The sequence below is a fragment of the Aplidium turbinatum genome, chromosome 11 (genome assembly GCF_918807975.1).
Source record: "Aplidium turbinatum chromosome 11, kaAplTurb1.1, whole genome shotgun sequence".
NCBI lineage: Eukaryota > Metazoa > Chordata > Ascidiacea > Aplousobranchia > Polyclinidae > Aplidium > Aplidium turbinatum.
In genome coordinates this window covers 3,809,335-4,060,319 of record NC_137482.1, presented here as the reverse complement: position 1 = coordinate 4,060,319, position 250,985 = coordinate 3,809,335, and the positions used below count along the sequence as shown (strand labels likewise).

The 250,985-nt window shown below is 37.4% G+C and overlaps 8 protein-coding genes and 1 pseudogene across 8 annotated transcripts; 6 read left to right on the top strand and 3 right to left on the bottom strand.

The window, feature by feature from the left end:
- The first annotated feature begins 19,745 nt into the window (after positions 1–19,745).
- Positions 19,746–53,689, top strand: LOC145779733 (vasoactive intestinal polypeptide receptor 2-like). Its single transcript, XM_082591372.1, has 15 exons — positions 19,746–19,799; positions 25,138–25,243; positions 35,422–35,523; positions 37,988–38,211; positions 39,321–39,430; positions 41,177–41,274; positions 43,762–43,907; positions 44,443–44,602; positions 46,000–46,066; positions 46,896–46,965; positions 47,235–47,338; positions 48,406–48,547; positions 49,001–49,042; positions 50,244–50,385; positions 50,897–53,689. Exons 1-15 carry the CDS (start codon positions 19,746–19,748, stop codon positions 51,352–51,354), a joined length of 2,025 nt encoding a protein of 674 aa, XP_082447498.1. The 3' UTR covers positions 51,355–53,689.
- A 146-nt stretch (positions 53,690–53,835) lies between these two features.
- Positions 53,836–67,720, bottom strand: LOC145779573 (uncharacterized). The gene is made up of 6 exons (XM_082591193.1): positions 67,546–67,720; positions 64,892–65,061; positions 60,192–61,057; positions 57,282–57,410; positions 56,908–56,988; positions 53,836–56,098 (listed from the first exon to the last, which is right to left on the bottom strand). The coding sequence occupies exons 1-6, from the start codon at positions 67,558–67,560 to the stop codon at positions 55,347–55,349; spliced, it is 2,013 nt and encodes a 670-aa protein (XP_082447319.1). The 5' UTR covers positions 67,561–67,720; the 3' UTR covers positions 53,836–55,346.
- An 862-nt stretch (positions 67,721–68,582) lies between these two features.
- LOC145779539 (uncharacterized) lies at positions 68,583–86,760 on the bottom strand. Its single transcript, XM_082591145.1, has 15 exons — positions 86,490–86,760; positions 83,562–83,663; positions 81,911–82,060; positions 81,193–81,322; positions 80,228–80,360; positions 79,219–79,353; positions 78,745–78,908; positions 77,966–78,110; positions 76,424–76,750; positions 75,503–75,692; positions 74,168–74,309; positions 73,549–73,685; positions 72,411–72,576; positions 71,855–71,984; positions 68,583–70,916 (listed from the first exon to the last, which is right to left on the bottom strand). The coding sequence occupies exons 1-15, from the start codon at positions 86,684–86,686 to the stop codon at positions 70,663–70,665; spliced, it is 2,502 nt and encodes an 833-aa protein (XP_082447271.1). The 5' UTR covers positions 86,687–86,760; the 3' UTR covers positions 68,583–70,662.
- A 5,457-nt stretch (positions 86,761–92,217) lies between these two features.
- Positions 92,218–94,670, top strand: LOC145779731 (choline/ethanolamine transporter FLVCR1-like; annotated as a pseudogene).
- A 2,972-nt stretch (positions 94,671–97,642) lies between these two features.
- Positions 97,643–119,456, top strand: LOC145779865 (uncharacterized). The gene is made up of 14 exons (XM_082591530.1): positions 97,643–97,828; positions 101,270–101,364; positions 102,465–102,607; positions 103,034–103,205; positions 104,103–104,249; positions 106,555–106,684; positions 107,326–107,440; positions 110,674–110,818; positions 111,000–111,138; positions 113,183–113,308; positions 113,983–114,122; positions 114,519–114,724; positions 115,264–115,356; positions 118,221–119,456. The coding sequence occupies exons 1-14, from the start codon at positions 97,705–97,707 to the stop codon at positions 118,417–118,419; spliced, it is 1,974 nt and encodes a 657-aa protein (XP_082447656.1). The 5' UTR covers positions 97,643–97,704; the 3' UTR covers positions 118,420–119,456.
- A 322-nt stretch (positions 119,457–119,778) lies between these two features.
- LOC145779906 (uncharacterized) lies at positions 119,779–131,101 on the top strand. Its single transcript, XM_082591579.1, has 13 exons — positions 119,779–119,915; positions 120,705–120,808; positions 121,236–121,381; positions 122,385–122,550; positions 123,303–123,449; positions 124,082–124,211; positions 124,747–124,861; positions 125,627–125,771; positions 126,154–126,271; positions 126,948–127,073; positions 127,725–127,864; positions 128,571–128,863; positions 130,483–131,101. Exons 1-13 carry the CDS (start codon positions 119,789–119,791, stop codon positions 130,640–130,642), a joined length of 1,917 nt encoding a protein of 638 aa, XP_082447705.1. The 5' UTR covers positions 119,779–119,788; the 3' UTR covers positions 130,643–131,101.
- A 32,583-nt stretch (positions 131,102–163,684) lies between these two features.
- LOC145779966 (eukaryotic peptide chain release factor subunit 1) lies at positions 163,685–169,408 on the top strand. The gene has a single exon (XM_082591661.1). It carries the CDS (start codon positions 163,741–163,743, stop codon positions 165,043–165,045), a length of 1,305 nt encoding a protein of 434 aa, XP_082447787.1. The 5' UTR covers positions 163,685–163,740; the 3' UTR covers positions 165,046–169,408.
- Positions 168,503–174,946, top strand: LOC145779965 (eukaryotic peptide chain release factor GTP-binding subunit ERF3A-like). The gene is made up of 5 exons (XM_082591660.1): positions 168,503–170,788; positions 170,937–171,037; positions 171,506–171,630; positions 172,058–172,145; positions 174,220–174,946. Exons 1-5 carry the CDS (start codon positions 169,510–169,512, stop codon positions 174,361–174,363), a joined length of 1,737 nt encoding a protein of 578 aa, XP_082447786.1. The 5' UTR covers positions 168,503–169,509; the 3' UTR covers positions 174,364–174,946.
- Positions 174,947–175,724: 778 nt separating this feature from the next.
- LOC145779574 (TBC1 domain family member 1-like) lies at positions 175,725–207,025 on the bottom strand. Its single transcript, XM_082591194.1, has 23 exons — positions 206,519–207,025; positions 206,017–206,135; positions 201,919–202,066; positions 198,719–198,828; positions 198,247–198,427; positions 197,606–197,695; positions 195,955–196,086; positions 195,468–195,686; positions 194,226–194,342; positions 193,480–193,578; positions 193,165–193,245; positions 192,730–192,911; positions 191,850–191,987; positions 185,892–186,052; positions 185,355–185,498; positions 184,686–184,847; positions 184,246–184,419; positions 183,932–184,083; positions 183,348–183,487; positions 182,709–182,824; positions 180,877–181,046; positions 180,306–180,500; positions 175,725–179,632 (listed from the first exon to the last, which is right to left on the bottom strand). The coding sequence occupies exons 1-23, from the start codon at positions 207,023–207,025 to the stop codon at positions 179,501–179,503; spliced, it is 3,669 nt and encodes a 1,222-aa protein (XP_082447320.1). The 3' UTR covers positions 175,725–179,500.
- Positions 207,026–250,985: the final 43,960 nt, after the last annotated feature.

Here is a 250,985-nt window from a genome sequence, read left to right as displayed (position 1 = left end):
AGATAAATGGAAGATTGAAAACATTTTCGTCCCGGACACGTTAATGACGAAAAATAAAATAATTGAAAATGATTCATTATACAATAGAAAAGTCTTAAAATTTGATTATGGCTGCGTCATAATGCCTTGTGTTGCACTAGCGAATGTGACGTAAGTTGTTTAACTCGTATTTTCTCGGTTACAGAGTTTACGTAATAACTAATCTTTCTTGCATTCTACCTTCTGGATAATTCTATTGATAAAATCTTATAAATATGAATACTGTTCTCTTGAGAAAAGATAGTTGACCTAAGAACAGGCAACGGAATTGTGGACGTGTGTTGGTTTAGTGCAGGGGTCACCAAACTACGGCCCGCGGGCCGGAACCGGCTCTCGAACTGATTACATCCGGCCCGCCACGTGCTGCGGAAATAACAGCTGAGTTACCAGGCAGGCAAGTTACCAGGCAGCCTACATGTTAGTGTTCTGTTTTTATTATTAGGCCACCACAAATGAGGACAGCCTAGGCCAAATTTGGAAAGATGTAATGTTTTTTCAAGAGCACGATGCCCTGTAGTGTATTACAGCAGGGGATAATTTTTCCAGTAACCTTCCAATTTTCATCACAACTTTGCTATTCCACCGCTGACTTTGTTATTTATTGTGCTCAATTCAAGTCAATGGAGATTCTAAATAGTTGCATATTTTTTTGAAATTTACATCCGACCCTCAGAGAAAAAAGTTTGGTGACCTTTGGCTTAGTGGATAGTGTGGGATATACTTTATGCTGAATTACATTGAAATTCGCTGAAGCTTACATGTATTTGTCCCATGGACCATTTAAAAAAAAAAATTCCATAGACCATTGCAACTGATGTCCATTATGTGAACCAACAAAAATCTCTTTGGACCACTAAACATTCCAGGTGGACCACCAGTGACGCAAATCGTTATATTGCAAATTGTGCAGTAGCTTACATGACCTTAAAAGGGCATCTGCCTCCACTCCCACTTCCGGGGCCCCTGTCTGTTCCACTGTGGATGTGCTATTGTTAATGTGAAAATTGTTTGCACCGGTATTTATTTCGTTTTTGTAATGTTGACAATTTGAAGTTTGTTTTGTTTGTTGGGATAGGCTATATATTACGTACTTCCGCTTCTTATGTTTTGATTGCTTGCTTGTGGACACGCCAAGAAGAAAGTGTTTTTAAAACGTCCATATTTTTGGATTTGGGAACCTCCCCTTGAAAATGTCTGGCTACGGGCCTGGTGCACGGCCAGGCTCCTTGGCAATGCAACACAAAGTCAGTTATGAAATAAGCTTGTTCAGCAGACGACATTTTGATCAAAGTTTAACTGCGTAAGTTATAAAAAAACTTATGTAATAATTAGGTAAAAGAGCGCCGTAAGGTCAGAGCACCTTTATCAAAATTACTCAACATAACTTAGCAGTCTGATTGTCGAGTTATTAGATGGAAATAATCAGTTGGTTACTTGAAAGGGCTAACATGAGTATGGCCGAAAACGTTTGTAATTTTTAGTTTGTTTTTATGTTATTATGTTAAATGCCGTCTGGTTGTTAGGTTTTATTTGTCTATGGTTAAAAAAATCACCTCTTCACCAAAATTGTATTAGATGAAACGCAGTGAAAAATATCATGTACTAAAAAAAGTAAAGAGGCTGTTTATCAACAGTATCATGTTTATATAAACACTCCGAAACGTTTGCACAGAATCGTGTCGCATTATTGTCTTCCCAGCAAAATCACTTTAAGACTGCCAGGTCTAAGTCTAATAAATTGTAGTCATTAAGTCATGTTGTAATCATCACTGAACCAGATGGATATTGGGAGATTAAGGAACTCGAAGATACACAAACACTTAGTGGAAAGCTGATCAATGCCTTACCATTCTCGCCAGCAAAATTTGCTTGTTCACGACGCTGTTTCAACGCCAAGCCACGTTAAAGTGATGTAAAAAAACTACTTTTGTTGGCTAGGGTACAGCTTGGTGAGTTAGTCTTTTTTCCTGTTTGGGAGTAACTGCAAATTCAATTAGCAAATTGATATTTTTTACATTGAATAAATGTTCACAGACGTTGAATAAACAGAAAAGCGACTGATTAGCTGTCTTGGACTCGAAAGAAAAGCCAGGTGTTGGTGGCAATTGCTTGATTAACGTGGTCCAATATTAAAACAAGGTTATGCAAAAAAAAAATTATGCTGCTTTTGCTGTGGTAATTTTTTTAATCAAGTTCATTTTTCAGAAATCACTCGCTTCACTCGAAATGTTTGGAGTGCATTTGAGAATAAAGTATTGCATGAGAGGCAGCTGTCGAATTGAAAAGTTTGCATTGATTCAATTATAAACGACGTTGCGTCAACATATGAACTTTATTTTCTTTGATGGCACAAAAATCGCCTGAAATTGGTCCAGTAGCCCAGGTAGGCTTAACGTAGGATTACAATATCAGCGTATGTTGTGATATTCTCTAAATTTGCTAGGAGGGTGTAAAAGGTTTCAGTGCAAACAGTTCTACTCAACTGCAAAGCGCAGACAGGAAAGGTAAGGTATATGGCGTTTACTTGCTAGCTTACCGTTAACTGTGGTCTTTATTTGAAATGTATCTTGAAAAAGCTTGTGGATTTAATGTTGGGCAAACAATAACTGTTGAAAAGCGTGTTATACCTACAAAAAATGGATGGCATACTGTGGAATTTTGTTGAAGTTTTAAGCCATTCTATCGCACGTGGTGTTTACACAACTACTAATTCAGTAATTCAAACGTATTCTTGCGGAAAGGTACCGTATGCTAATGCTTTCCTGTAGACTTGCTGGTTTAGTTACTGGACAATTAAAATCAGTGCTATTGCATTTCATGAAACCAAGGTTTGATTTTATCCTAGCTATATAAAATCTTAGTAACATTAACAGATCACTAGCATTTAGCAAGGGATGATTTTAAGTGAACGACTAAAACGGCTAGGAAATGTTTTCAAATATAAGCATTGTATTAACGTTTGGTTAACAATTTAATTTAATTTATCGATTGTCTGTCTATGGTTTTTAAAAAGTACCTCTCTACCAAAGCTATACAATTTAATTGAGATTATATAGTTAACAATGTGCTGTACTTTTAAACTTCCAAGTGCTATTTTCCCGTTTTACTGTAATGTAGCCCACTGGCATCCAAGCTTTTTTTAAAGCAACCCAAATTTTAAGAATGTAGTTTCGAAAATTTTGCGACCCAAGCCAAAGCCGATATTTTGCTTAGATTGGAAGGCACGCAAAAAAAAACAGTTGCTTCATACCAAACCATACCAAACCATGCCAAACCATGCCAAACCATGCCAAACCATGCCAAACCATGCCAAACCATACCAAACCATGGCAAACCATGGCAAACCATGGCAAACCATACTAAACCATGGCAAACCATACCAAACCATACCAAACCATACCAAACCATACTAAACCATACCAAACCATGCCAAACCATGCCAAACCATGCCAAACCATGCCAAACCATGGCAAACCATACCAAACCATACCAAACCATGCCAAACCATGCCAAACCATGCCAAACCATGGCAAACCATACCAAACCATGGCAAACCATATCAAACCATGGCAAACCATGCCAAACCATACCAAACCATACCAAACCATACCAAACCATACCAAACCATGCCAAACCATGCCAAACCATGGCAAACCATACCAAACCATGGCAAACCATGGCAAACCATGGCAAACCATGGCAAACCATACCAAACCATACCAAACCATGGCTTTTTAGTTTGAAAAGAAAACAACCAAAAATAATTTTGGTCACCCGACTTTGAGTAGTGAACCACAGGTTGGGAACCACTCCTGCAGCCTATGGCTTTGTGTCGTCATAATTCAAATCATTCCCATATGGAGTGCCAGGTGTATGAGATGTAGTCAGTGGTCCACCATAGACAATTAAACATCATACAATGTGGCATATTTGTGTATACACAATCTTGCTTTAAACAATTTCGACCAATTTTGTTTGACTGCTTAGATTTATCAACGATTTTAATTAAATTCAGCTGAAAAAACGTTAGATCAATTAAAACTTAACTAAACGGCTACTTTTGAAGAGAAAGCTCTGCGCTGAGAGGTGTCGAGACCGTGCCAAAATTTTTGTGTTTAATAAATAATTTTTCGCTTGAGCACGCTTCAACGTTACCGTTTTGTCGCTTCTACCTTTTTGTAGACCCCTGTTATGTTATGACAAGTGATACTTTATGACAAGTGATATTTTAGTGATAATATTTTTTTACTTTGGTAGTCGGAAAAATCATAAACGAAATTAATGAAAAGTTGCGTCTCCAGAGATGGAAAAATTAAGTTAAATTTGGCTAAATTTCCAAAGATTAAGCATCCGGTTGCAAAGTTGCTTTTAGTGATGAGTTTTATGGGGTTTGTTAACGTTGTTTTGATGTTTAGAGAACGTAATTAAAACTCCTTAGCATTATTTTTTTAAATGACAATAGCAATTGTTGTTTTATACGAGTTTTCAATAGTACCCTGCATCCCAAACTACAAGATTCGTCAATTTTACGTTGATTTAACGTCTGCAGTCATTAAATTAATGTGAAAATAGCGGATTTTGTTGCATGGAGTAGTTGCTGCTTCTGTGTACTTTAGTAGAACAACAAATGTGCCTCAGAGTCAAGTCATCAAAACAGTCGTTTTAGACTGGCTTGGAAACTGCAATAACAAAGTTGCAAAAGTTTAGTGTGGTGTTGTAGGGCGCTAGACTGCAGTATTGGGTTTAGCTGATAAGTGTCTGTGTTTGCATAATACTGTGCTACAGTATTAGTACATAAAACATAGTCGACTGCATTTACAATGACAGTGCCTTACAACTGTATAGTTGCAAACTAGAAGTAAAGAATATGCGGCCGGCGGGACTTACGGCCTGTTCTAGATAAACTTTAATAAAAGTGACTTTCTGTATTCTTACTAAGTGCAAAAAAGCAAATCTGTCTATCTCTAAAAGAAAACTTTTATGTATTGTTAATTTGAATAGGCGTATTTTTTATCATATTTACTAGGCGGCATTTAAAATCAAGTTTTTTGCGGTCTGTTTATAATGACTATTGTTATTATTACAATTTATGTGGCCCGCGATAGTAAATAAGTTTTCGAGCTCTGTGCAGATCAAGCAATAGACTGTTTCTGCAGTATCCCAATGCTCTGTTTTCAAACTACCATGGATTAGCCTTAATCTATTTTGCTCCAGATGCACAGAAGTTCAATGACAGCTGGAAAAGTGCGTAGATTTAGAAAGCTTCAACTTTTCCCAGGCTAAATAATCGCAACTTGGTCCCCTAATGGAAAGCAATGCGGTAAAGCGGAAAATGCGGAAAGCAATGCAGTAAAGCAATGCGGAAAGCAATGCAGTACGCATTTTCGATATTAAATGTGGTTTTGTGTGAGGAAAAACTATAATTTAAATGTATTTTAAGCAAAGTTGATTAAAAATAATTTGTTGAATGGAGAGATAACAAGACAATGCCACTTTGTTACATTTGTTTTCCACGCCAAAAATGTTTTCAGTAAATATGCAGCAAAGCTTTCAGTTCTCTTATGTTTTTTCATTAGCCTGGTACCAAATAAAATACAATACCAGTTACAATATGCGGCACAACGGAGTACCATCAAGAAGGTAAGAAGCCTTTCATTAAAAAGTAAATTAACAAACTTTAATCTGCTACATCAAACATAGAAAGAATATACACAACATTCTACATACAATACATACAAAGGTATATGAAATGCCAAGGCAAATTTTACACCAAAAATTAAGGAAGCAACATGTTATTTGGATGAGTCTAGTCTTCAGTCGCGGTTTTAGAAAAGTTTATCAATGATGATTATTGCAATACCACTCTTCGTTTGCAACTTCTAGAGGAATAAAGATTTTCCTTAAGTAAAATTTTTGTTTCTACGTAGCTTAGACATGATGGAGGCTTCCAGGAAGTCGGACGTTCTTTGTTTATTTATGATAAATCCCAACTTGGCGAATGGTTTTGGTTAGTATTGGCTAATTATTTGAGTACTTCTGTTTCAGTAAAGCAATCACTTTACCAAGTTTCTGGTAGTTCTTTCTATTATTAGAACACTGCCTTTTGTTAACACAGTAGTTCTCAAACTGTGCGTCGCGACGCCCTGGTGCGTCGTTTCACTTTTCCAAGGGCGTCGCAGAATAATTCCGTTTCTTGGCTGAACTCAGTTTAAGATTATAAAAATCAGGTTAACCCTGTGTGGACCGCTGGGACGCATGTGTCCCATGCATTTAGCCGATTACACCGCAATTAACTAAACAATTTGCCACTGCTGATACCATAACGTAGTATTGGATGTCTATCCTCCTAAAAAAAATTGGAAACTCTAAATCATTTTTCTAGGTGTAATTTCATTTTGAAAACAGTGAAGAATTGAAATTGCAAGTGCGTTTTTTTTCCTTCATATTTGCGAAGTATGGGCTTATTTATTTACATTTGTCCAAGCTCGAGTCGAAATTTGTAAAATACTTTCCGGAAAAATTTTCAAACTACGAATGGATTCGTGATCCTTTCGTAGTAGGAAATCCGGCAAATTTTTGGATTCAATGAATGACGATTATCCAGGTTTGGTGAAAGAAAGCACTGCGAATTATTATCTCATTTGCCACGTCATATTTATGTGAAGCAAAATTTTCTGCCTTGGCGGTGATAAAACCAAATATCGATCACAAATAAACAGAGAAAGAGAAATGCGGGTGGCAATATCAAAAATTCTCCCAAGATTCAATGAACTTTGTGAAAACAAACTAGCCCACACGTCACATTAAATAATATGCATTGCTTTTTGCTGTTGTATCAATAAACAAAACTTTAATCATAAGTTTCTCCATTTACTTTTATTTGCTGGTGCGTCGCACGTCCAGAAAACTTTTCCAGAAGCGTCGCAACAAAAAAAAGTTTGAGAACCACTGTGTTAACACAACCGATTTCGGTTCAGTGTTTTAAGTGTTTTATTGATTTTTGATTGGTTGCTTAAATTCTCGAAATTTTGTTAAAAAGACTCAACTAATTGAAGAACAAACGATCGATATTAATTATGTTTCCTCTGAATGATGTACTGGAACAAAAATTACTAAAAATCAAAATCTTTTTCCAAATTTAATGTCAAGTGGGTTTGACAGGAGAAGTCCTATACACTTTTATGTACTTATAATACGTACTTGGCAAACAATCGGAATATTTTAATGATGGACGTGAAAACTCAGCTACTTGAAGTGCACACAGATATTGTGATCACAATGTTTGTGTAGATACAACATTGTCAGACATTAAAAACAATATTAAAACACCTGCTATTAAAGTGTAGCGAGCTACTGAAAGGGTTAAGGTTTAATTTCTGCAGCATTTGTTGACTTTTGTGAAATATTGATGTTCTAATTACATGGTAGTACAAAAATCAAGAAGGCTTGCACCATAATTATGAAAATTCAAGATTAAAGTTAGAATTTTTGTTTAAATTCTTCTTTCAGAAGAGACAGCCATCTCGTGACCTCTCAATAGTGGGCAAGTATGATTTAAAGAGAAACATTAAATCAATTTTGTCAAGCTAGTTGCTGATTATTATTTTGTCGTTACCTTTTTTGTCAATTACTTATTTTAGCTGATGTTCTGTCAATTACTTGGAAGTGTAATTTTTCAATTGGAGGTATACTGTGAATTTTTGCACACGCCGATAGACAAAAAGCTATTTTGCAACTTAATTTTTGCATCGCAGACTCGTTAGGACATGCTCGCAGTAGAGCAACTTTTGCAAAGGGAAATGTTTCAATTAATATTTATTTCTAAAAATTGAGCAGCAGACAAAGTTCAGTTCAGTTTTTTTTTTTATGATTATTTCTGACCATCACAACCAAGAACAAATTATGTCAAACGTAGCAGACGTCAAGAAAAAGGTAGAAGCGATAAAACGCGAGCGTTATGACGTGTTTGAGACAGAAACAGAATAGTTAGAAGTTTGGCACGGTGGCAACAATTTAGAAAAATTTAAAAATTTAGAAAACGTAGAAAAAAGAATAAGAGAAGTTTTCAAATGTTTATTGGTAAAACAACAAACGCACAGCAGACAGTTTCAATGTTGATCGGTCTTGGTGCGTTGTCCAAGCCAATGAATGATCAGAATCAGAAAAAGCAAGGGAACGTTTGATTGCAACTGATCAAACACAGCCACATCTTTGCAAGAACTTTGTTTGAGATCTTTGAATTCTCTCGCTCGGGAGAATTTAAATCTACAACATTTCTCATCGAGGTAGCATTTTTTTTTTATAAACAGAATTTGTTTTGATATGATCCCAGTGTCGATAGCGTTTAGCAGAGATAGTAGTAAGAAGTTTTGTGAGACGCAAAAAACTAATTTTCATACAGCCAGGCCCGGATTTAGGGGGGGCAGAGGGGGCAGGTGCCTCGGGCCCCCCGACTTTTGAAGGGCCCTCCTACGAGGAAAAAATGTTGTGTTATGTGTTATTTTTTTCTTCCTTTCAGCCTTTGAAGTTTCTGCAAAATGCTGTGCAGTGCTGGATTGATGCTACTGTAGACGCAGAGGCAGTTTTTCGCGCCGTAGACGCGAAAAATTTTTTTGCAGGGAGGCCCCCCGATCTAAAAGTACCCCGGGCCCCCCATCAGCTAAATCCGGCCCTGCATACAGTAGGCTAGTTAGAAAATCAGTGACGAGGCTACAAATGTTAAAAACTTTGAAACATTACTAGAAGTTGTGAGATATTCTCCTGACGTGCAGGTTACGTCAGGTGGTAAAATATTGTTTTCTATGCAAGCTATAAAAAAGTTTTATGTTTTATTGTTGTATCGTAGTAAATTTAACTTGAATGAGGAATTAAGAAACACGAAACGACCGATGAACAAAAAAGTGTTGTTATCTGGAATACGGTATATTATGAGTAGTAGGGCTAACTTTTTAGGTCGTGGTTATGTTATATTATAATTTACATACTATTATATAAATATATTTTGTATATTATTTACATTACTTAGTACTTATATGCTGTTAATTGTATTATAGTTATGGTACTATTATTATTATCATAACATTGATATTTGTTGTACTTGTTGTCCAGAAGACAATATAACTTATTTGTTATCGCAATTTGATTGATTTTAGACTTTGTAATTAAAGTACAAGATGAACTTGGTAACCAGGGTAAAAGTTGATTTACGGTTTCTTTAGCTAGTAAAAAAGTATTGTGTTTGTCACGACTATGTTTGAAATTGAAAAACTTGATTTCTTAGCTGCGCAGAACATCTAACCAATAATAGATGCATTGGTTTCAATGGCATTGTTGCTGCTGTGGTAATAAAAATGTGTATTTGAGAGAAATTGTTATCACTGAATTGCTGCGTTGCTTTTTAAACCTCCTCAATCATTTTATCAGTTTATGTAAGTTGCTATCTCCATGTTCGTGATCTATCTACACCAGGCGAAGAGCATAAATAATTTTAGCAGCAATTTAAACATTTTATAATGAAGAATTGGAAATCTGACGTTTCAATGACCGAGCACATACCGAAATGAAAGAGGACTTCACATTGCTGTGATGGTATGAAATAGATAAGAAAAGTTTATTTGTATTGGCCAAAAAAAGGGCGTTTCCTTCTACTTACCACTGGATAGCGCAAGTGTGAAAGCAATAGATCGTGAAACTGACTGATAAAAGAACTTTGGTTCAATTTCAGCCAAGAAACGACGGTACTTTTTACAAAGACATTTGCAGATAATTCCTTTTTCGTATAGCCTACTGGTATGCAAGTGAAAAATAATACTTATAGAGGTTAGCAAGAAGTTATAGTTCCGTAAATGGAGATACTGAAGTTAAAAAGTCACTAGCTAATGCAATCCTCATTCAAAGCGAGTGAATGCAATGAAAGAGCGAGTGGGTGAGTGGGTGCAATGAAAGAGCGTGAAAAATAAGTTTGTCGTGAAGAGGATTATGAGATCATCAATTACCGCACGAAATCAATCATCACCTGCTGCGCCCTTCAACGTGCGGTATTGTTGTGGGAAAGCAGGTGCTATAGGTATTATCGAGAATATTTAAACTTATCTTGAAGTGTTTTTAGAACTTAAATATTGGATAAGTATAAAACGGAACATAAAAGTTGTTTAAAGTCCAAACTTTATAAATAGAGTGAAGAATTATTCGTTGTTAAACTTCTTGTGTATAAATAGCCGGAGTTGGAAGGAATTTTCTTTGCTTGAAAAAATTAATGTTCTTAGGAGTTTTCATATCACTAAATTGACGCTAATGGCCAGTCTTATGCCACAATCATCAGATTAATCATTATCCGGCTGTTGCTATTACTTGCTGTTCTCGAACCTTTCAAGTTTTGCCAATATCCTGTAAAATTAAATTGGAAATAATACTGCGTGTTGGTGGTCGTGGTCAAAGTTGTCTAAATAAAGTGTCAAATTTCGATGAGCGGATTTGCATCTTTTTAATTTATTGAACCATAGGCATACGAAGCCGAGTAACGTGATCAAGTTTAACAGTTTTTTAATTTATCTCCAAGTTTATTTATCTCTAATGTCAGTAGTTTCCTCATCTTCTTGATAGATGTAAATTGCACAAAGCTGCAGATATGCACATGCATGAGAAAAACTGCAACTCTGACATTTATTTAAATTTATTTGATTGCTGCAGATTTTAGTTACGTGCCGGCAAATTCTGTTGTTTATTTTGTTATATGTTTTTTTTTTTTTTTGTTATTGGGTTGATGTGAATTTATTTGATTTCAACGTAAAAACTAGGTCGTTTTTGCTTCGCACTGCTCAAGTCATTATTAAATTACTTCTTAATTTATTAGTCACAAATTTTTTAATTTTTTTTGTTCATTTGCACACATATTATGTCGTCATTTCAGCTTTTAATTGCCAATATTATATCAATCATAACAATAACATCTATACGTAAATTAGTACATTTGTCGTTTATATAATTACAGCAGTTCCGTAAAAAGCTTTGGCAAGCAATAATCTCAATATTTTAATTTTCAATGCCGCGTCTGTCATTTTTTTTCCTACTCTTGGATAGCTAATGACATCTATCCACTAAATCGATTGGAAAATAGAAAACATATTTGTGTGACAGTCCAAAGATGACAGGTATTGAAATAATCCGATTTTCGGTTTTATGTTTCGGACGTTTCAGCACCACATGCGATCGTGCATGATCTGGTGGATGATCGATAGTTTTTACCTTGAATTAACTTGTTGCTTGTTATTAGCTTATTGATGAAAAATGCTGCTTTAACTATTTGGGAAATGATATTGTCAAGTATTGTATAATATTTAGGTAAAATTCCTTGCTAGATTTTCTATAAAGTTTGATGCAAAAAATAGAAAAGTCCACTTTTTCCATAACAACAATAAGTTTCTTGAAGATGCTGAATCACCTGTCAGTTGTTAACTTGTTTAAAGTTTTTGGTTGTTATTTACTAAACAAGGTGGCAGCAAGTATTGCTGATTTTATTCTTTTTAGTGGTTCCTGCAAACTACGACTAAATATTTCGCCTTTCAAAATCAACTTATGAACGTTTATCATTACTCGAATTTTAAAATAACTTCGATACATTTTCGGGGTCATATTTGGAATTATCTGACTATTGTGCAGATATTTACCGTGCAACATTTTTCAAATTCTTTCTGTAACTTATACAACTTAATGGGAGCTTTTCTTTAAACGGTGATTTATTTTAGACATTTTCCATCAAATAAGTATTAAAAATAGAAGAAAGCTTACTTACACTGTCATTAAAGCATTAGGAAAAAGACTGATTTATGTCCGTGTCATTCAGATGTCTGCTTTACTCAAGGGTCACAGACTACCAAATACTATCATGACCACTTGAAACGGGATTGCTTTTTCCAAATGGAGTTATCGGCAATATTATTATACTACAAAGCCTCTTTTGAAAGTCGTCTGGAGATCACGAATTGCTCCTCGTTCGGAAGCAAGTTACGCGCTTGACTTAAGATGTTAATAACTTCCCGAGCGAGCAGTTATAAGGTTAATTTTCAACTTCACTGGACAGTAGTTTGGTGGGTTGGAGTCTTGAAAAAATTTTAAACATACATATTTTACCTTTCAGTGAAAATATAGTCTTTTGTAGCATTTTTCTTTGATAAAAGCTAAACACCATCAACTTGCCTAAAGCTAGATTCAAACCCAGGTCTCCAAGTGTTATTGATGTGGTGTATATTTTGTCAAGTAAGATCCATTGCAATGTGACAAAAGTTGATGTGATTTTTTTGGTGAATAATTCTTTTATGGTTTCTCTTGCGAATGTCAAAATAAAATGCTTTTTATTGAAAATTGCTTCTCAAAAAAGATAAAATATTAACCAGGAACAGCGTAGGAACGTGAAAAAAATAACATAGCAAACTTCGAAATTTTGTCTGCTGAAAATTGAAACATATAACAAAATGCAGCCTTTGGTATCTCAGAACGTTTGTCATGAAAGTTACTTTTTAAGTCTGTTTAAGCTTCTATTACATTAAAATTATGGAACAATGAAACACATCGAAATGATTCGCAATGTTCTCACAGCTTGTTTTTGATAAAGACCTTTGAACTATGATACGAAACATAAAACATGTTAATCCTGAAAAAAATTCTTAACATGTTTTGATGTTATGTTTAAGCCTTCAATAAGGTATGATCAATCACAACATGAAATTGAGCATATCATATTTCAAAATAAAAGTATCATTTACCTACTTTCATGATATTTTATCGGAGTAAATCCCTCAGGTACCACATGTCTGTACTTAGTTATGTGAGTACTTCTGAGACGGATGCATTTTTTTGGATTAGTTGGAAACGAATAAAAATAGATTTCATCTTTTTGAAGTTAAGCTCTTCCTTTTTCTTGACCTTTGTGCTGTAATTTAACATGGGGGAGCTGCTATTGATAGTAACTAGAGACTTATCTTCAAAGAGAGTTTTAAAGCGTAGGAAAGATAGACATCATTGATTCGTTGTACAGTATTTTTCTGGGCCGTTGAGAGGATATTTTGGGCCCGGTTCCTTTGCGAATACTCCCAAATCACTCCCCTTGCAAATACTGCTGATTAGGAACGAGCCAACGTAGCTTAATCGCTCTCACCGAGAATTGAACTTATGTCGCATAATTTTTCGAATTACTTGCAACTGCAGATGTGAACTTTTATCTGTTGAGAGTGTTTGAAAAGAGTTTATGAGCTGTTTCAAACAAAATTTAGAAATTGCTTATATCAGTATGGTTTACGTCCAGAGATGTATGTATACGCCGAAAATTCTACGCCGCAGACTTGCGGCGTAGACTTTTTGTTTGCGCTAACGCTCGAGGCCACATTTTTTTGGATAGTTTGCGCTTGAGGCTACGCCTTAAAGTTTTTGCGGTTTTTTAGCGCATAGCGTCAACGCATACTTTTTAATGTCTTAGTTGTTGTTTGCATTTTTTTTTTATCAAACTTTCCAAATTTTGAAAAAGTTGAAAGAATGTTTTCAATGGGCAAAGACATATTGAAACCAAAACGCAGCAAAATGTCAGATGAACACTTTCAGATGTTTCTTCGTGAAAATTCAAAATAAAACTTGTTTGTTTCGAGTGGTTTTACCTTGTGAATGTTTGGCACCTCGCAAACAAAATGAGTTTACGCTAGTGTATGCGCTGACGCCGCCAACTTTTTTTACAAGTTACGTTGACGCATACGGCGTATGGTTTTTCGAACGTTTGCGTTTACGCTGACGGCGTCAATATTTTTGTATGCGCGTACATCACTGTTTACATCTGCTTGAGTCGCACTTGATAAAAATGCATGGACTTTGACATTTTTTTTTATTTGTTACCTATTGGATTTTGAGCTTGTTGAACGTAAAAAACAGAAACATAAAGAAAAAGAAAAAAATGCAGGAGAAAAAAGCAGTGTTGTCCATTTTTTCATGCAGATGGAGATATTGTAGCAACATTGCGGTCTAGGATTGTTGCACTTGTTTCATTAAGCTGCTAGATATTTGCTGTCAGCGCTTTGCAAGGAAAACAGCTTCAGTGCAGCTACAGTATGTAGAGAAGCAGCAGAGGGCATTGAAGTACTTAGGGCCGTTGAGAGGGTAACTTGAGACTCAGGTCCCAAATTCAGACACTTTTAAGAAAATGCAACATATCCAACGGATACGAAGTGGTTTCTTCAATTTCCTTGGCCACTTGAATGATTACGGGCCCCTAAAATCATCCCCATCCGGGAGAATTTACCGAAAGTACCCTCTGGGCCTTCCTGTCAATGCTACTGCATGTACTTTGATGCAGCCGTTGTGACTTCTCAAACACTGAATTCTATTTCATCATAACTAGCTCCCGCAAAAGTCAATAAAGTCAAAATTTTTTAAGGACCTCGTTTATCCACGAATCGAAGAATAAAGTTGTTTTCAGCAACTAGGGGACTGTTTTTAAGAAGTTTATAGTTCAAAATAAAGTCAAAATTCACAATAAAGTCAAAATTTGTCAAATTATGGCTTTTAAAAAACTTTTTGTGTTTCTTGAGTAATTTTTGTCAAAATCCTCATGGAAGCATTGTAAATCAGGAACTGCGACACAATTAAACTATATTAACCCATAAAAGCAGGAAGTATGTTCCAATGCCAACTTGGATCAGCAGTAACTTTTATCGCAAATTGTCCCTTGTTTATTCATTGTTACATATTTAAATAATTTTTATAAAACATTTCCTCTTCACAAATGTAGTCTTTTCGAAGATCAACAGTTTGGATTTCAGAAAGAGCCTACTGACATTCTGCAATACAAAAATGCCTAAGCAAGCTAAATCGTCTTCAGCAAAAGTTAGACAGATTTGTCGAGATTTTCCTATCGCCAAAAAACACGACGCACTTTTTATATTCCATAAAACACCTTGAATTTTCGATAAAATATTATGTTTGGGTCTGAAATCGACACAATATTATGTTTGGGTAACTGCTATCAATTCAAGGAAGAATTGTGCCCTCTACAAATAAGCAATTTCGTTAGGTCAAAATGAAGTCAAAATTTGATAAAAATAAAGTCAAAAAAATATTTTTTAGGTCAAAATAAAAATAGCCCTAATCATAACTAATCGATGTTTGACCTGGCCTGCTTCCCAAACAACAGATCATTATTTCAATCAATCATGATTATGACGTTTGACCTCTCTGTCGGAAAGACATCCTTCTTATTTCTGTGGTATCTCAACTTCCGAACACTTCACCTGACTGTGTGTGAGGTGATTAAAATATTTGTTTAATGCAGTGTGAATGCACTTAGTCGGAATTGAAGATTCTTAATCGTTTTTCAAGTTAAATGTCAAGGAAAAGTAAAACTTTAATGGTTTTATATTTTGTTTTCGAAACAATTTTCTCTGGCGTTTATTTTCAGCATAAAACCGACAAAGACTCTAAAATAGCTGAAAAAAAATTGCCATTATTCCTGGTGTCAATCACACAAGAAATCCCCTTGAAATTTACATGCGCCATCAGAAACGTGTCAACCATGTCTATGCTGCTGTCAACAAGATCATGTGCCTCAGAATGAGAAGGAAGTTTTTGACACTGATCTCGTAGAAGGCGATTTTGTTGTTAAACCACAATACCCAGACAGCAAAATCCGTCATTTTTACATTGATTCAACGTCTGCAAACTGCAGAGTGTAGCAGCAAGCATCAGTGCAGCAGGCAAAACATGATCCTACTTAAAATAATCTTTTAACGTACAAATGATGAAATATGAATTGTTTTTGTCAATAAAACACTTAGCCTACTTACATACAATTAACATAAAAGTAATGGCTGTTTAGTTGATGTTCATTAGGCAGCGGCAGTGCTCGATAGCAATTCACTTCAAAAGTTTTTTACTTGTATAGATTGTTTGGGTTTCCATTTTACCTTGACCGGTAGGTAATTTCTTCTACTTGTCCCATTTTTTGCAAAAAAAATTATAAAGTTGTTGTGAAGAAAAGCGATTGGAGAAATTGCACAATGTTGTCATAACAACGCACGAAGTACGTCACTGTCCTTTCCATGTCAAAAGAAATGAGTCACTCAAAGTTTGCACACTCGGTGCCTACGTTAACAAATTTACAGCCCATAAAATTCAAGTTACTTTGCGAAATACTCCAGTTACTTTGCTGGTGCTTTAAAGTTTTCAGGTATCGAATTAATACAAACTGAAGGTTCGTAATACAATGACAACATATGGCACTTCAAAACGAAGGTTTTCAGTTCGATTCCTTGTCTTGCTCTGTTTCGTTTGATTCTCTAATAAGATCTGCGTTGGTGGCTATGCGCTTATTCGATGCTCCCAAAAAACCCACTTCCACCTTGAATGGAATTATTCTGAAAATACTTAGGTGAACCAGGCTATCCTGTTGGATTTCAGTTTCCACTAAACTTTTTTTTTCCTGGTACTAATACCATCTATCATTACATTTATATATAACTTGATTAGGCTAATATAGAATCATTTGAGCAAATTGAGATTCTCAGAAGGTTTTTATTCAGATAGAATGCTATTTCTAATTTTATGGGAATAAAACCTGTTTGAGGATCTCAGTAAGAGCGAAACATGCTGTTAAGACTTTTAAGAAATTAGTAACAAATTATAGTTGCTATAATTTGCTCTGCTTGACTTTTCTGTTTGGTATAGAGCACTCTTTTTGTAGTGTTGATTGTATTTATTGTCTAGAGCAGTGGTTCCCAACCGGGGGTCCACGGCCCTCTTGGGATCCGTGATAAGGTTGCAGGGGTCTGTGAGTGCACGTGAAATTAATTAAATAACAATATTCAATTAATTTCACGTGGATGTAAGGTAACAACTTGTAGGTACGAACATAATGTAACGCTGTCAATTGTTTTCATATTTGGTTAAGAGATGCGATTTTGTTGTCTTTTTGGTAGGCTAGTGTCGATAGTATTTATTGTTTAGAACTTTTTGATATACTGTAGGTTTGATAATGGCAAGGTGTAGATATTCCTTACTACAATCACCAGCTCAACACGAGAAGGTTTTAACATCCGATGGTCGAGGAACAGTCTCGTTCTATATTTAGATAAAGATTTGTTGGCTAAATGGCGACGGATTGTCATATACGGAAGTAGGCTACACAGCGTGTCAGTTAATGGCACACGGGTTCAAAGATGGCTTTCACAATGCAGACAACCACCGCCTGTCCTATTGCTGAATTAATGAAGTGCGTTAGACTTCCTGGGTGATACCATTTTAAAGTTACCTTATGTAAACGTAATGCAAAAAATTCTTTCTGGGTTTGCGCTCTCAAATAGAATGTGATAGTTTTCTATTGATACTTTGTTATTGAACGTTCAATCGACGTAATTATCTCAATTTTTCTTTCTGCATTTGGTCACGCAAATAAAAGTTCTGCTTATGATCATGTTTTTTGTTTTGAGGTAAATATGATCGTCACAGTTCACCACCATAGGTGACAATGATATACGGCCACAACGCGGTGCACAGACCGAACAAATAACCCTTGAAATCCCCTACGGACTCTTTGCAGTGAACTTGGACGAAAAAGGCAACATTTTTTTTCCACTCAATACCTCAAGTCTCGCTTTCTTTTAGTTCTGGCCTAGAGTATACGAATTGACTACTGTCCAGAGTGAGATACATTTTTGTCGTCTCTTCCAAGAATGCATGTAGATCAAACAGAAAAAACTATGTTGCAAGTCTCAACAAAGGTTTATATTTACGTAAAACTAATGATACAATACTTGTAGCAAAAACAAAATTCGTGTTTTGAAAAACAATTAATTGAAACGCTTATGCAAACAGCTTCAGTACTGAAACTATTTATTTTTATTGCGCTATTTTATGATACTTGTTGTACATTGCAGATAACATCAGAGACAGAGTCATGAGAGCAACATTTGAAAAATGCAGAGTTACTACAGCGATATTTGAAGATTTTTAGCTTTAAAAATATATATAGCCTACAGTATATTGAACAATAAATGCTATTAATACTATAAAAAGTGCTCAATACCAAGCAAAAAAGCCAAGCAGAGCAAATTACATTAATTTGCATTTGAATTAGTACCTTTTGATAATCTTTAGGTGAAACAAGCTGTTAAGATTTCTAGTGAGTAGTAACTGAATTGGATGATAAACAGCATATTGTGTAGTTCTATGTCTTGACCTTTTTATGCCTTATTGACAAAACAAATATTTTTATAACTTGTACTAAATCTTTCACAAAGTTTGCACAATTTTTACGTGGTGGTTGCATTTGCGAATACGCAAACACAACCAAATATAGATATGTTGTGTCTCGGTTGAAGCCATCTAAAGACTCATTTTATCTGTTGTCCCGTATTAGACTGTTGAAAGCACTGAGCCGATATTCAAAGGTAACTTAATCACAAGGGAAGGTTGGATATGTGAAAGAGCAGTGAAAGAAAGTCTCCTTTTGTGACAAACTACTTATAGGCTCCACAAATATAATATTAAGCTAGCAGTGATCATCTCTTGTTTGACCGAGTGCTTTGCGTAAAAACATATAATTTATTGGCGACATAGAGAAACGAAGACTTCTCAAGCGAAATCATCAGTGCACTTGCAAAGTAGGCTAGTGATTTTATGTGAGACATTAAGTTGCTTACTACAAAGCGTGGAAAATGTTTCTCAGCTGTTAATGTAATTTGTGAATGTGAACATCAATGGAGCTCTTAAAAAGCATTAGTTGAATTAGATTAACGAAATGGTATTTTTCAATTATCTCTAAAGTACATTAAATTGCTTAAAACCGCGCTCTTTAGACTGAGAGATGGTTGTGTTTTGATTGAAATTGTTATTCCAAGTTGTGTTAAATTTGATTTGAACACTTTGTAAGCTCTAATGTAAAGCTTTGATCTAATTATCAACAATGCCGCTGCAACATCAGATGAACACTTTCCTATGTGGAAATTAAGTACAAACTATCTCAGCTAAACTGATGAGTGAGTTACAGTATGTAGCCTAACCACTTGTAGTAAGTACTATACAACTCCTCTGTGTCCTCTGGATATGGATAATTCACACATGGTCACTTAACCAAACTAGTTATAGTAGTTAAAAAATCATATTAAAATCTGTTATTAAATTTAAATACCAGCTTGATTTTCAATAGCGCAGCAAGAGCATGATTTTAGACGTAGATGTAAAAACGCAGTGCCAGGCTTATTTAGCATAAATACTGAAAAGTTAGGATCTTTATCAGAATTATTAACTTTTCTAGCAATAGTTGCAACGTTCATCTGATGAATGCGAAAGTGAAAGCAGAAACCTTCAAGTTGCTTTCATTGTATCACTGACGTTCGGCGCACCATGAAAATGTGCATCCTCACTGCAAATAGTTGCAACTATTGCTTGAGAAACTTAGCCAGCTTGTCACATTGCAACATTAGGCCAAAAACATTTTCATATTTGATGTCAATATAAGTTTAATAGATTTAGCAATGAAAATTAAAGAGCAATTTGTGAAATCTAAATGATTGCGCATGGCACATTGAGGGTTTTTGGTTTTGTACAAATATATAATTTTTGTTTTTAGCAGATTTAAGATCTAATAGTTTACAGCTTTCTGTCATGTTAGTAGCAGTATAAACTTCCAACAAAGATACTAAAGTTAGAAAAAGTATAAACGCACCTTTACCATGTTGTCAGCCAGAGAGCTAATGAACCGGTTTACACAGGGAACTTATGATCAGGTGAGTGTTGTCTTAGCTTAGTAAATCTCTCCTTTTTACATTGATTCAACGTCTGCAGACAATGAATCAATGCAAAAAGAGCGGATTTCACTAGCTGAATAATGGTTTTTACTTTGGTTTGTTGACATTTAATCAAGCAATACTAAATCACTGGCATTTTAAATTTAAAAACGATCTTCGGGATGAAAATATGTTAAACTATTACAAGAAAGAGCGCATTCTGTTTTTTGATTAAATTCTTGGTGAAATCTCACGCTACGTTTAACCGCTGATATGTTTTACTAGAATGTCCTCCATCCAGTTAATTTTGGGGCATTATTATGATTGCTGAGTTTTAATTGACACACACAAAATTTATAATGTTGTGATTAGATTCTACTATTGAAGCCTAAGAGCGATCCTAGACAGGAAAATCCGTCATTTTTACAGCCTGCAGACGTTAAATCAATGTAAAAATGACGGATTTTGCTGTCTGAGGAACAACGCCTTCTGAACATGAGCGACTCTGCATAATTAACTGTCTTTTTGCATGGTCTTTGATTCGCAAAAGAGTCGTTGTCCAGTCTCACCAAAAACCCGTGTTTGTTTGGTGGACTGCTTCTCTGTACACCCACATTTCATTATTTCTGAATCATTTTTGTGTTGGAGAGGCACCAAAATATTGAACAATAACTTTCCATCATAATTGTTTCAAACTTCTCCGTTACGAAATAATTGGTAACTGTAGGCTAATGCTTGGCTTGTTTCAAGACACAGCCGCAAAATTTGTTTTATGATATCTTTTGAAAACAGGATGATTCGCTAAAGCAGGGTTTCCAAACAAAAACTGCGTTGCCAGCAAAAGACAAGTTATACAACTGCGAGAAAAATTATGATAAGAGTACATGTTTGAAAATATATTAATGAAAAACTACTACGTAAAAGAAGATCAATTTGATGGAAACAAATGTGTTCGCAACAAAATACGACTTTATTAAATTTGATCTCCTTTAAGTGCGAAGAAACCTAAAGGTATCAAAAACAGGGTAGGCCTACTGGATTTCGCTGTTGATTTTCTAAGTCTCGCAATCAATTATTTATGATATTAATAATGTTACGTTTTGTTTGTTGTTACTGTACAGTTGCTAAGCTTTGTTACCTACTGTACGTGCATAGTTCAATGTGATACTAACGATGTTCTTTTAATATTTCCTTAAGCTGTTCGTTTGCGATTTGTGTCTACTTCTAAAAAAGTTTCAAGCACTGAATTGAACACTTTTTATTCTACTTTGTATTTCTTTGGAAAAGTTACTCTATGTTTTAAAAAACTTTCTACGTGTGCAAGTTTTCATGCGCTTTGTTTTGATTGGCCAACGAAATGTACATGTACATTATCCTCTCTGAGGATTGTCATTGGTGCGAGAAACGTCAGTGAAGTGGTAAAACAACCAGTATGTTACTACTTTTATTTTCTATTCATCAAATGAATTGTTGAATTAATTCAGAATAAAAGGCATTGGTTGGATTTTTGTGTAAATACCCAGACAGTAAATCAGTCTTTTTTTGCTTTTTACTTTTACAATGTAAAAAACAACTGATTTGCTGTCGGGGTATAAAGCTAACCATGCAATATTACTTAGTTCCACATATCTAAAGATGCAATAAGACAATTGTTATGGAACATTCTTTCAAAAGAATGATGAGCAGCAGCAATTTATGTGGCTATTCTTCTTGAAGCAATCATGCTCTTTGCATCTATTTTTTATTGGTTGAAGTGTGGTCATTCCGTGGGTGTGTCGCGAAAAAGTATATCTCTTGAAGCAATTACTTTCTGAAAGTTGATAGCTTGGTTTTGCCAGTTGTAAATAGGAGTGATACGCTTCACAAGAGATCAAAATACCATCCAAAGTACTTTGTTAGGAAAAAATACGACTGAATGACCCATCTCTTGAGTACACTCGTACTACTAAACACATAGTAAAGTAAAGATTTTGTCAAGTCACTTTCTATGGCTCAATCGGAAATTTATTAAACACTGTGTCTAAAAATAGTTTTATGCCATTAAGTACATATATATACCGGTGTCTGCCGTTATTTGTTGTAATGTATATTGTTGTAACAGTGTAAATCGACACAAAGAATTTTAGGTTCTACTTTAAGTTTCTTGTTAAAGCAAACATGGTAATGATGATACTATTGGGCTGTGATGATGATCTTGATTATTGTCTCTATTTTAACGTTTGTTGTTAATTTGTTTGTGTTGTAAGTCAGGAATTTTTCCTTTGTCAGGTCAATGTGTTACTGTATAACAGGAAGTTTTACCAACGGTTTTTAATTAAAACACACAGAGGCGAAATTGAACATGGAGGCCAAGTTAGTTTAACAGTTATCTGTAAATTAGCGACATATGTTTCAATTTTACTGTAAACAACTTCTTTCGAATAGCTGACAGCTTAGCAAATTCATAAACTGGTTGTTCTGGCATAAACGTATTATATTTCATCAACGCATCAACGCAGTAGGGGCGCAAACTTGCACCATTTTAATCGTCACGTAAGTGGTGACGTGATAGACTTTAACTCAACGCTTACAGAAATTTAACCCGTTTTATAACATGATACATCTTGAAAAACATACAGCCGCATTTTCGGTGGTGTGTAAACAATGTATGGCATGCCTTTGTGTATTTGGATCTTGAAATTATTGCCTAATTGGCATTAATAATTAAAATTTCAATGTTCTGTGTAAACATGCTCGCGCTATTTATACATTTAAAGCAATATAAATACTTCATTTGACGTATTATAAGCTACGGTTTCACTAAATTCATACTTTTGCTCTTTATTGCAATTTAAAGACATCTGTCGCTTTGCGCAGCTACAAACATGCGCCGCACTATTCAAATAACTTTGTTGGCTGTCTGCCCATGTGGTGAGAACATTTGCGCGACGTCCGAGACGGCGTCGGTTCGACACCGCTGCAGAAAACAAGTCTGTTTTCTGATAAGACACTTAGTTGCGATGGGAGAGTCCCACGTTATCTCAGATAGCAAATCACCATTTTTACACTGATTCGATGTCTACATACGTTGAATAAGCGTAAAGGAAAACTGATTTGCTGGGTAGATCGCTGAGAAAGTGAGATAGCTGAGAGAAGCTGACTCGATGATTGTATATAGTCTTTCGTTGTGTCTTACTATCTGTTGCGTCGTATCTGTAACATAGCGTTCTAGTCACAATGGACTTCAAATAAAACTTATGTTCTTGGTATTTAAATCCCGAAGGGTTTTGCCACCTTTCTCCTTGCATTAGCATGCGAGTATGTCGCTTATTGCAGTTAGAATTATCTTTTTCGTCTTAGACTTTTTTACAACAAATACAAAATGCCTGGCTTTGCCGGTTTATTCTTGTGCATTTCTATTTTCGATTCGGTGTATGTAGATCAGTTATGTTTTTCTAAATTTATATACAGTATCAGTCATTTTGTTACTTGATAAGGGCTAACATGAGTATGGCCGAAAACGTTCGTAATTTATAGATTTTTTCTGTTATTCTATTCTGTTAAATGCCGTATGGCCGCTAGGTTGTATTTGTGTATGATTCAAGAAATAACCTCTTTACCAAAATTAAATATAAAATTATATGGCACTATTGTTCCGCCACAGTATCCAACTAATTGCAGCTCGCGATAAGTGGGCTTTTCAGCATCGCAATGTATGCTGTTTTCAGTGGCTAAGAACTGTATCTTCTTAGAAGCCGACATGGCTGGTAAATCTTTTGCGAATTCTTTCGTAACGGAAAAATCGAAATGGTTTAGGGGAAGTACCTTAGTTTGTCACTTAAAAAAATACTGTTCCTTAAATGATTTAAACACGTTTGCATATCCCTGCACACTTTTCATATTCACCGTTGATGTCTGTTAACGTAATTAACAAAAGCGTCATAATTGTGATCAAACATTAACCGCAAGACAACAGGTTCGAAAAATCACTTTCTCTGTAAAAATTCCACAATTTCTGAAGGAATGTTCCACTTTTCTGCAAACATCCAAAATTCCCACATGTGGCAACCTTTCAGTCCACTCAACACCACACAATCTAGACAGTAAAACAATCGTTTTTTATCGTGATTCAACATCTGCAGATGTTAAATCAATGTAACTAACCATTGTTTTGTTATCGGAACTAAACAAATATGCTCGTCCTGTCATCGTTTTTCAAGTCAGGTTGAAACCAGAGTTGGATTAATTACAATAATTGTAATGGAATATAATTAATTACACATTTCCATGCAATTGTTATTGAGACTTTCTGTCATTGTGTAATTGTATTTTCAAAAAAATTTTTGTTCAAATTACATTTACATTTGATAATTTGCGCGCATGATATCGGTACTTTTGTTGAGCGCTAGTATCAAAAGGGCCTTCTACATTGCAACCGAATCTTTATCAAATGCATTTCTACTTGTGTTTGACAAAATCAAACTGTAAAAAACAATTGATGAAGACAAATGTTGAAACATTTAATTTTTGCAATCGAAACGTGCGATTAATTACATTTGAAAGCAAGTAAAATTGTAATCGTAATTAGAAAATTTCAAAGCAGTGCAATTTTAATGTAATAAAAAATTTTGATGGTGTAATTGTAACGTAAATTGAACTGAAAATTGAGTGATTGATCTAACTATGGTTGAAAGTCTTGTGAATTTGACTTGATTCTTAATTTCAGAGTTATTTGTTTTGATAACAAGATAACATCTTTTAAACTATTTTTGATTGGCTGCTGATGCATGCGTTTACAACGTAGGTGGTTTCCGCCAGCAAAAAAAAACGAGTGTTTATATTCTCCATAGATCCACAGATGCTCAATACATTTTTCAAACGTCATGTGGGTCGAGTATCTGATTATGGCAGTTTGCGTATTCCATTTAAACCCAGTTTTCAATGCAGTTTTACATTTAAATTTTTAACAGTTTTAAACGGAAAGATTTTTCGAAAACAACTTTTTTTTAGATTGATTCAGACATTTAATCAATGTAAAAAGGACGGATTTTGCCAGCTTGGTTCGTATACCACAGTAACTGGCAGTTCCTCGTTTGTTTTATTGTATTGTGGGCTTTGTTTCTGTGTCTCGTTCTCCCAACAAAAAAATTTTTTTTGATGAGTAACTTACAACTTTTTTTTCGCCAAAATGAAACGATATAGTTTAAAATGTTTTTGTTCCGGGCATCCTCTATCACAAAACAAAACATGCTCGTTGCCGATCTACTAGGTTCTAGCTAGAACATCGTGCAACCATATAGTGTGGTCAATCTGGTCATGTATGGCGATAGTGCTGATTTAAATGTGTTTTTTTTTTCAGCTTGACACGGTGACTCTGAGCAGAGACTTGTGTCATGTGTTGAATCTTGCCATTAATTGCTTCAAAAACGAAGATTCAGCAGCAGTAGCATCAAAGATTGGACCAGGTAAGACAAAACCGCTCACTTTGGACATCAACGAGCCACTTGTGTGTTGCTGCTGTGTTCATTCGGGCGTGTAGTGCTAAAAAAGAAAGATTGAGAATGCATATTTTTAAAAAATAATTAAGTGCTGGAATTTTCAAAAAGTGCTGTTTTCAACATCACTTTACATATTACCATAGCCTATATCAATAAGCTCAAGTGCTTCATCGTCGTCGTGTGAGCCTCTGGGGCCAAGGATTTATCCTTTTACCACCCCAGATTTACGATGTTCCCGGACTAAGCTGGAAGGCTACTAGCGAGCAGCCAGTCGTTTTGTTTCATCATCCAAGACACGCAGCTCTGGTGCTAAACGTATTATAATAACTTTAGTATTAGATTTTTGTTGCATGCAAACTGTTAATCAAAGTAATATACGGTATGTGGACAAAAAGGTAAAAAAGCCAATTTTAGCTTTTTCTTTCACGCGTATCACTAAAGGTCTTGCGAAGGCAGACCTTTGCTCGCTGTGGGATTCGAACCGTGATCTTTACGATTATCAGGAAAAAATTCCTACTATTCGGTCATGCAGCTGATCCATGTGATTAGATTGGTATGCGATGTACAGTCGACTTATATGTACAGTATAACCTATGTTTTGTTTGAAATCATTCCCACGGGAAAGTGTGGAATCACTGTTGAAATCTTATTACATGATTTCTGTGCATTCATTTGCTTCAATGTTTTGTAGACTAAGCTCCTTCGACCTAAGAAAGTTTAATCCAAGGGATAAAACATTTGTAAAAGGAGTTAAACATACAGTTGCAAACTCATGTAGTCAACAACAATATGGACTGCAAGAACGTTTTGGTTTGGAATATAATCTGCAACAGGTGGACAGCGAATTAGTTTCCTTTACCAAATATTTCCAAACTAATGCCTTATATCATATCATCAATTTTGCAAGTGTTGAAATCAACGCAATGAAAAGAGTGTTATATAGAAACACGTTCTTATTCACATTCGTGTTGTCAATCTGTCATGCTTTTGCTGTTGGCAGGTGACCTTCACAGCTTTTATGTTGTGGATATAAACCTCATTATACCACGCTAATTTTAAAAAACATTTTAGGTGTGTCGCGAAACCTATGGCATATCCCAGACCGCAAAATCCGTCATTTTTACAGTACATTGATTCAACGTCTGCAGACGTTGAATCAATGTAAAAAGATGGATTTTTCTGTCTGGTGGTGTGGGGTGGTTTAACTTTTTGTTTAAACCGCAGTTAATCAATGATTTGATCTGACTTGGTAACAGACGCAGTTCTTACAATATTCTGCAGTTTCAGTGATGCTTTTATAGAACGGTACTTTTGGAGTGTTAGCAGTCGAGTAGGCTATACTTTGAAAACCAGCTACAAAATCACGAGTCAAGCGCACGAAACTGTCAAAGGAAGTCATTAATAAAAAGAAAAGTTTTACAAAACTTCCACTTGCGCCATCTTAACCCATTAACCTGTTTCAGTTGTAGGCTATGCACAAATCCCGTACTACATCAGATTTTGAAATAGAAAATACAAATTTTAGCCAGACAACTGGTAAAAACTTCCAATGTGTTTCTTTATGATCCAAAATCAGATTTTCGGTGTTTTTTGACCGAAATAGCTCGATAAGTGGTTTTAATCCGAAGGGATGGACAAACTTTTTAGACCACTATTTGATTTTTATGTTGATAAATTTAATTGTAGTAATTTATGGTCTATGGTCCACTCCCATTAGTTATAACTGTAAACTTCACTTCCTGTTGGAATTTTGAAAACTTTAAAATTGCGTCAGTGTTCATTAAAATAACGTTGTCATTCGCTAAACTCTGCAGTTCAAAACTTATCGAAGAAAGCTTGAAATCTATTTATTTTTTCAAGATGAACTATTTTGTCGACTACATTATTTTAAAGCTGATGTTAGCAATTATCTTGTTGCTGACATGTAATGGGTTTCAGCGGTACATTTCACCGTGAGCTTTACCCAGATAGCAAAATCCGTCATTTTTACATTGATTCAACGTCTGCAGACGTTGAATCAATGCAAAAATGTCCGATTTTGCTGTCTGGGTTAGTTTTCATGCTCTTTTCTTGACGTTAGTAGCATGCCTGAGCAGTAATAAAACCCCATATTTATTCATTCATCTTTTATATCTGATAAAATCAATCTTTCGAGTCACTTCAAACGCGACTTGTTATAAAAGTTATGGTCATTCAATGTGAGGTCCTTGTCCTTGCGCGGAACTGCGAGTAACCCAGCCGGCAAACCAGCCTCTTTTTACATTGATTCAACGTCTGCAGACATTGAATCAATGTAAAAGGGAGCTGATTTGCTGGCTGGAAAAAAGAGCTGCAGTTGACGCATCACATCGATTAACACCACCTTGTCGCGATCTATCGAAAAGGTTTTGCATTAATAAAGATCGCGAAAATCTGCAGACGTTGAATCTATGTAAAAATGACTGATTATGCTGTTTGGGAATGCACCTTTATTATTTTTCAATCACAAAACTTTGAATCTGACATTGTGCTCGGGTCAGGCCTCAAGCGTGATTAATACAGGATGACACTTTTTTCATCAAAGCTCTGTTGAATTTAATTCAGCGTAAAATACGACTAAGACTAATGCCATTGGAGTAGTAGATACAGTATTGTGGAGTTTCTGTTTAACCTTTTATGATCAACTCTTAAACCGAAGGTCAGAGTTGAAGTTATAAAAATGACAAATTTGTTGTTCTATCTCTTGTATGGATAAAGTTCTTATTAAAACAACTGTTAAGAAAACAATGCGTTATGTTTGTGTAAGATTTCTTTGTGCAATGTTAATGCTGTATACTTAACTGTGAAGGTCAACCTTCGAGAATCTTCGAAATAGCGTACGACTTTTCAAAGCAATCTATAGAAGTATATGTTAAACAATCAAAAGTGCTCAATGCCAAGCAAAATAGCCAAGCAGAGGGAGTTATACAAATGTAGCCATTATTTACCGAACCACCTCAACAGGTTGTTTCATCTGTATTGGGATCTGCAATAAGTTCTTATTCATACACAATCTATAGATATTCATTTTATTTGAATAGGAACGTTGTGATGATTCCGATAAAGGTGAAGTAAGCTGTTGAGGTTTTTAAGTGAATAATAACTATATTGATAGAAGTATATGTTAGTACTTCTAAGCTGTGGAATTCATTGAATAACTCTTAGAACTACATAAAATTCTTTGAAAAAAAAAGCACAACTGTTGTACATGGATAGTGTGGCGCTACAAATGTAATAGGTTTTGAATTTAAAAGTATAAAGTAACCCATTGCTAAGGTTATTTATCTAAGAGACGTTTTGCCATCGCAATACTAACGAGATAGGGCAACCAGTTTACTAGTAGGTTATGCAACGGATTCTTAGTAGATTTATTGGAAGAGTCTAGTCATGTGTGGAAAATTTAGTGTCAAGTTGTTGCACTGCAAAGTTCAAATCTACTTAAACAATTTTCTGCTAAAAAGTTTTAAACATGCCTGAAAGCTCATGCTCTGGCGCACACGCAGTAACAATTGATCCATAGTTTCTGTGATGTGACACAACTCGAATTGTGTGATCACAATGGCATGGCTTCTTTGAATACAAACTTCAAGATATGCGAATATTAGATAATTTCTCTTGAATTTTGCTGTTATTTGGCGATCAAGTTAAGTTGTGGAGGCCTAATTTGCATAGACGCGTTGTAAATGCTTAAAAATTTCAGGCAAAAACGAGCAAAACTGTCCTAAAGTGAATTGTAAGTTCGTGTTTAGAATCTCTGATGGCCAACCAATGACATGTTTAAAAATTGTCTTGAGGCGTTTCTTAGTTGTATTATAACAAAGCATTTTTCGAAAAATTACGCTTGCTCAATTGTTAGTTAAAATTCAAATTTTGTTGTCATGATTGCAAATACATTATTTTCAATAGAAAGCAAATTTTTTTTAAAAAGGACTTGACACAAACCTTTTATAGTTAAAAAAAGGTTGTCTCTACGTCTTCATCTCTACCTTAAATTCGAGGTGCTTTTTGCGTTTCTGTACTGCGTAATGTCTAAATTCTCTTCTTTTTTCAATCTCATTGGATTTTCTTTATTTTATTTGCACCATGTCTTACTAAACATTGCGCGTATGAGAATCGCTTCATTAAACAGCGTGGATACCTCATTCTGACATTGTAATGTTGTAGTTTGTAGTTGTAGTTTAACTGCTTCGATCTTAAACAATGATTCCTAAGTTTCTTATGGCCAAACGAAATTACAATTATCTTGCCCACTAATTCCCAAACAAGTTTTTCCTTTTTTAATCGAAATGAAACGAAATCTTTAACAAAAAAATAATTTGAAGCAATTATTTGTCAGGTTTTTACGACCACCCATTTTAAATTTCAGTGCGCTCTCTGCATTCTGAAATTCTCTCGTCTTTTGATTTTGTATAAGCTTTGTTTACGCAAAAAACAGTTTACCAGCTTCATACAATACCTAAACTTGAAATCTTTGAAGAATTTTATTATTATTTTTGCTCATGACATGATCATACTGAGGATGCTGTGATAACGAAATCAATTTATGATTAAAAAATGAGGCTGGTAAACTGCTTGTTGCGTTGAGTAACAGGATTGATACGAGACAGTCAACCGCTTGAAGTGGACAATTTGCTGGGTTGGTTTACAAAAACAGAAAAGTTTTATTAGTCAGTGTTTTGATTTTGTTTCGAGCATTTGACGAGACAAAATCTTTTATGTTAAAAATAATGTAATTTTTCATATGGAACCTGAATTAAAAGGTCTCAGTTTCAGGCTCAATCGGTTACAAACCTTTATATAGCTGAAAAGCGATAGAAAGGAACTCTTTAAAAAAGTAACAGTTAAATTTTAACAGAAATTATCTTTTATTTTTTTTTATTGCCGAGACCTTTGTCCGACCCAGCATTTGCAATTGCCTGTAAATATTTTATTTCGTGAAACAAAACTTACCTTAACTAAAACCGACTTAAGAAATCACCTGGCGATGAACTACATGCAAGCAATGATCATTTTAATGTTAGAATCATGAGCCCTTTGTGGCAACCATAAGCTTAAAGTTGAAGTAAAGTTTTCAATTGCTTAGAAAATGTGCTTGGCAGCTTGAAAGTTCTGAATTCTCGCTACGGTTTTAGGTGAAAGTTCATCGATATTTTGAACAGTTTGGCTTTTGTGAGTTTTTACATTTCCCAACGTCGTTATGAGGCATTCATTTAACGTAAAAGGATGTTTTTATGAATAGAAAAGTGGTCTTGATATTTCCTTGATACAATGATCCAATTATTATCAATAAGCCAGAAAAGAAAAGTGGTTACACGAACACCTAGAATTACATTCGTGGCCGAGTGACTTCGACACAATCTTTGAATGACACTTGTAACTTTTGTGCCAGGTGTAGGAAAAAATTAATCCAAAATTTAAGCTAAAGACATGAAAACATACTTGTAATAGCGGGCTGGTTATCCCAGTCTTCAAAAACAGCCTAGAGTTGGTACAAACTGTGACAAAATCGTAGGAATCCGATAAAGAAATAGTGTTTTAACACAGGGGTCGGCAATCACCGGGCCGTGAGAAATTTGTTACCTGGCCTGGCAAAACCAAAGCAAAAATTTCTACAAGACTTGCAAATTTTTTTTTTAATCGGGCTAGTGCTAAAATATAAATTTTATTTTTAATAATCAGCAAACGTTTGTTGCGGGAAATGCTCAACCAGTAGCGTAGCCAGGAATTTGAAAAGGGGGGGTTTGACCACCCAGCGGCGGGGGGTCTGGGGGGCCTCCCCCAGAAAATTTTGAAAAATTACTTTGAATTTGGTGCATTCTGAGAGCATTTTCAACAAAAATGTGGGTACGAATATTCCTGTAAAATGGTGCTGTCCGGTAGCATAGCAAAAGGATAAGATCATGCTTTCTTCGGCATTTTTCGGAAATAAAGCTAAGTCTCTATGTTTTCTTGTTGCTAATTCCTGGCTGAGATGTTTGAATGTTTGGTATTGGCATAACTCGCTCTTTTAATGCAATTTTGTTTAAAATTAGGCAATTTTTTTTTTTTAGACTGAAAGCATCATTCTCAATATCATGACGTCACACGCGTGCCAAAAGAGGGGTTTGTAACCCCCGACCTTGGCTACGCCACTGTGCTCAACCAAAATACAAGAATTTCATAAAGTAACCTTCAAAAACAACAAAACAACGGCGAACCAGACAAAATTACGAAGTACAGTAGACTGGGCATGGCAAACACATTGCGGCTGCGGGTGACATTGAGACATTGAATGTCATTATGCCTTGGTGAGGTGGGATCAGCTTATTGCTGCAAACCAAGCAAGGGCTATCAGTGTTGCGGTGGCTGAATGAGTTGCAATATATATGCGACTGTGTATGTATCAAACATACGTGTTTGTTTGATGGCCGGTCAGCAAAATAATGCTTGCCTCAAAGCTGCCCATGATGTCAAAAAAGTTGCCGACCCCTGTTTTAACAAATCTTGTCAAAGATCTTTAAATATATTTGCTTTGACAGCTTCTACACCTTGAGCGGCTTTGTATTATCAACGCTAAACAAAACAAAAACTGATTCAAATAACATTTAAGCCAATAACAACACCACCTTTGTTTGAACCAGTGAGCGTTTGCATTAAAGGCTAATGACGCGTTTCGAAATGTTAGTTGCTGTGTGATAGTGATGTTTTTAAGGGCAGAATAATCAAGCAAAATTGCGTTGTTGAAAGAGGGTTTGTTAAAAATCTATGCCACCAATTGTTTGCTATTTTTAAAACAACTGCATTTTTCAAAACTATTTTCTGAAACACTAAACATGGCAACTTTGTGATGTACAGAATCCATTTATGAAACAGAAACTATCTTGACCTTTCTAGCAAACTTCTTTGTAGTCATGTTCGAAAAAATATTGATTTCGTGCTTTTCTAGACTGGATTGCATTTCATAAGGTTTGTTGTCTGCAAAAGATAATTGTGCTTATCTATTACAGTTAGTAGCCCAATATCATTATTTGGAAATTACTTGCAAAATATTTGATGCATTGTAGCTCATTGTTTAGCTCTGGCCAACACAAACAAGTATTCCCATTAGCAAGCCGTTATTACAACGTCAAACAACGATGAAACAAAAGAAAAGTAACCCACTTTGGTGTCACCAGATATTTTGAACACATTGACCAATGTTTAACCCTGTGCTTTGGAAACATCCCAGACAGCAAACCTTCATTTTTACATTGATTCAACGTCTGCAGACGTTGAATTAATGTAAAAATGACGGATTTTGTCGTCTGAGGCGTTATCAGGAGTTAATTATCTTACGGAAACAATTGAGATTGCAAGTGTGCCAAGTTATTTATAGCCTGCGATTGGTTAAATGTTCATTTATGCATGTTGTACAAAGTTGTAGTACAATCACATGCCATAACTTCTCTGAATATAAATCCCTAGTTCAATTATTTGTCAATCTTTAAAAACATGAACAGGATTAATTCGTTTACAGTCAATGAAGAATGTGGGAAAAGAAGGTTATCTGGCTGGACACTTTCTGCCACTGAAAATTCTCTTTTAGAAGTAGTAGGTCAAACATGGGTCAAACTATAACACAAATGCAAAATTTTGGCTTAGATATTGTTATAAATTTTCCCATTTGGAGTAGTTGCCGGTTAAAATTTTGAGTAAAAGTGTTATGTAACTCTTTTAGCATTCTGTAGACCAATATTGGCGGCATGTTACCAAGTTGTAAAGTCATTCTCATTTACATTGGTTAACCAACGCACAAATGGCTGTGTTTGTAGCCTCATTTACCGGTTCTAAATTTATCAGGACAATTTCATTCAAAATCTTCGACCACTATGCCAACACGGCGAGTATGTATTCAACAATATATCTTCAAAGATCTCTTATAAATTTTTATAATCTTAAAACAAACTTTCCGCACTCTATAAATAGCTGAAACTATTTACAGCAAAGTGGAAATGTAACGTTTCAAAACATGGTGAATCAGATTACGTTGATAAAACGTATACAAGCAGTGGTTTGAGAAGTTGTGTAACCAGCGGATTGCTTTCAGAAGCATCAACTATCCCAAGCCAGCAACGTCTGCAAACATTGAATCAATGTAAAAAAGACAAGTTTGCTGTCTTGGATCCCAATCTGCAAGGGGTTGCCATTGTCTCAATATCGTCAAAAGTTGAAGCTACGTAAAAATGGCAACGTTGCTGGTAGGAATGTTGCATGTTACCTGAAGCCGTCTCATATCGTCCCAGACATTAAAATCTGTCATTCTTACGTTAATTCAACGTCTGCAGACGTTAAATCGACGTAAAAATGAACGATTTTGTCGTCTGGAATTTTGCTTTGTGAGACGGTTTTTTAAAGAAACGGCTCTCATTGCTTCTGCTACTACGGTGGTCCCTAAACTTTAGGTCTATGGATCTCGAAAGAGTCCGTGAATGTCTTTGTTTTATGGGAAAAATGTGTTAAAATGTACATATTTAGTAATATTTGTGAGAATGTTTCGCTAAAGTACACTCTAAAAAGTTTACGGGTCCATAGCCCTAAAAGTTATTTGAAAAAATTCCGCTACTACAAAAACTTGGAAATCACTCGACTGGTGTCCCTGAATTGTGTCGGTTGATGTTGTGAGGGGTAATGGGTTCGACACTCAACGGCAGCGCGGTTTTTTCCATCTGATCATCGCCTTATGAAACACAAATTTTACGCATTTGAAAAGAAACAAACTTGTCATTAGATTTTTAGTAAACATCTTATAGTTGCTTTTAGTACATCCGACATAGCTTAATATTAATGCCCGGTGATTTACTACCAAGTGGATAGAAAGGCAAGGAAGTTATTCTTTCTGTCCACTTTCTAGAATGCGCTTCAGTTTCTCGCCAAAGACACAACCATTAAAAGCTCTTCTACACTTTTATACAATATATAATCTTTTTGATTAAAAAAATGACATTACACATTACAAACACATGAAAACACATGAAGAAAAACAAAATACAGAAAGAATAGTGGAAAGGTTTATGCGGAAGATCCTTCACGAACTAATCAATAATTTGACATCTTCTTCATCAAATTTCCATTACAGTATACAGTACAGTAGTCTGCACAGGACAGAGTAATTTAAAACTGAATCTTGTGACTAATGAAGTGTGAGTAGATAATACCAGAGTTTTAATGTAAAGTAGATGTAGTTGTAGGTCTATAGCCAAGGTTAAAGGATTCATTCTTACGAAAATGAAACATATTATCATCTATTAATTTTGTAATACTATTTCTTTATCTGTAGGTTAATACACGTCGACCAGCCAATGACTGGTGTTGTCGCTTTTGTCAAGCTCATTGTCTTTTTATCGTGTCTAGCCTTACGCCCCATTGCGGAAGCTTTAAATTTTAGATGAAGAGGGCGGGAAGGCAAAGAAGTCAATCTCCTTGCCCGTTTTCAATGTTCAACAATTTTGCATGAAATTCGCTTGCATAAAAGCGTGCTACTGTATATTATCTATAAAATCACATTACAAAAAAACGCATTTTTTCAGCAATATTGGGCATGTTTGAGTGATATCTTTTTGAGTAGCTTCATGCTTAGTTACAGGTTTATTATTTTATGTGATGCACAGATAACAGAGGGAGAATGCTTTATAGTTTGTATAAACTTGTGAGAAAGAAGGAACTACTAGAAGTTCTGAAGTTATGTTAGAAAAGTATTAGGACTACATTTATCCATCAAACACGACTTGTAGCATATACTGTAGGATCCGTACAATTCTTAAGATGAAGGTTTTTGTGTTTTAAAAGTTGATACAAAAAGTTAACCAACTAACCGAGCGCTCGTGCAATGAAACTATGGATGTAAAAAAAAACATCACCAACCAAAACGTTACGAATTGATGCACTGTGTCCACATAACAACGATGCAGTGTGGTGATTTATCTCATGATTATCTGGGTTTTTAAAGTTGCTTTGGATTATCATGACGATCAAGAAAACTCAAGTTATCGTTTCATTTTCTAGTTTTTGCACAATTCTCAAACACGTTTTACTACACCAGGTACTATCTTACGGAGCATTGATGTTGGGTTGCTTAACAATTAACCTCTGTTTCTAAAAATTGTGTTTAGAGTCCTGTTCAGTTCGATGGTCGGTGGAAGGGTGCTGGCCCACAGCACCATGGAACACAACAACCCAACTGCTGTGTCCGGAAGTCAACTACAAGGAGTATGGTATGTGGATCTATATTGTACAGTAATTTTTATGAATAAAACATTTTTAGTAGGCTAGCCCAGGGGTGGGCAAACTACGGACCATTTTATGCGGCCCGCCGGCACTTGCAGAAACTCATCACTTATTGTTTTAATTAAACAGGTTACATGACAAACTATTATTCCCTTTACGAGGTGTTTTTCTCTTCACTTTCAGTGCGTAAACACACACACGTCAGTTTGAGTGCGTAAACACACACAAGCATTCAATGTGATTTTAGTACCAACATAGTTGATGAAGAGTGGAGGTTGGACTTTAGGTTTGCCATTGATATCATGGAAAAGTTGAACGAATTGAATGTAAAACTTCAGGGCAATGGTTTATTTGCACACGAGATGTACGTCCACGTTAAATCATTCCAAATGAAGCTGTCATTGTTCCTCAGACAAGCTGGCAACAACAGGTTTTGTCACTTTCCTTTGCTGCAAGAAGCAAACATTTCTGGTTAACTTGCAGCAAAGTATAAAGTTCAGTTGGATACCTTGGCTATCGAATTCGACAGAAGGTTCCAAGACTTAAAGGGATACTAAAGGAAAAACCTGACTTTGCGATTTTCCACGTTCTTTGTGTTTAACATGCTACCATAAAACGATTTTCAATAAAATTTTGCCCCATTGCGGTCTGACCACCATTGCGCGCGTGCTTTTGTCAGAGCTTTCAAAACGAGATTTGGCCTGAGCAGCGAAGCGTGCGACTGTACAGTTACGTCACTAAAGACTATAGCAATCAGCTGATCTCGCAATAATTGTTACTGCGGCGATTTGACTGTAGGCTATTAGTATGTATGTATGAATGTACATCAAAACAACACATTTCAACATCACAACATCAGACAGTTTGCTTAAAACATCAGATGTGGTAACGTGGCTTTTGTTATTGCTGTCTTTAGTGACGTATTCTCGAGCAGTGTTTGCACTTTTTGGTCATTTTGAAATAAATGAAACATTGGATTTTGGGCCTTACCAGCGCCATTAAAAACAAATTTTTTTCGGTAATTTTTTTTGAAATGTATTCTTGAATGTTCAGTTTACTCATTTTAATGCTTAATTCCCGTTTGAAATTTTCATTTAGTATGCCTTTAAAGAACCTGGAACCGCAGTTTAATATGCTCAGCTCTCCATTCACTACAGAAGTTTATTCGGCTCCTGAGGATTTACAGCTGGAACTGCTGGACTTGCAAGCAAATAATGACTTGAAAGAGAAGTTAAGTCAGATTCACTGCCTGACTTTTACAAGTCATGGTCTGACGATTTGTTTCCAAACTTAAAACCTTTGCTGCTAAGTTTTTGACACTGTTTGGATCCACATACATATGCGAACAAGCATTTTCTTGTTTAAAAATAAACAAGTCGAAGAACAGGTCTTTGCTGACAGACACCAACTTGCATGGTGTTATGAGAATATCTACCAGCAAACTTGCTCCCAATTTGCAGAAGATTGTGAAAAACTGTGAACAGTTGCACAAGTCTCATTAACTTTTGTGATGATGATTGCACAGCTTTAAACGTAACTGAGTGTGAAATACAAAAATTGTGTTTAATATGAATATGCGTTTATTTACACACCGGGTAAATTTTCCTACTTTGTAATGAGAGTGTGCGGCCCCCCGGCTGCAACATTTTTTCAAATGTGGCCCTCAGTACAAAAAGTTTGCCCAGCCCTGGGCTAGCCAGTTTAGTTTGTATTCCGAATGAAAGTGTAAAGTTGCCTTTTGCTAACAGGTAGAGTTGTAATTTTGCTGTCTAAGTGATAATTTTTGGGTTTTTGGCTATTTCTCAAGGGTGAACTTCAGAAGCAACAACAATGTCACATTGCATAATCGTTACGTAACAACTCTAGTTAGTCAAACACGGGCTTCAACACTATCTAGGACAAAAGACCGGTCGGCTTTTAACTTCAAGACATTTGTTTTTATTGTGTATCTTGTGTCCACAACAATTTCAGAACAGTCAATATTACAAACCACAAATTTTTCAAGTAAGCGTATAAAAAGTCATTAATTTTCCCAAGACACGGAACTACATGCAACAAAAATGAAGGTAACTTGGCATGAATTTTGACCAGAAACATTAGAAACGGTTGTGAAACATTAGTAACTGCAGACAGTTGTTTTTTGTTTTCAGCTGAAAGTCTTTATTAACAGTGAATATCTTGAAACAAAATGGCTAGATTCTCCAAAGCATATTAACAAGATATTTTCTAATTGATTTTTCTATTAAATTGCAATTTCTAAATTTCAACTATCCAAGTCAAACTTGATGTGAAGTTAATGATATTTTTGCTACTTGCAGAGCAACACAAATCTTTCTTTATATCACGATCACGGGCCAACGCAAAACTTGTTGAAAGGCATAGCTCCTCTTTTTCTTACACTTATCTTCATTTCCAATGAAAAGCCAAAACTTCTTTTTAATATTCTTCCAGACATACCCGATAAGGAAGTTTGCAATATTGAATTGCATTGCAACGCAACCACCGGGGATTGGAACAGATACGCAAAGTTTAACGACTATTTCGGAAACCTGGGGACGACCAAAGAAAAGACAGACCTAGAAATGTATTCTAATTCATCCTACTACGACCTGCCAAGCGGTTACATGAACTCGTCAGACTATCCATCGTATGAAGATGTTCTTGCTAACCCTGAGGTTGACAAGTTTGACTAATTTATTGTTCTTAATTGCATAATTCTTATTAAAGACAGACGAGACACAACAATACAACAGAGTTGAGCATTATAACAATATCATATATTTTACATTTTTCAACAGTCGATCGTTCCGACTTAACTTAAGCCCTCATCAGAAATCTGAAAATATTTATAAAAATGCAATAAATTTCAACATCTTGAAGATAACTAGCTAACTGACTATAAGCATCAAGAAATACGCAGCGATTAAAAGCGATAGTGTGGAAAACATCTTATTAAACGCTTTTACGATCTATTCTTTTGCTAAAAATTGGAAAGTGTAGTAGCATGAACGAAATATTTTTATTTGTTTTGTATCTTGTTGGTTCATGCCGTCTTACAACAAAAACATAGATTTTTTGATGGAAGAGTGACTTAATACAACATGTGTTATTCGGATAAAGCTATTAGGTAGTCTAAAGACTCTAAGCTATAACCTCAATGATTAAAGGTACTACTGACATGTAGGCCTGAAATTGTTCGATTTTCAGTGTTTTTTGTACGTTATAAACTAAGCGCATCACACATGTCACAAACCAGGGAACGAAATGTAGAGGGAATATCTTTACATTTGATAGCTAGCTAGGCGGGGAGCTTCCTCAAAAAGCCTACAGCATTTCTTATTGACTGAGTGATACATCAGCAAGTTATCTGGGATGCTATTCGCACGATATATGGTGTCGTCTATGATGAAAAGCCTAAAATTAATCGAAACTTATTTCCAACCGAAAAACGCCGTTTCTACGCTCGCATACCCTATGTTGTAAAACTCTTGATTCTCTCTTCTGTTCGGTTGTGTTCAGTTGATCTTGCGTACTCTGTGCACAGTCGACGTGTTGGCTTCTGGCGTGGTTCACGAAGCTCTTGTTCACATTTCTCTTTGTCCACTTTTCAGTTGTGTTGTGAGGGTTGTAAAGAGTTTAGGCGCTAACTTTATATTTTTGTTTAGCAATGTTTTATAAAGCCTTTGTTGTAGCAATCTTATTAAGTAAATAAAATATGTCACTCTACTACACCCCTATTTAACCAAGAAGCCCATTTGGTTAATCTTCACTAACTATTTCACAGTTTCAAAATGAGGGGATGCGGTACGCCATGCTGGGGCACTTTGTGACTGTCGGACACGCAATGTCGCTGACATCATTGGTGATTGCTCTGACACTTCTCTCCTTCACAAAGTGAGTCCAGTATCAGCTGAGATCATATTGATTTAAGTTTATGAAGGTTGACTTAAAGATTCGGACTAAGTTGATTGCAAGTCAGGAAAAACAAGTTTTGGTTGTCGGAGAAGGAAAGTAGAAAGAGGGAATTGATAGTTTGAGTGTGGGAAGCTTTATCTTCGGACTGGGAAAGCTTCTTTGAGAGCTTACTCCTGCGGCAGTTTCGCATACTTGTAGAGGCTTTGAACCACTGTCGGGGTTTGAACGAAGAGTCGGGATCTTACCTAGCTGAGGTATCGGAGTGGAGTATAATTAGAAGATAAAAGCAATTTTTCCCCAAAATGGTGCTTTCTTTTGTAGGTGCGATACATCAAACTCGGCATTAACTAAAATGGCAATAATAAGATGGTTGTGAGTAACACTGATCTCGTTTCATGAAACGCACCAAAGTTTTTCACAAAAGGAAACACTCGACAAAGCAGATCAATGATAAACAAATTATGTTTTAGACTTTATCAAGCGCGAACTTAGTTTGCAGAAGCTTTCTGAAGTTTTGCACGTTGTTGTGATTGTGGAATTGTCCTTTTAGCTTTTATGCAACGTAGGGTATTTTAATCACAGTTTGTCTCACGCGCATTCGTAATTTGATTCAAAAATCAAATTCAAGGCGTCACAAATAGGGTAGGCCACGTGATCTTGGGGAACAAAGTGTTTGAAATAAATTATATTCGTATACACGTCCTACGCACAAGAAAACTGTGTCTAGTTTTGATCAATAAAACTACTTGGCCACCGCTTTTTAACTGACAAGTTTTTAATCTAAAACACAAACTGATTGAATTAGAAAATAAAAATTTTCTAAAAAATGTTTAAAAGTTTCAAAACCCCAACCAACCTTGAAAAGTCCTTATATGTCGAAAAGAATTAAAAATGTTATCTGTCAAACCGAAGTGGAATCGATTTTATGCATATCAAAAAACAACTAATCATGCTTTTATACTTTGAAGCGGTCGTATTGCATTTAAGCTTTTATAAGCTATAAAAAGGTGATTGCTTTGACCTTTGCATCTGTAAGGCATTCCTCATTCATGTGAATATCACTGAAGAAAATCCTCAAAACCGTATATCAGGGCTACTCAACTAATGTTAGCAAAGGTCCATTTTGACAAGTTGAATATTTTTGCGGTCCGGTGAATATTTCACATGCAACCACGAAAATTAAACAACTAATAGCCTACGAGCACGGAAACACTTTTCAAGTAGTATGTAACACGACTTGGATTTTTGTCTGACACAAACAAAGAAATAAAAAAGGAAAAAACGTATTGTGTCTCTTTGTAGTGTAGCTGTGTGGATCGCACATCAGAGAAGACGGCAAAGCTTGGGGGGTCTGAGGGTGAAGCCTCCAGCTCCTTGGATAATCACAAAACATTGCTTTTCCCTAATGGAAATCTGTTTAAAGAGGCCCTAAAATGTGGCAATTAGGTTACTCTTCCAGAAACCCGAGGTCCACCTTCAACACCCAGAAGGTCCGGATTTGGACCGCGGTCCGCCAGTTGAGTAGCCCTGCCTTATATGAAACCACGTGATGGCCTGTATACGTCACAGTGATCAGAGCCGCAAAGTTTATTTGTTTTGTTTTTTAAATGCAAGAGTTTTCGTTTTTAGTCCACATCTAGAAACAAGCCATGACTGATGAAAAAAAGAGAGTACAAAGATATGTGTCTGCTTGTCGGTTCAACAAATTCATTTGTTTCCTCACAGACGACTTCACTGCACGCGTACCTACATTCACATGAATCTAATGGCGGCTTTCATGCTCAGGGGCTTACTCTGGATACTGCATGTTGCTGCTTTCCAAGGTAGTCTTCTTGCTATGTTATGTTTTTACAGACTATTACAGGGTCATCAATAATTAACTTTACAACTTCAAACAACTGTATTTAACATCAATATTTTGCCTAATAATGTTAATAAATTGAATATATCTCGATTTTATATTTTTTAGGCTTAAATTTTATAGGCCATAAATGAAAATTTGAATAAATGAATAGCTATTGTAGAGCTCTTCAAATCGGGCAAGTCAAGGAGTGATATATTTGCAAGGACTTAAAAATTAACAGAACATTGGTCTGGAGAACTCTCAAAAGGCACAAAGAAACTGGAAATGTCAAAATCAACCTGGCCAAGGTTGCCCTCGAAACGCCAGAACTTCAAAATTGATAAAAGCAACCAGAGAAAAGGTACGAAGAAATCCCAAGAGATCCAATTCAAAAACTGGCAAAGGAGACGAATGTGGCCTATGGAAACATGTACACAGTTCTCAAGAAGGATTTGAAGATGAGCCCATTCAAACACATGAAGAAACAGTTGCTAAATGGCAATACCAATGAGAAACGTCTCTCCAAAGCCAGAGTTCTGCTCTCACACTTTGAAGGAGGCACGCTGCCAAACCTTGTGTTCAGCGATGAGAAGAAATTTGATGTCCATCATTTTAACAGTCAGAATGATCGTGTTTAGTCAAGAGATGGTGAGGTGGAACCCCGGGTAGTCACTCGGAGGCAAGGGGCGGCATCAGTGATGGTGTGGGCCCACAGCCCCACAGTCAACGAATCAGGAAGGGGTCCATTGATTTTTGTGGACCAAGAAGTGAAACTGAACCAAGAAAGCTACCGAAATGGTATTCTTGAGGGTTCATTGTTGTCTTGGGCAAAGAAACACTTAAAAAACGTAATTGGTCATTCCAACAAGATTCTGCTCCTTCACATGGAGCTGAAAGAATGCAAAACTGGCTTTCAGCCAATGTACTGTTCTTCATTTCCAAGGAAGAATGGCCTCTTTCATCCCCAGACATGAACTCCCTAGACTTTGGGATCTGGTCTTACCTAGAGAGCAAGGTTTCGATTTAACACCACCAAAGTTAGGAAGCGCTGAAGGCTAATCTGAAAAAAGAATGTACCAAAATACCTCAAAGAATTATTCATGACTCTTGCAGGTCCTTTTCCGAAGCGTCTCTGACATTTTATCGACGCAAATGGCGGACACATTGAGTAAAACTTGTTTTTACAATATTTATTTATTTGACCATAATATTATATGTTGATTACTCAAAAATTGTCTACCATTTGTTAAACGCAGTTGCTTGAAGTTGTAACGTTAATTAATTATTGATGACCCTGTATAGCTTACAGAAGTGATTTTGTTGTATCAAAAAAAACAGAAGATAAACCATACAGCGTTTGAGCTGAATAATGTTTTTAAACAATTAAAACGAACGATAAAACTAACACTAGAACAAATTCAAACGTTTTCGGCGGAATTTTGAGCCTATTCAGGTGATTCAACCACATCTGATGGTCTATCTTGATCATCTTGTGGACGAAGGTACAAACCTGCGCTGAAAACATTTGAATTAGCTCATCGTTTGAATAATGTTATCCAAACCAATTGCTCTGTTGTCCATCATTGGTTGTACAGGCTAGGCTAATAGATTGCGTCTGCCTTTAGTGGCGAAATTGTACTGACAATACACACGTCGAACTCGCCACTCTTTGTCTTCCAATTTCGAGTTTTAAAGCAAATTTATCATTAAATGATATGAATAGCTTTTTTTAAAATTGTCCCGGCCAGCAAAAGCTGCCGCTTCTACATAGTTTTAATACGGCTCGACGTTGAAATGATGTTGAAACGGCAACTTTTGCTACCTGTGGTCGGGTTAATGAAGACATTGTAATCTTCATTTTTGACTTCGCACTATCAAAAAGTCACCAACCTCTGATTTTAAACATTTTGAAGACAATGAGTTTCTCCATCAAATTGAAGCAAAGAGATTTTTCCACCTACTTTTCCATCGCCCTATCTTGTTTCACTTCAGTATGACGTTGTTGTGCTGCCTAATGAACTGATAAGTGTTTTTGCAATCGAATTTCAAATCTCTTACGATTTAACAATTTTTGCTATCAAAGAGGCTCAAAAATCGATGTCCTTAATCGGTTGCTTTTGAGAGCTTGTGAAAGCTTGATAGCGTGTTACATGTCACACCGATGCACTTGATAAAACCCCATTTACTTATTACACATGTAATTTATCGTATTTAAAGTGACTTGTCGCAAACTGTACAACGTGAAGTGGAGCTAATCCTTGTTCGTTAACCGCAAATACACGTAACTACAGTAGATCTTGAGCTCTAGGCCACTCTTGTTGACTTGAGATCACTTATATAGATGGCATCCACACCGCCATATTTGGACAATACTGTACAATACCATTGTTTCAGCATCTTCTATTGTTAATGTCACTCCATACTGACTCTTACTTTAAGCAATTTTTTCTACGATTTGTTGTCACAGTTTCCGACTCCGTTGAAGAAGAAGAAGACGGTACAGTCCTACAGCTCGCTCACAGAGTGTTCAGCAGGTACAACTCTTCGGACTTATCCCAACTACTACAATGGCGAGAGCTCTGGTGTAGGCCCTATGATCAGACAAGTTATTACGTGAGTCTAGTTTTCGTTTGGTAACTAACATACTTTTGCTGCCCAGTATGCCGTGAAAGAAATAATACGTTACTGAAAAGTTAACCTACTGAATTATTTATAAGTACTACGTACTACGACGTTTGTACTAAAAGTACTACGGCGTTTGCTGTAAGTTTTCAAAGTAATTTATGAAGTACCTTGCTATGGTTTCTTGGACGATTGAACGCTGTTTATATAGTTAGTGAAGCTACCCAATGTTATTGCTGGGTTAAAAAAGTTTGCTTGGTTATCCAATGGTGTTTGCAAGATTGCCTGATAATGTTGGATGGGTTGCCCAATGCTGTTATACAGGGTTGCCCTATAATGTTTTATGTCAATGTTGCTGTCCCTAAAATCAAATTAAGTTGGAAACAACTTAGCTTAGCCCTGTTGTCCAGTTAATCTAAATTGATTGTCTAATAACTTCGCTTACTTGACTTTTCATACATGCAAACTTCCAAAATTATTTTAAGTTGCAACTACGTATTGTCTTAGTCAATTTTGTTCATTTCAGATATGGTGTAGGTTGTATTATGTCATTCTGAACTACTCCGTAACAGCCAATTACTTTTGGTTACTTGTGGAAGGCATATACTTAGGCATGCTGTTGCGGACCATGAACGCTAACCGGACTCGCAAGAAATTGATGAGAGGATTTCTCGTACTTGGATGGGGTGAGAACATCAATTTTACAGCTTCATCTATATACTGCACGTAGAATTTCGATGTGTTTATTTTTTGGTGAACAGCATTAAGGGAAATGCTTGGTGGATAGCAGTTTAGAGTAATTAAAAATAAAACCTCTTTCAAGACAAGAAAGCCTCATCCCCTTGTTTAAAAAAGTTGGAAAACATATTTTGTGAACTTCTTTTTTTTTTATGGCCTACTGTCGTTCACTGGTTGGTTTCGTATCGACCGTTTGATCAGCAAATGTAGCTCTTTAATGGAAAAAAGGTCAACACGCTAAAGCTAATTAAAGAATCATTGAGTTTGTAACGATGTGTGCTGGATAAGACCAGGCTGACAATAACGCATCTTAGGCCTTCATAAACTGCATAAAAAGCTGTTTTAATATTAATGAAGTAATTAAAGGATTTTGATTTCTGCTTTTAATGAAGGCAGTGTTAGATTTTAATGAACACAAAATAAATAATTAACGAGTTAAAAAGTTTTTTCCGTTAATATTTATAACAATTCAATGCAAATAAAAATGCTTTGTTTAATTTTATCCAACTTTTTATCTTGCTATTTTATGTTGTACATTTACATAAAGAGAAAAACTATTATTAGCTTTGAAATCTGTAAAATCATGTTGCTGCGACGCGTGAAAGTAGCTAAAGTTGCTGCAAATTTTGCAAAACTCTAAATTTGTCTAAAAAGTCATTGGAAAATTACTTAAATAGAAAAATCATGTTCATATTAACTACCCTGTAATCTTTCTCCAAAGCACCCCAACTTGTTTGGTTTTCTGTGTCTCATTTTCGACCCTTCTACACCATCTAACGGATACTTGAAAACATTCCATCGCTTTGAACCTTCTTCAGGCAGGTTTACCTCAATCTCTTTTCAATCATCCCAGCTTGCCAATCAAACTTTTTTACATTAGTTCAACGTCGACAGACAGCATTATAATGTAGAAAAGTGTAATTTTCTGAATGAGATTGCTCTATAATTTCTAGGTGTAGTGTGGTCTACCCTCTGAATTTCTTTTTTGCATAATGCAGTGAGGATAAATCGGGCAATAATGTGATGAAATTAAAAGTGAGCCCTGTCGCTAAAAGACCTTAGCACTGTAGAGCGATAATAAATAAACGATAACATTTTTATGGTTCTTCTTCCACATTCCAATTATAGTCTCCCCTTACACACATCCTGCCCCAGTTGTTGTTGTTTTTTTTCTTAACAACCAACCACTTTTGGAAAAAGAGACGTGTTGCAAGTTTAACTTAGTTGTAACCCCAAATTGAATGTGAAGCCTTTTGTGTCTCACTGCATTTACATTTTTTATTCTTTGCTTAAGTCAGCCACTTTCTAAGCTATAAATTTAATGTTATATTTTGTCTTCTTGCAGTGCTGCCCTGGTTACCAGCAGCATGCAGTGCTATGGCAAAGTTGCTGGACAAACACGAAAACAACGGGTACATATCAAAATTCATTGTAATTTTTTATATGAATTGTAATAATTTTTTTATGTGCTGATAATATCATTAACATAGTCATAAGAATATAAAACTCATTGGCATTGTATGATTAGCACCATTTTTCTTTGGCACAAGAGTGGCAAAAGTAGATCATATATCCTCTACAATGGTAGTCATTGGGACATCTGTGTATTAAAATTTGGAAATGTTTTTGAAAAAGTTTTAGCCAGAAATTAAACCTGCTTTCTAAACTAAACAACGCACCAACTTTTGAACCGCTTGATGAAGCAGTGGACTACACGAGGTGTAAAAAAGGACCAACATAACACAAGATAAGAATCAAAAAACGAATAAAAAATAGACAACAAAAATTGTATGTATGTTAGAAGAAGACATCTTGTGATGTCGAAAACGTTCGATATTTAATTTGTTGCGTAGTTTTGTGTTTCTGTAAAAGTAGTAAGCTTGAAGATGTTAAACTTGATAACGTTGCTCGGCTTTGTATGCCTATGGTTCAACAAGACAAACTCTCTACCGAAGCTATATCAATTATTAATTACTGCACCATGCACACGTCCAACCAACCCTAACTCAGGTTTAACGTGTTTGTTTGACACACATCCACACAGAAAATAAATTACATATTATATCGAACGTTTTCGACTCCTCATAGTGTTTTTGTCAGGAGTCGCAAATATTTTATCTCCACTTGATAATCAAAATCTAGCAGTTAAGATTATATTTATCAAAAAAAAATCTTTATTTACCATTTTCTTGTTTTATTCAATTTTTGTTATTTAAATGCTTAATTTAAATGTTGTTTCAGTTGCTGGTTTGAAGACAAGAAGAGCGCTTACTGGTTGATCATCAAAGTTCCTATTATCATATCGCTTCTGGTAAGAATTATGCTTTTCTCAAGGAAATGTTTGTACCTGTTTTCCTGATTACTAAGGCCGTTGCAGGCTTAGCTCGTGATTACGCTGCATTAAAAAAGATGAGAAGCGCAAAGGGTGGGGGTGAACCCTAATTCTATCTTGTATGGTGAAACTTGTTACTTTTTTTAGAAAACAAGCTTTAAACAAATGCAATTTCTTTGAGGAAGTGTCAATTCACAAATATAGAACTAAACAAAATCCATCAATGCGTTTTTTCTCTGTTTTTGTAGATGAATTTTGTGGTATTTATTTTGGTCATTAAAGTTGTGGGCTCGAAGTTAAAGGTCAACCAGCGCCACCGTGCGGATGAAGGTAAAGATCATTACAAATGGAGGTGAGTGTGGACGAAAGCCCAGACAGTAAAATCCGTTATTTTTACATTGATTCAACGTTGTTCGACCACCAACATCGACAGAATCAATGTAATAGTGACGGATTTTGCTGTCTGGGAAAGGTAAAAACTTAGAGAGAAAACGTAGAGCCTGCATGTTCGACTCCAGCCACCCGCACTTGCTGTTGTTTCTCTGGGCAAGAAACTTTACGGTAATTGCCTCTACCCAGTGATCGATTTCGAGTTATGGGTAGTACCAAATTTAAGTCATAAGTGGAGTAGACAACCGGAAACAGACATTGCAGTCGGCTGCAGCGTGGGTCAGGTGTACGTCGGGAGGCGTACACCGATGCATAGCGCTCAAGTCCGCTTTCCCGCAATGCAGGATAAAGATAATAAAACAAAAAAAGTAAATAAATTACAATCAATTATTCTGTGACTGCTTGGAAATGCGTTTGGATTTGTCACATTTTGCAGGTTTTTTTAACTGGTGTTATTTGATTGAGATTTTTCTCTCGTTTTTTTGCTGACCGATGAATATAACAGCTTATGTTGTCCTGGAGACGCTGTAAAAGATGAGAAAGTTCCATTAAATTTCAATCAAACTTTTAGTAAGCGGCAAACAGCCTGGCTGAAACTTTCCAAATCAAATTGTCTTTATTTTTAAAGCCTGGTAATGTTAAAACACGTTGTATTACCTGGATCACCTAGTATTAATAATCGAGTTGTAAATATATAAGATGTGTTTTGTCGACCACCAACATCGATAGGGCAAACAAATTCGAGATTATTTGTACCACAGGCAGGCAAGGCACAATAATATAACAGGATTGAGCATTATAAAATAAAGCCCACAGTGGAAGTCGGTTGTAGTGATATTTCGCTATAGCGACACCTTTTCGTAGGTACCTTCAGGTGTCACTATAAGCGAACTCTACTAAATTACACATATTTACGGATAACTTGAACAGTCGAACACTTTCGACATTTGCAGTTCGGTTTTTTCCAAATAAAAGAAAACAACCTCAATCAAAAAACCTAAAATCGATACGTTTCTTCATTTCCTACAGACTGGCCAAGTCGACTTGTGCTCTTATACCGCTCTTGGGAATCCAATACATTGCCACCGTGTTTCTGGGATATGTTGAGATTACAAACCCAACAGCAATTTTTGTGGCAAAAGCATTTGAAGTATTATTTACGTCAATTGAGGTGAGCAGTGAGCGCATGTATAATTATTTCGCTTAAAATCTTAAAAAAACAAAAAACTTCTTAAGTTGAAATACTAACTAAGACGCATTTAAAGAAGTTGACAATGCAATGTAAATAGGAATGTTGTTAATTGAATTACATTTCATTGACAATGCAATGTAATTATGATTTTCATAATTATGGCAATAACGATTACGACAATTTAAATCACTTGAAGACAAACGAGTAGATTTTTGTGAATTTTAAAAGATTTTAACTGCTTCAACGAGGCTGTGTTGTCTAGTAGATACAATTACTGGCTTCTGACTATGCGACCCAAGTTCGGTACCCGGCCAAGCTGGAAATTGGAAAGCACCTTTTGTTGTAAAAATGTAAAATCGTATGTTTTTGGCACTAGGCCACGTCATCAACTCTTCCAGTTCATGTGTGTAAAAGTGCATTTGTTTGTTTCAGGGCTTATTGGTTGCTGTCATCTACTGCTTTCTCAACTCTGAGGTGAGAATTAAAGTGCTGCTGACGCTTTACTAATATATTTACTCTCTCTGCATTGCAGCCTGAATTCAGTACAATCTACTTTTGCAACCACTTTGCGTTGAAGCCCACAAAACACAAAGGACGTTATTCAGGCCATTCTTGAGAATATTTTTTGCCTCAGAGTTAGTTACAGATTCGTGTTTATTATTATTTATTCATTGCTGATTTATCAATGTTTTTGTGAAAAAGATATACTGCAATGTGTTGTGAAAAGTAACAGATTATATTTCTAGGTTCCAAACCAGTTGGCAAGGGTTATACATTTTAATTCATGTTTTTAATTTCGATATAGTTATTTGTAGCTATGTAAACCTTAAGAATTATTCTAGCTACGTATATAACAAAAACAAACTAGCTATATTTGCTAGCTTGGTTTATTCCACAAGTAGTTGCTTCAAATATTACAAACAGTCTTCTGCTGAAAAAAAAGCAAAAAGCAAACTTAAGACAAGAATCGAACAGAGGACCTTCCGATCCTGTAACTATAAGTGACATACGTTTGACCCGAAACAAAAAAACGTTTTGCCGACTTGATGACGTCAGAGCCAGCAGCATTATTTATTGCTTCACTTCATTCATTATAACATAGAATCTAAAGTCAATTTGGCGCCCACCCCCAGTGATGCGGCGCCCTGAACTGACGCCCTCTCCCCTAAATGCCTAAACTGACGCCTACTCCCCTGATTACTATGCCACTCCATAGTTACCTAAGGTGGGGCCTGATTTCTCACACTTTGCAGATCTTGACTATCGCTACTCTCTGATTGAAATTAAAAACTTTTCGTGGCCTTGGGGAAGCATTAAAAATGAGAAATTATAAATTAAAAAACGCTCAATCAAACTGTTAACAAGCGCTAACAGTTTGAAATTTTCTGAACCAAACTGACTGTGTTTTTCAAGGCCTAGTGATGTTGCTCAAATCATTACCTGAGGAAGACATTAAAAATATGTTAAAATGTTAGTTTAGAAAAATTTATTGAGACAGTTATCAAAATCTTGAAGCGTCTGCAGAATGTAACAAATCAGGCCGTATCTCTAAACGCCCATGGCCTTTCCTACCACTGATTGCTTGTTTGGAGACGTTAGAACGAGAGAGAACGAAAAAGTTTGCTGGCGAGTGTAAAAAAATGTTATTATTTTTATTAAAATTATTTTACTTCAGGTTCAAGATGAATGCAAACGGATCTGGGTCTCTTGGAAAGTGGAATCGGAGCTAAAGACTGGGAATAAAAAGAAAAAGAAGCAAGGACATACTCACGCTAGTCAATCAAACAATTATATCTGTAATTCAAGAAAACCATCAGGTAAAAAAGTAGCTTTGTCAGTGATTAGGGAAAGTCAAGAATCTGAGAGAGTTTACAACTTTTTAAATGTTTGTTGCCTGCCTTTCAATTGCATGGCCTCTATTAAGCAACATGTTGTCTTATTGCTGAGCTGTAGTATGTTATGATTTTGCTAACATTATGCTAACACCCGGTGGTTGAAGATTAAGTGAACGCAGAAACGCTTCGTGTCTACCTTCAGGCATGCCTTTAAGTGTTCTGCAAAAGGCACAGCCCTGTGCTCTTGAGTAGTATCGAACCGGTTCCCTTTTGAGACGAGTGCAGTAAGCCTACTATAGTTTTCATCACTCTACAAGTATGCGAAACTACCAGGAATAACCTATCAAGGCTTTGTCAGTCCGAGGATAAAGATTCAAAACCAACCAATCAACCACTCGGCTGCTACGCCAACGTTTTTGTCATTGACGTCCTTCTTAATCAAATATTCGGAGAGACAAAAAGATTTGCGTTTTGAATCACCTGTCAATTGCAGGAACCGGGTCGGTGAGGTGGAGCACAACAATAACAATGCTGGGAAACTTTGGAAAGTCTTCTGTAACGTCCGAACAATCCCCTCAGCGCAATAGATGCAATGGATCACATCTAAATGGCATCGTTGAGGGTTCTCCACGCATTAATGGGAGGCTGCCATACACGAATGACGAGTTGGCTGGTTCACTTTCAGAAAACGTTTTCGACAGCAACAGATCTTTGTCTTCCAATATCTTCAATAACAGGTCTTCATCAGAAAATTCTTCCGTTTCTTGCCAGCGCAGTGGTGCGGAACTGATTCCTTTGAACAACGGCGGGGGCACGATACAACCGAACGAGCACGACAAATTTTACTTTAAAAACGGGGAAGTCAACGAAATTTATCCAATGAGCACTGAAAGTGACTCATTTTTAAATGGAACGATTGAGCTCTCTGAAATCAGGGAATCCACCTTGTGAGAAACCATCACGTTGTGAGAACGAAAAATTAATTTCTTGAAATTTTCTTTGAATTTAATTTTTGTATTTGCTGGGTAACAATTTTAAGTAGGTTCTCAAGTGATGTTGCCATGACAATGTCACCTGCTACTTATGTTGCCATGACAATATCACCTGCTACTGATGTTGCCAAGACAATATTTACAAGCACGACCAACTTACACAAATACAAACAAGCAACTACACAACTATGCGGCTTTTCATTTTTCACTTCAGAGGCACTTTGTTGATTTTTTGAATGGACGTCGCGACCATAATTCATTTACTATGAAAACAAAAGATTTATTGAATGCACTGAAGTTTTATGTGAATGCAAATCATTGATGTTCTTTATCAGGATTGTATCTTGCCGTACTGTTTGACTTTCTTGCGTATCTTGTCGATGTTTACTCTCGGGCCCAGCATGATAATGCTCTTTTATGCGTGACACATAACTTTGTTTTGTAACAAAATATCTATAAACTTATTAACCCCTTTTGAAATGTGTGTCTTCAGAAGGGATATATCAAGGTCGTTGGGTACAAAAATCTTAAATTAGGGAAACTTTTAAGTTCTAAGAATTTGTATCAGAAATCGAGCGATGCAAAGAAGCCCGGCAGAACAACTTGGGTTTCTCGAGCAAACGCTGAGCGTGATAGGGTTAAAAGAGCAATTCTCATTTAAGTGACAGCCAATTTACTTCCATGAATACCAAGTTTCCTTATTATGAATGTGAACAAAATTGTGGAAACCAGCAATTTCATAGGCTTAATTAACCAGACAGCAAATAAACCGGTTTTTACATTGATTCAACGTCTGCGGTTTAACTATGTTGTATGACAATAGATCAAGCAATAGCCTGCATAAAAATGTGTGGGTAGTTAAGACGTGCTGAGATACTTGGGCGTATGCACCATCATCCGAGTCCAGAGGGAGAACTTGGTTACATGCCTCTTAAAAATATTGAGAAAAACTTATTCTTTCTCCATCTTTTCAAAAATATTCTGCTTTGCTGCTTTTGTATTCAAGACAAATACTATTCATCATCTACACCATACAAATCTATTCATAGAACCAGGAATAATGTTGGACCCGGTATAAAAATAGATAATTCCGATGAAAATATCGTTTCGTGCTTCTTAAGGTCGAATTGAACTGAAATACTGAACACTCAAAATAACAAATAATGAAAATGTTCTCTCATTCAATAAGTGATTTTACTGCCTTTCAAAACAAATCCGGAATATAGCTTTAACTTGCAGCATTGAAAATCTTTTCATTTCTGAATTTCTGAAGATGCATTTCTGAAGATGTTATTACTATAGCGAAATCGATTCTGATTAAATTACACCAAGAGGTTAGATTGTTGTGTAAATGCCAGCATTTGATGAATGCAAAATAGCAGTACCATTTTTTTTACAGTTTGTAGAGATTTATAAAGCTGCGCAGATGGGTTGTCCAGCGCAAGGTAAATGGCAAGTTATGCTACCCCTGATAACATCGGTGAAGTATTAAGTGTAATTTTTACCGAAATTTTTAATTTTACAACAATGTTGCCATTCCAACTACTACGCACAGAGACCTTGTTCCCCTTTCCCCACTGGAGTACGTGTTAACTGGAAGTAAAAAATATTCTAAATAGATTAGGCTTATGTTCTATTTTACCTAGTGAATTGTCATATGTCAACATCTGCAGACCGTAAATCAAGGAAAAAGGAAGGAATTCTGTTAGCTGGGAGCTGTCGTGTTTCTGCGTTGTTCTTTATTATTATAAAAGAAGCTACCTTTGTTCAAAGCTTAATCTACGGTCGAAGATAAAGCTCTTACATCTTACAGATACAATTTATGAACACCCACGATATATCTTATCCAGTTATAAAAACTAACACACATCTGACTGGGTGTATTTTATATTACCGTACATAAACGTTATTATTTTCTGTATTTTGGTCCAATGGGCAAATATCGCATCGTTTAAACTTTTCTTGACTTTTAAAACGATGAGAAATTCCTAGTTTGAGAAACTAACTATTTTCACTGTGATTCGTTGTACCTTTGTGTTGTATGTCGTCTACATTTTTATTACAAGTTTCAAAAGTACGTGCATGATATCTTGACCTTGCCTCTAGCACTATGAAGAGAGCTCAATCACGATCTTATGACTGTCCCTCAACGCTGATATGGGGTACTGTAGCCTACCAATGGAAAATGGGAACTTTCTTCCCATAAGAAACTCTTAAAAAAAATTGTAAATGAAGATTGGTTGATATTGTACGAATAGTCCTTTCACATGGTTATTGTGTGTGACATTCAGCAGCGCTGCGAATTCGTCAAATATGTTTTGTAACAAATAAATCGAAAAGAAATACTGGTTTAAAAAGGTATTGTTTTCAGTTAACCTAGCTTTCAAGAAAAATAGCGTGGGCTGCACGTCGCCTATCCAAAAAAATAATGACAAAAAAAAGATTTAAAAGTGCTTTTTAATTCAAAAACCTTCAGTAGGCCTATAAACAATGACGTTTCAACACACCAACGTCACAAGATAGAATAAGTGCACAACAATTACGTCAGAAACTTTGTCCTAAACATTTCAAACCACAATAAATGCACCCTCACAAACAGGGTAGCTCACAAAACAAAATGATAATGTTTCTGGCACAGTTAAATTGTAGCAAAGTCACGGATTTGCTTATGTGCATGTGTGGTTATCGACTTGGGCACATTAAGCATGATGCGTATAAGACCTATACTATAGTTATTGTTACTACTACTAGACCCTATATGTTATTGGCCTATGTTGATCAATAACAACATAAGTACCGGTATGTAGAAGTATCAGGAATTTCTATACCCAAATGACATATGGTAAACCAACAACAACAAATAACAATACAAGATAAAATTCTACCCACCTTAATAGCACATTCCAAGTTGACGAGATAAACTTTTGCAAGTGCCAATATGTTTAAATGACAAAACGAATATTTTGCTGTGGTTGTGGCAATACTAGTCACAGCTAGAGTACAATTACGTGCACAGTGTAATGTAGCGGTGTGACAAACGTAATGCAACAGAATGGAAGCAGTAAAACACTGCAGCCAATAAGTCAATAATTCACGTTTGGCAAAATAACCGCCAGGATAAAGTTTCAGACAAGACTTTGTAGAAGAAAATTTTCGTGCACGGTGAAAGCAATGGTATGCAGAAGTATGATACGGCAACTAAAACGATCGTGTAAACTCCCAGTACTCCGTTTCTTTATGAAGCAAAATTCTCAAGCAAAAAGTGCAGTGACAGTGTATTAGTTACAATTGTAATACTGAATAAGATGATGTAAGTGCAATAGGTTTTCCAGGCTGTGTTAGCCTATGTGAAATTGAAGCAAATCTGTCAACAATCAGCGCTGACAAGTAGAAAACTATATAAATCCATGAAAAAAACATACCTCGAGGAGATTAGGTAATTGGAGATTTAGGTTTAGCACCTGAAAAGTCGGTTCTTGCATTTAGTATTGTAGTTATCATAATATACCGGATCTTTGACTAATTCTAAGTTATAAAATAATATATTAAACATCAATTTATTTCTGTGTTAAAAGCCCTTGAGATTTGGGAATAATATTTCTTTACAGTTATGTGCTACTTGTTGGGTTATTTATGACAATATCATGTTTAAAATCAACCAGGAGTGTTAAGTTTTTTAAATGTGCTGTTATATAAAATCACTTTAAGTTGAAAGGCCGCAGAGTGTAATATACGTTGGTTGAAGTAGTCTATAGGCTATAATATGTTTGTTTCAGGATTATGTTAAGCCATAGCCATGGTTAAGCAAACTGCAAAAGAATAATTGGGCTGGGATAGTTATAGTTATTTAAAAAATGACATTTAAACTGCATAAAATTTGTAAATTTTCTTTTTTCTAAATAAAAGAGAGACAATTTATAATTAGGCTAATCAACCTTCCATCATTCTTTTTTATTTGTATTCCCATATGCGTTCGAGCGAATGGGGTGTTTTTCTGGCTGTTGTTACAATATCATACCACCCAGTCTTATTTTTGTCGTTAATATCGTTTGCTGACTTCATCTTATCAATTGCTTCTTGGTACATGTTTTCTGTTTCACTTTCTCCCAAAGCACGACATGCGTCGGCTTTAAGTTCATAGCTCATCGCGTAAATGCTGTAGTCTTTTGCATCGCGATTGTATGCATCTTTCATGATAGACAAGCAAGATTCGCTAGCTGCTTTAGCCTCTTCGTATTTACCTATGTAACAGCAGATTTGCCCAGTATAAAGTTGACACCAAGCTGTTTGTCTGCTTTTCTCTTTGCGGTCTTCTCTTGGAGTTTCTTTAAGCATTTTCAAACACAGCTTTAGCATTGGCAAGCACTGTTCTTCTATGACACTTTTATATCCTTCTTTGTACAATCGTTTGGAAAAATTCTTAACAAAACATGTGCATTCGAACACCCTGCTAAATCTCTCTTTAGAATCTGCTAGATGATCGCTCATTTTTAACACCACCTGTATCAATGGGCAAAAAATCTCCCAATTTGCAACTTCTCGGCTAACGTTTGAAGCAAGCAATGGAATGGTTTTAAAAAGATAGCTTGCGTCTGGTATAGTCGAGACATCGTATGATTGCAAGGCCTCACAATGCCTAATTGCTTCATCCCTTTTTCCAGATTTTACTGAAGTTTTGATTGCGTGGACTTTGGTCTGGAAATCTAAAAAAGAAAATGAAAAGTTTATATGGAGTATATCGTATTAACACTTTTTGATAAAATATTATCAATTGGACAAAGACCGCTCTTCTTCCTCCTAAACTTTGTCAGCATTCCCGATATTGTGAAGTGCCATGGGGTGCTCCAAAGTGTTCTTGGTAGCCTAATTTATATACTTTAAAAATTGGATAAGAATATTGTTTACTGTTGGACACACAAGTACACCACCCAAGAAAGCGATAGTGTGTAGTGGTTTCCACTAAAAAAGAAAAACTTAAAATTGACACAATTCAAACTAATCCATCTGCTTTCTCTAAACGCGGATAAATAAACTATTTTCGTACAAGTTTTACGTTTTATGATGTAGGCTAACAGCATTTTGGTAACCTAACTCAAGGCTTGTAAATAGACCTATCAGAGGAACAAACATACAGTAGCAAAACTAACTAACTGGTCAAAGTTTTTTTAAATATGCCACACTTTTGACTTAAAATGTAAACATAAAGCTTTACACTACATTTAGTTTTCTAGACTAGAACGGTTTAACAGTAATTAACACCGTATCGGATACCGTTCATAGATTTCGATCGTTCATAGTTCATCGATTCAATTGTTTCTATGCTTGATTACTCCTTAACTTTCTAATTTCCCTTTAGGCCGATAATTATAATTAATTGATTGCTTCGCGTTTTAAAAATTGTAACAACTATTAGCTTTTCATGCCGCTGGTTAGGCCTATCACACAAAACTGAGAGAGGAAAACGAGCAAGTGAATTCGAAAATGTTGCAAAAGCAAAGAAAAATTAACATACTTTGATAATCTTTAGCAGACATTTGAGGTGGGGAGTTTAAAGTGTCTTCAAACGACGATGCTGCTCTCGATACCGACAAACCTTAACAAAACAAAAATACAATTTGCTTAGAAAGGTACTACGACAAAAAAAGGTTATAAATATCATAAACTAAGCAAAAGCGACCAATCGCCAACAAGTTAAATCCATGCCTGAGAAAGTAGAGGTAAACTACATTCATGTACGCCTTGTGCTAAACGGGGTCTTCTCAATCTGTCCCTGAGGAGAATTAGTTGCCGACTCTGCTTTTTACAATACAAGCTTTACTTCGAATAAGATATCAAATAGACAAGCGCAACTTTTTTTAGAAACAACTCCAGAATTTCATCTTTTACCAATAACTGTTTTTTCACTTTCCGAAGTTGCGGTCAAAACAGAATTGCTCCTGCGCGGTGCCAATACTGGGTCCGATGACGTGCTTGGCTCGGATGTCGAGCGAGATAACAAAGAGCTGTCTGGGGTCTCTGAAATAATGCAAAGATTTAGATTATTTTAAATGCAGCAGCTATAATTTCTTATGAATTGACTAATAGAAATATTATAACAAAAAACTGTTATTAAATCGTTGATCGTTCATCCCAATTATAGCTTGGTCATCGCTCAACTCTCACATTAGAGTAAGGGATTAATCAGATGATTAGTCTAGACCAGAAGTTCGTCAAAGAATTTTGTGCCGCCGGCAAAACGATTTGACAATCGCTCATGCATTAAAGACAAAAGACATTTCAAAGCTGTTTTATGCCTTCACTGGTACTGTACAGTGTAGTACACCTTTCTTTTGCTATTTTCCAGGTTCCAGTATACCAGCTTCCATATCTGTTTGGTTGGTTTTGAATCTTTATCCTCGGACTGACAACGCCTTGATAGGTTATTCCTGGTAGTTTTGCATCAAACTTTGTTTAGAAATCATGTTTTTTGCTTAACTTGCAAGCAAACAAAGTTTGATGTTCAACAAACTGTTGCCTAGATATCATAGGCTTTTCTGCACAAAAATTTGTTTCGAACAAGTTAGTCTATATAGGTTACGATTAAAAAGTTGTGTGGCCCGATAACTCATGTGTAATTGACAAAGTGGCCGCGACCGCAGAAAGGTTCGTCCCCCTGGTAAGGCTGCCCCAAAATAACCTTGACTTTCATGTGACACCCCCATTAACATCTGGATGAGACCTTGTTACTCAATATTAATACCAAATGTACATACCATAAAGTCAATAGTAATGCTAAAAAAGAAATTAAGTCGGCTGCTTTCCGAGCAGTGAGCAGTGCTTCCACTTTGAAGGATTTTATCCCGAAATCAGGATTTTTCAACGCTTCGAAGGATAAAAAAAGGAAATGAAGATCGGAAGGATTTTTTAAGGATTTTTAACAATCTTACAAGGAAATTTTGTCTTAAAAAGGGAATTGTTATTTTTAGCAATTTTAAAGAAAATTTTATTAATATTTCCTTTCACAAGTTCTAAAAACGACTGAAATAAGGATGATCAGCTGGTTTTCGTCGCCAAATCATCAAGAACCCCCTCTCACTCGCTTTCCCATTCTCGCCTTTCCGTCGCTTGATTTCTATTCTCGCCATTTTGGGAATTGGACGTGAGTGCAGGAAAGGATAGTTTTCAATTCTTTTAGTTGAAATCAGGTAATCCGTTGATTTACGGTTGAACTTGAGTAGCAATGACAAAGTTCACTGAGCTTCGACGTACAGTTGGGAATGATAAGCTTAGGTTAGTGATATCTTTTCGGTTTAGAAAAGCTTGTTATAGCCTATGCTAACCTATTATGGTTTTATAATAATAGAGCTAGCTAGGCGGTGTACACGACATGTATAGTGTACACAGTCAGACTGAGTCAGTATCATGAATAGGCCTAATATCCTGAAGTTTTTCATCAGTCTCAGATGATTGCGAAGACGTTACTGACAAGGAGAAAAAAGAGATAGCCTACCGTAGCTTATAGAGTTGAACAAGTTAGCGCATCAAGGAAAACCAAACTAAACACAAAATAAATTTGTTAATGGATGGATAGCTTAATTCGTTACTGGACATTTACCCCTTGTATATTTTCGGTGTTAGGGATATAGGTTAGGAGTCCTGGTGAGAAAGATGAGAATGGTAATTGGTAAATGATGTCCACCAGGACTCCAGATGGTAAATGTCCCAGAACCGACTAATTGACAAGCAGTTTTTTGGCTGAACAGGAAACAAAGAAAGTATGCCATGTTATTGCAAAATATGTGTTGCTTTTGTGTAGCCTACTGTTCTAATAGATTGGGTTTGTCAACTAAATCAGCTAAGTGTATTGTTTTGCTGCAATACAATCTAAAGTTTCTGAATTTTGTCCAGCAAATCAAAAGTTTTTAAACTTCTCGTAACTTTCGGTTTTGTCTGTTGTTTTCCGAGCTATTTTTTTGTACTTGAAACGTGTTTTGTGGCACAAAACACAAATGTCCAGAGGCAGGTTTGAGTATCAAACTAAGATCTTTGAAGCCTTGCACATAAAACGTCACAATCCACTTTTGAACAGACAATTGTATGCTTGCGGCTCGTCTTTCTTGCTCTCTGTATCTTAAAATTAGTTTTTTCGCACCTTGCCTTTCTACCATATCATGTGATCTGTTTAACACCTTTTGATGCAGTTACCTTTGATTCTCCTGGAGCCTATCGTTGAGTTTGAGCTGGTCAGAAGTACTGTGCAGTTTTTGTATTTTCCTGTTTATAGATTTAGTTAACCATTGTATTTTATTCAGATGTAGTTAAGTTGTGTGTATATTATTCCTGAAGAGGACATCTTGTGATGTCGAAAACGTTCGATATTTAATTGTTGCGTAGTTTTGTGTTTTTTGTAAATATAATAATCTTTAATATGTTAAACTTGATAACGTTGCTCGGCTTCGTATGCCTATAGTTCAAAAAAGTTTTAAAAACAATGTGGTCATCTATGGTTGGTTGGTTTTTGATTCTTTATGCTAGAACTGACACAGCCTTGATTGGTTATTCCTAGTAGTTTTGCATACTTGTAAAGGCTCTTGACGCACGGCCGGTTACCGAGATTGACAGAGTGAAGTTTTCCGATTGTTGAAATGTTGTTACCGGTAAATTACTCCATTCACTAGATGCCGCTGAATGGAGAGCAGTCCTTAGAATGCGTTGCTCAAGCGCACACCCCGAGAGCCGAACCAGCGTCGCGTGATCTTGAGCCCGGCGCGTAACCACTGAGCTAACGGGGTCTTATGTACGTTTTTAATTTCTTACCTCTGATTGCTGATGCTGCATGTTGTAGCTGCAATTGACTAATAGGCCGACATTCTCCAGAGATGAGTGAGGGTATTTGGAATTCCATGCCGCCCGTTATTGTGGCAATCCGCTTTTCGAGTTCTTCATGAGAAAACTGTTTAAAGAGCGAGTGAAGTCGATCTGAGACAAGGCCCATTCTAGGGCGTTCAGCCGGATTTTGTTTCCAACATTCCTGCATAATCTCTATCATAAGATTTAAAATCTTTAAGTTATCTTTCTGGTTTTGGGCTTCAAACTCGCTTTTAAAGCTTAGAATTTTATCCATGCTTGGTCTTTCCTCTCTCTCCCTTACCCCGTCTAAATATATTTCGAGGAACTGACGATTTATGGTCATCTCACCACAAATAATAACATGCATTAAAATGCTGTAACTGTATGTATCATGCGCAGGCAGTAGCTTCATTGTTGAATTTTTCAAAAGCTCTGGTGCGGCGTATATAAAAGTGAATTGCTTTTTTGTCGGTTCTACTCCCGTTAATGTCAGACTTCCAGTGTAAGAAGCAATCTTAGAACTTCCAAAGTCTCCGATTTTGCAGTGAAGCTTTTCAGTTAGCAAAACATTTTCTGGCTTCATATCACCGTGTATGAGTCTTATTTTCTCACTAACGGCATGAATATACGCAAGACCACTTGCAATTTCTTTGCAAAAACGAAGCTTTAAAACCATTCCTAACTCGATGTCCTCCTCCAGTACTTCCATAAGATTTCCTCCGACTAGATACTCCATAACGATTCCGACTCCTCCAGACCACTGCACCCATCCATAAACATCAACCACACAAGGGTGGTATGCTAAGCTTAAAACTTCCATTTCCTTTTTCATTCTGGAAAACAAAACCATTTGTTTACAGATTTAGCGCAGTTATTTGCCGAAACAGTTGCATAATATGTTGAACGTATTAAACCAGTGCTTCCCAACTGGTGGGTCGCGACCCATTGGTGGGTCGCGAAGCATTTCTAAATGTTACTGAGTGTTAAAATTTTCTAAAAAATATCGACATTACTATGGATCTCATAAGCCGCAGTTTGGTCGAACAGTACTACGCCTTCGCCATCGCTACTATTCTCTTCGCTTCATTTGCTGACTTTCCATTTTCATGAATTGTGCACCCTGTCTTCTATTAGATCGGAAAATGATTGCATTATGATTACGTAACAATTACGCAACAATGTAACAAACATGTAACAATTAGATGTGTTGTGTGGCTTTAACTATTTCAGTATGTACGCCAGTAGTAAAGATGCCATAATACAGATGTCATATCTCATTGTGGATCGCACAATAAAACTTGAATTAAAAGTGGGTCGCGAACTGAAAAAGGTTGGGAAGCACAGTATTAAACTATCTTGTAACTTTATCGGTTTTGTTACGTCATTAATATTTTTCACCATTTTTATTTTAGGGCCTTGGAGATAAATTGTTTATATGTTCAGCAAGGGCTAGGTATAAAAAACAACCAATATTTTTATTGTTTTATTGCTGTGTCATGTTTATGACAATTAAATTGATGATTTATACTCAAAACTTGCAAATCTTGACTTTATTTTAATTTCTAAATTTCTTCGCTTGCTATTTAAATGTGAAATGCACTTCACATTAGAAATTAAATCGTTTGATAAGATCAGAAAGCTATCTGGTGGTGTTGAGAGGGGGTCCAAGGGGTATATCTGGACCCGGGCCTGGAATGATTTTATTCGCACGTAACCTCTCCCAGGGCCTGACGCTATCATCTTGATATTAATGGGCCTATTTGTGTTCTTTGCATTTAATTTAACCGAAGTTGACCTAGCGCTAGCATATTAGCATCGGTTTTTAGTTGATTGATTGATTGTTTATCTTTATCCTGCATTGCGGGAAAGCGGACTTGAGCGCTATGCATCGGTGTACGCCTTCCGACATACACCTGACCCACGCTGCAGCCGACGGCAATGTCTGTTTCCGGTTGTCTACTCTACTTATGACTTAAATTTGATACTACCCATTACTCGAAATCGATCACTGGGTGGAGGCAATTATCGTAAAGTTTCTTGCCCAGAGAAACAACAGCAAGTGCGGGTGGCTGGAGTCGAACATGCAGGCTCTCGACTGCGAGCCCAACGCGCTAACCACTCGGCCACTGCTGCTGAGTGGTTATGGGGTTGTATGGGGTTGATTGGCTTGCGTAGAAATATACTTATTTATATTAGTTTCAGTTTCATGTTTTATTACCAACGAAACAAAATTTCACTTCGTTTAAAAATCTTTTTGGTTTAACACCAGTACAATATGTTTTCTAGAGGTTTCTGAAGAATTCATTACAGAAATGCTTTCAAATGTTGCTGCTTTTTGTATCATTGGTTTGGTTTGGTTTTGAACCTTTATCCTCGGACTGACAAAGCCTTGATTGGTTATTCCTGGTGGTTTCGCATACTTGTAGAGGCTTTTGACGCAGGGCCGATTACCGAGATTGACAGAGTGAAATTTTCCGATTGTTAAAGTGTTGTTGCTGGGGAATTATTCCATTCACTAGGTGCCGCTGAATGGAGAGCAGTCCTTAGAATACGTTGCTCAAGCGCACACCCCGAGAGTCGAACCAGCGTCGCGTGATCTTGAGCCGGGCGCGTAATCACTGATATTGTTTTCGCTTCGGACGATATTCCAGTCTATGAAATTTTGTTTTGCCTAACTCTTAAAATTTTACATTATTTGTACGTAAATGCAATGTTTTGACAAGTTTTTTTTAGAAAAAAGACCTTGGCGACACAAATCAGGATACTTTCATCAGTCATGTGAGCAATTAGCTCATTTATTGCTATTGCGCTCTTCCGAAGAGGTTTAAAAAGAAACAAAAGAATGCATCATACTGCCCAGTGGCGTATGCAAAGGTAGGGTTTCAGGGGTACCCACACTAGGTGCTGTTGACCCAGGCAGACCATCCGTTTGATTAACCGGTAAATAAATAAAGTACATTTTTAATCTGTCATAGGTTCACTTTCGTTTCTGACAGAGAAAAAGTAGATTACAGTTTTAACCAAGCTTCATGCGAACAATATTTCAATAGGCCTACCCTTCTTATAGAAATTTTCAGCGCCACTTAAACTGCCTGTTATTGCCCGTTTTCGTTGCCAGTTTTTATTGTTTTTTTTTCATTGATGTATTTTCGTTTGTACTTGCCATGTGATGATGATAACAGTTTACTTTGTTCACCCTATATATGGCCCCCTTTCGCCATCTTAGCACCATCAGCAGCTCATCCATACCTGTGTTACTGTGTTATTTCGTATTGTATGGACTTTTGCTCCAATAAAATAAAAGTTGGGTCTTGCACGCAGTCTATAGAACTGTAATTATATTAGAACGACTCAGTATAGCTCTTGTCGTTTTTCAACATTAACCGCGAAAGCGCTTTATGTAACTCCCACCAAAGAAATAAAAGCATACAGTTTGAGCGTGAAAACACAATTGTCAAGAAATAACTTTGGAGCAATAAAATTGTTATCAGAAGTGACGCAAATACCATATTAAAATACGCAGTTTTTTAAAAATTATGCTTTTTCTTGGACGGTGATATTTATATCATTTTCATCTATTTCAACAGTTTAATCGAGTAGGCAATGCCTCATTTACTTCATGGCCCTGCTAATGGCGCAATGAAGTGTTTTACGTAAACAAACAAATTGCTGCGTAGTTAATATACAAATAGTTTAGTGCAAAACCAAACTATTTGAGCAAGTCTGCTAATGAAATTGATCCTGAAACGAACGTAAATTTTCACTGATGTTTATTTTTGACAGTTGCGGCCACCGTCTTGAATCCACCACATAACTCTGCCCAGATAAAACTTGCTGAACTTCGGTCAGTGTGTTTTCTCTGTTATTGATAATATTGCTCTGATTATATTGATAAGTATGCTAAAAAAACGTGTTGATAAAAATAGGTAGGCGGAAAGACTAGTAGGAATTTAGTGATAGCTGTAGCTACAATCTTGTGTGCTCTGGTAGCCCTACACATTTAAAAACTGCAATCAACAGTTCAAATTCTGAGGTAAATCGTGGTTTGCTATTTCACCGCAAACCCAGCAGCAACACATTTCGATTAGGTTTCTCTCGCTGGCACTTCGTTGACTTTGTATAGAAAAGGCTTCTTTATCCGTTTTCTAGATTAGGTGTCAAAAGAGCTCTTGCCCCCAGAAGCTTGAAATTTCCATTGATGTAAGCGTTACATTGCAACAAAATAGAGTTATCAATGGTATATGCTTTAAATATTTTTCTTACAGTATCAATCGTCTACGTGTAGCGTATAATAACAGCTATAGAATCATATTTCATCTTCCGAGACGTATAAGTATAAGCTCTGTGATGGTAAGTAACAAATTTACGACGTTTCATGCTCTCCTTCGTAAAAGTATATATCAATTTACTGATCGCTGCTTTAACACATCGAATACGTGGATTCAGCATTTGATGAATTCCGAGTGTTATTATCAATCTGCTTTCTTCTAGCATCGTGATCGTGCTCTCCAGCCTGAAACTTGTGGTTAATATTTGTGTAGTACCGATAGCTGCTACTCGTTCTCTGTGTGGTGTTGTATTTCGTTTTCTTTGTGTGTTTGTATCCTATGGACCAATTCTACTTGTGTCTGAAACAAAATCCAAATAAATAATAAAAGAATATTTACTTTTTCTCCACTTGTTGAACTTTTCTAGAACCGCCATGTACGGAGAAGCATTTTACTGCTATCACTCTAGATCCTTCAAATGCAGGGATAACAAGTCCGTGTGCACCTCTACCAGCAACCTCAGTGGTCTTGTGATTGTATTCAATTTTGCTGTTGTCGTACTCCTGCGTCTGCAAAAAAGGTCAAAACATTATGCAGGAAGTCAATAAACTACACTCAGTACAGCATTAAAATACAAAGTGTGAAAGCTTTAGTCTGCAGCAGGTGGTAGATCCAGGGCCGTTGAGACAATTATTTGGGCCCAGTGCCAATGAGATTCTCAGGCCTCAGATCAAAACACTTCTAGAAAAACTCATCACATTCAAAGAATATGTGGTGTTTTTTTAGTTTCCAGGACTCTAAATTCATTCTGGGCCCAGGTCCAAATCTACCCATTCCCCCCTTGTCAACGCTACTGGGTATAACTATGCATTTTTGGAATAGTTCTTTAGCCGGGTATTCGTGAAGCTTGAGAGATCTATAAATGTACTGATTTTTGGAAAAACTACTAAAATTTAAACATTAAAGTCCATGCAATGCCTACACAAAGTACCGTAACTCACTCTTCAATGTAAAACGGTCAAACCTCCGCTGATTTCAGCCGAAAAAAGTGCTTTTATGAGGTTTGCATCAAAGTGCATTTTTCCGCTTTAAACAAATGTTGGTTGATGAGTCTGTAAAGTTGGTCCAATATTCACTTACTGACCTTTGGAGGATTAGAAGATATAGGGTGTCTTTTCTGCTCAAGCTTAGCGTGAACATTGGGCACTAGTGAGCTTGGCCTTTCTTTTAGCCACTTTTGTTTCAGCAGTTAGATCCGACCACTTTATTACACCCTGGGTTGAAGTGAGCCGTGTTTTAAAGCAACTAGTCCAAGCTGGGTGTCGAACCAGGATCACACAATTAGAAGAATGCGAGCGCAACGCTATCCCAAAGCATTGGACAAGTGTAACACTGTTCAGGATTCATTTCCTGGTTCGCTGAATTATTGAAAGTATAAGATGAAGAACATGATAATGTTCTCACATTAAACTTCTTAGAATTTTACATCATCACCTTAAAATTGTTTACATCCAGTTGCGTTGCCAGGGAGGTTCAGGGGGTACTTATGGACCGGGCCTGGAATGATTTTAGAGCCCCTAACCTTTCCAAGGGGCCTGAAAACTTGAAGAAATCACCACGTATTCTTTATAGTGTGTTTTTTTCTAGAAATGTGTTGATTTGGGCCTGAGGACCTCATTGGTACCCTAACTCATCTTCTCAACGGCCCTGCTTACATCAGCAGGTGGTGCTAATTTGAGAAGTATCCAAAACACATTACATTAACTGGACCTTGCTAAGAGTTCAAGCACTATTGAGTATGAAAAAGTTCGAGTTAGCAAAGGAAGTTGAAACAACATGCTTTATGAAAGAACAGTCAAAGTTTTACTGCGATTAGATCTTACCAAGTGAGGTCCAGGTAATGCGCACTGAAGGTTTCACATCTTTTAATTTCTAAGTGTCTTTGATTCGTAGCCTATACTCATATGCATTGTTTTCCTAGCTTGCATTTTCTGCTTTTTATAATCTTTATTGCGTCTGATACGTTTCAGAGTTCTTGTGCTTGTAAATGTTTTTCTTAACAAGTTTTTTTCAATCGGATTTGGAAAGACCTGAAGCAACTATGCTCTCAGAAAGCCAATTCATGCTCATTCCGACCCCTTTAGAATTATTACAGCTTTCTTAACACTTCTTGTCGGCTGCTTTCCCGAATCGTTAGTGCGATGGCACGACCTGAAAATACATCAGCTCGACACTTATTGAGAGCAAGCAGCCGTGTCTTTGGCAAGGCACTTAAACACCTATTTGAACATGGACACAAAAATTAGCTTTCTTGCCTTTCTATCCACTTCATCAATATCCAACTGCTGGGGATTAGCTTGGATATGACAAAAAGTTTCTTCTTTGCATCTCAACATATACCTTTATCTCTATAACATAATCATAAATTTGAAGTAGAATAACTGTTTGCTCAGCATCCACAAATCAACAAGAAAGAAAACTTTAATTAAAATTAGAAACATTCTTTTGAATAGCTTAGACTTCCATCTTCCTACAGCATTACATAATCATAATATCTTGACATAATCACTCTTTTTCGATAGAAGCACTTGCGTTTGCATATCTATTTTTTTAAATCCGCAGTTACATTGACAAGCAACTAGATCTTCCCTATATTAGACTTTTCCCACTGGGGGGAGGTGAGACCCTTTAAACTTCCCTCCCATGAATGCAACCCTAGTTACGGTTTTGATGCAAAAACTACTTGTAACTGAAAAAAATCGCTTTTTACCGTCTTTATTTTTAGTAACGTACCTTACATACGGAGAATGCTTTTACAAGTATGAGAAAACTACTTGGTTCAAGCTTCAATAGAAGCTTTCACAATCTCTCGTAAATATTTTCGCAATTGACCATGTCAGGCAGGCTGAGTTTCTTTTGGTGACTTTACTTTTTCAGTTTACTAAGCTGGTAAAAAAAAACACGTTAATCCTAACTTTAGATAAAAAAAAAGCTTAATATTTTAAGCTTAACACATTAACATAATTGCAAGAATTGAATAACCTCTAGCTTACCTTACGTGACCCCATGAAGCAGATTTGTCTTTTCTACTGAACGTTGCTTGAAATAATATGCATTTGAAATCTGTTAAGTCCAGCTGCTTTTTAGAAATGGACAAGTTCGTTGTCAGCAATTCTTTTTCTTTTAATGTGAAACCGAACACGAACAGTTTCGATCAGATTTGTTAGAGCTCGGCAGAACCAATGTTAAGTCGAAACTTAACTCTCGTGTTTGCTTAGTTATAGGCCTACTGTGTAGGCTGGCTGCTATATCGTCCTTGTTCTGTTTGTGTTACAGGTGAGTGGGTACACACACATCCACGACACTACGTCACACTCGCGGTAATTCGAGATATTTCTTTGTTTTGCCAAAGCGTACTTTGATGTCTAATTTGCATTTAGTTTGACAAAGCTAAGAGACAAAAATATTCCTTCAGTTTGCTTCAAGTTTAAAATTTCTTGCAAATGATTTCGAAAAACGAAATATTAATTATTATTTGGGCATGTAGGCTAAGTGTTTGTCTCGTTTTTGTAACGATGTTGACTGTGTCAGCAGCAAATTCTCATCAGGCCACAGCAAAACGGTAGTAGGCCTACTGTATTGTGACTAAAATAAAACGGTCGTCGGACCACTCAGCATGCTACAGCTCGCTGAGCTCAGCGATTGCTTCACCTCAGCAATTACATTTCAGCTTCTGCCAAGTCAGCAAATGAAATTTACGTGCTCACGTAGGACTTGCTTGGTCATCGTTTGCTAAACCGAATTTTCTGACTTGTGACATGTCAAGTTATGGCTTGCTCACTTATTGCTTAGCCTACTCAGCGTCACAATTTACCAACTCCAGCCACTTGCTGAAATGTTGCTAGCTCAGTTGTCACTTGCTCAGTGTCAGTTGTTGCTTGCTCAGTTCACAACTGCTAACCTGTGACGTTATTCAAAACGACAGATATACTTGTTTGAGTTTACGCTGCGCCTCAAAAACCACCAATAATAGTCACAGAAGGAAGACTATTGTTTGATGAAAAATACGAAAACACTACTTATACACGGTATAGGCTACTCCTATTTCTGAAAAGATGGAATTCAAGACCAACTTTTTTCTGCAGTTAATAGTTTGTGCGACTAAATCTTTAAATTCCTTTTAAATTAATTTATCTTTTGAGGATGATAAAACATAACTTCCTCTTAATAACTTCATCTCAATAGTGTAGGTGACGTCATCAATTACGTCATCAAGTACCAGCATGATGTTTATGTTTGGAAAGTACATCAATTCATTATCGTATTGTAACTTAAAGATGAAGTAAACTATGCAGGATTATCACTTTTATCGCTATTTGCACATTACTGTTTAATGATGTCATTGCTGACGTCATCATTTTTCGGAGTCATTTTTCCGACCCTACGCAATGAATTGGATTATCCTAATTATATTGAATCTGTTGACGCATAAATCATCTTTATACGATAAGAATTAAGTAAGTTATGACGTTTTCAAATCTCGTGAAAACAACTTCCTATTAAAAACAATGCATTTTCAAGCCTCGAAAAAATTGCTTCAAGTACCTTTATAAATCGCGATTTTTGGAAATGCAGACGATGTCCGATCAAGCTCAAACCTTCAGGAATGTCGTTTTATGACTATTCGCAAGAAAGAAAGTTTGCAGCAATAAAATCGGAAAAAAAGTCCAAATTTTGATCCACCCTAATACCTACTCAATTCAAAATGACACAAATACCACAACTGTATCATTTTTTGCGGGGGCTTTCGACAGTGGCGTAGCTAGGGAATGTGCCGGAATGTGCCGCCCGGGGCGGATTCAGATTTTGCCGCCCCTTCAAGAAAAAGCATGTGAAAATGAAATGCGTTTTTTTATCAGATTATAATCAAAATCAAAAATCGTAGTCTGAAAGTGCTGCCACCAGACATGCCACCAGACATGCCACCCGGGGCGGCGGAAAGTAAAGGTTCTTCTTCGCGTCCTGACAGATCAGTCTTTGTAACAACAAACGGGTTTAAAATCCAGTCAAAATTCTCATATGTCTCTTTTAAAAAGTAGCCTACTTCTTGAAATGTGCAGAAAGCTATTCCAAATGTTGTGTAACGCCAGAGAAAATCAACTCTGTATTAATTAAGGATTTGTTGGTAATGTAGTCACACAGAACAGAAAACATATCCACAACATTATTATTTATCCTTGTTTTCCATGTGTTGAGTTTCTTTATGAATGCTGTTATTTTGTTTTGAGTAAGTAAAATGTTCGCATCTCTTCCCTGAAGTGACAACTTCAATTGGTTTAGATTAAGAAAGTTAAAAATGCCTGCCAGGTATGCAAGTTTCCCAAGCCAAATTTCGTCGGCTACTAGTGAAGCCATCAAGTCAGCATTGTGCGTTTGCAGGAAAACTAAAAGCTCCTCTCACAGTTCAAATACACGTTCTACAAGTTTTACCAGTAGAGTAGTCCAGTTTTAATCCGGTGATGCCCCGTTACTGAGGGTGGCCGGATTACCTCCAAGTGCCGCAATTGCCTTCACACCCTGCCTCCACATCAGTCTGTCTAACGCGTCCTCTCTTGTCAAGACCACTTTGCTGCTTTCCTTCTCAATTTGCCTTTTCCACGTTTTCTTGGGTCTTCCTTGTTTTCTACGACCCTCCACTTGCAACTCCAGCGCTCTTCTCAAAACTCATCTTCATCTCTTCTCAAAACATGCCTATACCACCTCACACCAACAAGTTAAATGAGAATGTTGAATACGAGAATTTTTCGTAAACAACTTTTTGACTGCAACTAAGGTAGGCCTACAACAAGTAAGATTCACGATACTGGATAGCAAAAGCTTTCGAAATCATTTAAGTTCTAAAGAACTGCGGCAATTATCTTTGACAGGGCACGTAAGCTACTGTACAACGTATGTGTGACTTATCGCCACGGACCACCTGTGCAGTCGTCGCGGACCACAGTTTGGGAAACCCTGTTCTAAAAAATAGTGGTTTTCATGCAAATAACAGCTGTGGATGATTGCTTTCAGAAGCCCCAATTATTAGCTCATCTTCATTTCTAAAATTTTGTGTTTATATTTGGTCCATCCGCAGCTCTCCGGATTAATAAAACGACGGCACCAAAAAGGTTTTACAACATGGGGTCTGGCTGTACTTCCTCTCGAACAATGTGTTCTGGAGACGTCGAAAGAGAAGAAAATTTGTAATATTGTCTTCTAAAAAAGTTTCCTCTTCTTGAATGCTGATCCGTTTTGAATCGACATGATAAACATTTTGTTGCAAGGCCGATGCATAGGCAAATAGCAGCAGTCAAACAAACAGCCAAAATGATGCTGGCTTTGGAATACGCAGGTTGTCTTTTACGAAGAGACTCATTTGTGGAATCTAGAGAAAAAAATAACTTGATAAAACACGGTGTGGGTGAAGAGAAGATTTCGATAGTCATCGTAGTAGTATGTTTTCTGCGGTACCCGGACATTTTGCCGAAAGACATTTTGCCGAATGGACATTTTGCCGAAACTCATTTTTGTGTTATATGTATCGATATTCTCCACAATATGTTTTAGTCTATCGTTCACAACCTTAGTCCTTTCGGCAAAATGTCTTTCGGCAAAATGTCTTTTCGGCAAAATGTCCGTGCACGGTTTTCTGCAAGGCTAGTTAGCCTAAGTCGTAGCCAGAGGTGAAGCCTACAGTAGTTCAGTTTATTTTGTTCTTTTGGCGAATGAACAAGTAGATAGGCCATAGATGAGATAGAAAGTCAAAATTAAGCATGATGTAATCTTTACATATTTTGCATTAGGCCTACATCAAGGAAAAGCCATTTACCTAAACACTATTGCTTGTAAGACTTTTAAAGTTACGTTTGATCCTCTAACGCAAAACAAAGTTGAGCACTTGTAACTCAATCGAAGATGAAGTGAAACGATATCCAAAAGAAGGAATTTTACGAACATCTATCTTTCGAAGTGCGCGGATGTCATTTACAAAATCTTAACTCAGTTTTAAGCACGGTTGATACCAGCTAGTCATCTGTTGCGGCAGCACAATAATAACAATAATCATGCTTTTATTTGAGCCCATTACGATAACATACAGTACACTGCGATCACAGATGCGATACAACAGACGACAGGAAGCAGCGAAGTGACATATAGTCTTCGAGTCAGTTGCTCCCCTTATTTTGGCTTGCCATTAAGTGTCTTTGCCGAGACACAGCCGCGTGCTCTAGAGCGGTGTCGAACCCACGTCCTTTCGAACGTCGCGCAGACGTTCTCACCATTCGGCTACGTAGCACAAACTATCAAATAGACGTCACTTACTTGTAATATGTAAGCCGTCACTGCCACAAACATAATCTTCTTCGTTAGTATTGTCTGAGGTTTTCCCTTTCATATTCCAAGGTAGCTCACAACGAAAGCGGATTTCTGTAGATGGGTTGTCGTGCTCCATCTGCACAAAAGTAAAAGTATCACTCTTTCATTAGTTATTTCACTAATGCATATAGCCTATTGTTTTGAAACTTACCAGCGTTATGTTTTTACAAGTTTTCTTACTAGTTGCAAACGTTGTTTAATTGACAAAGCGATTTGCATTACAGTAGTAGCTCAATGAATATAATAACACTGCCCGGCAAATAGAGAAATCTAAATGACCAAAACGTAACCCTTCAATTTGGAGCTTATCATTTAATGATTCCTGGTGTGTGGAATAGACTTTCGACATTTTTCAATTAAAAAGCGAGACACACTTACGTTTTTCACTCAGAGTCACTCTTGAAAGTTTTGGGGTTTGTAAGCTTGTTAATTCTTGGAAATGGGGATGTAACTACAAAAACTTATGATCCATTGAAGTAGCGAATAGCAATATTTAACTTACTTGTTTGACCCATTTTACAAACGAACGCAGTGTACAATCGCATTGCATCGGATTCTGCCAGAGTTCGACATGAGACAGCTCAAATCCACCGGAAGAAAACATTTCCGGTGACACCGAAGTTAAGGCGTTCTCAGATAAATCAACGGAAGATAAATACGGCATCTCTCTGTTTCAAACAAATATAGTGCACAAAATAAATGACAAACAAACAGAAGATCAACAGACCTATAATATCAATCAATGAACATGTGGTCCTACCAATAGTTGAAAACCAGTCAAATTCTACAACGAACAAAGTAAGTGCAAAGAAAAGAAACATTCTTGACTTACTTTGTAATGAAACGTAGGTACTTACTTTGTAATGAAATGTAACGGAATGTAATGTACCAATCATATTGTGTGCCAATGTATGGTTCTCAGCTGTGGTGTAATTATAAAACTTGTACTTTAAATCGCATACGAGTTGTTTTCAACGACTTGTACACAATTATTCACAATTTGTCGAGATACGGGAATGCTAGAGTGTATCAGGAACAAAACGACGCTTTAACTTTTGATGCTCTAATTAGGAAAAATTGCTATGCATTTGTAGAACGCTGCAAAAGATCTATTAATCCACTTTAGCGCAATGTTATGTCTTCTGATTACTATTTCAATTCTACATTCTATATTCACTACAACAGTATTTTGTATATTGTTTGATGTAGACTGCATGGTGTTGTATTAGTCTGATATTTTGTGTGATGATTATATACTGTAAAGTTGTTTAAGTAAGCCTATTATGCAACTAATTAGTAATGTTTTGGAGATTCAAAATGTGCTAAATTGTGAGGAAGAAAAACAACTCGAATCAATCAGAAGCTGCAAATATTTGTCACACAAAGGAGTTGGGCGCTTCAATGCAAAATTTGTCATTTTTGCATTGAGTCAAACATCTTTTAACGTTGAATCAATGCAAAAATGACGGATTTTGCTGTCTGGGTCATTGTAAATGAATTTGTTTGGTAAAAGAAAAATATGCTCAAAATGAAATGGTAATACTATGTGGTCACACGAACCTACTTTTTTTATACTAAAAAGGATTGAGATATGAACTAAGTGAGGCTAGACTTCTAAGTGTAAAAAACGTTACCGGTACCTGAATGTAGCTTTACCAATTTTGCTGATGTTATTATTTTCCAGGGAAATCGAAGTCAATAAGGGGCAGTTGGAAAACGCATTTTCCTGGACATCGGTTAACATATTGTCGCTTAGATCAAGTTTGTGCAGGTTCACCTAAATTATGTAAATACGTTACAATAATTTAGCCTACTGTTTTATAAATTGTCCCATTAAAAATTCAATACATTGAATGCAATCATCAATCCGATGCAACGCATACAGTGCATGCACATTGTACATAGACAGTGTTGTTTATTTCTATCTCCCTCCAGCTTAAAAGTACTATAGCAAAAATGCAATACTTTGTAACAAGAGTAGTAGTGCTACAGAAAAAAGACACAAAAATTTCATTTGCTTTACATGTAAAAACATTTACAGTAGAACATAATGACGCACTGCCTGTAGGCTGTAATGTACAGTATTAGAAGCGACAATAACTGATGCCTGACCAAAAATAGTGATTATAAACAAGAAAAAGAAAAATTTGTTTTTTAAAAGTTGCTTAAACAAATATTAAGATTACTGTGACGGTGATAAACTACTTAGCATTGCATGTTACAAACTGTAGGTCCACAGCGGTTTTAGATTCCAAGAACCTTGTTTTTCAGCGTCATAGGGATCTTGCGTAGCTTTATCCCACGTAGTCCCAGCTTGAATAAATTAGGCAAATCTTTTAAGCATTTTCCATTAAACTCTGTCTGGAGAGGATTCGGTCCAAGCAGCAACTTGTTCAGCTTTCTACGTAACATTGGTTGTTTGAGCAGCCAAGTTTAATGTAAGCTATAAAGATATTACTGAGCCAATTGTCAACACTGCATGGGTTCAATATTGCACATTTTGCATAGGCTATACTGAGCGCAGTGAGTAAACCAGTGTTTCCCAACCCGAGTCCGCAAAAGGCTCTGGATGAGTCAGCAAGCACATCAACTAAGATCATATATGTACGCAATATGTGTTTCAATGCAACTCTGATGTGACTCAACGGAATTTTGTGTTTAATTACTTAGTTTACAATTGGATGAAATTACCGATATAGGAAACGATGCCCAGCTTAGTGTTTATGCGATAGCCTACCGTGCAAGTGAGGACTACATGGAGCAATTTCTTTTTTGCCGTCAACTTACAAAACACACTACAGGAGAAGAAATATTTAAGAAAGTAGATTCTTTTTTTAAAGAACATCAACTGTCATGGACTGACTGTGTTTCTGTTTGTGACGATGGTGCTCCGTCTATGATGGGAACAAAAAAAAGTTTTATGAGTTTCGTGAAAATGGAAAACAGAGACATCTTAGTTATCCTTTCCGACAACATATTTTTGTGAAGCTGGTTTTTCAGCACTAGCTATAATTAAAACCAAGCACCGCAACCAACTACAACCAGAAGACGACATCAGATGTGCCTTAACGACCATCAACCCCAATTTCCATGAACTGGTGAAGCAAGTTCAGGGACAAGGTTCTCATTGAAATTTGACAATGTGAGCAATAAATAAATTTCGCTAAAACAAGTTCTTTTGTGATTGCTGTAACATGAGTTCGCAAAAGTTTGGGCTATTGCAAAAATAGTCCATGAATTGAAAAGGTTGGGAAACACTGGAGTAAACCTTATTCTACTTTTTTGAAGACTTAGCGCAGGTTTGAGATATAATTCCTATTTCAAATATACTTGACTCAATCCCTGACTTGACTAAACACAATGCAGTAAATAACGCATAATATTAGATTGTTTTCTATATACCGGTATCAAAGAATAACGGCTAAGGAATGTAGCCTTGAAATCATTGCACTTTACCTGTTGTAAGATAAGATGTCACCATAAGACAGTCTATGTCTTTATGAAGACGATGTTATTTTAGATATCGTTTTTACTCAAATAAAAATCAACAGCCCATCAATCTATTGAAATACTTAGATCTATTGATACCAGCACCTGTTCTGAAGAAAAAGATCGTCAGCAAAACTTGCAATTCGATTGTTGTGTAAAGTCAATTCTTTGAGATTTGGAAAGCTTGCCAGAAAATCCCGTGAAATTGCTTCAATGAAATTATCCTCCAAGCACAATGTGGCAACATTGTCATAAACTTTACCCGGTGATGGTATCAAGGCAGTAATTTGATTTTCTTTAAAAAGATTTCTTGAACATTTTTATTAATGCCAAGGCTGATACACATTTAGTCCAAATGACTATCGGTGTTATCATTAATCGTAACCTACAGTACAGCACTATAAAATGTAATTACTAATTTCATTGTGGCGTCAAAAGTAAGTTACAATCTCTTTTAATTACAAATAGTTTACGAACAAGTAGATCACTTTTCAATAGGTTTTCTTATTGCTCTCAAGAAAAAACTCCGTTTTGATTGAATCTTATCTATGGACTGAGAAAGCTTCTTTGAGAGCTTAATCCTGACAGTTTCAGGTACTTGTAAGGCTTTGAACCACTGATGCAGGCCCGGCCACAGATATTGACAGAGTGAAGTTTCTGATTGTTGTTGTTTGCAAATTATTCCATCCACCAAGTGCCGCTAAATGGAGAGCAGTTCTTGGAATTGCGTTGCTCAAGCTCACACCCCGAGAGTCGAACCAGCGCCACTTGATCTTGAAGTTTCTTTATTCATGAAGTAATGCGCTTAACTGAGCTATGGGACGGACCTGGTTGTGATGAAACAATAGACCTATTGAGAAACAAAGCTTTTGATTCATCTAAATTCTAATTCACAATTCACAACCAACGCTGAGTTACAGGAAGTTTGCGAACATGGAGGTATACTTAATTCCAAGTTGAAAAAAAAATAAAGTAAGTTTTGATTCATCATAATTTAGCTCGTGACGATGTGATAAAAACACTTACTGTCGAGTACAAGAGTCGTGAGATCTGGCAGTTTTATTTGACGGAAGTTTAATTTTTTCCACTTGCATCTTGACATTATGACTCCTCGAATATTACCGGGCATTTTGGCGGGCATCGATGTAAATGGTTTATCCATGCATACCACAAGAGGAAAATCAGAAGCTTTGTTTCTGCTGTGGGTTGAAATGAACTTTTCTTTTTCGTTGTAGCAGACGCATGAACTGGGGCACTGTATCGCTTTCGATTTCTTTTTGTGTGGCGCCACTGATGAAGGCTTTGTGGAAGTTGTTGGTTTAATTGTTGGATCATCATGCAGATCTTCTTGATCTGTTGGAAAAAAAGCAAGATTTAATCAAATTGGCCCTATAACCAAATGCCCAGCATTCTACGTTCCGAAGTTGGTTTAGAACGCTATCCCATCATCTCTTGTGGGAAGTTCCTGTGCTTCTGTACAGGTATCTCGTGTTTCTGTATGATACAGGATGCCAAACGTAGCCTATTGATTGAGAATCATCTAACAGTCGAACACAGGTAGTGTACAATTTCTTTCATGCTCTTTACAAGCTAAATAGCAGCCATAGAAAGTAAACTTCAAAGAATCGTAAGAGAATGACGTGGCCTGGGTTTAATTTGTATAGCCCTTGTCCTCACTGGATGGCCAGAGTAATTTTCAGGTATGTCCCAAAACTTTTGAACCAGTGCTATGAAAATGACATCCAGACATGCACTTAGTTGGGGTGACAGTGATTGTCACGTGATAGCCATCAATACCATACAATCTATTTTCAGCGTCTTAATTACTCCAATTTTTCTTGTTACTGCTGGCATCTTTATAGTTATCTTATAGCCTATTGCCTACTAGGCTATAGTATTTGCAATGAAAAGTGGAATGCAAAAATATTTGCATAGCCTACGTTACTGATTACGGTACTTGAGGCTTTTTGTGAAGATTTGTGTTTCGTGTGGACTGTGGTGTAAAAACTCATCACTTTAAATCGTGAATAAATTTAACAATTTGACCCGCTGGGATTTCACTGAGCATATCGCATATAACCACAGGATGATATAAAAAAAATTAAGTGAAATTTTATGTTAAATAACATGATGCGTTCTACTGGTGCAAATTAAGCTGAACTGGACTATGTTGCTAAAAATTGTGATTTAAGCAACATGGTCCTATGTTTTGCCATGCTATAGTCAGGTAGTCACTACCTGGTCTAGCCCCTTGAAGTCAGTTGTGTCTGATTGACGAAACGTCGGAATAAAAGCAGATTCTCACTTTATACATGTTGTGATAGTTCAGCTTAGTTTGCACCACTAGAACGTATCATGTTATTTAACTGAATACATGGTGAACAGTCTCATTCAATTTTCAAAATTTAATGTTATTGTAAAAGTTGTAAGTTTACGTAGATCTGAAGTATTATATAAAAATTACCAAGAAGTTAATTAATGAAATTTACAACTTTTCAGCGATAGCCCATAAAATTAATCAATAGTTTTTGCCTTTTGTTCAATAGTTTGTTTGTCATTTTTACGTACTTTCGTTTTCCAAATCGGTTTTCAAACAAGACAGATCCTTTTCCGAAACAACGTTATCATATGAAGAGATGAACTTTTTTCCTTGATTTCTTATAGGATTGTGGCATTTCAGCCGTATGTCAGGATACGCTCCGCTGAGTGAAAGCTAATGCGACAAAATTTAATGAACACACTGCACAAGCATAAAGGAAGAAAACTGCTTATTTAGGTTAAAGTTTAATATACAAAAGAAACAAATGAATGTTACTGTATGCCTATCAACGGACTGGGCTGTTGATAGGATAATTTAGGCGCTGTACCAATGAGATTCCCGTGGCCTCAACCAAACACTTTTAAAAAACGACCTATATTTAAAAGAATACGCGGTGGTTTTTCAAGTTTCCTGGTCCCTTGGAAAGGTTACAGGCCCTAAAATTCTCCAGGCCAGGGTCCAACAGTACCCTATGGACTCCTCTGTCAACCCTGTAATGTATTGGAACCGCACCGTTGCACTCTTAATTTTGTGTGGGAATTCGCCCTCACCAGTGTCTCGCAGTTTGATTTACGCGCTTTTCATGACGTCATAATTGGTCGTCTTTAAATAGGCTTCCTTAACAGTGTTGCGCCAGTTTCTTACGTTCTTACATTTATTACGTTATTACAATTATAAGTTCAATCGACTTAGTGTCGGAGTCATGTTGTAGTTGTCGAAGTCTGCGCAACGTTACATGGTGTCAGAAGTGTAACATTACAAACCCTACTGCCAATACACAAGCTGAAAACTATAAAAACAACTAAACCTTATTCAGCCACAATTTCAGCCACTTCATGTTGCAATCACATGTTAAAGGATTTTCCCAAAGTTCCACAGTGAGCTCGTCCAGTGGTGAGTAGCCGAATAATCCCTCAGGCAGGGTTTTTATTCTGTTTTCAGTTAAATCTACGTAGCGAAGATTGATTGCACCTGTATATCAGAAAGATGTAATGGATAGCTGTAGCGTTCGATTAAATATACTTTTACGTCACTAGAAGTATTTCATAACGGTGAATCACTCGAACATTTAGCACCATTAAATAACACACGCATATTGCATAGCCTACTTCAAAACTCGTATTTGCATTTTTTTAAGTGCCAGCGGGTAAACAGTTTTCTGGAAACTTGAAATATAAAAACAAAAATCGGCATCGACTGAACATGAAACTAAATTTTCAACTAAAAGTATCGACCTAAAATAGGCCTACTACAAATGCATTTGAATTATGAATTTCTTTACCTTTAAATGCCTTTCGGTGAACTTTAGTAATTTTGTTGTTGGCAAGAATGAGAGTAGTTAGATCAGCGGCTCTCTGAAATGGCTTTATTGGTATATGCTCTATTTTATTATCCGATAGATCCAAAAATTGTAAATCTAAATGCAATTTATACAATAATGCAATTATTGATTAATTTTTAATTCTGATTTAGATTAGTAAAAAGTCGCAAAAAAATATCGTGTAAAAATTATGAAGTGATTTAACATTCCGTTTACCAATGAAAGTGGCTTGCAAAAGATTTCAGCAATCACTTCGTGGCCAACAATCTACTCAAAGACAAAATCATTTAAGTTAGGAGAAAATAGTTTATTAGCTAGGCTACTAAGGTTGCGTTATGGATAGAGTTATTTTGATTTGAATCTTGTGTTTAAAAATTGTTTAACACGCCAAATTTAGGTTACAGTTCTACATTTAGGCCTACTACTTTTTGAAAGAAAAATTTCTGTATCAGACTTGGAACTTTGAAAGTTTATGGAAATGGTGCAGAAGTTTTGAAACGCATTAGTTTCAAGTTGATCAATAGCAAAGTGCTGTTTGATTGGTATTTTCTCTGGTTCATTCAAAAGTAAGCTATTTATTTTGTTAATTCTAACTCAAATTGGCAATGCTCGTCAATTTTTTTTTGTTTGAGTTTGTTAGCTACTGCAGTGTATAACTCACAGTAGTTTACGCCAAGGTTATAAGCTATTTACTTGGTTGGTTGGTGTTGAATCTTTATCCTCGGACTGACAAAGCCCTGATACATTATTCCTGGTAGTTTCTCATACTTGTGGAGACGTTTGACGCAGGGCCGGCTACCGAGATTGACAGAGTAAAGTTTCCGATTGTTAAAGTGTTATTGCCGGGGAATTATTCTATCCATTAGGTTCCGCTGAATGGACGGCAGCCTTAGAAATGTGTGAGCCAAACCAGCTCCGCATGATCTTGAGTCGGGCGCTCACTGGGCTAACGAAGGCAGAGCTAACTTACTTTTTGCTTTTCTAAAAGCAGTTTCGATGTTTACTATATTTGCCGCACGAAGGCTTAGACGCTGAACGGATTGCTTCTGAGATAGCCAAGTAGTGTTGAGTTCTTCAATCGGATTGTGGCCCAAATTAACTGACTGTAAAATATAGCAATCGTCATTAATACATTTCTGTGTATAGGCAAATTACTTTTCATGCATTCAATGCTATCAGCGCTATTGCAGGCCGCAGCTTCATGGTTAGCCGATATTAGAGTAACTGGAAAAAAACTTTTACCTTTTCTTGCACACATACATTACACACATACACACACACAAACACATACACACACATACACACACAAACACACACACACACACACAAGCATACACAATGAGCACCGAAGGAAAGACATTTTTCTGCAGTGATATGGCGTTTTGTGTTCATTTTTGTAGATTGTACGTTAACAGAGTTTAAATCAAACATGCAGCTCAGCGACAGCTATAATGTGTTACATCGACCCTTTTTCAGATTTCTTGAACACAGCCAAATACGTAGACACAACTAAGCACATAGCCTACTTGGAGGCTGAGTCAAAGTTCTTTTTGCAATACAACAATTTTCAGCATAAACAAAATTTGTAATCTTTGCTGTGATGAGAGGAATACGTATTGAACTCACATTTACAGCGTTAACGTATTTATTTGAAGATAACCTAAGCGATTTAAACTTAACACTTGAACTTTTTATTTCAAACGTCAATGAGCGTTTGAATTGTAGGCTTCGTAGCCAATGGTTCGGAACAACAAAGGATTAGGAGCAACTCATCATTGATTATTATTTAGGCTACAGTAATTTGTGTATGTGACACTTTGGAGCTTGATATTACTGATAATACTGTACAGTACGAATCATGTTAATGTGATATATATTTAAAAACAACCAGGTAAAAAACGCCTACGTATACTAGGCCTACCTATAGGATATTACCTGCAGTTTAGAACAAACATCTAGACCTTCTCCGCTTACATGGGAAATATTATTACGTGTCAAGGTCAACCTTTGTATGTTCGGAAAGTGGGCAAGCAGTGTCAATGGGATAGCATTTAAACCGCAATGTCTGGAAAAAATATAAGCTGGATTGAATGTTACTGTGAGCACGACTTCAACTTTTACAAGCAATTGAAGATTTTATCGTTTCTTCAGCGACTGTCTGCCAAAGGCTTGTGCGGCAACCACAACCACAGAATATTGAACGCTGGAGGCAATTTCATTCAGACGTTTTATTGACACTGGCTATAATTGTTGGCATTTTAACATCTTGTGGTAGCCTATCTGCAACTGTTGAAAAAAGCAAAGCAGAAATTTAATTAACCTACTCTGTGAACAGTCTCGATGGAATTTCAACTGAAAGTTGAACTTGGAAGTTCAACATCAAATTACTTGTTTTGTAAATTGGTTTGATTTGACAATTTGGGAATTTAACCTAATTTATTGGAATTTCTAGCTAGAATGACATCTGCATAGGTTATGCCTACATCACCACCATTCATAGAATGATATTTCATATTTTATCGCTCTTGCAATTTGAGGTTAATGCGAGCAAATAGTCTGCTGGAGAAAAGTTTCAAAAGAAGCAAAGATAAAATTCCACGAGATTACCATTCAAAATATGTAGCCTCGGCTACTCTTGACATTTTGATCTTACGTGATGCTCAAGCTGCTTATATTTCTTAGGTTTGTTGTTGAATTTTTGCTGCTTAAAAATTTAATTTGGAGGCAATCACGAAACTCCACAGTCTTGAGTTCAGGAAAAATGCTGAGATCGTTAACATCAAAGTGTTCCAGGTTGCTTTTTCTGAAAAGAACAAAACTGTTTTTACACTTAGCTTATAGCTACATTGATGAGCTTTTTTACTGGTTGTTATGCTGGCCTATATAGCCTAGTAAGTAAACAACAAAATTGGTAAACAAACGAAGAGATGAAGCTCTCACGAGTTTTAAAAATATTTCGGCCCCATTCAGATAGCTAACTTTTATGGGGGACAGATTATTTAGCAAATTTTAATACAATCGCTATTTTTTACTATAGTTCTTCGTAGCCCCGCGTCTTGAAGAGTTTGACAACACAGCAGATCAGGGCATTCCAAGACTGCGAACATGAAAAGCCACATTAAGGTCTGAGGAAAACTTTATGGACCGCAGAAAAAAATATTTTCAGTGATTTTCAGCTAGTAAAGAAGATAGCACATAACAAAATAACAAAATAGCAAACATGTCAACGAAATAGCAAACCAAAACGATTTATGCGTTTTTGCTTTTGGCTATTGTGTCATTATTGTGTCAATCTCTGTCTTAAATTCGGTGGTCGACCTGTTTGTTTCATCAACCATGCTGTTCAGTGTTCAGTGTGTCGCTTTTCAATCACTTCATTCACTTCATAATAATTAAGAAAGTGCTTTTGCAAATGCAGGCTTTTTTTTTTTTTTGGATAACATCTTAGCGCAAAGTCTTAACATTAAACTCTTTCGGAACGCATAGGCTACTTGCCAGCATACCAGACACTGTGGTTTGCCATTAGTATTGGCCAAAAATATCTTTTCCCCAAACAGACTGAAACTTTCTATTTTCTTCTAGCACTTTTCTTTTGACTCATTTTATTAATAAATTATTTCACTTGACTAAATAGATAAGTTTACAGTTAACTTACAACTACATTCGACAGTCTGTGTTATTAGTCGCAAACGGCAAACATCAACGCAAGTCTGTGTCCTCACAAACTGTAAGAAGAACCTATTGACATGCAATTTGATGGTATGCGACTTATTTAGGGTTGTGGCTACTGTAATGCGTTCGTGTTAAACGCAGGTAGACTAAGTGTATTATAACACCTGTGAATTTTGCTCTGGAAAATCCAGCATTGAGGAAGTGTTTGCCTGCCTCACAAAAGCTGTACGTGGGCCGCACGTGGCCCGCATACCAGGGTTTGGACCACCCTGTACCTAGTAGATACATAAAGTGTGATTTTCAGAAATTTCCATCAGATCGTCAGTAACATAAATTTAAAGCAGGTGACGTAATTAGTAAACAGAATACTCTACTCTCGTAAGTGCAGAAGACCTGGTATAGAACAACCTTATTGTCTCATCCTTCAATGCTTAGTATCAATTATGTGAGACTACTGTAGGCCTACTTCACACATATCACTACATTAAATTTTAAGTGATTATGTTCATTTAGGGCAATAGTTTTCAAACCTGAGGCCCAAGTTGGGACCTAAATTTTTTTTAAGATGTGTCACCAATAAAGCCAGAGAATTTGAACTCCTGTATTGCAAAACATTACAGTACGTCGCTTACTGCAAGAGGAATCCCCTGACACTGTTATTGAACTGATATGAGCTCAAATAGTCTTTATCGAAACTTGAGCAGTTTAGGAAAGGGTAAGCTCGATTGGAAATTCTGCAAAATATAACTCCGTATAAATCATTTAGTAGTTTTGCAAAAAAAATTACCACAGATATTGCACACAGCCTGTCAAGTAGGGTATTAGTTGTTTCAAGCCTTGGACTCCATTTTTTGTTATCGACTGCTTGGTGTTGCTTTCCCAGTAAAGTTATTTTGGCTGCTTTACTGAGAAAGTAACATCAAGAAATTTCACTTTAAAAGAAAGCAATTGTTTAGAGTTAAACCACAAATTAAACGAAATGTTATGAAAATATTTTAAAAATTAGTTGAAACATTTAGGAAAAATTTTTCTTGTGCTGAAATAAACTGATCAGTGATCAGTAGGTTCAAACATTGAAATTTGTTGGAAAACTTTTTGTAAAACACTTGAGTGTAGACCAAGCCCGCAACCAGGGGGGGGGGCATTGAGGGCATTTGCCCCCCCCGAAATTTTTTAAAAATTTTTTAAGCGTTTTATGCAGTATGAAATGTAGGCCCTACTATACGTCGTACACGTACAGCCATACTGTAGGGTACCCGGACATTTTGCCGAATAGACATTTTTTCGAAACTCATTTTGCCGAAAGACTAATTGCCGAAAGGACTAAATGCCGATTAGACAAGTTGGCGAAATTATAGAATTCGGTAATTAGTCCTGTCGGCAAATTGAGTTTTGGCAAAACGTCCTTTCGGCAAAATGTCTTTCGTCAAAATGTCCTTTCGGCAAAATGTCCGTGCACGTACTGTAGAGTGTAGACCAGTGGTTCCCAACCTTTTTTGGTGTCGGAGCCGAATTTCAAACTTCAGAGTACGTATAGAGCCGCATGAAAACACTCAAGTATTTATAACGAAAATTTTAAAGCATGTACCAACGAATAGCAACACTAACAAGAAAAATAACACAAATCAATTTAATGTCCAACTTGGCATTGGCTTTGAGCCAAGTTTGTCAAAGCGAGGCGCAATTGCAGAGGATGCAGTATGCAGTAGCTGCTTGAGGTGGTCATCGGTCAACCGATTGCAATATTTATTTTTGATTCTGATCAATTTGCTGAAAAGTGCTTCACATACGTAAGTTGATCCAAATACAGAGGCATTTTTCTGGGCATTGGTTTTCAAGTTCCGATACTTTCCCTCTGGAACTCGACTACAAAGTTCAAGTAGGTCTTCACTTTGAAATAATTGTTTGAGCTCGATATCTGACTGCATGTCTAGCAACTCCAATTGAAAATTATCAGGAGCTGTGGCCACATTAACTGCAATAGGATTTGCAAACATGTTCATCATTGGCAAAAATAAATTCATTCCGTTAATGCGGCGGTTGAACTCATCAAGCAAGTTACTGATAAGTCTGCTGTATGCTTCCAATGATCCATTGGTTCGATGGTCAGATAGTGTTGGGAAATGTCTTGTAACACCACCGGCAAGCTGCGTTTTCCTTCAGATTTGTCTTCAGATTCATTACTAACTTTGAACCCTAATTATTATAAATAGATTTTTTATATTTTGTGTGGGATTTTCAGGGGTCAATGAGAGCCGCAAGAAGGCTAGCTTGGAGCCGCATGCGGCTCTAAGAGCCGCGGTTGGGAATCACTGGTGTAGACTATCGAAACCGAAAGTAGGCTACGCTGGTTGGAAGCTATGCTAACAATTTTGTTCGATAAATTAGGCTGGCATCCTCATTATCTGTTTTGTTAGCGTATACATAATGTCAGCATCCATCATCACCATAAAAAGCGTTTAAAAACAACTAAATGATTCGAGATCAAAAGTAGCTGCGATAGCGTGGTGAATAAGCTACTCAGTTGGGCTTAAAGCATTTGTAAATCTGATTTTAAATGAATTCTTGAAAGTGAAAGGCCAGCAAGTGCGATTGATGCGGTGTCAGCAATAGAATCCCAAAAAGAGTTTTATCCAAACATTTACAAACTCTTGATAATTTTGGCTACACTTCCAGTCACAATTATTTCTGCAGAAAGAACATTTAGCTGTCTACGACGCTTGAAAAGTTACCTTAGAAGCATTATGGGGCAGGACAGGCTTTCTGGACTAGCTCTCATGCAAATCCATCGTACTCAAATTCCAAGCGCGGAATTGGTGTTAAACGAACTTGCCAAATCAAGTAGAAAGTTAAACATTATGCTCTAAATTAAAATGTCATTTTGCATTTGCAAAGTCAACTTCTTTGGGCCTACAAACATAAAAACTTGCTGAGCCAACAAAATGTTTCAGGATTGTAATTTGTAATTACCGTGTTGAGTTTATTCATATGTATATGTTTGTTTGTGTCAGGGATATGGTTTATGTTGATGTAAATATATGTTATTGATTAATTTATGACTCCAGTCGTGCCAATGCAGTTCGTAGCCTACAGATGTTGTATTTTATTTGTAACCGACTGAACACATTACTGTGATATTGTAATTTTCTTCCTTGGGTAATCAATAATCATAGCTAAATGAGAAAAGGTTACAAAGGCTAGTTTCCTTTAATGCTGTACTAAACAAAAACGTGATTGACATAAGTTATGACCACTGAACCGTAGCATGGTAGTGCCTCACACTCTATCAATGGGCGTGGACATTAACATAAAAATGTCACAATGCATCATTTTAATGTTTGTTCTTTGATAAAAATTAAATGCCCCCCCCGAAAATATTTGCTGGTTGCGGGCCTGGTGTAGACTAACATGGTTATTGGTAATTTCAAGATTCTCTTTGACCTTTGTTTACAAACAATTTCTCTGATTGGGATTCTTAAAGATGAACAACGCATTCTCAACTGGGAACGTTCAAAAGAATTTGAGCTAACGAGAATTTCTAATGATAGCCTATAGCTTACAGGTTGATGTCGTTTTCTCTTTCCGTGTCGTAAGGGTCTTCTATTGTAATAACGCAAGAATCATTCTGAAGTTTTGTACCTTCTTTGCGTCCTAAAGAAAAGTGAATACATCCGAGAAGCAATAAGCCAATCACGTTGCTTTGTTTTGCTTTCAGGTAAAAATTCCAATACAACAAAACCACTTGTGTGAACTGCATTCCTATGGCTAAATACCAACGCAAAGCTGTAGCCCACGCTAATTTTCTGACAGTTTTGTCGTGTTTTAGGCTATCCTATTTCTGAAAGTCAATAATAATGTATTTAAGTTATTTTGGCAGCCGATTGTAGCATCGAATAGACAGCGATAGACACGTGTTTCGCCCATGAGGCTGGGCTCATCAGTATCGCACCGTATTCTTGCCACTTGAGTAATCGACCGCCGCACCGAAGCTACACCGTTCTGATTAGCGAAGCGTTACTGCTGCTCGCTGTGCTAGTGAGTAATCAGCCTTGTGCTGATAGCCGGGAAGAACGCCTTTCTTCAAATAATGTATTTAGTAAATCTGAATAGGTTTCACTTTGTAAAATGTCACCGAACAGTGGACTTGAGTAAAATCATTTCCATTGATAAACAGTTTAGCCACAGGCTAATGTACTACTGTGATTGGTAAGTCACTAGATGGAAATGTAGTCATGTTAGATCAGAGAAAAACATAAAGGCTTTTAAGGCCGCAGGCTACTTTTGTATTTCATCTTTGCTCATTTGTCAAACTCAATAAGCGTTACTTAACACAACTTTATTATTATTTCAAATTGAACTTCTAATTTTTATTTTATTTTTTATTGCAGATGCCGACTAATCAAAACCAAATTATTCCTGATAAGGGTGCAACGATGTTTAAAAAACGTATTTCCTTGTTTATTTATGTTAGGTGCATATATCTCTAGCCTGAACAAAAAATTAAATTAAAAATATGTTAAATCAAATGACGTAATATTAAGTTTTATACGTCCGTAGTACAGTATAATAGCAGTAGTAGATGAAGGGAGGTAGGGCCTACTTTCCCACGTGACCTCTTCCAAATCGGAGAAAAAACATGCAATTTTGTTTCAATTTTACATTTTTTTTCGTTTGTTTAGCGACCTATAGACGTAAGCCTGTTTTCATGCATTTGGGAAAAATCCAATACGAACGGGAATTGATCGCTTTCGCTCATGCTTGCACCAGTAGGAGCTGGCTCTAATTGCTTCTTTTGTTCCACGCTGGGCACGCGCATAGAGGATGGAACACACTGCTACCCACGCAATCACTGAGTGCCCCTGCTGCAAACCACGAAGCAAAAAACACGTTTTAGTCTAGATCCTGATTCTAAAAGTAGTGAAAAAACGTTTCCTGACCTGACCCTCCACCACTTACTCAGTGAACTTTTTTTTTTTCTCAAGCAAATGAACCATCAAACTTTTTGACGTTGTTTTGATCAATATTTCTATATTTTTGTTGTAACCTAACCTTCAAAACCTTGTTTAATTCGGCAATCATTATCAAACACAAGCCTTCAAGAAACACGTAAAAAGTGATCAAACTGAAGTAACATTTAGGCTATAATAACTTTCCAGGGCAAGCCCTTCAGACTCTTTCTGATCTTTTTGAAGTAGCTGTTTATATCCGTACAGGCTATATTTGCAGGCCTAATTTAGTTATTCCAACCATAAAGTAACATTGGCCTACGCAAAAGATTCGTTCCTCTAAATTAAGTCAAAAGCTTTCTTTAGGTACTACGAGCCATGTAATTTATGTCTTTTTTATTAAAACCACAAGCATTGCAAATCTCACTGAATCCTTCCATAAAATTCTGTGTAGGCTACCAAATAAATACTTCATTTCACTAAACTGCTAATTATTTAGTTTGGCATAACCCGATAGCAAAATTATCTGCAATTTCTAAGATGATTTTACGATCTGGATAAAAAAAATGTGCAGTTTTAGTAGTCTTATGCTGACAACATAAATTGATATTGATACCATATTGTGCGTAAACATATTTAAGTACATGTTCTGAGTAAGCTATTCCATTTGCAGGCCTACATCAGCAAATCAACGGAAGTAAAGCACTTTATAAAAGTAAGTGCTTTACCGTCTTTGTAAGAAGGTTTTACTTTTCCGTTCTTGCATTATCAAAACTTCCGGTCTTTCATTTAATCTTTTTCTACCAACAACAGCTCGCCTGAATAAAATCACCCACACAATTCTTAATTTTGACATTTTCACCACCTTTAATGTATCAGGTTTATACTTTGCATCATAGCCGTACAAGCCAGGGGAGCAGGGGGGGGCAGCTGCCCCCCCTGTTGTTTCAAAACGTCGCGCATTCGGGCAAAATCTTGCAATTATTAGGGCAATGAAAAGCTACAAAATTGCATGAATTAAGAAAAACTATAAATTACTATCTTTTACCTATCAAACTAAGTACAGCCTCTTATTTGCACAAGAAATGTGCCGCAAAATTTTCATTTGGCACACCCGTATTGATGTATTGTATTGCATGGTGATCAAACTGTACTACGAAATGCATTTAACCAACTGCATCATGCCAATTTGAGCAGCCACCAAAATATGTTTCTAATACTTTTGTGAAACTGCCCAAATCAAAACGCAAAATTTGCTACATAGCTAATTTTATTAATTTTCACAAATGCATCGTGTTGATTTCGGTAGCTGAAAACATGAAATTATCTGATAAACCAGATTAGTCTGTTTATGCAACTGCCCAAATTAGCGTGAGGCAGTTTCCCCAAAATGAACAAATTCATTATTTTTTCCTATTTACATAACTGTATCGTTTAGATTTGGGCAACAAAAAAATATGAAATTATCTGATCATAGTCTATTTATAAAACTGCCCAAATTGGCATGATGCAGTTGCCTCGGCATCAAAATTTATAAAGTCTTTAATTTTTTTCATAATACCCATAAATGCATCATCTTGATTTGGGCAACTACAAAATATGAATTTATATAAATCTGGTGAATACTTTTATAAAACAATTCGGGTGGAGAGGTAACAGCCCCTTTTAAAATAAACGGACAAAGCTAAGCAACACCACAACATTTAACAAAAAAATGTTATACCTGTTAAATGTAATGTTAATGTTGTGGTGTTGCTTAGTTTTGTTTGGTTACTTTTATAAAACTACCCAAATTAAAATGATGCAGTTGCACCCTAAAATAAAATAAAAAATGTTTAGTTTGTTTATGCAACTGTGTCATGTTAATTTCACCAACATTTAAAATGCTACTGCTGAAATATATACTGTAATCTCAAAGCTCAGTTCACAACTGCTGACTTGCAGTAGACTCATGTGGTATTGCCAGGCGCTGAGGTTAAGCATTACTTGATGATCCACTGTATTTTGAAGTGTTTATGCTACTTTCAGTTTTTTTACATTATCAATAGTTCAGTTCAGTTCAGTTGTTTTTATTTCTGACCATCATATCAAAACAATACACGTCAGCATAGCAAAGGTCGAGAAAAAGGTAGAAGCGACAAAACGCGAACGTTAAAACGTACTTGAGACCGAAGTAAGTTATTGAGTTGAAAGAAATTTGGCACGGTCGCAACACCTTCAGAAAAATTTAAGATATAAAGTGAAAATAAAAAAAGAAAATGTTACAAAAACAACATATATTTAGGCTATAGCTTTATTAGCCCACATAGCTTTAGCTGAGATATTTAAGATTTGTATGGACAGTTGCTATGAAGATCGGCCATGGTGCGTTATCAAGAGTGCTGATGGTCGTAAGGGGAACACGTCTTGATGCGTTTAGCTCATAGCAAAGAAAAGCAAGGCAGGCAAAGAAAACCCCACAAAGAAATCCTACCACGGGCAAAGCCATTTCAAGCGCAACACACCATAGGCCTTGCACGACTCACAAAATAGATAGGCTATAACTTGACGACATAAAAACAATGACAAAAACAAATAAAACAAACTAGCAAAAACAACATCATCATCTTGCGGAAATTCAATCATACCCAGGGAAGTTATGTCTTGAAGATATCAAGCGTGCTTTGATAAAAGTTGCGTTGATAAAGCGATAATTTTAGACCCCAGTCAGCTAAACTCGTCACCTCCACACTGATCCAACGTTAGCAAACGTTGAATTAATGCAAAAACGACAGGCATCGCCAGCTGGGATGTAGTAGTGGCATGTCACAGTAACATGATAAATTTGGGTTACCGTATGTTTTACATGTTAAACCATAACAAAAGTGAAAAAAAAAATCCAATTTGGCATGTTAGAAAAATAGATAAACAATCAGACAATAGCATGACGATCCAGTCCAAAATATTGATATAAAACAACTGGTTGGAGCACATGGCCACCGCTTCACCGAAAGATGGCGATTGGTCAAAGAGGATGGAAAAACTTCTGCAGACTCTGTAGAACTTCTGTGGACAAAAAAACACAAGAACCAGAAAGCCAGTAGGAGTACTTACAACCTTACTATTTTGCTAATAAATCTACACACATTGGCCTATCATTTCTGGGCAAAAAAAAATATATTAGTAAGTTTGGTGCATGTAATACTTAATAGGATTATTTCAAGGAAGACTTAGCTTGTTCATTTTTGATTTAAAGCCTTTTACAGTTTTGCATTCATTTCTTATAGTAGGGGGAAGCTTGTTCCAATACAAAGATAATTACATAGCCTATACTTTTAATCCAACGATGTAGTTTTTAAAACCGAGCTGGTGATTTGCATTATTATTCTGTACAGTACAGTAAAGTGGTAAATTTCAGTGCATATTTTTTTTGATCAATGTTTACTAATTTCATTGTCACATCTTATGTTTTTGCATTGCTGTCTGAGGTCCATCACACCAGTTGGAGGATTATTTATGTGTGTACTGTGTAGCGGTCTATAAAATATATTCAAAAATTGTACAATTAATCATCAGCAAGATAGTCAGTCTCTTTGTGTGTCTTAAGGCCGTTGCCTTAAGCATCACGCAAGGGTTGCTCTGTTGTTGAACGTGGCCAAGTCTCAAGCCGAGCATGCTGCTTTCAGACCGTGGTTTCATTCAAAAAGATGCTTAATTAGGGTGAGACATTCTAGAACCTAAAGTAAAATGTGCAAATTTGTCAAACTGTTATTTATTTTTACAAAGAATAACTTTTACAAAGTTTTTTGAACGCATATGGTATATTACACTTATAGATGTTCAAAATGTCGTCCGTGTACTTCAGAGCATTGTCTTAACCTAGAAATCCAAGCTTGTGTAGCGTTTTTAAGGGTAACTGGTGGGATATCGTTCCAGGCTCTTCCCAAGCTCGTTTTCAAATCAATGAAATCATCAATAGATTTTATGTCACATCGACAGTTCTGAAGCTCTGTTAATAACAAGCTCCAAATGCAATAATCCATGACATTTAAGTCTGGACTTCTTCCAATCTTCCGGTTCAATGAAATCAGGAGTAGATTGTTGAAGAAACTGAACCGAAGCCCTTGCTGTGTGAGCCCTGGCGCCATTTGGTAACACAGCTTGACATTTTGTCAGTCCCCAAGTCGGATTTTCACTTTTGAAAAGAATTATCACTTGCCTTCCAAAGTCTGAAAGCTGTTTCTTGCCTTCTTCCATTATGTGGGTGTCAAAATTAAAATCAAATAGAACCTAGAAAGTATCAATTTAAAACAACGTAAAAGAACCTAGAACCTAAAAGAAATAAAAACATGTTAAAATAGAAATGAGTGAGCACACATTTTATTCATCATTTAATTTGATCTTCAAATTTTCTGCTTTTCTAGTGACCACCCTGTATTATCATGAGTGCATTTATATTGTCCAATTACAAATACACTCAATTTCAAAATTTCCTTTCAGAGAATGCTGGGTGCAATATTAGAAAATTAGGTGGGTATATTTTCTTGCCTGTAATTGTCCTTAAAGGATGCTTGCTTTAAGGTTGTGGGACGAGGTGATGCACTAAAGTTGGGGGACGAAGTGTTGGAGAAGCAATTGGGTCCTTTTTGCCTACAGTTATAATGACGAACACAACTTCAGTCAAAGAGGTGAGTACTTCATCACTACATCGCCGCCCCGATATCTCAGTTGGTAAGCGCGTGACTTCTGAAACGAAGAAGCTTCAAGATCAAGTGGCGCTGCTGGTTCGACTCTCGGTGTGTGCGCTTGAGCAACGCACGTTAAGGACTGCTCTCTATTCAACGGCATCTAATGGATGGAATTCCCCGACAACAAGACTTCAACAATCGGAAACTTTACTCTGTCAATCTCGGTGACCGGACCTGCGTCAGTGATGCAAAGCCTCTACAAGTATGCGAAACTGCCAGGATTAAGCTCTGCAAGAAGCTTTGTCAGTCCGAGGATGAAGATTCAATCAATCATGTATAGACTACACACATAACCAGGGGCAGACCTGGCAAGTAGCCTCAAGGAGGATGTGACTTCAACAAAACACAATAATGTAACCTTTTGCGGTCCAAGTACATCCCTGGGATGCAAAATAAAATTATGTACGGTTATATGGTCCAACGTCACCACTGGGATGATGTCTTATTGTCTACATATTGCTGCTCAACAAGGTCCAAATACATCCGTGGGGTGCTTTTGAAAAATTTAGAAATTTTGAAAATGTTGAAAAAAATGTGGACCTGTACGGACCAAAACCTGAAAAAAATTTGAACCTCAAAAAGGTAATCTGGACCTCAAAAGGGCACGTCTGTATCAATCCTACCTTGCAAATACACTGTGAATAAAGTTACTTTTTTGTTTTAGGAGGGCGATTGCCCTCCCCCTCCTCCTGGATCTCCCACGGTAAACAACAGTAGCTTTGTAAACTAAGCTAAAGCGTGTTTTGTAACCACACCAGTCTATAAAAGGATTTCAGAAAGTAAAGAGGTTTGAGCTGTTAATCTTTAGATAGGTTATCTTTAAATCCGGTTAATTGCGCAATCAAGTTGTTAAGCTTTTTTTATGTATTTCACCAAATTATGCGATTATTCTTTTTTAACAAATGATAGGCAACAGTTTGTAACATAACATTGTTCTGGATCAGAAAAGATTATGTGATCAACTGATCACCCATTAAATAAATAACTTAGTTTGTCGATATCAACATGTCGTTAATTTCTTCAGCTGATCTTTTAACAACTCAGAAAGTAATCTACCACTCTAACTTTTATGATAGATACTAGACCTACTTGGTCTACAGTTCGCCTCTACACTATTTTTTCTACGCATATTTTCCATATAGGCATGTAAAACTAAGAATTATTTTTCTTGCACTTTTAAAATCTAAACTTGTTCATTTGTCAGACAAGCACAAGTTTGGTGTATATGTTTTCTGGACTTCCTTTCGTGGCGTTTTTGCTGGCTGTGGCATCCGTCTTGGTGGTAAGAAATTGTCCACCGAAGTCACCTTCCAAAGCACAAGCAAAAATTGTGCGAGCAAACAAAATCAAGAAAGAAAAAGCTGATGCAAAGTCTATTTTCAGAGAATTTGCCACTGTTGTGAAATCGTTGTTTGCAAATAAGATAGGCTATTCATAGCCGTGTGGTTTGTATTTGGCGCCATCAACCCAATACTTAGAAACAACAACGTTCTTCTTACGTCGGTTTTACATCATCGATTTTCCAATAACGATAAAACTAATAAGCAATCAGGCATAGTGTAGTTGGTAGCCTGGTCAATGTACACAGTGGGTGGGTTTATTGCTGGACCGCTTATCACAAAAACAAAGCGCCAAGCGGTATAAAGAAGTGGTCATGTTCAGTGTGATCTCATTACTTATTACCGTACTTGTGCTCTCATTTTGGTAGGTATACAGATCAAATATTTAAATATTGTATACGCTGCTGTTGCGGCACAAGGACTTTTCATCGGGATGGCAAATACTTCACTGTTTGAACTTTTAGCAGAAGTAACCTATCCTGTTCCTCCAATGTTTGTTACTATGATCACAATTGTCATGTTAAGGTTTTTTTCGTTTAACTTTTCCCTTACTTGGGAGACTGATGTTGAAACAAGTTGGCCCTGCGTGGTCCACTTTGTTTCCAATTGTCATGACGTTTGTTTGTTCCCTCATAATTGTTGTCATAAAACCGACCTACTGTCGTGAACGTGCAAACAAAGAAAAAGAATTACAACCGCTCATAGATGAAGATGAAGATAGTCTTTGATTTTTTGGAAGAATATTTATTTTCAGACAAAGAACATGCTTTAGAAAGCACTATTCTGACAGCTCCGCATGTCTGTCGAGAACAGGGCTGGCAAATTGGCGGTTTCATACACGCAGGGATATTGTTTATTGTTAGTATACACTATTCCAATTTGCCTACTCGGTGCCACTGATTGAAGTTTTTCCTGATGGAAACATTTGGAGTAAAAATATCGATAGCGATCTTCACGTTTCTTTATACACTAATTATTATCATTAGAAAGCGCAACCTATGTGTTGTTATTTCGTAAAGCTGGTTGTTAGAATCAATATATTTCAAGATTTAATTGTAGGCTAACATGATTTGTTCATATTTTTTACTTGAACGATGTAAAAGTAAAGAAGACTTGTTGCCCAGCAGTCGCATCTAAAGAATGTTACAATTACGCTAATGGTTGCTTTTCTGTCACTCAAACATGATGTGGTGATGCTTTGCGAATTATTGTAATTGGAGAGATAGAGAGCAACTGCATCTAACCTTGAGTATGATATTGTAATCAGATAAGGCCTAATCGACATTTTCCTTTTCATCGCATATTTTATTTTTACACCAGGATAGAAGTTTCTGCATATAGCCTATGGACAATTGGATATGCAGCATACAATGGATTTTTTAATAGTTGATTGAATGATCGTTTATGCATCATACAGGGCTGGCGCAGCAAATGCCTAAACGAAAATATCAACAAACAAGCTGCTCTGAAATTTTTTTGTTAAATTCTGCAGCATTTAAAACTTTTTTATATTAAAAAAAAAAACTTTAATTTGTCAGCCCATTCCGCGTTTCCACGACCAGTTCTGTATTATGCTAATGACAAAAAAATTTCTTCCCTTCCTTTTTAGTTTGTGTTTTATTGTCAATACACTTTAATTTAAGCAATTTATGCTTGTCATCCGCACGGCTTTCACAGCCGTTAATCCGCAACAGTGGCGTAGCCTAGGGAGGCAATTTCTCTCCCCCCCCCCTGTAAAAATCCAATTTATGAGACGTTGATCAGAGAGATCTGTTTTTGAATAGAATTTAGTCTTTCATGGAGCATTAGGCTACAATAACTTGCCTAATTTAACTAGATTCGGTACCAGACAGCAAAATCCGTCATTTTCACATTGGTTTGTAGTTTTTACATTGAATCAATGTTAAATGACGGATTTTGCTGTCTGAGGTTAAATACATTCGTTTTCCTTGATCCAGCTGAAAACAATATTTCACAATTAATTTTTAGAATTTCTGCTGTATGACTGAGTGAGCTTGTGGAATGAAAAGCATGATTTTGAAATGAAATTCAACCCTACTGTTGTGTTATTAACTCATTCAGCAAGAGTCATACTAAAGTTTTCTACTTGCATTCAACATCGCAAGAACAAAAACTGTACCATCAAAAAGGCGTGCAACCAAAATATACTGTGAAACAAAACGAGATGCACTGTTTAAGAAAAACGCAAAAGAGAAGACCTAAGGCAGGGGTGTGCAACCTTTATTACAGGAGGGCCAGATATAAATAACTGGGTGAAACCGCGGGCCGCACGTTTATTTAACATATCATTTCTGGTAGTTGCAGGCACAAAAGAGTAGTTTTTTTTTTATTTATGTTATTCTTATATTAGGGGTTATTTTCTCCCAGAAATAATAAGTTAGGACGCATAAATTTCTGAAGAAAACTGCTATTCAAATTTATTGTCACACCGTTTTTAAACGAGCTCAGTGAGAAGTTTGCAGCTGGCTTCTTTTCCCGACGGCTTTTTCCAAATTTACTTGGAAGTGATCGCAATTCGAAGTCCATTTTCCAAGTGTTCGTCTGTCAGAACCGATCAATAGGGAGATTTCATGACGCTCATTTTAGAAAAAAATGTTCGCACAAATACGTTGAGCCAAAAAGTGCCATTTTTGAAGCCATGGATTTTTCAAATGTGGAAAGTCATCTTAGTTGAAATGTTTTTGGTAAAAATCGCCAAGATTCATTTTTAAATAGGCCTACTTTGCTTTCAAATCTGTTTTCTCTTGAAGATCAATCAGTTCAAGTTATATCTTCTGGTGCTTTGTTAATGTCTGTGTTGAATGGCGAAGCGAATATACCGAACAAATGTTCATGAGATTTGAAGTCCTTGAAACGAGCCAAAAATTCATACAACAATTTTTCAAGTAGGTCTGCAAATTCAGTTTTCTTGTCAGGATGCATTCCATAGTCTCTTCAAGTTGGAAAGTGGAAAAGATTTCCTGTCTGTACGTGAGCTTTCCAAAGTCGTACTTTGTTCATATTGCCTTTTATGTGACCATACATTTTTACGATCCAAATAATTAAATACAATGGATTAGCGGTGGCCGATGGGAGACTTCTAAAATGGTTAACAATAACAGAAGGTGCGAAATTTACAATAATCCACTCCACAATGAATTGTTCAAACGTACCAGACTAAACTAAATTACCGTATAAACATGTTTCGCGGGCCGCATACAACTCAAAATTGGCACATCTTCGCGGGCCACATTATTTTTCTTCGCGGGCCACATTTGGCCCGCGGGCCGCACGTTGCACACCCCTGACCTAAGGGGAACGAAAGCAAGGTAGCCTACATTGTTTCAACAAAAACAAACCAAAATACACACCTCGCCAATAAAGCTTATGACCACCCATAACGAAGGGGTGGTTGGCGTCTTCTCTGTGACCGCCTCAATAGGCCTAAATGTGACACGATATGTGACGGCCTCAAAGATCATTAGCATTGTCATTTAATAAAAACTTTGTCAGCAATGCCTCAAGAGCAAGAGTCAAGACGAAGTTTGAGTTGGTGAATGATCAATTAACCCTGTAAAAATGTAAATTGACTGTTCAAACTGTGTGAGCGCATAAAAGGCATTGTTAGATTCCAATACACGCTTTTCAAAATCTCTTCTAGTTCCACGAAGCCATAAACAAAGAGTTTGAAAATCTCGTACTGTATGAAGTACAGTGGCAAACTGGTTGGTTGAGTAGCAGTTGCTTCGAATGTAGTGGAATATGACAGCATCAGCATTTGGCGATCTTGTCTTGCCTGATCTAAGCTACAAGCTCTCCGATTATTATGATGACGAGAAGTTCAGAGATCTTCTCGAAAAACCTGACGTCAATGGAACATCACAAAGTAAGCTGTTTTTATGTGTCTTTTGTAAAGATAAAGTTGAAACTGATCTTCACTTTATCCAGCAGCCAACCAGAAAAAAAAATTAAATAAAATATTTCAACTTCATGTAAGCTACTGTGACAAGCATAATCTTCAGTAGTTTTCTCTTGCGTATTTGTGGTATTTGTAATGTAGTCTGTAGGGTAAACTTTCTTTTATAGCCTATTTTTTGCACGTAAAACCTAGACCACTGACACTGGGTTGCCGTATGTCTATTGTCTACCAGTGAATTACCAACTTATTGCGTCACAAGTTTCCCAACTGTATACACAAATCCCTGGACAGGGTAGAAGCATAGGATTTTGTGGCCTATAGAAATATACTTAGGCGGTTAGGCCTACTTATAAAAGTGAAAAATGGTCTCAATCTTGCTACAAATTATGAAATAAAACGTCCTAAATCTTTCCACTCTTAAATTCATTTTCCCAAGGGCTTTCAAATTCCCCCGTATTGAGGACAAAATTAATTTCCCATTTGGCAACCTTCTTCTTCAACAGATTGATCATGTTTGATCAGCTGTGATCTCCCTTATGAACTGCCTCCATTTTGTTCTGTCTTTTGTTTTTATTAGTGCTTCCGGCATGCTTTTTATTCCTGTAATTTGCTTGATATTGTCAAAATATTTCATTTTTTGTCGTCCTACTCAAACACTGCATCAGTGTTGCCAGATGAAGAATTTTGTTCAACGTTTGGTGAAATTTTAAGATTGTCAGGAATAGATAAAATTCCGGGCTATTGGTCATTGGAGCCGAAAGCAAAGCCTGCACTCTAAGCCTAGCAGGAGCGGAACCCGCGCCTGAAAATTCAATCAAATGTTTTTCTTTTTTTTTAAAGATCTTAGAAAATTTGGTAGAAAAACAGCTTCAAAATAAGGTAAGGACTTACTTTTTTTAAAGACTACCTTGAAGTTAGCAAAAGGACTATAGCCGATTCGTAGTGATGAAGTGCTGGTGAAATGGTTCTAACTGGGAAATTTACGAAGCGTTTATGGAGAAGTTGATTTTTGGTGTTTGGCAACACTACGCTATGCTAACGATTAACGAATAGCAAAAAAAAGAGAACAAAAAATAATATTGATTGAATATTTATCCTCGGACTGGGAAAGCTTCTAAGCTTAATCCTGGCAGTTTCGCATACTTGTAGACAATGTAGAGGCTTTGAATCACTGACGCAGGCCCGGTCACCGAGATTGACAGAGTGAAGTAAGTTTCCGATTGTTGAAGTCATGTTGCCGGGGAATTATTCCATCCATTAGATGTCGTTGAATGGAGAGCAGTCCTTAACGTGCGTTGCTCAAGCGCACGCCCCGAGAATCGAACCAGCAGCGCCGCTTGATCTTAAAGCTTCTTCGTTCCAGAAGTGACGCGCTAACCAACTGAGCTATCGGGGCGGACTATTGCAAAGAGGTCTACGAAAAAAAGAACCAAGTAAAATGGAAAATATGCTTGTGATTATTTAAATAAGTTTTTGCAATTTTTTTAAGGCTTTCAGACTTAAATACAGAATAGGCGTACGCCTACTGAAAAGTTTGGGTGTTTATCAGGATTAGCCCAATGTATTTTCTGGCAGTCGGCTTTCGCTCTGAGGATGCACATTATCATGGTGCGCAAAACGTCAGTGAGGAATCGATAAAACAACTTGCATGTTTCTACTTTTACCTTCGCATTCATTATATGAACGCTGCAACTACCGCCAGAAAAGAATACTTCAACAAGATATTTCGAGCTATCGTCGGGAATTTTATAGTGCAACTTTTTTCATTGTTAGGAAGTGCAACTTTTTCCAAGTATTGTGCTGAAAGAAAAAGGAATAAAGAATATTTACTTTCACCGCGATTAGGTCCCTAAAAGCAGTAGGGTACGCAGAAAATTTTCATTGGGGGAGGGTTTGAAAAAAATTGCAGGAGATTATGTTAAACCATAGATAAACTGTACCTATTTCACGGCAGAAGCAAAATAAGGCCCATGACAGGCCACAAATCGTAGCATATCGACTAAATTGTGCTCATGATGAAGGCTACATGATGACAAATGAGGCTAAGGTTCACAAACATTACGTTTTTTTGGTTGTAAATTGTTGATTTAATGGGAAATCCAATTATGTATGGAATCCACTGTCCACAAATGTGATGCGTCTAGTTTGAATCAACCATAAGTGAAAGTAATGTAGTCAGTGACTCAATAGCTCAATTGGTTAGCGCGTGACTTCTGGAACGAAGAAGCTTCAAGATCAAGCGGCGCTGGTTCGACTCTCGGGGTGTGCGCTTGAGCAACGCACGTTAAGGACTGCTCTCTATTCAGCGGCACTTAGTGAATGGAATAATTCCCTGACAGCAAGACTTCAACAATCGGAAACTTCACTCTGTCAATCTCGTTGACCGGGCCTGCGTCAGTGATTCAAAGCCTCTACAAGTATGCGAAACTGTCAGGATCAAGCTCTGCAAGAAGCTTTCCCATTCCGAGGATAAAGATTCAATCAATTTTACGCAAACAAGAAAAGCATATCTCAAGCAAGCAAAAACTTCAGACATTTCGATCCTAGCTACTCCAATTTTGATTTTTTTGTTTCGCTGTAGATAATTTGTGCCTATAATTGCTCTGTCTATCACAACAAAACTACCGTAGGCCTACGCGTTCACTGAACTCCATTTACACAAAACTATTAATAAATTGCGTTGAAGAAAAATAGAAGATAACGTAGTAAATAAAACCAGGATGAGCAAAAAAACAATATGTTCAAATAACAAGCTCAATGGTACGAGCTCTTGCGTACGCTACTGCCTAAAAGCGATTGTAGGAATGTCTCCACTCTCAACCAATCATTTCTCCAGCACTATACAGGAGAATTCGACTATATTGACATTTTCCTACAGCGGCATTTGTTGCAGAATGCCGTTTTTTTTTAACTACAGGTAGAATATAACACATCTTCATAGTGCAGACTGCACTCCTCCACATCACTCTGTCAGCAGCACTTTCCTCTGGTGGAACCATCTACCTTGGTGGAAAGACCCTAAGGGGATAAATCTGAATAAATAGAGTAGGGCAGCTTGAGTCGCAAGGTAGAGTAGTGTTTAAAACGAACTCTTTTTGGTCGGAACGAAATTCTTCACAAAAAGTTAATTTGAAACGAAATGACGATAACAATTTTACGTCGAAACGAACGGAAATAATTCCACATTTTATTTTTTCTTTAATTGTGATACACTATAACAAACATGTGAAAGCAATTCAATCGATTGTGCTGACAAATGTGAGGAGGACATGAGCCTACAAGTGTTATTAATGACCACTCTGACTAAGTATGCATCGTCGTCGAAGAGGATTGCACCATGATTAAAATACTATTAATTATTTTTAATATAATATATTAATATTAGTATTATTATGATTATTATTTCAGGTTTTGCACCAATGCCTTCTGCTGGAAATAAAAGGATGAGCGAATCAGAAATGGGAGCTCGGATAGTGAACCATAGAAAGAGCCTCAATAGACGAGTAAGCAAAAATGTCATGACTGCATTTTTCTTTATGAATAAAACGATTGTGAGATGACGGATATTATTTAACGATCTTCAATTAACTAATTTGAAGATCGATATATCTGCCTTGTACGTAAGCAATCTAAATACAGTCAGATGCATAGCCCAGTGGTGAGAGCCATGAAACGGCATTCAAAAGGACGCTGGTTCGACACCGCTCATGAGCATGCTGCTGTGTGGCAGGACACTTAAAGGTGGTTAGGAAGAATGGCTTCCTTTCATTCCCGCACACTTAATTCAAATCTTCAACTGCCCGGATACGACAAAAGAAAACATATGTACAACTAACGAAATGCCGAAACAAAAGATGTCACTTTTGCACTGCAGAAATTAATAATAAAATACGTTTTATAGTCATCGCAAGTATATGCTTTGGCCTCAGCGCTTTGCAAAGCAAACATTGCCGGCGCAGCCGAGTACAATTATTACCCTGTATGACAGAATTCACCTTTTTGGAAATCTTCACCCAGTTACCTTCACACAGGACCCCCTTGCACTTGTAAGAACACGAGAAGAATGATGTATCACTGTCTTTTTGTGGCAGGCCTGCACCAAACGGACTAGTTGACAGGAGCAAACCATTCTACTACAAACTGAATGCAAAGACCAGGCTCGACCTTTGAGTTATTTATTGTCAAGCTTGCAACCAGGGGGTCTATTATAGCTACTTTACATGGGCAACACTTGCTTACGGATCCCTTACGCTTCGCCAAAGGACACTGCTACGTGCAAGATTCAACAAAATGAAAAGGAAGAACATGGAAAGAATGAGGCAAACAAAGTTGGACAAATCACTAAAAGAAGAAGATGCGACTAACAGAATGAGATGGAGAGTAAGAGTAAAGACAAAGACAAAACCGAATTTGGATGATGAGGATGGACAATTTCAACTTGAGATGACAGTCATTCTATTTTGTTTCCTTTGTGGTAATAGCTGCTATGGTGAAAGTAACTATTCGTTCACCCGGTCTTGTATTTAAACTGGTCCTTTCACCTTGTAAGCTTTTTCAGACCCATTTAACCTTCAAGGTTGCTCTCAACATATATTGACTTCAGGCCACATTACTCTTCTTGTCCGAATGGAGGTCGCGTTATCCCGTGCACGCATTTCGAAACATTGTACGTGCCGTCATCCGAGCCAACAGATGGAAGATCAACTTGGATGGCGAAGACACGGCCGATACTCTCACGAGAGCGCTGTAAGATTGTGATTGCTAAGTCGCTAACAAAGTCAATCGATTTTTAACAAACTGACAATTTTGTGATGTAATTAACAAGTTCAATAACTTATAATAGGATTAGTAGTTGGGCAGCAACCTCCATCAAATTTTATTCGAGTGCATAGAGTATTTGCAAGTCTCAGTTACAGTTTGAATTTTTTCACTTTCAAATCTTTGGCATTTACAGTAAAAATGGCATCGATTGGGCTCTTTCACCGATTCTTTCTTGAGACAAACCTAAGTTACCTTCTCGTTTTAGGGTGGTTTTCCCGCTTGCGAGAGATAGTTGGCCGTCTGTCCAACGAGCACGTAATCGCTTCGGTCTTCCTCTCTTTCTCCAGCTTTGATTACAGCATTATGATCATAGATAAACCGACGTAACAATTATACATTGTGACTTCACAGGTACGGGGAAAGCACATCGGAAAGCATCAACTTTAACGTTCACGCTTTCAAAGTGGCGACTACTAGAAATATTGGCTTGTCGCGCCGAGCAAGGTTTATTTTGTTAAAAAATCCTTGGGAAAGAACTAAGGAAGAAAAAGAAATTTTGTGCGCAGTTGTGAATGAAATGAAGGTGGCTGCATGATATCGAAATATAGTCTACCATGGCCACCTGGAGATGCGGCCTGATTTGTCACATTTTGCAGATTTTGATTACAGCTACTGCTAGTGCTTGACTCACATTTTCTGAGATTTTTCTACTTTTTGCTGTCTGCTAATGATATAAAAGTTTTTTGTTGCCTTGGGGAAGCAGTAACAAATGACAAAAAATAAGTCGAAAAACTCTGAATCAGTCTGTTATTGAAAAATTAACAGTCTGACTAAAATCTTCGTAATTAATTTTTTTTTGTTTTTCAACATCTGAGGATGTTAAAACCTATTGTGTCATCTGGGGAAAACAGTAAAGAAGACATAATAATATAATTTTTAGAAAAAGTTATTTAAACTTTCTCCCAAAGTTAGCAAAATCTGGAAATTTCTGTAAAATGTGACAAATCAGGCCGTATCTTTAGGTAGCCATGAGGATACCTTTGCATACAATGAGTTTCGGAAGAAGAAAAAATGCAGAAATAACTAGGAGTGCCTCTCTGAAAATATATACAATATGTGTTACTTGCGTTACGAATTTCAAAAGTAAATCCTTGTTTAGAAAATGTTAGTTTTTACTACCGTAGCTTAAAATTAGCTTGCTTTAAAAAAGGCTCTAATACCCGTTGTGTTTTGGTTACTTATACGATTAATCGTTAAAAAACTTGGGCTGTTTTTGTGTTAAAGTGTTAGGGTAAAAATACACATCCTCAACATAAACGTCATTTTCTGTGGTAGAAGCGTGTTTTCTTCTACAGAATGTGATTCACTATATTGCCTATTAGATAATAACCTACTGCAGTCTTATTGAGGGAGTTCAAATTAAATATTACGTGAGGTTAATTGGCTTGACGCATAGCCTACATGTTTTGACATGTTGCAGTGCTTTTCAAAGTACTCTCCGTTGATCAGAAGAGAGCTTTCCTCGGTGATCAACTTCGAAACATTTGAAGATGGTAGAGTCATTATTCAAGAAGGATACAGTGGAATCTCAATGTATTTCATTGTGGCTGGCAGTGTCACTGTACAGGTAAGTGTCTTATCCCGTAGCAAAGCCGTCAAAGTTTGCGTTATTATTTTTTTGCAATATGCAAGAAACATAGATTTTATAGTCCCTGAACTTATGATATTTTCACCTTTGTCAGAAGTGAGGAATCACTGCTTTGCTCGTAGATGAGTTTTAGCGTTTGAGCCAGTTGTCTTTGATTCACTCGTTGTGACATGGAAATAAAATTAAAAGATTAGCTGAAAAAGTGCAAAATACCTTTCAACCATTGACTTTTTATTTTCAATTTTGGAATGTGTTAGACCAGGGCTTCCCAAACTGAGGGTCACGACCCCCCAAGGAGTCGTGTAACGAACTTCAGGGGTCGCAGAAATATACCATATTTGCACAAGGTACTGCATATTAACACTTCTGTGTGAGGCTGTGACAGTTATTAACTTTATTAAGAGTCGCGCACTCAATAGGCTGCCCTTATTTTTGAAAATTTATGAGGTGAAATGGAATCGGAGTTAAAAACTCTTTTACAGCATCGTGAAGTGAGGTGGCTTTCAAACGTCAAAGCTTTAAATGGCTAGCCAATTAACGTGGAAATCCGAAATCGTGCTTTTTCCAACACAATAAATTCCAGTCTTGATCCACCATTTTCTCAATAATATCTAGCTTTTGGAATTATGCCAAATGTCAGATTTGCTTGAAACACTGAACGAATTTAATTTGTCTCTCCTAGGGGAAAACATCAATATTTTGCATTGAAATCTAAAATTCAAAAATCATCAAAAAATTGAATATCTGGAAACAAAAATTTCAAAATGACTTATCTGAAATGTTCTTACTTCGCCTACCGGCTACCGCTCCAACCTAAACAACATTGAATCCGCCTTGAGACCTGCATTAACAAACATTGTGTCACGGCTGGACTTGCTTTGTTCACCCTGAATAAATGTGTTTGCTTTTTTGTTTTGTTTTCAGTAGGCTGCCCATTGCCCAATGGTGAGAAATAAATAGAAACAAACTGAGAACGGTAAATTGTTTGTGGTTTTCGTTAGATTTAAGCTTTTCAATAAATATCACAAATGTATATTTTGCACTGTTCGTCGTTTTAATCGTAAGGGGCCGCGAAGCATTTTAGGAGATTAAAAAGGGTCGCGAGCAAAAAAGTTTGGGAAGCCCTGTAGTTAGACAACTAATTTAAAATTTGTGTGATTGACTTAACCCTTTTAACTGCCACGCTTTTTTTCAGGCTTTTTCCAGAATTTGCTTCTAGCAAAGCTTTGATTTGATCCGCTGTATTTTGAGAACGGTAGGCTAACTACCAGAAAAAAAGCAAAACATAAAAGTTGTATTTTTAACTGTTATTTCGAATAAATATACAAATTTTGTGTATTCTGAAACATTTTTACAAAAATTCTTAGAATGCCTTGCTCAGCAAAAGTCAATTTTTTTTGCATTGGTTCGAAGTTTGAAGACGTTAAACTAATAAAAGAATGACAGATTTTCCTGGCTGGGCTAGGAGCAGCCAACTGATAGTGGTGCTATGTGCTATTTACGCATCAGTTTACGTAAAGTTTATCCCAGATAGAAAATCAGTCGTTTTTTACATTGATTTAACGATATTTTACGTCTGTAGAACGTTGAATCAATGTATAAAAACGACTGATTTGCTGCATGAGAATTGTGGATCAGTGATCGGAGATTCCGATCAGCGGATTACGATTGGTACATATAACATATGGGAAAAACGTTAGCCCGCGAATTTAACTGCTTAATCAGACAATGATACCGTTAATGCATTCGACTTTAAAACCAATCATGCAATCCTGGTTCGACTCCCGGTTTAATGCAATCAACTTTAAAAGTCGCTTTACCCAGAGAGAAAAATCTGTCATTGATTCAACGTTGAATCAGTGTCAAAATGATAGATTTTGCTCTCTGGGTACGTCAAATCAGTGGTATTGCTTACGCCTATCTTTTAATAACGCAATCATTTATTGAAAGTAGGCACTACAGCAGTGTCTGCTACACGTACAGGCAATACCAAATAGTCAGAGCGTGTGAAAAGCGCTCGAAAGAACGTTAGTTTAACATCGAACTAGAGCACTCGTGGAGCTGTGTTCTTGGCAAAAAGTATGAAATATTTAAAGCTGGACACGAAGATTGGCTTTCTTGCTTTCTAGACTACGTAATCGAAAAACTTTAATCGTAAATGTAAGAGAAGACGAAAAACAAGGCTTATGAATACAAGAATATACTTTCTTTTTTCATGAGACTGTTGTTACCGGTGATTATTATTTTATCAAGTACCCTGCTTTCAATCGTTTTTTATTTCAAGATTAAACAAGTAGACTTAAAAACTGGACAAAAGAGAAATTACATTATCGGTGAAATAACGGCTGGATCGTCATTTGGGGAACTTGCTCTAATACAAGATTGCAAGAGAACAGCTACCATCGTGTGCAAAGGTAGGTTAGTTCATTGTAGTCAGAGGTTTAGAAGAACGGGATTTCAACCTAAGAAAGAGTGTTGCCAGATGTGTGTCTAAATTTCAAGCTGAAATGCTATTTTAAACTGATGGCCGCCAGAAGGTTATCCGTTGAAAACTAGCCCAAGTTTGAGATTACAAAGAATTAATCTAACCCAATCAACTCATCTTGCAAGGATGTTTATAAATTAACTTGCAAAGCTTAATCTCAAAAGAAATTACAGGTTTACAAAAAAATATTTCACTACGCATTTAAAACTAAGAAAACAATAAATACTATTAATACTACAAAAAGTGCTCAATGCCAAGCAAAAAGCCAAGCTGAGCGAATTAAATCAAATATAGTTATTACTCTCTAAACCTTTGACAGCCTGTTTCACCCTAAAAGGAGGATCATCAGAAGGTCATTCAAATATAAAATTCTATTTAAATAAGGACCTTCTGATGATCCTCCTTTTAGGGTGAAACAGGCTGTCAAAGGTTTAGACTTAGAGAGTAATAACTATATTTGATTTAAAACTAAGAAATCTATGAAAACACAGAAGTCCACTTAGCTTGAAAGAAATACAGCGTCATATGTCAACTGATAACTCCTGAAATTTATGTTCAATTGTTTCTCAGGGACGTCACAGTTCCTCAGAGTGGACAAATCAGACTTCCACATGGTATCACGAAGGAGTTATGAAAAGGAATGGCAAGAAAGGATGAGAATAGTCAAATCCGTACCTTTTTTCTCGTTAGTGGTCACTTCGTTGCAAGCTTTGTTTTTCAATGGTCGTAGAACGGGCAGAGATCCCAGCCAGAAAATCAAACTTTTTTGATATTGATTCAACGTACCGTACGTACACGTTGAGTCAGGGTCAAAAAAGGACTGATTTTATAGCTGGAATAACCTATGGCCTTAAAAACCTTATGTGTTGTGATTAACCATTATAAATTTAACGTTTTGAATAATAATGACAAAGATAGATGCAATTATAGCCTATGTGATACTTTTCCAGTGACTTGTATTAGGTAAAAATGGTATTTTTTATACCTGAGTCAAGGTCAAAGTTTTTTTCTAGTAATTTCTAGATGAACCGTACTGATAATAATTGATTTAGGCTTATAGGCCTTTTACAATTGTTGTTTTTGGTGACTGTGTAATATGCTTTTCAAGATGGGATTTATATTCACGATGTAACCACATCACTACCCACCTTACCTGCATTGCTTTATAAAAAACATAATCGGTACAGTTTTTATAGCGTGAGATCACCCGGCCTGGAATCGAATCTAGATCTCTCAACCGCAGAGCCATGATACCAACTACTCGAGTACTTAGCTGGCTGGAAAATGAAGGCATGCTTGTGGTGCCTTCGCAGTTACAAAACGTTTTACAACTTGGGAATTGCTAGCCTAAAGCACATTGCTGGAGTGTACTGTAGGCTGTGCTATGCACCCTAGTAATAATAATGTTATTAATAATGTTAGTAATAATAATGTTAAGAAAGAACACAATCGATACCGTTTTTAAAGTGCCTCTGACAGGAAAATAAATTTGCTAAATTTACCTAAGATACCAAAGAGATGACACTAACAAACTTCCCTGACCAGAAAATCGTAAAAAATATCAACAGGCTACTAAGTTACACTCTTGCAAACTTTCGTTTACTTTCGGAGAATCTGGCACTCATTCAATTGCGAAAATAAAAACGGCAACCTCGCTGTGACGTCACCTTGGGTGGGAAGGATACATTCTTTCTCTGTGGTGAGTTGGTAAGGTATGGTACGACTGCTCCAAAACGTGAATGTGTGGTGCTCTATTGGTCTAAAGCATGTGCAAAATGAGAATTACCGAAATGAAAAAGTCAACTTATTATTACTATCAGGTTTAGAGCAAATAGATTGAGTTTATTTTTATCAAACAGCATCTCAATTCAATTGAAATTGCAGTTTTTCTAAACTCTTGTAGGGCTACAATTTGAATAATTTTTTATTTGTCCTAATCTGGCTATAGCCATTTGCAGTGTAACAGCAGTATCTCACAGACAGTGCACTTAATTTATGGTTGAGGTAGGCCTAATGCCTGGAAATTGCTGTTTATGTGACAAGAGTCAGTGACAAAGACGTGTGCTATATTTTCATACTTTCAAACAAAACAAGGTGTTGAGAAGAAAATGGTCAAAGTTTTCTTCAAGTGTTCGAAAGTGGGATGGACCATGGCCACCTAAAGATACGGCCTGATTTGTCACATTTTGCAGAAATTTCCAGGTTTTTCTAACTTTGGGCGAACGTTTAAATAAATTTTTCTAAAAATTAGATTTTTACGCTTTCTTTATTCTTTTCCCCAGATGACACAATAAATTTTAACATCCTCACATGTTGAAAAACAAAGAAAATTTGATTTTGAAGATTTTAGTCAGACTGTTAATTTTCAATAACAGTCTGATTTTGCGTTTTTCAACTTACTTTTTCTCATTTGCTATTGCTTCCCCAAAGCAACAAAAAAGTTTTATGTCATTAGGAAACCGCAAAAAGTAAAAACATCTCAAAAAATGTCAGTCAAGCACTAGCAGTAGCTGTAATCAAAATTTGCAAAATGTGACAAATCAGGCCGCATCTCCAGGTGGCCATGGATGGACCATACAAAACTATTCCTATATGTTCTCTTCACTTCACTGGAGATGATTTTTTTAACACCACCAACCCGATTTCGATCTTCTCAGCAATGAATGGCGTGCTGTGAACTGTAGGTGGTGCGTTTGCCACAAGTGCGAGTCTATGTCCCAGCCCAATGAATGTGTATGTTGCCATGAAGTGCCATAGACGAAAGAACTTTTAAAGAAAGACGCATCTAGCTGTGTTACCAATTTGACCGATTTTGAGGCACACTTTAATACATCCCGCAGTTCTGAGGACTTTTTTTTATGAGGAGCAGGAAGAACTCGAGAAAAAGCAATAAACCGAAAGGAGAAAACGGAGACTTATCAAAAGAGTAAGGATGCTACATTAGGCTAAAAATACCCTAAACGCTAAAGAATGCACACTAAACGAAGTGATTTTATTTCCTTGCAGGCAGTATCGGTAATTAGTCGCTTACAGGCATGTATTGGAGTAGATACTACAAGGTGGTGCTCTCGGAAGCAACAATCGGATTGTGCTGCCGTCATGCATAGTTTGGCGAATCTGAAACAATTTTCAAGTCCAGATGGCCGTTACACTGGATTTCAATGGCCAACTGAAGGCACATTATGAGAGAGAGAGAGAACTTTTATTTATTGACGAATAGTGATGAATGATGATGAATTAAATATGAATGATGATTTGTACGATTTCTTCATTTTTCACTTCAAGTATATTTTAGGTTTTGTAGGAACGTATCCAGTACAGTTTTATTAAACTGCGAAAAACAATAAATCTTTGAAAAAAGCAACCGCTTGTACCAACTCCGACCAAACTGTGATCCACCAATTACATCTAGAAAGCATTTGTTTCATCCGTCGCTAACGACGCCCACCCAGGATGACGTAATACCACCAAAGTCGTCCCAGAGCAGTGAAATATGGAGTTTCGCCAGTGGTGGCGCTGCGGAACTGTCGTTTTGTATCAATTTCGCCCTAACCAGTCGAGCTTCGAGGTTATGATTAAAAAGTTTGCTAAGCATGATTTTGCGCTAGAAAATGCTTAGAAAAGTTACCATACTTGGGTCCAACCTGTCAGAGGCACTTTAAGTCTTCGGTTTGACCTAACCTGGAATCGATTTCAGATCTACCAGCACCAGAGCTGAAGACAAAAACCACTCGGCCACTGAGCTGGTTGCGCTCAAGTGTATAGCTGTTTCTTGTGTTCCCTGTTATCAAACTGATTCGTAAGCTCGCTGCCATCTGCAACCCTCTTTGCTTTGAGCTTTTCACCAGCTACCATTGATGACGTTAAAATGATGTAAAATGTGACTTCGGCTAGCTAGAAGAAAAAATTGTTTTTCAGTGATTGGAGTGAAACTAATCTGCGTCACATCACTTTGAATTGTTTTGTGGAAGAGTTCAAGCCAGACACGATCATCACGGGAGACACTGACAACACGCCTGAGAATATTTACTTTGTTCTGTCAGGCGAATGCAGAATAGTTAGAGTGAGTTGAATCAACCGACATGTTTAGTGAGATGAAGCAATTTGTAAAAGACGTAAAACTCTTTTCTAAATCTGAAAAGCTTGAAAATTTATTGATTAATTATTTAGGAAAGCTTTCATGCTAAATTTATGGCTCTACTTTTCATGAGAAACAACAGTCGACTCGTTGCAATCATTTTCAGAGTGTGAGTGTCTTAGAAACGACGATCTCCAAGAATGGTGAAAAAATGCTGTCTCTGCCGCCACCTGATGGCTGCAAGAACAAGATAACAAAAAACAGCTTCAGCAAACACAAAGTCAAAACACGTTACCTTCATATAGGCAAGTTTGTATCAATATTAAAATCAATATGGTCAATGGTAATAGAATGTTTAAATATATAAATTTTTGGTGGTTCAACAAATAGCAGTCATGAACCAACTGGTCAAACCGGCTTCCTGCTGGGTTAACTGGCATTTTTATATCTTCTGAGCAAGACGTGTCCATGTAGGGCTTAGTGTTTTGAGCATGAATGAAGTGGTTGTTTTTACCTCCTGGCAGCAAAAGTAAATCCACCAAATAAACCACGTGGCAATAGATGACGTGCTATTCGCTGCGGAGCAGAGAGACAATTGATCGGGTGCTGTGTCTTTTGTCACAGACGGTATTTGCTTGTGGGAAGCTTTATAGTCGGACTGAGAGATTCCCTGAAAGCTTAATTCTGACAGTTTTGAATACTTGTAGAGTAGGGTGGCTCGTTTTTGAACTTTTTTTTTTGAATTCTCTCGGGGTATAGTGGGGAAATGGTGCCAATGAGTGAGAAAACGCTCATGACAAAATTTGAGATTCGTAAAAAATTGTCTTCAGCCTCCTCATGGGGCCCAAAAATCGAAAAATGGGGTCAAAAACGCAATTTTTTTCAAAAATATTTTTAGTTTGGGTAGATACAATATTGTTTAGATATATCTAATTAACCTAAGAAAAAAAATTAGAGTTATTTGAATTATTCCTTCAGTTTCCTCACAGCTTCTGAAAATTTTCATTTTGCTGAAAATTTCGCATTTTTGTGGGTGGTTACATGATACATAATTGCGTTAGACATTTTACCAGCTATAAAACGTCATTGTATTTCTCTTTATAGACCTGTCCTGAGCTGTTGCGTCATTTTTTAATGAAATTGGGTTAATTTAGTAGGAAAAAGTGACGTCTTTTATTTGAATTTACGTCACAGACGAAGTTTGTAGTCATGTAACCACAAACGAAAATGCGAAATTTTCAGCAAAATGAAAATTTTCAGAAGCTCTGAGGAAGCTGAAGAAATAGTTCAAATGACTTCAACTTTTTTTTTAGGTTATTTAGATATATCTAAACAATATTGTATCTACCCAAACTAAAAATATTTTTGACAAAAATTGCGTTTTTGACCCCATTTTTTGATTTTTGGGCCCCATGAGGAGGCTGAAGACAATTTTTTACGAATTTCAAATTTTGTCATGAGCGTTTTCTTCACTCATTGGCACCATTTCCCCACTACCCCGAGAGAATTTAAAAAAAAAGTTCAAAAACGAGCCACCCTATTGTAGAGGCTTTGAATCACTTACGCAATTCTGATCACCGTGATTGACAGAGTTAAGTTTTCGCTTGTTGTTGTCTGGAAATATTTCATCCAGTAGGTTTGTTTTTCATATCTTTATCCTGCATTGCGGGAAAGCGGACTTGAGCGCTATGCATCGGTGTACGCCTTCCGACGTACACCTGACCCACGCTGCAGCCGACGGCAATGCCTGTTTCCGGTTATCTACTCCACTTATGACTTAAATTTGGTACTACCCATTACTCGAAATCGATCACTGGGTAGAGGCAATTATCGTAAAGTTTCTTGCCCAGAGAAACAACAGCAAGTGCGGGTGGCTGGAGTCGAACATGCAGGGTCTCGACTGCGAGCCAAACGCGCTAACCACTCGGCCACTGCTGCCGATTGAATAAGGTGCTGTCCGTTGCTTCCGCACACCCCGAGAGTTGAACCATATTCTTGCCATTCTTCGTTCACAACCGGTCGCTTAACGAATGAGGTGCTGGGGCGTTGATAGGAGGTACTTTTAGACTTGGGACCGGAATGATTTTAGGGGCCCAAAACTTCCAAGGGGCTTGAGAACTTGAAGAAACCACCGCGTATTCTTCGGATATAGTGCGTTTTTCTTAGAAGTGTCTTGATTTAGGGCAAGAGGATCTCATTGGTACCTTACCCAAATTGTCTTCTGAACGGCCCTGGATATGAAATATGGACGTAGCCTACTCCCATTCTAATTTCTTACATTAAGTTTGTAACGTTATGCTTCCTTTACAAGAAAGCAATGGTTCTATATTTAACAAACTATCTGCGCAGGGACTCTGAGACTTGGTAATTACTTTGGGTTAGGCGAGAATATGACGTCATATTACATTTTGTCGAAAACTCGCGTCGAATGCTTGATGGTGCCAAGACATTCCATCCTCGCTTTGGAACGTGTAGGTGAGTGATTGGTTGGTTTGAATCTTTATCTTCGGGCTGAGAAAGCCGCTGAAAGGGAAATCCTTGCAGTTTCGCCAACTAAAAGAAGCTTAGAATTACTGACTCAGGCCCGATTACCGGGATTGGCAGAGTGAAGTTTCCGATTGTCGAAGTGTTGTTGTCCGTGAATCATTCCATCTGCCAGGTCTCGTATCTATAAATGAAAGAACTAGCTATGGTGTTGCAACAATACGAATAAATGAGCAAAAAATGAATGCCAATGAAATTTCTTACTGAATTTATATTGTAAAAAAGTTTTTACAAGGAAAGAAGATCAATTGGTCAATTATTGACGTCGCCTCGTAAGAACTTGTGTAAAATTTGTCTTTTTTGATTTTGTGAGATACGTTTAAGTTAAGAAGTTAATAAAATCAGCCGAATTCAGAAATTTCTATAATTTGTTAATAAAGTATTTGCCACCGTAAAAGCGGCTTCTTCAGTATCTTATTCAAATAGAAACATAGTTACTAAGAGCGAGCCTTGATTTCCTTATTCGTATGAATCGTTTCATTTTTTTCTCGTTTCCGAAGCCTCGTTACCGCCTATTGTGTTGTGGCGGGTGGAACATTACATTCATATCAACTTGAAGTATATCAACCCATGGTACGACTTTCCTCAAAACCACTTTCTTTCAGCTGCAATGGTTGGGGATGTCCTGAGCATTCCTTTCACGCTTTCCGGGATGTTGCGAGAAGCCAGAGCCAGGCTGATCGACGAAGATGAAGTGTTTGAAAATTGGATGACCAATCTGCGCTGGAGAAATTATAAAAAGAAGGTTTTCTTTTTTTTACAATAATTTCTGTTACAATTTGTCGAAACGTACGTTTTATTGTTTCGATGCTCAGTTGCATTTTGTCCTGGTTTTGTTTCGATATTTAAGCGATTTCATTTTTATATTTCCTTAAAAGGCATGAGAATATCAGGACACAGGTAACCGTTACACGCAGTGTGTGTTACTTTCATTGGGTTCTTTGAAACTTTCAGAGCTCACGAGGGTTTGAAACAAAAAATATTTTAAAACGAAAAATTTTCTTTCGAAGCTTGCCCAGCAGCCTGCTAGATAGTAGTACCAGAACTTCCCAACCAAATCGGTGATTTTTACATTGATTTTACGTCTGTACACGTAAATCAATGTCAAAAACGATTGATTGCAGGCTGGGATACTTTGCAGATTGTGAGAGAAGTGGTCTCACATAAAACAGAAGGTCGTCGTCGCTATTCTAAAGCATTCCAATTGAAAGATTTCCAAGTGCAAGATAAGAAGCGACACCCTGTCATTGTTTCACCACCCAGCCCTTACCCACCTTTCCACCGGAACTTGAATTACAGCAGAGGCGGCTACTTGAACTTGAAATACGTTCGTCTGCCTAAAGTTAGGTAAGAATACAGTTGTTTTTTGATTGCTTCAACGCCTGCAAACGTTGAATCAATGTAAAAATAATTAATTTTTATCAGCTGTTAGTCTGATATCAGCAACATAGCCTACTTTCCATCCAGAAATTATACCTTTTTTTGCAGTTTGAATATAAAAGTTCTTTTCAATGTAAAAAGGAACAGCTCTGTTGCTGGGTTGTAACGCGAAACAAGAAAGAAAACATTCAGATAGAAAAACGAGCCATAAATCTCTTAATTGACCAGTGCAATACACCCACAGACGTAATTACCACCTTTAAATCACTCCAGCCTAACTGTGGTGTATACAGTATGACGCCAAGAGAAGCGCACCAACATTAATCCCACATTAGATGGTACAATCAAGATGGTCTTTTCCACGAGCAATGCTTGTGCCATTGCCTACAACAACCATTTTGTTAATACCTTCAAGTTGATGTTATTTTCACACAATACCATAGTCCGCACACTTAGTAAAACGTATGAGAATCTTTTTTGATATAAAATTCAATGGTTTTGCTTAGAAAAGAAAACGCGACAGATCAAAGACGTGAAAGCCAAATTTCCAGAGGCTCTATCGTAGAAAAGAAACCGACACTAACGGAGGAAAAATTTGGGTAGGCCTCTTGTCAGGGATATCTTGACACTACGTGGTGTCAAGATATCCCTGCCTCCTGTTATGGTTTCCGTACATAGGACAAACTTTGTCACTGTTTTTGAACAATATTTTTAGTGCTGCCTACACCTACGTTGTGACATTTGCAGTAGGCCTACTGGACTATGCGTTTTGAATAATATTATGCGTGTAAAACTACTAGAGCATGGAATGAAAATTGTGGAGCGAATACTAGAAAAGAGGTTGAGAACATTGGTGAAATTAAATGATATGCAGTTTGGATTTATGCCAGGAAAAGGTACAGTGGATGCTCTGTTTATATTGAGAAGAATGCAGGAGGAATACCGAGAGAAGCAGAGAAAACTATATATGTGTTTCGTCGACTTAGAAAAGGCATTTGACAGAGTACCAAGGAAAGGGATGGAGTGGGCAATGAGGAAAAGAGGTATACCGGAGTTAATAGTGAGAGCTGTGATGTCTATGTATGAGGATGCAAGAACAAAAGTGAGAGTTGGATCAAATTATTCAAACGAGTTTTTTGTGAAGGTTGGTGTACACCAAGGATCAGTTTTGTCACCTCTGATTTTTGCTATTGTGGTTGACGTTGTAACTGAAGGAGTGAGGGAGGGCTTATTGAGTGAAATTTTGTATGCAGACGACCTGGTCTTGACAAGTAATAGTATGAAGGGACTGGAGAGAAAGTTTGAGAAATGGAAAGAAGCATTTGAAACCAAGGGTATGAAGGTGAATCTTGAAAAAACAAAAGTGATGGTGAGTGGAACAGAAGGAACAGTTGTTGAGAACAAAGTAGATCCCTGTGGAATATGTGGCAAGAGAGTGATGAGAAATTCAATGCAATGCAAGGAATGCGGAAAGTGGGTACATGCAAGATGTGCTAATGTCAAGAGAGCCGCAACAAGATTGGCGAAGTGTTTTGTTTGTGGGAAATGCAGTAAAGGAAGGAATGAAGTGGAAGGCCATGATGATGAGTTCTGCCATGGCACCGAAACAGTGACAGACTTCTGTTATCTGGGTGATGGGATAAATGGAAGTGGTGGATGTGAAGCAGCGGTGACAACAAGGGCAAGATTGGGCTGGGCAAAGTTCAGGGAATGTGGGGAAATGTTGCATGGCAGAAAATTTTCACTAAGGATGAAAGGAAAAGTACATCGGAGCTGTGTGCGGCCTGCAATGCTATATGGTAGCCAGACATGGGTATTGAGAGAGAGTGAACTGGCAATCCTGAGAAGAACGGAAAGGTCAATGGTGAGAGCAATGTGTGGGGTGAAAACGAGAAGGGAAAAAAGGACTGAAGAATTGTTGGATATGCTAGAGATGAGAGAGACCATAGACCAACTGGCAAGGGCAAATGAAGTAAGATGGTATGGACATGTGATAAGGAGGGAGGAAGAAAGTTTTCTTAGAAAGGCACTAGATCTAAAGGTGGATGTGAAGAGGAAACGCCGTCGTCCAAGAAGAACGTGGAAACAACAAGTGAAGGATGAATTTAAAAAAGTCGGACTGAAGGAGGAAGATGCAAGGGACAGGGTGAAATGGAGAAAAGGGATTAAAACAATTGCTGCGCGGAAACAATCGGCCACCCCCACTAGTGGGGAACAAACCGACGATGGATTATGATGATTTGAAGGAAACGTACTTGTGACAAATTTATCACTAAGTTTGTCCATTGGTAACAAAAATGAAAGATAAAAGCAAAGAATTTGTTTTGTTGTAAAATGTTTATGCTTGAACGGAGAAAGCCTTGACTGAGGGATAAAACTGGCAGTTTTCAGGCGCTTGTTGCAGCCTTGAACCGGTGGAACAGAGAGCCATTAAAAGTGTTTAAGTTTTCACCATCATTCTGTCCGGTCGTGGAAATTTGCTTTCATATTAGTTCATATAATGTGTTTTTTTTTTCGGTTTCCTAAACAGATACTTTTTAGCTGTTTTGACTCATTAAACATTGTAGCATAATCAGGGCCGTTGACAGGATTTCTCGGGCCCGGTACCAATTTATTTTCGGGCCCCTTTCATCGACAAAGTTATGAATAAAAAGGTTGTGTACAAACGTTTATTGATGTCGTTTAAGCATGATCATTTAACAAATCTTGCGCAATCTTAAAATTTCTTGAACCGCAAAACTTACTATCTCTATCCAGCAGTTGCTTTTCTGAACTTTTATTTGTCACATGGCGGTAGAGTATTACTTCCCAATTCCATTGATGTTTTACTGGTCATTCTAGGCTCACCAGAAGAGAATTTACAGCACTGCAGACAGTCAGAAAGTTTTCAATTTGATTTCGGAAAGGTGTTTGGACCTAAGTCAAACATTTGCTGATGGTTTTTGTCTAATTTTTAATGCAGAAATAGGGATAGTAATCTTACCTGTGCCATTTCAGTTTTTGAACTTGAACAAATATTAGCCTGTTTGTTTTGAAATTCGTGTTTGGGATAATATTTGTGGTTAGGGAAATCACAATACTTGACTAAATTCTTATTTTACTGTTTGGTGGCAGAAATAGCTATTTTACCACCAGAAAGCTGAAGTGGGCCTGGTACCCAGAAGGGGGCCCAGTACTTTACCATCTGACGGCTGAAAGGGCTGTTTTAACCTCTGATGGCAATTCCTTTAGATCTGATTGTATTAAGATCTTGATAATGTTTGAAGTCGCGGGGATTTTTTTAAATCCGGGCTCCTTAAATATTCCGGGCCCGGGTCTAAAAGTATCACCTAGACCCCCCTGTCAACGCCCCTGAGCATAATGTGATCTCCCTTTAGCAGTGTGATCTTCTAAGCGAAGCCATTGCACTGAAAAGTTTTGGCAACCCTGATTTATGATCTACCCAAGCTTTTTTTTATTAAAGGCCGAGTCTCCTGAAACTGTCAGAGGTTTTATCCCAAGATACCGTTGGAACCTTGATAAGGAAGAAGAGCTCATTGCTGGAGCAGCTTCAAAAGAAGAGAGAGGAAAGAAGAGGAGGCTCCACAGTCTTGCGTTCAAGACCAATATTCAATGCGTCGTTCAAGAACGGTCACATTCATTTGGAGAAAATAACTGCGTGAATATTGAAAAACAGGCTTTGCTGAAGCGATTACCACAGACGTTAATAGCATTCGTTTTAGAGAACTATACGCCATACCTCGCCTAGTTAAGCAAAATTATTGAATTAGAACCAAGTTGATACAACCAGCGCTTTAACGTCCAGAGTTGACGTTCTGTCATATTGGTGAAGTGAATGGCAACGTAATGGAGTTGATTATTTTGTTTGCCTTCAGCTATTCATTAAGCATATTACATAAGACACAGTTTGATGCTCTGACAGAGCGTCGAACCCTTACCCTGCAAATTTTGGTGAGTAATCTTCACAGCTCCTCTACCACATCGGACAGCACTCTTGGTTGATAACTCCTTTTCAAATATTTGTTTTTTACTATTTAGTGGTACTGCTATTTTGTAATCAAATGCATGCAATTGCACAACAATCTAACCTCCTAAAAAGTTGTAGTTTGTCGATTAAGTGGAAGCGAATTAATCCACTCAGCTGAGCGATCTACTGTATCAACATATTTTTTTTTAACTTTTCTTTGCGTAAAATTTTGCTTGAAACTGTACAAGACCTGCATTTTGTTTCAATCAAAATAGAGAAAAATGAGTAGGCTTAAATAGAAAATCGTCTTATTAAATGAGAAGTGTTTTCTCCAATACGTGGATTTACCCTCCATTGATCGGCACATCAAAATATCTTCACTGTATGTGTGGCAAATTTTTGCGAGATAAACCTGAAGTATTTTTCTTTATAATCTATTTTTGTGCTATGGTAGGCGACGTTGTATTTTCTGGCCTGACTATATTTTTATATTTTCGTTTTGTAATATTATAACTTTATTACATACTTTATAGTCCATCCTTATAAAGGTCGGATTCCGTATATATATATATATGCAATGTATTACAAGGATGAGCAAAAGCAACGTTTCTCAAACTGTGCTCCGCGAGCTTCCTCCATGTTTTCGTAATACAATGCGTCATACTGAATAAGAATATTTCTTTTTATTTCATTTTCTGTGTTTTTTTGGAGTGTAACCTCAATTGTTTTATCGCAACGTGTATATAATTAAAGTCCATTTATAGTCTACACTTGGTAAACTTGTATTCAGAAATTTTTTGTCACCAAACGTTTCGTGAGCTGAAATGATAAGACTTGGTTTTTCTTGAGTAAAAAATCTTGAGAAGTCTTGAGCCAAAGCATCATTTGGATCCCAACACTCTGGTCTCCACAACTTTTCACGATTTTTTTAAAATTGGCATCCGTCATTTTCGTTGGCGCATGAGGTCACAATCCAATGTATTGTGTCATAGGAGTCATATTTTCTCTCCCAGAAAAAAGATTTTGCAGCAATTGAAATTGCTTAGATGGATGTGCTCCCAAAAATGAACCCTCCTCCATTCATAAGCAATTTCGTTCTGCCCGATATCAGCTATAAATTTTTAGAATATGGAAATTTGAAGGGCACAAGATCCACCAAGCCTAAGCGATTAAAATCACTTCCAGTGGAAAGTAAGTCTGTGGTCTAATTTAAACAGGTTACCCGGTATTTTTTTATTTCAAAACCCTTTCGGGTTGTATCATGGCTGCATAGAAATAGGCCTGATTTGTAACATTTTGCAGAATTTTTCAGATTTTGGTAATTGTCTACATAAAACTTTCTGAACGATGTATTTCAACGTCTTCTATGTCTTCCCCAGGTGATAAAATGAGTTTTAACATCATCAGGCGTTGAAAAACAAAGACAATTTGATTCATAAAATTTAGGTCAGGCTGTTAAATTGCTCGATAACAGTCTGATTGAGCGTTTTTTAACTTACTTTTCTGCTGCCCTAACGCAACAAGAAGCTTTTATATCATTACGAGTCAGAAAAAAAGTAAAAAATTTTAGAAAATTTTAGGCAGACTGTATCAGTATCGATAATAATCAAAATGCGACAAATGTGGCGCATCTCTAGATAGCCATGATTGTATCTCGAATACTTAATATTACTTTTGGGAGTACAGAATAAGATATAATTTTATTTCTTTGATCTTTGCAAGAAAACGTTCAACACTTATCTTTCGAGAGGACAGCCATTACTATGTGTTTTTGTGATTTTTTTGGTTATTACATTTTATAATTGGAAGTTTTAGGACATCTCGGATCAGATAATCGCATATATTTTTTTGCCTTCAAAGCGTAGCATCAAACAAGCTTTGCATTAAATCAAATATAAACGTTTCTTATAGGTACTTGCTTTTACCAAATATGCAACACAAGTAATTGTTTCTTGAAGTTGACTGTTTAGATTTTATTAGATCGTGTACTTGCGCCATCTGCCGGCCAAGATGAGCTCATCATACCTGGACGAACCAGCCTTGACGTGAAGATCGAGAAACAAAGAGGAACCGCTGTGAAAAGAGTGAGAACATAATTTGAAATGTTTTGAAAGGTATCTTTAAATGCAGTTGAGCCACTAAGTTGCTTGTGCTAATGACCGTTTGTCTGTTTTAATGATCCGTACTCATCCTTTCAGCGCGGTGGGATAGCGCAGCGGGTAAGGTACTCACCTCCCTACTATGCAATCATGGTTCGAATCCCGGCTTCAGCTGGTTGTTGACATACACCGTTCACCTCTACCCAGGGTGTAATAAATTGGGTGGGCGTAGTTTCTGAAGTAAAGGCGGCCGAGAGAAAGAAACTGGCCACCCTACTCTCGTTAGTGCCAGCGGCTTAGTATAATGAGGACCTTATCTTCTTATCCCCGGATGTTTGGATCAAGTAATGGACTCACCTTTACCTTTTTACTCATCCTTTCAGCAACTTTTTCATACTTTTGCAAACTTTAGGCTGCGAACATATTCTTGTCTGAATGGAAATCTCATAACCCAAAGCTGAGCTTTCGAAATTTGGTACGTGCCGTCATCCAAGCGAACAGATGGAAGATACCGCTTATTATAAAGGAGGAGAGCACAGAAGAACTTCAAAAATCTTAGTAAGTATTGCGATGATAAACTTTAGTCGATGTTTTAAATTTCCTTTGTTTTGTATTGTAATGTTATTTCTTTATCAGAGACAAGGGCGGAATTAGTATGGAGGCAAGGGGAAAACCGTTTCCTGCAAGACCAGTGCATAGACTACCTTTTTAGTTTGATTTTGGGAATTCCAGATAGTTTTTCATACAATAATTTACTGTGATCAGATGTTTTCTTGGTTATGCTTTCTCCTCCGATGATATATATTTATTTTATAGTTCTGCAAGCCTTTTGAAAGACATGTTCGCTTCTATTATTGCCTCCGTTATTGTTTTTACTTTGCGTTTTGACCTGAGATTGCTTTTATGTCTTTGTGCATTAAATCTATAAAACCAGCGACTCGTTGGCATCAAGAAACTTCTGAAAAAGCCATTCAGTATAATCGACATACTTATCAGATTACTGTATTTTAAAAGTTTTGGCGGTGGAAATAAGAGTTTTTATTGAGAGGATCTAATGGAAAATAGTCTTTGGCTACTTCGGCTCTCGGGGTGTGCGCTTGAGCAACTCATTTCAGAACTGCTCTCCATTCAGCGGCACACAGTGGATGGCATTTCAATCAGAACAACCCATTTGGAATGCGCTTTCCTTCTTGACACAAATTCATAGTTGTTCTGGTGGGAGAAGTTACAATGGCTCTTCCGGCCATTTACTGCTCAGATATTCCTCAGCTCAACCAAGCTGCCTAAAACGCAATGCTCCAAATCACTCCACAGACCATCTTGCATTGAAATGCCCAGCAACAAGCTTCAAGGAGGATAAGTCACAGCCCACCTCTCATTGATTTGCTATACGAAGATTGCTTGGACTTATAGCGTCATACGAAATAACAACATCACATATCTCTGTTTCCTGGCACTAAATTCTGTTTCAAGTGTTCCTGGCGTTTGTTGTTTTAAGTATTAGTGATTTTCGATCTTGCTTAACCACAAATATTTAGGCCTAGTTTTGGATTCTTTTCAGTTATGACGAGCGTAGTGGGATTAGTTTCAATGTGAACGCCTTTAAAACCGCCGGCACAGGGAATGCTGGATTATCAAAAAGAGCCAGATATATTTTAACCAAAAACCCTTGGGAAAGAACGGACGATGAAATGGAAATATTGTATTCTGTTGTGAATCAGATGAAGGTGTGAGTTCAATTATATCGGTGATCAACAAAATATTTGAAGTAAAGTTAGACTGGTCTGATTCTGACATGGAATATTGTGATATTATAAGCTTTCAAATCACAATCTTTCTTTCGTGTGTCTGTTCTCATTCTATGTAGCCTGCTTAACACTACAACGGCTAGAAGGGTCAATTTTTAATTCGAAATATTTTTTACGCCCCGTACAAATTTGCTTTTTACAAAAAACTATAATTTCTTTAAAACCAACTTAGCTACTCACTACTCAGCTTATAAAAACTGCATCGTTTTGTAAATCACAAAACAGTAACCCGTCTAGTGTGGCGGATAAGCCAGAAGCTGCTGTAGTTTCGCATGCTATGTGTTAATCAGTGTTAAACTGCACTGATTAAAAACAAACTGAACCAAAACTTTCTAATTGGTTAAGCCTACATACCTATAACGAGCTGACTAAAGATCTTTGCTGCTTGCGATCAATCAGATGGATTTGCTCGAGCGCTGATCCTACAAACAACATCGTAATTAACTGTGTTACGCTATCTAGATGATAAAGGAAGCAACTCTTTCCTTTTTCCTCTTCCTTTCTTTTCTCTCTTTGTTTAGACTTTTTTAACTTCCTGCTTCAAACCCACTTTATAAATGTGAATGGATACTATTTAATGAAAAGATATAGCCTAGTTACTTTTTAGAAGTGCTCCTTTTTTGTAAGAAACGATTCAAATCTAATATGCTGACCAGACACAAATTTTCCAGTGCTTTTCAAAATACTCTTCGCTCGTCCGCCATGAACTTGCCACTGTGATAAACCTCGAGACATATGAGGACGGGCGGGTCATCATACAAGAAGGATACCAAGGAATCTCAATGTACTTCATTGTAACTGGCAGCGTTGTTGTCCAGGTACGTGGTGATTTCACTTCACTTTAGTTTGCCATCATGTGCGTTCAATAAAGGTGAAAGTGGCCCCATACTTAGTTACTAGATCTTGGGTAATGAGAAGATAAGGTTCTCATCACACAGCTTTCAGTATTAACAAGAGTAGAGTAGCCAGATCTTATCTCTTGGCCGCCTTTTATTTACTGACTACGCCTACGCCAGGGGTGTTTAACAGTCCGGCCAAATCCGGCCCGGGATATGTTGCTGTATAACCCGCACCCGTTTTTTTGCTGGCTGGCAAATTGAACAACCGCTTTCGGGATTTTACTACGATTGAAAAATACTTATTGCTATTCACTTCTTTTTGCATGGACCCTGATGAGGCTCCAGCTCACCTACAGCTGGAGCTATTTGTGGAGCGTTGAATCGTTGAATAATAATAATCGATATAAAAGTGATGGATCTTGCTAGTAGAGATCTGTCATTGATCTTGTCTTCTGGTGAATTTTTCTGATTAACTTCAAAACATTTGCAATTTCTAGGTTAGGCTTCGCAGTTTGTAGTTTGCTGTAAATTACGTAGGCTACGTTTCATATTTATAAACTCATTATGGGTTGAAAAACAACGTTTAAGCTCTAATCATACATCTTGTAAAGGTCAGTCACCTAGACGTTAGGACTGGTGATAAAAAATATTATGTCGTCGGTGAAATAACAGCTGGATCGTCATTTGGAGAGCTTGCTTTGATACAAGAATGCAAGAGAACAGCTACAATTGTGTGTAAAGGTAGGTCAGTACAATCAACACCAACAGCAGCAAATGCATGGTATGATAGCAGCCAGGGGTGATCCAGCAAGTTACCTTGTGTGGGGTGGGGGAAGATTTCAACAAAACGCAATGATGTGTAGGTCTACGTAAATTCGACCTTGAAAATATACGATGAATAAAGTTACTTTTCTTTTCTTTTTTTGAGAAACGGGCAATTGCCTCCCTTGGATTCGCTACTGATTGGCAGAGAAATGTGTTTAAAAAAAAATGCATTCTCAGGACTGCTCTCAATTCAGCGGTGCCTAATGGATTGAATAATTCCCCGGCAACAACACTCCAACAATCGGAAACTTCACTCTGTCAATCTCGGTAACCGGCCCTACGTCAAAAACCTCTGTAAGTATGCGAAACTACCAGGAATAACCAACTAAGGCTTTGTCAGTCCGACGATAAAGATTCAAAACCAAACCAAGACTGGCTTATTTGTTCTGTGAAGTTAACATCAACCCCTAGATAGCTACATCATTTGAAATAATTGTGACGTCACACACAGGGACGTCACAATTTCTTCGAGTGGACAAACAAGACTTCGATATGGTTTTAAGAAGAAGCTATGAACAAGAATGGTCAGACAGGCTAAACATGGTGAAGTCAATTCCTTTTTTTTGGTGGGTATTCTTAATAAGGATGCAGTTGTAATAAAAATTTACAGACAATTGTCTAATGACTTACAATCCGCCCCGTTAACTCAGTGGTTACGCGCCCGGCGCAAGATCACGCTGCGCTGGTTCGACTCTCGGGGTGTGCGCTTGAGCAACGCATTTCAGGACTGCTCTCCATTCAGCGGCACCTAGCGAATGGAATGAAATTCCCCGGCAACAACACTTCAACAGTTGGAAAACTTTAATCTGCCAATCTCGGTAACCGGCCATGTGTCAAGAGCCTAGATACAAGTATGCGAAATTGCAAGGAATAACCAATCAAGGCTTTGTCAGTCCAAGTATATAGATTCAAAACCAGCCAACCGTCTATTTTATCATGATATTTTTAACCAAATAGCCAGTTTGTAATGTGAGATGTGATGTGTGAGGATGTGAAAACACGATAACTTATGGGGGGTTTTTTGTCACTTATATTGTACTTTATTTTATCGTAATTATGTGATTCTAAGCAACAATAAGTAAGTTCTTGCTCAACTGGTTTAGTTTAAACTTTACATCTACAAAGTTTTTAATCTCGTTTTGTTACTTGTCAATTTTTTTTAAATGCGTTGTCTAGCATTTTCTGTAGCTTCAAGCATGCTGAAAGCTGTTTAACTTTATTAATAGCATTTAACACTTCATTCAAAACATTTATAATGTATAAACTGAAAAGACGTTATCATAACTGCGTTACGCGTTAATGGTTTAGCTGTACTGTAGATATGCTTTCAGTGACTGGACTGAGGCCGACTTACGTCACATAACGTTGAATTGTTTCGTCGGAGAATATCAACCTGAGACCGTAGTGCTGGGAAATACGTCGGAAGTTACAGAAAGCATTTACTTTCTCGTGTCTGGAATTTGCAAGATTGTGAGAGTAAGTTGTAAGCGTGTAGGAGCAAATAACAACCCAAAGTAATGTTGCTTCTTTTTGTCCAAAAATCACAAATAAGATTTACTTTTAAAAGTTGTGTTATCTGTTTTACAAAATACTTTCGGATTTCCGTATAGTTTACGTTTGAACACCCCTGGCTATCCGTTGATTCGAAAAAATAAGTCCAATCAACTCAACTTTGAAAGATATTGTTTGCTTTGTAAATTTTGAGAACTCATTTCACTCACTCAAGTAAACTGCATATCTTCACCTTTACAGCACATGTGAGCATTTTATTTCTTGCCATATAGGTGAATGAAATAACAGCTTTTTTCACTATTCCACTCAAGACCTTAGACTTAAGCAATTGATGCATTTGTTTCAGCAAGTGAATATTCTTGTAACTACATCCCACCTTGGCGGTCAAACGATGCTCTCTCTACCTCGACCGCATGAACTCAAGAACCCGAGACACAGGATCAAAACTCGATTCCTAAATATAGGTACAATAGCTTAGTTATAATAATAATTAGATTAACAAACATTTTTAATTGGACAAACTTGAGTCATAAAAGTGTTTTACGGCACTTCAACACTTACGACAAACTTTTCACCCGACTCCACAGCCCTGCAGACAACTGGAAGCAGGAAAGGAATATTATAGTCGTCGAGTCATCTGCTCCCATTTAAATGTCTTGCCGAGACATAGCCGAGTGCTCTGCAGCGGCGTCGAACCAACGTCGTTTAAACGTTGCGCTGACGTTCTTACCACTCTGCTGACTATTTATTGTCTTTTCATGTAGTCTACAATGCCTACATGTTACATGTTTGCGATACTGGGATAACTCAAAGCTTGTGTCAGGTTGCGAACCCAATTGCTTAAGATGTGGCTGTAAACTGATGTCAAGGCAGTAATGGGATTTAATTTAACAACCGATTCGCTTTGACTTTGCCACATCTGGCAACCCTGTATACGACAATTATATCAGGTCCTCTCGAAACAGTTGGCCAGGAACCGTTTTTGCAAACGTTTTTTTATTTTAGGAAGCGATTCGAGCGAACTGACCGAATTCCACTACTGCCAAAGTTAAGAATGTTTATTGTTTATCTAAGGATGGCTGTTTTAAATAGCTCAAATGGTAATGGTGTCTAATTTTTATTTAACTTTGAAATTTGCAGGTCAACTTTTTCCCGGAGATTTTTTTGGTGTCGGTGAAGATTTAAAATCGTGTTTTATTCTCACCCTATGTCGTGCTGAATGTCTTCTTGTTCCCCGTCATGCTGTTGCTGCTCTGGAAAGAGTTTGTACGTAGCTTATCACACGAAATGTAAAATATGTAATAATGTTTTACACTGTTGAGACGAAAGTCTTCCTAGCGTCAGAACTACCTGACTACTCAATAAGTACTCATTATACTGTAGAACAGCGATCATTGGCGAAACACATGTCTATCGCTGGTCGCTGCCAATTCTCGCTACACTCGACTGCATAGATACAAATGTATTACACTATAAACATTTATAATTAGCCTATAACAACATTATTTTGTGATAATATAAAATATATAGCATTTTATTACACCAAATCTAAGAACATTACTGGTCAAAGGCATAAGAATAACTTGTTGATATAGTTATAGACTAACCAATCACTAGCAGAGTGTGTTTGGTTCATGCTTATACAGTATGCTGTACTTATGTTGCTTCTCGTCTCCCATTGTGAAATGATTGACCCCTCTTACATGATATTTTCGCTACAGTTCTTTCTCCATTTCTGTACAATGAACGCAATGTTGGTGGGCAAGGCTGTGGCTCAATGGCAGGATTGTTAAACCTTGCTGCAATTTACCATTAAAGTATACGTATTATAAACCTGGGGAAGTAAAAGGTTAGATTGTTGGACCCACAAGCTGAAACAAAGAAGAAAATATAACAATTTTGTTAATACTTTCACAGCATCTCACGCTGGACAAGATATATACAAAAAGTTCACGATTAATGATATGCTCTCTGTAGTTCAAGCTAGGCTGATGTCTGAAAAAAATGTTTTCGACAAATGGATGGCAAACTTACGGTGGAAAAACTACAAAAAAAAGGTAAAAAACAAATCATTTTTGTTTTTGATTTCTGTCATTATTATGCTTTGTATGTTCTCTTGTTAAAGTAGTTTGTTAAAAACACCGCGATTGGTGAAACATCAGTAATTGTTGAGCAAGGTGTTGCAATTTTCTATGAAGTTTAGTCCGAAAAATTTCAGAGGTAACCTATCCTATACAACGACATCAATTGCTTTCAGGTGATTTCTAACACGTTCACTTCAAATTGCTCCGCGTTCCGTTTTTGCATCGCATTAATAACAAGAATGTTTGGAATAATGATTCCGTTTATATTTTCTATAAAGAACATTATCGTACGAATTGTTTATGTTATAAAACCCTCTTTGAATAATTTGAAATTTTGTTTCGCAGTTAAGAAATTGTGACCCATTTGTGGCCAGTCGGGTTTTTGAGTAAATTGAAAGGTTTATAAAATTATGAAACTTTTATACTTCTGTGTTAAGTTTTCAACCTCAAATTGCCTATTTTACATAGCTGAAGACAATTTGCCACAACAGCTGAACCAGGTTAATCTGAACCACTTAGTTTAGCCCATCAATGGTGGTTGAGCAATTTCTGCTTGCAATATCCGCCCCGATAGCTCAGTGGTTACGCGCCCGGCTTTGTCAGTCCGAGGATAAAGATTCAAAACCAACCAACCAATGCTAGGCCTACTGAGTTCGATTTACTACAATTTTTAATTCAGACTGTGAACGACATATTCGCCCGGAAGTCAATTCATGAACAAGAACATCCCCACAAGCCATTTCGTCTCAAATCCTTCCAGATTCAAGATCAGTTTCCCAGCTACGATGATTCATTATCAGTTCATAGGAAAGGTGGCTATATAAACATCAACTACATCCAATTGCCTTCAATTAAAGAGTCGAAAGATGCGGATGCTGTTCAGAACAAGCGACCGAGTTTGAATCAGCCAAACAATTCAGTTGCAAGATCATCCATCAAGTCAAAGTCGTCGCGCTTCGTTGAACAAAAAGGGTAAGTTGTTAGTTTTTAGTCAGAATGAGTTGAAAAAGATATTGTTATTATTGGTCACAGCGGTAAACCATAATCTCTTCGTGGGAAAATTGTAACATAAGATTCCCAAATCCGTTCGTCTGCATGTAATGACCGAAAAATAAACACTCTTTTGAAACGTCTATTCAAAAGTGTATTCCTGTAAAATTAGCCCGCGGCTATCGAAAATGGAACGCAACACCGTACGCCTCTAAAACTGTCACTACAGAACAGATTACTTGGATAAAAGACGGAAATTTTGTCCAGCTAGCAAGCACCAAGCAAACAGTTAAACTTGCGACTGACTTCCAACATACAATTTTACGAATGACTAGAATAATTTGCGATATCTCAAATGCACATAGACAGTAACTGTGACGCAATAATGAAAGACAATTATGAAGTCATTCAAACAGGTGTTCAAGCGGCTAATGCAATATTTCATCAGGTCTTACGACCGATGGTGCAATATTTGGACATTTTCTAGCAATTTCCATGACGTAAGATGCCAGCTAGGTTAAGTAGACCATAACGGTTTTTATATGACGTTTGATTTGGTGAAAATTGTCGGGAACAATTATCAGCGTAGGTTATAGCTACTAGGTTGAAATAACTTCAACTGTGTGCCCTTTTACTCAAAAAATTGACATTTTTACAGTATAACACTTTCAAAAACACAATCTACTGATACTCTTTTGCTGGTAGAAATGTACTTTTTAATTTGATAGCTTATTTTCACTGTGCCTACTCTACACCCTATAATAATAATACCTATTTTGCCATTTGAGGTAAAAACTAATCTTCCTATCACATCTTGAAAGACTTAGACTATGATGTTTTTTCTCGCGTTCTACTAAGCACATTTTTGTTTCGTTTGTTCTGGCAAAGTAATTAATGATGTGCCTAGATATGAGCATCTAACTCAATGACTTTATAAGCTATCGTATTCGTAGTCTTTAGCTGCTTAGTAGTAGTACAGTGGTCCTCAACCTATTTTGGGCATTTTTTTTGCACAAAAATTTTATGGTCTATTAACTTTTTATGCAGAGAAAAAACTACAAATAAGTTTAAAATCAGCAAAAAAAAACCTTCTTCTGGAAACGATTATTGCTCCCTTCAAGTTAGAAATTCCTTCTTAAAGAGCCAAGTGGATCCCTTTGAGAACCACACTGTTGCAGTCGCTTAAACTCAACATCCGTATGTGATTCAATAGACTGCATTGATTACATCACACCTCCAAAACTATTATTTCAATTAGTAGAATGAAAATAGCCATTTTGTAGCAAAAAAAAGCATTATTCATTGTTACTACAATCAAAACACTATAAAATCACACAAGTGTAAAATTAACTATATAGTGACACGCGTGAAACTAGTTTTCCATTAAATCGAGCTTTTTTAACAGTGCATGTGTGTGGCCTCCCTCAAAATGTTTCCCTGGTCCACTGGTGAGCCATGGCCCATTGGTTGAGAACCGCTGGCTTAATATTGCTGCTGTAGTCTTGTGTGTGTAATTAGATTTAAAACTCTTTATGTTGTCATAATAACGGAAATAACAATATTGATTTTTAATTTGCATTTAATCGTTATCGTTGGTGCAGCGTTGACTCGACGATTTCTGGCATTATGAAGATGTCGAATAAGAGGCGATCACGACGACACGCAGTCGGCAACGCGAGACACAGACCAGACAAAACTTCCGAAAGCGGTGGTCCAGTCGTTGGCTTCTCAACCACAACGTCATTAAATGAGATGGAATAATTAAAGCTTTAGACCAGGGGTGGGCAACCTTTTTAACACAAGAGCCAGTTAGGAAAATGTAATGCTTACAGGAGGGCCGCACGTTGCCCACCCCTGATTTAGACGGTGGTTTCCAACCTTTGGTCTGCCGGTACGAGCCCCCAAAGGGGTTTGTGAAATGATTGTAAATGGGGTCCAAAAACATAGTAACAACTTGCACTCTAAAAGTTGTATCTAAGGATATTTAATTTTAATTCAAAGTCCCCTCAGTCTTTATGATTTCTTGGAAACAACTCAGACTATTAATTCTTTAAAAGGGGTAGTCTGTGGCTGCAAAAATTTGGAAACCACTACTTTAGTTTAGATCTTTAGCCTTTCATTGCATTGTGAATTATGTTGCTTTGCAAATATTTTTGCTAAGATACAATGATGGAACCTAGACATAGTTTATTTCACGTATTAATTTCAAAAATAAATCAAATTTTCTTCAACTGCTTCGTGGGATCATATGTAAGGTCTATACAAAAAACTCAATGTGCCCTTAGCACAGCAAGGTATGCTCGCCTTGGGTGGACTCACTGAGGTAAAAGCGATGGAAAGATAATTGTCAATGCTATCGAATTGACGGACTCTAGCCGAATATGTTTGGTTTGGTTTTGAATTTTTATCCTCGGACTGACAAAGCCTTGATTGGTTATTCCTGGTAGTTTCGCATACTTGTAAAGGCTCTTGACGCAGGACCGGTTACCGAGATTGGCAGAGTGAAGTTTCTGATTGTTGAAATATTGTTGCCGGGGAATTATTCCATTCACTAGGTGCCGCTGAATGGAGAGCAGTCCTGAAATGCGTTGATTAAACGCACACCCCGAGAGTCGAACCAGCGCCGCGTGATCTTGAACCGGGCGCGTAACCACTGAGCTAAGGGGGCAGCGAATAGTAAGGAGAAATGCAAACAACGTGTTAACATCCATCTAGTTACACATTTTTACTGTAGTTACAAGTATATTTAATCAGTAGAATAACTATAATCAAAATAACCTTAACAACCCGTTTCACTCCTTGCGGTATCATCAGAAATGCACTCTTTTGGAGTATTAATACCATTTATCGTTCATTATACAGTACATGTATACCAGTGGCCATCCCAGTGTACCTACTGCACTGAGGACTGAGGAGGCCTCAAAGCCGAAATGGTGTGCTGCTGTTATTATACATATAGCCTAGTTATAGTCAACCGATAAACATCTACTAAGGCCTGTGCAGATGAGGAATCGTTCACGATCTCTTCCTTTTGTGATGTCGTCTCCGCACTTTCGTCTGGTGGAAGATCGGCGAAGGTTATAAGAATTTTCTGCAAGAAAACCAGCCGCCTACCGACGTCAAGTCTATGTTGTCCTTTTGCAAATGTCCTGTTACCGCCAATGACATCGTATTGCAATTAGTGGAAAATGGGATTTAGCCTATAAGAAAGGTGAGTGCAAGTTTTTCAATCTTGTAAAAAGAGAAACGTATGACTTCTGGAAAATACAAATACCAGATGAGAAAAGCATCTCCGGTAACTTCACACCGGATGAGTTTACCGCAGCACTCCTGTTAACCAAGACCCACAAGGCTTTTGCTCAGGGCTTTTGCTTCATGCAATATCTGTCGTAAGTTCTTGCACCATGCTGGCTCCGCTATGAAGTCTCGGCCTCTTAAATTCTTTTTCTGTTTATGCCAACTTAAAATCACCAATATGTGGAGACAAGCCAAAGTAGTCGCAATCTCTAACCTTTATAAACCACAAAAGTTGCCTAATAGACCGATATCTATTCTTTGGATCCTTTTCGAACGCCTTATTTACATTCGAGTCGAAGAACTAATTGTAGACCTACTCTTGCCTCGGAAGCAAGTTGGTTTGCTACGTGGAAGATCTACTGGATACAAAATTTATTTTATGACCGAAGACATCGAAAACTGCTTTGGGGCCAAGAATAAGGCGTGTGCTGTTTCGCGACCTCACGGCCGCATACAACTCCGTATGGCACCAAAGCCTCACCTGCTCCCGGATAGGCACATGATCCGCATGATCATGGAGCTTGTTTACCGTACAACACAAGTTTTACCTTATCACTGGAAGTTGCAAACTAAGCAGGCTACGATGAATTAAAAAATGGCATTCCTCAGAGATTTGTCTTCATCCTTAATTCCGTTTAACAATTTTTATGCACGACCTGCCAACACGGTATCCGCAAAGTACCGCAAAGTTGATGGTCTGACAATTCCTTATCTATCGAAACATTAGTAGAGGCCTTAAATAAGGACATATCCACTACACCAGGCTCTATGAACCTGGTGGTTGAAATCTAAACACCCATAACTTTACATAGTGACAGGTGAATAGATGCGACTGCACTATAAGAACATGCCACATGTGGACATCCACTGACTACATGGCGTTAAACTGAAACTATGTTAAGTCATTCCAACAAAACAACAAGTATCTAACAATTCAGCTTGTTCAATTCAGATAACAGTAGGCTATAATAGACCTACATGCAAGCGTCGACAAGATGTAGGCTAAAGTAAAATCCGGTTTTAAAGAAAGCATATTTTTCAAACTTTTATAACAAGAATGAAATATCAGGTATACATTTGGAACAAAAAAAGTTAAACGCGAATTACAAATATAAAACACAGTAATTACCAAGACTAATGAAGGTGATACGGCATTAAGGTAAAGTAAATAGAAAGGAGAGAAAGCATTTGTGTTCACCTTCAAGCAAGTAAGTAAGTATCTATGAGCCAACGACACAACCACTTGCTTTCGGTTGGCATCGAACCCACGTCGTCCAGAGTGTCACCTCTACACTGCCAAGTTAGTGCAAGTTTTTCATTAACAGAACACTCCCTTGTTCATAGGGATATCAAGAGAATGACGACGTAACACGATTTTAAAACAAGAACTTAAACATTTTTTCTATCTAATAAAAATACGATAAAGTATAATTAGAGGGACATACAAAAACACTCCATTTCTCAGAGCAGTAGAAACATTTTGTGGTAGAGTGGCATAGAAACCAAGGAAGAAACCTGCTGAAAAACATGCAACTTGAAAGGCTAAGGCAGGTATTATTCCAAAATACCAAATGATAAAACTGCCAACAAATTGTGACCAAAACACTGTGCTAAGAGTGGGGCTGTTTAAAACGAATTCCAACATTACTGTAAGCCTCAAAATAATATAAATCATTTCAAAGCTGAACCATTCCATCATCCATTTTCCTATGTTTTCACATTGGATGAAAACAAAGTAAGCTATCATAGCGTCCATTATAAGACAAGTCACGATTGATCTTGAAATAATGCCTGCTATTACAAGGTGGGTCACTATTGTGCGGTTGAAGATCAGAGCAAGAACTGCAAGCAAAGTTGGCAGGCAATAAACATAAGATGACTCCATGTATGCAATCAACAAATTGATTGCCATTCCAACGATGAAAGCAGTTACGTGTTCCATTTCCTGAAATTATATTGTAAACATAAACGTTTTTAATATTTATTTAGGGAACGTTCAAATATTACGTAACGCCTTCGAGGGGGAGGGGGGGTTTATGCAAAGCGTTACGTTAGCGTCACATCGGGGGGAGGGGCTTCAAGCAAAACGTTACGTAACGCTTTCGAGTACGGAATGGTAGTTTTTTGTGCTGATTTTGTAGTGAAAAAGCGTTACATGGGGGAGGGGGGGATTGAAAAAAGCGTTACGTTGGCGTTACATGGGGAGGGGGGGGGGTCAAAAATTCGGAAAAAAACCGTTACGTAATATTTGAACGTTCCCTTACTCAATAAAAATCTAGTTAGCTTCACGTTTTATCCCCGACCATTAAAGTGAAAAATATTACATGCCATAACATAACAGGAGTCTGGAAAAAGGTGGACGGGACTGTCACAATCAATATGCGTAGTCCTGCTCCTGCGGCAAGTTACAGATTTGTTCTAGAAAGGTGAACTATTTTATTGCATAATTTTGCAGTGGTGTGTCGACGCTTACTGACCGATAGTAACCTTTAGCTACGCAATCTTATTGTGAAATCTGCTCCTAGAAATTTTGTGATTCTGGAAACTTCTTTGACTTGTTGACCAGAAGAATAAATTCTTGTTATGTGATGCTACCCTAGTCTCTGGAAGCGTCTGGTCCAAGCAAACCTGCTATAAATAGCCGCGTGATTTGATTACAGTTATTGTTAGAGTTGGGGATTAGAAGTTGTAATGAAACGTATATTGAAGACGATTGTAGAGTTCCAGCCGATATTGAATAGATTGTGGAAGTTATTGCCAATTATAAAGTAGGCCTAGCTGTTGCAAGTAGTAGCCTAGTGTATTTTTATTTGAAATCGACGACGACGTTTGTCTGGAGAAGGTAAACCATTTGTCAGTTCAAGAATTTACATCTTTCACCTCACAAGTAAAACTACTCGACCATTTATTTCACTGTTTAACGTTTGGTATTCCAATAAAGTACTTCATCAATAGTTCCAAAGTTTCTTTACGAGTAAGAACTAGAAAGAAGTCCGACGGGAACAAACACAAACATAGAAGAGTGCTTGATCCACTAAATACAGAGATTTGGCTTGTTTGCCGTTTGCAACACCTAAAAACATAAGCCTATCTAATTATAAAAGTAATTTGCGTTCTTCTGGTGACTATTTACTAGGTTACCTCCTGATGTTAAAGATGATAACTAGCTTTTGTATTTCCGACGTTTCGTCAGTCAGCACGACTGACTTTATCAAGGTGGCTAAAACAGGTTAACACAACCTGTTCAGCAACGATGGCACAACACAAAAACATACTGATTAATTGAATAAAGTAAGCAGCAAGAATCAGAATTAAAACACGCAACAAGATACCTAGAGGTTAAATTGAAAGCAGTGAATGCCTAAAACCAGTAGGCTACTTTCCAACAGCGTAAATTTATCTATCTATTGGGCCAGCGTCAAGAAACATTGAAAAGACATCAGACAAGACAGAAACCAAGGGAATTGGCAATAACAATGATAGAGAAGACGCAAGCTTCATCTTTTCCATTCTCAGTGCGTCTTCTCTATCATTGTTATTGCCAATTCCCTTGGTTTCTGTCTTGTCTGATGTCTTTTCAATGTTTCTTGACGCTGGCCCAATAGATAGATAAATTTACGCTGTTGGAAAGTAGCCTACTGGTTTTAGGCATTCACTGCTTTCAGTTTAACCTCTAGGTATCTTGTTGCGTGTTTTAATTCTGATTCTTGCTGCTTACTTTATTCATTTTATCAGTACCAGCTCAGTGGCCGAGTGGTTTCGCCTTCGGCTCTGGTGCTGGTAGATCTGAGATCGATTCCAGGTCGGGTCAAACCGAAGACTTTAAAAACGGTACCGATTGTGTTCTATCCTGCATAGCGCAGTGAGAATGAGTCGGGTAATAATGTGATAACATCGTAAACCTGATATAAATTAAAAATGAGCCCTGTCGCTAAAAGACCTTAGCTGTTGTAGAGCGACAATAAATAAAAAACCATGACATTATTATTATAACATTTTATCAGTATGTTTTTGTGTTGTGCCATCGTTGCTGAACAGGTTGTGTTAACCTGTTTTAGCCACCTTGATAAAGTCAGTCGTGCTGACTGACGAAACGTCGGAAATACAAAAGCTAGTTATCATCTTTAACATCAGGAGGTAACCTAGTAAATAGTCACCAGAAGAACGCAAATTACTTTTATTATCAAATGCCTGGTGAACAGTCTCTCTCTGTTTTTCCTATCTAATTATTTGGACACGTTTTTATTTTTGAACTAAAAATATGTGAGCCAGCAATAAGTAGCCTGTGCAATTGTGCATGGTCCAAAACACTTGACCATAAAACTAAAAGCACATTTCAAGACATAGGCTATCACAAAGAGTGGAACAAATCACAAATGAATTAAACACAAATAGAAACCTCAAAATGATGTAGGCATTAGGCAACTGCACTCTCATTCAGGGCTACATAAGTTTATCTTGGTTTGACTGGTAAGTTGAGTACGGTAGGCTATTAATCTTCGGACAGAGAAATGCTCTAAAAAGGTTATTCCGACAATTTCACGTCGGCTGCTACTAGAGGCTTTGGCTTTGAACCACTGATGTGGACTGATCACCGAAGTTTACAGAGTGAAGATTCCGCCTGTTGTTGAAGTGCTGTTGCTTGTGAAATAATCCGTTCACTAAAAACCGCTAAATAGAATTCAGTTTATGAAATTGTTTGCTCAACCCTAGCTCAAGTCCATAACCCGCAAGCCGAACCACTGTTGCTTCTGCTTGCATTTACTGAACGTTTTGCGACATATTTTTATTGGTAACTCAGTTTTGTCATTTACCTTAGGTCTAATAAAAAACTTTTAAATCTTGATAATTTTTTCCAAGTCCTGACTTTTCACTTCGTATCAAACTTCACAGACTCTCTGACAGGTTCAGAATTTCCACCCAGAACTACTGTAGGAACCAAACAAGACTACACAATGACCTGAGAAAAGCCACAAAGTCTTTGATATTATATGCTATTTAGGGAATTCCCCAGGATTGTTTTCAGAGGGTAATCTCTTTCTTGTCCTTACAATTTGCTGTAAGGGGCATATTGGCTTTGTTTTCTATTTTTAAAGATGACTCGTGTTACGGTGACTTGATGAAAAATGTCACCACATTCTTCAATCATAGCAAAAGTTCATGTTTCAAAAACGCAAACATTGTGACATTTCCATTGGAGATGTTTTAATTTTCTTTAATTCAAAGCTGTGGTTTTCTAACTTTTTTGGACCTTGACATATCAAAGAATTTCAAAATCTACTGCGGCACATTGACTTATAGGTGGCCGGTCGATTGGTCGAAAGACATTTGGTCGACAGTCAATTGGTCGACAGACATTTGGTCGACAGGACGTTTGGTCGACAGACAATTGGTCGACAGTCATTTGGTCGACAGGACATTTGGTTGACAAGACATTTGGTCGACAAGACATTTGGTCGACAGACATTTGGTCGACAAGACATTTGGTCGACAGACATTTGGTCGACAAGACATTTAGTCGACAGGACATTTGGGTTAGAGTTAGGGTTAGGGTTAGGGTTAGGGTTAGGGTTAGTGTTAGGGTTAGGGTTAGGGTTAGAGTTAGGATTAGGTTAGGGTTAGGGTTAGGGTTAGGTTAGAGTTAGTTAACCCTAAAATTAATCGTTCTGTCGACCAAATGTCTGTCGACCAAATGTCTGTCGACCAAATGTCTGTCGACCAAATGTCTGTCGACCAAACGTCCTGTCGACCAAATGTCTGTCGACCAAATGTCCTGTCGACCAAATGTCTTGTCGACCAAATGTCTGTCGACCAAACGTCCTGTCGACCAAATGTCTGTCGACCAAATGACTGTCGACCAAATGTCTTTCGACCAATTGACCGGGTACCGACTTATAGTAGCCTGTTTCATCAGTTTTTTCGAATTATTGTTTTTTAGGTATACTAACTTTTTGATTTAAACTGCTGCTTTAAAGAAACTATACACCAGGGGCAGTGCCGGTCTTAGGGTTTTTCGTGCCCTGTGCGGAATATGCTTTTGCGGGCCCCAATGACAATAATCCAATTCAGTGGCGTAGCTAGGTACTTTGAAAGGGGAGGGGCGGCGGTGACGGCGTGATCGCCAAAGACGACAACCAGCGGTGGGGGGGTCTAGGGGGCCTCCCCCAGAAAATTTTGAAAAATTACTTTGAATTTAGGACATTCTGAGAGCATGTTCAACAAAAATTTAGGTATGAATATTACTGTGAAATGGTGCTGTCCGGTGGCATAGCAAAAGGATAAGATCATGCTTTCTTTGGCATTTTTCGGAAATAAAGCTATGTCTCTACAGTATGTTGAGTCTGGATGCAACCTATTTCGTCCCCTGAAATCGTGTAACAAAATTAAATTTCGACTTATTTCAACCCCTGAAAAGATCGAGAAATTTTGAAATGTTTGCGGCAACTCCGATCAGCGATTTCGGCTATGTCGTTTTTTTTTTCTCGATCTTTTCAGGGTACGAAATATTCAGGCGACGAAATAGGTTGAATTCGTTGAGTCTCTATGTTTTCTTGTTGCGAATTCCTTTGCTGAATTCACTTGTTGAATTTTTCCTTTTAAAATGACAAAATTACTGCATTTTCTGAGTAAATTGCGGGCCCTGTGCGATCGCACGGTTTGCACATCCCAAAGACCGGCACTGACCAGGGGCAGGACCGGATTAAGGGTAGCCTACTGTAGGCCTAAGGCTGTTTACTAGAGAAGGGCCTAATTTTGAAAACCAAGTTACAAAAAGAATTGAAAATGCATAGATGAAAAACTGAAATTATAAACCAAGTTACAAAAAGAATTGAAAATGCATAGATGAAAAACTGAAATTATTTAATGCAAAATAACATGAACATAACAGAAAAATGGCTAATGATGGCGCATAATTGGTTTTGGAAACAAACACAATTTTTATTGTCAAATTTGAAGCAGATGGAAAAGATTTTGGAAAGAAAGAAATGGATAGTAGGTAGGCTACCTATGGTAATACTTTATCTAATGACACTCTAAACCAGAAGTTTTCAACCTTTTTTCCACTGCGACCCCCTCAGAGCAATCAATGTTGTCTCTTACCCCCCATAAAAGTATTTAACAAAAGCATATTTAATGCGAAATTTAAACAAATTTGATTCATGCCGACGTCCAGTTATGTTTAGTTTCGCTGTTCCAACGTAAACTTCCGAAACGAAAAACGTTTTTTTGCGATGTTATTACGGCTTTTATTACATTTCTTCCGATTGTTATTTGCATTTTCTATCAAGCTTGGCTGGATAATAGGAGAAAAAATAATAAGAATAATCTAAGTTTTCGCACTTTCACCGGTTGAATTTATTGCAATCTTTTATGGATTTATTTAAATCAATTTCAGTGGGATGGTTGGTGCAGCATATTTTTAAATATTTAGTTTGTCAATGCGTGCACCAGTTGCTGAAACAACTTTCAAACAAAATAGCCCACACTAATTTTTTTCAATGCCATTGAAAACGATATTGAGAAATCTATATTTTGCATAGGATTCTACATAATTTTGCTTTTTTACCATAGCGTTGTTATAAGAACTTGGTGAAAAATACCAAATGCTTTCCTATAGTTAAAAGCCTTTGCAACGTCTGAAAGCTTAAACAATAGGTAGCCTAACCTTAAGTGGAGGAATGGGCAATTGCGTAAAAAACACAGTTTTTAATCTTTTCTGGCAAAAAAGAAGTAAAAACAATACACTGGAATTTCAAGCGCCTTGCAAACCTCCGATAAACGGCTCGTGACCCCAAGGTTGAAAAGCCCTGCTCTAAACTCAATTTCGGTAAAAGTTGCGCCTACGTGGTTTTGGAAATGGGCTCTTCATATGTAGGCTATTGACTGAACTCAGTCATTCGTTTTTAAGCAAAAACTGTACTGTACTGGTACTGGATCTGCATCACTATCAGCCTTACAAAAATTGAGGGCCGAATTTTTCCAGGGACTAAGGCTATAGCCTTATTAGTCTAATGGTTAATCCGGCCCTGACCAGGGGTCTTCAACCATCAAGTCCCGAAAGGGTTGCTACCGTGTCGCGAGAACACAAGTCCAAAGTGGCCGTCGAGAATGCGAGTTGGTTGAAAGTAGCCTATGTCATTAGCCATAGAATAAATTCACCACAATGAAAACAATTGCAGGCATGCACTAAACACGTACAAATGATTATTTCCTATAACTTCAGCCTAACCAGTGGCGTAGCCAGAAAAAAACATTTGGTGGGCCAACTATTTGATGAATTGAAGAGAATGACAAAGTGTTTGATTTAAGACATCGCCGCGTGATGTGCAGTGGCGTATCCTGGTGGGTTGAGCAAGGCAAGCAATAAAACTAGTGGGGCGTTAGATCGTGTCGAAGGCACGCGTATTCTAAGCGGGTCCGGGGGCATGCCCCCCGAAAAAAATTTGCAAAATTACATTCAAATAATGGATTATAGCGCTTTCTGGAAACACTTTTAGGGTAATATTTGTATGAAATTTATTAGCAACTATTAACTTAATAAAGGTAGCCTAGCTTTTACACACGAACGGGCAAAAATTGCGGCTAAAATTAGAGAACACCAAAAACTACACAAAACCCAACAAAGTAAGCGATTCTGAAATGGCTTCCACAGATTAGTTAAAAGAAGCGGAAATCGCGTAAATTTTGCGCGATTTACGATTTTCAAAATTTATTGTTATATGGTGTCTTACTGTGTGTCTAAAACAAGTCCTGGGGGTGTTAATAGCCAGATGTCTTGGAAAACGATATAAATTTTTACAAATTTTATTATATTTTCAACAAAGGGCTCGGAATCCAAACCTCCGAATCCAAACTTTGAAAATTTGGGGGGCATGGCCCACTGCCTACTTGGCAACTGCCCAGTGGCGTTGACAGGGGGGTCTAGGTGGTACTTTTGGACCCGGGCCCGGAATATTTAGGGGGCCCGGATTTAAAAGATTCCCCGTGACTTCAAATATTATCAAGACCTTAAAAAGGAATTGCCATCAAAGGTTAAAACAGCCGTCAGATGGTGAAGTACCGGGCCTCCTTTCGGGTATAGTGATTTCCCTAACCACAATTTTTTTTTCAAAAGCACGAAATATTTATGTTCACCCACTCTTTAATTCTGAATATATATATTTTTTTGGTGGTAATCACTTCTAGCTACTTGCATCTACATCACATGGCCGTAGGAGATGGGGGGCAGTCGCTCCCCCGCTGAAAAAAAAGTCCCAAGTTGGGGCAAAAATGTCCAGTTATTTGGGCAAATCAATCTTATCATAAGGTAAGCTTATTACTGATATTCACTAACATGTAGGCTGCATTTCTTCATGGGTAAGATTTAAAAGCCTACTGGGTACTGGTAACTTTATGAGGTTTTTTGTTTTTTCTCAATATCCTACTAATGTAGTTGATTATAAAAATCATTTGGGAAAAAATATCTAGTTATTTGGACAAATCAATTCTTACCATAAGTTTTCAACATTCTACCAGTTTACTAACTTTATTGTTTGTAGTGTTGCATTTTGTATAAAAAACATTTTGCTTTGAATGTAAAACAGAGTATCGACAATTTTGAAAACTTTTACATTTGGTACTAAAATTTGGGCAGAATGTTAAGTTTCGATTCAGTATTTGTAGAAAATAATGCTTCGACAAGCTGAGATAAGCTTATTACAGATGTTCATTAGAATATCACACTAGCCTACATTCCTTCATTGGTAGAATTTTGAAACCTTGCTGGGTTCTGGTAAGCTCATGAAGTTTTTGTTTTTCTCTATATCCCACTAATGTAGGCCTAGTTGTTTGTAAAAATATTTGGGCAAAAACATCCAATTATTGGATAAGTCAATTTTACCATGAGTTATGCTGTGCTCGCAAAACTTGACTTAAATACTACAAAGATAGCTTATCATTTTTAGATATGGTCAAACAAAATAAGCATTTGTTATAAACTTTAATAATCAACAGTTGTGAGGTCACATATACCGAAATGGCCCGTTTCGGTGAGTCCGATTCGGTTAGTCCGATTCGGTGAGTCCGATCTCTTAACGGGGGATTTTTTAATTTTTTTTTTTAAATTATCGGGTACCGTAGCCTAATTATCATTGCCGTTTTAGGGTTAGGGGTTAGAAGTTAAGAACTCACCGAATCGGACTCACCGAATAGTAGCAGACCCCACATATACACCACTTTTGTGAGCATTGATCCCGGCCACTAACTATAGTTATGCACAAAGTGAAAAAGTATATTAAATGAAAACAACTTGTGAATTTTCCGGTATTTAATTTCATGTTTTTGTGAGCTATGGTTTAACTGTTTTCTATATTGAATGTTTTAGTATAAACTGCTTTTCGTCTTTGCCAGTTCCAGGGTTCATATGCTCAGCTATTTACTATCTATGACACAGTATTAGAGCAATAACAATCAAATATAAAGATACATGTTATGTTGCTTTGTCATCCAATTCATGCAGTTAATATACCAGGCAATGTAAACAGTGCTATTTTTGTGTCATGTTTTGGTAATGTGGTCTGTATTTTGTGGCAATGATTGAGTTTGAAGTTATTATCCGGGAGACTGGGAGTCATTTTTCTCAGTGCTTGTGATTTGAGTAGGCCTAGCTGCTTCATTGTGAAGTAAGAGTATCTTTGTAATGATCTTCTGAAAAAGCATTGACTATGATTTCATTGTCAATATTTTTGGTATCAAAATTAGTTTTGTTCAAAGGTGGAAGTTTGATGCACATAACATGGTAAATTTTCAAATTCTTTTCAGGTTGTAGGATTTTAAGCAGCATGGATTAAGTACCGTATGTAATGTTACTGGTTTGATAAGTAAACGGATTGTCATTTTAGTTTTTTTCAATGCAAATTTATAAACATTGAGTCTTTGGACTATCTTTGAATTGAAAAGATTGAGCTACTTTTGGTCAGGCCTTTTATTGAAGTTGGGCTGGAGATTTTCATATAATCTGGTGACATGAATATTCAGCAGTTATTGTTATCCAGTTATTGGTGAAGTCTCAGTTCAAATTTTTTTGAATCCAGTTAGGCTTAATATACCGTGCTGTATATTTTTTTGTGATACACAAGAATGTTTTAATTTGATGGTTTATTTAATTGGGACACAGACAGGTCTATGAACGTAACTTAAAGTAAGTTCAGCCTTGTTTTGCTGTTGTCGGTTTTTTCTTGTGTTTCGTACATGGCCAAGTTGATGACTCTCAGAGATTGTGAGTAATTTTGTATTTTTGAACATAATATACGCAAAGACAAAATTTGGGCAAATTGTGTTCGCCCCTCTAAAATGTTTTACTCTCCTACGGCTACTCTACTTTACAAAGAATTAATTTCAGCCGAAAACTCCAACAATTTTAAACATATCAACGAAGATCGTGATTGAGAGCAAGGATTTTGCAGTTTATGAAGAAATCCCTAATGCGTAATTGCACAGTTGGGGAAATTCGTGGATACGGTACAACAAATCTTTGAGAAGATATAAATGATATTCCTCTTAATTTTCTACTTTGAACGGCATGTGTCATCCTCATTTTTACAGCACATCAATAAAAGTTTGTACACAACCTTTATATTCATAATATTGTCGATGAAGGGGGCCCGAAAAATAAATTGGTACCGGGCCCGAGAAATCCTGTCAACGGCCCTGCAACTGCCTACTCTGCCTACTGATAAATCTGGTCCTGCCAATGTGCGTTCTAACACAAGGCATATAGGCTAAAGCTTATGTGAATTGTATCGCTGCTTTAATGCACTTTACCATTTTTTTTAGATTTTATGTTGCACATTTGCAGTAGCTCACTGCTGAATTTGGTAGACACTTTAACATAAAACAGTTTTCCTTGCGAATCAGCTGATTTCAGTCATGCGACTCAGTACGTGGTATTCTGATCGATCTACTCGAAAGATTTTTTATACAAAGAAAATTAAGTGAATGTGTCGCCACAAGCAGCGTGGCCTAATGGGTTAAGGTTAGGGCAAGGGAATAGTCATTTCGGTTTGTGTGGGTTCGATTCCCACCCTCTGCTAATGTTCTTTTTTTTACTGCAACTGAACTGAGTGCAAGAAGGATCTTAATGACTGTAATCAATTGAGTTTATAAGGAGAATTGTCCTACCTTTCTTAACCAATGCGCCGCGGCGCAATGGTGGTAGGTGGTTCGCACGGAAAACTGTCCTATGTTAATGTGCCTACCGCTGAATTTAGTGAACAAACAAACAAGAAATTCATTGAAGCGTGTCATTGAGTGTTCGCACCGGAATCCTTTCACGCGTTCTACAAAGGCTTTCACCACTTGTCTATGCAAACCTTAATTTTGTAGGTTATAAGGCTACATTTTCAGTAGCCTACTATATTTGAGTGTCTTGCTGAAGATATAATTGCATTCTGTTGAGGGTTATCGCACCGGAATCCTTTCACGCGTTTTACAAAGGCTTTCACCACTTGTCTATGCAAACCTTAAATTTTGTAGGTTATAAGGCTACAGTTTTAATACTATAAACTTAGGCTACAAGTTTTGTCTCTGGACAATCGAAAATTGTCTCGATGTGCAGTGACAGATAGCCCAGTAGAAGAGTTTGAGAAAAATGTTTTGCAAATAGGCCCAGTTCACTTCTTTGTATTTCTGACCACAGCGACTTAACAATAGGCTAAATGGCATTGGGAAGATCTGAAAAGAATAAAAGCAACAATGCTTTTGTGTTTGTGTAGAATTTGTGTTTGATAAGTTTTATATTATTGACTTCCATAGGCTAAAGGTTTTCGTCATCACAAATGCGTTTCAAGCCAGGCTGTCTAAAATGCACAGCAAAGTTACGAAAACGTCCAGTCTAATCTTTAAAGTCACAAATAGGTTGTGCGATATTATTTTTATGCAGTTGTTGCATGCTCATTCTGCAATTTATATTGTGAATAGGATAGTCTTCTGAAATTTTTAAATTAACTTGAAGCAAGGCTACTCCATTGTGGTTGTAAAAATCGGTATAAATAGGCAAAATAGCTCAAGTTGTTGAAGATTTATTAAGATTGTGTTTTTGTTTAACTGTCGACACTAAGCCAATGTGAACATTCTTGTGTGTGAATTTGATTGCAAACAAAAGGTAGCTTACTAATTTTGGCGCTTCTGCTTTCAAGTGTGATGCATTGCTCAAGCTACACACTTCCTCAAAAGCAAAGCAATCGTTTTTTTGCATCTTATAATTCAATTATTGAGCTGTCTGGGCAAAAGAAATGAATAATTAAACCTGAATTTAAATGAGGCTACAATATCAATCAGCCAGAATTTTGAGCGAAATAATGTGTTTTACTTCCACATGCCAGTCAACTCGACAGTGGGTGGCTTTGCTAACCAGGATACCAGAGGATACGTAGCTTTGCCATGTGCGATTTTTATCAAGCGGAACGTGTGACGTAACTTCTAATTTAGGAGAATTTCGGGCTTCAGCTCTTTCAGTGAATATAAAAGTGTCAATTTTGTATTTTTCTGCCAATATTGTCCATAAACAAATTGATGGCAAACTCAGAAAAAAATGTTTGGTGTAATTTCAGGACTAATGATGTCTTTTACTTGAGACGCAAAGGCTGACCCATTGTGTAGTTCAACTGCACTTTACCATATCATTTTATTTTTAGTCATGAATGCGTTAAGAACGAAAAAATTACTACTATCTAAAATGGCTACTGTATTATGACAGTTAAACATAAGGCCTAAGTTTTTTTTTCTTTAATTTTGTCACATTCAAGTAGCCTAGCATTCATAACAACAGCAAAGCTACCATACAGCCCAATTTATTTTCTATACCCTGTTCATATGTGGAAACATTGTAGATGTTCCAAGTATTTTGTTGAACTCAATATGCTCTCATCATATTATTTATATGATACAACAGATAGATCTAGATAAAGCTAAATTGATATGCAGTCAAAGCAAATTAAGTTGAGGGGTGGTTGGTTTTATTGATGACGTTACGGTATTAAATGTTATCACTCACTAGTGTTATATCGGTATAGGCCTATAGAAATAGATTAATTTATAATGCGTGGTTCACAGTTCCATTTTATACTCGCAAGTGTACTAGCCTACCAGTAAATGAAAAACAGTTTAATTTTGAAAATTGAAGTATCTGTCTATCTGTAGGTAACCTGTTTAGCCCAGCAGTTGACATTTGAAGATCATTATTTTCAATATTGGTAAAGAAAGCTTACAGTTTATTATTTTCTTTTAATTTTAGTTACAGTATAAATGCTTTTGTTGTTGTGAACTCTATCACTATCTTTATCAAATGAATAAACTCCACAGAAAAATATCACACTGAAAAAGCATTGATAAACGGCGATGTCAGCGGAAAAAAAACTTACCAGTCGCAGCTGGTTTTATCAACTGTACCGTACGTTAAGTTGTTTGCAGTGGCAAAAGTTACCATTAATAGTACCGTGAAACCTTACAACTTTGCCCGGGTGGACAACTTTGCCCAAAATTTGTGACTTGTATATCCAACCACAATGCGGTTTTCATGATTTATTGGTTTTGTTTAATGGATGATATTGTTAAATATGAATATTTTATCAATTGTTTCAGCAGAAAAAAATAATTTTGTAAGATTATTTTCATTAAGTTAATTCCAAATGAAAATACAAGGAAAAAAAATGCAAAAACTATGTGTCGGAAATTTTACATGGGGGTCAAAGGTCATTTACCCATGCAGAGTGTTTTCCATATGCAAAGCTTCTGTATTTATTCATGAGTATGTGCTAATGAGTTTTTATTAAATTCAAAGTAGTTTGATATTTTTTTGGGCATTTTAGTGGTTGTGACCCCTTATTTTGTGCTTTGGGTACAACTTTGCCCACTCCTCATGATCACTCCAGCAAACACAAACTGCCTATTTCTTGCATATATATAACTTTCATAAAGTTTGTACCTAAGGTCATGAACTTGATTACAAGTCACAAGAGACACATTGCTGTGATTGGTTAAAATAGCATCATGAATATGAGGTGATACCTCATTCAGCTAAATCTCTAATTGCTAGCAGTTTTTAAATCAGCAGAAACAAGCGGGATTGATGGCTATGATTTTTTCTCTGTTGTTTAGTTATAATTTTTAGGATAAGCTTGCACACAGCTCTGGTTCCAGAGCTACAGCTGGCTCCATCACTAGTGCAGTCTACCAGGTTGACGTTCCAAATCACCACATTTTGGCACTATATGACATCTGACGACGTTGTGCAGAAAAAATACGGGAATCTATATCAATGCCGACATGGAAACAACAGCAGCTCTTTCAAAACCAAACAAAGATGAATTAATGGTGTCTAATTGGGTAGTGGTGGAATTTAATATTGGTTCAACCTCCCGAAACACAACTGGTGACAATAGCAAATTGTATGCAGGCCAAATCACAAGAAAAAGTTTCCAATTCAGTTTAAGTCAAATTCTTAAGGCCCCCATACAATTTGTCTTGTGACAAGTACTCATGGCCCTTGAATAAGGATCAGACCTTTGTGGACTTTGATGCCATATCTCGCGTTCTTCCAGAACCAATCTTTGATCGACGAAACAATATTTTCTTTTCTGTGTAATTTGTCACAAACTGTAAAACATGTATTGTAATCATTTTGCTGTTGGTATCCAAAAATTCATTTTTGTAACATCCACTGTTACCGCTGTGTCACAGAAAGGTGCATGATTGATGATACTGTCGTTCAGTAGTTGTTCATATTTCTTTACTGTTTATGTTAGCAATTTCTATTCAATAAACAAGTTGATTTCAATATACGGTCATTAAGCCTGGTGTGGCTAATCGCGACCATGAGGGTAACCAATTGTATAAAGTCCCTACCAATTGGGCAGAAAGTTATTTTTCTACTGTAAGTTATTTTTAAAAACACTGCTTGTGGGCAAAGTTGTATAATACCATGTTAAAATTGCTTGATCCACAACTAAATGTGTAAAATATAGCCAAAAAACTAGCTGTGGGCAAAGTTGCCACTTTGGGGACAACTTTGCCCAGCAAAATAAAACAAAAAAAAATAATGAAAAAGATTACGTCTGATAATTTAAGTTGTTGCATGCTTTAGCACATGTCTTTGCAAACCAGATAAGCCATTGCAACAAGAATTACCTCCTTTACAACAAAATTTACAACATATAATTGTCAGCTAACTCATGATATCTGGGCAAAGTTGTAAGGTTTCACGGTAGCCATAATCTTTAAGGTTATGGTTCCCTTGTTATTTAAGCACAATAGTTGCTTTTTTGCTGGTTCTTCAATAATAAATAGATGGAGCTGGTGTAGGATGCAACCTAATTTGTACCATGTGAACAATTTGTACCGTCAGTTCGTACCTTGAAAAGATCGACAGAAAAAATTAAAAAAAGCCGAAGTCGCTGATCGCAGTTTCCGCAAACATTTTAAGATTTTCTGCAAACAAACAAAAACTCTTAGGATCATCATAATCCATCGTCGGTTTGTTCCCCACTAGTGGAGGTGGCCGATTGTTTTCGTGCAGCAATTGTTTTTATCCCTTTTCTCCATTTCACCCTGTCCCTTGCATCTTCCTCCTTCAGTCCGACTTTTTTAAATTCATCCTTCACTTGTTGTTTCCACGTTCTTCTTGGACGACCGCGTTTCCTCTTCCCATCCACCTTTAGATCTAGTGCCTTTCTAAAAAAACTTCCTTCCTCCCTCCTTATCACATGTCCATACCATCTTACTCCATTTGCCCTTGCCATTTGGTCTATGGTCTCTCTCATCTCTAGCATATCCAACAATTCTTCAGTCCTTTTTTCCCTTCTCGTTTTCATCCCACACATTGCTCTCACCATTGACCTTTCCGTTCTTCTCAGGATTGCCAGTTCACTCTCTCTCAATACCCATGTCTGACTACCATATAGCATTGCAGGCCGCACACAGCTCCGATATACTTTTCCTTTCATCCTTAGTGAAAATTACCAGTGAATCATTAGTGATTCACTGGTAATGTCATTCACTGAATTATTAGTGAATCATTACCAGAAATTTTAAAATGTTTGCGGAAACTCCGGTAAACCCTAACCCCTAACCCTTTTTAATTGTTTGTGGAAACTCCAATCAACCCTAACCCTTTTAAAATGTTTGCAGATACTGCGATCAGCCACTTCGGCAAACTCTCAGGATCATTACTGGAAATTTTAAAATGTTTGCGGAAAAACGGAAACTGCGATCAGCGACTTCGGCTTTGTTTTATTTTTTTCTCTTGATCTTTTCATTTTGTTTGTTTGCGGAAACACCCTAACCCTTTTAAAGTGTTTGTGGAAACTTCGATCAACCCTAACCCTTTTAAAATGTTAACAGAAACTGCAATCAGCGACTTCGGCAAACTCTTAGGATCATTACCACAAATTTAAAAAATGTTTGCGGAAAAACTGAAACTGCGATCAGCGACTTCGGCTTTGTTTTATTATTTTCTTTTGATCTCTTCAGTTTGTTTGTTTGCATATACCGAAACCGATACTCCGAGACTCTAATCTTGCGGAAACTGCAATCACCGATTTCGGCCTTTTTATTTTTTCTCTCAATCTTTTCAAGGTACGAACTGATGGTACGAATTGTTCATGGTACGAATTAGGTTGCACCCGCTGGTGTACAAGTCTCTGCCCTGGTAAAAAAAAAAATTGTTCCTGAACATGTCATCCAGGCCCCAATGTTGTCCCACATCGATGTCATTCCTTGATAGCATTGTTGCCAGATGGCTAACTTTTTTGTGCATTAAAATGTAGGTAAAAATTAGGGTTGTTTGAAACAAACTTTTTCAAGTCAAAACAAAACTTTTGCCACCTTTTCCTTTTGTTGGTTTTGTTTCTGTACCGTACTCTATTGTTAAATTCATCATTACTGTTACATTCGCTACCGTACAATATTGTTCAACTCATCATTACTTAGCCCAGGGTTGTCCAAACTTTATGGGACGCGGGACGCATTCGGCAAGGAAATTAGATCGCGGGCCGCAGTTGACATTTTTCCTCTTATACACTGTCTCACCGTACCAGATGTAAAGTAAAACATGTACATGTGTAAATGAATCTTTATATTTATCATAAAAACATATTGGGGAATAAATTAAAGAAGCTGAGATGTGAATACTACGAATAAGAGAGTTTTGGAAATTTTGAGCAACATCAGTAGACCAGGAAACCTTATAAATAACTGACAAGTATGAATAAGAATAAACCATAAATTTATTCGTAAAAAATATTTAAGAAAGTACGTAAAACGGTACAGTTTACTTAAAATTCAGTGAGATGGGTGTGCCTGCATTTTGGAAGCCAGCTCCTTTGTGTCAATGTCAACTGAGGTTAAGGCTAAACGAAGGCAGGCTTCGAGAGATGTTTGTTTAAGTAGATTCCTCTCTTTGGATTTAGTCGACTTCATTGCGGAAAATGCTGCTTCACAAAGGTAGTAGGTACTGCCAAACATTGACAGCAAGTGCAATCCAAAACGGTGTAAATTAGGATAATGCTCTTCAGAAAGAAGAGGCCAAAATTGAGTGATTGGCAGTGTAGCTTTGCTTAATAAAAACTGGTCACTTTGCAAGTCACACAATTCAAGCTGCAAATCGTCATCGGCTTCTGATATAGTTATAGTCAGCGGAGCATTGAATACATTGAAGTTTTTTGGATTTAGCCATCAAAAGTGATACATCATAAGAAGCAATGGTTGTAGAAGACGAAGGCTTCACTAATTGAAACATGTTTTCTTGACGCTTACGCAGGTTTGATTTGAGATCATTGAGTAGGGCTCGCCGCGCCTCACCAATGTATTTATCATAGCCAGTGACATGAAGAGTGCTGTAGTGTCGTTGTACATTGTACTCTTTCATAACAGATATCATTTCATTACAAATTAAACATAAAACTTATATGCGGATTTTTATAAATTTACCATTTTAAGGTTGTTTTTCTAGGGTCGGCTTATATGCGAGGATATACGGTAATTTTTAAAAGTTTTCTAGAAGAGGCGGCGGGCCGCATTGAAGGAGGTCGCGGGCCACATGCGGCCCGCGGGCCAGGCTTTGGACAACCCTGACTTAGCCTATCCAAAGAAAAATGAAATTGAATTGAAAAAACAATCCTTCTTGCCCTGTTCTGACTCATGAGTTTCGTATTGCTCTTTCGTCCGAAGAACATGGATTTCATGTTCCTGCAATCACCACTCAATTTCTTTTATGAACATTTATTTTGACATCGCTAACATAGCCCACTGAAAATACACATATCTAACCTACAACAAAAAACACAGAAACAGCTAAAAAAACATTAACTATGACATGGAGCAAGTGTTGTCCTATGTTATGTGGTAATGTAGACTAGAGATGTGCTTAACTGTTGTTTTTAAATAATTGTTACTTTGAAAAACTTAACTGCTACTTCTAACTGTCAGGCTACGGTATATACTTTATATATATATATAGCCTAACAGTTAAAGAACAAAACCATAAAAGCAGCAAAAGGCTATAGTAAACTGCAGATAACTGACTTTTGTTTGATAACTTTACTTTTGTTAGTTAGCTGACTTTTTTTGTTTGTTCATCAAACTAATTCCACAAGTTGTACCAAACTAAAAGAATAACGTATGGTAACAAACACCACTATAAACGTTTAAAATGTAATAGCCTAGTAAAAAAGCGTATTCTCAGTGAATATCAAGTCTTTTCAGCAACGTTAATCATTCATTGGGGACGACACGGGTATATGAAGCTTTTTCTGGCAGTGTTAATGATTGCGTGTTTCGATATATCAAGGAACAGCGTCGTTAGACAGGAATCGACCAAGACACATGGGTTGAAGTGCATGAACAGTAAAGCAAAGATAAAGTAGTTTCACCCTATGGTAAATTCCTGTCTATGATGTCATGGTAGTTTTTACCAGGGTGGAAACGTGTACAACAGCTCCAAATAAATATACTTCCAGCCCTCAAAATTAGCTTTCCTCTACTACGGCAAAAACGTTACCATCGCCAAATCAACAAACCTTGGATTGCGGCGGCAATTGTGTATGCCGTAATCAAACAAAATAGCAGACTATATACAAAACAAACATAGTGTGCTAGTAGCAAAAGCACACATGCAGTACAGCGCTTAATAAAAGGTTTCTTTGCACTAACGCAACACTTTCACTATCAAGGTCTCATCTCCACTTGCAAGTCGGATTATTTTCGTTGATTCCAGATTGGGAGACTTTGAATCAACACTATATAAAGATCAAGTTTTCAATTTGTGATACAAACAAAACCTAAGTAACTGCCTTAACATCGCCAGACCACAACTAGGATAGGACATCGTAGACTGTAGGCATGGGCGTCGATCCCTATAGGGCAGCGGGCACCAACGCCGAGTCCCAGGCGGACAGATGGGCCGCGCCCGCCGGACATTTCAAAATTAAAAAAAAAGTTTAATGCAATTTTAAGTCCCAAAATTTCTGTAACCATCTGCTACGTTGTGATACTAGCCTACTTACCTTATTCGCAGGGTTTTGTCGCCATATGATAGGCCCTACTAGACTAAGCTGCGCCCTTTTGGGGCAAATTTTTAATTTCAATTGGGGGGATATCTAAATATCTGTGTATGCCTGAAAAATGAAGGCATGCAAAAAAAAAAATTTTTTTCGTCAATGTTTAGACCCTGCTGTCGGCCCCGGAACATTTGCAGGTTACCGGAATTTTGAAATCTTCATAAAATCTTAATCTTTTGTGCTAGGTAGGGCATGTTGGTATTCATTTCTATTGTTTTTGGATAATTAATCCATTTATTAAGTTTACAGACAAATTTAGACATGTTTTAAAATTTTAATTTTTGCAACAATGACGAATTTTTTTGCTTTTTATGTAAATTTTTGTGGTTTCTGAAGGTTATGATAGTAGCAAGTTGGATTTACTGGTTCTGGTACATTCTGAAGCAATACAAATAGACTCATTAGTTAAACATTTTCAACAGAAACAATGGCTAAGGAAGTCCAGGTGAAAAAATAGTATTATTATTCTTATTTATGTAACAATTTACATCTCAGGCATGTAAGTAATCTAAGTACCGTATGCTGTTTCTCACCCATTAACTTGATTCCAATTATACCTTCCAGGAAACTACGAAATATACCTACCTGACTCATTCTTTTGAATGTATTGTAATAGCTGAGTGTAAAAATGTCATAACGATCTTCAATAAAGGATAGTCCTTTAGAAATAGAAAAGTATGAGTCACTGAAAACATCCGAACTTCCGCTTCGTTTGAATGTACTCAGACATTTTCTCTATCTCCGCACATTTCAATTTATGAATTCCACAACATCTAGTCAACTGCACAATTAACTCTACGAAGACATCATCAATATATATTCATCTGCATCTATGATGATGATGATTATGTGCCTGATCTGATACAGACGTTGGCGATCATGGTCTTCCAAACTTCTCTGTCATTTGCCATTCGTATAAAATCGTTCGTTTTGACTGTTGTGTTTGTGGCCCATTGATTCAAGCTGTTTAAATAAGTTAATCTTTGTCGACCTCTGCTTCTTTTTCCCTGTATCATCCCCAATAGAGCTAATTTTTCCAAATCTCCATGTCTGTGAATATGACCTACAAATTGCATCTGACGCCTTCTAACTGTTGTTATTAATCTCCTTTCTGCATTTGCCAATTTCATAACTTCGTCATTGCTCTTCTTTTCAGTCCAAGATATCCTCAACATCCTTCTGAGAAACCACATCTCAGCAGCCTCTAGTCTTTTCTTCATATCTTTACTTAAGCAGCCACAAATTGCAAGAAGACCATCATAGACCAAGTAAAAGAGCTTGAAACCAAAAGAAAGACTGTGAACAAAAACAAGAATAACCAGCAGATTCTTAGGTTCAATAAGTTAGAGTTAACCAACGCGAGTGACACAGTGGGCCAATTTTTTTCTTGATTAAACTTTCTGGAAGATTTCCACTAGTGGTCGCCTTGCCCAGCTCATGCAGGTGCTTTGCATCATTTGAGAGATTCTGCTAACTTGAACCGAAATTTCAGGATATTTTGGTATATATATTATTTAGTGGTTCAAATAGTAGGGGCTCCATTTCTCATACATTTTTGGCAAGCATTTTTCCGATTGGGCCATTAAAACTGTTTGGCCCTGAAGTTGATCCATCAATGTGTTCAAAAAGTTTGCGAAGTGATAACTCGCAGTGGTGAAGTAAGCGAACTACATGCTGACAAGGTCTTCCTATACTTCTTTCGATATGGGCCATTGAACCATCCTTCCAGCTAGTATTAGAGTTTGTACCATCTCCTCAAATAACACATATGTTAGATATGTTAATTTTCATTGAGGTGGGATGATCCACGACACCTTCAGCAACACATTTTCCTGTAGAATACAAATTTTAAAGTTAAGACTTCCTAAAAAAAATTTATTGAACTTAAGAATCTACTGGTTATTCTTGTTTTTGTTCACAGTCTTTCTTTTGGTTTCAAGCTCTTTTATTTGGTCTATGATGGTCTTCTTGCAGTTTGTGGCTGCTATAGATGCAGGTGAATATATGTTGATGATGTCTTCATAGAGTTAATTGTGCAGTTGACTAGATGTTGTGGAATTCATAAATTGAAATGTACGGAGATAGAGAAAATATCTGAGTACATTCAAATGAAGCGGAAGTTCGGATGTTTTCAGTGACTCATACTTTTCTATTTCTACAGGATCATCCTTTATTGAAGATCGTTATGCCATTCTTACACTCAGCTATTACAATACATTCAAAAGAATGAGTCAGGTAGGTATATTTCGTAGTATCCTGGAAGGTAAAATCGGAATCAAGTTATTGGGTGGAGAAACAGCATACATACTTACATGTCTGTGATGTAATTTGTTACATAAATAAGAATTATAATACTATTTTTTCATCTGGACTTCCTTAGCCATTGTTTTTGTTAAAATGTTTAACTAATGAGTCTATTTATATTGCTTCAGAATGTACCAGAACCAGTAAATCCAACTTGCTACTATCATAACCTTCAAAAACCACAAAAATTTACATAAAATGCAAGAAAATATGTCATTGTTGCAAAAATTAAAATTTTAAAACATGTCTAAGTTTGTCTGTAAACTTAATAAATGGATTAATTATCCAAAAACAATAGAAATGAATACCAACATGCCCTACCTAGCACAAAAGATTAAGATTTTATGAAGATTTCAAAATTCCGGTAACCTGCAAATGTTCCGGGGCCGACAGCAGGGTCTAAACATTGACGAAAAAAAAATTTTTTTTGCATGCCTTCATTTTTCAGGCATACACAGATATTTAGATATCCCCCCAATTGAAATAAAAAATTTGCCCCAAAAGGGCGCAGCTTACTACTAGACCTACTAATTAAGCGATTAGTTTTCGTCAATTATTGCCATTGTTACATTCATGCAACGTTAAACAACGTTAATTTGCCGTTAAACAAGCAAAAGTGTCCAGCCGCGCCGTTTATCTGCCACTTGTAGCCCAGTGCTATAAATCAAGTAAATTGCGCAAACCTGTGAGGAACTTCATTCGCGGCAAAAGTCTGACTGCATTTAGTCTGACTGAATTGCCGTAAAATCGCTTCTGCGTTGCATTACAGCGTCTTGTTTCTTATCTGTGCGCCCGCTAGGAGCGACTTATCGCATGAACCCACCGATGTATTGTGTGTGTGTTATCGACTATCGTGTTGTATTAACAATAGTAATGTAATTATGGAACTAGTACAATATTGCAGTTTTCGTCCCGCAACGCGCACATACCAATCACAAAAAAATGCGGAACTGAATTACCAGGACCAAACGTTGTTGTGTACCAATTATATATATTACTGTACTTGTTACCAAATCGTGTTAGAAGAGACATAGACTTAAATGTAAAACTAGGCTAGCCCACAACCTAGCAAAATTGCCCTTTTGAAAAACGCACAAAACAACCTTTATGATGTGACCACTGTGCGCCGACTTACGGCGTTTAGGTTACATTACTTACTGCAAATAAATGTAATTTGAACGGACGTTTAAATCTTTTTTTGATCATTGGTTTTCGCTTCAAGTTAACGTAAAGCAAGAGGTGAACCAATACAGTATTGCAAAGAAAATGATTGTTTTTGTCACAAGCATGATACTCGCGTAACAAGCAAGCTACGTGAAGATTACACAACACGTGGCTATGAGTTTTTTCCTTGTTGTTGTTGTGATCATTTTATTTGTTACTTGTCATAAGTCATTGTTACTTTCGTTAGGTTTACTATGGGATTTATTAATCAATAAAATACGATCTTTCCATTGCCTCCCTCAAAAATCTTTTTTTTAAATTTTTTACCTACTTGCAATTAGGGATGGGCAACATAGAATTTCGAATAGTTGCAATCCGAATATCTAATTATTCGAATTGAAATGACATTTCGAATCGAATTTTCCAAACCGAAATTAATAAATCCCTTTTCCGACTACCAAAATTTTTTATCGATTCTTCACTGATCAATTACATTCGGCTCAGCGATAGCTCTTCGCTCTAGCGAAAACGGCTAGCCAGCTCTCTACCAGTGCGGTTTGTGGACGTCGGAAGACCCTTGTGCTGTGGATTTGCATTTATTTTTATCGTACGAAGCATGGAGCACAATTCAACTCTGGATGAGGCTACCGCTACACCTAGTGTCGGAAGTTCCACAACAATGCAGCAATGAAATGGATGATAGCTCCTGTGTTGAAGCGACAAATACTTTAGCATCTAGTAACGACGACAATGAACAGCTTTCAGCTGCCGAGGAAATCCGATCGTACCTTAAGGCAAAAGTGCCAAACAGCGATGCAAGACTGCAAGTGAATGGTGGAACAAAAATAAAGAAAAGTTCCTGCTGTGGTTTGATCTTGCCAGAAAGTATTTACTATTCAGCCACTCCTGCATCGCAACAAAGACTTACTCTCCTAGGCAGTTACTGTTGTTTTTTGTTTCGTTGCCACTTTTCAATTATGCGTCTTCAATAAAACCACGATAAAAACAAAGCTTTTTGACATTTTCTGAAATTAAAAAAGATTATTCTAGAATAGGTATTCGAAATTCGAAAAATTATTCTAGAATAATTCTAGAATAGTTTATTCTTCTATTTTGCCCATCCCTACTTGCGATCTACCATGACGCAACAGCGATTGAACCACGTCCATGGCGACCTATACTTCTGGCCTTCCCAATGTGGCAACAGCCAAACAATGTGGGGGCCTATTAAGTTTTGGCAACCAACAGGTATTAGGCGTAAAAAAGGCGTTTTTGCATGAATTATTACTAAAAACAAATATATACTTCTGGATTAGAAAACGAATTTTTTAACATACTGAGTGTTTTGAAAGTTGGGTCACTCTTGATTTCGTGTACCGTACCTTGATTCTGTTGATATCTTGATTCTCATGGTATTCTTAACATGTAGCTATTGTCCTGCTTTTTCGCCACTTATTTAATAATATTACATCTTAATTACGTTTTGGCACTATATTTACAATTTTTAGGCTAAAAACATTACTTGAGCAATGAAAATTGCTGATTTCATGTTGTAACACTTATCTCAGTCCGTAAATTGAAATTTCGTATAGGCCCCCAGTGACCCCCACATTATTTGGCTGTTGCCACGTTGGGATGGCCAGTAGTATAGATCGCCATGACCACGTCCTAATTTTCAGAATGGCTCGTTTCGGTGAGTCCGATTTGGTGAGTTCGATCCCTTAACGGGGGATTTTTTTAATTTTTTTTTAAATTATCGGGTACCTTAGCCTAATTATCATTGCCGTTTTAGGGTTAGGGGTTAGAGTTTAGGTACTTACCGAATAGGACTAACCGAATCGGACTCACCAAATTGGACTCACCGAATAGTAGCAGACCCCTAATTTTAAATGTTTATCAAGCTGAAGCTTCACGGTTACAACTTGACTAGTTGATTTACAGTTGGATTGACAGAGCTGCTGTTCGCAAAAATACTTTTGCCAAATGTTAAGTGTCAGAGCAGCAACGTAACAATCAAATTCACGACATATATACCTCCTGTGCTTTGTTTTAAAGTTGCTTTGTAAATTATTGAGCTACAAATCAGGTGTGAAAAGTGAATTGTATCTACGAAACACGCTTAGTAAAAATCAAACAAAAACATGCAGTTTGAAAGTTTTTAGGTTGCCATGTTGTGCTATTAGCCACCCCGTGCAAAAATAAAAGTCGGCGCCTATGGATGTGACACTATGTGTTCACCCGCCCAGCTAGTTTAAAAACTCGGCACTTATGAGTGACAGCAGGGACATGTCCCCACCATCTTTTTCCGGGGGCGATCTTAACCTTTTTTTTTTACTAGCCCACCTGACCAGTTGCTCCCCGTTTTCACTAGTCCGACCACCGACCAGTTTACTGACTTCAGTTGTCTGATGACATATTAAGATAAGTGTTTTGGCTTAGAGACATTAAGATAAGCGTTCCTCCAAAAATTGAAGCTCTTTGAGTGATTGTAACTAGCACTGCAAAGCCAACAACAACAAAATGTTTTAGTTTAGCATAGCCTATTCCTGTACTAGATGCGCCCCAATAGCGATAACTACGGTACCCAGCTAACACTAAGCATTAGACACTTTGTAGTAACGTTGAATCAGCATTTGATCACAATATATCAACAAAAAAATTTAATTTTGCTAACTGCTGCTTGCTTGGATGCTGGCTTCTCCGTGCTGGCGTGCTCACTACTACCACGCGTCGTGTCTAGCGAAGTTGCGAGTAGTCACATGCTTATTGCTCAGTTGATCGAGTTTGCAGCCTTCTTCGTGCAATTTTGTCTCTGGCAAGCAAATTTTGCAGTATTTCAGAGTGACGTCGCCAATTGCCATTTTGTAGACCAAAACTTTTCACCGGCGAATATTTTCACTAGCCAATCGGACTAGTAGGCCTACTGCAACATTTCTACTAGTCCGTGCAAATTTTCACTAGCCGTTGGCTAGCGGACTAGCGTTAAGATCGAACTCTGTTTTTACATTATTTTTGTATTGTAAAAGGGAAAATAATAACCAAATGTCACAATTTTATTAGTCAGACGTTTAAAGTCTATTGAAAGGAGGGGACAACATTTTTGTTTTATGTGAGGAAACCCAGTACGTAGTACATATGTTTTATTATACGGTGGAAACCCTGGTGCATCTCGCAAATTGTATTTGATTTGGTTACGCCAGTGCCAAACTGTGCAAACAGTTAGAACTCATTCATCCTCTGGAATGTTTTAATAAAGCCTTGCAAGGTTGCACGGTGACTGTGGCTGGTATGCTTGAAAGTGCTGAACTCTGCCGGCGCCATCTACGCAGTGAAGAAGAGTTTCATCGTGTCTTTGTAAATGTTGAGAGGCTAATGGAGGATTGCAACCTTGAATTATTGAAACTGTCACGTCCCAAAAAGATCCCAAATTGTCTTTAGCATGGCCATGGTCAACATCCTCAACTTCAAACATCAGAGACGAAATATCGGTCAGATTATTTTGCAGTCAGTCATTTTGCTTGACAGCGCGCAGCAAAATCTTTCTGACTATTTCAAGTCGACCAATCTTGAGCACTACAAAATTCTACAAGAATCACTCTTCAATGGAAAGCTACAATCACATGCGGTAGATGATTATCCTAAGTTCTCCTTACCCTGAGAGCCCCTTGCACAAGAATTATACTTCTTTCAAAAGCAGTAGGCTACAATAGAAAGTTGGTGGAAGATTTTCGAATAATAGGCTATTCAAGAAGATGCCATCCGCTGTTCGGTAAATGTTTCCGCAAGTGGAACTGTTTGTGCGATTTTTGCTCATTTCACCAACCAGCTCGTGTTCAGCTGAACGGTCATTTTCAACTTTGCGACATGTCAAAACTTGATTACAATCTACTTCTACCATGGCAAAGAAACGGCTAAAGCATGCAATGGTCTGTCATGTGCACAACAAAGTTTTGAATTTGATCAACCTCCATGACCTCTTCAAGGACTTTGTTTTTAATTCGCCTTAGACTCGTTGCCGAGTGTTTAGACATCTGCTGTCTAATGCTGACACTGACAATTAAAATATATATACATTGCATTTTTAACTTGTACCTACTGCATTTGTTTGTTTGTCAGAACAGATCCCCAATCTTTCTAGCTCGCTTCGTTCGTCCCCCTCCCTGCCTTTCCTAATGTATGTCCTCACCAATTTTCAGGGTTGATCGGTTAAAACATGGTTTAAACCGGACAATTTTGACCACCTATTACTGGTCAAAACCCCTTTCGTGTATGAATCAAGTTGCTTTTCAATTGAATTAAAAATATTACCCTCCATTTTTAGTAATGATGTTCAACTATATTTTGTTTTGATCAACAATAACCTAAATGCTGAATTTGGACAAAAATATTCAATTTCTCTGTTTATTTTTGATATTTCAATCAGTTGGTTATTTTAATTATTGAGAAATTTCAAATTCTCAAAATAAGTTTCTGATAAACCAAAAAATGCTTGGTAGAACAATGAACCATTTGCACAGCCAACTGAAGTACAAGAATTTATTCCAACAAATTTTTTTTTATGAAAACCATTTGCCATAAAATTTGCGCAACATTTGCTCTTCTGTTGCGTAGCACATAAGACGTAGCACGACATGTAACTAAGGTAGTAGTCTTAACGCTGTTTGATGTCTTGTTTTTGGCGGCGCTGAAACAAGAGACAAATCCAAGATAAATGTAATCTTTTGTACAAATTTTACAGGCAGCCATCTGTGGTTGCCTGACAGGTCGGTATTGGCGGCCATTAATGAAAGTTCAGGCGGCCATGGCCGCCAGCTATTTCGAGGCCTGCATATCAAAATGGTCACAACTCACAACTGCTTTTATGTTTCCTAAATAGACCAGACAGCCGACCATTCACAAAAAAAAAAAATTTTCTGGGTTTTGATCGGTTTAAACTTAGTTTTCACCGGTTAAAACCAGGTTTAAACCGCTTAGTGGTCAAAACCAGTTTTGACCACTTAGAGATCAACCCTGCCAATTTTAGAGAGCGATTGGCGCCCATGACTGTAGGGTAGGGATGGGCAAAATAGAATAATTAGCTATTCTAGAATATTTTAGAATACTGAAACCGAATATAGAATACAGATATCTATTAGGGTGTTGCAGGCGCCCCGACCCTCTCGGATTTTGCTTACCTTTTTCGTGGTACTGTGTTTAGCTCAGTAGATCACAAATATGAAGTTTCATAAATTTTCATCGACGTTTACCTCCACCGCCGAGGCTATTTTGAGGCCCACTTTTTGAAATTTTTCATGTATTTTGCCACTAGAGGGCAGTGTATAAGTTTTGCAATATTGGGGGTACATTTAAAAAATGCTCTATGATGTTCTGAATTGTTTAAAAAAAAAATTGGAGAAATGAGATAAGTATATCCTAAAATATTCAAGTTTTGTCACTCATTTTTTGCACAATACTGCCCCTAGTGGTAAAAAGAAAAGTTAAATTATCTTGAAAACTACTCATCATATTGTTATGGAACTTGCATGCACCCCCCCATTTTCATGGGTAAGGAGTTTGATATTATAGATATTATCTATTCTAGAATAATTGACCGTTTTTACCATCAACACATTTTAATGATTTTACAAAAACAATGAACATCACAAAATTGCTTATTGCAGTGTAACAAATTTAGGCTTTTTAAATGTTCACCTGTCAAACGGGATCTCATCTTGGTGGCATGTAGTGTTGAGCGATATTTTGAATTAAAATTTTTGATACAATACGATATCTTTTCAATATCGATATTTATTTCAATTTTGTTCGATGTTTTAACTATCACAGCCCTAACTCGTAACTGCAAACCCTTACCAAAACGTTGCCGAGGCTAAACGGCAAAAGTTGAAATTGCCTCGGCAATTGCTTTGAACGTTTATTACGAAAAAAATTGTACCAAAGCATGTAAAACGAAAAGCGAAAAATATACTAGAGTAGTCCATCACGACCGCATTGTTTGATTTGTTGTGATGTAATAATGCCAAAAGTAGTGATGCGAACAACGCGATACGCACGCTGTTTATGGTAATCCACGTTAAATAACTCACGGGGAGGAAAAGTAAGTTAATTTTGGGTTGATTCAACGTTCGAGTCGGCACAAATCAATTTAATTTTCCCGGCGGGTTATATTGTGTAACAACAATGCCCAAAAAGAAATTTATGTTTGTTTTACATTAATTCGACATCTAGCGACGTTGAATTATTATAAAATAACGTTAATTGCTCAACCAAGTACCGGTAACAAATTAAAAGCTCACTCGATTTACGCATGCACTAGCATAGTTTCGGCACAATTGGGATACTGCGAGCAACACAAAGTCTATTTAATAAAGAACTAGCTGTCAGAATCGAAATCACCAGATGCTGTATCGGAGGATGAGGTTGTCGCGTCATCACTGGAATCAGACACCTCAAGAGGCACATCGCTTGGCTGTAAATCTACACTGTCTTCGCAATGCAGCAACCACGTTTTGCGGCTTTCGTGCTTTGATACCCATCCACATGCCTCTTTCGCAGAGCTCCATCAGGGTGTTGACTAAGGAACAAATCTATGGCTGTGGCATTACGACTGGGAGGAATGTCTAACCCTAACCTTACAAGCGCTCGTGTGGCCTCGGCATTTTTATTGCCGGCGCTAATTTCAAAGACTGAGAAACTCTTTTCCTAATTAGAACAAAAATATCGAAAAGCATCAAAATATCGAGTATTTTTCAAATATTGTATCGTTTTGTTTTTTTCAATATCGCCCAACACTAGTGGCAGTTACACCTGCACTTGAAAAACATCTCTCTGAAGAAGCAGATGTGGCAGTTACACCAAAATATTGCGCTTGACAAGAAAGATCTCTTTAATGCAAACAACGAAACTCGTATGTTTTTCCTATGCCGGATTGCACTAAATCGATAAACAATTTTACTTTCGCTGCAGCAAATTCGTTGCGACCAGGCGGAGCCGTACGGAGTCGATCGTTAAAGCGGTTTCAATTATCCGATTTCATATGCATTTTGAAACCGGTTAGGCTTCACAACCGGTTATTCTATATTCGGTATTCTATTTTGCCCATCCCTACTGTAGGGTCGGCCAATTGTTTAGAGCAGCATATGATACAATCATACATGCCTTCAGTCACCTAAACTTTAAATAAATCATATGACATTCCAAAATTATTTTCATCCACCAGTATCGCTGAAGATTTATTTTTTGTTTGATTTTAGTCTCTTCAAAAACATGATATGTACACCTAAAAGTTGAGAGACCTTCAAAAAAACTCAAATATAAGATTAATGTAGTTGGAATAGGTTAAAACTAAGCAATTAAGCATAGATTGTAAATCTATAATAAATTTATGACATGAATTGCAAAAAACAAATTTTGATTAATTATAATGCAATGCATTTTGTAGGTCTTTGTTTATCAGTGCCTTTGTTGATTCATTGCTTTTAAGTGAAAACATAGCTGAATTTGCAAATGGCAGAACTAGAAACAGCAGCTGACAGAAATGTTGAAATTTGGAAAATCAAGAAACTGATTAAAAGTCTTGAAGCTGCCCGTGGCAATGGTACCAGCATGATTTCACTAATCATTCCTCCTAAAGATCAGGTATCACGTGTTGCTAAAATGCTGGCAGATGAATATGGAACAGCTTCCAATATTAAAAGTCGTGTCAATAGGCTATCTGTTCTTGGAGCAATTACTTCAGTGCAGCAACGTTTGAAACTGTACAATAAGGTCCCCACCAATGGACTTGTTGTATATTGCGGCACTATTGTGACAGATGAAGGAAAAGAGAAAAAAGTGAATATAGATTTTGAGCCATTCAAACCTATTAATACTTCCTTGTATCTATGCGATAACAAGTTTCACACAGAAGCTTTGACAGCATTGTTGTCAGATGACAATAAATTTGGTTTTATTATCATGGATGGTAATGGGGCCTTGTTTGGCACTTTACAAGGAAATACAAGAGATGTACTTCATAAGTTTACAGTTGATTTACCAAAGAAGCATGGAAGAGGAGGACAATCTGCTCTTCGATTTGCTCGTTTAAGAATGGAAAAACGACACAACTATGTGCGAAAAGTTGCGGAAACTGCAGTTACTCTTTTTATTACAAATGATAAAGCGAATGTCACAGGACTGATTTTAGCTGGGTCTGCTGACTTCAAGACAGAACTTAGCCAATCCGATATGTTTGATCAAAGGTTGCAGGCAAAAATTATCAAATTAGTTGACGTTTCTTATGGTGGGGAAAATGGATTTAACCAAGCAATTGAACTTTCAACTGAGGTTTTGTCAAACGTAAAGTTCATTCAAGAAAAAAAATTAATTGGAAAATACTTTGATGAAATATCCCAAGATACTGGCAAGTTTTGCTTTGGTGTGGATGATACTCTCAAAGGACTTGAAATGGGGGCTGTAGAAACGTTGATTGTATGGGAAAATTTAGATACAATGCGGTATGTGCTGAAAAATCACAGTACAGATGAGGAGAAAATCCTATTTCTGCGACCAGATCAGGAAAAGGACAAGACCCACTTTACTGATAAAGATACTCAAGTTGAGATGGAAATGACCGAAAGCTGTCCGTTGTTGGAGTGGTTTGCTAACAACTACAAAAACTTTGGAGCTACACTTGAAATTGTTACTGACAGATCACAAGAAGGGTCCCAATTTGTGAAGGGTTTTGGTGGTATTGGTGGAATGCTGCGTTACAAAATAGATTTTCAAAGTTTGGAATATAATGAAGATGATGAGTTTTTTAATGATTATTAAAATGTGTCTCGCTTTTGAACATACAAAACTATATTGCTTAAAAAACAAGCTTGTGTGTGCAGGTATGCGACGAGTTTTAGTCATCTAGCAATCAAGTAATACATGTTGATGATGCTTTTCATTCTTCTAGCTAAATTTTACTGACAACTGTAAATGATGAACTATGATTTGAAAACTGCATATGTATGTACAACTTGCTAGTACATATTCACATGCTTTTCTGAGTAGTCACAAAAAGTTGCAGTGTATATTCTCATAAGAAACGTAGTATTACAAATGGATAAAAAAGAAATGAAATACTATATATAGATAGAAATTTGGGATAACATTACCGTACCTGTGTTGCTCAAAATTTTTAATACGATAAAGCAGTACCATGCTAATGTATTATACTATCAATAACTTCAACTCTCAAATGATATTTTTGGATATGTTAATCTTTTTTGCTCAAAGGCAAAAAGTTTTTATGATTTTTATCAAAAGTTTCAACGTGTAGCAATTTATGTACAATGTAAGGTCAGTTAGTTATGAGAATATCCTTCTACTTCAACATGCTGCTGCTTCATTTCTGTGCGATGTGATGGCTGTATCAGAAGTGTTTATGGGTTAATGCAAGCAATCCTAGATGCCCTTTACAAATTTCTTAATGACGTGATTTTTACCATACCGTACATACAATAACTGCGCTCTGTGAGTTTATTTTTTGGAGTATGATCATCAGTACACTTGACTAAGAGTGTATAGCTGCATAGCCGAGTGGTGAGAGCCCTGGAACGGCAGTCGAAAGGTCGCCGGTTCGACACCGCTCAAGAGCATGCGGCTGTGTCTTTGACAGGACACCTAAAGACATGCCTGAAGGTGGACACGAAGATTGGCTTCCTTGCCATCCCGTTCGCTTAATCTAAATCTTCAACCACCGTGTGTACTGTGTAAGCCTGGATACGACAAACAAAACTAAGAATGTACACTAACCACAGTAGTTACTGGTTTTGTTACTACAGAACTTCATTAAAACTTTACCAATCCAAAATGTAAATGGATTGCTTTATTAAAATTATCTCAAAATTAAAGTTTTGACATCACAATCCTGTCTGTATGCATTTCTTGCTGTCATGAACATTATGCTCAAGCTGGTTGTGTTTTAAACTACAGTATCGTTTTTTCTACACAACTTTTTCGAGTGCATCCTATTCGGGCAACTTGAGAAAGAACACAGTAGTTTCATCGCATTCTTACTGTGTTTTCCAATAACTTTCAACAAGTTTGCTATCTGATTCTATTTGGGTATGTATATATATTGTTAAATTTGTGCTGAATAATTATACTCATAACTGACAATTTTAGCAATAAAGTTTCTGCATTTTGCTACGAGTGGTTTTGGAGGCATGTAAAGCCACACATTATTGTAATGGCGCAGTAGCCAACTTAGTTGAAGTATATGCTATACTTGCATAATGATAGTTACAATAACAATATTTTCTGGTTAGTGACTAATGACTTTTCATTCACTAGGCAATAGACATGTAAAACCTGGCACAGGATTGATTGTCATGCAGTTTGGCATGTCACATATTTATTGCATGTTTAGTTGTTTACACAGTTCGTCAATGTGTACTGTATTGAAAGTGTAAATGAAAAATGTCTACTCACGAACGTGTGCTGCATTGCTGCAGATGTGCCGATTGTTTGTTTGGTTAATGTTATTTGTGATGCTGTGCTAAAGGCATCTCTACGTTCCTTGTTTTTTCTACGTCGTATTGTTAACAAATGTACCGCTTGTCCTTGGCAAAATTTAATTCATAATCTATGGAATAACGTAAGAAGTATTACGTATATATGTCATAGATAGTTAATACTAGTCATGCATTATTCTTTCATTTGGCAAGCTCCTTTTCGGCAAAAACAACCTACTTCTCTTCTATACAAAGCAATGATATGGTCAGTGAAACTATTCAATCTTCTTGCAGGCATAGCTTTTACATAGAAATCTTTGACACACTTCTGTTACGGTATTCATTTTATCTGACACTTATTGTCTATATGATAATCAAGTAAAACGTCATTGGTACTGTATATATTTGATAATTGCTGTTTTTTGTTGTCATTTATACAAGTGGTGAGATGAAAGAGTGAATAGTGCCCTTGCATTCCAACCATGTGGCAGTAGATACTGATTGACTAATAACTAATGTCGTAACTCCTGGCTTAAGCTGGTTGTTAACACTGCTCACCTCTACTCAAGCTGTGATAAATTGAGTGGATGTAGTTTTTGACGGAAAGGCGACCGAGAGAAATGAACTGGCCACCTTACTTTCAATATTGCCGAAAACCTAGTATAATATAATGAACCGTATTATCTCATCTACCCTGATGCTTGGTACGGTATCTAGCGTGGAACCAGGTCCATCTTTACATGTTACAATTGTTACATATCATACATGCTTTTTCCTTGCTTTAAGTTTGTGAAAAACTGTCTAGCATGATACGTCAAGACATCAAAATTCATTTACGGTGTAATTGCCCTATACAGAAAACTTTCTCAGTGTTTTTTTTAAGGATTTACGCGTGTTTATGATCATTTGGGTTATTTATGTAGATTGCTTTCATTAATGCAAGCAAAATTTATGTTTTCAGACAACTGCAGTTTGTTATACAGATAAGATTGGTTAATTGCATGGCTATTTTGCTGAGGTGTTATACTGTTGTATTCACATGCTAGAGGTATGGGATGGTAGTTTTATACGTGGTATAATAATTTTTAAATTTGAACTGTATGATAAGTTTTTAACCAATTTTGTTTGTATGTGTGAATAGTTATATTGGGTTGAAATTGTAAAATGTGAACCTTGCTAATGATGAATTATAATGACTGCACAGTGCACAACAATGTTGTCATAAATTTAAATCTTTACTTAAACAGTTAATGTCTTAGAAATGCCAAATTTATGGCCACCATGTGACAGTGCTATGTGGCGGCATTTCAATATAATTATAATGATACATTAGATTGAATAGCTTTTCGAGCTTTTAAGTTTTTGACTTGTTTCAGTTTTTCTGAAAATTGTACATTGCCATACGCAATTCGCTAAATTATTACCACACCGTGTGACTTATATGCATATGTTATTTACGTAATGAGAAGAACCTGGCCTACAAAGGCAATTGTATTTCCATGCCAGTGTGTGACTAATTGGTTATTGTTGTGTTCCATAGAGCAACGATTGCTTTTTGTGAAGTACAAGATGCATACAGTCAATTCATTTAATTTGGCCACATCAGGTCCAATGGTCCATGCTAAATTGGTCCGATCAAACGTCTGGTCTTAAAGCCAAAAGTTTCTACAGTATTTATTCACTGCAAATACTGCATGTGTTTCAATTGTTGAGTTTGATAGCCAAAGTGTCATATGACACTTTGGCTATCAAACTATGTAAAAAATAGTATCAAACTAGCAAAAAAAAAATTTGCTCCAATATTTTTAAAGTCCATTTTTTGATTTGGTTGTATGTATATTCAATCTTGCTTTTTGGACGCTAAGTATTTATTTTACTGGATGGTACAGTGTTTTATACTGCATCCCAGTTACTTTAATTCTGGTAGATGACATCAGATGACAAGCATTAGTTTTTATATAACTTTGCTCAATTTTCACAATGCAATGAGAACTGACGCCACAAAAAATCGTACGAAAACATTAATCATGATGTTCTACAATGTCTCACTCATTAAAATTGATCGTTTTTGCATTAATTCAGCTGGGGTTCGAAGGTAGTCGAATTAATTATGATGGTTGTCCAAAATAAGTGCTGGGAAAACTATACAGGAAAGTTATTTGCATTCTGAAAAGCGATCCACATTTGCGGTTGATTTGATCAACTGTGGACAGATTAAATGGAGTTGACTGCTTTCATTATTTATGCTCAGTTTCAATGTGATCGTTTTCATAATTTCCATAACTTTTTAGCAGAAAAGATGTCTTTTCTTTCCGTTTGGCAGTGTCTGTTGACTTATTTGTAGGCAATTGCATTCATTTGAAACACACGAAAATCTACTTTTGAAGCCCTGTGGCAAATTCATATGCGAAATGGAATTATTGCGCATTGCTGACGAAGAAAGGCTTTTTTGCCAGGCTGCGTATTTTCATTTTTGAACAATAAATTTTTTTGACATGTTTGATCCGTTGTTGTTTCAATTGGTTTTGTGTGTCACGCATTATTGGTTTGACAATCACATGGTAACTGAGATTTTTGTGTACAGTTAAAATAATTTCTTTGGTGGACAGCTTTGGCACATTCTTTGTTTTTTTTACGTTTTAAGTTGTTGCCATTGGGTAATAATATGACATATCACATTTCCTGTTAGATGCAATAATGCTTTTTAATAGGTTTTTTTACTAGTTGAACATGAGTTGTTTTAGTAAATGTTAATAATTGATCATGGGTGACTAGTTTTTACAAAGTAGAAATGAATGGCCAAGAGATACCTGATTCCTGGGATGATCCCTCGGAAGAAAAAAATGATGTTCAGAACACCACACCTGCATTTTCATCACTAAATATTGGCGCAAAACCATTTGTTCCTAACGTAAACGCACCGTCCTTTTATCCCGGATTCAAGACTTCTTCTCAACAGAGTCCTGCAGAAGAGTTAACAAATTCTCAAGGCGATGCACCATCCACACATGCCAGAGAGACATCAGAACCAGAATTACAGTCGGTTGCAGTTTCCACCCCAGAGCAGAAATCTGTTGATGAAGTTGAAGAGAGGCAACCAGAGTCTACTGAAGATGTGAATACCAAAACAGAAAGACCGGAAGCACAGATGCAAGAGCAATTGTCAATACCACGAGTATCTTCATCAAAAAGTCTGAAAAAAGAAGCAAGATCAACTCCTCCACCTCAAACTTCTAGTAAGTCTATGAAGAAAGAAGATCACTTGAACGTTGTATTTATTGGCCATGTTGATGCTGGAAAATCTACAATTGGAGGACAGATAATGTATCTTACTGGTATGGTTGACAAACGCACGTTGGAGAAGTACGAACGTGAAGCAAAGGAAAAGAACAGAGAGACCTGGTACCTGTCGTGGGCCTTGGACACCAACCAGGAAGAAAGAGATAAAGGAAAGACAGTAGAAGTAGGCAGAGCATACTTTGAGACGGAAACCAAGCATTTTACTATACTTGATGCTCCAGGTCATAGAAGTTTTGTTCCAAACATGATTGGCGGCGCTTCCCAAGCCGACATTGCTGTGCTCGTTATTTCTGCTCGCCGAGGTGAATTTGAAACTGGCTTCGAACGGGGTGGGCAAACGAGAGAACACGCCATGTTGGCAAAAACCGCTGGAGTGCAACATCTCATTGTCTTGATCAACAAAATGGATGACTCAACTGTTAAGTGGAATGAAGAACGCTACAATGAATGCAAAGATAAACTCACCCCTTTTTTGAAAAAGGTTGGATTTAATCCTAAAAAAGACATATATTTCATGCCTTGTTCAGGCATGACAGGGGCCAACCTCAAAGAATCATCTATCTCTGACCACCCCTGGTACACTGGCCCTCCTTTGATTTCTTACCTTGACAACCTTCCAACTGTTTCCCGCACAGGCTCGGGACCGGTACGACTTCCCATCGTTGACAAATGCAAAGACATGGGTGTTATTGTGCTGGGAAAAATTGAATCAGGCACAATAACAAAAGGTCAACAGCTAATTATGCAACCAAACAAGAGAAAAGTGAAAGGTAAAATCTCCTTTTCAATAATACCGTGGTACATATACTTTATGGTGAGCTTGTTTTTAGCTGAAACGGCTGATAAATCATACTGGCATAAAGATAGCATTATACTATTTTCAAGGAATGTTTCAAATCTTAATGAAATACTTTTCAGTTTTGGGTATCCTCTCTGATGATGAAGACACTGATCAGGCAATTGCTGGTGAAAACGTAAAAGTTAAGGTTGATTCCGTGGAAGAAGATGAAATATCAAAGGCGTGTATAAATGCATTTTAAAATTTACTGATGTTATTACTGTTTTTTATGCCAGTTTAGAAAAATTGAAACTAAACTAGAACTACATTACTGCAGTAACCGAATCTCTATTGAAAATGTAGTTTTGACCATGCAAGAGCCAGATCCGTGCCATTGTGTCGAAAGTAGCTTGGGTGGGTGTTGAACCAGCATCGTATGGTTGGAAGCTAAATATGTTACTAGAGGTTTAGATCATGGGGATACGAAACTACATTCGCTTTTAGCTTATCCGCCACACCGAAGTTAAAGTTGTTTTTAAGAAATTTAGGGATTTTTCGTTGAAAGCAAGCTTGTAGCAGGACACAAAAAAATGGCTGTTGACCCTTTTAATGTGACCAGAAAAGCGGAGTTGGGCGACCCGTTGTGCAATGTTCCTGATGTTGTACCAAGGATTGCTGGCATGCTGACGAAATTCTCTTTCATTTCCAGGGATTTGTTCTGTGCTCCCCGGATAACTTATGTTCCACTGGAACTGTCTTTGACGCCCAGATAGCGATCGTCGAGTACAAGTCCATCATTTGTGCTGGCTATAGTGCAATCCTTCACATTCACACGTAGGTGCAAATTTTCACTTTGCCAATCGACTATCGTTGTTATTGACTACGAGTTTATGTGAATTTTCTTTGACTTCATCCGTTCCAAGTCTCAGCCATTCCATGAATTCTTCGAGCTTTTAACAATTCTTCGATCTCAGACAGCAAATCAACCGTTTTTACATTGAGCAAACGTTGAATCAATGTAAAAACGGTTGGTTTGCTCTGAGTTTCACCGCAAGCTGTGAAGTCATATCATCTCAATAGCATGAAAATGTGAACAGTTTCTAGTTGTCAATTGGATAGGTTATAGGTATACTTTTTCATGCTCTACCCGACCATAAATCAGTCTATTGTTACATTAAATCAACGCATTTTGCGTTCAATCAATACAAAAAGGCAGGAAAAGGCAAACTTGATTAATGAGGATTGAAATGAAATCTTGCAGATGCGCTGAAGAAGTTGTCATCATGAAGTTGTTATTCTTGCTCGATAGGAAAACAGGAGAAAAGAAGAAGACTCGCTTTGTGAAACAGGTACATATCAACTGAATGTACTTGTGAGGTTGTCTAGCATTGTGTATTGAGGTGTTTCATATTTTCACCATTTTTTTGTTTTCAAAAAGGCTGGAGTTTGATGTGGTGGAGTTTTGGGTAAAAACTCGACACCCAAAATGTTAGCTCATCTTAAAAGTTTTAAATACCCAATATTCATGTGTTTCGAAATCTACTTAATTATCATACTTCACAAAATGTGCAGAAGAGACGGTTTCCTATGCCACCTCAACAGTTAAAAGACGTATCGGCAGCAGAAAAAAAGCGCTTTTTCGAAATACGTTAGAATTAAGGATTTGAACTCTAAGGGCCGTGGCCCCGCATCTTCATGACGTCATAATGAACAAAAGTTTGATTTTTTACCCAAAAATCCTACATCAGACCCCGAGCTTTCTGAAAAATGGTGAAATTGTGAAAACACCCTGCTGTGTAAGTGTGTATTGAGTATTTTATCGCTTCGAACGAACCAGGTCGCTGTGGAACTAAATAACTATTCGCCCTCTGGCCTCTAGTAGGTTGTACTGCGGCATGAAATTTCCATACCCTGCATCACTTATCTTTTCATTCGGATCAATCCCCCGTTTCATGGGCATACCGACGCGTTTGTACTTTGAGTTTCAACAGTGACCGCTGTAAGAAGTTAAATCCTATAAACTTCACTGTTGATTTTATCACTAAATCAATCACTGTCTGTTTCTTAGATTTGTTTCATCATCTGTGGATATGTTTAATGTTTTGTTTTCAAATCATATGTTGATTCTACGGTAAAAAGGTTCATTCAAAGCTAAGTTCATCGCATAATTTCGAGCGACTTATTTAAAATATCAGAACTATTGTATAACGCAGTGATGTGAAAGTTGCTCGTTCCATGTATGAAATCTTGCATTGCATAACTATTAACTAGCTGTGTCGAGTAAAACCATGTGTTTAGAGTTCATTGCACCAAGCGCCATGCACCAAGCTTAAACTTCGGAGTATTGGCAATGTTAGGTTTCGGGCCTGCGTCAGTGATTCAAAGCCTCTACAAGTATGCGAAACTGCCAGGATTAAGCTCTGCAAGAAGCTTTCCCAGTCCGAGGATAAAGATTCTATCAATTAATGTGTCTTGTGTTTTGGCACTACTTTCGTGCACTGTTCGAAGAAGCACAATATACTATGCCAGTGGTTCCCAACCAGGGTGCCGCGGCACCCTGGGGTGCCAATTGCAATGCTCAAGGGTGCCGCGAGATATTTTAACTTTAACCCGTTAAGTGTGGAATTTATTTATTTATTTTAACTCTAATCCACGGTAGGCCTTTGTTTTCTCGCCCAGGAAAAACAGCGTGAAAGAGATTTTGACTCGTTGCTGTTCTTTCCATAAAAACGCTTGAAACGCATCATTATTGCCAGGTTTCCTGATTTTATTTTGCGTTTCACGGCGCACAAAGTCAAATTGCAGTGATGGATTATAGGATTGTGTGACCTAGCACGATTATAAAATTGCACGATTGTTTGCGAACCATTATAAAATAGAAACTTTTGCATGGGGAATACCATACCTGCGCATACAAACACTATAGCCTACATAGCTAATCGAGAAAAGGCTAATTCATAATTAATTTGTTCTTTATACTTATGAATATATTTTGTGAATTGCTTTGCGATTACAATTGGGTCTCCAAATTAGTGGATTTTCCGTACAAACGAACATTAAAACTAAAAACGAGAACGACTGCTTATAGTCGAGGTAGAAATGTGGGTGGCTTTGTCGAATGTTCCTCGAGATATTAAGGGAATTTGTGCAAGAAGTCAAGCCCAAATTTCACACTAACTTTTGAATAAATACATTTATTTACGCACGCTATACTGTACAACTCATTCTGTGTTATTTCATACAGTTATTTGAAATACTGAAATCTCATAAAATTGACCCAGTTTTGCCAGGGTGCCGCAAACTATTTATTTCTTTGATAGGGTGCCGCAAGGTCAAAAAGGTTGGGAACCACTGTACTATGCTGTTAGAAAAAGTCATTACAATTTTGTTTTTTCTTTGAACTTAAACAAGTCTTTTTGGCAGGATCAAACTGTGGTTGCTCGTATGCAAACGCACGGCCCTGTCTGCATTGAGAGCTTCAAAGACTTCCCACAAATGGGCCGCTTTACCTTGCGTGACGAAGGCCACACAATTGCCATTGGGAAGGTTCTCAAGCTTATCGAGTAAACTGCCCAGGTTGCGGAGCAAAGACAATTTCAGTGCCACATGCAACGGATCAGGTGCTGGCATAACATCAGCCGATGTACGCAGAATGTGCAATTGTGCATGATAAAAACACATTGCAGATTCTTGTGGCAATGCTGGTTGAATGCTTCAATTACTGCTTCTGGCGATACTTGAATTGCACGTGCATCAAGTAGATATGCCTATGACGCAATTTTCTCCAGTGATTACGTTTTGCGTTATTCCGTAAAGTAACCCTGCAACGAAAGGTGATGTTTTAATGGTTTCTACGCCCAACTTAGAAAATACGAACGTTTTGAGGCAAAATTAAGGAATGCAACTAAATTGACAATAACATTGTACTATTTGCCGATATTTTATGTTGTTTAAGTCCTAGGCGAGGTTGCTGGATGTGTAACAATTCAAAAGTGCGGTATGCCTTCTATTGTGCCTGGCAGTCAAACGAGTGCAAAAGTGAATGTGAGTAGAATTGTCACATTGCCAAACGTTTGTACAGTACTTGCTTGCTATGGTGTCTATCTTTCCCTACTTTTGCAAAGGACGAATAAATGCGCCCTTCATCACGTCTGCAATTGTGTTCGGTGAACAGCTAATGGAAGCAGCATTCACAAGTTTTCCACCCGTCAACCAACGTCACATTATAAACGCGTAATTCAAACTTGGTGTCCCAGCCAGCAAATCAGTCCCTTTTTAAAGGACCAATTTTCTGGCTGGTGTGGTTAAAAGTTTTCTTGGTTCATTGGAAGTGGGATGATTTGTTTGGTCGTTCGATCGCATTTTATTGTCTGAAAGTGGGTATGGAATCACTCCTCCGTATTTAACATGAGCTATAATAATTCAATTTTGATGAATTTGCGCCGTGTTCTAAATATACCGACATTGTATATTGATTTGCTTTCTGTTGAGATTCACCTTGGTTTGCCCGACAGCAATTCAATCGCTTTTTACGTTTATTTAACGTCTGCAGACGTTGAATTAATGTAAAAACGACTGACTTGCTGTATTGGAAGTTAAAGAAGATGTAGTCGACACAGTTTGCGCATCGGCAGTTAGCCTTGGCAACAGCGGAGCTGAATCCAGATTTACGCCCGATAGTTGAGAATTTGTATTGAAAGGACGCCGTGTTCCTTTGGCGCGATGGCCATGTTTGGTGAGAACATTCACTTCGCTACTTGTAGATCAGTTTGTTACTAATCCAAATGACGTATCTTTGATGTATGCCCCCGAGGGGGGTCAAACAGCCCCCCCACCAACCTCAATCATTATTCGTGTGACGCTGTGCAGGTTCCCCACAACCGTGGGTTGGCAGCAGGCACATTATATTGGACACACCACTCCCAAAGTCGACACATGCACGACAATGTATTTCATAGCAAAGACGCGGCATTGTAAACATTTCGTTTATACAATGTGTTGCTTCAAGCATTTCAACATATACCATCAATAGTGCACCAAATCAAATGCAAGATGGCCATCTGGAGATGTTATCTGCCTGGTCGCATTCTCACTGGTTTGTGGTTGAGGATTTCACAAAGCAGGATATTAACACCAGTTGAACGTGCTGCAACAAACTGACAAATCCGGTATTTCTCTGCTGCCGTGCTCGCAGTGGGTTGTGCGGAATAGACGCAATAGCCTTGCATGAACAGAAGACAGTGGCTTAAATTTTGCAAGTATAACACCAGGATGACACGAGACTAGAAACTTTAAAAAAAATGGAGTATGAATCGTAACTTCTGGGTGAAAAGGCAACTAGAAAATATGGAACATGGGATCGTACCGGTACATTAAAACACCAATTGGCCTGGGTGGAAATAACTGCAAGCTCTGTCGCGCATTTCAATTGCGCAAAACTAGCTCTACCACACTCAGACTACGCAAAATAGTTTGACAAGCGCCAGTACCATCAATGCAATAGGGCAATTAAGAGCGACTCACATAACCACAGGACACGAGCACAAGGGGTAAATTTATATTTAAAACATCGACCGCAGGTAAAAGGCCTTTTCCACAACATCAATGTGCACTTCATGTGGTTGGTTGTCGCATGACACCCTGGTGCGTTGACAGGAAAGCGAGCGCTAGGAATTCTTCCAGGACTGTGGAGTCGGAGAAATTTTAGCATGGGAGTCGTTTTACACAGCGTTTCATAAAACTAAGGTTTAATTTTTTTAATAATCCAAAAAATTAAAAAAAAACTGGTAACACTGAAGTGGGATTCGGCCAGTTATAAAGTGAAAAGTATATTTTTTCCCGGCTCCACAGCCCTGAATTCTCCATTTTCCCCATGAGCAATAATAATTGTTGACATTCATCAAACCAGACAACAAAATCCGTCATTGTTACATTGATTCAACGTCTATAGGCGTTGAATCAATGTAAAAATGACGAATTTAGCTGTCTGGGAAGGAGTTACTGTAGGATTTCAGAAAAAAAATTATGCAAATAGCGAATAATTAAAAGAACTGGCAATGAACGGAAGAATACATCGATCAGACCACGTTAGATTAATGCAAAATAGTTTGTTTTTAAACACAGTTCAAAACCTTTTCGAAAACAAGTAAAAATGTGCCGAGTTGACGTAACATCAACATAAATCATCGATCACGAAGATGTAACCTGGGCAAGAGAAACACGCTTTTTTGAAAATATTCATGTGATTTATAATTAATTTCTATATCAAGACACATACGCGAATTTGACATGGACTTGGGCGATATGTCAAAACAATGAAATGCCAAATTTTGCTGGTTGGACAGCAATAAGTGTCTGTAAAGCACAATAGAGTAATAAAAACAAAGAAAACGCAAAAGAATTGAAAATATCTACCACGAAAAATGGCAAAAAACTACCTTGCCATATAATGATGTCACGAAACTACACGATGCGTTCAATAAAATGAAGTTCAATTAATGAAATAAAAAACTTTTTTTTACCTCCATGCCTCCACAAAACAGAATGACTTAAAACAGCTTGTGAATAAGTAAGCAAGGTCGAATTGGGTAATGTTGAGGGTACTTCCCCAACTGCGCGCGAAACAACGTCATAGAGCGGAAATGAAAAATACCCACTCCAGCTACGTAGACACAAAAAAATCTTTCGAAGAAACCGAAATAAAGGTAAAAATGGTTGGAATTTGTTGCCAGTGATGTAGTAGTAGAGTAAATACTCGTTTCGAATAATACGAATAGCCGGTAAACCTTTTAGGCTGGCAGGAGACCTCGCATGAAGCGCCTTCATAGAAAGCTTGAACAGGACAGTAAAAATTCAAAGATCACGATTTATAGCAATTCCTAAAGAAACTTGACGATGATTCTATGTAAAATGATATTACTACAGCACTGACCTAGTTGTCAAGGGGTAGTGCAGTGGTTTTCCAGGGACAGAGCATGTAGCAAATCTATGTACAAGGAGTGGAAATGATCCTGTGTAACAACCCACGCCCCCAAAAATGCTTCAACACAGCATAATTTGAACACATTAAGTAATTACTTACATTATGAAACGTCGTTGTGTTACCTTACAATGACCAGGGCTGTGGGACCGGAGTCGTTAAAAAAAAAGACCGACTACAATACAAAACGATAAACAATAAAATTTATAATAAGACCAAAACTTAATTAGGCCACTTACTACACAACTTCAATGCGCTACATTTCATAAATTTATTGATTACTCTTTTCGAATTAAAAAAAAAAATGTGGCAACACTAAAGCCGAAGTAGACCAGTTATAAATCGAGGAGTCGAATATTTTTCGTCCTGTTGATAATTTTTTAAACATTAAGCCAGACTAACAAAGCGACGCAATATAAACATATAATAGCACAGTAAATCAAGTTTCATGATTCAAATTAAGCTTCAAAAATTTTGAAAATTACACTCACAGCAAATGAGCCTGGGCAAGAATACTCAATGATTCACTTACCAAGCTGGGTTTTTTTTCGGTCATTGACCGATTTTTTAGCCAAATGTCCGAAAAAATATATAGTCAATTCGGTCAACATGTCCGAAAAAAAATATAGTTAATTCGGCCGGGTGTTGCAAGGTTGAGTTTCGATGATAAACGTAGCAGAAATGTTTGTCTGTTCTAACTTTTCTCAGATAAAACACGACGTTTCTCAGCGAAACTTAAAGTTGTAGCTAGCCAGGAAGTGCAAATTTTGGTTTGTATCAGCTACTTGAAATAAATAAAAAATGAACGAACTTTTTCAAGTCATTTCGGACAAATGACCGAAGTCTCAGCGAAAAAAAAACAGCTACTAAGACATTTTGATCTACAAAAATGTGAAAGTTTTGTGTGGATGTTGTGGCAGTGGATAGCACCTTGTACCACCAGATGGTGGCTGATAGTTTATAATACAGATATTTGCCTTTGTTTATGTTAGCAACAAACACCATTAACCACCAATCACTTTAGCTAAAAAAATCACAGTTTAAAACCAAAACGTGCATACATATAATTGCTGTTAGTGATACTCGGCATACTACGTAATACTTTAGTCGATTAAGATTCGTTAATTGACGCAGACAAGTAGGTACCAGGACAAAAGGTGTAGGAGGTCCTATATTTTAGGCCCGCACCCAACAAGTCAACACTGACTTAGCCTACAACTCCCAAAATCCGCCATTTTTACATTTACGTCTGCAGACGTTGAATCAATGTAAAAAATGACGATTTTGATGTCTGGGTCGGACTAATGCTCGGATGTATATTCCGTACCTCGAATATCAGGCAGCAATGACAATCGTCCTTCAGGGATATCAGATCCTAAAACCCAACAAGCCCTTAGACGTTTCTACGATGAGTTAAGGAAAAATATTAACAGTATTTCACATCTCGCCGGTATGCTTGAGCTTGTACAAAAAAGAAGGTTAAAACGCTACATCTTCAAATCTTGTTGTCACAAGTATTTTGTCACTACCTTGGATTTAAAGTCAGGACAGTTGAGTCGGTTTGCCCTGGCGACTTCTTGACACAAAAGAAAGCATAAGAGCTTTTGTGTTACTTCAAAACGTTTAACTCAAAGCGATGTTACCATTGCTCCTTTTGCGTTGATTCGACGTCTGACAATGTTACTCAATAATTAATAACGTATCGAAAACAAATCAAGACAATTGTTAGACTCTGTGGTTCATTCGTAGAAGTTCGTTGTCCTGTTTGAGTTGCTCCACTTGAAGGGTTCGCCGTTCATCGATGTTGGCCATGTCAGTCAAACCTTGCTGGAGGCTGGATATCTGCATCTTCGCCGCCTGTCAGAAAAGATGACACAAACTAGTAACCAATTGCTTTAAAATGTTGCCTCAAGTACAGACGCTGATAGTGAAAACAATGTGGAAGCATCCGCAGTAATTGGACATTTGAGAGAACAGCTATATGCTACAAAGTTGTAGATACGTGAGCTGACAAAAAATTGTGCAGGAAACAAAATTATTGAGGATCAGTTACAAAACGCAACCGACTGGACCATTCGTCGCTGTGGCTCATCAGTGGCAAAAAACGAGAGAATTCGGTGTTAGGCAGTCGCCTGCACGATGCGGCATGTTTGGCAATCTAACGGGTCCACACATCACAGTCGGAGAAAAACAATGTAGCTGACGATACCTGAGATAGGTACGTCATCACACGTCAATCGAACAGACAACTTCACTAATTTTCCTCCGGGGCATTCCATGATAGATGTTCTTATCCCAGCTAGCTATATTCGATCGAGCATTGATACAATGTTCGCAGATAGTGAATTAACATAAAAAATACAAATATTGTTGGCTAGAATTAGACTGCTGCTCACTGGTCATGACGAAAGATGATTGTATTGTAAGATCTTAACAAAACACTCATCAACGAGTTCAAATCCCACCCAGCTAAGGATGTCGTCTGCAGCACATGATGTTAGTAACAAACAGTGTCTTATTGGACAGTTACCTCCAATTGTTCCACAAGCTCCTGGTTGTACTTCACCACGGTCTGGTGAGCCTGTTCCAGTCGCGCGTACTTCTGCTCCCACTTGGTATCCTCGTCTTCGATTTCATCCACATCACCGAAGATGTCACCATCCTCCAAGATATGATACTCGACCTCATACACTCTCAGTTTCTCAGTGATGTCCAAGTCAAACATCTGTTCAAACATACGGAGCTTAGTGATCGAGAGGACCCGGGTTTGATCCCTTTGAGAGCAGTTTTTTGTTAGGTCAGAGGAAGTAACTCAAGTCATTTTATTTTTTTTATTGCAATACAAATCTTTAATTTAAAAGCAAGCAATTGGACTTAAAACCAAGCAGTGGTTCTCACACCGTGAACCGCGGGAAGACTGAATTTGAGCAGCGAAGCTTTTCATCGCAAAGAATTTCCAGAAGAGCCAAGAGCGAGACTACAAATGGGTTACAAAAGTCCACTTTTATGAGGTTATTTCAGCCCAAAAAATGTGAATTTTGAGCCGCGATAAAAATAGCTTAAAAAATACTGAACACTCAATCAAGAAAATGTCAACGTACTTCATTGATGACTGATTTAGCCTCGTCGTCATCCATCTTGGGCAGGTTGTTCTTGAGGTAGCCGACTATATTTTCAAAACCGTCTTCCTTCAATATTTTATCTTTGTGGTGGCTAAGCAAACAGAAGGCGGCTTTGAACAAGGCACTGATGCCATCCAAAAATAGAAGATCTGCAAAGTGGGTTCGTAAAACATATTTTGTGCCTTCATCGCAGTAAAGGTTTCACTTTGTCCCACAAACATAAGCAACATATCCGAATTTAACAAAAAAAAAGAGCCCAAAATGTAGATACTAAACTTTTAGTCAGCAAACGTTTTGAAAACTGTTTTCATCTTCAAGTGTTCTCATTTTTTATATATGAAAACAGTCTAGTTTTTGTAACGTTACCAAACATGAGTTGACTAACTACGTTTTAAGCTCTTATGTTTTGATTATATTGACCAGATATTCCAAGCATTTTGCTCTTAACATGCAGATTTGTTTTCAAAACCAACGGTAAGTATTCCTGCATGCAGAGGGAATAGTAGCTAGCCTCAAACAAAGAGCGATACAATGAGCTTCAAATATCTTTTAAATTCAAAAAAAAACTTTTTTTTTTCATTTCCTACATTTAGTTCAAGAATAACACAGATGTGAGGTACCAGTTCGTTGGCCTAGTGGTTTAAGTGTCCGCCTGCGGGTTGGTAGGCATGGGTTCGATACCCTGTCGGATCATATCAAAGACTTTTAAAAATGGTACTGAATCTTATTCCTGCTTGAAACTCAGCAGAGGAATGGAAAGAATTCTATTCAAGAAATATCGGGATTTTAGCCATGGCCCACGGAGCAGGAATAAACAACCCTGCCAGCTGTAAGCACACATATTTTTAATCCGTGATAGACACATATGCGATGCATTATATAAAGGCGATACAATGTAACTCACAGGCGATACAATGCAACAATGCAACTTGTCCCATGTAAAAAGTGAGTATTCATACAACGCAAGATATAATTCAGCTACATTTTTCTGGATCTATCGCTCGAGTGTAATGTACTGTAGGAATCGCAAATTTTTAACGACCAGGCATGAGACTTTGTGACTTTTTTAAGGTCTTGATAGGACTCGAAAGGGCATCGCGTCTAATCGTCTATGTTCACTGCAAGGCAGATGCTTCACCCACCAAGCCATCGAACAGGTATATGAGGCAAATGGTTGAAAATTTATTTCAATAGGCGGAGAGGCAAGAAAGCCAATCTTCGCCTTCAGTTCATTCTGTTTTTGTTTGACGAGGGTAAACAATGCATGGCAACATAGCAGAGGTTTAGATAAAAAGTAGAAGCGACAAAACTTGGTGCCGCGTTCAGTTGTGTCATTTAGCGTCTTGTCAAGACACAACAGCGCGCTCTAGATGGGAGTCTACGACGGTTTGTACTCCCAGTAAAGGTTCCCACCACTCGGCCATGTAACTGATAGCAACAATACGCGGATCAACTGCAATAGCAGCTACATTGAACTTGATTGATTGAATCTTTATCCTCGGACTGGGAAAGCTTCATCGAGAGCTTAATCCTGGCAGTTTCGCATACTTGTCGAGGCTTTGAACCACTGACGCAATCCCGGTTAAGTTTGACAGAGTGAAGTTTTAGAATGTCAAAGTATTTATATCTGTAAGTTATCCCATCCACCAAGTGCCACTGAATCGAAAACAGTCCTGCATGGGTTGCTCAAGCGCATACCCCAAGAGTCGAACCAGCGTCGCTTGATCTTGAAGTTTCTTCGTTCGTAAAGTCAGGCGGTTAACCAACTGAGCTATTGGGGAGGACAGGCACATGACAACTTGTGCACTCACCGAAGATTCTCGCAGTGAATCCAAACGGCAATACGGAGGCAAACATCGTCAGGAACCATGGTGTGGAAAACAACATCAGTGCAACCTCGTTTGCTGCAAAGTGTGCATACAAATCCCTGTGGGGAAGATTGGTGGTTAGATTGACTACAAGCAAGATTCTACCTTAATCAAAATACTGGAAAAATTGGTGCAAACTAATTGTGCAAAAAATGCTCAAGTAACACTTTCAACTAAGACATATTACAAATCCAAGGGATAAACTGCGCACAAAATACCAAGTAAAAAAGCTTTGCTGGATCAACGGTGAAACAACAATATCTTGAACAACCTTAAAAATTAAATATCCCACTATTTCTGATAGTGAGCCGGGGAGGACCAAAAGAACGGATAAAGAGTGAGGCAGAAAAGTCGAACTAAAGGAAGAATATGCGATGGACAGAACGAGATAGAGAGTAGGAGTGAAGACCATCGCTGCAAGGAAAGAATCAGCCATCCCACTTGTAGGGACAAAACCGAGTTGGAATGATGATGATAATAAGCAAAACTATCCATAAAAACAATATGTAAAAGCAGTTTTGTGTTAAAACTTTGGTAACTTCATGTGAAATGGTTTGCAACATGAGTTATCAAGTCACTAACCTGTGATATTCGTATAGGAGCCTGGAAAGTTGGTACATCGCCACACGCAGGGCTGCCATGTCTGGGAGGTACAGCTTGCGGCAACCCATGCCTGCCATCAAGTGGCATAATATCTGAAAGGCTTCGCTTTGTGCGGAGTACTGAAAATAAGCGAAAGTAGCATTAGGTGGAAATCTTGGGGCGTTACATCCAAACACCCACATTTCTCAACCCGGGTTAAATCCCGTTTATCAAGGGGGCACATTTACTAAACAGAAAATACAGGCCGGCCACATGATATCTGAAAAAACTGAAAGGTGAAAGTTATGGGGAGATAATCAGCAAGAGGCGGATGAAAAGAGGCGGTTGAAATCCTCTGTCCGAGCCTATGCTTCAAAACTTTAATTATTGTTTTGTTATAAATATTCAACTCAATACAACTAGTCATGTCCAGATATGCAGTTATGTAAACTATAACCAACCACTAGAAAGAGTGAATTATAAATTTAGAAACTTAGTTTATGGTCCTTCACGACAGCTTGCTTTGCAAAATGTGCTTTTTTTTACAATCATTGTAACAACCATAGCAATAGTTATGCCCGCACGTGCAACAATAGAAGTCCAGCGACGAAACTGAGACCTTGACAATAGCCCACGTCATCATCAATGAGCGAATACGCTTTGAGGATGTTGAAGAGAGCGAGTTGGCCATTTCCAAGCTGCTTGCTGTAGTAGGAAGTGGAAGGAAACGTTCGACCTGAAAATACAATCCCAGGCAAACCTTCACAAAAAAAAGTAATTAAGTAATAAAACTAAGCCGAGGTAATCAAATCCCGACAGTTCTGTCTGATTTTAAATACTATGAAATGTTACTTTAATGACAGGACAGCACAGCCAACCAATAAAGTGCCCCTCTCACCCAGGTCGATGAGAATGGCGTGGTGGTGGGGGGTGAGCTCTTTCAGCAATCGGTCATAAGGAGTTGGAGGGAGCGTAAAAGCGGGCAACGAACCGTGACGACTGTCTTCATCACGTGACTTCCACTGCTCATACAACATCGACCACACTTTTCCGCGCAGGCGTCTGGGGATGCCTGGAAATAGATAGTGATTAAAACATCTTATAAAGAAAAAGGCAAGTTACCGAAAGATAATGTAGAAAATCCCTCCGACTCCACAAGTCCTGCTCACTGAACCATTGAGCAATTGCGAACCTTCACAAACTGGTATATCCCAGTCACAAACTGGTACATCCCATTCACAAACCGGTATATCCCAGTCACACAGTTATCATCTTCATTCAAGACCGATTTGAGTTGAACCAACGCTACATACGTCACGCTGACGTCATACACGTCACCTTTCTTAACAGCGGCATGTAAGACGTTCTTGTCCATCTTGTAGCGGTCTCTGTCGTCAGTTTCCAACAGTTCCTCCCACAAACTCGCCATCTCCTCCCCGCAAGGATCCGGCTCCTGATAGTTCAGTTTGTCGTTGAGAGGTGGCTCCTCCATGAAAGAACCTAAATAGTTTAAGAAAGGCTAAGAGAGAGAGAGAGATGTCAGTTATACTTACCTTTCAAATAGGAGTCGAGAAAGAACACCCCAGATGGTAAATCAGTCCTTTTTACATTGATTCGACGTCTGCGGACGTTGAATCAATGTAAAAAAGAACTAATTTATGCTGTCAGGGATAATCACACACACAAGGAATATATAAACGAAGCCGTTTGAATGTATTCAATAATCTTTTAACTGTAATTGACGTAAGGCCATTCAATACGATGTTTTTTTGCACACCAACTGTTTGGGGTAATGCTGAGTCACCGAATCCGAAAATGAACTTCTTTTTCTGAACTGGCTCGTTTTTGAGCAAACAAAGTAAAAGAACAACCGCTTTTTAAAACTGTGATGTGATGCTACAAGTTATTGTATGGGATTGAACGTTTTGCGAAACAATATTATACCGACTATGATCATAAAAGGTCACGTGACTAGCAATGACAAGATAACCTCCCAATGAAACCTACCCTCTGCATTAGATGAAGCGTTGTTAATTCTATTCAACATCACTTGCTCCCGAATAGCCCGTCGCCATGCCAACCGTATTTGGTCAGGTGTCTTCGGCGGAGTTTCCTTCTGAAAGCAGGCATCCGTGACGGGAGAGTCGCATTCTAAACAAGCTTGGTTTGTAACAACCTGTACACGCAAAGGTCAATGAATAGAAGTGTCACAACAATACCATGTTGGGCCAACGCCCGGCACATTATAGGTACACTGTACAGGGAAGAGTTCCAATCGAAAAGGGCCCTGATGTAAACAGGTTTTCATTCATCTAACATGTTGCTTAGCAAAGAATCCAACAACAACTCGAAACACTTCCGAAGCATGCCAATGCTTGCAGTAGTTAACTTGCTCATACACAGAGCAGAGATGCATGCAGCGTGCACCGTTTTGGAAAACAAAGCCTGTCATGAACGCGTAAAAACAAATTAAAGACATCAATTTGTTGGTGCTTCTCATGCAAAACTATTTCCAAATAATTTGACAAAGCTTTTAAATCTCACTTTTTCCAGGCTTCTTTTTTGTGCTATGTGGTGTTACAACTTTGTTGAAAATTTTTTGATGAAATGTTAATTTTCTTTCTGAATGCGATAACTTCTTTTCTGGTGTCAAATCCACCAATGGAGTCGATGGTCGCGATTGAATTGGAGTTGTTTCAATGGAGCTAGTAGAAAATAAAGCAGCAGTGATTTCACCTGAAGATGCCATGAGTCTTCAGAGTAAGAAAAGTAACGCCTACTAACTCTTGTGCTTAAATTAGCCTATGAAACGAAAACAACACAAAGTAAAGGAACCGATATTTCTTGCTAGAACTGCTAGAACACGGTCCATACACATATCATTGCAGGTGCACAGGTACAATAAAGAAACAAGGCAAAATTACGATTTTCAATGCAATCGTAAAAGAAAACAAACCAAAACTAAAAAACATTCCTCAATGAACCATAAAATGATATACGGATTTTCTCAGTTAGCAGAATTCCTTTTTTTTACATTGATTCAGCGTCTACAGACATTGTATGTAAAAAAAAAACGATTTTGCAAGCTAAGACATTGAATATCAGATGCACAAAAAAAAAACGATAAAATCTTCCAGATATATGGAGTCTATTCAGCTATTGTTAAGTTAAATTTACTACAGCTATCACGAGGTTGTTTTATCAAATCTACCACCAAATGAGCACCTTGCTTCGGAGTTTAAACGTCTTTTTGTAAGCACAAATTACAGCAAAGGAGTCAAACTTAAAGGTGCACTGCAACGAAAATATATAGCTTTTGTATTTATAGATTTTTATGAGAAAAAGAGATTTGTAACAATAAAATTTTTTTGGGGTTTGTCATTAGCTCAAAAATCTAATAAAAGGGATATTGATTTAAAGGATTCTGATTGGTCAAAATCTTTGATGACGTAGTTGGTTGTTCAGGCAGAATTCAGAACCACTAGTTTGCATACAAATAAACTATAAACAAGTGGGCTACATATACAAAGAACAATTTTATACTTGAGTTTTACGCGTTGAGATGGTTTTTTGTATGGCTCCCGGTTGTAGTAACGGAAGAAACGTGAAAGGGGTACAATTTCATCGTTTACCTCTGAATAATCAAGACAAGCTTAAGAAATGGATCTCTGCGATGAAACTCAAAAACCCACCAAGCAACAAGCACTGCCGTATGTGCAGCGGCCATTTTGCGGCCGGAAGTGGCTATGCTTACGGTGCCGTAGATATAGCCGTTCCATGCCTTTTTTAATCTTTACGTCACTTTCACTGCGCATGCGCGCTGTTGCTGCACATTTTTCTTCCACCTTCTTTTCAAAGTAAAGACGAACAAATAAAAAAAAGTGCATATATAACTTCTAAATTCAACTGTTTTGGCTAAGTGAATCAGTGGCGCGTGCGATCTTTGTCTGGCTCATATTACCAAGGATATGAGTTCCATACCACCAGGAGATGTTTTTCTTTTAAAGTAAATTATTACCCGAAGTGACTCAATCGTTAAACTGCGCATTTTTGTGGCCGTATTAAGTTTGCTTTTATTTCTGACCATCACAACGAAAAACCAGTATATGACAAACATAACAGAGGTCTAGAAAAAGGTAGAAGCGACAAAACGCGGACGTTATAGCATGCATGATACCAAAGCAGGACAATCAGTTTAAAATATGGCACGGTCGCAACACCTTAATAAATTTTTATAAATTTAGAATTTTTTTAAAGAAAAAAACTCACTAGCCTTTTTTTCTCTTTTTCTAAATTTATAAAATTAAAATTTTTATCTGGCTTCTGGCAACATTCATTTTCCATCATTGTTGGCATGATGGCACAATTTCCACACCTACACCATTTCAAATTCTCCATCCGACTGCTGTCGGAGCTGGCACTGTCGTAGCTCGAATCCAAATCACAGTCATCTCTGTCAATGCGCTGTCTTTTTGGTTTAAACAAAAATCCTTTTTTTAATTCAGACATCTTTAAAGATTACGACTTGTGCAGCGCTTCCAGTGCTATTGTATGAAGCTACCAACAGAGTGAACAACCAACTACGTCATAAGGCACATAGCACCATCCGGTGGCTGATTTTCTTTTTGTTATATTTGCCAAACAAAAAAGTTTATCAAAAAAATTTTTCAAAAAAGATAATACTTAAACACCAAAAAATCAACAAAAAAATTTTCATTTTTTATTTCAGGTCCCCTTTAATTCCTGCTGGAAACTTGTGCACTGCATGATTGTTATAAGTTAAACAGCACTGACAAGGTTACCAGTCACTACAGTGATCACACAATGCTCATGATTGTTACGTGTTCCTGAGTAACCATCAACCCTCTCACACAAACCATTGCCTTTTAAAGCGGGAATCAATATCTAACAAGGTGAGAAGATGTCAATGGCAGCACAGGCAATCACGCCTAAGTGCAAAACTACTGCTATGATATTGTTCATGTTCATACTTACCAGATACATTAACAATTTCAAGCTACAACAACGAGTTAGCAAATGCCAGCTTACAAGAGTTAACCTTTTAACATCGCTACAACGTCGTCAGATAATGAAACGATGTAAAAGAGGCAACTTCGGTTCGCCAGGAACACCATTATGATCAACCATCCACATTATTAAAAATCAAACCAAACGCATTCTCGTGCCCTGTCCGCTTAGGCTGCCTACTCTCAGCTTGCAAAATCGGTCCATTTGCGTTGATTTAACGTCTGCCGGCGTCGAATCGATGTAAAAAGGACCAATATTGCTAACTGGGATAACGACGTGCTTTTTCAAAAAAAAAATATATGTATAGCGTTTCGAGCAACGCACTCTTTGAACAGCTCAACATTCAGTGCGACTCAGTAAATAACGGAATAGTTGACCGGATACATAACAACAGCAAGCAGAAAGCTTACACTGTCAACTTTGGTGACTGGGCCAGAGACTGTGGTTCAAAGCCTGGACAAGGATGCAAAATTTCCTAGAATTAGCTTCCAAAAATGATTTCTCGTTTCGAGGATGCACAATTGCACATCGGGTGGTGTTGTTGATTTAACTGGTTAGTTGAAGAATGATTAAAAACCAAATGATTTGTTATACAAAGGACAATCAATCGTCATTCAAATGGGCGAAACAGACAACAAGCAATGGTAAAGAGAAGAAATAAAATTAATTATTTAATCAATTCCATCTCAAACTGCTATTATTTTTGAGTGGTCAAACTCAAGAGAGCAGAATTAATGAAATATCATACACCACATGTAGTGTTCTTGACACACAATTAATTTTCTACATTCACGAAATCAACCTCAACCCAAACAGAAGAAATCAACGATTTTGTCTGATTTTTCCACCTCACTCAGCATCGATTACCCAAGATTTCTGCAGTCGAATTCTCCATACTTTCCAGTGATTTTTCCATCCAACTCATTCTCAGATCCCATCGTGGGGTCGCAGGCAAGCGCGCATGTGCCAGCGTTATCCTGGCCATCAAAGCGAGGAATGACAGAAAACACAGAGGACGACGACTCGATGCAATGGAGGTCTGTGCCAGTGACGTCACAAAACTCTGACAACTTTCTCTGGGGTTGGAAAAGCTCCGAGCAATCATCGGGTTTGGATGCACTGGTGGTGGTCTGTGTCTTTGGAGGAGCACAGAGAGGAGAAATCACTTGATGATGCTTTGACTTTGCAACAAAAAAGATTCCGTGATCGTCTTCATCGGAAGATATGTCGGAGCTAGCACTAGATAGATCGCCGAAATGATGTAGTGCTCTTCTAGACTTCCGGGAGACATTTTTCCTTCTTGTGGAACTTCCGTCTTGTTTTGTGGTTTCGTTGTCAGAAGCAAGCGGCGATTCCGTGCAAATGAAGACAGGTTTGTAGGTGTCCGATTTGACATCCATACTGGTGACAACTGGCTCTGTCTCTGGTTTCTGATTTTTTCCTCCAAACAATCGTGCGAATGATCCCTTCACGGACTTCATCGTCACCGCATTATTGCCTTCCGCTGGCGATTCTTGCACATCAGGCAAGAGACGACCGAGCCGAAGAAGGAAAGGAGTGGAGAAACTATTGAGAGATTGTGAAAAATATTTGAAGCGACCTTGCCAATACCGTGCAAGGTTGGTAATGAGAACAATGTTTCAAGTACAGCACGATCGAAAACAGAACATTTCCAATTTATTCTTAAAAAGTAAACAACATAGTAAAAAAAGCTCTTGAACTAATATCCACCTCCAGTACAATTGACATACAAAACTCAGTAATTCCAATGGGTTTAACATTGCCTTTTTATTTTAAATGAAATATAGTTATTACTATCTAAATGAAAAAAAAAGAGAATTTCGACACTTTAAACCCTGATTAACGTACAGTCAATAGAGGATCCGCGTAAAGCAGATACAAAAGCATCTAATTTAGTGAAAAAAATTGAATGCAGTAATATTGACGACCTTTTAAAGTACGGTACATGTAGTTCAAACAAAAATAGAAAATGCTGGATGGAAATTCAATGTTCATGACAAAGTCCAAATTGAAATTCTTTTGTTGCAGATCGCGATTTCATCGATCTGCAACATCTGATGAAATCTGATGAAATATGAAAATATGAAAATATGATGAAATCGCGATCTGCAACAAAAGAATTTCAATTTGGACTTTGTCATGAACATTGAATTTCCATCCAACATTTTCTATTTCTGTTCGAACCACATGTACCGTACTTTAAAAGGTCGTCAATATTACTGCATTCAATTTTTTCACTAAATTACTATCTAAACCAGTGTTTTCTCAACCTTTTGTGGTTCACGACCCTTTTTAGGTGTTCAATACAGCCTGCGACCCCCTTCCTGCTCTGTTTTCTATAAATAAGCTATAAAACTTAGCACAAAAATACATTTCAATAACACTTAATTTCAAGGAACTGTTGACTGTCACAACTTTCAATGTTTGGCGTTTCAAACCGGCCTTATGGCGTTGAAAAAATTCTAAATGCTTGCTGATGTGATTGGAATGCTTTGTTTCTAAATGCCGTTTTAACTTTGATGACTTCACAGATTCAGCACTGAGAAGTATATTGCACAAAACACACCGTGGCTTCTCAATGCTGTTGCTAACTATGGAAGTAATGCCAAATATTAAATACGCTTCAAAATATTTTCGTTTCTTGTCCATGGTAAGTATAGAACTGAAATATTTATAAACACTGAAATACGTTTACTGTATAAATGTTCGTATCTCCGAATGTTCGTAAGTTGAGAAGTTACTGTACTCCTGACTCACTAAACGCAACTGCACAATAATTGAAATCTGATTTAGACAAATGTTTTTTAACAACTTTGTTCTTCACTTTTAAAGCAATTTTCTTCACTTCGCCGACCAAGGTTTTTCGACAACTAACGTTTTGAGACTGTTAAACAGGCTGACTCAGTGCATTCGTTCTACTTGAACAAACGATGATAAATTGGCCTACAACCCAGCTACGCGTTCTCTTTCGTAACAGTGCAACCAACTAATCACTTGCTATGACATTACTGTATACAAAGTGATTGCTGCAAAGATTTTTCATTTTTCCGTAATCCTTTGCGACCCCCATGACATGACCTTCGCGAACCCCAGGGGGTCGAAGCAGGTTGAGAAAGGTTAGAATTTTTACATTTATTAATAAAGGTTCAATTATGTACAGTAAACTACAATAGAAAACTTAACAGTTCGACCAGCTTGTAGTCACGAAGTCCAAAGTTTTCAATTTGTAGACAAGATGGCAACGCCAATAATAATAAGTGAAAAGTTTTGATTTGAAGATGCGCATTGATGTGGTTTGAAGATGCGCATTGATGCACAAAATGTTGACGAAGCTATGAAGTTTTTCAGAAGCCTGATGCTTTTACTTCAGACGAGTCCAGTTTAATTACAAAAAAAAAAAAACAAGAAAACGAATCAAGACGCGGCAGGTGACAATAAGATGACGTCAATTACCTTCGAGCGCTCGAGTTGGACATTGATGACGCAGTGGCAGCGGATAGTGGCGAGGCTGTATCACCTTTCTTGTCGGCCATGTTCAACTTTCGACGCACGTTAATCGAGCCTTCGGTTGGAGATCCAACCGTGTTGCAACTAATAGGAGTAACGGAGAAGGTTACCAAAGTTTCAAGCAATGGCGCTCGAAGCAAAAGTGCGCATTCTGAGATTACACTTTATGTCTTTCTGACCTAACAATTGCTGGTTGACAACATTAAAGAAATATCAAAAATAAGTTTCTTTGATATTAAAATAGACACCGTCGCCAACGTAATTACTTTGTGGGACTTCGATCACATGCTAGAAATAGTTGTTGATAAAAAAACAAGCAGTCAATGTCTGTAGTAGATAATGCCTTATGCAGGGGCTCCTAAACTTTAATGCTTCCAGTCAAAAGTAAAGTGACATCAACGATGTTTCGCTGTACGTCTTGAGAAATCATTGATTTATCATTCTTTACCAAAAAAAAACATTCAAAATGGTGGATTTCATATCAGGTGGAAAAATTATCATAAGAACGTAAGCTAACGGTCAATATTTCAAAAGAATGGTTTTAGTTTAAAAATATAAATGCAGAAAGAACTGAAAGGTTAAAAACTTGCTGCATTATCACTTAAAATAGATGTAAATCGGTTAAATCAACATAAAAAAGGATCAAAATTGTTGAACACGACTGCGCCTCCACAAAACTGGGTTGAAACTGTTTGTCGTGGAAAAGCTGAAACCAAATGTATCTGCGGCTGCAAAGAATACAGCACCACTGTACTTAACAGGTACACATATGATCAATGTTTAAATTAAGTGGATAAGAAAAAGAAAGAACTTGTCTAATACAAACCGCGGGCGGAGAGGATCTGGTTGCAAGATGGCTTTCGGATGGCTGCTACCAGCTAGTGGTGAAGTGTCGAGGGCCGATGCAGGGCTGCCAGATCTATGTCTGTTGCGTGATGCAGAGAATTGGGTAGTGGTAATCGTGTTCTGGTGGAAATTTGGGGTGTTGGGGGCAGAACGTGGGTTATCCTATGGTAACACACATAATAATAACATTGGTGATAACAGTAATGCTGACAATGAAATAGTATTGGCATTGTAAAAAGCGTTTAGTTTGAAATTTTAAACGTGTAAGCTCCATCAAAAAACGCAGTTTTAATGTAAAACTTCCCAAAGACGACCAAGATGGGAATACCACTTAATACCACCACTTAAAACCATCGCATAGTTTCATATTTAATAATACACAGCAGGGTATCTTTTTCATTCATTACACACTCACCAAAGTGAACTTGAGCTTTTCAACCGGGCTTTGAATGTGCTGCTCAGCTTCGTGCTGCAAGTCCTGCATCTTCTGCACGCCCTGCAGGGTTGCAAGAGAATAAATAATAACACTGAAAGGAATGGCAACATTAAAAATGTATGGTAAAATCTTAAATACATCTTCCATGCACACATCGTAATTGTCGTTTAAACAAATACTTTAACTCTTGAAACTTGGCGAGACAATGATAACGAAGCCAAGTGTTTAACAGCTAGTGTATTTCAAATGAATTCGCTGGCAGTGGTGGTAGATGCTCAACCTTAGAAGTCTTACCTTCCCCAGAAGACTCTCAATACTGGTCAGAGATTTCTTAGCCCTGCTTTTGAAGAATGTAAATTTCTTGCTCATTGCGTTCGCTTGAGGATCTCGCATCTAAAAAATTTCAGACTTTGACAAACACATCACCAGAGATCTTAATTTTGTTAAACAAGTAGTGATGTAATGAAACCATCCGCTTGGACGCTGCGTGAATACCGAGACCTGTGCTAAGTTAGAGTTATGTCACAGTAATATTTTTGAAAGTGAAGCATATTTATTTTAAAATGTTGTCTAAAACTTTAATGGTTAATTCATCCATATGTACAATGTACAACGCTAATAAAATTCAGTCTTTTGAAAAGCTATTAACAGTTTGATTCCATTCCAAGCGAATATGGTATAAACGAACATCATCTATGACTATAACCCATTTCACCCACCAGCCAAATCGTAAAGAAGGTTTAAATGCCGACAAGGTCAACCGATGACTTGCCTATAATAACCTAGACCGCAAAATGGCGAACTTTGCTGTCTAGTAGCTTACATTGTTACCAATTCAGGAATGGCAAAAGCACAACGTTAGCCCCAGTAAAAGGGTGCTCTCAAACGAAAAATTTCACTGCTTTTACGCTACGGGTGACCTTTGAGTTTACAAATTAAAATTGTTGTTTGTTGGTTCATCAACTGACAAGCTTAACAATTAGAAATGGAAGCTACAACGCGCAAAGTAAAGTAGCAAATACAAAAAAGACAAGCAATACCTGTTTAACTTTAAGGTCGTGTTCAATTTGTTTCTCTTCAAATATCTGCCTCATCATCTCCATGACAACCACAAGACGCTCGTATTTTGACTCAGGTTGATGAGCTAAGTAGCACTCCTAAAGTACAAAGATACGTCAAAGCTAGGTCAGTCAATATTGCTCACTCAACACCAAAGCGCAAAAATACATCAGTAGCAGTAGTATTTCACGTGTGACGACATAATAGAAGGACCAGTAAAGGTTGCATCGCATTGGGAAACAACAAAAAACATTGCAAGTTTCGCTTTTAGCAGCATGATCGTTGTTTGTTTCACAAATGTAGATACAAACGACCTGTTTTAGCCTGATGCTGCAGCATCAAAATATATATTGTTAAGAGTCATCTCAAAATCTTTACAGCCTGTTTTACCCTAATTAAGATCACCAGAAGGTTAATTTTCAAACAGAATATAAAAACCAAATCAAACATAAAACCATAGATATAAATCACAAAGGCGACGATTCCTGGGCTCTCAGTTTCATTTGGCTGCGACACCGGCGCTTGTTTGGAACACTGTTGTGTAATAATGAGAAGGAACTTGAAACGCGATACTATATGTACGTCATAATGGAAATATTTCACCACTGACTGCAAGGTTGATTATGGTCGAAACGAGTAAGACAACGATAGATACTGTGGCAAAACAGTTCCCAATCTGTCAAACACTATTTAGGTTTTACCCCAAAACAACATGTCTTGGATCGTGCAAGGCAATATGAGAAAATAAAATATTGTCCCTTCTGTAACAATACCTGTACTGGCACAGTTTAGAAACTAGCAGAGTCTGGCAAATATCCTTTGTACCAAATATTACGCTACTTTTACACGCCATGTCGTCTATGGATCTAGGTTGCAAAATGCATTCTAATAACCTTTGCAAACGTTGAAATAATGTAAAAAAGATGGCTTTTACTGCCTAGTAGAGTCACTTTGCTTCTGCCTGGAAATGGTTTATCAGTTACAAGATTTGACAAAAGTAACTAAAATCTCGTTCACTAAGAAATCATCCTACTCACTCCACAATAAACAGAATTAATACAAGGAGTGTTAAGAGACACCTAGGTCAATTTTTATTAAATTTATTTCAACCAGGTGGTTTCAAATGTCAAGTGGTTAAAATCAATCAAACACTAACCAATTTTGAAACCAGTGATATTTGGTAAAAAAAGTGAAAATTTATCGATAAAGTGTTAAAGTAGTACCTCAATCTTCTGTTTCACTTTCTTCTGCTCAGCGTCTGTGAAAGAAGCCGCGATGTACTTTGCCGCTAAGTTCGTTCCTTTCTCAATCCAGGAATGCTCCATATTCCCTCCAGAGGTGGTGTGGATGCGCTTGCACAAGGCATGGAATGTACACAAGGGGTCCGGACCGCTAGCGCATGTGTGACAAGCCTGTTTCATAGCTTGCATGATTTCATCGCACTGCAAACAAGATCGAAATGTATCGAAATGTTAAAACAGATGCTACAGAATCAAAAGCTACTTAATTTGAAACAAGGCTTTTGTTACAACTTAACTACAGAAGTCTTAACTACAAGGCTTTTGTTACAACTTAACTACAACTAACTAAACTACAGAAGTCCGTACCACAATTTAGAAGTTGCACAGGTACAGAATTAAGTACTTCATTTTGTTGTGATTACGACATCAACCATGACAATAAACGACGTTGCAATCGACTCGTACTGACCACGCCTTCGTTCGAGCATTTAAACAAATAGCATTTGAACTTGTTGTCTTCCTTTGATGAGTTGTTGTATACCAGGGCATGGCTGGCACTGTCCTTCGCAAAAACACCGAAGTGGTTTCTGTGCTTGATACCCTGCAAGCAATAAAGTACAAAGCTGAAAGACTGGATAGTGGTTTAGTACTAAATAAGATACTAGTACTTGGATAGTCGATTTATATTTATCCGATGCTTGTATCAACGCAAGCGCTTGTCGTCGGGTGACGTCACAAAGGTCACATGGGCACAATAAAACAGCGCCTATTCAAAGCATACATGTCTTTACAAACACCACGCATATAAATCTCTTTTCTATTTGTATGATATCACAAATAAACAGAACGATGTTGACATTTTACTGTGGTGGTGTGGACAAAGCTACAGTGGCTACAAAATTTTAATTGCTTTGTGACCCACTCCAAATAGCACAGCTTGCACACTGTGGTTAGCATTAACGGGTCGCAGTGATCAAAAAACTGTGGCCCGTGGCCCAATTGTGGGCGTGAGCTATTTACTATTATTTTATTTTTATGAAGTGGTTGTGGGCCACATGATAGACGTACACTACATTGATTCTATTTCGCTTTCGTTGTCATTGTTTCGTTACTTTTTGATCAAATTCTGTTGTTAAAACGGGGTCTGCTACTATTCGGTGAGTTCCTAACCGCTAACCCCTAACCCTAAAACGGCAATGATAATTAGGCTACGGTACCCGATAATTTATAAAAAAAAAAAATTGAAAAAATCCCCCGTTAAGGGATCGGACTCATCGAATCGGACTCACCGAAACGGGCCATTCCGGTTAAAACGCGCTTTTCGTGATGCGGTAATTAAGAAAGTGCAAAAATATCAGTAGGCCTGCCAAGCTTGAAACAATGCTTTGGACTACGATAAAAAAAAGTTTGCCGTCCGGTGGACTTTAAAGAGGTTTTTAAACCTTAGAAACAATTCTTTTTCCACAAGCATGAAATACTACAACCGCAAAGTGTTTTAAGGAATTTCAAAATAAATATTCTCATATTCAAACAAGTAATTAGATTATGTTGTTTGTTCTGCTATCTATTTAGAATAATGTAGTAGAACAAGGAGCAGACTATATAGATTAATTTCGTAAATACAAATAAATATAAACAGCTAAGAGCGTCATGTTTGCATCAGTCTGTGTCTCTACGAACCTACATAAGTGACAATTAGAGCCATAATGGATGACAGTCATGAATGTTAACAAACAAGTGCCACTTCTTGGTTCAGCGTATCATGAATCTGGTTTATATCGATCGCATTAACCCGACGTCATATGCGGCACACGTTGTGCAAGTTTTCTTGCACAGGCGTATTAATTATTTATAGTCGTAATAGAATATGAAAAACAAAAAAATTATCACAAAAAACTTTAAAACATACAAATTGACAGATCCTTTGCCGTGAAGCTAGAAGGTGCCACTTGCAACAAAATATCATTTATCACCTAAACATTATTTAAGTGTATATGGAATACATCGAATCAATGTAAAAATGAAATATTATGTTGCTGTCTGAGATGAGACTCGTCTTCCGATCCAGCAGCAGCAATAGAGACATGCATTAGCAATCAATCGCAAGTGAAGTCACTTACCTTAGAGTGCCGGGCGATGTTGACAAAAGAAATCTCCACGTTTCGAACAGATTGATTTGGGCATATCAAAGTAATAGATTGTTTTCCAACCTATTGCCGATAAAACAAGATTCGTCACAAAATTTATCTGTGACGGTGAAAATCGAAAGATTTGTTAAGCACAGAAATTAAGTATTCTTAGGTAAGTATTCAATTAATAAATCACTTGCGCTATATTGTAGTCTGTGTTCTAAATCTATATTCTATATCATGTGCAGCATCTGTAGTCTATATTCTAATCTATATAATTATATATAATGTATTTACTTTACAACATGTGCAAATCGAAGATGCCATTACGTTACAGAAAAATCGATTCTTGAGATACCCTCCTGAGACTTGATATTATCTCAGTTAGCAACATCAGTCCACATCAGAAATTCAACGTCTGCAGACGTTGAATGTGAAGATTAATAAATCAGCGCAAAAAGGACGGATTTTGCTAACTGGGATGATATAGAAAATGCACAAAAAAGTGATGTATGCTAGTCAGTAGTCAGTGGTTGTTTACAGAATGAATTCCTTGTCCGCCTTACTTGACAAACCGTTCATTTCAAGCCTAAAGAAAGATATGAGCTAATAATTTTTGACTAATTGATGACCTGAAATAGCCTGGTTTTATTCTTATCGAATCCCATGGTAGCTGCACTGCATGGCTCGCTGCAGTGGCGCGTGCGGCCACTGTTCCGTCGCAATGCAGCCACTGATGACATGTCCATTGAATTGCATCGTTGCTGGCGAACTTCCTCCAACGACGGACGACGTTCTTTATTCCAGGAAGCACTGCCCATGTATATATATACTGTTGTTGTTGACATAGATGCTGAGAGTAGATTACAGTCTTTCTTTTTTTAACTTTTCTAAACGAAGATAGTTTCGGCACATATTATAGTGTTACAAAACCTTTTAGTTTTTAAGGGAAAAATACAGTCAGCCTTATAGAAACCAGCCCTGTTGTCAGACATCACTCTGACGCACCAGCTTGGCATGATGGCTGCCCTTACTAATAGAAATCAAACTGAGAATAGATACTGATAGAACCATGAAACCTGGAAAACCATTGATTAGGCTTACGGGTTGTCCCTTCGAAGAATTTCTGCCGCCCCCTCACGTGAACCTTCAATCAATGTGGACGGAATCTGCTGCATTCCGTTTTCCTGCTTCGAAGATTTCGATTCCTTAGCCTGGATACAAATGTAAATGATTTTTAGAGAAACGAAACGCACTTTGCTCTGTTCTGTGGGAAACTTCTTGTTTTGTGTATGAAAGGGAGGTTTCAACCTTGGAAAAGCTTTCTTTTAGCAGAACTGTGCCCAGCTATGTATCATACTTCAGATTTTCAACTCTGAAATATGACAGAGGTCCTATCTATACGTTTATTAACATTAATGCAGATGAATGTGTAATAACACATGAATAACTTAATAGCTTTGAGGATAGTGTGTCTGCAATTGGACAGTCATGGGTTCAATGCTGGTGCGAGTCAAACCAAAGAACTTAGAAAAATGGCTAAAAAGTTTATTTCTGATTAGTATTTAGCATTGAGGGAACTGTTTTGAGGTACAAATGCACTCGGCAATGCCTCTATACATAGGCGCCGACTTTTATTTTTGCACGGGGTGGCGGATAGCACAATATGGCAACCAAAAAACTTTCAAACTGCATGTTTTTGTTTGATTTTTACTAAGCGTGTTTCGTAGATGCAATTGTCTTTTCACACCTGCTTTGTAGCTCGATAATTTACAAAGCAACTTTAAAAAAAAAGCACAGGAGGTATGTCGTGAATTTTATTGTTACGTTGCTGCTCTGACACTTAACATTTGGCAAAAGTATTTTTGCGAACAGCAGCTCTGTCAATCCAACTGTTAATCAACTGGTCAAGTTGTAACCGTGAAGCTTCAGCTTGATAAACATTTAAAATCAGGACGTGGTTCAATCGCTGTTGCGTCATGGTAGATCGCAAGTAGGTTTTTATGCGCCTGAGTGCACTAAACGATCACTCCGCCTCGCAGGTGGTGGAAGGCAACGATAAGTATATTTTCAAAAGTTTCTTTTCAAAAGTATAGCTTTCCTCGAATACAATCATGTAAACGTGTAAATTTGCAGAACGTAAAACTGCTACTTTACTAAGGGCACTTTTTAAATAAAACTCAAAAAGTTTCGAAAATTGCATTTTTTTAATGAAATTTGAAAATAGATATTCATTTAGGGGGAGCTATCAATCATCGAGATAATTTTATTTCCAAGTATTTCATAGCTGTCATAATTTTTAGCGATATTATGAGCAGCTTAAAATTTTTCAAAAAGGATTTTTGAGGAAGGCAATGGAAAGATCGTATTTTATTGATTAATAAATTCCATTGTAAACCTAACAAATGTAACAATGACGTTTGACAAGTAATAAATAAAACGATCGCAACAACAACAAGGAAAAAACTCGTAGCCACGTGTTGCGTAATCTTCATGTAGGGGACCGTACGTAACGCTATCGAGGGGGTTCAAGCAAAACGTTACGTAACGCTTACGAGTACGAGTACGGTAGTTTATTTGTGCTGGCTGGTATCGTCGTTTGGATACTAAATTAAGCTGAAATCATATCCAACAGCACCTATTCGGACCCGGGACTACTTAAATGTAATCATCATCATCAACATCATGAAATTAAATTATGTGATAAAAGTGGAATAATGGAAATAAGTGAAAACAGTGGAATAATCACTCCGTGATCGGCATTGCCAACCCATTTGACGCAAGATGCGAAATCCTTTTTTCTTTTTACAGTAAAATAAACTTAACATTCTCTAGATTTCAAAATAAAATACAATTCAGTTTCTGAGGGTACCACGTGATAAAACTTGCACCAATTTTATCAGAAACAGTTATATTGTAATCATTTTTTGAAAGGTTAAGGTATAGCCTATTCTCCAAGTATTGAAAATGAGTAAGTATATACACTAGTAAGTAAGGCATACTGATGATGAATTAAAGTGATGATGGTTTCTAGTTTTTTTGCTACTACAGTAATTGCTTACAGATTTAATATGCAAACGAACCGGTCATTATGCTTTGACAGTGTTAAATTATTTTCTGTTATGCTTGATCGTTAAATGGCATTTACAAAAAAATATTTTAATTAAGTTGTTAGCGTTTATTTAGCCTTAATAGAAGTAAATAAAAAAATTGGCCTTTTTTTTATTATGAATTTGGCCTTTATAGCTTGAATATCTGGTAACCCTGAACAACATCATGCTGAGCATCACGCAGACCGTTCAGAAGAACGTGGCGGGCATTGCACAACATGTCTGCAACAGAACAACGACCTAATTGTGACCTTGATCGCCTGTGACAGCACAAAATATTACATCATTGCACTACCATTATGAAACCACGGACTGTAGCAGCTTTATATACAGTATAGGCGATCGGCATACAAAACTAGTCATTTATTTGAACTGGGACCTTGCTTACGTTGGCGACGACACTGCAATATTCTTTTTAACGTAACTTTTAGAGTAAACATCAAAACTTTTTCAGTGAAAACAAAAATGGCTGATAACAAGTACAATAAACTATGCAGTCTTTGCAGAAAAGTTCATAATGAATCTTGAAATATATTTTATGTGCATATGTTTCCACGTCATAATTTTGATATAAACTGGCAAAACGGGCTTTGTAATGGAAAAGCGTCACGTGGGGGAGGAGGGGAGGTTGACAAAAACGTTACGTTGGCGTCACATGGGGGAGGGGGGGGTCAAAAATTCGGAAAAACAGCGTTACGTAATATTTGAACGCTCCCTAGCTTGCTTGATGTCACGCGAGTATCATGCTTGTGACAAAAACAATCATTTTCTTCGCAATACTGTATTGGTTCACCTCTTGCTTTACGTTGACTTGAAGCGAAAACCAATGATCAAAAAAAATTTAAACGTCTGTTCAAATTACATTTATTTGCAGTAAGTAATGTAACCTAAAGTTAGCTAAAACGGGGTGGCTGCCACCTCGCCACAGCGGTTATGGGGTGGCGTGGCCACCCCGTAACCCCGTAAGTCGGCGCCAGTGCCTCTATACCACTGTGCTGATACTGTATGATTTTTGAATTGATAAGAGCAACGCATATCTGCAATGCTGTAGAAAAACACATTTTGTTATTGAAGTTATAACTTATCAACTAGAAACCCACAGTCTTACTTAATTGACTCTTTTGACATAGTACATGATCAACTCAAAGAATCGTTCAGACATTTTTTGTCTTAAGGCTGACAACAACCATGTACCGTTTGCTCAATCATTTTCATGTCTTCCAGAGCAGCAGCATGTTCCGATTCCAGTGAGTGATACTTTTCAACAGCTTCATCAATGAAATTAAGTTGGGACGAATAATCGCTTTTAATTTGCAGCTTCCCAAGAAGCATCACCTCAAACCTGGAGGAAATTTATATTTTAAAAACTAGATACAAAGTTTTTGTCATGTCCAAGCTTACGCCCAATGGTTGAAGGTTTGAATTAAGTGGACAAAAAGACAGGGAAACTAATTACCAATATTCTGCTAGTGGGAAGTCCAGGAACATTGTATCGTGATCGTGATGCTGTTACTTTACGTTAAGTGGTGCTACTTGGTCGTTGCTTTAATAGAAATTTTCAGAAGTTGATCTTGATCTCAATCTTGATCATAATCATAAACAACACCAAAAAAGAAAGGGTCCACGTCTTTTAGGCGCAGACAGTTAGGCGCCCGTCAAATAGGCGCGCACACTGTGGCGTCAGGATATTTAGGTGCTGAGCACTGTGGCGCCCATTCATTTAGGTGCTATTTCTTGTAAAGTCTGCGAATTGTATCAGCTCAGCTTTGGCAAAACCTAGTCAGGATTTTGACGGGAAACTAAGTTACTCTTCACTCAAGCCTACCACCCGCTTGAATATAAGCTACAGTAGGCTATATATTTTTCTGATGTAGTGTAGTTATTATTTGACATATACAGTATAACCATAAGTGAACTCTGTCATGTTCGGAAATAACAGCTAACTAACAGCAAATAAATGCCGAACACGCGCATTAAAAAAACCGGAGTGGCCCGTTTCGGTGAGTCCGATCCCTTAACGGGGGATTTTTCTTTTTTTTTAAATTATCGGGTACCGTAGCCTAATTATCATTGCCGTTTTAGGGTTAGGGGTTGGAGGTTAGGAACTCACCGAATCGGACTCACCGAATAGTAGCAGACCCAAAAAAACAATACATTTTTCTGTTCAATGCCGGTTTAAGCAGATTCACTCACGGAAGCCATGACATATTTTTCTGTTCAATACAACATTTTGTGTGAAAAGCATTGCCGGATAAAGCAGCTTCACTCACTGAAGTCATGACTAGGGATGCACAATACAGAATACCTGGCTATTCTAGAATATTCTAGAATACTTAATTTCGAATCGAGAATTTCGAATCTATTCTGAAATTATGCGGCAATTTTTTCCAAATAGTAACATATCGAACAAAAAGCAAAAAAAAGCTAGTCAAGCTAAAGACTACTAGTACAACTATTAAGAAATTCGATTCATCATTATTAAATCCTGGAATAAATTCCCAATAATTGATGCTTGTGAATATGTGATTTTTATCAAACAATTCACTTGTTTAAGTTTGTTGCAATATACAAAAACTGCTCATAGTTAAGACACATGGATATGTGTCATTGATTCAACGTCATCAGCTGTTAAATCAACAGAAAAATGGAGGCGGGTACATTGTCTGTCACTTTCCGGAACCAAATTTTATAAAAGCAATTAGGCCAACAGGTAATCCCCTACAAACCTACACCTAGGCCCTATGGATGCATAAAGAGGGAATGTTGTAGCAACCACAACGGGAACGCACTGTGTGTCTGCAGTTCTGATAACTGCGTGAACCTTATGAAGGAAGAAAGGGCGTTTGGAACAAACAGTCCATAAAGAAAAAATTTGGCGCGCAAGACGGAAAATATCAACTTTACATTTGTTTAACGTCGCACACTATTCATTTGAGAAATTTATTTTCGAATCCTAATATCCGAAAAGAAACTGCAAATGCGATTCGAATACATTGAGATTTGAATCTCTAAGATTCGATATTCTGTATTGTGCATCCCTAGTAGGGTGGTTAAAAAAAAATCAATTTTTGAAAATGATATGGGCTACCCTGCCAAAAGTTTTCATTTCCAGAAAAAATAATTTGTGTAAAATATTTTTGAAAAATATTAATGTTTAGGGGTGCCCCAAGCCCCCTAAAGTTTTGGCGATTTTGTCATATAAGCCTAAACTTAAAATGGCTGTGCTTCGAAAACAATTCATGCTAACATACAAGTGTTTGGGTTGATTTTAATCAGCAAAGTGAGCTCTATGATTTGGCAAAGAGTAATAGTACTATAAAGTGAATTTTCAAATTTCAGATTTTCATGTTAAATTTTGTTATGTGTTCTAAAGTTGAATTATTGCTGTACAATAGTAAGCCTATAAGTCTATTGGTTATTACTAAAGTCCACACAAGGTCTTAGGTCATATTGGGCCCCCCCACTATGACGAAACATTATTATGTTTCATGAACTGTGATCATTCAGGACTTCAGAAATGATTTCAGAAAATGTTCATTCAGAAATGTGATCATTCAGGACATTCAGATCATTCAGGACTTCATAAACTGTGTGTTTTATTTTCTTGTATTTATGTTAAAGCATGGATTACTGCTCCATTGGCTGTGAAGGCTCCCAATAGTGATCTGTGTTTCTGAAAAGCTTGAAGGAGTATGCAACCATCAATGAGTCAATCTCCAAAGTCGCAACAGAAAAATGGCTTGCCATTTGAGGCCCCTTTCTGAAGAGTTGGTGGGTCTGTCTCCTTTTGATGATGATGTCCAGCCAATCATCAAAAATCGAATGGCAAAAGCAATAATGGTCGCTCAGGAAACCGAGGACTCCAGAAAAAAGAGCTACTGTGTTGTTGGATAACATACACACCAAAACATCGGCAACATTCGCTACAGCCAACACACAACTGCTGTTCAAGAAACTGAAAATCCCATATGCCTTTCTCCACCTTCCAGTTGCAGAATGGGATGGAAACAGTGATTACCAAATGGCCAAAGATTTCTTTAGATCACTGATTGTCACTAATAACCATGCTGAAAGAAATGTTGCCCTTGCAAAATATTTTCTGGACATTTGACCAAAGGTGAAGACCAGTTGCAGTTCCTTTTGCAGCTTGTGTCTCAGCATCGCAAACGCTTTCCTCAAGCATCAAAGAACACCTTAATTGGGCAACAGTGAGTGGTTGGTAGCCATGAAATCCCTGTTTTAAACAGCTAACACCCATTTCGTCATAGTGGGGGAACCCAATATGACCTAAGACCTTGTGTGGACTTTGGTAATAACCAATAGACTTATAGGCTTACTATTGTACAGCAATAATACAACTTTAGAACACATAACAAAATTTAACATGGAAATCGGAAATTTAAAAATTCACTATTCTTTGCCAAATCATAGAGCTCACTTTGCTGATTAAAATGAACCCAAACACTTGTATGTTAGCATGAACAGTTTTCGAAACACAGCCATTTTAAGTTTAGGCTTATATGAAAAAATCGCCAAAACTTTAGGGGGCTTGGGGCACCCCTAAACATTATTATTTTTCAAAAATATTTTACACAAGTTATTTTTTCTGGAAATGGAAACTTTTGGCAGGGTAGCCCATATCATTTTCAAAAATTGATTTTTTTTGAACCACCCTAATCCCTAGTCATGACCAACAACAAATAAATGCACGCGCATTAACAAAACAACATATTTTTCTGTTCAATATAACATTTTGTGTAAAAAGCATTGCCCTACCTGCCAAGCTCATACAATCTGCAGACTTTACTAGGAATAGCACCTAAATGAACAGGCGCCACAGTGCTCCGCACCTAAATATCCAGACGCCACAGTGTGCGCGCCTATTTCACCGGCGCCTAACTGTCTGCGCCTAAAAGACTTGCTCCCAAAAGAAACACCAACTAGAACTTACACTAATACACAATTAATCAATCGGGCAACACAAAACTATCGAAAAAATGAGTTTTAGTTGTGTAAAAAGTGCTTCAAGACTTGCTCAAATAACTCCCAAGTAGTGTGCTACAAAAGAAAAACTATGTAAAGCGAAAGGTATCCATCATTCTCAGAACTTCTGATTTCTCCCAGTAAAGTCAGATGTCACTACTTTAAAAAGACAACATCTTTACTGCTTTGCATGAAACATACAAATAGTTACTGAGTGCACCACCAGTATGGCCAGAGGCCACACTGAACAACAGAGTCAACAGCCAAACTCACTTTTAAAAACAATTTCTACCATCTCCTAAGCAATACCTGATGGAATCTAAATCTTCACGCTTGACATTTTTACTAATCAAGTTAGATAAGCAAGAAGGCGAACACTTCTCCGACCAACATATGAATTTCCTAACTGTCTCTGCAATTTCTTTCACCTAAAATGAGGTATGTTTAAAATGTATAAAGAGTTGAAACAGTTTATCACCAAATGAAACCTCAAGGTTTTGTGGCTGAGAAAGTATGTTTGACACTCAAAAAGACGTTGATTCAACACTGCTCCAGAGCATGTGGTTTTATCTTTACAAGACACTTACGGGTATGTTAAAATAATGAGAGCAGTTGACTTGACGACTACATATGTCCCTTCTTCGATTCATTATTATTATGATTTACGTTTTACAGCATTATAAAAAATATGGCATTTAGTAATCATGGAGTTGTATAAATTAATTTTAACTTGCAACAAAAGTCTGTAACCTACTATAGTATATACACAATGCATAAACATATTTATTTATATAAATTTGTTTTTTCTTACCAATGCTGCATCATTGTCATGTTGAAATACATGCAGATTAAATGACTGCCCTTGGCCTTTATCTGTCATGAAACCAATGCATCGTTTCTCATAATCTGTAGATGTCACAATGTCAATGATTTCATTATACGGTATAAGAAGGGGCAATAGATCACATGCATCATTTGATGAAGGTAGTGAACCTTCTTCCAGCAATTCTGATGAAGCCAGTGGATGAAAGAATTTATTATCTGAAGTTTCATTGCTTGTTGTATTCGTGTTACAAATGATAGTTTGGTTTGAAAGAGGATCGGTAATATTGATCAGGACTTTATCCTCTTTTGTAACCTTTAATCCATCTTGATCAACAGACAAAGTAGAAAATAGTGGATTGCGGAGAAACTTCATTTTTGCAACAAGCCATCGTAACATAGTCTTACTATAAGTTCGATGAAATGATACATTTCCCATATAATCCAAAAAATAACTTCTTCTGGACGGAATAACATGGCAATGCATATGATCCATTGTAGAATACAAACACAATTTCCTTAATGCATATACTAACAGCTACAAAAAAGCTTGTATCATACTAACATACAGTACGGTAGGCTACTATGAATTGGTCATATCAATTTTGGAAACAAAGATACAGTAGGCTACCTTACTACAGCCTATCTCCCCATTAGCACAAGGTTAGGCAACATGTTAGGCATTACAATGGTTACTGATAAATCAAATCACTGATCAGGTAAACTTGCAATCTTGACACTGAAGAAAAACTATAATTTAACAAATGAACTAGCAACAACGACTTATCAACAGCCTTTTATGACCATGTCTAGTGAAATATGTTACACAAATGATTATCTTTAGGTATTTGATGCGTAATCACTGAGCTAGCGGGGTGGTAAATTTGAGCCTTTGTAGTGCTGAACTCGTGTGTTTACAATTTCATTCTCAACAGGTCTGCATGCTTGCAGGGCATGACAGATAGAATTGCATAGGCCTAGAACTACAATACATTTTGATTGTGCTCAGTCTTCACTTTAGTTTACTTAAAACTTATTGCAAATTATGTTTGCACCAACATCATATTCATTCAAGTTTGATGCATCAAACTTCGATAACTCAGTTGTTGATTTCATAGAAACATTCAATTTTCTTTGTTGATTCTCTTATGTTGCTTGTTGTTTTGCACAGTGCATTATTGGTTGGGACACAGGTTGCCATAAACATGTTATTGAATTCCACATCACCTTTTCATAACTTCATAAAATTTAGTATCAACTTTTCCTACTTTAATTCTCAAAATTAATTATTGCAAATTGCATGAATAAAAATTTAAATTTTTCAACTAAACAAGAATTTTTTTTAAATTTGTAAGCTTATTCAAATGCAGGCTAACTTTCTCTTGTAACAAACTTATTTTTTATCTTTTCAATGATTGGTAAAAATGTCCTGCAAATCTGGCAACATGGGCTTGTTATGTTTCCAATTCAGTTTCTTTTTTCTTTCCAAGAAAAGCGCAACCTGGTGGAGTTGAGCGTGGGCTGTGGAGTGGAGCAGCAGTTTGCACAATTTTGAGAAAATGAAGTTGATTCGGAGTTTCAATTTTTTTTTAACTTTTAATAAACCTTGTTTTGATAACCTGCATTGCGCTATTAACACCAGGCCTGGTTATTCACTGAATGCTCAAAACTTCGCCTAGCCTGCTTCTTAATTCAACTACCTGTATTCTTGCTTTATACCTAGCCTACTGCAAAGGCTTTGTCAAGAAAAACAGCTCACTGGTAACCTTTCAACTGTGTATTTAAACAAATATTCTTTAAGTATGCTTTACATGTTCTCTTCTTCATCCGTTCAGTCGTTTACGACTCTCGGTCACTCTATACGTCATCTTTGTCCACATCTATTGATCCCACGCAGCCTCCTTCAATTCATGCACTCCCATACCACTGTCATTTACAATTGTGTCAAGCCATCTTGTTTTTGGGGGCCCCCTTCCCAGTGCCGGATTAAGGGTCTGCTGGCCTGTAGGCACATTTTATAAGTGGCCCGAAAATCAGGGTTGCCAACTAAAAAATTAGATTTGTCATTGTCACAAAGATCGTTGTTGCAACTATAACACAGGGTACCGTGCAAAAACTTGGTCATATGCAGTGTTGTACGCGTCATTGAAATAATTTGACGGCGTCAGCGTCAGCGCAAATTGCCTAAAAACTTTATGGCGTAAAGGACTGCGTAAGCTCTTAAAGAAATTGACGGCGTCAGCGTCAGCGCTAATTTCTAGCGCTATTTTTGCCAGCGTCTCATAAAACGGAAATATTTCAACCAAGTTCAGGCTAACAATAGCTATAAATAAAGAGTTTATATTATGTTTTGCCGAATGAATCAAAAACCAAACGAAATTACGAGATATAGCCTAAGCACAATCAAGAAACTAAAATGGTCCTGGGCAGGTCATATAGCAAGATATCAGGACATAGGCGTAGCCAGGAGGGGCGAACGGGGCCATGGCCCCCCCCCCCAAGTTTTCAAAGTTTGGATTCCGAAGTTGAACCCTTTGTTGAAAATATTGAATAAGACCTTCTGATGATCCGTTAGGTGAAACAATTTGTAAAGGCTTCAGATAGTAATAACTATATTTGATTTAATATAATTTGTATAAATTTATATTGTTTTCCAAGACATCTGGCTATTAACACCCCCCAGGACTTGTTTTAGACACACAGAAAGACACCAATAAATTTTGCAAATCGTAAATCGCGCAAAGTTTACGCGATTTAGGCTTCTTTTAACTAATCTGTGGAAGCAATTTCAGAATCGCTTACTCTGTAGGGTTTTTGTGTAGCTGAGTTTTTTGTGTTCTCTAATTTTAGCCGCAGTTTTTGCCCGTTTGTGTGTAAATAAGAGCTACCTTTAATAAGTTAATAGCTGTTTATCTGCTAATAAGTTTCATACAAATATTACCCTGAAAGTGTTTCCATAAAGCGTTATAATCCATTATTTAAGTGTAATTTTGCAAAAATTTTCCGGGGGAGCATGCCCCCGGACCCCCCTAGAATACGCGTGCCTTCGGCACGCTCTAACCCCCACCAGCTTTATTGCTTCCCTTGCTTAACCCACCAGGATGCGCCACTGCACATCAGGTGGCGATGTCTTAAATCAAACATTTTGTCGTTCTCTTCAATTCATCAAATATTTGGCCCCCCCCAAAAAAATTTTCTGGCTACGCCACTGTATCAGGACAATAGATGGACTAAAAAATTAACAACATGGACAACACGAAAAACCAAAAGAAAGAAAGGAAAACCAAAAGTGAGATGGAGGGACGACATTGACAAACAATGCAATACAACCAATTGGTACCAACTAGCACATAATCGTGTAAATTGGCATGAAAAGGGGAAGGCTTACGCTCTGCAGTGGGCTCTCACAGGCTGAAAATGATGATGATGATGATTATGTTTTGAGACTGTATTGTAATTAGCTGCTCAGCCTATTAGTTATTTTCTTGCAGAAAAAGAAGCATTTCAAAACATTTGTCTGACAATCTGCTGCGTTTGGGACGCATATTCAGGGGCGCCGGAGCGATTTTTGACTGGATGGGCAGGAATATGAAAAAAGGGCACTTTTGTTGTTGAAAGGCCAATTTTTTTGTAAGTTTTAAGATAAGATATAGCGATAATGCTCATCTATCAGCTCATTATCGAGTAATGATACAAGTGTCCGCTATACAAAGAACAATGGCACGGAAGGGCATCATGCTATTTTATAATGATGCAATATAACTTACTGTGGAGAATTTTGTGTCGTGAATATTATTTTGAGGCAAAAATAGAACATTATAATTAGGCTAAAAGCGAATAGCATAAATTGTTATAATGCAAAGTGTGCAGTAGCTTACATGACCTTAAAAGGGCACCATTGCCCCTCTTCCCTCCCCATCCACAGAAATTTGAGGGCAGGGGGGCATCCGCTTCCCCTGCTTCCCCCCCGCTTCCGGCGCCCCTGCGCATGTTGTCCTTTCCAAGTGAAAACATGCGTTCCACAGCAGCGCTGGTTGGTATTGGCGTGTTGTATTTCAAAAACAAGTTGAAAACGTTTAGTCGGAAAGGTATCACTGTTCCAAGCGTGCTGTGATAGTTTAGCATGAATAACTCTTTTAACGAGGTCCACTGCACCATCGCTCTTTTCAGGGGCATAGAGCTCTTGAAATAAAGTATATTCAACGTCCGCGATGCCATTCATGGATTTTTCGCTTTCTGTCTCTAATCCCTCGTTCTCAATACAAGGGTGATCACCATTTGGCGAACTTCTTCCGCATGTATTTCAGGGAGCCATTCCAACCAACGCAAAAGCCGGTAATTCGGATGAGTCGCGCTGGCCAGAATACATTGTGAAACTCTTATTGTGAAACGAGATTTTCCATGAAAACAAAAAATGACGCTTAGCGCTTGACGCTTAAAATCAGCAAAATAATTGACGGCGCTATCACTTCCGTCAACTGAAAAATAAATTGACGGCGCTAGCTTCAGCGTCAACAAAAAGTTGACGCCTTCAAATGACGCCGTCAAATTGACGGCGTCAACGTACAACACTGGTCATATGCCTAACTAAATAGCAACTTTGCGCGTTTTTGCGATTGAGAACGCGTTAACTAGTTTTTGGAGGTCAATCTTACGGAGTAGCCTAGATCGCTTTCAATACACAAAAGTGATTGATTGATTGATTGATTGAATCTTTATCCTCGGACTGGGAAAGCTTCTTGCAGAGCTTAATCCTGGCAGTTTCGCATACTTGTAGAGGCTTTGAATCACTGACGCAGGCCCGGTCAACGAGATTGACAGAGTGAAGTTTCCGATTGTTAAAGTCTTGTTGTCAGGGAACTATTCCATTCATTGGATGCCGCTGAATGGAGAGCAGTCCTTAACGTGCGTTGCTCAAGCGCACACCCCGAGAGTCGAACCAGCGCCGCTTGATCTTGAAGCTTCTTCATTCCAGAAGTGACGCGTTAACCAATTGAGCTATCGGGGCGGACGAAGTGCCAGTGTACCAAGACGTTGTAGACACATTGTTGATGTGTCAACATTGTGAAAAACAAAGCTATTAAAATAAACACTCATTAGTTTAGAAAATAATTATTTTGAAAACATGACTAAATTTCTACTGATTTTAAAATGGCTTGAATTTTTGCCTGGCCTGTAAGCACGTGCCTACTTTGCCTAATGGTTAATCCCGCACTGCCTCTTCCCCTTCCTCCGCTGACCAAACCAAGCATGATGTCTTTTTCCATTGATTTGCTTCTCATTATGTGGCCAAAATATGAAAGTTTCTGCCTGACGATTCTAGCTTCTAGGGATATGTCCGGTTTAATTTGTTCGAGAATTTTCTCATTTGTTACTTTGGCTGTCCAAGAAACACGCAGTAACCTTCTCCAACACCACAATTCAAATGCGTCAATCTTTCTTCTGTCTGTTTTGTTCATTGTCCATGTTTCGCATCCGTAAGTTGCAATTGGGAATATAATAGTTTTGATCAGCTTCTTTTTTGTTTCTAATTTTATATCCTTGCTCTTCCAAATGCTATTCATTCCAACAAATGCATTTCTTCCCAGCGCTATTCTTCTCCTTATCTCTGGTGAGTTATTAGAATCCTAGCTTATTTCTGAGCCTAGAAATATGAATTCATTCACTGTTTCAATTTCTTGATTTTCGATCTTGATATTTATGTTATCTGCTTTACCAGTTGTTATAATTTTTGTTTTTTTGATGTTGAGTTTCAATCCAGCCCTTTCACTTTCCTTTTTCACTTTGATGATTAAGTCTTCAAAATCTTGTGCGTTCTCGGCCAAAAGGGTAGTGTCCAGTGACGATCGGTGAGGGAAAGCAAGGAAAGCAGTGCTTACCTTAGCAAAAACTATGCAAAATATAATGACTGAATTCTAGGTTTAACTTATTATTTTTATCACGTCTATTTTAACTTGAAAATTACTGTATTCGTGACTACAATTACTCGTAACGCTTGTGAGTAGTCTAAGTCCTCACCAAACCGCATGTCTTGCCTATAAATGCCAATTGACGCAAACGCTTCTGTCAGAAACAATCACTGAGGCTCCAGGTAAGCAACTATCAAACTTGCTTTCCCAGATTCAAAAATGTCAAAAAACGCCTTCGTTTTAACCAATCCTCACCCGTTTTGCAAAACGTCACCAGCTGCTTAGCCAATCAGATGTGTTATGGTTATGGTAGGTTAGTTGTGCTTTCCCAGTGACGTCAATGCGTACATTCGCTAGAGCGACTAGACTAACTCGTCAGAATGGTATCTCGTCACGGTACGCGCACAGCATCATAATGCCACAAAGCTTGTTGCTGTTTTTTGATGTCTCCTCGCCATGTACTTTAGCCTACTGTACTAGCTTTCATAGTCATGCCTTTGCCCTTTTTACAGCGTTGATATAACGTTACTTCGCCAATGAACGTTCAGGTGCGGATGCAATATTTAGTTTGTTAAGCTTCTATACGCAGGAGGCAAACTTATCCAGCTTTTTGTACAAATTGCTTGCGGTTGTAATGTTTAGGCCTAAGTGTTAGTTTTTGTAGTGTAGGCTTAACTGAATATCTGAGAATGAACATTCATGACGAATTAAACATTTAGACAACTATTATTCCATGTCTAACACAGGATTTTGGTCCTGCAACGTTAAAATTAAGATTGTTCATGACTTCTAAACATTAAATGGATGTATGATCACGACATAGGCGAAGCACAATTTGAAAGATTTTTATTTTTGATTTGTTTTGGAAATGCTCTCAGAGCGCACCAAATTGGAAGTGTTTTCAAAAATTTCTGGGGGAGGTCCCCCAGACCACCCGCTGGAAGTGTTGCCTTGGGCAACACGCCTTCGGGCTTCGCCCGACGGTTACGCCCTTCGTGCCTACTACCTTGCTGCAGCATATTTCCAAGTTGCTTTCCCAACGGTTTAAGCCACCGAACGTCACTGGTAGTGTCATCTGCATATCTCAAGTTGTTTATAATTCTGCTACCGTTTTTCATTCCGATATTGGAATTATTCAACCCTGCTCTCCTCATGACCATTTCTGTGTACATATTAAATGGAGAAGGAGATAAAATGCACCCTTGGCGTATTCCTTTTTCAATTTTAAACCAGGCTGTATTTCCGTATGCTTTAGCCTACATTGCATTTGCTAATTACTGTTTTCTGTAGCCGCACTACAAAACTTTCTCCAATTTTATAAAGAACCGCATGTTTAGTGCAATACGAACTATCGCCCTTCTAGTGTCATGAAAATAAGGCAATCGGTGTGAGCCTTCGTATCTCCTCCTGCTCAGAAGCTTTTATAGCCTTTAAGTAGCCCATAGGCTACAGAAAATACCAAAAATAACCTATCAAAGGCTTTTGTTGGCTTCCGAGAATTAAGATTGAAAATCAAACCAAGTGTGCTGCTCCCATTTTGAATCATTAAATGATTTCCCAATGAAATCCTATGAAACTTCAAACTTGCGCTGTAGCCTAGCCTACTATTGAACCATATGAGTCGATGCAGAAAAAGTCAAATTACTATGCTATGAAGTCAGTTAAAATTCTTCGTCGTATGAGCCTCTAGAATCGGGGGTCTATCTTTTTACTACCCCAGATTTACGCTGTTCCTGGTCCCGGACTACATTAAAAAGTTTCTAGAAAGCAGCCGATCTTTGGTTTTATTTTCAAAACCATACCAAACATGATCCAACCAGATCCAAGATACGCAGACCTTCCACTTCTGAAGAGATATTTGAAAAGCCAAAATCCGAGGCTAGATTTGTCATCATCGGACAACTGTTGAGCAATCTCAGATTTACAGATGACATCATCCTTTTTGCGCAATCAGAAAGGCACTCTGCAACAATTACCTGAAGAACTGAACCAGGAGAAGAAACGAGGTGGAATAAGGACCTGTAACATGTAGGCTAGCCTACCATGTTTCTAAGTTCTAACTAACAAATTTAAATTATGAGAACAAATTTGCAAATGCACTTCAACTGTAAAAATTTAAAACCTAAATTCTGCTCTCACGGAATTTAGGTCATGCTTAATTCCTGTTAACAAATGCCACTCTCACGGAATTCAGCTTATCACATCCGCATTTCTGAAACGACATAACAGTGTAACCGTTTCGCTTTCATAACTCCCACCAACTATTACTGATAAAAAGGCACCACATTATGAACTAAACGAGGAATTGAAAAATACTCGTAACATATATAGGCTAAACCAGAATATAAACCAAAAGAATTTTCATTTAAAAACAGACTTTCAAAAGAGAACAGACCGAACGACAATAGAACAAGAAGGTAGCATCCCTGGAAGGTAGGCTAAAATTCACCACTGTCAATATGGGGAAAGGCCTGTGACAGTGTACTGGATATTACTATATGCTCACACTAATTTTTATTTTTAAAAACGAACATCTTGAAACTAAAAGACATAGCCTACATAAAATTGAAATAAAAAACATATGTAGCCTACAAAGTTCATATGAATCAGTATCCGTCTACGTGGCCTATTGTGTTTTATTTACAAATGCTTCATCCATTCATCAGCATAACACAAGATGTCAAAACAAACAAGCAACAACTATTTTATAAATAGATCAAACACAGAATTTGACAAAAAGTCCATGCAGGTATTGGCAGGGGATCCGAGAGGGGGGGAAGTCAGGCTACTTTCCCCCCTAGCATGACATTGTAAAGGAAAAACGAGTAGTTTTTCGATTTGTCACTTTTGAAAGGGCCCCTTTTTACTACTAAAATAAAAATTTATCAACCTAAAAGTAAACAAATTTTTGAATGAAATGCGTAGTTACAACTTTACAAGTATTTTTCAAGCATTGTTATGTTGTTCTAACTTGAAAACTAGTGCTGGTTTGGCTAAGCGTGTACGGTATTATGCTTGCTGGACTAACTGTACCTTGACATAAAAAAAACTGCGTTTGCCAGGCATGTGATAATGGATCCAACATATTTGGAAAAGTGTCCAAGCAAGATTGAATACAGATGAGCCCAGCCTAATGGGCGAAACACGTGTCTATCGCTGTCAATTCTTGCTACAAATCGGCTGCCGAGAAACATATTGTTGATTGGAAGGTCTGAATGGCTAGCGTGGAAGCTACACCGTTATGGTTAGCGAATCGCAACTACTCGCTGTACTAGTGAGTGCTCAGCCTTGTGCTGATAGCCGGGAAGAACGCCCCTTTCTTCACAAAGTAAATCCTTGTTGCCTATTTTCTGCTTATGGATGTCATTGCTTAAATGCACTAGAGTTGGAGTTGATGGTGTGCAGTGTTGTCCAATATTATATCATTTTTGAGTACGGTAGTGCGTAATTGATCGACTAAGCTTATGTCATTTTCAATTGCAACCAAGCCAGATAGGAAATTCTAAAGAAAGCTGTAGGCTACCATTTCCAAGCAGCCTACTTGAGCAGTTTCAAACCTGTGCTTCTCTGCATTATGTGGATTACAGTCCTAAGCGAAATTCTCTTTACTAACCTATTTATGCAGAGATAAAGAACTGTTCAATGTTTTTCGGCCCCAGAGGAAGCTCACACGACGACGACGAATGGACAATAAGCTGATGAATTTACTGAAGTTGAAGGAAGATGTAATCAAATCTATAGAAAGCTGGAAAGTAGGCTACTCGCAAGCTTAAGTTGTTATAGGAACTTCTTCTTCTTCAATTGCCTTGCCTGAACCAGGCATCGACGGCCTCAGATGAATAATTAGACCAAATGTTCCAATTATATGTTGCATGGATAATTGTTTCTGTTTTGTCGTTACATTGTTCCAGATGTGTTTGTCTTTGTCTGCCAGGTGCCCGCTTTCCAAAAATTTTACCAGTTAAAGAGAGATGCTCCAGTTTTTGCTTTCTTATTACATGGCCGAGAAATTTATATTGTCTGGTTTTCATACTTTTTAACAGAGTTCTGGTTTGGTTCACTTGGTGTAGAATTTCTTTATTTGTTTTCTTTGCCAGCCATGAAATTCTACTTGCATTCTACGGAAAACCACATTTTAAAAGCATTAATCTTTTCTGCCATTTTTGTTGAAATATTCCAGATTTCAGAGTTGTAATGAAAAACAGGATAAATATAGCATTTTAAAACTCTAGATCTTGTTTTGAAAGAGATATTTTTATTGCAAAGAATTGGTTTCATTTGTTGGAAGCTTGCTTTTGCTTGGGCTGTTCGTATGTTGAGCTCTGTTTCGTCTCTTGCATCCCAATTCACCATAGTAGCCTACCGAGGTATTTGAATTTTTGGACCTGTTTAAGAATTGTTCCATTAACTGATAAATTACAAATAGGAGTTTCGGTTGCTTTTTTCTTTGTTATGACCATTGTTTCTGTTTTCTTTTTATTTAATTCCATGCCAAATATCTTGCTTTTCGTACACACAATATCTAATATGTTCTGCAGTTTTACGTCCGAGTCGGCTATCAAAACGGTGTCGTCAGCATATCGTATGTGGTTAATGTTGTTTCCTCCAATACTAATACCCCTTTCATCTTCAATGTGTCTTAAAATTATTTCGCTGTATAATGAGAAAAGGTCAGGTGATAACACACAACCTTGTCTTACTCCTTTCTTAATGGGCGTGTAGTCACTGCAGTCATCATTCATCCTGATAGCAGCTGATTGTTCGTAATATAAATTTTGAATGATTCTTAGATCTTTGTCGTCTATTCCAATTCTGTCGAGCATGCATAACATTTCATTGTGTTGAACTCTATCAAAAGCTTTTTTATAGTCGATGAAGCACAAGTACAGGTCTTTTTGCATTTCGATTGATCTTTGAGCGAGGTTTTTCAGAATGAAGACCGCATTCCTTGTTCCTTTATCAGGCATAAACCCATATTGGCATTCGTTTATTTCTGGTTGTAATTTGTTTCTAACTCTGTTCATGATGACTCTCAGCAGTAGTTTAATAATATGGGACGGCATCCAGGCCGGATAGCGACTGTCAAAACAGCGACTGTCATAATGGCGACTTCATAATAGCGACTTCATAATAGCGACTTCATAATTTTTGGATTTATATCATGCCAGTCAGCAGGTTTTGACTTGGAGGCCAAATTTCGAGGTCGCTGTTTTTAATTAATCGAGTTCTTGATGAATCGCTGTCGTGTAGTCGCTCTATTGACAGTCGCTGTTTTTAATTAATCGCTGTCGTGTGGTCGCTCTATTGACAGTCGCTGTTCTGACAGTCGCTATTTGGAACCCGAGCCATATGGGACATCAGACTAATCAATCAATCAAGTTTATTTTCGGCATAGCTCCACATTCATTTTCAAAGTACACATCAGGAGATATAACAAATAGCTTTTTTTTTTATATGGAAACTACACCATGGAGGCACCGAAAAAACCACGCGGTTATCTAAGTCAAGGTGCCCCACATGGGATGTTTTACTGGATACAATATATAATTGGATTAATAGTACAGAAAAAGGTTGCCAGAAAAAGGTTATCAAGGTTGCCAGATGGGTAAATTATGCAATAAACATTGACATAATACAGTGAAAGTTAAAACTACTTAGTAACACGAATAAAAACTCCCACATAAACCAGACAAAAATTTGGTAAAAAATGATGCAGTTCTAAGTTTATATTTATTTATTTATTATAAATAAAAAGTATAAAACTAATTGCAAATTTTGCGACTTTTTCAGTAGCCTACTACTGTAACTCGGCCTTGGGTGTGACGTTGCGATTCTACGCAAACTACGTCAACAATTAATAAGCCTAATAGCAACAATCACTGACTTATTACAATTCTTAGGCCAGCGATCGAGTAGTTAAAAGTAAAAGTTAGCAATACCAACTATATACCTTTACCCAGGTTGCTTATAGTAATTATTTTTTGCAACATCATTGATCAAAAACTTCATTTTTTTCAAGTACACAAAAAGTGATCTTGAAAGTGATCTTGATCTTCAAGATCACAATCTTGATCTTGATCTTCAAGATCACATAGTATGGTGATCTTGATCTTGATCTTCAAGATCACCTATTCTTGGTGATCTTGATCTTCAAGATCACCAATACTTCAAGATCACCAATACAATACTCTTCAAGATCACCAATCACCAATACAAGATCACCAATACTGGTGATCTTGCCCATCTCTGGGCATGTGGAACAAATTTAAACAAGTTGTACAACAATGACATTTTGGATAAGTTGGTTGGCTACCTTTGAAAGAAAGCTACCCAGCAAACTTGAGCTGCAAACCAGAACGAATCACCCCATGATATTTACTCAAGGAAATCATTGATTGCAACTTTTGCAACACTTTTCCAAATATTTTTGTTGCTTTGAAAATTTGTTACCTAAACCAGTACCTCAAACAGTTGCGAGTTGAAGACTTGGTTTTAGCACACAGAAATTTGTAAGATTTGTTTACGCACTACCACGACTCAAAACCGAGTGAACAGTTTATGCATGTTGTGCATCAACTTAGACCTTGTAAAATCTTTATTGTTTGATGGCTTGATTGGTTGAATCTTTAGCCTCGGACTGGGAAAGCTTCTTGCAGAGCTTAATCCTGGCAGTTTCGCATACTTGTAGAGGCTTTGAATTACTGACGCAGGCCCGGTCGCAACTTTTGAAAAGGTACCATTATAAAATCCCCTTTCAACTTGGTTTGGTAATTACAGAAGAAAAAAGAGCAACAGCTGTGGTGGGAAGCAAACCCACGTCAATGTAATTACTACCACCGCCCTAACCCAATGCGCCAAGCCAGCCGATGGGGAACGAATGACTAAACCGAGCTAAAATATACGTTTTCCTTTGTTGCTCAGAGGGGATTTTTTTATGGTACCTTTTCAAAAGTTGCGGCCCGGTCACCGAGATTGACAGAGTGAAGTTTTCGATTGTTGAAGCCTTGTTGCCAGGGAATTATTCCATCCATTAGATGCCGCTGAATGGAGAGCAGTCCTTAACGTGCGTTGCTCAAGCGCACACCCCGAGAGTCGAACCGGCGCCGCTATTGATCTTGAAGTTTCTTCATTTCAGAAGTGACGCGCTAACCAATTGAGCTATCGGGGCGGTACGCGCTAACCAATTGAGCTATCGGGGCGTGATTCGTAACTTTGCATTACAAAAGGTTCGGAATGGATTGAACGCTTTGTTAAGCTATTGTCATTGCCTGCATTGTGTGTTTACAATTTTTCCTCTATCTACTGTATAGACTATACCGGTACTAAAATTACCACCTATAACAATTTCGATTCACAACATGACTGGAACCAACGCAGATGCAGTGACGCAGACTTGTCAAGGGAGGAGACGTTATCACCGACCCAAAAGCGGCTCTTGCAGGATTCCACACAACGAAACAGACAAGAATTCATCAGCAAACACGTCCACATTGCCTCAACACTAGACAGTTTGAACAAACTATACTGCATTCTTTGGATATGGTGCATTTTTCTTGGAAGTGTCTTTATTTTGGGCCGGAAAATTGTATTGGTGCGGGACCTAAATTCTCTTCTCAACGGCCGTGGCCAAAGGCACCATGTATGAGATGTGTATGTGCACATCATATAACTTTACTGCAAGTCTTTCAAGAGAAAATATTGAGCAACAATGGCAATTTTGGTGCAAGTGTAGTCGAGTGATTTTGGTTGATTTTCATAATTATTGAAAGAAGTTTTTTCATATAGGGATATACGTTGTTTAACCGTACCTGTTACTGGCGTAGACCCTATGGTTTCGCCCTCTTCTAATTCAGCATTTCACATAGAAGCAGTGACGCTAGAAACCTGAGATTTCTTGACTTTTACTTTTTTTTCTTGCCCCAATTTTTAATCCCGATTATGTTGGTATCGGATAATTGTGAAGTTCACAATAAACCTTTTGTCACAGCCAGTTATGAAATGCAAGAAATTTGCTGATATTCAATAACTTGATTGACAGTTTACTATTAGCGTGCGGTTTCATTTTGTGTTTGTTACTCATTGCGCGACGGTGCTAAAATTTCATTTCTTAGCCAGGCAGCAAAATCCGTCATTTTTACATTGACTCAACGTCGATTTTGTTGTCTGGGTAGGGAGTCGGTCTTTGACGCGATATGAATCATTCTTTGCTGGCAGACAATAATTAATTAGGAAGGTAATATGTTATTTGCGCAAATTGCTTTGTAGTGCAAAAAGTGCATGGAATACTGTTTGCACAGAAACGGAAAAACAAATTTGATGAAATTCTGTGTTCAATGCAAGAAGACTTTCAAAATAAAATGTGAACTGAGAAATTTGACCAAGAAATGGCGAAAATAGGTCAAAAGCCGAGTCTTTTATCACCTTTTCTACGTAAAATACACAATCACGAATATATTTTGCAAAATAAATTGATTGAAGTGATAGATAACTTGATGGCGTTTGACCAACGGCATACTTTTTCCCGTTGTTATTTGATTAGCAATAAGAGAGACGGTAACGACTAGAACATCACACAACTCAGGCGAAAGAGAAAATTGAAAAAAGAAAACTAATCGGGAAAAATGATGGTTTGCGAAAATGAGAGAATTGAAAGTAGTTACTTTTAGCGCCAAAAACTTGAGAATGCGATGTTTTAACTATTTCCCGATTAGTTTTTTTTTCAATTTTCTCTTTCGCCTTAGTTGTGTGATGTTCTAGTCGTTACCAAGAGAAACGTAGACCTGATGGTCTCGGCTAGTAACTCTTGCCGCCAAAAGGAAGCAGTAACAGATACGGTTAAAATCGAAACTTTAAAGGAATTCAATTTCACGATGAGGAAAGTAACAAAACTGAAAAAGTTTTGGGGCCCACTTTTAGTATTGTTTTCCTAGGGATACTTTCCTAGGATCCCTATGTTTCCCGACCAGTCATGATTTCCCTCGAAGGCCCTGGGTATTGGAATCAATGGTCTGATCAGAGGTTCCAAGTAGGCTGAAAAACTTGTCATTTCATTGTTTCAAAAAAGAGATCAAAACGTTAATTTTACAAAGCTACAGTGCATGTAAGTGATATGTTACGGAAATCAACTTGTCAGTTTCATATGCAATATTACATTTTGTCGGAAACTCGAGCAATCTCTGCTTGCTTCTTAGAATTTTGTGTTTACATTATCTTAAATATGTTTTTTTTTGTGCGTATGGTGAAGCGCGGGAACGTTTTAACGTTTTATTTTTTTCTCTTGTATTTTAAACGGCAAAATCGTCATTTCGTATGGTGGCAATTGACTAGTAGACCGTATGGTCGTCTCTTTGTCTCCCTGTCGGTATGGGAACTTATGTAACTTTTGCATTGCGTACATCACTTTTACTTGCACATTTCAAACATGTAGGCTACTCGTCGTCGTCGTCGTGTGAGCGTCTGGGGCCGAGGGTCTATCCTTTTACCACCCCAGATTCACGATGTTCCCGGACTACACTGGAAGGCTACTAGAGAGCAGCCAGTCTTTGGTTTCATCATCCATGACACGCAGACCTTCCACCCAAGTAGTATTTTGAAGTTCATGGAGAAAAAGCAACAAAATAGAAGAATGGTTGAATCATTTTTTTTCAAGACAGGTCTGTACAACTATGAAAAGTAGGCTAAGTTATGTGAAGATTTGCTTGAAGAATTTACAGTCACATTTTCTGACTTCAAAATGATTGAAATTGAATTAAAATTATTCAGTGACCCAGTTTCATTTCAGTGTGATAAAGCGCCACCCGAATTCCAACTTGAACTGATTGAACTGCGAAGTCGAGAAAGTTTGAAAACTTTCCACAGAGAACACACTCTTCCTTTATTATATAAAGAATTACATTCATGTAATAAATTTAATAAATTGGTTAATTTGTCCAGAAAGTTAGGCTATTGCGCATGTGGGGCAGCACATATTGTTGCGAGCAGTTATTTTTATCCATGAAAAACATCAAAAACTGCAGAAAGAAACAGACTGACCGACAAACACTTAGTAAACATCCTAAGAATCAAGACAACGTCCTATAATGCAAATGTTGATAACCTGTTAGCTAGAAAACAATGTCAAAAATCTCATTGACTTTGTATTGCGGGAATAAATTTTTGTTTCTTTCTATATGTGTGTTATTTGTTCCTATTTTCAAAGATGAAATTAATTGTTTTTAATTGTTTCTTTATGTTACCACTTTTCTTGAAATTTAATAGGTCCTGCGGCCCATTGATTTATTCCAAGTGACAATGTGGCCCACTATAATAAAAGGTTGGACATCCCTGGGCTAAACCATTGGTCCATTGATTGATTGATTGGATAGGCACTGATGCACTTTCCCAAAACAATAACGCAATCATGCATGCATTACATCACATATGTTTGTAGCGCTATCATGCGTGAAATATGACATTACTGATGTAGGGGAGATAGGGGACCTATGGACCCAAGGGACCTATGGAACCATTGGAATATTTCGCCATCTAGTGTCCGTTTTGCTGCGCTATTTATGTTGTGGAACCGAGATGTCTCTCTTTCTTGTCAGCACATGTTAGTTTGGCTAGCAGCAGCGAAAGTTACCTCTTCATCGTTAAAACGTTTTTTTAGGGCATGAAAGTAAAAAAAGACAGGTCATTATTTTTTGAAGTTTAGCAATCACAACAAGAATTTTCAGAAAGCTTTTGTAGTTATATCGAAAGCTTATTTGAGCTGTTTACAGGTACCATCAAGGTTATAGCTGCTAGTCTGATCGTTAGTGCTAATCTGAGTGTACAATTGAAAATGGCTGCCTGGGGACCTATGGTCCACCATGGGGTGGGGACCTATGGGGCAGTGGTCCATAGGTCCCTGACTAAGGCGATGTTGCTTGTTGTTTATTTGTTGACTTTGTTTGTTCAGATATATCAATAAATTATTGTGTGTGCCCTTATAAATGCTTCTCAACAATGCCAACTTTTAAAAAAAGCAAGAACATGAGAAGATTGTTTACTGACGAGCAACTAAAATTAGCTGTGAAAGATGTTATCGATAAACGTCAAACTCTTAGAGGTGCTGTAGCTGTTTATGGTGTGCCCAAAACGACTCTCTCAAGATACATTCGACAAGCAAGAAAGCATGGTACAGAAGAAATTTCCAAGCAAAGCATGGTAACTAAACAGGTAAATATCACCAAAGCATATTAATAATAATAATGTTAGTTTTTATATAGCGCTGTATTCATCGCAGAATGCGTTGCTCCTCAGCGCTTTACAAAACAGACAGTGTCAATGCAGCCGTATAGAGGCACAACTGAGTACATTATTACCCGAATCCACTCCATTGTTCAGTGCCAAGCAGGAATTAGATTCAGTACCATTTTTAAAAAGTCTTTGGTATGACCCGACAAGGTATCGAACCCATGCCTACCGATTCAGAGGCGGGCGCACTAACCACTAAGCCACCGAACCGTTTTATTAACGAAACTAGCTAACATTATTGCGGATCTATCATAATTTTAGCATAAAGTAAAAGCAAAATTATCACACAGTTGTAATGCTAAAAGACTTTAATAGCGTGAGCTTTCTCCTATATACCATTTTAGCATAAAGGGTTAAAGACCTACTGAATTTTTAAAATCGATATTTATTTTTAGATTTTCACTGAAGAGGAAGAACAGACGTTATTGAAATACATCACGCAATCTTCAAAGATGTTCTACGGCCTTTCTAAAATCAAAATCAGGCAATTAGCTTTCAAATTTGCAGTGAGGAAACAGTTAGCGATTCCTAAAAGTTGGGAGGTTCACCAGGCTGCCGGTGAAGACTGGCTTCGTGGATTCAGAAAAAGAGCTGGAAACATAAGTCTTCGACATCCCAAATCAACAAGCTTAGCTCGTACTATGGGATTCAACAGAATTGCTGTAAATGCGTTCTTTGAAAACTTGAAAGAAGTATTGTTCCGTGGTCTTAGCTCTGTTCCTCCTCAAAATATTTTTAATTTAGATGAAACTGGCATGTCCACTGTTGTGAGCTCTGGTAAAGTTCTTGCACAGAAAGGCATAAAGCAAGTCAGCCGAATTTCTTCTTCTGAACGTGGCGTTAATGTGACCATGTGCTGTTGCATTAGCGCTACAGGACATGCTCTTCCTCCTGTCTACATATTTCCCAGGGTTCATTTTCAAGATCGTATGTTAAAAGGTGCTCCTCCGGGAAGCCTTGGATTGGCATGTAACTCCGGATGGATGAATAGCGAATTATTTCCACAAGCTTTAGCTCATTTTATTGAACATATGAACATCTCCAAAAGCAAACCTGGAGTGCTTTTAATGGATAATCATGTTAGCCATATTTCTCTAGAAGCTATTGACCTTGCCAAAGAAACGGGTTGTCGTTGCTTACTTTCCCACCGCATTGTAGCCACAAACTGCAGCCTCTGGATGTTTGTGTGTACGGCCCTTTTAAAAAATATTATGGCTCTTTTATCGACTCGTGGTTGAGCCAGCACAGTGGACGCCCAGTTACTATTTACGAGACAGCCGAACTGTCTGGGCAAGCTTTTGCCAGAGCTTTCTCAATTCAAAACATTGTTTCTTCTTTTAGAGCTACGGGAATATATCCTTTTAATCCAGACATTTTCCCAGATGATGTTTTTTTGCCTTCAGTTGTCACTGACATTCCACTTGAAGAAGGAACTCCTGCTAATAATTTATCCGATGGCATTTGGGCAACCGATGTTGAAATTGATGATGAAACTCTCCTAACGTCTATTCTGCCATATCCGAGAGTGTCATCCACAGCAAAGCGAAGTACCAGAACGAAATCAAAAACAGCCATCATCACTGACACTCCAGAGAAAGAAAGGATTTCATCACTGCGAAAGAAAAAAGTACCAGTGTCTTCCAATCGAGCCAAAGTGTCAGTGTTTACTAAACGAGCACAGCAGCTCTCTTCCAGTAGCGACAATGATCTGGCCATGTCTCTCCATTCCGACACTGAATATGATGAGGAATCATCAAGCGCTGAAGACAGCGATTACCAGGAAAGGCAAACAGCAGAAGATTGTGGCCAAGAGTCGCTTGCAGATCTTGTAAAAGTTGGCGATCACATCATCGTGAAGGTATTCACAAACGGAAAACGACACCAAAATTTTATAGCGGTTATTACAGATGGACCAGATAATGATGGTGATTTTGATGTCAAATATATGAAGCGCTCTCAGAAGATTACGGGTGGTTTTTTGTTTCCAGAGGAAGATGACCTGGCATCAGTAAAAGGTGCTGACATCGTTCGTATTCTGTCTGCGCCAATACCTTGTGCTGCTACAAAACGTCTGTCTGGAATTTTTAAGTTTGAAGGAAATCTTGCACATTATGGATTGTAAATCTGTAACTGACAAATACTCTTCACCTTTGATTTTATTTTGTGCATTTATTGTCCAGTAATTACAACCTATTGTCGCAAAATCTCTGTATGCTCTAATAAACAGAAGAAACAGTGATATTAAAAGTAAAAATCAAGTTAATTGTACAGCACCTTTAACAATATTTTTCTAAAAATGCGTGTTCCATAGGTCCCCGACCATGTCCCATAGGTCCCCATCCGTGGGGACCTATGGAACACTTGAGTCACGTTTTAAATATATAAAAAAATATAACAAATAGTTATTGAAATCTTCTTATTTTTCGCAGTTAGGTAGAGTGTGGATTGCAGTATTAGAAAAACACTACTTTGGCCAACGTGTGCTGACATGTATCGCTAAATTTCAAAAAAATTGAATTTGGTTCCATAGGTCCCCTACCTCCCCTACATTACTCTTTGACATTATTGATGTACTCAGTTTGGATTTAGTGCCTACCGGGTCCTGGTGGCTACTGCCTACAGTTGTAGAGCGATAAATAATGGTTGGTTTTGAATCTTTATCCTCGGACTGACAAAGCCTTGCTAGGTTATTCCTGGTAGTTTCGCATACTTGTGGAAGTGGAGGCTCTTGACGCAGGGCCAGTTACCGAGATTGACAGAGTGAAGTTTTCCAATTGTTGAAGTGTTGTTGCCAGGGAACTATTCCATTCACAACACTAAGTGCCGCTGAATGAAGAGCACTCCTGAAATGCGTTGCTCAAGTGCACACACCGAGAGCCGAACCAGCGCGTGTGTAGCCTACTTGAGCCGGGCGCGTAACCACTGAGCTAACGGGGCGGACAATAGTTGGTAAAACCATAACATTGTTATTATTCCTCCAGGCTCCAGCTCAGTGGACGAATGGTTGATGTCTTCGGCTCTGGTAGATCTTAGATCGATTCGGGTGCAACCTAGTTCGTACCCTGAACAGTTCGTAACCTCAATTCGTACTCCAAAAAGATCGAGAGAAAAAATAGCACAAAGCCGTTGATCGCAGTTTCCACAAACAAACAAACTGAAAAGATCGAGAGAAAAAAAAAACAAAGCCGAAGTCGCTGATCGCAGTTTCCGTTTTTCCGCAAACATTTAAAAATTTTTGGTAATGATCCTAAAAGTTTGCAGAAGTCGCTGATCGCAGTTTCAGCAAACATTTTAAAAGGGTTAGGGTTAGGAAAAGATCGAAAAGAAAAAATTAAAAATGGCTGAAGTCGCTGATCGGAGTTCAGTTTCCGCAAACAAACAAACTGAAAAGATCAAGAGAAAAAAATAGAACAAAGCCGAAGTCAATGATCGCAGATTCCGTTTTTCCGCAGTTTCCACAAACATTTTAAAATTTTTGGTAATGATCCTAAGAATTTGCCGAAGTCGCTGATCGCAGTTTCCGCAAACATTTTAAAAGGGGTAAGGGTTAGGAAACGATCGAGAGAAAAAAATTAAAAATAGCCGAAGTCGCTGATCGGAGTTTCGCAAACAAACAAAGTGAAAAGATCGAGAGAAAAAATAGAACTGTTTTTCCGCATTTTCCGCAAACATTTCAAAAGGGTTAGGGTTGATCGGAGTTTCCGGCTTTCCACAAACATTTTAAAATTTCTGGTCAAGATCTTAAGAGTTTTTGTTTGTTTGCGGAAACTGCGATCAGCGACTTCGGCTTTTTTTAAATTTTTTTCTCTCGATCTTTTCAGGGTACGAACTGAGGGTACGAACTGTTCAGGGTACGAACTAGGTTGCATAGCTGATCGATCGATTCCAGGTTGGGTCAAATCGAAGATTTTAAAAACCGTGCCAGATCGTATTCTTGCATAATGCAGTGAGAATAAGTTGAGGTATGGGTAGAGGAAGGTGGGGGAGCAGCGAGGAAAGGCGACATGCTGACTTCAAAGTGCTCTATTTGAGCAAACAAATTAGATATCATGGACCTGTTGCATTTTTTGAATGGAGATGTTAGTTAAACAACAACTGCCTTGAGTACGGTATGAAACTTCTTTATTTACAAAAAATGATTTTTATTCTGGGTCTAGTTAATGACCTACGGTACGTCATATAAGACCACTTTGCCTTGTACGATAAGCTATTTAATTAGTATTATATTTAGTTGTCAAGGTCGGGCAATTTTTGTAACCTTGTTAGAATGGGATGCAACCTAATTCGTACCATGAACAGTTCGTACCGTCAGTTCGTACCTTGAAAAGATCGAGAAAAAAAGTTCAAAAAAGCGAAAGTCGCTGATCGCAGTTTCCGCAAAAATTTTTCCGCAGTCTCCGCTAACCCTAACCATGAGAGTAATCTATGCTCTAGTCTAACCGAAAAAATAAAAAAAAGCGGAAGTCGCTGATCGCAGTTTCCGCAAACATTTTAAAATTTTCACCCTGAAAAGATTGAGAGAAAAGATAGCACAAAGCCGAAGTTGCTGATTGCAGTTTCCGCAAACATTTTCCCGCAGTTTGCGCTAACCCAAACCATAGACTCATAGAGCAATCTATGCTCTACCGCTCGCTGATCGGAGCTTCCGCAAACATTTTTCCGCAGTTTCCGCTAACCGCAGTTTCTACTAACCTTCACCCTAACTCTAACCACAGAGTAATCTATGCTTTAACCCTCGCTGATCGCAGTTTTTACTAACCTTCACCCTAACTCTAACCACAGAGTAATCTATGCTTTAACCCTCGCTGATCGCAGTTTCCGCTAACCTTTACCCTAACTCTAACCACAGAGTAATCTATGCTCTTCTAACCCTACCCCTCGCTGATCGGAGCTACCGCAAACATTTTTCCTCAGTTTCCGCTAACCGCAGTTTCTACTAACCTTCACCCTAACCCTAACTCTAACCACAGAGTAATCTATGCTCTAACCCTAACCCTCGCTGATCGCAGTTTCCGCTAACCTTTTCCCTAACCCTAACTCTAACCATAGAGTAATCTATGCTCTAACCCTAACCCTCGCTGATCGCAGTTTCTGCAAACATTTTTCCGCAGTTTCCGCTAACCGCAGTTTCCGCTTTCACTAACTTTTCAGTTCAGTTTGTTTGCGGAAACTGCGATGAGCGACTCCGGCTTTAATTTTAAAATGTTTGCGGAAGCTGCGATCAGCGACTTCGCCTTTTTTTAATTTTTTCTTTCGATCTTTTCAAGGTACGAACTGACGGTACGAACTGTTCATGGTACGAATTAGGTTGCACCCGTTAGAATGAATGTCTATGAATAAAAAAAGTCAAGTTTTAAATAGTTTCGCCCCCATAAAGCCAGCTTCTTTAGTAGTTTTATTCAAATAGAATCAAAATAACTGTTTGTCAAATGTAACTTTGCTGTTTCAGTTCTCCAAAGCAAACTAGCTATCTGTTTGAAAAATTTTTCATGCTAAAAAACTATTGTTTTTTGGCATGTTTTTTTGGCATTGTTTTTTTGGCAAAAAACTATTGTTTTTTTAGGCTGTGGTGATATCGATATGTCCGTTTTGCCCCAGTCATCCATTGCTGTTTTGCCATAATCAAGCTTGCCTACCTAAGAAAGTCTATAATAAGGCAGTGGCTATTTGACCGGCTCCGGTCTTTGAATCTGAAACACTATTTGACCGGTCATGACGTCACTACATAAGCACTTTTTTTTTTTCTCTTTCAAAGCAAAAGACGATAAGCGCCTTTATAAGTTTTAAATTCAACACGTTTTCTTCAAATGAGTCCTTGGCGCGTACGAAACGTCTTGGGCTGCCATTCTAGAAGGAATGAGTTCGATACTACCCGGAAGCATTCTTTCTTTTTTTTTTTTTAAACTACAAAAGGATACAAACTGATATGAATGAATCAACAAGTGAATAAAAAAGTTTCAAAACAAATTAAAAAAGTTTTTTCTAGTCTTTATTTTTAACAAATTCCTTTCATTTCTTAGCACAAATTCTCTGAAAAAATCACACCTGTAGGCTGTAAGATTACGTTTCGCTGAAGTCCGAAGTTAAAAATTAAATCCAGTCTCATTGTCGCACAACAATCAGTCAAGTTTCAAACCATCATCTCAACCAACCCTTCAAGACAACTTTCCACTTTCATTTTACTACGCTACGCTGAAGAGGTCGGGAGATCGCAACACTGGCCTTTGTCTGTAGTTGCTTTTCATAATGTCTTTTTAGACATTCTTTTTGGGTCAATAATGTCTTTTTAGATATTACTTTTAAAGAAATAAAAAGGAGTCAAAAGGCATGTAAATTTCACTCTGTGTGGAGCTACATGTACTTGAGAGGTTAATCAATCACTGGTTCATTTTTTTCTCAAATTATCACGACAAATACATTGGTACAATACATAGAAGTGAGAGAGGAAGGAAGCGAAAGACCTTATGAGGTCACCAAGTCAGCTTCCACCCCGGCGGCAGTACCGTATTTTACAAAAAAATACTACCAATGAAAATTATACTGAAAACACTTAAAGAAAATAATGAAACATTGAATAAGGTTACAATCGCAATGTGGGGGTTAGTAAATGCAAGCCAAAACATGAGAAGATTGTATATGAACATAACATAAAAAAACAAAAACAGAGAAATCAAACAAAACACAAATTAGATCCCAAAAGTTGTCAGACATGTCAGATCAATTCCACTGAAAAATACACAACAGAGTTGCATTTAGCAAGAGTAAGAACCGACCAAGTGCGTTTGATACGGTATTGCTTTTTGAATGAAAAGGGAGACAAACATTTAATTTCTGAAGGAACCTTACCCCATGCTTGGGGTCCCAAGTACTGTAGCATTTTTTGCCCGGAGTTATTATTAGTTCTGGGTAAGAAATATTGGGATTTTATCTTGTGGCGAGTATTATGTTGATGGATATTATTTAAATCATATCCAAGCAGGTTTATTATTTAAATCAAAGCAAGCATATCCAAGCAGGTTTATTATTTAAATCAAAGCAAGCATATCCAAGCAGGATATTATTTAAATCATATAAAGCAGGTTTTCGACCAGGGCGCTCTTGTTGCGGTCAAGTATTAAACCTAACTCAATATATAGAGGATGGATTCGAACAGAAACTCGCCACTGGAGCCGTCTTTGTAGACCTATCTGCCGCTTATGATACCATCAACCATAGGGCCTTGCTTCTTAAACTAGATCAAGTCATCAAGAACCCCACAATCAACCAAGCTATTCAATCACTTCTTACAAATAGACGATTTACAAAATGAACACAAACTTATTCCAGCAAGACTCAAGTCACGCAAAAGCTTCATCAAAGTCGGCCCATTGGAACACACAAGCGCGACAGCTGCACGACTAGAAATGTGGACCTCTGAGCCCGATAGGACACAACATCCTGCCATCCCAAGTCCTTCCGAAAGTCTACAACAAACTCCCACCCTTGAGAGAAGAGAGTGGTGCTGCCTAAACAGAGCCCGCTGCGGAGTCGGGAGAAATAAAAGCAATCTTTTCCGATGGAAGATGACTCCTGACCCAATGTGTGATTGCGGCCTAGACAATCAGACGATGCAGCACATCCTCACCAACTGCCCCCTTAGCCCTTCATGTGATGACAATGACCTCAAAAACATCACAAACAATGCTCTTACCTGGCTCCGACACTGGCGTGACAAGCTATGAATGAATTTAAATCATTAAAATAAGCACTGAAACAATCAGGTAGAAGTCCATTTTTATATTTGTGCATGAAATTGGCATACTCAATTTCAATTAAGTCATTAAGCTTGGGAACATCAAATTCAACATATAATAAATTTACAGAGGCATGTCTGGGGTAAAATAAACATGCTCTAAGAGCTTTATTTTGAATAATTTCCATGGGATGTAAAATAGATTTATCAGCCCTACCCCAATTTATTAGTGAATATTGTAAATGAGATTGAAAAAGAGCAAAATAAACAACACGCAATGTACAAAGTGGTACAAAATGTCTGAGCTTATATAAAATTCCACAAGTTTTATTTAGCTTTGTGCGAAGAAAAGTTAAATGTGATTTCCATGATAGCTTGTTGTCAAGGGTAACACCAAGATATTTAATTGAATCTACTTGTTGAATAGGATTTCCATTAATACTTAATTGAAAGGATTTGGCTTTGAAAGGATTTTTACATATTATCATGTATGCAGTTTTTGAATAGTTAATTGACAGCTTATTTTGTCTCATCCAAATATCGACAAATTTCATTTCTTTATTTACTCTTTTTTGAAGGCAAGTTAAGTCTTTATCTGTCATATGTAAATTGGTGTCATCAGCAAATAATGTTGTTTTAAAATTTGTTGCATTTGGTAAGTCATTCACATATCATAGAAAGAGTAATGGCCCTAAAACAGAGCCTTGAGAGACACCACATTTTACTTGTTCAAAGTCAGGTGTATTTCCAAGTATTTTAGTACATTGTTGTCTATTAGATAAGTAGGAATTTAAAAAATTCAGAACTTTACCTCGAAGGCCATAATTGTACAGTTTGCTTAGTAAGATTTTATGATCTACAGTATCAAAGGCTTTGCTTAAATCCAGAAAAATTGAGCATGTAAATTCCTTTTGATTCATGGCAGATAACAGTTCATCATATATTCTTGTTGTGGCTAGTGAAGTGGAGTCATTACTTTTAAAGCCATGCTGGCATGTAGATAAAATGTTATGTTTGTTGAGAAATTTATTAATTCTTTGATATAGAATTTTTTCAAAGATTTTAGAGAATGTCGACAGTAAAGAAATTGGTCGAAAATCAGTTAAGGCTTTGGGATGAGGGTGTTTTGGTACTGGAGTGATTTGTGATAGTTTTAGACAATCTGGATAAACTTCTTGAGCAATGCATTTGTTGAATAGTTTGACCAGGACAGGAGTAATGACACATTTAGCTAATTTAACAATTTTAGTGGAGACACCATCCAAACCAGGAGCTGTTTTTGTTTTCATGCCATTGATACAATCAGAGATTTTGCTTTCAATAATATCTTCAAAGGCAAATGATTTTAATTGACTTTTTATATCACTACGTGGATGTACTGATGGTATTTTAGCTGCCATTTTTGTTCCTATTTCAGTGAAATGTTTGTTGATTAGATTTGTAAAATTCATAGAATCAGTTTCATACTTTGTGTCATCAATGATTTTATGTTGAGGTAAATTATTTTTTGAGGAAGAGTTTTGTATGTAGTTAGATCATTAATTCCATGACCCAATGTGTGATTGCGGCCTAGACAATCAGACGATGAAGCACATCCTCACCAACTGCCCCCTTAGCCCTTCATGTGATGACAACGACCTCAAAAACATCACAAACAATGCTCTTATCTGGCTCCGACACTGGCGTGACAAGCTATGAATGAATTAATTACTTTCCACATTTTTCCAGAATCATTTTTGTTAACGTTAAACAGATTGTAGTAATATTGTTTTTTTGCAATTCTTTTTAAGTGTGACAGTTTATTAGAGTATGCTTTGTAGGAAAGAATCTGTTTAGAATCATCATGCCTGTAACACAATCTGAAAAGTTTATTTTTTGTTTTAATTGATTTGTTAATGCCATTAGTTATCCAGGGTTTAAGTGTTAGTTTTTTTTCACGCCTAGATAATTGTCTTAGAGGTGCATGTTTGTTGATCATAAGTTGTAGGTGAGAAATAAATTGGTAAAAGTTACTGTTTACATCAACATCAGTTAGCGCTATGTTGTTTTCAATATTTTGCATACCATCTTGCAATTCTAGCAAAAAATCTTCAAGAACAAAATTTTTCCATGACCTTTTGTATTGAGTATGTATATTAGAGAAGCGTACAGTAGAATTCTTTATGATTGCAAAAACAGGTAAATGGTCAGATATGTCATATTTACAAATTCCACTAGAAATGTTTTGTTTGCAGTTGTTTGAGTATATATGGTCAAGAAGAGAAGGAGTGTTGTTAACAAGAAATCTGGTTGCATTTTGGATGAGACAATTACACCCAAGTGAATTCAATGACTCTTTATAGATTGTTATATTGTTATTTTTTAGAAGAAGATTGATGTTCATGTCACCACAAATTAAGTAGTCCTGTTTAGAGTTTTCTATGGCTGATATGGAATTACATAGTTTTTCTTGAAAGTGATTGAAGCTGTAGTTTGGATGGCGATACATGACACATATAACAAATGCTTTACCTGTTTTTTGAAGAATTTCTATCCACAAATCTTCACATTCTGGCAATTTAAGGTTGAGGTCAATACGCAATGCATATGGAATGTTCTTTTTTATGTAAAAGGCAACCCCACCAGCTTTCGTTGTTGAGTCACTATGAAGAAAGTTATAATCAGGGAGATGGAGATTGTCAACTGAGTTAGTACTTATTTTTGTTTCTGAAATGGCTATAATTAAGGGATTAAAGTTACTTTCAAGCATGAACTCTTCGATACGATCTTTATTTTTGCCAAGGCTTCTGGTATTGAAATGAATGATTGATAGGTCTTGAAGTTTACAATTTCGAAAAATACTTTTCATTTTAGAGATTGATAAATAATCATCACCGTCATCAGCAACAAAGCAGTTGTGCATTTCAAGTGGTACAGCAAATTCATCAGAAAAATTCTTGGGGCATATATTAACAAACGGAAGGCTTTCATTCAAACATGTTATACAAAAGTGAGGACTGGCAGATTTAGAAAGGCTTTGAAACTGCTGGACAGTCATACTTATTAGGGTGCGGCTGGTGCCCCATGATTTTCAAAACTGGAATCGATTGACCCTTACTTTTTTTTGGTGGGGAGGTTAGAGGTATAAAACAATCTGTTAAAATTTCAGAAAAAATAAACAATGTTTAGGGGTAGCAGGTCACCCCCAAACTTTTGAACCCCCTCGCTCGCCCTGATAATCACGATTTTACTGTATCTACAGTTATACTTGGGCTAGAGAGTTGATTTATAGCTCAAAATGACCAGAAACCTCATATTTATATTAGTCTTTCTAACATTATATAGGTCTACATCCTTGAGAAATAAAGATAATGAGAAAAAACTATTTTTCTCTTGTACGACAAGAACTATTTGGCATAAATGGTATATTATAGGCTATACATAAAATTTATTTAAAAAACTTGTTCTATAAGTGTGTAACTAATACCTACTTTTAAAATGATTGCTAACTATTGTAATTTGCATATTTAATTTCAACAGAAACAAACATTCAACACATTGCAAGGTAAAGCAGTAAGGTAGTATTGCATTAATTTATAATGCTAGAAACCACGATGCTGATTTCAGATTTTTCTTTCTTTGATTTGGTAGCTGATGTCTGGCATTCTCAACCACTTGCAGGATATCTTGATGACGACCTTCTCTCTCTGCTGCCCCCAAAAAATCATGGCATAGCTTTACCCCTCTCTCGGCGGCATCGTTGACCACATGAAGACTTTGTACAATAGTATTAGCTTTTTTGTACTGCTCATCTTCTGATCATTCTTTAATTGGTCGCGAGAGGAAGGTATGCCCAATCTTTAATACCTCGAAAAACATCCACAAACCACTTCCAAAAAGTTGTATCAAATCCATGGATTCTTCAGTAGGCATTCTGGGAAAACACGGTCTGCCAAAACCTGTTCCATATCGGTTGGAAGCAGTTGTGGATCTTACCGAGAGCAAACAATCAGCCATTTTCAGCTTCTCTTCGGGAGGGACATGTTGACTGAAAAGAGCCAATGGCACCAGTTCTTCTGTGAGATACCAAAGATGGTTTGCAAAGCCTCTGAGGGCAGAAGTAGCAAGCGTTTGGTCAATACGAACATAATGCAATAACGAGTTAATTAAACCAAGATCATTCTTAGGTGCAGTGGCAGGATCAGTGGTTGTCAACCACCATGGAATGTAACAATAAACTACAAACTGGACAAATTGGTGGATTTTGGTCTGTTGCAGTGGTGTAACCACTGCAACAGATTGGTTTGGGCAATTCCGTCACAATTTAGAACTCATTAAGTCCATCTTCAAGCAATACAACAACTTCGACATCCAACGTGCTTTATGCATGGCACCTGGTTTATGAAATGCAAAGTTCGTGACTATCTCACTATCACGAAGATAAACCAGCGTCAAATGTGACGTGTTATTGCTTTAAGTTGCATTGTAATTTACGTTGTTGCTGATTGCTTTGTTGCTGATTGCTTTGTTACGTTGCCTTAAGTTCCTTTGTCGTTTTTACTGGTGTTTATTTTCAGTCTCAATTCAGTTTGCAGTTTATGTCGTCAGAACAACCTAGTTGCATTTTAGCGTAATAAACTTCTTAATAGAGGAATTGTAGATGGTTTCACTACATTTTATTATTATTATTATTAATAATACATTATAATACATTATTATTAATAAACTTCATTTTATTACGCTAATAAAGTATGGATCTAAAAGACTTGCGCCCTAGACTCTTAGCTGCGGACCCGCAAAGTAAAGACGCTAAACGACAATGGGTGCATTGGTACAAGTCTTTTACAATTTATCTAGAAAAGCTCGGAGAAGTTTCAGCTGAAGACAAGTTGAATTTGCTTATAAATCACATAGACGCTTCAATATATGAACTGGTGTGTGAGACAACAAATTATGATGAAGCTATCGAACAACTGAAGCGCCTTTTTGAAAAGGTTTCTAACCCCATGTTTTCTCGATTTGTTTTAAAAACTAGGAAGCAGAAGCCAGATGAATCACTAGACGAGTACATGCAGACCTTAAAGCGATTGAGCCTCTCCTGTGACTTTCGGGCCGTATCGGCAGTTGCGCATAAAGAGGAAGCTATACGTGACTCGTTTATCGCTGGGATTTCGTCAAATCACATTAAACAACGCTTGCTAGAGGACAAAAATGCTTCGCTACAACAAACTTTTGATAAAGCTCGATCCTTAGATGATGCCCAAACGTTTTGCAATCGTGTCGAAATGACTGCGAGCCAGACTCCGTCTTCACTTGATTGTGGCGCAACAGCTTTTGAAACACGTCCTACCTTTAAAATTGAAGATTCTTCAGATAAGGAAGAAAGCTCAGATGTTAGCGCCGCGTTGGTTGAAAAGTGTAACTATTGCGGAAATAGGCGACATAGTAGAAGATATTGCCCTGCTCGTGAAGTTATTTGTTTCAAATGTTCTAAAAAAAGGTCATTTCTCAAAAGTTTGTCGTCTTTCCAGGGTAAATCGAAAACCTATTTATTCATCTGCTTCTACTCCACGAGATGTCATTATGAATATGACAACCGAATCTTTCGACACCCACGCAAAGGTCAACGTCCCTGTTACAGTTAACGGAGTTCAAGCCAATGCTCTCATCGACACTGGCTCTACCCTTTGTCACATGAGCGACCGTTTAAGAAAGCGTCTAAATCTAAATCTTGAAGAAAGTGAATGCCGCATTGGTTTAGCCGTGAAAGGATGTTCATCGCAAAGTTTAGGAATCTGTAACGTAAAAGTCGCGCTTTTTGGACAAGAGTATGATAATGTAGGAGTCACTGTTTTGAAAAATTTGTTCACCGACCTAATTATCGGACAAACTTTTATGAAACAGCACAAAAGCGTGAACATTCAATTTGGAGGGCCTATGCCAACGTTACAGATCGGAGCATTAGAAGCTATTAAAACGTCAACTTCAATACAGCTTTTCAAACACTTAAGGAAGGAGTGCCATCCGATTGCTACAAAGCCTAGAAAGTATTCTCAAGCCGATAGAAGTTTTATCTCTTCAGAGGTGCAGCGACTTTATAAGGAAGGTTTAATTGAGCCGAGTCGTTCGCCGTGGCGAGCACAACCTCTTGTGGTCACTCAAGAAAATCACAAAAAGCGTATGGTCATCGATTTTAGCCAAACCATAAACAAATTCACTTGTTTGGACGCGTATCCTTTACCTCTTATGTCAGACGTAGTGAACAATGTTGCTAGGAACAGCATCTATACAACGCTAGATTTAAAAAGTGCGTACCACCAGGTAGAAGTTCCTCTGCAAGATCGAAATTACACTGCTTTCGAAGCCGATGGAAGCTTGTGGCAATGGAAGAGAACGCCGTTTGGTCTAACGAATGCAGTACCTGGTTTTCAACGGATAATGGACAACATTATCAAAGACTACGAGTGCAAAGGTACGTACGCTTATCTTGACAATATTACCATTTGCGGGAAAACCCAAGAAGAGCACGATCAAAATTTATCAAAATTTCTTGCAGTAGCTCGAGAATGCAATCTAACTTTCAATGAAGCAAAAAGTACTTATTCGGCAGATACAATCGACTTGCTTGGATATAGAATCTCTAAAGGTACTTTAAGTCCTAACCCCGAAAGAGTGGAATCTTTACTAAAAATCCCGCCTCCAAAAAGTAGTAAACAACAGCAGAGGATTGTCGGTTTATTTGCGTATTATGCGCAATGGATTTCGCGTTATTCTGACAAGCTTCAGCCTCTAATTCGAAACACTACCTTTCCTCTGAATGATGCAGCCCTAAACTCTTTCGCGACGTTGAAAGCTGAATTGGCTCAAGTTACGCTTGGGGTGATAGATGAAGAAATTTCATTTACAGTAGAAACTGACGCATCTGACATTGCCATTTCAGCCACTTTAAATCAGAACGGGCGACCCGTTGCTTTTTTTTCCAGGACACTCAACAAAAGTGAAAAAGTTCACTCAAGCATAGAGAAAGAAGCGACGGCAATTATCGAAGCCATTCGAAAATGGAGTCATTTTCTAGCGGGACGCCGATTCAAACTTGTCACAGATCAAAAATCGGTGGCATTCATGTACAACAGCAACAACCATGGCAAGGTAAAAAACGCAAAAATTTTGAGATGGCGACTGGAACTATCACAGTACGATTATGAAATTGTTTATCGAGCAGGGAAGTATAATACTGCTCCCGACACTTTATCTAGAGTGTATTGTGCAACTATGATGGACAATTCGTTGTATGAAATTCATGCGGCCTTATGCCACCCTGGAGTAACTCGCATGCATCATTATGTTAAAACAAAGAATTTGCCTTATTCTATTGATGACATCCGTAAAATGACATCCGCTTGTGAAATTTGTGCTGAGTTGAAACCTAAGTTCTACAAGCCAATTGAAATTCCATTGATAAAAGCTACGCAACCTATGGAGCGCTTAAGCATCGATTTCAAAGGACCTTTACCTTCTGCTACGAATAACAAATACATTCTGACTGTAGTAGATGAGTACTCTCGATTTCCTTTCGCCTTTCCTTGTAGTAAAGTAGACACTGAAACTGTAATCTCGTGCATGTCTAGTCTTTTTGCAATGTTTGGTAAATGTGGTTATGTGCATTCGGATAGAGGTGCATTGTTTATGTCTAAGGATTTTGTGTCTTACATGTACAGTTTGCGTATTCCTACCAGCAGAACCTCTATATACAATCCACGGGCTAATGGCCAATGCGAAAGATACAACGACGTAATTTGGACTTCTGTAAAACTTGCTTTGAAAACTCGAGATCTTCCTATTTCTAAATGGGAGTGTGTTCTACCTGATGTTTTACATTCTATGCGCTCTTTATTATGTACTGCAACAAACGTGACGCCACACGAGCGATTTTTTAATTTTCAGCGTCGTTCAAGTCTAGGTCTTTCCATACCTACTTGGGTTAAATGTCCTCAAAAGGTTTTATTGAGACGACACGTTCGTGCTAGCAAGTATGAACCACTTGTCAAAGAAGTGGAAATGACTCATGCAACTCCGAACTACGCGCACGTTCGTTTCGCGAACGGACGCGAAACCACAGTGTCAATTCGTGACATCGCTCCAACTGCTCGTGGTGGCCTTGACGAGTCGACTCTTAGTTTGCCGGATCCCGGGAGTCCAAACGAAGGGATAAACAATCCATCTGTGGAAATTCCCGAACAAATAACAACTAATAATGAGTCTGTCAATGAAGATGCTCCTGCCCCGTCATCGGAAACTCATATACCGACTGATTCCAGCGAGCGCCCCATGCCCCGGCGCTCATCTCGTTCAAGGCGACCGCCAAACAGATTTGTAAATTAATTAAATGTATTTAATGTATTAGCGCCTTTAATTTTTGTTGATCCCTATTGATAATCTATGGAAGGGGTGAATGACGTGTTATTGCTTTAAGTTGCATTGTAATTTACGTTGTTGCTGATTGCTTTGTTGCTGATTGCTTTGTTACGTTGCCTTAAGTTCCTTTGTCGTTTTTACTGGTGTTTATTTTCAGTCTCAATTCAGTTTGCAGTTTATGTCGTCAGAACAACCTAGTTGCATTTTAGCGTAATAAACTTCTTAATAGAGGAATTGTAGATGGTTTCACTACAAAATGCACCAATTCTTTATAATCACCACGTACAAACGATTGTGTCAATGCATTGTTACATAGATCAATAATGCTATGCCTTCGATCCTGGAGATGAGTTGGTGTGATTGGAATATCCAAATTATCAACATCTCCATGGGTCAAAGAATCATAGTTTTCTTTGAATCTGGTAAATAATGTATCATGCATTCACTTTGGTAAATAAAACTTGTATACAGTACCGTACCAAACCATTTCCAAAAATTTAGAAAAATGTTTCATAACTGAAAAATCACTAAATGGAACACAATTCCATCTCACAATTCCATTCCTTGAAATGTTCAATGGTAGCTTTTGAAATTAATTCTCCTGACTTTTGTGATTACTTATGTGGTTAATCTGTGGGTATAATTATTATGATGTCGCATGTAATAATAATAATAATAACCCTAAAACATCATTTTTGGCAATATCTCTTTTTCCAACGGAAATAGACCTATATAATGTTAGAAAGACTAATATAAATATGAGGTTTCTGGTCATTTTGAGCTATAAATCAACTCTCTAGCCCAAGTATAACTGCAGATACTGAAAAATCGTGATTATCAGGGCGAGCGAGGGGGTTCAAAAGTTTGAGGGTGACCTGCTACCCCTAAACATTGTTTATTTTTCCTGAAATTTTAACAGATTGTTTTATACCCCTAACCTCCCCACCAAAAAAAAGTAAGAGTGAAACATCCATACAAGGGGCACCAGCCGCACCCTAATACTTATGCAAGTTAAATGAGACCACCTGTTGCATAAATCACAGCAGATGCAGTTTTGGTTTGTTTTGCAGGCATTGTTACAATTTGAGCATGGGTATTTGTAATTTCGAACCATTATTTCAAAACATTAAATCTTAAACAAAACACAAATCCCACAAAATATGAAATTAGCTTAATTTTGACATGTCTGAGTGCTTTGATATTTTGACCCGTGGTGAGTTTCCATCTTTCCTCAAGAAAATTTCTCCATTGTTGGTCCAAACATATCGATAACGAAATTCTTGTTTTGCTTTTCGAGCTTTGGCAAACAAATCTTTCCTCTTGGGTGTGAGATTTTCGTTAATGAAGAGTCCTGACATTCCTGTTATGTTAAAGTTTTTGACCGTTGAAAATTTTGTTCGTTGTGAATAGATGTTGTTTCGTACATTTCGATTGATGAAGCGTACAATAATCGGAGGCGGATGATCTGAGTATTTTGATTGAAGTCGATGTGCAGTGCTAATCGATTCATGGGCAACTTCGATTCCAATGAGCCTCAATAAATCTTGGATTACTGAAACTGGTTGTTCATTTGATAGGACTGGAATTCCATGAAATTCCAAGTTTTGTCTTCTTCCATATTGGTCTAGCTCATCTAAAGATTCTTCTGTTTTTACTACTTGCTCCTCAAGTTTTTTGTTATTGATTTCCAGAGACTCTATCAAAGATTTGTTAAGTTGATTGTTCTTTTTGTCTTCCACTCCTTCTCGTTTAATTTTTTCAAATTCATCATTAATGAAAATTTGGCTTTGTTTAATTTCTTCAATTTCAGAATCCTGCTGTTTTAGTTTTTCCATGATTGTATCTAATTTGGTTTCAAATTTTCCGAGGTGGTTATTTAATGCCTTCGATACTGCTTCAGATATTTGCCTTTCCATTTGATTCATAAGTTGCTTGATATCGTCCTTTGTTGCAATTTTTCCAGACATTTTTAAACTTAAACTTTTAAAAAATTTAACAAACTTAAACACTTAATCACCTTATTCAAATCACCTTATTCAATTAACTGTTATTTTTTTATTCACAAATTAAAAAAACTTAACTTTATTACTCACATTTGGAAAGATTTAAAAAAATGGGCTGTAGGCTACTCAAATTAAAAATTGACCACAAAAATGCACTTCGGGTCAAAATTTGGTTAAAAAGAAAAAAAAAAGAAAGAACGCTTCCGGATAGTATCGAACTCATTCCCTCCAGAATGGCAGCCCGAGACGTTTCGTATGCGCCACGGACTCAGTTGAAGAAAACGTGTTGAATTTAAAACTTATGAAGGCGCTTATCGTCTTTTGCTTTGAAAAAGAAAAAAGTGCTTATGTAGTGACGTCATGACCGGTCAAATAGTGTTTCAGATTCAAAGTCCGGAGCCGGTCAAATAGCCACTGCCCTATAATAATAAGCAAAACTAAAATACGTAGAAAGCTCATTTTTAGAGAATAGTGATCTTGTAATCTTACTAGACTTGTAGGCTACTTAATAAGACAGAACAACGCAAAACAGGCAAAATAAGTCGAAGTGAAATATTGTACAGTAGTCGTCTAGTCGATTGCACTACAGTAGTACTGGTAAACTCACCTAAATTGATGTTAAGGCAATTTAAGTGAGCAGTGTTTTTTCTTCAAAATATTGCATATTAGTTTTTTGGCACACAAAAACATTTTTAGTCTCCCACTATTGAAACTATGCTTGCCCAATAGCACTGGTTAGGTGAATGAAATGTGGCTGAGCCAGTAAAGCAAGTGAGAAAATTTTGCAAAAAAGGAAAAATAATTATATACATATTAAATGCTACTGCTACATCTAAAGAAACACTGTATAGTGATCAGGGCTTCCAAGAGAAATCATGACTGGTCGGGAAACAATACTAAAAGTGGGCCCCAAAAAAAACATTTTTCTGCAAAAATACAAGTAACGAATTTGTATCATGTGTCTTAAGGCTAAGCTGAACTTGGCTACTTTCCTCATCGTAAAATTGAATTCCTGTAAAGTTTCGATTTTAAACAACGGATATATCTATATGAAAAAACTTCTTTCAATAATTATGAAAATAAACAAAAATCACTCGACTACACTTGCAGCAAAATTGCTATTGTTGCTCAATATTTTCTCTTGAAAGAATTGCAGTAAAGTTATATGATGTGCACATACATGGTGCCTTTGGCCATGGCCGTTAAGAGGAGAATTTAGGTCCCATACCAAAACGATTTTCCGTCCCCAAATAAAGACACTTCCAAGAAAAATGCACCATATCCAAAAAATGCAGTATAGTTTGTTCAAACTGTCTAGTGTTGAGGCAATGTGGACGTGTTTGCTGATGAATTCTTGTCTGTTTGTTGTGTGGAATCCTGCAAGAGCCGCTTTTGGGTCGGTGATAACGTCTCCTTCCTTGACAAGTCTGCGTTGGTTCCAGTCATGTTGTGAATCGAAATTGCTATTGGTGGTAATTTTAGTATAACCTACAGTAGATAAAGGAGAAACTGGAAACACACAATGCAGGCAATGAAAACAGCTCAACAAAGCATTCAATCCATTCCGAACCTTTTGCCATGCAAAGTTACGGATCACAGCATCAAATAATAATGATTTTACAAGGTCTAATTTGATGCACAACATGCATAAACTGTTCACTCGGTTTTGAGTCATGGTAGTGCATAAACAAATCTTACAAATTTCTGTGTGCTAAAACCACGTTTTCAACTCGCAACTGTTGTAGGTACTGGTTTAGGTAACAAATTTTCAAAGCAACAAAAAATATTTGGAAAAGTATTTCGAAAGTTGCAATCAATGATTTCCTTGAGTAGATATCATGGGGTGATGCGTTCCGATTTGCAGCTCAAGTTTGCTGGGTAGCTTTCTTTCAAAAGTAGCCTACCAACTTATCCAAAATGTCATTGTTGTACAACTTGTTTCCACATGCCTACAACTACACAATGTACACATCAGACATACAATGATATTTCCATAGGACTTCAAACTTATCGATGATATCTGAGTTTGTTGATACATTTGTGAATAAACTACCAACAGCTAGCGAATCCTTTGCAACATAGCGTACAATAGAATAAATTTTGTTTGTAAGATTGAGCTGGTAAAGCTGAGTTGTTGGAGCGTTCCGTCCCTAGAAAAATATTTTTTTTAATTCATTGTTCCTATAACAACTTAAGCTTGCGAGTAGCCTACTTTCCAGCTTTCTGTAACTTTGATTATATACATCTTCCTTTAACTTCATTAAATTCATCAGTTTATTGTCCATTCGTCGTCGTCGTGTGAGCCTTCTCTGAGGCCGAAAAACATTGAACAGTTCTTCAATCTTCGCTGCATAAATAGGTTAGTGGAGTGAATATCGCTTAGGACTGTAATCTACATAATGCAGAGAAGCACAGATTTGAAACTACTCGAGTAGGCTGCTTGGAAATGGTAGCCTACAGCTTTCTTTAGAATTTCCTATCTGGCTTGGCTGCAATTGAAAATGACATAAGCTTAGTCGATCAATTACACTGCTCAAAAATGATATAATATTTGGACGACACTGCACACCATGAACTCCAACTCTAGTGCAATTAAGCAATGACATCCATAAGCAGAAAATAGGCAACAAGGATTTACTTTCTTCAATCTTGCTTGGACACTTTTCCAAATATAGGCTATGTTGGATCAATTATCATATGCCTGTTAAACGCAGTTTTTCATGTCAAGGTACAGTTGGTCAAGCAAACATAATACACGCTTAGCCAAAGCAGCACTAGTTTTCAAGTTAGAACAACATAACAATGATCGAAAAATACTTGTAAAGTTGTAACTACGCATTTCATTCAAAAATTTGTTTACTTTTAGGTTGATAAATTTTATTTTAGTAGTAAAAATGGGCCCCCCTCAAAAGTGACAAAACGAAAAACTACTCATTTTTCCTTTACAATGTTATGCTAGGGGGGAAAGTAGCCCGACTTCCCCCCCTCTCGGAGCCCCTGATAGTGATTCCCCTAAACACAAATTTTTGGTAAAATAACTCGAAACATGAATTTTAAATAAAATAAGCTAATGTTTGTTTAAACTCAAAAACTGAAATGGCACATGTAAGAAGATTGCTATCCCTATTTCTGCACTAAAAATTAGACCAAAACCGCTTTTCAGATTTCAACAATCAGCAAATATTTCACCTAGGCCCAAAACCCTGTCCCTAATAAAATTGAAAACTTTCTGACCGTCTGCACTAACTTTGCTGTTAAATCTCTTCTGGTGAACCTAGAATTGCCATTGAAACATCAATAAAATCGGAAAATAATACTTTAGCGCCATGTGGCAAATAAAAGTTCAAAACAGCAACCACTAGATGGCGATAGTAAATTTCGGGTTTCGAGCAATTTTACCATTGTGCAAGAGCGGCCATGCTTTTATTATATCCGTTTTGATCTGGTCATGGAAAAGGTAAGGAAGTGAAATGAAGAGTAGCCTTTGCCTAGGATGCAGATATAATTCAGATATATGCATCAGAGAATGTAGAAACTTATTTAAACATGTATATTATACACTTATGTTATATATACAGGCTAGTGTGGGGGTGTTCAGAGCCGGAGGCAAATTTACAAATGTCAGTCAATCAATGGTTTATTTGTCAGTAACAGGAACATAGTACATGTTTGAAATATGCAAAATGTCCCGGATGATTTAAATCTGGACATCTCCATTTTCCCAGCATGTGACGTAATATCTGTTGCATCCATGCTGCCTCTTAAAAGCAACAAATGGCAATGCACTAACTATGATGCCATAGTACGTCTCGCGCGCACTCGTCACGCAGAGCGAGTCAAAATATATGAAGACTTTGTTAAATCATTTTAATTCCTCCTTGTTGTTTTCGTGTTTCTTATGCTGTGTTGTTCATTTTAATTTCTTTAATAAATTTCTTTTTTTTCACTGTTGCGTTGTGTAATGGTGTCCGCCCCGATAGCTCAGTTGGTTAGCGCATAACTTCTGGAACAAAGAAGCTTAAAGATCAAGCGGCGCTGGTTCGACTCTTGGTGTGTGTGCTTGAGCAACGCACGTTAAGGACTGTTCTCCATTCAGCGGCATGTATATGGATGGAATAATTCCCTGGCAACAAGACTTTAGCAATCGGAAACTTCACTCTGTCAATCTCAGTGACCGGGCCTGCGTCAGTGATTCAAAGCCTCTACAAGTATGCGGATTGCGGAACTGCCAGGATTAAGCTCTGCAAGAAGCTTTCTCAGTCCGAGGATAAAGATTCAATCAATCAATTGATGATGTCATTACTGCTATTGTGTTCTCAAGTCTTTAAAATGTTTGGATTGATATTTTTTCACTAAATAAACAAGCATTAGGAAAATTGCTGATCCGCGATAATTTATACATATTTTCCTACAGACCAACATCGTTTTAGGGATCCATTACGCCAAGGTTTTTTTTTTGGATGAAACTATGTGAAAATAATCAGTAGGTATGCTGGAGCTAACCATGTAAAATGGAAGCAAATTTATTCCAAAATAAACGTGCAATTGAAAGATTTGTTGTATCCACGAATTCCCCAATTCAATTGTGCATAATTTATGCATTAGGGAATTTTCCGCTTTCACGAAAATCCTGCTCCAAATTCCCTATCTTCTTCCGTATTTCCGAAGTTGATGGAGTTTTCGCCTGAAATAAATTGTTTTGTAAGGTAGACGCAAGTAGCTAGAAGTGGATTACCACCAAAAAAATATATCTTCAGAATTAAGGAGTGGGTGATGAAAAAAATTTCGTGTTTCAGGAATAAAATTCGTGCTTAGGAGAATCATTATACGAGCTAAATATGAATGGGGCCCTTGGCGAGGATTGGGAAGCATTAAATACGGCCTTGCATGATTTACACTATTGAATATTGAGCTTCTGTAACAGCTTGTTTATCTTAAATGAGTGGATTCAAATAAGCCGGGGGGGGGGGGGGGAGGCAATTAACACAGCCCTGTTCATGAGATTGAGGCATGTCATGCTCTCACTCAAAGCTAATCAAGTACAATCTGACATGTCATGCAATAGTAAGGAAGATCTATGTGACCTTAATCATTTTATGATTTGTCTTGCAATAGCTATTTTAAATTTATTGACGGATATGACAATAGATTAGCAATTAAGTAGTATTACCCAACATTGAAATATTGTGTTTGTAATTTTTTTGCAGATTTTGTAGCGTATGAGCATTGAGCACATCTGGTAAATTTCTGTTCAATAGTTTGTTGTTCTTACAATACATTTGAAAAATAATGGATGTTGAACAATTAGAACACGGAGTTTTTTCAAATGAAACTCTTGCATTATTGATACTAAATGAGTTACGAATGACCAGGAAAGACATGAATGCTGGGATTGCAAGATTGGAATCTAAAATTAACTGTTTTTGTCAAGACAAAAATGATTTCGTTGCTTCATGCTCTAATCCATTGCAAGAAAATCCTTTTCATGAAGCAAGATGCAACAAAAATGGTGTATCAGAATCCCCAATGACACGATTATTTACTGATAGTCATAAAGTCAAAAAAGCCAAACGAAATAGTCATAAAGTCAAAAAAGCCAAACGAAACAAACATAAACAGAAAGTTGAATCTCGGCGAGAGAAAAACAGTCGTAAATCTAAGGAGATTCCTGTTTATACAGTTCATGTAGATGTGAATGAATTTGATGAAGAATCACTTACAGAAGAAATTTTTGAAAAAAATGAAGTACAAGCTCGTAGATCATCTTCTGACACAGAGATGCAACCTGGAATTCTTCTTAAAACAAACTATAAAACATTTTTTGGCAATGATATATCTGCCAGTGAAGATGGAAGGTATCACTGCGATTTGTGTTCAAGCAGTTATACATCAAGAGGCAATTTGCAACGACACTATCGTAGTCACACTGGGGAAAAAAGATTCAAATGCCCAGTTTGTTATAGGTCATTCTATAGAAATGAATATCTCAAATATCATATGAATAGACACACAAAATCTTCTAAAAAGCGAACTGTTAAAGGTTTATCCACTAAGGGCAAACTTGAATCTGAAAAAAAAGAGGAATTATTTGTATGTGATATTTGTGAACGGACGTTTACATTATTAAGTAACTTGGAGCGACATATGCAGATACATGGAGATAGTGAACCTTATGGCTGTAAATTGTGTGGTGAAAAGTTTACTGAGGATGACACGTTGAATAGCCACATGAAACAAGTTCATCATTATTAAACATCAATTCACTGCAATGATTTAATTGGTTGTGATGGTGTCTTTTTTGTACATTCATGACAGCATGTTTACTACCATGTTTTTGTGAGGTATTTTACTCAATAATTCTAAAGTTGTAACTAAGGTTTACTGGGCATTCTTGCTGATGAGGCAGCAGTTCAGGCAACATCTCCTAATTGTTGTAACCAGAGTAATGTCTTCATATCAGGGTCTATGAGATCCACAAGTTCTGCAGGTCGAAACACTGGACAGTGTACAGTGATTAATGATGTGCTGTGCTGTTTGACAGTCACCACAAACACAGGCTGGTGAGTCACACAATCCCCAGGGTGGGAGGAGGACACTGGTTTCCATTTTATAGAATCTTTTACAAAAGTGGCAATACCGTGGATGGTGGTACAAGTTTGTGCAGCCAATGCGTATCCGTGAATTTTCAGAACAGCACTGTTGGTGGCGTGTGTCTCCTGTAGAAGAATAGCCGTTACTTGGTTGGCCTTCACTAGTTGTTCTAAGATGTCGATTTTAGACTTGGTCAGGCCTTCCACGTTCAACTGCAGCAAGGTGATGCCTTCCCATACGACAACTGAAGTTGCCCGCCCTGAATAGCTATTTGACATGAAGGGCGCATGCTCTGGGTCGGCATCACTCTGTACAGGATGGAGTTGCATGGAGCTCTGTGAGCTACAATTGCTGTCTCGATTTGTTGTCATTCGCTTGATTACAAGAATCAATTACCAGGGCTCACCACTAGGAGGTTGACAACTTGAGCATTGTTTGTAGGTAACATGTTTAATATTGCATGCAATTTAAATGACATTGATTTCTTACAGTTCTCGTTTGAATAATTAGTACCAGGGTTGGGAGCAGGATTTCCCAAACATCTTGCCCTATCTGCTTTGTGAAGCGCTGAGTAGCACGGGTCTGCTACTATTCGGTGAGTCCGATTCGGTGAGTTCCTAACCTCTAACCCCTAACCCCAAACCCCTAACCCTAAAACGGCAATGATAATTAGGCTACGGTACCCAATAATTTAAAAAAAAAATTGAAAAAATCGCCCGTTAAGGGATCGGACTCACCGAATCGGACTCACCGAAACGGGCCATTCCGGAGTAGCACAATGGTATATAAAAACACACGTTATTATTATGATTTGATCACCCAGATAAAAGAAGTTGTCACTGCATGCCTCGAAGCTCCCGGCGGCCATGGCTGCCAAGAAGTAGTTAAATAGCCTTCGAAACTACCGTGCTGGTAGGCCATATTTGGTCTCCGGCATCCACAGGCCAATGTTTCTCCGCTCTGTTGGTATTTGAAACTATTTTTCCCACTTGCATTTGTACTATTAGAATAGTTTAGAATATTTTTGATAAAGAAAATGATTTAAATGAAGTCAAAGTATTGTTTAAAGCACAAATTATGTTTATTGAAACGTGAAATAAATGCTGTGCTGTGTTTTAAACGTTGTCTCAATCTAATATCAAGTTGTTAACTATGCAGTGGAAACTAACAATGTGAAGACTCACGCGATGCAGTGGCTGTTCCCCTGCGATCAACAGCGTGACATTCACCAACAAGATTTTATTTTGCTCTCATTGATCTAAAACAGCTATTCAAACGAAGTAAAACCAATCAACAGACAACGGTTTTCATATTGATTGACCATCTGCAAACATTGAAACAATATAAAATAGACGGTGTTTGCTATCTAGGGTGTCACGTAAAACAAATGCAGATTAATTTTGGTCTTGAAGTGTCAGTGAACCAAATTATTATATCTCACCAATGATTGTTGCACTGTTGGATTATCGCACCTATGACTGCGGCAGCTGTTTTGACCAGACAGATTATATAGGCTACATATATTGACTTTAACAAATTAAATTAACAGTAGGGGAGACTCGGGTAAGTTGGCCCAGCAAAATGAAAAATTGAATTTGTGAGCTAATAACAAAACATATGTTAAAGCGAATGCTAATGAAGAGTAGAGAATTCATCACTCCAGAAGTGGACATATTCTTGCATCAAACAAGCATTCTTAGGTATATAATTTTTCAAGTTTTCCGAAAAAAATAAAATGGACCATCTTGCCTTCCTGTGCGGGTAATTTGGCCCACCAAGAAAGGTAAGTTGGCCACGTGAGCAACATGTCCATCTACGGTATATTAAACAGTAGAAAAGTTCTCTTTCTCCCTAATTTTATTTTCTTTCTAATTATTTCTTGGTTTTATAGAGGCATACATACCGTAGCCTACATAATTTATTCTATGTGATTAACCCATAACCCAGTGATCGATTTCGAGTAATGGGTAGTTCCAAATTAAAGTCATAAGCAGAGTAGACAACCGGAAACAGACATTGTCGTCGGCTGCAGCGTGGGTCAGGTGTACGTCGGAAGGCGTACACCGATGCATAGCGCTCAAGTCCGCTTTCCCGCAATGCAGGATAAAGATAAACAAACAAAACAAATAAACAAACAAATATGTGTGCATTCATGTATGGTTTATAATATAATCTACTAGGCTATAATGCTGTATTTTACCTCATTAAACTTTTTTTACATGAGTAGCCTACAGTACACCAAATAAGCTTTCGAAAATAACAAAGGTTGTATCAAACATCATGTAGTTGGAACGGCATGCCTTTATTCCTAACGATCTGGTTACCTTAACGATACTGATAGGTAGGACTTTGTTTGCAATAGGCTACAAACTCCATTTTTGCATGGGTACCAATATCGGAACATTTCTTAATGTCTCCGAAACGAGGTATGTTTTAGACCGTCGCTTGAGAAGTGGTTGATACACATTTCTGGGATTGGTTTTCTTGATTACTTACCATTATTCTATTATTACCATATGGGTTAGGAATAAGTTGTCGCAATTTGTGGCA

Excerpts from the sequence above, each read along its gene's own strand:
- LOC145779865 (XM_082591530.1), top strand. The coding sequence starts at position 97,705 with ATGACAGCATCAGCATTTGGCGATCTTGTCTTGCCTGATCTAAGCTAC. Across the intron at positions 101,365-102,464 it reads GAAAGAGCCTCAATAGACGA|GCCACATTACTCTTCTTGTC; the intron begins GTAAGCAAAAAT and ends TATTGACTTCAG. Across the intron at positions 106,685-107,325 it reads AGCTACCATCGTGTGCAAAG|GGACGTCACAGTTCCTCAGA; the intron begins GTAGGTTAGTTC and ends ATTGTTTCTCAG.
- LOC145779965 (XM_082591660.1), top strand. The coding sequence starts at position 169,510 with ATGAATGGCCAAGAGATACCTGATTCCTGGGATGATCCCTCGGAAGAA. Across the intron at positions 170,789-170,936 it reads AAACAAGAGAAAAGTGAAAG|TTTTGGGTATCCTCTCTGAT; the intron begins GTAAAATCTCCT and ends AATACTTTTCAG. Across the intron at positions 171,631-172,057 it reads GCAATCCTTCACATTCACAC|ATGCGCTGAAGAAGTTGTCA; the intron begins GTAGGTGCAAAT and ends GAAATCTTGCAG.
- LOC145779906 (XM_082591579.1), top strand. The coding sequence starts at position 119,789 with ATGAACCCTCCTCCATTCATAAGCAATTTCGTTCTGCCCGATATCAGC. Across the intron at positions 126,272-126,947 it reads AACTCGATTCCTAAATATAG|GTCAACTTTTTCCCGGAGAT; the intron begins GTACAATAGCTT and ends TGAAATTTGCAG. Across the intron at positions 127,074-127,724 it reads TGCTGCTCTGGAAAGAGTTT|CATCTCACGCTGGACAAGAT; the intron begins GTACGTAGCTTA and ends ATACTTTCACAG.
- LOC145779573 (XM_082591193.1), bottom strand. Across the intron at positions 57,411-60,191 it reads TGCAGCATCAGCAATCAGAG|AGACCCCAGACAGCTCTTTG; the intron begins GTAAGAAATTAA and ends GCATTATTTCAG. Across the intron at positions 56,989-57,281 it reads AAGTGAAAAAACAGTTATTG|GTTTGTCGGTATCGAGAGCA; the intron begins GTAAAAGATGAA and ends TGTTTTGTTAAG.
- LOC145779733 (XM_082591372.1), top strand. The coding sequence starts at position 19,746 with ATGTTGTCAGCCAGAGAGCTAATGAACCGGTTTACACAGGGAACTTAT. Across the intron at positions 38,212-39,320 it reads ATGTTCTTGCTAACCCTGAG|TTTCAAAATGAGGGGATGCG; the intron begins GTTGACAAGTTT and ends ACTATTTCACAG. Across the intron at positions 49,043-50,243 it reads ACTGCTTTCTCAACTCTGAG|GTTCAAGATGAATGCAAACG; the intron begins GTGAGAATTAAA and ends ATTTTACTTCAG.
- LOC145779539 (XM_082591145.1), bottom strand. The coding sequence starts at position 86,686 with ATGCAGTTCACACAAGTGGTTTTGTTGTATTGGAATTTTTACCTGAAA. Across the intron at positions 78,111-78,744 it reads TGAAATTGTGGCTGAATAAG|CTTTCACTCAGCGGAGCGTA; the intron begins GTTTAGTTGTTT and ends TTGTCGCATTAG. Across the intron at positions 73,686-74,167 it reads CTATGACGCTGAAAAACAAG|GTGAACCTGCACAAACTTGA; the intron begins GTTCTTGGAATC and ends TACATAATTTAG.
- LOC145779966 (XM_082591661.1), top strand. The coding sequence starts at position 163,741 with ATGGCAGAACTAGAAACAGCAGCTGACAGAAATGTTGAAATTTGGAAA.
- LOC145779574 (XM_082591194.1), bottom strand. The coding sequence starts at position 207,025 with ATGGATCATATGCATTGCCATGTTATTCCGTCCAGAAGAAGTTATTTT. Across the intron at positions 191,988-192,729 it reads CCAGATCCTCTCCGCCCGCG|TTGCAACACGGTTGGATCTC; the intron begins GTTTGTATTAGA and ends TACTCCTATTAG. Across the intron at positions 181,047-182,708 it reads ATTCACTGCGAGAATCTTCG|ATCTTCTATTTTTGGATGGC; the intron begins GTGAGTGCACAA and ends CCCACTTTGCAG.